Source organism: Ammospiza caudacuta, chromosome 13, assembly GCF_027887145.1.
Source record: "Ammospiza caudacuta isolate bAmmCau1 chromosome 13, bAmmCau1.pri, whole genome shotgun sequence".
NCBI lineage: Eukaryota > Metazoa > Chordata > Aves > Passeriformes > Passerellidae > Ammospiza > Ammospiza caudacuta.
In genome coordinates, this window is record NC_080605.1 from 17,663,903 (window position 1) to 17,950,823 (window position 286,921).

The 286,921-nt window shown below is 42.8% G+C and overlaps 4 protein-coding genes across 4 annotated transcripts; 3 read left to right on the forward strand and 1 right to left on the reverse strand.

The window, feature by feature from the left end:
- The first annotated feature begins 1,538 nt into the window (after positions 1-1,538).
- Positions 1,539-133,420, forward strand: CMIP (c-Maf inducing protein). The gene is made up of 21 exons (XM_058813488.1): positions 1,539-2,402; positions 70,067-70,192; positions 79,089-79,139; positions 97,266-97,427; positions 98,557-98,598; positions 101,216-101,278; positions 102,644-102,724; positions 105,938-106,041; positions 106,576-106,680; positions 107,438-107,791; positions 115,135-115,200; positions 116,273-116,299; positions 116,749-116,797; positions 118,210-118,317; positions 121,837-121,953; positions 123,386-123,526; positions 124,422-124,469; positions 125,198-125,344; positions 127,412-127,517; positions 128,572-128,642; positions 131,473-133,420. The coding sequence occupies exons 1-21, from the start codon at positions 2,106-2,108 to the stop codon at positions 131,524-131,526; spliced, it is 2,319 nt and encodes a 772-aa protein (XP_058669471.1). The 5' UTR covers positions 1,539-2,105; the 3' UTR covers positions 131,527-133,420.
- A 33,053-nt stretch (positions 133,421-166,473) lies between these two features.
- On the forward strand, positions 166,474-218,747 carry PLCG2 (phospholipase C gamma 2). The gene is made up of 32 exons (XM_058813276.1): positions 166,474-166,789; positions 179,235-179,375; positions 181,908-182,001; positions 183,135-183,182; positions 185,548-185,632; positions 186,342-186,425; positions 187,786-187,829; positions 188,941-189,013; positions 189,896-189,997; positions 190,148-190,266; positions 191,230-191,315; positions 192,215-192,335; positions 193,416-193,584; positions 195,414-195,518; positions 195,747-195,836; positions 196,379-196,557; positions 196,939-197,139; positions 198,409-198,528; positions 199,453-199,633; positions 200,830-200,898; positions 202,036-202,145; positions 202,930-203,026; positions 203,947-204,013; positions 204,267-204,424; positions 207,060-207,162; positions 208,112-208,321; positions 208,907-209,052; positions 210,050-210,164; positions 211,357-211,524; positions 211,838-211,926; positions 215,314-215,498; positions 216,267-218,747. Exons 1-32 carry the CDS (start codon positions 166,594-166,596, stop codon positions 216,307-216,309), a joined length of 3,798 nt encoding a protein of 1,265 aa, XP_058669259.1. The 5' UTR covers positions 166,474-166,593; the 3' UTR covers positions 216,310-218,747.
- A 4,252-nt stretch (positions 218,748-222,999) lies between these two features.
- On the reverse strand, positions 223,000-225,817 carry SDR42E1 (short chain dehydrogenase/reductase family 42E, member 1). Its single transcript, XM_058813708.1, has 3 exons — positions 225,803-225,817; positions 225,493-225,594; positions 223,000-224,278 (listed from the first exon to the last, which is right to left on the reverse strand). Exons 2-3 carry the CDS (start codon positions 225,558-225,560, stop codon positions 223,171-223,173), a joined length of 1,176 nt encoding a protein of 391 aa, XP_058669691.1. The 5' UTR covers positions 225,561-225,594; positions 225,803-225,817; the 3' UTR covers positions 223,000-223,170.
- A 19,349-nt stretch (positions 225,818-245,166) lies between these two features.
- Positions 245,167-257,885, forward strand: HSD17B2 (hydroxysteroid 17-beta dehydrogenase 2). The gene is made up of 5 exons (XM_058813724.1): positions 245,167-245,425; positions 250,885-251,097; positions 251,407-251,592; positions 254,135-254,272; positions 255,930-257,885. Exons 1-5 carry the CDS (start codon positions 245,167-245,169, stop codon positions 256,286-256,288), a joined length of 1,155 nt encoding a protein of 384 aa, XP_058669707.1. The 3' UTR covers positions 256,289-257,885.
- The last annotated feature ends 29,036 nt before the right edge of the window (positions 257,886-286,921 follow it).

Here is a 286,921-nt window from a genome sequence, read left to right on the forward strand (position 1 = left end):
AGCTTTCTCTGGGGTGGGCTGGTGACACTGCCCGCAACTGCTGGCACCTCTCTTGCCATGGTGACCTATCTGAGAGCTATTGCACGGGGACATGCCACTAGACACAAAGTCAGGGCACACACACACTGGAAAAATTGTCTCACCACAGAGCAAACCCTCTCTCAACCTCCCTCAGTCAGAAGTGAGCTTATACTTTTCAGTATTTCAAGTATAAAGGTTTATACTTTCTCTGAATATGTCGCAAGCACAATCTAAAACAGCCCTGTAAATTCCTTCTACATTCTGGAGCTTGGTAATACTCATTGTGAGGGGTCCTGCAGTTCAATGGCATCTGCATGTGTTAGATAAAATGTATTTTTCTTAAATTGGTCCCAACCTGGTTGTGCAAATGAGGATATTGGAAACAAGATCTGAGTTCTACCACTGAGAAAAAAAAGCAAGAACCGATGGTATAATTTCTCTGGGCACAGCATCCATATTGCACACAGCATCCCTCAGCTGTTAAGCCGTTTGGAGGGGCTTAGAAGGGAGTTGGATTTTTCAATGCCCTTTTTTTCTTTTTAAATAAAGGATTGTGCTGCTTTGCCGACGATCAGAGGACACTCCACACCCTGATCAGCACAGAGAAGGTGCTGCTCTCTCCGGGCTTCCCAGGGCTGCTGCACTGGGGAGCGCAGCCGTTCCCAGTTTCCCCACAAAGGCAGAGGAAAGGGAATGTCACTGCTGAAGTGCCAGCAGCCTGGCACGGGCTTCCTTGGCCGTTCTCTGCAGGGGTTGTACAAGAGCTTAACGCTGGAGCGAGGATGCTCAAAACTCAGCCTGCGATGATTTGTCACCCTCAAGGAGAGGTGGTGACAACCCCTGCTCCCTGCCCGGCTCCTGCGGGGGCTGCGGGAAGGGGACACGGACCGCACGGAGTCTCCCCCTTCCCGCAGCTTCCACCGGGGCTTCCCCGCAGGATGGAGGGGCCTGGGGTGCCGCGCACCTCCAGTCCTGCCCAGCCTCATGCCCCGCGCTAGGCGAGGTTTAGCTTGGACCTTAGAAGGGATTTCTTCACAAAAAGGGTGACTGGGCATCGGAACGGGCTGCCCAGGGAGCTGCTGGCACCACCGTCCCTGGAGGTGTTTAAGGAAAAGACAGGACACGGCGCTCGGGCTGACGAGGCGGCGTTCGCTCGCAGGTCGGAGCCGATGATCTCAGAAGTCTTTTCCAGCCCGAACGATCCCGCGGCTCCGTGAGGGGCGCGGCGCTTCCCGCGCACCTCCCGCGGCCGCCGCTGCCCGGAGCGGCTCCGCGGCCATTGACGTCAGGCAGGGCGGCACGTGACGGCGGCGGGGCCAATCGCGGCGCGCGGAGCCGCTCCGGCAGAGGGGCTGTGTCGGCAGCGCCCGCCGCTCCCGCCGCCTCCTCCTCCTCCTCCTCCTCCTGCCGCGGCGGCGGCGGCGCGCGTGGGGACCCGCACACACAGACACGCACACACAGAGGCAGGCACGCTCACACACACACACACACACACACACACACTCTCACACCCGCTCTCACGGGCGCGCACCCGCACACACATACATACATACATACATGCACGCGCGCCGCCGCACGCTCCCGCGCACACGCCCCGGGGGGAAGGAAGGAGCCGCTGCCGGACGCCCCGCAGCCCCCAGCGCCGCCACCGCCGCCGTCAGGAGCCCCCCGCGCCGCCACCGCCGCCACCACCGCCGGCTTTTGTCCGCCGCCCCCGCGGGAGCCGACCCTCCGCTCGGCCGGCGCCCGCCCGGCAGCATGGACACGGCGCTGTGACCCGCCGGGGGCGGATTGGGAAGTTTGAATAAGGATTTTATCGCTTCCCTTTCCCCCTTCTCGCCTCGGTGCGGCTCAGTCCCTACCCCCATCTTCCCCGACAGATTTTGTTGTTTTGTTTTTATTTTTTTTCTTCAGCGTGCATTTTTTTTTTCCATCTACCGCGTGGGGTTGGATTTTTTTTTTTTTTTTTTGTTATAGTTTTTTTTGAATTTTATTTTCTTTGGTCGTACCCGTCTCTACCCGCCGTAGAGACCGTTCCCCGCGGGCGGCCGAGCGCCACCCCCGACCCGGCCCGCGGGGCTGCCATGGATCGCACCGGCGGCTCCGGCGGGGGCAGCGACCGCAGGCAGCCCGAGGAGAGCAAGCCGCTGCTGGGCGAGATGTCCGCTCCCGAGGGGAATAAAATGGGTGCCGCGCCGTGCCGGAGAGCCCTGCTCCACTGCAACGGCATGAGGTACAAGCTGCTGCAGGAGGGGGACATCCAGGTGTGTGTCATCCGGCACCCCCGGACGTTTCTCAGCAAGATCCTCACCTCCAAGTTCCTGCGGCGGTGGGAGCCGCACCACTTGACCCTGGCGGACAACAGCGTCGCCTCGGCCACGGTAAGAGCCCGCCCGGCTCCGGCGGCCCCGCCGCGGGGCATCCGCGGGGCCCGGGGGATGCCCGAGCCCTCAGTCCCCGGGCGGCCGGGCCGGGCTGGAACCGCCGGTGGGCGAGGGGGGGATCGGCCCCACTGGGTTCCGGAATGCCGGCGAAAATCCTGAAAGGATTTTTTTTTCTCCTTGTTCGTAAGCCTGTGGATGTTTATTTTTTGCAGTTTCGGTGTTGGGTTTTTTTTGTTATTATTTTCAGAGCAAGGCTACTATTGCTGTTATTATTGTTGTTGAATTTTTGCTCATTTATTAAAAAAAAAAAAAAATCCTTCCCTCTCAACACGACCCCAACATACAGTCACCATTCCGAGCCCTTTGTATCCGAAACCAAAGTCGGCAGATACCTGCTGGCACCTTGGCCAAGTTGGAGGTGAGGGAGGTGGAGGATGCTTTAAATTCGAGAGCCGAGGCTCGGGTTGTGCGCGGACTTTGCTGTGGTTCAGGCCTGCTCTGGGGACTCTGCTTTGGCGGTCACATAACCTGCCCGGATACAGGCAGTGTGATTGGAAAATATGGAGATTCCTTCAGGGTTTTTCTTCCTGCTGGAAAATGATGCAAGAGAAAAAATGCGAGGTGGTGATAGCAGCGTTACAGAAGATGTACTATAGACGGATGCAGTCTTGAAAAATATGATTTATATTTTCATATCCGACTTTAAATTTAATGGCCAATGTTATTTGAATATTTGTGGAGTATATAGAGTGATTACACAGATTTTATCTAATAAGCGATTAACAAAATATATTTTACACTGATCTTTAATCAGTCGGCACTTGGATTCTGTCTTTTTTTGATTTATATGTAAATGTCTCATTTTTCTCAATGGCTTCATTCTGGCCTTCCTATAGGACACTGATACGAGAGAGTGGATTGGCTTTTGTGTAGATTTCTGTTAATGGTGAATTTCAATGGATTTCATCCAGCCTGTGCTGTGCTCGGAGGTTGGGTTTTTTCACACCTTGGTACACAGACATAGTGTGTGTAAATGTCTCTTCTGCATCATGCTCTGCTCTGAAGTATTCAGAGCAGGTTTTCAGTGGGAGCTACTTTAACCTTCAGGTAGGCCAGCTGCCTGTTCTCACAGAGCTCTCCTTTGTGCCACAATGACATCTCTGCTTGCTGTTTCCACTGGGCTCTCGAGGATGTTTCAAAGGGAATATTTTCTTTCTTTGATAGAACTGCTGCTTAAAGGGAGAAGTGAGATTTGGTCGAGCGCTGTTGGAGAAAGCTCCTGAGAGACGCAAGCACGAGGAGTTTTTGCAGTTCTTCATTTTGTTGAGATACCATCATTGTGGAGGGGGAGTTGAATATTAGTGGGGATGAGGCATTTTCCTGGCAGTATCCATAGCTGATTATTTCCAAGCCGAGGAGGAGGATAGGGGTAGAGAGAGGCATGATCACGCTTCAGATGTTGTTCTCTGCAATGTGGCAGTACCAGGCATGAAGTTGTGTTTTTACAGGACACGTCAAACTCTGCTCGCTGGCAAAGCTGTCACCAGAGAAACCATCTCTGAAAAGATTTCTGAAGTCCTGTGGAGCTGTGCTTTAATTAATGTTGAGGTGTTCTCATTCCTAATTATTTTATGTGTATAAATAGCAGGAAGATAGCAAAGCATTGTGCGTAGCATTGCAGGCTCCATTTTGTTGAGCAGTGCTCTTCGTGCTTGGTCTTGTGCCTTATCATTTTTTCCCAGTGCTAACTCACCCTACAAATAGGGTTGATCACAGAAATACCTGTGCTTTATTGTTTAAAGTAGTGTCTTTGGTTTCCAGGGGGTAATTAGGGCACAAGGATAAGATCTGCATTCACTTGTTGCCTGACTGTGGGTAGGTTTAGCAGGTATCTTTCAGACCTTGGTTCTGTGATACACCTACATTTTAATCTTTTTCATTTCAAGCTGGAAATGCGTGATTTAAGCAAAATCTCTGGTAGTTTAACACCCACCCCCTACAGAAGTGGGGTACAGGCACAATGCCAAAACCTCCTCAAACTGGAGGTAGATATTTGAATGCAACTAATTTGGTTTTCAAGAGCTGCAGAAAAATATCCATTCTGCCCATTGAGAGTGGCCGTTGGGAGCACTCAACAGCTTTGATAACAAGGTCATTTTTACACATGGGGCTTTCGACAGGCAGGATGCTTTATGAGCAGCCAGTAATTAACCTTCACATCATCCCTTTGCAAATCCTCTGGCATGACGAGTTTTACTGCATTCTATATAACACGAATAAAATTGAACAGGAAAATAACATCACTTTGTTTTGCATTTGAAAGCAAAAGTTGTAATGACAGCTAAATCCAGATCTGGCAAATTATGTCCCTGAGTACAGAGGATAAGTTATTTGTTGATTCTAGGCACTTTATGTCCTTTTTATTGTCACTTGAGACATACATTAGAATTAAATTCTTCTCCCCACAAGCTCTTACTTGTCAGTCCCTGGGCTGCAATATAGAAGTTAGCATTAGTTTGTGTATGGATTATTCATCCATAGTTTATTCCATGAGTAGACATGGTATGTGCCCACATATATAAGTCTGAATAATGATACTCAACCTACTTTTTTTTTGAGAGATAACCAGTTTTGTTGTTTATTTAGGCAGCTACAATTTTTGTGCTGACAAGATAGTTTTTGGTAGCAAAAGTGCTATGTAAGAATGCAATGGAGCAACTGTTAGGCCATCTTACTTTAGCAAAAGTGGCTGGAAAAAAATGATGTTCTCTATAAAGTGCATTTTTTGACATGATGACAAGTGACTGTTACAATTAAAATAATGTTAATAAAATAATAATAATAAAATTAGTGTATTCTGAATTGGCATATACACCCAGTTAACAAATGTAGAAAGGTATTAATTGTGGGCAGTCCCATAACTGTAGGTGTTAGGACTTCATCTGATTTGTGTGTGTTTCCATTGTTTGTGCCATGTTTTCATTTCTCAAAGAATTGCTTAAATATAGCACAGTGTCACCATTACAGTTTCACTCGCATCATGTCCAGGGTTTCATTCTGGTTAAAGGTTTTTTGGAGAAAGTGAATACAGATCTGTAGCTTTTTTTCTGTTATGTTTTGTTACTGTAAATGCTGAAGTCCCAGTAGGAAATTTTGACACTTAAAAACTTTGTTTGTCAGACAGCAGCTTGCCTGGGGATGAATTTGACTTTCTCCCCCATGGGAGGAATAATGTTTATTTTATAAACACCTACCAAACTCAAATGTAGCACCCTTACTAATTTTTTTTTTCACCAGTGAGACCTGTCCTTGCACAGCTTGAGGGGCAGTGATAGTAAAAACAAATACAGAAACAAAGTGAAATGTAATATTTCTTACTTTTTTTCTTTTTTGGGAGGGGCAGGGTGGGGTTAGGAGTAACCCTTCCTTCAGGAGAAATGTGCAGTTTGATTTTCAGTATTTTAAACATAGGTGTCGTGACTGTTCTGTCTCTTTCATGTCCCTTTCATTCTTTCCCTTGCACAGGTGGGTTGTAGATGTTGAGGGCAGTGAGTTTTAAAGTCCTGGGCTGCAGGCAGGACTTGTGATACATATGTATGTGCAGCAGACAGGGAAAGAATAAATAAGTGATTCATTGTCTCTGCCTAGGGATGACCTCTCTAATTCCCATCTGGGAAGATAAGGCTTTATTGAAACCTTGAAGTTACTCATTAATATCCCTCAAGGAGGTGGAAGCTTTGTCTTTTCATGCCCATTTCACATTTCTCGGTGTTGCCTTGGCAGGTGGGTTGGGTGTAATGTAAATGTTTTGTTCAAAGCTGGTGGCAATCCTGAACAGACTTGAGTTTCTTTTAAACATTTTGCTGTACAGACATGATGTGTGAGGACAGTGGTTTATTGACAGGCTGGCTAATTGTAAATGCATTTGAAACAAGAATGTAAGTGGATTAGGGAACTGCATTTGTGTTTTCTTCTAGAGACAAGAACATATCCAGTTAATATTAAATGAGGCAGGGCAGAATGATCTGTTTCAAAGAGGAGAAGTGGAGTAGAAAATTGTCTTCTAATTGTTTTTTAAAATTCAACAATTCTGCTACTGCATTTGTTTCAGCATGCTATTACATGTCTTTCCTTCCTTATTTTGGTAAAGATAGAGCAAAAATTCCTATCAAGCTGGACTCATTGTTTACTTTAGCACAGATTCCCATTAGTTAGAAAAACACACTTTTAAAAATTAAATTTCCCTTTAAAAACAATTAGCTCAAGTGGGAGGTATTATGCAGAGCTCAAAAGTTTCAAAACAATCTCACAAGAAAAATTTTTTAAAGCTTTCCTGAAAAAGGAGTATTGTGGTATTATCCAGATTGCAAGTAGAATTAATATGAATTTATAATAGTAATAAACAATTCAGTAAACCAAGTGCTGTCTTCAAGTCCTGCACTATTGATGAGGCTCTGCATATGTGACTTCAAACTAGATTGGTGTGTCTGCCATCATTACATGTATAAATAATATGTATAAATAACAAATTTTAGATTTTTAAATTTGTTATAATAATGGAAGGATAAATTAACATTTATATTGAATATATTTTATGGTTTACTGTTACAGGTGCTGGCTTTCATTTCATGAGAAGTGGCACCTATAGGTTTTGTGTGTACATATATTTGCTTGTTCTGGGTTGCTGCTGTCTCCCAGGTATTTGGCTCAAGTGCATCAGAAAGAGCACTGAGTGCCATAATTTGCATAAAAGCCATGACAATTTAGAATTCTCTGCAAATTGAGAACAAATTGCTCCATGTTATCCGTACTGATGAAATTGAGATTCTCTTTCACAAGTGAAGGCAGGCCTGTGCCTGCATTAACAAACCCCAAATTTTTCTGAAGACCTGGTGATTTAATGGAATATTGCTTTGCTGTGACAAACTTATTTTATTGCTGTATTAGTTAGCAGTTCGACATATGAAAACCTAAAATGATATTTCTTTAAAGTTGTTTAATGCCTATCAAACATACCTTTGCATATATAGTTCCTGCAGTGGTTAAAAAGCATATTTATAAGTCAGTAGCGTTAAGGTATGTGTTTATGTGTCACAGAGCATATATAAAATATGAAAACAGAAGCTATATTCATTGACAGAGTGAGAGCTCTCAGGGCTATTAGTGTTAGCAGCCAGCCAGTAAATTTTACATGTTCAGGAACATAAATAAAAAGGATACTCAGAAATACTTGTGCCTCATTTTTCCTTTTGGCTGGGGAGTAAAGATGTGGTGCTAGTAACTAGGTGGTGGTAATAGTCCCCATGGGAGAGGCTCTAAATTGCCTCTGCTCCTCACTGGGACCTGATCCTGCAGCAAAGCAGGGCCTGCAGGAGCTCACATCCCTCACGGGGCTGGGCCTTTCTGGAGCTCTGAGTAATACTTTATGTATTTTTTTGTAGCGGAACATCATAACTGTGGTTATAGTAGTGATGGGAAGAGTCTGCTGGATCCTCCAAGGTGGGGTGAAGTCCTTCTAGGAAGGGCTGTGCTGCCCAGAGAGGCTGGGCTGCCCCTGGGTCCCCGGCAGTGTGCAAGGCCAGCTTGGACAGGGCTTGGAACAACCTGGACTTGTGGAAGGTGTCCCTGCCCGTGGCAGGGCATGGAATCCTTAAAGGATTCTTGAAGGTCCCTTCCAACCCAAACCACTTCATGATTCTGTGAAGCTCAACAAGATTGTTTGGTTTTTCAGAGGTAAAAGGCTGAGTCCCATCTGCATCGATGTTCCAGTGTGCTGGGTTGGGTTTGCTTTGTTAGCTGCTCTGGGAGAACAGAGGCTGAAGGTCTCGCCAAAAATCATTCACAGAATTGTGTGCACTGAGGGGCCTTTTTGGAGGAAAAAGCTGTTAGATTTAGTACGTAGAAAAGAGTGATTGTTGGGGAACTGTTCAATTTATTGCATATGATTTGTTGATACTTTTGAAGTTCCTAGGTAACAGATGAGTTTAACATGATACAATTTCCTTCTACGTTAATAAGTGTGGCTAACCTAATAGGGTTTTAGTCATCTCCTCATATAGGATTTATGAGAAAAGAGACCTACCTCAAATAGTTCAAGCCTTTTGGAGTCTTTAGAAGTAATTAGATTGTGGCTTGCATGGGTAGATTGTGGCTTGTCTGTTGGTGTTTTGAGCAGTGCTAGTTGCATCAGTTTGGTTCTGTGTGTTCACAGATAACATAGTGCTTGATTCCACAAACAGCCAGGTGTTGGAGGATGACTGATACTTCAGCATGTATAATCCATTCAGAGAGCTTGTGCATGTATGTGCACTCAATAAAATAACTTTTTTTGCACCGTCTGCCGATGCAGTGTCATTGGCAGCAGTGCTGGCTGAGTCAGCCCTGGCCTGTGCCGTTCATTTCTCCATCTGTGCCATACCCTGTCAATCCATCCTTGGTAAATGCTTAACAGTTTGCAGGGTCAGGTTGAGAAAAATCTCTGTGAGCTGGCTGGGGAGCACTCTCTCTGTTTGAACCTTTTGCAGGTTTGTTGTGTGCCTTTTCACTGGATCAGGCAGGTGATGTGTTTCAGTGCACAGCCCGCCAGACTGCTGAGGAAGAGGAGAGCGGGAAACATGGCAGGCTGGAATCTGTGCCAAAAAAAATGTATTATTAAATCATTGCGTAAAATTTTCCTGTTTTGCACAATATGTAAGAATGCAGGGACAACACCAGGAAAGGGAAAAGACAATTGAAAAGCATACATTATAACTGATCACGTCAGTGGTGAATGAAGTTTTAGCTCTTGTGGTTGTGGAGGAAAACACGAAGTCAGATGCTAAGTTAAAATGCCTTTACTTCATAGGCTTAAAAATCAGGAGCTTTAACAATACTCTCTAGGTTTTGGGAGAGGGGGACTCGTGTTCCAGGATTTGTGGTGTTACCAGTGCTGCCATTTCCAGTACTTAAAGTGATTTGTTGACTTTGCCCCTTGGGCTGTCCCATGACTGATGGGACAGGGCCGATAGAATGGGAAATACAAGCAGGTAACCTGCCAGGCACAGACTGTGGTGTCCAGGCCACGAGGGTATGGTGAAGGCTGTGTTCTTCTGCTTTAATCTGAGTTTTTAGTAAGCTTTTAAATAACATTAAGTATTTTTCCTTTTTTGAGAAACTTAATAAAAAGGCATATGTTTTTTCTGGATTTGAGTGCTTCTGCTAGATGTGTGCCATTACTAACTGAGCTTAAGAAACTCGTCAAGTTGCAATTACTTAAATCTGAACTGGAAGTACACTCAGTCACGTACATTCTTGGTCTCGCTCTGCTGAAATCAGGAGGGTAATTTGAGGAGAGGGATTACCATTCATTGCCTGTGCTGTGAATGGCAGGATGTGCTGTTCAGAGAGCCAGGAAGGTTCAGGGAGGGATCACGGTGCAGCTCACTCTTGGCTGCTGGCTGGGGGCATGGCTGACTCTCCTCTCAGCCTTGTCCAGCTCTCAGAGCCCCATTTTCTCCCTCTGCTTGGCAGATCTCAAGGTGCTGAGTGACCTGCAGTGGCTGGAATGGCTCTGCCATGAGCCAGAGGGTTGCTGGAAAATTCCCTCTTATTCCTGGTTAGAACTGGTAGAGAAGCTGTTGCTCTGTCACCCGTTTTATGCCAACGCTGTCCTGGTGGAAAGTGAGTTTGTGACATTCATCTATGGGGGGAAAAAAAACCTCACTCAGAATCCTCCAGCCATCACTGCTGCTCTGTGCCAGCTCTGTCCTGTCTCCCTTCCTCAGACAATAGAGTTTTATTAAGGAAAAAATGCTGCTTGCTGCAAGTAGCTCTCTTTTCCCCCATTTGGACTCAAAATTTGCTGAAGTGCTGCTGTGGTCTGTGGTTGTGGCTGGAGTTTGCAGGAGGGTGGATCCTCTGCAGGAGCAGCTGCTCCCAATTCCTGGAAGGGGTAGGAAGATGGTGCTGCTGCCTCTGCTGTTACCTTGCTGGATATTTGCACCTGTGGCCATTTTCACTTCTGAGGCCGTGGCAAAGTGAGAGGTTTAAAATGGAGCAAGGCTGTCCCATGTCTGCTCAGAATATCAGCTTGTTTCAGGGGTAAGAGTTCTTGTAATATTCAAAATATGCTGCAGCTTCCCTAAAGTTTTATTCCTGTGTCTGAAGGATTGCGTGATTTTCTCAATGGAAGAAAAATTTTAAAGGAATCATTGCTTTCATTGATTAAAAGAGTAATTACCAGGACTTCAGAAAAGATGACTGAAAAATGGTTATCTAATGATTCTTAAACTCCAGATCACTAATTTCTTGATATTAAGAATAGGAATGTCGAATGCTTGGCACTGTCACTAAAGAACTTTTCTTTATTGGATTTCTAGTGCTTAAAGAAAGGCTAAATAAAATATTTTTCTCCTTTTGAAAAATTTAAAGCTCAGACCTTATTAGCACACAGAAATGGATTTAGGTTTTGTAAGGTTTTGTTTTCAAAGATGCCACATGTGGTACACTAAGTGTTGCCTTAGAAGAAAGCTGAGATGAAGCTAAATCAGAGAGCTTTGTTCAGAATGCAACATTGTATTCCCAAATACAATTATTTTACATTTATATTTTGCATAATGTCTTTCTTAGACCTAAAGAGAAACTGTATCAGCAGATCAGAATCAGAGATAGTATTTTTTTCTTAGAAATAAGTTCTACATCTTTTGAAGTGTATGAATGTCCATGCATATTTTATGGATGAGATTTCTGATGATGTAAACCCAAAGGTAAGGCAAGAATTGTGAAAACAAAAAAGTGGCCTCATTTTTGATTTATGTAGGGACAATTAACATCAACTGAGCAACATTAGGTAATTGCATTTGCAGTGAGAGATTTCTGACAATTTTTTAAAGAACACCTTTTTTTACCCAAAAAATCTAAAGATTCCCCATGGTGTGTTCCCTGCAGTACATTTCAAACAATACTGAGCAGGTGTTTCTCAATGGTGAAGCTGTGATATTGCTTTTTTTGTTTCTTCCCAGTGTTTTGGCTATTTGTTTTGGCTATTTGAATATAAGTGTTTGGGATTGGCAGGTGCCTCTTACCATGCTGTTCCTGCTGTAGTGGAAATCTGTTGTACCACCAGAGTTTCTTGTTTGCTACTGTAATAAAACTAGTGAGTATTGTGAGCAGTCTGGTTTTGCTGTCTGGAATAAAACTGAATGACTTTGTTATCCATTTCTAGGGATGGGCATTATTAACAGTAAAGTAGAGACTGCTTTAAAAAAAAGGTTTTGAAACTTGCCAAGTGGACTCCAACTTTTTAATCAAAATACTAAGGGTGTGTAGATTTTTTCCATAAATATAAATGTCTGTTTGACCTGTGAACAAAAAAGAACAGGGATTATTTTTGGCCTTTAAAACAGGGATAAGAAATTATTTTTGGATGACAGTGTATCTTCATTCTAGTAATCTTTGGGTTTCAACCATCTCCAAGTGCTTTATGGTCAGTGTTTTTGTATGTGGGGAAAACAAAGAAATAAATGTAGATCTGACATGTTTGCCACTGTTGGTTCACATTTACTTTGCAGTTTCTTAGTTGGTGTATGGATCTGTGGTTCACCCGGGAGGCCCCTAAGGTTGGACACCAAGGACCAGCAGGGCCTTGCCCTAATACTCCTGATAAATCACTGGTGGGAGCTGGAGCAGAAATGATTTTCCTTTGCTTTGTCTGCTAGGCTGCATCTTCCCTCCTGATTTTGATGGCTATTAATTTTGTTAATGGTTGTAAATGTCATTAAAAATGAGTGGAAGCGTGGGAGAGTGAGTGACAGCAGAGCGTGGCCCAGAGCGTCGCGCTCTTCTCGCTACCCTTCAATCTTCCTGCACAGAAAATACCTGCCAGGGAGCCAGGTGCCAATCAGTTCAAGTCTCTGCTTTCTGCAGCATGTGTGCTTTGTGTGTTCTCCTAATAGTCACTTCTGACAGCCTACCACTTTGCTCTTGCTTCAGAGGCTGTTAAGACTGAATTCGGAAATAAAGAGTAAGTCAGGGAAACCTTGACTGCACTGAAATGTTCAGGATGAGAATGAGCTTGCAAAATTGTTAAAGAAAAGCAGGATGCTGTGATTCCTCTTGGTGGAAAGATTGACAGTTCTCTCTCCCTTCTCAAACCTTGGATTTACTATACAGACTTCTTGATGTTGAGCTCATAAATTTAGGAATCCCTTGAGAAGATTATGACTGCAGAGGCATCTTAAAACACCTTGTTTCTCTCTGGTACAACGTGAGCTGTAAGAAGGTAGGAAACTGAAAGTAGAACTTCACGTGGACCCTTAAATCGAGGATCTGTGTGAGATGATGCAGTTCTTCAGCTGTTTTTTCCTGGTGGCCCTGCAGTAGCTGTGGCTGGGGATGTGAGTGGTGTTTGCTGCTGGCAGCTCCCAGGGGTGCTTGCACATTGAGAGGTTTCTGGGTGTCACTGATGGGAGCGTGAGCCTGCCTGCCTCCAAAGGCTCTGGGGATGGCTCTGGTGTTCTGTCATCTGAGCACTTTGCTCAGTAACCTGGCTCTGAGAAAAAGGTGGGAGGAGGGGAACGGAACTGTGAAAGGCCCAGTGGTTCTTGAAGAACAGCATTTACTTTCTCAGCAGAGATTTGCATCTCCTTCCATGGACTGTGTGGAATGAGGTCTGTCTGTGTCCTTGTCTTGCTGCTCAGCAGTGAAATGCATGCCTGTAGTTTGGGTACCTGTTGATTCCTTGTGGAAGATTAATCATTTTCCATGGAGCAGTTGTGTTCCTTATCCACAGGAGCGTGGAACAGAGAGGTTTATTTGGGTGTCTGGAGGAAGAGAAAACAACGTCATGTCACAGATGTCATTCAGTCATCGTTTAAACCAGAAGAAAATCTATGTAATTGCTGTAAACTTCTGCCTTTAGTAAATAGGTTATAGTAGCACAATTATTGAATTTGAAATGGAGCTTCAGCTTATTCTTTCAGTGCAGGAACACAAATAATTCTTCAGATATTCCATACTAAAGGAATAGCCACAGCAGCTGTGTAATGAGGGCTTGAAGGAGTATTCCCTATCATGTTTGGTATGAAAATGCAACCCCTATATGGAAGGGAAGAGCATTGATGAAAGATAGTATTCAAGTGCAAATTATGCAGCATTATTTTAGTTTTTATTTCTGTTCCTTGTGTTTCTTTCAGTTCCTCTAAGTTTTTTCTTTCTTGTTTGTTTTGGTGTTTTTGCTTTTCTTTCTTCAATGCTGACTTTTGAGGAAAGATTTTAAATTTTTAACTAAAAATTAGCCTGACATCCAGAGCCATGGAACAGGCTCATCCTCTCCCAGAGGAGCAAATGGTTGGAGTGGAGTCTTGGCACTGAAAATCCTGTCTGCTTTGCAATCAAATAATGTGGACATTGAAGCAAAAATAAAACTTGTGTTGGCACACAACTTTGTTACTGAAGGTGAAAGCAGAGACACGGTCAACATGTCTTGTCTGAATGGAAACACATTTCCTAAGGTTGGGTAATTAATCTTTTGTGATTGCTGTGAACGAAACAGGAAATAAGTCTGGAAAATCTTGAAATTAAATGAAATGTGCAGGACCAGACATGCACTTTGGTATTAAATATTGACATACCCCTTCCAGGTAACCACTTTGCCTTTGCAGCCCAGCATTTGCCCTGAAGACTGCAATGTCTTCTTTCTGTGATGTTTATAGTGAAAAATTTGTTGACACTGGGAGATGTTTCTAGTGGCTTCTTGACTAAACCAGTATATACTTCTTTTGCTGTCTCTGCCTCCCTTGATATTAATCTCCTGATTTATTGTAAGTGATTTCAAATGTCCCTGGTGACTTGTGTTGACTAATTTACTTTAAATATGGTGAAATCATATCATCTGTTGTGGGAGTTGATTGTGGATCAGGCTGCTCCCTCTGGCAGACAGACAGCATGGGAAACCACCCAGCCCTTGGTGGTGCTTACCCAAAACCAGGAGCAGGTCCCTGATGCCCTGTGCCTGTGGGCTGGAGTGTAGGTTGGTCAGTTTTAAACCTGGGATGGGTTGGGATTGAGGCAGCACTAATTATCTGCATTATCTGTGTATTGCTCATGGTACTCTAGCATAGCCTGAGTGGGCTTGAAGGAGGGGGGGAAAGGAAGGATGTGATGGAAGGAAAGAATTAAAGCAGCTTCAGGGTAGGGGTTGGATGGATCTGTGTGCTCCAGCTGGAAAGGGATCTCTCTGGGTTGGTGGCTGCAGCGTGCCTGTGACTGGAGCATTTTTGGCTCATCTCCAAGGGATGTTGTGCCCAGGGCAGCTTCTTCACACGGGCAGTGCCAGCCCACAGTGTGTGAGGCCTGAGCCTTTGTACCTTCCCTTGTGAGTACAGCTGAAAAATGGAGGGAATGTTTACGTTTGGTGGCTTGTGTGTTTCCTAATGCCTCTTCATTTATCATGCCCTCTTTAATTGAGATAAAGATGCAGTGCTGTGTGGCATTATCTGGGTTTAACGTCAACCCTTCGGGAGGTTGTGTCTCTGCTTGTTAGATTTTCTTAGCAGGAATAAGAGAACAAACTTACCCTGTGCATCTTCTTGCTGTACAGTCTGTACCTGGAGATCTTCAGAGTGCTTCTGTCTTGAGACCTTTGTGTCTGATCTAAGGCTCTTGCTGTGCTCAGATTTCACGTTACCCGTTTTGTTATTTTGGAATTGTAAGAAAAACGTGTGCAAACAATGCTCTGCTGTTTCCAAACACTGTGAAGTTTCCCCCCTTGGCTTCCTGTTTTTGTAGCCTGTTTGTGAAAAGACCTTGTCTGCTTTGCACTGGAGTTAGGATTAATGTGAATGCATTCTGCATCAGCTACTGTGTGTTCCAGCATGCAGGGACCTGAGCTGCTCTTCTGCAAGCGTCATTACTCTTTATTTATGGGAAGAACAGATTAAAAAAGACTGGTGCATGTAAAAGTGAAAGCAGAGGCACTGTTAAATTGTGCAGTCATGAGCTTATTTCCCTTCCCCCCCAGTATGCAAGCCAGTTAGTAACCTAGTGATCTATACATGAGGCTTTAATTGGATATATGCCCAGAGTGCAGATTAATATGGAAAAGCTGTAAAGGCATGGGTTCACAAACTTTGTTTGACCACATGAGCACTGTCTGTGTGATCCCATGTGGAATGTGTGAGGGATTCTCAAAACAAAGAAATACCTCAATGTATTTGGGCAGATCTGTGTGTAAACCATGGGATACAAAGGTGATATCTCTGCCTTAAAGTCAGTGGACTGTTCATTAAATAGGACTTCTGCAGCCTTAGGTGGGGCTTAGTTGCCTCTGTGGCCTCTGTGTTACTTGACTGCTTAAATTTTAGTTTTGATAATTGCTGGAGGTTTCTCTTTACAATTGGATATAATCTTGGCTGCCTTTGGAGATAAGGGGGGGTGTGAATCTCTCTGTAGTGAAATAAAAACAAGCAGATGTCTGACTGCAGCTGGCTAGAGATAAATTATTTCATATAAACTTGCCTGGAGAACATGATTTTACTCTTCTATAAACCTACACTCTAGAGGGAAGGGAGAACCCCCATTAGTCAATGACACCCTCCTGGCCTAAAATTCCAGTGTTTCTAGTTTGCAAATCACATGAAACACAGACTACTAGCTGTATTCAGCAAAGGCTTTCTCAATTTTGAAAACACTTGTAACACAGATTTTGTGTCTCTTCTGGGGATTTTTTTTTTATTTTTAATTAAAATTGCAGTATTCCTAAATGTGTAAAACCAGCCACAGTCGTGTCCCTGTATTCTCCAAGCTAGTTTAGTATTGGTAAAATATCTTTTACATTGGCATGGTATTGCTGTAAAGAGTTTGGTGGCTTGGGAGAGCCAGTGAAGAGTTGCAGATGAAGCTGATTTTCCTGACCCATCATATCATGGGGAGCAGTAAGGCATTCCACCTATCTCAGAACTCTGTTTTTCCTCTCTACCCTGCTCTGCATGGCTGTTTGGCACATTATTCAGTTGCTCCCTGAAGGTGATGGGTGGAAGTGTTACCTCCTGTAGCATGAGCCCTAATCAGCATGAGGAGAGGGGAGCTGGTGGTAAATATACCCCCATAGTTTCAGAAAATCTGGTAACCTTAATTAAAGTTCTGTGCAAGTGGTTTCAGCGTTTGAGTCCAGCCATTTGCCTGAGGAAGGCAGGGAATAGTCCTGAGCTCTCTGCCTGCAGCAAGAATGTGGGAATTGCAGTGACTCATTCCCAGGGACGCAGCGATGGGAATGAGGCACTGCTGTGGCTGCAGATAATTCCCTGGAAGTCTCCGTTGTGCAGAATGCATTAATTGAAGAGATTCATGAGCTGCTTAATGTCACATCACTTCATTTCCTCATCAGGGAACTGAAAGTCTCATCTGTGTAGGAAAAAAACCAGGATCTCTCTGGTTGTCAGTAAATCTTGACCTTTGTAGAAGGAGTTTGTTTGTGTTGCCCATCATGTTTGCCCTGTTGCTGTGTAGCTCGAATTTTCTCTTGCCCTATTACCTATCAGCTCTGGGGACAAAGTCAGCTGTGTAAAAATGTTCATTTCTGAGTGCCCAGAAATGTGAGCAGTGGAGGTGAGGAGGGAGCTGCTGGGCTCTTGAGTGCAGTGCAGCAGGAGGATGGGTGGTTCCTGCTTGTAGCTGATCACCATCTGCAGCCATTGCATTGGCCACAGCAGCAGGAGGACATATTTCTATTTAATAGAGAGAGGGTGTATCATAGGATAGCCCTGCAGAGACCTGGAAATACAATGATTTTGTGTGGTCTGTTCTGGAATGGATGGGTGCTCGTCTCCTGCAGACAGTGATGTGTTCCCAGTGGGTACATGTGATGCCATGTGTAGGCAGCAGAACATAAACACTGCAGCCCGCCATCTGCAGATTTAAACTGGAGAAGAGAATGTGCTACACTTAAGGAAATCAGTCTTGCTGTGTGTGATAGATATCACACAGAATTGGCTGTACTGTGATTCTGGTTTTGCCCAAGTGCCTGTTTTTCTGACTCTTTTGCCCACTGCAGGCTTAGGTGAGAGCTAGCACAGAGTTGGTCCTGTCGTATTTACCATAATTTATCATATGACCTCTTAGGCTGTGCTTCAGACTGAGTTTTTATTGGTTTTATGGCATGGCAAACACTGCACAGAAAAATACAGTTTGCCACTTACATAGCTGCTTGTTGAAAAGAAAGGATGCACTTTTCTTTTGACTAGAAATTAGTCAAAATCAAGAGTACTGCATCTTTGTTGAATTTTTAAATCTTAAGGTTGTATCTTACATCTTTTGATTTGATCGTTGGCCAAGCAGAGCTGGTCAGTGAAAGGAAATGCCCATTTTTGTGGCTTTATGTGCCACTGCTATCTAGGGTTTTGGTAGTTTCAGTGAGACCTTAGGGCTGGACTTAGACATTTTCTGTCTCTCTACCATCTAATGCCACCAGGAACTCTCAGAGGTTTCATTGCATGACTCAAGCTCACACCTGCCATGAACAGCCATAACCTGATAGCTGTGCTCTTCTTCTGTGCCAGGTACCTTTTATATCCACTAATCACTGAGTTTTCATTCATCTGTGCCTTTGGGAACATTTCAGTACTTTGCCTGGCAGTGTATCTCTGCTCTGAATTGTGTGTGGAAAAATGTCTGAAGCAAATTAAACAAGATGACTTGTGAGTAAAAGATCAAGTCAAAACACTGCAGAGATGAAAATCATTGAGTTGATGAGTACAGTCTAGCTGTGACTGGGAAACCTAGAAGGATGCCAGGAGGAAGGACTGACCATGGTAGACAAAGTTGCACTTGAGGTTTCTATGACCCAAAAAAAGAAAAATCAGTCTCTTTATTCCTGTAATTTATTATTTCTGTGATCACATAGCTCTAGGTGTTGCAAACAGGTGGGGTCTTAGCAGAAGCCACAGAAGGTTCCCTATCTCAACAAAGTCCAGCCTGAGACTGAATCTCAAAAAATTAAGGTGGAGTGAAGGAGAGGAAAAAAAAAGGAATTATTTTTTTGGCATTATATTTGTGGCTTGGCATGTCTAGATCCTGGGAGCCCATTCCATTGTTTTTACTCATAACCTCTTTCTCTCTTGTTGGGAATCACTGAGAGTGATTTGGCATCTGTGCCATACTAGTAAAAACAATCCTGACTACTTACAATTAATGAATTGTGTAAGCTGCCAGTGAGAGATTTGAGGGGATGCAATAACAACCATAAAGACAATATGAATTCTGCATGGCAGCATGTATCAGAGAAAGTGCTGCTTTATTCTTCTGACACTGAGTTAGTTTAGTGTGTGGACTTCTAAATAAGTTTTGCTTTAAGAAAGTGTATCAGCAGCTTGAGCTGAAGCCCATGTCTAGAATGGCTTAAAGCAAAAAGCCATATTGAGGTCCAGCAAGGGAAAAGAGCATATTTTTCAAATGGTGAAGCTTGTTCTTCTAGGAGAGAAAATGGTACTTCTAATTTTTCTTATCAAGAGTTAACCCAGAGCTGGAGATTTAAACAAAACAAGCTACTTGGACTCATTATTAAAGAGGTGATTTTTTGGGGGGAAACATTTTTACAGGCTTTTAGGTCCTTCTTTGAACTGTGTCTTTAGAATATATTTGTATGTCTAGCTCAGTTGAGAACTGATAGGACAGTACTTCCTTTGCTTTGATTCTTTTATTCTTTGAGCATTCCTCCTCACATGGAAATCTTACAAAATGCTTCTGTTTCCCTATGGAAAGAGGCCCAGTTTAGGGGAGGGTGGATGTTCTGGGCATTATGTCCAAGATAGCTATAGGTGCTAGAGGAAAAGAAAGCAGCCTCAGGAACAATAGGATTTTAAAAAGATGTTTAATTTGTGCCAAGCTGGTGGTGTTTTGGGTTTTTTTTTTTTTGGGTTTTTTTTTTTTTTTTTTTTGGGTTTTTTTTTTTTTTGGGTTGTCATAGAAATGTGCCAGCCCGTGTCTCTCAGAGATGAGCTCACTAAATGAATGGCTGTGCAGGATGAGTCTGGTTTCAATGAAGATGTTTATACTTGAGGAACACAGATGGACTTAAACCACAGCCCAGAATCTAAACACCCCTGAGCTCCTGGGGGAGGGGAGCGATAGGAAATGAAATCTGGATTTTATAGCTCAGGCCTGCATCTGTCCTCCTTGATTTGGCTTTATGAGTTATTACGGGGAAGAAGGAGAGGAATATTATCTGCAGCAAAAAGGGTTTGTTTGTTGTTGGATGATGGGGGAAGATGATTTTGTATTTGGCCCAACTCCATTGGGTTGGAAGGGCTTTTCTGCCTTGGTGTTGTTGCATGACCATCGCAGCTGGGGTTAATTGGTAGCAGAGATGAGATGTTACTCTAAAGTACAATCTTTAGCAGGTATTTGTTTCTGTTCTTTCTGTACTCCTGTTCTTTCTGTGCTCCTGTACTTTATCTTTTGAAATAAAATGTTTTGAATGAGAGCTGCCAATTCTGTCTCCTGTCCTGCATGTGAAATGCTGTGGTATGGGTTTGGTGGGAGTTTAGAAGTTGGTGCAAATGACAAATGATAGGAGCAACATCAGAGCCATCAAATACCAAAGAATTTGCAGATGACACAACTGATAGTCTTCAGTGAGGTGTGTCATTGAGCACTGAACAAAGGGGGTGCAGTCATCAAACAGAGTGTGTTGTGTTGAATGGGGCAGTTTTCAGTGTGGGCAGAAATATCCTTTGCAGGATTTAGTCTCTGGATTGTTTGCTTTGCTTACAAGCACAATTCTGTGAATTCTTTTCGCTTCCAAGAAGCCCATTAATTCTTTACTTTCATCTACATTTGGCACTGTCAGAATGCCTCAGAGGAGCTTGGGTGTAAATGACAATAGCTACAGTATCTCCAGGGTTTTCAGGTATCCCAGTGATTTGTTTATCTGCCTGTCTTGCTTCCCTTGGTTTTCTATTCCTGGAGCTGGGCTGCCGGAAATGATGCACGGTGCTGAATGCAGAATAGTCCTTGCTCTGCCAAGGCATGTACTTGGAAGAATGGGATACCATGTCCTATTAATTGGTAAAAATAATCAAGAATATGGCATAAATGAAGTGCTGGCTGATTTAAAAAAAAAAAAAATTAAAGTGTATCCCTGACAAGTGGTAGGTACTATGTTTTTAGATGAAATCCACCCTTACCAGAAGTTTTCACTATTGGAGAATAATTTAAGGACCTGCCACTCAAACCTGCTTGAGTAATACTTGAGCCTCAGCTTTGGTCGTAGTCCTGAATTCAGCTGTGCACACTCTTCTCTTGGTACTCTGGTTTTGCTTGTTATTTGCTCATAACTGTCCTGCTTGAACTTGCATTGGAAGACAGGTTAGGCTAGAATTGCCTTGCCTTTTAAGGAGAATTATTTTTTTAAGCTAAAATGGATTCTTCGCATGCTGCAAGCTTTGGGAAATGCCATTTCTGTGCAGAGAAATTCCTTTTCTGCCGGCCTGACCCGTGTTTTGTGAGATCTTCAAAGGTCTCAGGGTTGTTAAAGACCTTGGTCTGTCAAAAGTCATTCTCAGAGAGGGAAAAGGGAAAAAGGGACTCTGCAGAGAGTGCACATCATGTGCTGTGGACCCCAGCACCTCACTGGCACTGCTGTCAGGCAGCTCCACTTGGGGACAGCTGCAGGTGAGGAAAGTGTTGAATAAAAGCAAAATAGTTGATTATTTACCTGGGGCCAGGGCTGCAGTGTGGGGACTCCTGTGCTCCTCCAGCCCCCAGGCAAAGGGCTGGGGAGCCCTGTCTGCTCCCACTCGGAGATTTATTTCAAGGCTTAATCAATTAGGCAGCATCAATTGGAATTTTTGAGACAAATCCATTTATAAAACCACTTGGCTTTCTGATAAAGCTCTGTGAATGATTTGTGCTGTATTTCTCCTACTACCAAACATTGACAATAGCTGTTTCTTTTCCCAAATGCATCTCCTTCCATTCATTTTTGTAAGGGCCTTCCTGGAAAGGGAGTGCACAACTGATTCCATTGCATTTAAGGAACTATGAAGTGATCAGCATGACTGCTGCCAAATACGTGAAATTAAGATGGAAACAATTAAATGACCATTGAAAAATATTTTTCCCAGTTACATCCCAGAACCCAGACCACAAGAAGATTTTTGGGTAATGCCACTGTTTTCAGTGTGCCTTGGATAGGCTAAAATAGTGTCAAAGCAGAAATATTAAATAATCAGAGAGGCTGTGTTTTTATAGGACACATTTGCTGTCCTACTTGCGTGAGAAGTTTGCAGTGATGCAATAAAATTGAAAATTATCACTTTCACTGTAGGAGCATTGATGCACTGCTATTGGGAATTACTGCTTTCACTGCAGGAGTGTTCATTTTTCTTCTGAGGTCATTAAAATAATCTTGTTTTTACTTTTGTAATTGGCTTATTTTGCTTTTCGTGGGGGAGGGGAGGCTTTGGGTTTTTGTTGGTGTTGTTTGGGGGTTTTTTTTCCCTTTTAATTTGAAACACAGTTTTAACATTTGAATTGTTTGAAACAAAAACAAGAGTAGTCCCAACATGAGCAGTGAATATTTTTAAGGGACTTTATGGCTCTAAGTTTCTAACACAGTCCAGATGTCTCCTATCTCTGCTCTTTCCGTAGCATTTTCTGGCACGGTGTCATTGGGTTTTGAGCTTGGTCCAAGCTGTGTGCCAAGTCCTGAAATAAAGTAAATCAGTGAGTTGTTCTTGGACATTTCTCCTTAATCCAAACCAACCCAAATCAAACTTCAGCTCTGACCTCAGGACTGCACATTCAAATATTTTCCTTTGCCTCCTCAGTTTCAAAGTAGCAAAAGCAGGAGATTACCACTTTGCAGTATTTAAACAGAGGCTTGTGTGACATCCGTGCAGCTGAAGCAACTGCTTTCCTTGGGCCCTGGTGCCTGTTAAAACACCAGGGATGTTCTCCAGCACTGGGATTCTTCTCTGGGATTCCTTTTGTTGGGTCAGGATGCACAACCACGCTGGAGCAGGATTTATTTGGTAGCAACCAAAGGAAATATTCCATGGTGCTTTTCTGCAAATACTTCTGCCTAGATGTCTTGGAGAAATTATTGATAGGACAAACCTGGTAGCCCCAAAACCAGCATCAGGACTAAGTTTTGGGATAAAGGACTGTCTTTTGTCTTTCCTTATGCCAGCACTGGTCTCCTTTGTCTTGAAGCACTCCATTGAAGCTGGACCCCTGTCACTGGATGGGCAACCCACCTCTTGTCATTGGGCATTCTGATGGCACTACAGCTTAGGTGGGGAGAAAAGTATTATCAAGGTGGTGTTATTTTTAACAACAGTTTATTTGCTGGACCAAGGGAGACTCAGTGATATGTGACACAAATTCTTTGCAGAATATCAGTGGGTTTGAGGCCTGCTGGTTGAATTTTTTTGACTGGCCAAGTTCAGATAAGTTTAATTAAACTGTATCTGTTGTCCAACCCTTCTTTAGACCAACTTCCACGAAATTGATATGAAGCTTTCCTTTGGCTTATCAGGCTTTGCAGTGGGCCCTTGAAATGTGTGATCTGGGTGTTCTGGTGTAGCTGATCACCCTTGGCACAGACAGTGACCAAAGCAGGTGGGATGCCTGAGTCTGGAGGCATTTCAGGCAGTGCTGCCTTACAGAGGGGAGTGGGAGTTTTCAGTGTGCTCTGTGTTGGCCTCAGTTCAGGTTTTTGGGATCCCCACTGCAGTTGTATGTGCATATTTGCCCACTCAGGGAGTACTTTTCTGTAGAGTAAAAGAAAGCTCCTTTTTAAACTAGGGAGTAGCATATTGCCTCTTATCAAGGCTGGTAGGATTATTTTATTTTCATTAATCACTTTTGTTTCCCTCTGGTCTTTCAGCCAGTGTGTGTGTCTTTCTGTCTGGATTCTATATAAACATGAAATGGGTAACTAATGGATCCTGCCCTGGGGCCAGAGAGCAGAAAATTTACCTTTCAGAAGTAGCCAAAACATGAAGCCATGTGCATAAAATTAACTTCAGTTTTCATATTGAATTCTCTCACTTGAGCTGGTTGTTTACCGGCACATTCATGCGCTCTGGTAGCAGTGGGACATGCAATTACCAAGTTGTTATGCAGCAGTGAATACCAGGGGCATCAAGTAAATGAGTTCTTTTGCAGAGAAATGCCATTAAATAAAGATTTCAGCCCTTGTTTTGTAACTCTTTCATTGCTTAACAGAGCTTTGGTGTACAGATGACTGATGCCTCCTGTGAGAGGTTGTGTTTGTGGGTGTTCAGGGATGTTTTGCTCTGTGTGGAACACCAGGCCAGGACTGAGCAGTCACCCTGAGCTCCCCTTGCTTGTGCTCTGGCCAGGGCTGTTTCCCCCAAGCCTGGACCTGGTCTGAGCTCCATGACAGAGTCTCCCAGCTCTGTCTGTTGGCTCCTTGCACAAGGGCTGCACCTGGTTTTTGTACAGAGTGACCTTTCCATCACGGCTGACCTGCTGAGCTCGCTGGCATGGGTTCAGAAAACCAATTTCTGACTCACTCTGGTCTTCTGCTGCTGAATTGTTGTAACACCCTCACCCTTAAACATTGAGCTCTCCACCATATACCCCACACCAGAAATCACTGGATATAACAAACTGGGTTCCCTTCTTTGTCGTGTCAGGAAGGACCTGAAGCTGTTCTCTGCCTTGGAGGAGCTGGGAGTGAGTTTGCCAGAGCAGGAGGTATTTGTAGGTTGTGGGAGGTTTTCTTTCTATCAGTGCTACTCAGAGCTTGTCACTGGAAACAGTTCAGCCAAGGTGCTGGGAGAAAGGCTGCAGTGGGCACAGCCTTCGTGTGTGTGTTTGCAGATAGATAAAAACTGCTCAGGAGATCTTATGGCTTTCACAAAGGGATGATTTGAGATAAAGCTCTGTCAGGGAGCTATGATAAAAGAACTGAAGCTGAAAATGAAAGAGCTGTTGGGTGATAAGAGGAAACTCCTGTGTTTTGAAAGCTGGTCTTCAGTTAGATAAAAATCTTAAAAGCCCTATGCAGATCAGCAGAGTATTGGTCTTGCCCAGGTTTTGCTTAATTTTCTGTCAGCCGCCCAGCCTGGAGGAAGCAGTTTTCATGCTTCCCTGGCAGCAAGATTTTTTGAATGTGGGAAACCTGATAGCGTGTCTGCTTAACTACCAGACTTTGGCCTGGTGCCCTTTCTGGTTTCCTTATGGAGTCAGTGCAGTGATGGGAAGAATGTGCTTCTTACACATGCAGTCATCGTGGTGATAGTAAACTGTGACACCGATACCCCGTTAGCCTCCCCTGCCTGCAGAGCCACTGCCACGGGCTGGGGTCACTGGCAGCATAGCAGCAGCTCTGCTGTGGGTTTGGAGTGCAAAACAGAAACTGGAAGTGAAATTTTATTATCTTTTTTTTGGTCTGATTTGTTTTTTTGAGAAACCGTAGAGGTTTGTTCTAAACTGTCAAACGAACGCACGTTAAATCGAATTTGCTCCGTTGAGACTTTAGCAGTGACTGCTGATGTGCGAACAGAAAGTCTTCAATGTGTGCTAGCAGCAGTTTTCTCAAATTAGTCCATTTTAGCTGTACTTAATATGGCCAGGGTCCCATATTGAGTACATAAAATAAAAATATTTAAATAAAAAATAAAATATTTGCTTGGGTGTTTAAAAAGCTCTGCTACAACCATTTGAATATCTCTGAGTAGATACAAAAAGACCTTTGTGAATTTTGGCTGGTTCTCCTTATAATTTTACATCTGTAAAATGGCTTTAGTATCATTTTGTGTGATGTTCAGGTCAGTGGAAGGGAATTTAAGTAATGCGAGCAGGAACAGCCACCCTCCAGGAAGCCCCAGCCTGGATGTGACTGATGGCTTGCTGAATTGCACGTGTAAAGCTTGCCAAACAAAAGCAACATGTTTTGAATTATAAAAATGTAAACTGAAAATATTAAGGCGATTAATTTGTCCTGCAGACAGAAGGCTCCTAAGATTATGAGAAAATAGTTTTATTAGTTTATTTGAATTGTAGTGTTTGCATTTTGTTTGTTTTTATTTGGGGTATGTGTTTAGAAAATCAGCTTGCTGAGGATGTCGCTCATTTCAGACTTTGCTTTCTGGCAGTCCCAAGTGGAAATGAAACTGTAGGTGTCACGCACATTAAAAATGAATTTAAGATCCTGGGAAATCAACAGCCAGGGCTTGTAGATCTTGATGCTGCAAAATACTGCATACCCTGAAATGCTGCTGGGAGTGGAGTGCTCTGCAGTGGGCAGGGTGGGAGCCAAAAAGCAATCAGGGCAGGTAGATGTGCACTGGGAGGTGATTTGGCAAACACTCATTTCATCATGTCAGAGCTGTCTGTGGTGGGAAATGCTCACAGGATCCTTAGGAGCTGGTGCTGAGCTGCAGCCACACACAACTGCAGTGCAGGAGCTGGATGCAATCCTAATTAAAGTGGGGGATGTTTGGATTTGCCACAGTGGCCTTTGGATTAAACTGTAAGACTTTAGGACTTGTACTTGGTGTGTAAGTGATGTGTACTGAGGAGCATGATTTCTAAAAGTTGTTATTATTGGAGAGGGCTTTGTTTTTCTGCTGGGAAGTGTAAGTTACAAGGAAGAATATTTCTGGAGTATTTTAGAAGCTTTGTATATATTACGTGTCAGATGGCACATTGTTTATTGGTATGGGGTCACACAAAGGGGCATTTCCTAGCACTCATTATGACTGTCTGGTACAGTTCTGCCACTCCTTGAGTTACCTGTTGTGGACTGTGATCCCAGTAAAGCTGATAAATCATGGTGTGGTTTCTCATTATACACTTTTTAATTAGTCAGTATTATCTGTGTATCTTTGGTGGGGAAGTGGAGCCATGTACTGTTATCCAAAACCAAATCCAAACTCTCTGTCTGATGAAGAAGAACTTCAGAAGTTCAAGTTAAACAAAGGAACTGAATGAATATTTAAAAAATATGTTTTGAATACAGACATTTCTAACCCTGATACCACTTTCTCTTAAAATAGCAAGCTAGTTGTTACAGACACTTTTGGCAATTAAAGGTTTTTCAAATCAAATTGTGTTCAAGTCATACAAAGATTTAAAGAGAGAAGTAACTGATGAGCTGTTCTTAAAGGCATATTCCCTTATGGAAGTGCTCAAGAAATTGGACACCCCCTACATCATTAAGGTTTTTTGAGAAATAATGTTTCTAATACTTGGTGACAGGTTTATATCTTTAGATCCTTGTACAAACATGGAATAAAGCATTTAACTATGTGCTACTGGAAAATAAGGTTTAATGTTCAACTGTAGTTGAACAAAAAAGCCTCATTCAGCTTTTTCTCTTTTCAGTTTCATTCACCAAGAAATTTCTAATGAAAGGATATTTCTTAAGTTATGAGTGAAGGTGTTTTTGGTCCCCTGTCTGTCTCTTACATGTCATTATTAATCTGTTTTCCTAGTCACATGTAAATGGATAATAAAGGCCAGGAAACCAGGTCAGCATCAGTCAGCATCTCTATCTCCTGTGCTGCTAAAACACCTCACTTGTCAGACCTGTGTTTTACTATTTTCTTGTTGCTGCTTGTTTGTAGTGTCTGTCTTTGAAGGTCAGAGGATTTTAGAAAGCAGGTTTTCAGCTTGTCTGATGAATGTGTTGTTAATTTCCATATGGTACCACACAAGTGTCTTTTCCATTTCATGAGCGTTGTTATAGGCAGTTTCCTAAAGAGTTGTATGGGTAGGTTTCCGTTTCTGCAGGGGAATTACTTGGAAACTCCCTAGTTACAGCTATGGAAAAATTAATAGTGCACCTTCCAATGTCAGAGGGAGGCTAAGAAAGCAAGATTTACCTGAAATTACCTGGTTAGGAAGGACCTCCACTGAGAATGAAAACAGTAATTCTGGTGGGAAAAGTTCCTTTAACTCATGGGATGAATGTGATATCAGGTGTGATGTTTTCTCCATTTCACTGAGCCAGATTTTTGTTCTCTTTCTCTGGGCTTTTACAAACAGCAGCAGAGGAGTAAAAACAATGAGACTGGAACCTTCTGAAAACGAATGCATTTTTTCCTCACTAAGAGTTTTACTGCACATGAGGAACTGGCTCTGACCAGAACTGCAGACTTTCATTGGTGCTGTATTATTTAAAGAATTGAGGGCATTCATTCTCTTTCACCCTGAACAGGCTTTTGCTGTACTTGTAGTCATCCTGACCAAATCCCTGTGTCTTTATTTGTGTGGCTTTTTTACTGTATTAGGCCAGTAGCTTTCAATAAACAATGTTAACTTCATGTAGCTGTTAAGTACACTGACCTTTAGTATTGGTTTGCACAAGCCATGCACAATGAGAGTCCCACTGAAATACCACGGCTGATTTAAGCAAATTGCTGTCCTGCAATCAAAATATGACATTTCTATTACTGAACAAACGCCTCATCAGCAAGAGCACTGCTATTTCCCACAGCTTGTTCTCTCTTTCTGTCTTTTGATGCTCTTTCAGTCTTGGTTTCCTCACCTGAAAAACAGAAATAAAAGTTGTGTCCTGGGGAGTAACCAGGTTAATATTTGCTGAGCGTGTTGGCGCTCATGGTCCCATGATACGCTGTGCGGGGTCAACGTGACTATTGCTAAATCACACTCCAGTCAGAATTACAGTCATTAATAGCTCTGGGTCTGGGGAAAGAGTCACTGCAAATACTCCAACAGCTACTTTAACTGTTTCCTTTTAAGCAAACAAAACCTCTTGACGTTTCTGCTGAGCAAGTCGTAATGGCTTAACTTATTAAAATGCTGCAGAGTGTCTTGTTCCTCACTGGCCACAGTAGCCTTTTTTCTTCTCACTGAACCAACTGATTAGGGAAATTCCACCAAAAATGATGGCAGTTCTTCAGCTCAGTGGATTTAGAGAATGGCTTCCTTGCTGTTACTCAAGTTTGTGTCCTGGGAACGTGCAAGCTACAGCAGTTCAGCAGCAAGAGAAAAGGGGAACCCAGAGCCACTGACGCACTTCTCTAATTCTACTTCCCATTCTCAGTGTCTTGGCTTTGGGTTTTCAGCACATGAATCAGCTTTGTGGAGAGGGGGAATGCCTTGTTTTAACAAAAGTTTAACTCTCTATTTCCCAGTGGGTTGTTGCAGATATCCTTTGAGGGACCAGGAGCAGGGAGAGGCTGCTTTCTGGATATATTCAGGCAGTTATTCTGGGGGCTCACAGTTTCACCATGACAAATACTGTAGAAAAACTTGGGGGTCTTTTGGCTTCCAGACCTCCCTGTGCAATATGCATTGAGATGAAAAGAGTGTGACTACATGTACATTAACATTTTGCAAGGTGAGTGAAAAAAATGGGAGGGGGAATCCACGAGATTCAAAGAGTTCTTGGCTATAAAATTAACATGAAGTAACTTTTTAAATATCTTGGATTTGCCATCTGTAAAATGAAAGGAATATCTCCATGCTTAATCTCCTAATAAATAGTGATCAAATAGCAGAAAAAGCACACAACCATCACCAGAAAGAAATAGTAGAGCAAAATAAAGTTGGAGAAGCTATTAAACTTTTTCTCAGATATGAACTGGTTAGAAATTCTGTCAGTTCTTTCCTTTGTTTCATTTACAAAACAGAAAGTATTTTCATAGAGGAGTGAAAATATTGCAAATAAAAATCACTAGGAGAGAGAGCTGAAATGTTCTAATATAGTTAAGAAATACTCTCATATAGTTAAAATCTGTGAGAAAGTGTGGGATTGTGTTCTCCTCTGTTGACAGCTAAAAAAAGGGGACTGATTACCAGCTGAATGTATGTTTGGATGAGTGTGTGCTTGCAGATGTTACAGATGTCAGGAGAGGGAAGTGGGGTTATTCCTTTCATATAACTCATTTTGTGGGTCTTGGCTTTCTGCTTTTTGAAGTCTTGTGAGATATGTGCAAGGTGAAAGGTTTATTAGTCAGAAGAGTCAGGAAGTAGATTGAAACTGAAAGATTACCAGTAACCTCATTCACAGCCATCTCTTTCCCACTGACTTAAAAAAAAAAAAAAAAGAAGAAAAAATCCCCCATCAACCACACCTCCTACTTAGTGTTCACTGGGATGGACTGCAGTGGGCAGCCCTGTTGTGTTTTGCTTTTGCTCTGAACTGGAGCTGGGATGTTGCTCAGGCCTTTAATTAGAAGGGCACCTCTCCAGATTCAAACTGGGACTAAGATGAGCTTGGAACAGAGGGGTGAATTTTATCTCATTAATCTCAGTAGTTGACCATAACCAGGCCCAAATACATTATTTCTAGCAGCAGTGCTGCCTTCTTTTTTATTCTTTTTCTCTTATTTTGTGGATTTTTCTCTTATTGTTAGTATTCCGACTCAGTAGGCAAATAAAAACAAGCAGAAATAACAAATGGGGAGTTACTGGTACTGAGCTGAACATTTACAGCTGAGGCGTGGTTTCTCTCACATGTCAAGGGCTGAGAACTGGGAATTTCATGGTTGGTTTTAAGCCTGTTACACTACACTGTAAACAACAGAGTTCTGTCCCCCCAAAATTGCCACCCAGTCCCATCACTCTCTGCACCTGCTTGGTTTGTGCAGTCACGTATTTTGATTAAGCATGTGATCAACCTGCAGATCTTCTATAACATAATTTTATTTACTGTATGGTTAATTTTAGCTCTTGGTTCTCAGTTTAAATTGGAAAATTTATGCATCTCATATTCCCTTGTGAATGGGTAGGAGTTGAGGGTGCTCAGCCCTTACAGGAAGCCCTTGGCATTTTGCAGGATTAGACCACAAAGTGCTGTGCTGCTTAGCACAGTGTGTATATTTAGAATCACCCTGAGATATTTTTGGGTGGAAGATTATTTGGGGAAAACTGGGGGAGTTCCTGCTTTTCTGGTGCAGAAAAAAAATTTAAATAATCCTCATAACTCCAGGCTGAGAAGGTTTTGTTTTAGCAGTGTGCCTGTGATGGGCGTAGCCTGAGAGGGAAGAAATGGTGTTTATCTAAGATGGGAGGCAGTGAATGACAGGACAAAGGTTAGGTGTGTGTTGAAAAGGCTGGGCATTGATTTCCTAAAGATGTTTTTTTCCAAGCTGTAGGTATCAGGGAGCAGAGACCTCCCTCTACACAGTTGGAAATGTTTTGATCAAAAATCAGTGAAAAAGATATGTCAGTCTCACTCTTAATCTCCTATGCAGAGATGATAGTGCTGTCATCTCTCTCATACTTCACTGGAAAAAGGTGATGTTGAAGTCTGGCTCAGTGACTTTGCACGGACTTCACCCCATATTTAAGATAATTGCTGCAATACATTTCTGCCTGTGAATAAATTGATTTCTGAATGGCATAATTATTTCTTCACTGCTTATCAAACTGGTCTCTCCAGGCAGTTTGTTTAAGGATCAGATTCTTTATGCTCATGGGGGCACTGCAGGAAGGTTTGTTAATGGATTGGCAAACAGTTTTTAAAAAATCCCAAATCAGAAAACACTGGGTTTCATGAAACAGATCCTGATAGCTGCTTGACTGTCAGGTTTAATTAAGCTTCATATTCCCTTAATTTTTAAGAATAATGCATGGTATTAAATGGTAACTTCAGAGGGTTTAAGGTGTCTTTAGAAGTTGTGTTCTCAGCATGGAAAGTGATGCTTCATTCTTGCAGAAAGCCCCAGTATCCCCTTGCCCAGTGCCTGCATGTTTCCTTTCAGCCTCAGATAAAAACAAAAGCAAGGGAGAAGCAAGAAGTGGATCTGTTGACAGCTATGACAGAGATCAAATTCCAAACCAGGCCATGGGATTCCTGAGAAGGGGCTACTTAAACAGAACTCTCCTTTGATTAATTGGAGATAGGGTGACACCTTGGACGTCAGAACTGTATTTGAGCTTGGAATCAGACGCAGAGGGTCAAAGAGATGAGATGCTCAAGGGCTGAAATGTGATCCCTGCTGCTTCCCTCCCTCCTTTCTCCCCTTCCTGGCTGTGGTACAAATCTGCAGGTCCTGCTCGTGTGGCTTCGTTTTACGTTCACTCTGCTGACCACGAGTTCAGGAGCTTGCAGCTGAATTTTGGTGCCTTTTCTGCACTGCATGGTCTTCTCTAGCACTGGCAGCCTGGAAATCAAACATTTTAGTAACATTGCAGCCCTCTTGGTTCAGGCTTTGGAAACTTCCACCCATTGCCCAACTAGCCTCTGAAAATTTGCTTATTTTGCCTCAAGCATGTTTCTCAACAAGGACAATATTTTTTCAGTGGTTAATCACTTTCCTTTATCTTCTTTGATAGTAGGTCTTCTACTTGTGGGGTTTTGTTTTGGTTTTTTTGGTTTTTTTTTAACAAGTGCAGATATTAAAAATACAACAAAGCAAGGTCTTGAAACTCAAGATTTACTATCTTCAGTGCCTTGTTGGTGGATGCTGTGAAGAAATGCAAGGACATAGCCTAGAATGTATGTAAAACTAGCTTTAAAAATACAGATTTCCTCAGCAGCAGACCAATAACTTCTCTGATGAATTTTCTCCTGGGCAGATCTCATAAATGTTGATAGGGGCACTGTGAGATGATGACAGTGCTTTGGCAGGTGTTTTCCCCATGGCTTCTGGGTGGACTCCTTTTTGAGTGCAGTTTTTGCAAGTTCAAATTAGTAATATCTAAAACATCCTATAGAATTTCTCATAGGCAAACATTGGAAGGCTGGCTGTGGGGGAGCATAAATTACTACATGGTATGTTTTGGAGCAGTGTCCTGGGAGTCTTGGCTATGTTTTTGTTAACAGAATTATAAATACAGTTCTGCCCTAAACTTTGTCAAAATGCTGGGAAGTGATTTAGTGAAGTGAATTAGTGCTGCTCCCATTAAAGAGAGGTGCTTGCAGTATACATACCAGTGTCCCTGCTTTTAAAGCTTTTTTTTCTTATTTGAGGTGATCCTGCATTAAAAGCTGTCAAAGAGGAACCACCTCTTTGGAAAAAAGAGGCAAGTGGTGTTTGTGTTCTGGCCAGAAGGGCTCTCTGTGGTAGTGCTGTCTTTACCAAAGAAATAATTATGTGAAAACACATGCTAAGAATAACATGGTTGAGGCATTTGATTTACTATCTGAGCATAGTGACCAAAGTTTGAACCCAACATGCAACCGAGAGGCCATTTAAAACAATTATGTACTTTAAATGGGGAGACATAAAAGGCAGCAGAAGTGTAGCTTTGCTTGTAGTTTACCTGTGGCCACAGACGTTTCGCCCTTGTGTGTGCTGTAAATGAGGGATCTCCCACAGGCTTCTCCCAGCCAGTGCCAATCTCTGAAAGCCTGTGCCAAGCCCCCAGGGGTTTATCTGCCAGCCTTCATTTCGGTGGGGTTTGACTCTGAGCGGCAGAAGGATCCGGTCCTGCCCCTTGTGTGGTGCTCTCCTCCTGCTGCTGCTGCTGTTCTCAGATGTGTCACAGATGACCAGAACCCTAGCAGGAGGCTCTGTCGGTGTGTATTGACCATGAGAAGAGATTATTAACTCTAAAAGCCTGTTTGTTCTTACAGTTTTCACTGGTGATGCCAAGCAATAGGAAGTTTTCTGGTCCTGGACTTAGCTGGTTTTCTTTTGCTCTTTTTTCTCTTTCTTTTCCTTCATGGCTTTTCAGACTGGCCTTAGCATAAGCCTTGAGTGGATGCTCTTTTTGTGGCTTTTTGGATCATTTTTTGTAAAAATGAGCAGAACTGCAGAGTTACCATGGAAGCCATGCAAATGGGATTTTTGGAGCACAAGTCAAAATGACAGGGAGACAGGACTTTTTAAAAATAAAAACCTCTTTTTAGCTGCTCTTGTTTGTTTTAAACATATGTTTTTTGTTTACATATATGATCTCCATAAATAATCCATTTTTGTATGTTCTGTACACTGAACAATCTTATTTTACAGACAATTGAAAAAAATCTAACATTCATTACATGTTTTTTTTGGACTGTTGGGAACATCTCAGAACTGGAGTAGTTTCATAACCCCTCAGCCTCCCACAAAATTATTTTGCTAAAACTTTGGCTCTCTCTAATGTGTGGTGTTCAGGTTTGGCAGCACAGTGGTGCTTTTGTTGCAGATTAAAGTGAGGCAGACCTGCATGCTGGAAATAACTAATTCAGTTTTCCTGGAGCCTTTGAGATTTTCATACAATTCTGGATAGGGTCACCTGTTTTCAGTGCAGTAAATGAGAATGTTTCAGCAGTTTCTGTCTGTATTCCCTGTATCACAGGGTGAGCCCCACTGTGGTGCAGAGCACCAAGGTGCCTCTGCCAGGATTTTTGCAGGCAGTGGGGAAAGTGATGCTGTGCTCAGTTGCAGTGAGGTTTCTTAAGCTCTTGTAATGGTCAGGAACCACTACAAAGGACCTCCTAGTGTTTTACTATTATTTTAATCCTGCTGCTTCTTCCCACTGCACATTTTGGCACCATTGACCCCACCTTTTGTCCAGCTGCTCATACTCCCTCCCAGGCCTTGTCTGAATGCACATCCTTGGTTTTAGGTGCTGTATTTATGGTAAGGCATGAGAAAAGTGTGAAGGATGGTGGTGCTGGTGGAAGAATGTGCTGCTCTTTTGTTCCCTTCATCTTGGAACAGCAACAGACCTTGAGTGGGTGTCCTCCCTTAATTAGGTGAGGTGTCGTGGTAATTGCACAATTTAGGTGTATCCCAGATGAAAATATCACATCACCTAATTTAGAACAGGTCAGGAAACAATATGATGCTGACATTGCATTTTTTCCGCTTGAGTTTTGACGTTGGCTGTTTCCTTCTAGAAGAATCTGTGTCCTGGGATAAGGTTGTTTGTGTCACATAAATAACTGTGTTTCAACTTCTTGGGCAGTTCTCTGATCAGAATAGAAGATAGTCCAGATTATTCCTATTTTACTGGAAAAGCCACACTAACTTAGCATCTCTGTAGGATACAGCTATAATTAGTAAACCAGCCTGTGAACTGAAAACACAGTAGGGTTCTTTTTGTTCATGAGAATTGAACGCAAACCTGTTCAATCCTTTTGAGGCATGCTGTATTCCTGTATTGTATTGATTTCTGACCAGGTTTTACCTGACATCTCAGAATATGATGCATTGCTATTGGTCTGCATGAAAACTTGACAGGTGGTTGAAAAGCAAATGAGCAGCGTTGTCTGGACCCCCACCCCATGTATTGTCTCAGATTTGACTCTCTACCACCCAAATCCTGACTTCTTCATGGGTCTGGCACTCACTGAATTGGGTGGTTTCCTCTTGAATTAGCCTTTTGTATGAGCGATGCTCATACAGGATGGAATTGGATCCCAAAAAGCTCCAACCTTGGTGATTGCTTTTAACTCCAGCTGTGCTCCTCAGGCTCTGAGGGGTCTGCTACAGACACGCATGTTCATTATTTCCTGTTTGATTTCATTTTAGATGAACCAGATTGGGGTATGATTCCAATAAAAAGCTGTGCCAGAGGGATGAAGGAGGGCTCTTGAGGTGCACAAGGAAATATCAAGTCCTCAGGACGTAAGAAGAATTAGTCACAGTTCCTCAGAAATTGGCAGCAACGCTGTTCACCTTTCTTATTAATCAGTATTAAGTTAATCAGTTATTAATTCTTCTTGATCATGAAGCCTTTGAGTGGGTGTTTACTTTTGTCCCTTGCAGTTGATCTCTAAGGACATAAGTCATGTTTGCATGTCTTATGGTAATAGCTGTGTGTGGCTGAGTGATAGGCCAGGAATTTCTGATTTACAGCTGACCCCGTGCGTAGTTGTCAGAATGGTATTTATTTTCCCTTTCCACCTTTATTTCATCTCCTGTAAAACATCATTAATCTTTAACTCTTTGCACAATAGATTGTGGAAGTATTACTCACCCAGTGTTGTTGCACTGGGCTTGTCTTCAGTGCAAGAGTCACTAAAATTGAGCACACACGTGGAGAGAGGAGTGACTGTGCTGTGAGACATCAGGAGCCATGAGAGGGAACTGCCTGAGCTGAGGCTGCTTCAGCAGGAAGTGGTTGATGAGTTATTCTGGTGTTACAGGGTGAAGATGAAACCTGAGTTGTGGTTTGAGCTCACAAAGGCAACAAGGAAAAGTTTTTACAGGTGGAACCTGTAGCATTACTTGTTTTTACTCCACAGAAACTGGCTTGTTCCTGTGTCCAAAAAGAGACCTTACCTAAAATGTAACAATGCCGTCAGCTGGAATTTCAGGGAGGAAAAGCTAATTAAAAACAGCAACAAAAAAAGCACCAATTAATGATGCCTTGTATTAAATCCTGACCAATCCCGGTCAGTATTGACATATTCATTTGAGATCTGCCACATCAAACACCAAGCCCCATGCTGGGAGTGGAAATATAAAATCAAAATGGTCCTTTTCCAGGAGTTGTCTAAACTCCTTCAGTAGCTGTAGCCTGTTCTTTGAATTTGTGGTACATACACAGTTTCCAGGTTTGTCTCTGGATGGGATTACTGTAGTTCTGGCCTTGAAAATCATTTTGGAACAGAAGGAGGAATAAGGGCCTTACAGCTGGAGTGTGGTAAAAGTCCCTTCAGAGCTGAAAGCTTACTTTTTGGGCCTTGTTTTTTATTGTCTAGTTCTTTTTTGAATTTTGTTTTTATTTGAATGTAGTTTATGGGGTTTTGTAGTGGAACTAACCTACATGGTATTTCTTTCTCCCAGAAGAGCTGTGAATTGCTGGAGGCTGGAAAATTATTGCAGGGGAAATCAGTGTGTTTGTGTTTCTGAGATGCTTTGCTAGAGATGCACTGATGGACATTTGAGCTCACCAGTAGGAGTTTCTTTTATTCCCTCTCTGCCAGAGGGCAAATCTAGCAGTCTGGATGCTGGGAAAAATGTCATCTAAAAAAAAGGTATTTAGTTTGGTCAGGGTATTCTTGTGGACTGAGGGAGGCTGAGTCTGGAGTCTGTGCATGAGGACATTTCTACATGACTAAGTTATTGCAAGGTAAGCAGCAGAGAGAAAGTGCAGTTAATTAGTTCCTCCTGTATGACCTCATTTGTACACTGTTGAGAACTTTTATAAAAGGTAGGAAATGGGACAGAGCAAAGCTTGGACCAGAAGCTCCATGTTTAAACTTTAAAAACCTGGCTTTAGAGCTGTGCAGGGCTTGCTTTTGTTCTTTTCATCCCTGTCTGGTTGAGGGCAACCTACATTGCGTGTTTGTTTGCTTTTCTTTTTATCTTGTTTTATTTATATTTATTTGGAACACTAAAAGGTTGCCACAGAATAGTTTAAAAATGAAAAGTGGGATGGTTTGCGGTGAAAATAATATTACTTGTGCCTCTGAGTTAAATTTCTTGGTTGAATCAAAATTCTCCTGCAGGATAAGAACAAGAAACAAACAAACAAATCCTTGGTTAAGTGCTGTGGTTGTACAGGAAGGAGAAAGGAGAATTAGAGGGAGGTACTGGCTCATAACTCAAAATTCACTTGTAACTTGGAGATTTTTCTGCTAGTAAAACAGTGGCCAAACTTTTGATCCAGATGGAGTCCTGACAGTAATTGCTTGTACGTGTGCTGCAGTCATGGCTGCTGCTCTCACAGCTATTCTTGAAGAGACTTGGGTAGTTTTGTGTTAGATATCCCTTCCTGCTCCCTCTGCTTTCTAGGCACAGCACAACACTATTTTGTGGGAGTATTGATCTCTGCTGGCATTGATACTGCCTGTCTGGTGTATCTCAGAACCCAGTAAAGTTGGGGTTTATTTTTGTGCTTCTTTCAGAATTTTTTTTCTTTGTCTTATTTTTAGCTTCCCCTCTAACTACCCAGAAAATGTTAAAAAAATCAAGTGAATAAACTGATTTCACAGGAAAAAAACCGAGTGTGTTCTCACATCTTTGTAGCTCAGGTTGCATCTGATGCAGGTTTTTCTCTCTGGAAATACCTCTTATTCTCATGAGCACCTTTTGGTGGGAGGTGACTGTGCTGTGACCAGGTGGCAAAGCCTGGCCTGCTGCTGGGTGTATTTTATGGGGATATGTGTGCCTGGAAGTTCAGTACTGCACAGTTGTATCACCTCTGTCCCTTTGTGAATATGTCCCCAGGTATTTGTGCCATCTAAAAATTCAAAGAGCACATCAGATAATCATGGTTCCGCAGCAGTTATCACTGTTCTTGGAGGACTTAGATCAGAGGCCAAAGAACAAAGTGGTGATGGAGGTTCAAATATCACTTCTGGGGTGCAAGACTGAGTCCAGATGGGACTGAGGATGTCAGCTGGATTTTCTGTGGGCAGGGGCAGTCCTGTGGTGAAATAGGGTGGTGACCTCATCGTGACGCCTTTCACCTGCCCATATCTGCTCAAGTTCACCTTTGAAACAAGTCACCAGTCTGAATTGTGTTGTGACAACCAGAGTGCAAACAGGCTTTGTCAGTCTGTGTTCCACAGGGATGCCAGGCTCCTCCTGGCCAAAGTGATTGTTTAACAGCTTCTCTCTGACTTTGTCACAACGTGGCACAGGTCGAACACAGCAGAGTTAATAAGTAGTTCAGCAGCTGAGGAGACCAGAAGAAGCATCCATGTGACAAGTGTGGCAAGTGTTTCAGATGCCCTCTGTGCCCAGGGTTACCAGCAGAGCTTGTCCTAATGGAGAGGGTATCAGGATCTTGCCTTGGACTGAGTGGGTGAACATTTGGGCCAGGAACTGCTAAGCTCAAAGGTGGGGATGCAGCAGTGCCAGCCAGAGAATGTGAAAGAAAAGCAGTAGTTGGGAAAAAAATATATTCCAGAAACAGAGTTGAGAGCTCTTCTCTTTCCTCCCTCTTTCTTGCTGTCAGAGAAGAAACGTGGAGGAGTTCATGCAACCGTGGGACAAAATGCACTTTGAAAAACCTGTCACTAATTTTAAAAGTATTTAATTTGATGCTGTGCTGAGTGATGTGCTGAAATTGACCCGTTTTGATTGGAACCACAAAATACCAGAATTATAGATGGACCTGTAGAAGACTGGTTATGTTGTAGATGTTCAAGCGATGCCAAACTGTGTTGCCACTGAAATTGATTGCAGAAGTTCCTTTAAATTTCATTGAATGTCCTGACACATAAAATTTTATGAGGGTATCAGAACTGCCACACTCCATGCAGTTTCCCATATTGTGCTTGTGCTCTGCCTTCCTGTAACCCACCCTTCAGCTTGTGGCCTGCAAGGTCTTTTACCATCTTGAACTCAAAACATGATATTTGAGTTCATTTTACAGCTGGGGTTAAAATACACAGAACTCTGCATTCATTGCCAGTTCATCTTGATCATCATAAACAGTAAAATGTGTGCAAATGTGTGCTCTCTGACAGCTCTTTATATGTATGTCTGAGGTTTATGTCTGTAAGTGCTGCCACTGAAATCAGGCACATCCTTTTTAATAACTGGGGTTCTCATTGCTTTGGGTTGATTTGCACAGCATGACCACTGGAATGTTTTATTCTTTCGCTTCTTTACATTGTAGGCTTGCAGTGGATATCAGATTTCTGATATTTGGGTACTGTGGAGACAGAACTGTCTTCTAGTACAACGTATTTAGTCTTTTATTGTTGGATATAAAAATGTGAAACTGATAATTGCACTAGCAATTGAACTTATAGTTCAGATTTAAAATAAGAGATCTTAAAAATACTCCTAATCTCTCCCTCTTCCTATATATCTTTCTTTTGGGAAGATATTTCTAAGTATCATATCTGATTTATGCTGTGGAGAGGTTGCTTGTTTTAAATCTGTTCACTGAACTGAGTTTATGGAGTTATGTGCCAGCAGAAATTGAAACTCTGGTTTGCTGCTGCTGTGGTATTTGCAGCTAATTGAATTGTGGATACTAAGAAATGAGTAGCTCAGCTTGACTTCTTGGCACTGCAGAATTTTTACCCTGGTTAGTAATTTTGAAGACTTGCTTTCAAACAATGGTTGAATGGGCGCCTTCACAAAATTGTGTGGGTAGTGATGTCAGAAAAATTTACCAGCTGCATGTTACCCAAAAGCCTAAAATCTTCTGCCTGAGAAATGTGAGGAGAATGACAATGAGAACTGATCTATGGGCTTTGTAAGAATGCCAGTTAGCAGAAACTGAAGGAAATACTCACTTGACTTCTTGCTAACAAAAAGCTAATGGAGAAAATGGAGTGACTAGATTGATTTTTAATAGTTCTGTAAATCTTGACCAGTGCATTATATTCCATGAAAGGGACATTTGAAATTATTTGGCTTGCCATAATATTCTATAAATTTGAGTAAATACACTACCAGTTAGTTAACACAAATAAAATAGATAATATAAGAGTCTGGTCTAGTAAAAGCATTGCCAGAGGAAAAAGAGAAGAAAAAGGAAAAATTGCAGGTAAATATATTTAAAGGCACTAGGAGCTATTTTCTTCAAACTTCATTAACTGCTTTTTTTTCCCCCCTATTTAGAAGTATGTTACCTGAAAGGTAATTTGTTTCATGCTCATCTGACATTAATGTTATTAATTTTTAATTAATCTAACAGTAGCATTGTCCATCTGTCAGTGCAAACCTAATCTGTTAAACAGATAAAATCAACATGTCTACAAGTTCATTGTAGGTTGGCAGGCAATGGTTGCATGTGTGCATTCAGGGCTCTCTGTTAAATAATGCAAAGACTTTATACAAATACACAAGTGCAGGGGCTTTTGAAACCAGATGTGCTAATACAGAACAACTGATAAAGTGTCCTAGCTTGTGGTTCTAGTGTGCTAAAGCTGGTGATCTTCTTGGCCAAAAGCTGAAGTTGTTCTCCCACAAACATCCATTTTTTTGGTGTATTGAAGCCCTTGGGACATGCTGATGAAGAACACTGCAGAATGCTTGATGTTTCTCAAATTTGGCCTCTATTTTGACATCCTTATTTGGAAACCTCATCTCCTCCATGTGCACCACCCCCAAATTTGGATCACAAAAGGCATTTTGAATGGAAACAATTGCTGGATGTGCTTTGCTTTCACACTCTTTAAATTTGGCTGGCTGGTTGTGAGCAGAGCAGCGTGTGTGTGTGTGTGTGGGAACACTGAGCAGCTTATGGAAGTCTTACTTGTGCTGCTAGGGCCTGAGAACTGCTCTCTGTTAAAAGAGAAAGACAAGTGTTTCAAAACTCTTCCAGTTTCCTGTTTGGATGCTAAAATGTGCTTTTGAGCAACAGTTAAGTTTAACACTGTGTTTTTGGTTTGGACAGAGATAAGCATCAGCGATAGGAGGAGAGCAGCTCCCTTGGCTGCACTTGAAACAGTGTCTGAATGGCCTTTATGAAATTGCAGGTACTGTGCCTGCTTTGTGCACAGGTACCTGGCTGGTGGGAGCCAGAGCAGTGCTGTCTCTAAAAGTGGGCAGGTGTGGGCTTGGATTCCTCTGGGATTTTTAGTTTTGCAATGAGCTGCTCCAGCAGCAGTTTTAAGCAGGCTCTTACATCTACACTGCTCCAGGTTTGAACTGGGTTGACTAACCCAGCAGTATTTCATTAGACTTTACTCATCTTTTATCACTTGAGTAACACAGGTCCTGTGTTTTCAGCTCTTTCTGGTTTGGAGAGGACAAAGCACTGAATCTGGTCACTGCTGCTTGAAATTGTTTCCCAGCCAGGCCTGACCATAGAGGAAAACAGCTGCTTTTCCACATTGTGTGTGGAGGTTTTTGGCTGGAATCTCTGATCTTAGAGGTCTTTTCCAACCTAAATGGTTCTGTGATTCTGTACTCTGATTTCAGCTTTAGCTCCCTTTTCATCATCCACTTAAGCAAAGCTCTTCACAGCTGTGCAGGGGAGCACACTGCCAATGCTGAATCAAGTTTTAGGAAAGAAAATGTGTGTTTCAGGGCATTTCTGAGCTGCTGGAAAAGGCCATTGCTGCACTGACAAGGGCTGTCAGCTGGGAAGTTGTCTCTGCAAGGCAGAGCTGGCTGGAGCTCCTCACACCTCCTGTCCTGCCATTCCCACCCCCACGCCGTCCTTGCTTGGGTGGTCCAGCTGTGTACAGGCAGCCTGGGGAGAGAGGTGCAGAAATTCATCAGTGCTGGGAAAAACGAGGAGAGGGGATTGTTTTTGGCCTGGATCAGTTCCCTGATCACCCTCACCTTCCAGGCCTGCAAATGGTTGAAGTAGCCCAGCTGAGGGGGCGGTGGTAAAGCAGAAATGGGGTAGGTCACAGCTTTGCCCAGGAGAAGGAGTCCATTTTCACTGACTGTAGGTTAAATAAAGAACTTCAAGGGTCAGAGGTTTATTTCATGTTGTGCTGGCTCACAGAAGCTATAAGAAGGGACCTTACCACATTCATTTTTCAAGCACCAAATTCTCTTTAAAAACAAACCTGATTTGATAGCCCAGTGAATCTCAGTGCTTTTGGCAGGGATGGGGGCTTTGGTTACCTCATGTTCATCCAGTTCTGGCTGCATTAGGACAAATTCATCTGTATGAACTTCATTATAGGTGCATGTTCTTGCCACACTGTTCCTGTAAAGATTATAGATTAACTAGAGTTCTTTGATAACCACAGTTTATTATTGCGAATTTTTAGAACTAAAGCTCTGCTTGAATTCTCTTCTTAAAAAAAAAAAAAAAAAAAAAAAAAAAGAAAAAAGTTTAACCAAGGATGACTGGAAAATGAAACGGGGGGTTTCTGCTCTGTCACTTATCCATTTGTCCTCAAATAGCAAGGACAGATGTAGAACTGCCAAACCACCTACCAGTGTGCTCCAGAAAGACAGGACTCTTCAATTGCATGCTGAAACACCAGGTACATTGAAATGCTCATCTCCTCCCAGCTGCTGGGAAAGGTGTGGTGCAATCTGTGTGCGTGTGAGAAGGCTTCTTGGATTTTTTTTTTTCCCCTTCATCAGGTAATATATTAAATTTTGAAGGCAACACTGCAATTAGAGAAGATTAAGTTGTTGATGTCAGATCTGCTTTCAGGGTTGCTGTTCTGTCAAGCCTTGAGTTATGAAAGTAAAATGTAAAGGTGGGTCTGTGACCTTGCATCCCAGGGAACATCTCCCTGCATGTCAGGATAAGGGTTTTTCTCTGGGCTGGAGTGGAGAAAAGCAGATTTTGGCAGACTCTGTAGCTACAAGTTGTAATGATAGTTGTAGATTCACCCTAGAATACCCTACACAATGCCCAGGACCACCTGGCAGGTTGTATTAGCCTTTTAGATAAAAAGGTAACATTTTGATTTTTAAATCTTAATTTTTTTTTAACAGGGTTATTGCCAGACACTGCTAACCAGCTCTACTTCTTTGCAAAAGTGAAATGTACTTGCTGTTTCTGGAGTGATGGTAACTGTTACAGAACTCAGGAGGAGTTGCTTCCTACCATTCTTTGGAAACTAATTGCTAATTGTTGCAATCTCCAGTGAGAGTACCTACACTGAGATCAGCAAAGTTTCACTATTATCTGAGTCTAACACAAAAATTACCAGATTTGAGCTCACTGACTTGTTAACATGGATGCTGCATTGCCTTTCCAAGCTTGATGCCATGTGTACCACAAAAGGGTTTTTACCATAAGCAGGTAAATGATTGGCCAGTAAAAGCACATTGAGAAGGGAGATCTTTTTTTGTTGTTTTGTTGCCTTTCCTCAAATGGCTGTTCTGAGTCATTTGGGAAGAACTGGCAGATATTTACAGGGTTTAGGCCCCAAATATTCCTCATCAGCCAATCTAAATGTCTGCAGTCATGTGGAAGGGGAATGTGTGGTGGATCTCTCCCTGGCTGAGTGTCTGTGATGAGGCAATACTATAAAGTTTATTCCACAGAGAAGTGCTTTTATTTATTTTCCAGAAGGGCTCTGCTGAGGGGAAATGGTTTGCCTGGTGGCAGCAGACCTGTGCTGGTAGGAGACCTTGCAGGGGAACATCCAGAGAAAGACAGCTCAATTTATCGGGCTCTCTCACCGTCTTTCACTGAGCTGAGAAATTGGCATCTGGATGATTTGCTTTCAGTGCCAGCACTGGCTGCCAGGAACTGCTGCCTGGCTGGGTAGGGCTCTCTGATGAGTGGAAAACCAAAGGGGCACAGAAGAGCTGTTAATTACTGCAGATAGACAAACGGGCTCCTGAAGGGCCACCCATGGCCCAGGCACACCAGTAAAATGTGAGCACATTACTGTGTCTTTGGCCTGATCTAGGTACACAAACAAACCTTTTGGGCTTTTTTGACACAGGAGTGTACATGTCTGATTGTGCCACCCATCTACAAGAATGGCCAGAAAGGGGATTAAGGGAACTGCAGGCCTGTCAGCCTGACCTTGGTGCTGGGGATGCTCATGGAGCAGCACATCCCCAGTGCCATCACCCAGCAGGCACAGGACAGCAGGTGAATGAAGCTAAATCCACTTGGGGCAGGTCACTAGTGGTGCTCTCCAGGGTTCTCTGGTGTTTGGGCCAGGTCTCTTTGGTATTTTTATCCATCACCTGGTTGGAGGAATGAAGTGCACCCTCAGTAAGCTGGACAGGTGGTGGTCAATCTCCCAGTTAACCAGTAATAGGACAGGAGGAAATGGCTTCAAGTTGTGCCAGGGGAGGTTTGGGTTTGAAATTAGGAAAGATTTCTTTGACTGAAAGAGTTGTCAAGCAGTGGAACAGACTGCCTAGGGAAAAGGTGAAGCCATCATTTCTGGAGGAATTTAAATGATGTGTTGATGTGGCACCTGATGACACGGCTTAGTGGTGGCGTTGGCAGTGCTGGGTTAATGGGTTTACTCAGTGATCTTGAAGGTCTTTGCCAACTTAAATGATTCTATGTTTCTGTCTTCTGAGAACTCTGGGAACCTTTTCCTGGAAATAGGAACAAAAAAATTTGTTTTCTGTATTCCTGTGCGTGCTGGACTATAGATGTATTCATAGTCCTTTCAGCACTGTCTGAAGTTTCAGTTTTTGAGAGAGCAAGAGCGGTAAAGAGAACGGACTTGATGTGAATGCTGCAATGTGGTGTGGCATTCTGACATTCTCATAAAATGGTTTTTGATAAAAGTCCAGGCTGATGAAGGTCACAACCTGCGTAATAGATCTCCCAGCAAACTCCTGTCCTGGGACTGTTCAGCTCCTCAGTCAGCCTTGCTCAAAATGCTGCATTGCTCCCAGTCCAGTCCCCTCCTCCTGCTCCATGGCACACACCATTAACCTCTTCAGGGCAGATGGAGATGAATTTGGCCATTGCACTGTGTGCCCATGTCTAGGGGAGGTCCTTGGATTGGCACAAAGATTATACATAACCACCATAACCTCTGTTTTGGTGTGTGGATTATGTTCGACTCCAGCAAATGCTGGTGTGGATGATGCGCCAAGCAAGGAGTAGGGAAGATGGAAGGGCATTAACAGAAATGCATGATGTTCTCTAGAGTTGCCAAAGATGTAATTTGCTCAAGTTTATCAGGAAATTTGGGGAGTGTAACTTCTGTTGGTCATTAAAATAAAGTGTTAGTGTTTTTGAAGTAGGCATGTTTTCCAGTAAATGTAATGGTAAAGTACATTTGCCATGCGAGAAAAAATACTTCATGATAGTTAGGGGCATACTGAATTGAGTCCTTTGAAGTCCAGCAAATTGTCACGACATGTCAGTACAAAATTAGAGTTATTTAATAGTTTATTTTCACATAACTCTCCAGTGGTGAGTTTTGTTAATAATACTTTGTATGCCTCTGATTCAAAAGAATGTCCATATATAAACCATTTCCACTAAATTTTATCCAGTTCTGTACATTGGCTCTGGGTGAAGTATAATAGAAATAAATTTGGGGAAGAATTACTCACTGTTTCCCAAACACCTGGGGTGTGTGGCCTTTATTATGACGTGCTTTACCAGTACAGGAGTTGGGTGGAGGCTGTAATCATTTTACTGTTTGGTGTGGAACTTGAGCATCTAGTAGTTTCTAACCATATTTGACTAAGAGTAATCTGTGCTTTTATGATTGCAAGGATGCAAATCGTGAAGAAAATCCTTTCTTTTTTCAGAATCCTTTGTGTACATATATTTGTGCATATATATATAAGTATATATATATATATATATAAGTATATGTATGCATGAGTACTTGGCCTGTGTAAATAGGAGAGAAAATTGCTTGCTGAGGTCTAATCTTATATTCCTGATGTAAATATTCTCATATGCTCTATTCCCTCACTGTTTTTCTAACAGCTGCCATCCTCTGAAAAGAGAGCACTGGAGCATGAAGGGAGCTGGGAGGAGGGGGGATCTCCCATGCTGTGTGCAAATGTACCATAATTGTTTATGTTCATTTTTGGTTTGGTTGTGAACGCAAATCTTGTAACTCCTCACATCTGTTTTGGGCATTTTCATCCAAGGATGTGACAAAACTTTAATGAATAGCTCCTTTTACAGTTAGGTTTTAATGGCCTGGTTTAATTGAGGGGAAACTGATACTCTGGAAGATAAGCACTGGAAGCCACAGGCGGGTTGGGTGACTCCAGGGCTGGGTTAAGATACTTAGGAGCTGTTCTCAGAGGAGCCACTGTGACGGGGATTTCAGGAGTCTGTATCCTACATGGCTGGGTTGTGTTGACTGAACTAAGCATGAATGTCTGGTCACCAAGAAGTGGGAAATCCCAGAAATGTTTGACTGCAAGAAACTTGGTCATATCTCAAGTATTTGTTAGATCCAAGTGGAACATGGCTCTGTGCATTAAGTACAGATGAGTCTTTTGCTTTCTTTCTGACTCTGTTTTGCAAGATTGAATGAGCCAGGCACTCAGTTTAACTGGCTGTTGCCATGAAGTAGCTTCCTTATTCTTCTCTACTTCCCTTTTACCCCCTTTTCTTCTTTCACAGGCTGAAAGGTTTTCTGACCAAAGTTGATTTAGGAGTTGTGATGACATTTTGCTTAATTGCAGGCCTTAGAAATCTGATATCCTGAAATGTCTCATCTGTCACACTTGTTGCTTATTTGATTGTTCTTAGTCAACATCTTGCTGTTCCTATGACACCTAGAATTCAAACTCGTTTATGTTTTGCACAGAAAAGTTAGTAAACATTTTGCTAGAGGCTGACAGCAAGGACAACAACACTAATCTCCAATCAACAACTTTTACCACAGGTTGGGCAGGAAGCAACACCCATGCTGTGCATTTGCTGCCTGGCCCTCAGAGCAGGCATGTGGCTGTTTCCAATCACACAGCAATCGATTTTTGTTGGAGGCAGCAGCTGTGCATGAGAGGGAACCCTGAGATGTCTCTTCCTCCTGGTCTGTGTCTCTCTGCCTTTGTTTGCTCACTGCCAGTGCTGACCTTCAGATCATTTCTCTCATCTTAGCGCTGGCCTCCTGAGCCAGCAGTGATTCCTAACACAAGCATCCCAAAAATACAGAGCTAGATGGAAAAGTGCATCACCCATGTCTCAGGCCTGAATTTTTACTGGGATAATTGGTGATTTGTCAGGGAATCAGTGGGATTTGGTGGCTCACCTGCCCATCTCTGTTCAAGGCACACTGCAGTGCCTGTTTTCATCAGTGAAGTGAAAGACTCCTTGGTGAGTCTTCTCTTTAGGTTTCTATTTATTTATTTAATTTATCTTCGCTCTGGTGCTCCTCTCTGCAGGTACTTCGTACTTTTAAAAACAGAAGCAAACATGCTGTGTTAGCTACAGCAGATAAAGCAACTGTGTAAATACACAGTGACCACACTTTGGAGCCCCTTTGTTGGAACAGCCACTTTATGAGTGATTCCACTGTTCCTCAGCAACCAGCCTTGGTGCAAGAGTTCTGCTTTTCAGTTCTGCATATGGGCTCACCCTTTTCTTTCTGACTCAGCTGGAGGAGAAAATGTGTCTGTCATCTGATTTTTTTTCTCCTTTCTCAGACAAAAGGATTTCTTTGGGATAGCCTTATTGGTAACAGATATTTGTAGATCAGAATTGCACAAAAGGGAAGTGCCCATCTTTGTTGTGTTCACCACTGAACATGCTAATTCAGATATGTGTGGGGATGGTCAGCTGGTTCCTCACTGCAACTGTTGGCTCACATGCTGGTGCTTCCCAATTTTGTAGTTTTGCCTTCCAGATTTGCCTTTTTGCTACAGTAAAAGTCTGGCAGAGACAGGAGTCCTGGGTGTAGGCTCTGATGTGAGGATTTGCATGAATTCAAGAAGCCTTTTACTGATATATCCTTTTCCTTGAATTAAAATCAGTGTTCAGGACATCAGGTAGCTTTCTTAAGTTATGACTCAGGGTGTGACCACAGGATTCCTGCAGCCTTCCCTGACATCCCTCCTGATGCTGTGCCTCCCTCCAGGCCATCCAGTTGCTGGCGTAAATGGCAGCAGATCAATCAGCAATCCTCACCTTGCCCTGAGTCAAGAGGGAGGCATTGAGAGAGCCCTGGTTTGGCTGTGTGTGAAGCAGAGAACCACTTTTATTGCCTGCTGGCTCCTGGGACCAAGCCACAGTGGGCTGCACCACAGGCTCCAGCACTCAGGGAAGCTGCTGGGACAGCGCAGACCTCTTGATGTTGGAGCTCCTCAGAGGAGCTGGTTTGGTGTGGTGCTTTCAGCAGCCTGGTGCCCTTTCATCTCCTCCACAAGGAATGTGGAAGTGCACCACAGTTGCACACATGATAATGTGTGGGTTAGCCTTGTTTGCAAGAGCTGCAAATTTTTTGTTGTTCTTTCTCATATAAATGCTAGCAGATGTAAGCAGCGGTCTCCTTGAAAGACTGGCATGAGGAAGGGAGCCTTTGCATTTGCAGCACATCTAAATATATAAATTGAAATAAACATTTTAACAAGAGGCAGGCCATAAACAGTCTTGGGAGAGTGCTCTGTCCTTTAAAGACTGAGCTTTTTTATTTTCCTCATTTTATTCTCTGACAGATGCCAGACACACAAAAGGAGGATTTCAGTGATGGCATGTGGAGCTGCTGGTGTATATGATTGCTCCTCAAACAGGTTGTTTCTGATTTCCCCAGTGCCAGCTCTTTGGGGAAAACTCTGTTCTGTCATTTTGATTTTAATGTCTTTTGAAATAGGGAGCAAAAAAAGAGTGGCATGCAGTCTTAGTTGCAAAACTTTTTGTGCAAAACTTTTTGTGGAACAGTTGTTACAAAGGATGTGATTCAGTTACCAGTAGAGGTAAGAGTTGAGGGATTTATATTCTCCCATTTATGTACTTAGAGATACCTAGGGCATACACAGGCTGACAGATTCAACAACCTCTAGCAGACCTGAGCCTTCTGCAAAGGCCACTGTATCCTGTTGTGTCCCAAATGGCACTGGACATCTGGGCTCTTGGGGACAAAACATTTTGGGAAGAGCTCTTGAAGCACCTTGGGAACCTGTGGGCAAGCCATTTTTTTAACCTTCTTAATGATTTGGTCTGTAAGAAGAGATGATTTGTGTCTTGCCTTAGTTTTCCTGAAGAAAGAGTGGGGATGGTACCATAACCCATTAGAGTTGCTACCAGGAACATTTGTGTGGATCAGAAGCAAAACAGGCCTTTTCAGTTTCTTCTAGATTTATATACTCTTTGTCCTTTCAGGGAGGGGAAATTAGGTTTGATTTGATTGTTTAAAGTGGTTGGCAGGATTTGCACCTCGTTGCAAATCATAAAATAAATTCCCTTGTGGTTATGTTGCTACTTCTTACTTAAATGGTCTCTGTAGCCATTTAACCAATAAATTTCAGTAACAGCTGACATGTTTGAGATAGAGGAGAAAAAAAACCCCCTTAATATTTAGGGCTTCAACAGAGACTTTGCCTTTTCATTTTGTGTTTATCATCTTGGTGCAATTGGAGGTCATCCAGACTAGCATTAACCCTTTGGGTAGAAGGAAACACGATGCACTTACCTGTGTCCTTTTCCTACATTTTTATCACATTGCCAGTCTATAAAATGTCCCTTATCTGTATTTTCTCTGTGTAACAGACATGGTAAAAGAGCTCTGGCTGGGTGTTGCTTCACAGTTTGGTGTGTGTATTTCACCCAGTAAATCCAACCTACTGGAATTAATAATTTCCCAGAGGATTCACTGAGATTTACTTACCTTCTTTGTGTTTTAAATTGTTGTCTAGAAACATAGTTTGTACTACGCCTCAAGTACTACGACCAGCTTTACAAAAAGATAGTAACATCAGTTTCTGCTCCATTTGTTGTGTCCTGTCCTTCTGGAATCTGGGGAGCTGGGGGGGAGGAACAGATGGGGAGACCATCTCTTCTGCAGAAGCGTGGGTGAAGGAACATTTGCCTCTGTGAGCGGCCACATTTCTTGGCCACTTCCTGAACGAGAGCTGCCAGCCCCTGTTGTACCTCCAAGGAGCAACCAGAGCCCTCAGGAAACACACCAGCTCCCTGTGTGCAAAGGCATGCGAGAAGGGGAGACCTCAGCTGAGCTGAGTCAAACATGAGACCTCCCCAGCTATGCACTGCTTCCCTCATTCCTCTCCCCTCTTCCAGGAAACCAAGGCTGCTGCCTCTGTTTATCCGCACCCTCATCACACAGTCAAAGAGCCCTGGGCTTCAGTTTCCACTTCAAAGGCGGCGCTGGCTGCTGTGTTGGAGATGGAGCCTGATAATTTTGGTTCTGGGTGGCTGGTATGTTCCTCCGGCTGGAATTCCGGCTGGCAGCCCTGCCATGAGCTCATCCGAGGGCACAGGACTGGAAAAAAAGGTTCCTTGCAGTGCTCTGCCCTTGTGGTGAGACCACCTCTAAGAGATCCCGTGCCAGTCATTTCTGGCTCTCTCCACAGATGCCCTTTGAAAAGGTGCTGGCTGCTGCCAGCTGTCATGATGGTTTTTGTGCTGTGTCTACTAGGAATTGAAATCAGGGAAACCTGTGGGGTTTGTAAGGAGAGAAAAGAAGAAAATGTGTGTGTTGCATTGCACTGCACACCATGGAAAGCCAATACATTGTGTATATATTTCAAGAGAAAACATTTGGCCTGGTCTAAGTGGTACGTGCAACCATATTTTTAGATGTACAGCAAGGTAGCACTGGAAGAAACCAACTTGGGATTTGGGTTTTAGGTGCTGTGTGCAGTGGCTTGTGCAATAGTACAGCTGCTCAGAGGATCTCTTGAAGTGTAACTGTGCTTGCTCATTCAGTGGTCAGAGTACAGGAAGTTCATGTTGGTGTGTGGTGTGTTTTTTTTTTTTAAAGGTTTTGGTAAAGTAATAGATACATCATAGGAAATGACGTGGCTTCTAGCTAATCCCTGGATTTGTCCTCTGCTTTCTTCTAAAATGCTGCATTTACTTTAAAAAGTTGTTATGCAGCTATATAAACCAAAGTGCACACGTGTGTCTTACATTTTGGAATCAAACCCACCCTGTCTTATTTTGAACCTTTGAGAAAAGCAATTAGAGTTTTAATTACACTTTCCAGCCATGTAAATCGCAGAGTTAATTGTGTACATCAGCATTGTCTGACCTAGTTCTGCTACCTTGCCTTTCATCTGTGAATCTCCAAGTGCCTTGCAAAGAAAATTCCTTCATATGAGGAGATGGGGCACCTGGGACACAGAGAAATAAAGCAAATACCCAGCCTGACAGTGACTGAGCCCCAGGAGGAAGCAAGGGTTTCTGAGTCTCAGTGGGCTGAGTAGTCCTTACCTTTTGTAGAAGTGCCCACCATTGCTGAATTCTTGCCCGCCCTTTCCCTTCATGCTGTGAAACTGCAAACCCATCTTTTTCTAGAAGATTTGTCTTGCATTTCTTATCCTAACTGAATGGATGTTGTATTGTCATTTCCTTCTAAGCCATTCAGATTTTGTTACAATATGTAGTTCTGGAGATTGCTATTGCATGTAAATTAGGTTTGTGTTTTCTGTTGGGTTTTGTATTTCCTTTGATGCTGTGACACCTCCCATTTTCTCTAGGGCTGGCAGTAGGATAGTAGGGAAACACAGAGCAGTCATGTTGCATTTCATTTTTGGCCTTTTTTTCCTGAAATTGATTGGTGAAATAGTGGCTTGCTGACACACAGATCTGTGACGTAGGTAAATAATCCCACATATGGTTAGCCAAGGCTTTGCCTGAGTGGAGGGCGGTTATTATTATTTTGCAATGTGTAAGCTGATCTTTTCTCTGAAATTGAAATCTAAAGGTAGCTTTCTGATAGGGATCAGTGGCAGTTGCACATTGCTCTGAAATGTATCTGTTTTAGCCCTGATGAAAGATGTTTGCTTATCTGCTTCCAGAATCAGGTGTTTCTGTTTATCTACAGAGCTGGAGTATCAACAATACAGACTCCCACTACTACACACCCCATCCCTTGCTCGCTGGGGACAGCCTGTGAGGTCAGAGGTGCTTCAGCACTCCTGACCCAATTTTTCCTTTGGCCTTCATTCTGACTTTGCTCGTGTCACTCCATGCCAAGCATGGTTGTGCCAGACTGTGGTTTTTACCAGGCTTTTTCCTACAGAAGCAAACAGAAAGCAAAGCTTTCTATTTGATGTGTTCCAAGATTTTAGAATAAAGAAATTAAGTGGGATAGACAACGAGATTTGGAGGCTGAATGACGTTGCTCTCCTTCTGTTCGTTGATAACCAGCTGTCCCTTTGCAAAGCCCCAGTGCTGTGTTCACAACGAGAGCTTTCATATCAAGAGCAGGAGTGTGAATGCTGTCCCCTGGCCTAGGGGAACATGTTCCTCCTGAATTGTTCCACTGGATGTAATTCACAGGGATACATCCTGCATGCTCTTGCTGTGTGAAGCGCCCACAGTCCGTATTGATGGGCATGCTGGTGCTTGGGATGTGCATCTTCTGTTGTCCCAGGGTGTTGCCTGTGCTTTGCCTAAAGCTCACACCAGTACAGTTCATGGACTGATTGAGCTAAATGAGCTGTTAACATTGTTTCAACTTAAAACTTGTCAAAACAAGGGGTTCTGCTTGCTGGCATTAGCAGGCTACAGGAATATTGGCAGTAGTGGTGAGCAGGGTCTGTGTGTGAGCTGGTTGCTCTGTGTTCAGGATAGTTGTGGTATCTGCCCTTTACTACCCTGGCTGTGCTGTGACAGCATCCCAGGAGCCTCTGATTTATTAGGAAAAGATTCTCTTTGCTGGTAAGGAGACAATGTTAATCGAGAATCTTGAGCTTGGTTGTGCGTGCAAGGATGTGGAAGTCACAGGCTGAATGGTTGCTTTGTAAAACTGGCACGTAGTGTGAGCTTGTACCAAACCACGTTGTAAGCAGTGCTGTCCTTGCTTTTGCCAAGCTAATTTAGGCAGTTTGAGAAAATAAGCTCAGCTGTTGTGTGCTGCTTTGTGATAAGGCATCTTATGTGTGAGATGATTTTAGTTTGACAGATTCTTCAAGTTTGGGGCTGTGCCTTTTTTGCTACTCTACAGAAAATGAAGTGAAGCAGCTAGTTCTCTGTGGCAGCAAATGGGTTTGGGTAATTCAGGTTTTTTTTTTTTACATACTTGACTTCCTTTGGGCAAAAATAAAAGAAACTCTTTGATGACAAAGGGCAGATTCTGAGTACAAAATATTTCAAAATGAGCTAAACAAGAAATTCTGTAGGTAGACAGTGATACATTACCAGGCTTAAGGCACGGCCTAAAGGAAGGTGCATGAAACCTAGAAACCTTCAAGAGCCTTAAAGGTCAAAGCAGCCTGTTGAAATCATCAGAACAGATTTCTGGAAGCTGGGGCAAAGTTGCTGGAAGGGCAGTAACATGCTGGTCAGCTTAGGAGCTGATGAGCTCCCCTCCCTCATTGTGCAATTATAGCAGTTCTGATTTTTCAGATGGGATTGCTTGGAAGATGTGCCTGCCTCCCTGGGACGAGTTGAGCTGCAGATGAGTGAGATGACAGAAGACTCCTGGAGTCCCCCTTGCTGAGCCCTGGTCAGGGAGCACCATTGGAGCACGCAGGGTCAGCCTTCATCTCCCTGCAGGGCTGCCCAAAACCAGGCTTTTAACACCAAACCTGCGCTCAGGGCTTGCTCCCTGCAGGTTTTTCTCTGCTTTCTCAGGGAATAAGGAGCAGAAAGTCCACTTGCTGACGTCTTTGAGCTTCTGCTGAAGCAATTAGGGAGTGCTGGTGGCAGAGTGCAGCTCGGGAAGGCCGTGTGAGGGAGGAAGCTCTGGGCTTGAGAGTGGTTTCGTAATCTTGGGGGGGAAGGCAGAGCACGTCACTGCAGACAAAGGGCTTCAAGAGTGGCACATCCCAGCACTGATACAGAGCAGTAAATACAGCTCTCCCCGCACTCCTGGCTGCTCTGCTGGCCCAGCAGCTGATACTGCTGGAATGTGGAGAGTTGGTGGGTGTGTGAAAAGTGCAGGATTTCTCCCTGGAGGGGGACTTGGCTGCAGGGCTGAGCGGTGGCCGGAGTTGTGAGGCTGGGCTGTGACAGCTCTCTCCTCTCTGGGATGCTTTCTCTGGTTCCCTGGCACCTGAGCTTGCTGAGAAGGGCAAAAGCTGAATGAACAAAGCTGCTGTTAACACCCCAGACACAGAGGGTCTCTTGTCCCCAACCAGAGTGCCAACCATATAAGCATCATTTGTTGTCCAGGCTTTGTCTGATGTTCACTGGATAATGATAAAACTCATCTTGCCTGCAGGAGGAGATGGATTGCAGCCATCAGAAATACAGAGGAAGAGAAATATGTTTCCATTCAGAAATATATAGGAATTATCTGACTTCTTTTTTTTTTAATCCCCCTCAATCTAAGAATTGGAGGGAAAATTTTTGATGACACATTGTTATGTATTTGGTTATCTCATATGATCTCTTTTTGGTTATGTGTTCCTTATCTAAGCTTTTTTCTTTGTAATTTGGAGTCTCCAACATATATGTGTTGTAAGAGCTCACAGTCCAAAGATTAACATTATGCTGCCTGCTGTCATTGCTTTTGTGACAGCACAAAAAGCTGAGGAATAACATGAATGAAAGTTAGTGAATCAAAGTGGTAAAGACAAGATACTACTCCTAAGAATGATTTGTGTCACTTGTAAAAAATAATTTTTCTCTCAGGCTGAAAGGGAGAAATAGATGTTAGAATTCAGGAAAAAAAATTCTTTTATTTAACAAAAATAAAGCTACTGTTTAAGTGTTAGTTTTAAATGGGAAGCAAAGCATAAAACCACAGGCAATTTGTGTGTGTGCAGTGTTGCAAAAGACACAAAAGAGACTGCCAAGCACAGCAAACCCGAATTTGAGGGGTGAGTGTTCAGAAAGGGTGTCCAGAAATGCGCAGCAAAGTCTGGCAGGAATGCTGTGCTTTTCTCCTTGTTCTTTTTAAGCATGCAGAGAATGGATGTTAAGCTCCCCTTGTGTGTATTTAAGGTCACTATCTCTAACTCACACCCTTGTGTGCAGGCACATTCTGGGTAGGAGCGGAAGCATTTGCTGGAACACATTCAGAGAGCCCAGATCCTGACTGGGTGTTGCTGAAATTTCCATGCTGATTTTTAAATAGTTTCTCATCTGCACAAATCAAGTTCTGTCGTTACTTGTCTTTTGACATTGTAGACATCAAACTTCAAAGGCTTTCTTTGACTGCCAGGTAAAATATTGGCATCCTCTAATTTCTAATAGTTGCTAAAATGAAAGAGTGTTACAGGTTCTGAGCTGGAAGGAGTAAGTTTTGATTGTGTTAGAATACAACTGGAATGAGAAATCTGATTTGTTCTTTGAGAATAATTTACAAAGAATTTGGGTAGAGCAGGAAGACTTGAATTTTCTGTTTGCAGTATTGAATTAGGAACCTGATTCTGCAGACACATAATTTGTTATTTAGCATTATAGAAACACATTGTTTTCACAAAAGGGAATTAAACCACCAAGAAATAAACAATTTTCAATTCTGCTTCTTCTCACCATATGGTGGTTTTACTCTTAGGTTTCTGTGAATGAGTTATGCACAAATTATAAAGTGCAGTGTTGTAGAATGAGAGCACAAAGACCTGCCATTATGTTTGCCAGATCAGTGCTTTCAGTTTTTCAGTGTTCTTGCCCTATTCAGGAATTTAAGGCTTATATTTGAACATTGGCTGTAGAAAGTTGTCCTAGATTTCCTTCTTCCTGTAGCAGAGATATTGTTGCATGTTGTGGATGAGCTCTTGCCAGCATCTGAGAAGATGTAATTTCTGATCAGTCTCACTGGGTTTGCAAATTTACTGTTCTGTTAGCGGAGATTTTGCTAGAAATTAAAAGAACGAGATAGCAATTTTTCTATTTGACTGGGGGAGTTTGTGCTTTTTCAACCTCTGCTTTTACCATTTCTGATGGATGGTGGTAAACTCATCTCTAAATACTGTTTTAGATAAACAGTAGTGAAAGAAGAGACTTGTAAAAACTGACAGGTTCACATAGTAAGGTTCCATATTTGGTGACAGCAGGAGAGTGACTGTGTCCCCTCAGCTGTGATTGCCATTAGCTCTGGGTTCCTGTTGCATTATACAGCACTAATTAATGCTAAAGCAAACTAAAAAAAAAAAAAAAAAAAAACCACAAAAAAACCCCAAAAAAACAAACAGGCAAAAAACCTTCTAAGGAAAACCTGTAATATTTCTAACCTATAGAAATATTTCTAACAAAGTTTATTGGAGACTTTAGCAAGGAGTTAGTTTTGTCTCAGGCACTGCAGTGAACCTGGGTTCTAGGGAGAGAGCAGGACTCCTGTTAACACTGGGAGAGATTGCTGCTGCTGCTGTCTGCCAGTTCTGCAATCCCCATTTTAAATTCTGCTAAAACCCACTTGATGTCAACACTTTGGGATCCTGCATTCCCAAAGCTTTTTCTGTTAGAACCAAAACAGGAGCATAGAGGAACCTGTGCCTGGCTGACACTGAATGTTAGCACGATGTGCTCGAGCCTGGCCAGATGAACAAGTTAGATCAGAAGTGCAGCTTTTGCCACAGGGATGTCTGTTTTCTGGGCAGTGAACTGTCTGGGTTTGGCTCTGGTGTCATGCTGAAATGCCAGAACTGCAATACAGAAAGCAGGACACTTGATTTGAGTCTTAGCATTTGACTCACTGAGAGCTGGATTTTCCTGGGCTTGATTTGGAATTGGAATTGGAGAAGCCAAGACTCAGATTTATGAAATTCTTTGGTTTCATGTATGTTTTTAATGATATCCCCAGAGCATTTTGGGGCCATTCAGAAGAAAAAGGAAGAGATGCAGGAGTGTGTACTTCTTACTTTCCATAAGGCAGTTGCATATGGCTGTACTACATTTACTTTATTATTTGTGTAACTCAGAGGGACATGTTTCAGCCTCTTGAATTCTGTCTGTAGTCTGAATTCACACCTTTGATGCTTTCCTTTGTGGAGAGCATTAGACTTGGTTATAGGTCAATACAAAACTGTCATATAGCATCACCTGAATCATCTCCATCCTCAGCCTGGTTCAGTCTCAGCCTTCTTAAAGATATGCTGATGGTTCAGCTGCTGATTTCTGTCTCCAGATAATGTCAGTCCATACTAATGAATGTCATTAATTGATTAAAATGGTTCATGAGATGACTGAGGTTTCAAGGAGTCCAAACCTCAAGTATAATGGCAGAGAAGCTGCTGATCATGTGTGTCTGACAAGGCTGGAGTAATTTCTGGGAATGGTCTGATGACTTGCATCCAAGATTCCTGTAGAACTGTCATTTTGAAGGCATTTTAATTAGATGTTGTGGAGGGCAATTGTGTGATGTGGATTATTAGGGAGAAAAGTAAATTCCATAAAGCTTTGGTCACTATGGGTTTTCTTTTTTTCCTTAAACCTTCAGCATGTGCAAACTGCAGATGCTCAGAGCAGGTTTGAATGCTGGAAACTGGACCAATAGGATCAAGGGTTGTATTCATCCTGCTTGTGAAATGGATGAACTTTTGCACCTGTGTATATGCCTTAAACATTTTTTGGCACCAGAAGTGTCATCTTCATCTCTTCTCATCCAACATTTTAATGGTCTGCCATGGCTCTTTATGTTTTTGTAATGTTGATGGATAGTTCTCATAACGCGCCTTGTCAATGGCTCTGTTTATTTGTCGTGGCAGAGTTGCAAGCCTGTGCTACTTCATTCTCAGCAAGGACAATACAGTTGCCATTCTTCTTTGTTCTAGGATGCTTTTTTCCTGCTAGGAAAACTGAATGGGTGCAGCATTAGTCAGGGACCGTAGTTTTTAACGCCTGAGAAGAAACATTGTGATTGTCTAGTCTGACGTCTTCAAAACCTCATCCAGCAAGTTGTGCATTGACTTGTAATTTGCAGCTCACAGGCTTTTCATTCTGTTCATGAATGTGTGAGGGAACAAATGACTAGTTTAAGGGTTGAGTCTCAGTTCTTTACTCATATGATAAAGGTTGTTGCAGCCTTGTTGCTTGTAGAAGTACCTGGGCTTCTAAACTGAGTTCACCAAGTTTTCCTAATGACTTGCCCAAGGTGCTTGTAGTTATTGAAGGACAGAGTTACATTTCCTTTTCTTCACATGAGTAAAACCTAGTGCAGCTACTGAAATAACCAGTTTGAGTCCTCACGATGAAGCCTTGTTCTTGAAAGTACCAGGACTCTTCATCCTGAAGAGAGTTTTCTCTCTGCAGTGTGGTTGACTCCTGTGTGCATCTGCAGCTGTATTTTTAGAGCTGGATGTAATATTTCTAGAGACGATAATATATTTAATCTAGCGCTAGGTTACTGCCAGGATTAGATGTGGAGGGCTGTGTTTTCAGAAGTGCTGTTAGAATTCAGTGGCATCTACATTTTCCATCTCCATGTCACAACCTCACAAATGAACAACATACTGGAAAGAAATGGAAACAATTTTGTTAAAATATTAATAAAAATAAAAGAATAGAGAGGCTGATGACTAGGTATACCTTCCTGGTGAGCAGGCATGTAGAGACAGTGAGCTTAGATGAGATAAAAAAGCAAATGGGAGACAAGACAAGAATTTCAGAGGTGTGGTTTATCTGGCACTGGTGTCGTGGCTGAGCTGGTAATGCTCTGATATGCACCAGATACACTCACAGGCAGTTGCACCTTTGAAAATGAGATTGTCCTTCTTCATGCCTAATCCTTGCATCACAGGAATGGCTCCAAATGTACAGCAAAACCTTTGATCTGTGCTTCGAGAGTGGTGCTGGCAGAAAATCATGAGGATTGGCTGCGGAGGCGTTGGGATGTGGGTCAGACTGAAACTTTCTATCGGCACTTTGGATCTGAGTCTGACTTTTTTTGGTTTTTTTGCTTTCCAAAGAGCAAGATTTGAGGTTAAGTTTCTGAACTTAAATCTGAAGCAGAGAAGCATTTTCCTCAGTTGTTCTCTGAAATTTTGAGTTGAATTTAGGGATCCAAAATCTTGAAAATGTTGGAGTATTTGAAAATAATGTGTGATGCTGTTTACAGTGTTGAATTTGGTTTTGGTTTCCGTTTTATTAGTTTCCAGTAAGACCTGGTAATTTGTTGCAAGAAAACAAGAACAGAATCTGATTTGATATTCAAAGATCTGTATTTTAAAATTATATATTTTTCAGAAACAGACAGCAAAAAGGTCATTTTTAGCAGGATGCAGGATACAGAAAAAAACGGGTTATTTTATTTTGCAAGCTTTGTATTTCCTTTCCAATAATAATACTTCCCTAAAATGACTTGATAACATCTACTTGAAGCTTGCAGAGCACTTGGGCCTTTTTCAGAGGTTAAACACGGATGCTGTGCCTTATTTTAGGAGGCTTTATATTTATTTGACCTGTTTCTTTGTCTCTGGGGAAATTAATAAACAAATCTCTATATAAAGCATTATTCCGTAAAAAGTACCTGGAAAGGTGTAAGTAGGAAAAGGATGCTAGTTATTCTTGATTTTCAACCCTTCATACTCATTCTGCTGAGGTTAATTGCTGGTAAGCCACATTTTTCAACATATTAGTGCCATGAGAGGCTGTTAGTGCTGTAGGAACATGTAGCCAAGGCAATTCCAAGGTCACTGTTAGGATTGTGAGCTATGCAGCAGTGGTGTCATACAGTGACTTGGTGGCATTTGTGGATTTTAATTACACAGTGGAGGGCAGGAACACTTATCCCTTTTTTCCATTCCTGCTTTGAGTAAAGCTGATGCAAGCAGCAGTGGGCAAAATGCAGGATGTGTGTTCAGGTGTAGAGTTCAAACACGCATCTAATTTGGAAGCTTCTGTATTCTGCTGAAATCAAAATTTCACCAAGGGGAAGCAACTCATGTTTTCATCTGTGTTTAGAGTCCACATCACAACACTGATGATGGATTTAATTCAGATTTACCATGAAATGCTAATGTGCTTCAGTAGTATTGACTTCCTGTTAGAAAATCTGTGGCCAGTTTAATTTTGGGCAAGCAGTTCACTCATGACATTGAGATTTCCTTGGTGGAAATTTCCTAGGCTCATAGTAGGAACTGTTCATTGAGGTCAAAGCCATGAACTTTCTTCCCTGACTGGAAAACTCAGTCTTACAAACTTGTGTTTGCAATATTGAAGGTTTTACAGAAATGAGGTATTTCCTTTAGAGATAGTAAATAAATTAATACAGTAATCCTGATAGAAGACAAGGGTGTTGCTGCAGAATTATGCACAGACCTGACAGTGTAATTGAGTTTGAAAACCAAAACATTGTTGCCAAAGGTGGGAGTGAAACTTGCAGCCTTTGTGCTGACACAACCTGAAAGTTCAGCTTGTCTTAAAGGCTGGAGTTATTTAAAATCAGATTTTTCATGTGAAACTGGAAGGGGCTGGGAGGGGAAATCACCCTAATCTAGTATGCAAAATGCTGGTTTGGGAGGGTGTTTTTCACTGAATGTGTCACTCTCAAGTGAATAAGCCATCTCTGTGTTGATTGATTGTGTGCTATACAATTTTTCCCACCAGCATTGTGGCTTCTCTATGGTCTGGGAATATAAGTAAGGCCAAGTAGACAGGCACAGGAACTCCAGAAAGCTGATTTTTCCTGCAGCCTGGGCAGCACTTGTATTTATTTTCTTCAGGTGTGCATCACTAGCTGCTGGCTGGGCAAGTATCTGGGTTTTTCCCAAAATTGCATCCCCAGAGATGGATCTGGATGGTCTGGTGTGCTGTGGGAGCCCCTGGCTGGTCTCTCAGGCAGTACCAGGGAGGGCAGGTGCTTCTGTTTCTGTTTCTTTGTGTCAGAGCATGCAGAGGAAACAAGTGAGTGTGTCTTGTTGAGGGCTGAATCATCCTGTTGGAACAGAAAATGCTGTTGGAGGACTGAGGTGGCTTAGTTTTCCAAAACACACTGTGAGACAGACGAGCAGTGCATGATGCATTAGCTCCTGATAAATTGGATTTCTCTGGAAGGCATCTCTTCAAAGCTGTGTGCTCTGGGATCCCTGGGGGAACTATTGCAATTCCTTGGAATTCTTCTCCAGCCTTTCAGGAGCCACCCAGATGAAAGGGCTTGCCAGTTTCGTAGTGCCTAATTGTAGGGATGTTCTCTGTTCTGCTTTTCAAAGTGTGTCTCTGGAGATGATGATAAGGACACCTTTCTTGAAAAAGGAGCTTGCTAGACTATTAAATGTTGTATTGTAACAAAAAGTCTGCTAGTTGGGTATGCCAGTTTCATACCACTTCATTCTCCATGAGTACAATGCCTTTGTGATTTTAGCTAAATATCATTACTTTTTTTCTTAAACCGAAGTGCCACTTTGCTTTGCATAGTATTCTTTCATTGTATCTTTTTTTGCACAGTAAGAGAACTTAAAAAAGTAATTTAGGTTCTAGCTGGTGCTCTGTGTCCTCTCCATTATTCATTTCCCAGTCGACTGACACTTTTCTCCAGTATTTCCTCTGGTATTTCACTGCAGTTGCCCTCTGCTTCCCCAGTCCCTCACTTTCTCCCTTCCTCAGAGGATTTGCACATACTTCAGCCAGCTCTGTTTGAACAGCAGCACTCCCTGCAGTACAAACAGCCAGTCAGATGTTAAACAATGAGGAGAGCAGCACTGGAGGAGGTACCGGCTGGTTCCAGGCTCTGCAGGAGGGAAGGAAAGGGCACTTTCCATTCCTGTCCTTCTGTAGTGCTGAGAGACACAGAATCAGGGGAAATCACTGCTGCAGACATGAGGGATGAATATCACTTGAAATTAAATAGACCTGTCCAAGTTATTGTGGGAGGTAAGACAGGGCAGACAAAGCACTGTCACTTTAAGCACGTTTTCCCACCTCCTCCTGTAGCAGAAGGTGATTCCAAATGGCTCTGACTCATCCCCAGGAGGTGCCTGTTGTTTTTTTTTCCTAATAACAGTGTGAGTTTAGTGAGACTGTCATTAGCAGGATATCTATAGCTTTTTTGAAGGCTTTGCTGCATGTCCTTTCTCTTCTCTACATACAGCACAGAGCTGTGTTAATATTTTTCCTGGGAACTCAAGACCTGCTCATATTTTCTCCAAAAACTATGAGATAAGAGCATTCCCTATGGGGAATTCAGAAGCTTAGTTGGGTTACTGCACTCCATGTTCTGTACTTGTTCATCAAATTGAGATTGGATGTGGTTTCCTGGGAATTGCAGGGTTAAGGGTACGTTGAAAAGAAAAGGGAAAATTTGTAATGGAAATTGTTTGATTATTACAGTGTCTAATGGATTCACTGTTCTACAGGTAGAAGACATGGGCATGATAAGTTATGTTGGAGAATGCGTCTTGAAATGAAAAACAGAATTTATTGTATATTTTATTTATGCTATGTTTAGTTTTGTAAAAATTTAATTTCTGTAAATAAAGTGTAGTAAGAAATGAGCTGGTATGAGCATTGAGGAGGTGGTGAGAACTGTCAATACTGCAGAGTCCATGATTCAGACTCTGTATTTCTAATGGGACCTGAGATCCTGGATAGCTCAGCTTCTTACAAATTCAGTAATTTACACTTGGATGGCCTTTCAGGTTCAGTTCATATTCCCAGGTGACAGAGGTGAATGTGTTGCTTCCCTCACAGCTGCCTTCAGCCTTTCTGTTTTGTAAAGCCCAAAAATTTTCCATGGGAGGAGCAGATCCTTGCACAGCGGATGTGACCCCACTGATAACAAATGTGGTTTCCTTCTTCACCTTTTGTTGACCCAACAGAGATAGTGAACAGCAGGCTTTGGGGATCTGCAAACCAGAAGTAAAAACCACTGCAAGTGCAAGGATGATCTGCAATAGGAACAGTACCTAAACCTGAGGAACCCAGCTGCACAGAGATCTCCTGTTCACAGCACACACCAGCTTCCAGTTACTCAACAGACTGATTATCCAGGTGCCACCTTTGTGTTTGAAACCAGCTAATGACCTTTCACTCCCAGCTCTCAGGGCTGCCCCTGCTTAAAGCAGTCATTAAAGGGTGGCATTTTAATCCAGCATGCATTGTGTCTGCTTGGGCTGAAATCCTTACATGGAACCCTCTCTCCTCTCTGATTTAGCCGCACTCGATGCATTTCATGGAGTGTGACACAGCTGATTTGTTGAAAAGAGAATTGGTAATAGGGAGCAGCCTTGAACAAGGTTGTGGTTTTGTTTTCTGTTAAATCATGGTTGCTATAGTGACCCAAGATCTATTTAGCACTCTGTAGGTATATCATATTCTGGGCAAAAGTTAGGGATTTTTCAATATTCCTCTAACAATGGTCTTACAGAAGTAGGTGTGTGTGTAGTCTTTCTGAAAGAAGTCCCAGGATCTCTTACTGCTGCTCCTGTGAGTACCTGCTGTATTTTGGCTGGTGGTGTCCCTTCTTGGCTGAAGTAATTTCAAGGAAGTTGGATAAATAACTTACCCATCTTGTCAAGGTTGGGGAGTGTTTCTTCCCAAAGGAGAGTTTCATGGACTGCAGTGATAAATGCAAAAATATGGAGGACACGAACCCTGCTAAGGAGTGGTCATTCTTATGAATCTGTGACCCAGTTTTGGAGGAGGAGGATGTTTTTGAAGCTGATTCACTTGGTTGGAGTCAGGAAGTCTGAGTTCTTCTCCCACATCTCTTGGGCTTCTCATGTTCCCTCAGGTGTGATCCAAGAGCATGGTGCAGCTACAGCCTCAACTGAGATTTTCTTCTTCTCAGCTGGAAAGTGGGGGATAGTAATTCTGCTCTCTGAGTTCTTCACATTCCCTGGGAGGTGCTGAAGTCTTCAGTGCACACTTGGAGAGCTGCTGCTCCAAGCAGAGATGCTCCACCAGCAGGGCAGTCAGGCCAGTGGCTGTGGAAGTCTCATTGTCTGGCACGCTGTGTCAAACACAACTCCTCCCTTTCCTCATTTCTGGCCTGGGACCAATTCCTGCCCCTTGGCAATGGCTTGGCAGATTTGGGCACTATCTCAGTGGTAAGCTGTGGTCACCTGGCAGCAGAGGTCTGAAAGCAGGAGATAAGGTCTCTTAGATGAACTTCACCTTAGAGCTTTTTGGGCATCAGCATGGCAACCAATTTAACATTTAGTGCTACTGGAAGTCTCAGGAGGAATTCCCTTTGTCTTTTCAAGCTGGCCAGAGAGAAAGGGTTGATTTCTTACAGGCTGCTTAGACAAGGTCATATTGATAATGGGCCTCTTTGGAAAGTCTTCAAGATATGTCTTATTTTACTCCCAGGAATTCAAATCAGTGAACCTTCAGAAGTGCTTCTTCACCTGGGTTTGACAGTAAAATAGAAGAATGTCCTTGTTAAAAAAAAATAAAAATCTATGTGAATTTCAGCTAAATAATACATTTTTCCTTCTTACTTGACTCCTCTGTCATGGTACATATTCCATTATATGACCTGAATTTCCCTTTTTCTTAATAATGAACTTCCGTGCTTTTAACTTGCTTCAGATCTGAATTAATTTTGAAGCTCTTCCCACTGCTGGTGTCTGCTGCACAGGTTTTACATATTTTAAGCTCATGTGTCCTAATATTGAGAGCAGTTTTTTCTTGTCAGCTCTTTGATGGACAGTTTTGGTCTGTCCCTTTGCTGAAGCTCCGCAGAACTGATATTTCAGCCCCACTCCTGACTGGGAGGGATTTTTTTTTTCTGCACAGTGTGGGGTAAGCTGTTTCTTACTGGCAGCTCTTATATTTTTATCAGTTTTGTAAGGTTAATTAATGCAACAGCCTCCAGTCTTGGTTGTCTTAAATATTTAGAGGGAGGAAGAGATTTATGCACATTTTTCCTGCCGAGCTAGATTTGGTTGAACTTCTGTTGGATTTCTGAGTGACGATTCCCAGCTTGGATAAATCAGTGAAGTTCCACTGATTTATTTTGGATGGCCAGCTCTGTGGAGGATCTGGTCTTCCTCAATGAAATCTTGTCACTGCACCTGAGCTGCTTTGCACTGAGCCAATGACAGTTGCTGCTGTATTTTTGTGTAGAGAATGTGGGATATATTTCTGCTGTCTTTTACCACTGTGTAGCTATAAAGGAAGGCAGATGTGTGTGTGCATTTATGCACACATAGACATGCATGGCTGTTTATACACAGTCTCCCACACACAGAGAATTGTGCTGGAAAACCCCCTCCCTCTTTTTCTTACCATCACCATTGAACTAATACACCTTCAACTTTGACTGACATAGGTCACTGAAGATTTGGGTCACAGTGTCCCAACTGATTTCCATTTACCAAAACTTTTCATAACCAACCAACCAAAATCCCACCAAGCATCCATACCCAACTTGGAGATACTTAGGGACAGTGCAACTCCAAGCAGAAATAATTTAGATTTGCCCCATGGGAGACCCCATGGAGCCTTGGATTGAGCACCCATCTCGCTACACAGAGCAGGTGGAATCTTTTCTTATGGTCCAACACATAAAATCACCTACTTACCTGGAGGAGTGGGGAGGGAATGGTTATAACGGGCAGGCTGGGGGACCACAAAGTCTGCTGGATTAGATGAGAATGTTGTTCCAAGAAAGCTGAGAAATACATTTGTGTAGTTTTGGGGCAGAGTTGGGTGTCTCCTTGCTGTTAGTCTTTTTGTCTGTTTTGTTATCAGGTTAATCTCCATGAGATTAACATTGACTCTCTCAAGTCAATGACAAGTGAGCGTGGCAGTAAATTCTTCCATGTCAAGAAAAAGACAAATTGTACTGTACTGCATATTGTGGTATAGTACTGCTAATTGCTGAATTTGATAAATGTCTTCTGATAGGTTCTGTAGTTAATGAGCAAAGATGTTAATTGCCCTTATCTGAAATATCTGTAGTTGCAGGGACGTTCTGTGGAGCCGTGGATGTCTTCTAACAGAGATTTATTTCAAATCTGCCATTGTTTTCAGCAGTTTCAGAGTCCATTACCCTTCAGTATCAACTGAATAGTCTCCACCTCCATCAAAGTTTTGAGAGCTCTTCCTGTGTGTTATTTAGCAGGTCTGAATCTTATTTGGGTATGGAAAACTTACATGTGGCACAGCATGCTCAGCATCCTGGGCTGCAGCAGGAGCATGGCTCATTCTCAAGACAGCCAAGAGAGAAATAAGCACCTGACAGCAGAAGAGAGAGGGTCTGGAACAGCCCCATTTCCCCCCCACCATCTGGAGTATTTAATTGGGAAAATCATTCTCCCTTGTTGTTGTGTTGGTGGGAGTTGTCAGACTAAGTATGTTTTAGTGCAAATAACCATCCCTATTTGTAGAATTCATCTTTTCTGGGTGCCTTCTTTAGAAAATATGCAGCTGAAGATTTAGTGCATTATTATATGAGTAAGTGCATACAAGCCTCATATTAACAATGGACGTCATGTTTATTCTTTCCCTTTTAGAATTTCCCATGGAAACAAGTGGGCAGATTTTTGCATTATTGAGTAGTTTGCTGCTGCTGACTTTTCCCAGAAACACAAGAGAAAACCAGGCTTACGCAGGAACCTACATGTTCTTCCAGTTTTGGGAGCACTGGATTCCCCTAAGATTTGATTTGTAGTAGGTTTTGGTGTGTACCTATTCTGGTGCAAAGTTTCAGAGCTGTATGATTAATTAATCTTTGTGGAATTGAAAAAAGACCAAGTTAAAACATACCTGATTTCCCAGCAGAGAAGTTGCATATTTTGTTAGGGGGCTAAAGGTTACTGGGAAGAGAAAAATGTTTCCTTATGAGGTTTTTGTTTGTTGTAAGAAATTGCATTTTCATTTATGAATCTCTTAGAGTTTTTCAGAACATATTCAACAGCAAACAGCCAGAAGTTCAAACTGTAACTGTAAATCTGTAAGCTGACATGTGTAGATTCTGTGGCCAAACTTTCTTAAGCCAAGATTATTTTTGTAGAGTGAAGTAGAAAAGTCCATTATCTTGCTTCGTTTCACAGATATCAGACTTTGCCAGTAAATATAAATCTCCTTTCAAAAATGACAACTATAAAAATAAGAATTAATGTTTTCTTAAATAAAGGCATTTTCTACTGAACTTGACATACTGCTTCTCAAGATGCTGTGGCTTTAGACTGTCTGATACCAATAATTACACTGAGGTATTCAGGTCCTCAGCTCCCCCTTCCAAATGATGTGCTGCCCCTAAGTTATGTCAACATATTATTTTCTGTTTCATGTTAGAAATGGGGCTGAAGGAGCTCAGAAGTAATCTGGCACAAGCTGGATGGGTTCCCTGATCTGCCTGACGCCACAGCCAGACAAATATTTGTATGGGCAGAGACAAAGTGGGTGGATGGAGGTGGGAATGCTGCTTAAGGCTGATATTCATGCCAGATCCTTCTCAGCAGTGACCCACTGAGGATCTAGCTCATTATTGGTGTTTTCAAACCTCTGAATCCGCATTTCTGGCCTGGTGTGTTGTGATTTGGCTTTCCCATGGAGAGGGGGTGAGGATGCAGTTCTGGGGGTGGGTGCAGGCAGGAGCAGCTGCAGCATGAGAATGTGCAGCACTGGCACTGCTCATTCATCAACCACAATGATTCACTGTGATTGACGTTCACATACCTGAATGTCAGAATAACCTGTGTTTTAAGAGAAACCAGTGACTCAGGCTGTGGTTTTACCTCAGGCCACTTCCTGATAAATGGCTGAACTGTGCTTGGTCTTGAGAAAACACTGCTGAGGAGCACAGCTCTGTCCTTGTATCTGTTTAGGAGCTGGCCCTGTGTGTGGAGAGATGAGGGAAAGGACACCTTTGTGTGGGACTGACCTTCCCCTTGTGGGTGCCGTGGTCTCTGTGAGGAGCACCACAGCTCTGTGAGCTCAGCTCTGGTGACAGCTCTGTTTTGGGGCTTCCTCAGGGCATTTCTGCCCAGCCCTGATGTTGGAGTATGGTCCTCAGTGTTGGACAGCAAAATTTTAAGGGGCTTTGTACAGTCATAAATTACTGTGCTTTAGATGCTCTCCATTGTGAAATAGAGGTGAAGCTGCCTATAACTTGTGTTTTCAGAACTGAAAATATTTCTTTTTTTAAAAGATTGTGTTTTAGTGAAATGAGAAGCAATGCATGTGATGATGCTTACAGGGATTGAAGTATATTTAGGCTAATAATATTTTGAGTAAGACAGCAAACAACAGTGTGTAATATGGCTAGATGGAAGGTGTGGACATGGGATCATATGAGTGCTACATAAAGTACCTCATTGGCTTTCATTTAGACTGATTGACCATTTTATGGTTTAGGTAGTCTTCCCATCGTTGGCAAACTGCAGAACTCGGCTCTTCCATTCTCCTAGAGGAGAAGAACTGTCCTGTGAGAAGAGATCTATGCCTGGGATGAAATCCTTGTCTATGGCTGCAGACCTGTGCTTCAACTGGCTCAGTTGTCTTTAATACTGTTTAAGTGGATGATTTAAGGTATAGGAGGAACTTCTCTTGGAAACAGCTTCTGTGAGAATTCCTCCAATCCTCTTTGAAGTTAATAGAGGGTATTAAGGCCAGTCAGCACCTTCTTAAAAGAGAAATTTAAATTCCTTTGATTCATTTCATTTTGATTTGCATTAACTGGTTCTGGATCTCTCCCTTCTCCAGTCTTTCAGAGCATGTTTTTGATAACTTTGCCCCCTGAGCATACTAGATTTTATGTTGGCTGTTTTGATATTTTTCCCTGAGTGTTGTAATGCTGATTACCAGAGGATCTTGGGCCTTTGGCTTCCTGTGAGAACGAGATAATTACTCTCCAGTAGGCAACTCATGACGTACAGTATCAGTATTAAGCCACTGGGATTCCAGTCACCAGCGTAGAACAATATTGTGGGTAAATGAATAAGCAGAAGTTTATCATACTTCCTGCATAACAAGGTTTTCGTTAAAGGGACAGTGAAAATTGTTTTCACCCAGGGCCGGTGCAAAGTGAGCGCTGCAGCAACAACCGTTAGGGAGAGAGATATTGAGGTTGGGTTCTGTGGCTGGCTGGGTTTTTCTTGCTGAAAAGACAGCTGAATTCTTGTGGCAGCAAAGGTGGGTGACAGGGCTGTCACTGCATTTCTGGTGGATGACGTTCATGGGCTTAGAAACATGTATGAAGTGTGGAACTCCAAAGGACGGTTTCCAGATGCACCACCTACTTAACTTATGGAAGAAAGTTGTACCAATTAGAAGTAGAGACGTTCCAAATGCAGTTTGCTTATTTCACACTCGCCCCCAGGAATCCTGTGTTGTGATTTTTAGGAGTTGGCCTTGTTTGACCCCGAAATAGATGTGGTTGCCTCCCTTGCCTTCGTTATTTCAAGACTGTCAGTTAAAAATAACTTATGCATTGGGCACAGTGGGAGTGAGTTTGAGAAGTTGAAGTTATATGTAAATCAGTAATAGTGAGAAAATAATTCATAAATGTAATGAGCTCTATTCTCTTGAAAGACATGGTCAAGTCTATGGTTTATCCATGAGGTGGGATTAATTATTTTTTTAGGAAAATACTTTCTCTGCCACAGCAGTACTGATCAGTTCACGTATGCTGTAGCACAGCAAAGTAAATGATGTCTTTGGAGGACCTCTGTTAAATATTCAATTACTTTAAAAATGACTTGCATAAAGTACAGAGTATGTATGCATACTCAATAGGTACATAGCTATAGCACTGTGTATTTACTCAGTTTAAGATATAATTTCATGTGTGCTTGCATAGATACATTCATATTTCATCTTATCTTAGAGATAATTGTACTTCTGTAATGCCTAAGAATTAAAGGGATACTAACAAGTAGTTTCATGTTTAAGTCTGTCTTCCTGCAACTACTAGTTTGTATTGTATATTTAAGTGCAAAATGCAGTTACTTACTTGTGTTTTAGTTGTGACTTTCATTTTAAACTGGACATCATCACTCTCTTCAGGAAACCACTGCTTATCTATAGGCCAAGATGAGAACATTGGTTGCTTTGCTTTTGCTTGAGACTGAAACTTGAGGGCTGCATCTTTGGAGCCCCAAGAACCACTGTCAAATGAAGGAATCTGGATCTTGGTGATGTGGTTGATCAAAATTGCAGCTGGGGAATGTGTGGAATAAAGCAACCTTGCAATGGGACAGTGCTGATCTGTCTGTGTGATTGAGGTGCTTCTGCATGGACAGACCCTTCACAGCTCAATTCAACCTGAAATTAGGTGCCATTGATTTTTGGGTCCAGGACAGGTTGACATTTGTGTATTTTAGGCACCTTTGACTGGCTGGTTTTGTTTTTATGTGGGTGATCTTAACACTTGAATGAGTTGGAGGAAGGTGGCTGGATGGGTCTCTCTTGAATGATCTAGGAAGGAAGTTTGCTTTTCAATTTGATTTTGCAGATATTTTCAACACCAAGTGTAATTTTCATAGTGCTGTTCTTACTTGGAAATTGTGAAACTTGTGATGGCTAAGTAAACTTCTTTTTTTCTCTTCTCCTTTGTTTTCTTGCAGCCAACTGGGTACATGGAAAACTCCATTTCCTACAGTGCTATTGAAGATGTTCAACTGCTCTCCTGGGAGAATGCCCCTAAGTACTGTTTACAGCTCACAATCCCGGGGGGTACTGTCCTACTGCAGGTACAGTAAACATAAAAGTACAGCTTCATTTCTCTCTTACTCTGAATCTCCTTCAACTTCTTTCTGTTTCCCTTGCATGAAATCTTAATTAGATGGACTCAGAAAAGGCAGAGAACTTGCTGCTGTCAAGTTATCTAACCACCAGAAAATTTGCTCAGGGTGATAGCTCTGAAGTTCTTTGTGGTGTTCAACAGTCAGAATGGAAATTTTGGGCCATAGTGATTAAACTTTCTTGCTGAATTTCTGCAGCAAAGTGGTGGTCTTTGTAAAGGCACATTGATATGGGCCTGGAATGGTTGTATTTTTACATACAGTCCTATTCCTGCATGAAAAAAAAGTTAAGTTTCATCCTTGAATTAATATAGGAAACCCAGAATTGCACTGGAACTGACAGATACCTTTTAAAAAAAATTCAATCATCACTGAAATATTTCAGTATATTTGTATTTATGTCTATATATGCTGGTTCTCTGAAGTGTTGTTTTCAAAAAGAAGACACTGTGTTTACATTATTCCAGATTTCTTCATCCACTTGAGGCTTTATAGGCCCCCTTAGGTCACTGCAAGTTTTTAGTGACAGAAAAGCACTCCACAGCACTGAGCTTTGGAAATACTCTGGAGTAAGGCGGAAAAGCTGCATTGCCCCCAAAGAGCTTTGAAAAGTCATAACTTAAAAATACCAAACTGGCTTCAGCTTAACTCTTGCATGGTTCTCTCTCATGTTTCTGTACATTGTTTTGTGAAGATAGTTTATCTGTTACCCTTTGGATTTTACTTTTTCAGTGGATTATACAGCCATGACTATGGTGTATGTGTATTTCATCCAGGTGGGAAGACAAGCCATGATTTCCCAACAGCTAGATTAGGGCCCTCATTATTGTTAAAATCTTCCTTGCCTAATGCATTAGTGGAATTAATTAGACAGAAAGTTGTCTAAATTTCTCAAGTTGGATGATTTTCTCACGATAATTTAATTCTGCTTTTTCTATTAATTTCCTTAGTGGTGCTAGCATTTAAGTTTATATCTATTTCAACAGATGAAATAGTTGCACCTGCCTTTCCAAATTCTGTTTCCAAGTCTTTATTCTGTAGTTTATGGCAGCTGCCTTTTTGGGTCTATACAAGATAAAACTTGAACTCACAGCTTCCTGCTGAGTGGAAAGGAAACTGGTAGGGTAGACAGGCTGTAATCTGGAGCAGCCTGACATTTGTCTCTTAAAAAAAAGAAAAAGACAAAAACAACAAACCAAACACATAAATAATTGTGTTTGTGAAACAGCAACATCTTAGCATGGATACTTTGGTATTTTCTTCAAAAAGACTGGTGTCTTTATGTAATCTCATAGGAACTCATAAAGAAGTGGACTGAGCTGGACTTGTGTTTGTTGCTGCCTGGCTGAGCACTCTGGATCAGATTACATTGTAACTATGGGAATTTCAGCGTAATTCGAAATACAAACTTTGAAAAATGTTTTTAATATGACTTGGTCCTTGGTAGTATCTTGATTCATCAAGTGTGGTCAGATTGGAGGGAGTATAAAATTAGATTTCCCTTATACAGTTGTAATGTGTATTCAGAAATCCAAAATAGTTATGTTTAGTCTGCTGAAGAAATCAAGTTGAAAAAGCTGAATTTATGAAGTAGTTGAAATTTTCTAGTATATGTAACAAAGAGTAGAGGTACCCAAAAGACACTCCAGCTGAGGAGCTGAGAAAGCAGCCCTTGCATAGCTCAGTTATTTCCAGATTTGTGAGAGACCTCAGTACATCTCTGGGAAATTGTGACTTCCAGCTTTTTATGAAATCATTCTGCTCTGCTGATCTGAGCAGCAGCATGCTCTGAGGTAATGCCCAGCTCTAGTATCAGGAAGTGTATGATAGTGGAACAAGTCAAACTAGTCCAAAACGTGTTCCCAGTGCTGTTTCTTCTGAAGTACACTATTGGTGAAATCTGTATATTTATTTTTTCTCCAAAGCCTTTAGACAAAGTGTGTGTGCGTACATATGTAAAAATGCCTGAATGAACTGTTTTGACTACCCCAAATTTATTTCATATTTCTGATTAATATAAATTTTACATTTTGATCTATGTTTTTGCACATGCTGCATTGTAAATTCTTTAAAACCATAATAAATAAATAGATTTTATAAATATAAGGCTAAAAGAAAGGACACCACAGGAAAGCAAGGCAGTACTATCATGACTGAAATAAATAATATTATATAAATTTTATATTCCATATAAAAATAAAATATTAATATGTGTTTTAATTTATACATTAAAATAATAATATAACATTTAATGTTAATATAAATTTTATATTTTGATCTGTGCTTTTGAACGTGCTACATTGTAAATTCTTTAAAACCATGGGATATGTTGACATGATCTGACATAAAATGAAGCAGTTCAGTAAATCACAGGCTTTCCCAATTTTTCATTTTTGAGAAGAATTTAAGATTCCAATTTCTGCTTAACTGAAGGCAGTGTGGATTTATGAAAGGCTGGTCCTGCTTGACCAAGCTGACCTCCTGGTGTGACAAGGTGACCTGCTGAGTGGGTGAGGGAAAGGCTGTGAGGTTTAGATTGGCCATTAGGAAAAAATTCTTCACCCAGAGTGTTCTCAGGGCCCAGGCTGCCCAGGGAAGTGACTGAGTCACCATCTCTGGAGGTATTTAAAAGATGTAGATGTGGCACCTGGGAACATGGCTTGGTGATGAGCTTGGCAGTGCTGGATTTGATCTTGGAGGTATTTTCTAACCCAGACAATTCTGTGTGAGATGCCACAGGAGAGCCCCTGTCCATGTTCAAGTTTTCATCCCCTCTGTCTGCTGTCACCAGGGTCTATTTCTGGCTTATTAGTGCACAGTAATGAGTCAGAGAGGGAAGAGTGCCATTACCTTTCCTTACATCATCCCAAGCCCTCCCATGGCAACACTGACCCATCCCAAGCTATTTTAGCCCATGAAATCTTGACAGGCAGTGCCGGAGGTGATGCAGCTCCCCGTGGGAAATCAGATCACCAGAGCAGGATGTGGCTACCTGCCTTTCAGAGGAGGACCTGCTCTCAGGCAGCTTAACCCAGGCTGGGTTCACATCTAAAAGTCATTTTTGTGTGTGGAGCTCTTCCCACTCAGTGTTTGTTGAATAAGCACAGCTATCTGAGCGTTTGACTGCCTGGCATTTGGGGATTCCCATTGTCCCACGTGGGCAGTCAGGTTTCTGGGGATCATGGGCTCTCAGTTTTCTAGACATGCTCAGGGCTTGTGTTTTATTTCCCCCTGCCAGATGATGGGATCCCTGGTTCTTTCCATGAGCAGCAATCAAAATCTCAGATTATTTTTTTTCTTCCCTGCAGTTGGAGGGAAGGTGTTGTTGAAGCTGGCTCATTAGGCCACTAGCTCTTCAGGCCGGGAAATAGGAGCTAAATTTAACTTTTGATGAAGTGTGAGCTCTTCAGTATCAGGAATAGCAGAGCCTCCTTCAGCTGGGCTAGGCTCCTGCTCTTCTGCTTTCTCTTTGTAAAGCACAAGGTGTGGAGGATGATTATGAGGAGGATGCTACCCTTTATAGTGAAATAACTGGAAGAACCTTTTGAAAAAGATTGATAAAAAAACCTTATAGTATAATTTCATGAGCTGCTGAGCACCAAATGTAGGAAGAGTCCCAGGAAATAAGGCTTTGGTATTTCAGTCACAACAGTACTGCCTGGCTTTCCTGTGCTGTCCTTTCTTTCAGCCTTAAAGCCACCACTTCCACCCCTGTTGCTCGTGTTGTTTTATTCATTTCTTGGCAATCGAGTGCAGTCAGAAGGAAAAACAAACAGAGCAGGAAGCCTTGACAAGCACAACAGTCACACGTTCAGCTCGGTGCTTGACCACGCTGTTTGTGCCAGGGAGTCCCCGTGGTAAATGTTTCCATTGGGTTTTCAGTAATATTTTATTTTAGTCTCCTTGGAGAACCTGCCTTTTGTTTTAAGTGCCAGTCCAGCCAATGCTATCAGTGTGGAGAGGTCATATAAGGACCACAACCCAGCAGAGGCAGGGAATATTTTAAGGAGGAAAAGGGCATTTCTAGCAATTCCCAGCAAGTCTGTCTGTACCCTGGGTTGAGGCAGGTTTCCCTTGCAGGTCTGCCCAAGTCAGAGGTGCAGCAGTGGGGTTTGCATCAGCAACGTGAAGGTTTTGTACAGCTGTGTGGGGTTTGGCTCCATGCAGCCCTGGGACACTCCTCTGTTCTTGTGGCTGATAATAAATGAGGACAGAGAAGTCAATGGTGTTTTATGAGTCCCAGTAATGAATATCAGCTGGGAAAAAAGCACAGCAAAACCCCTGTCCTGCTGACCAGAAAGCAAGTGAGGGAGAGAGAGAATCACAGAATAAACTCAGGAGGAAGCAAAGCCAAAGTCTGGGTCATCAAATCCCATTTATTGCCACATCCATTCAGATGCCAAAATCCCCATGAAGCACATGTGTGAAGGATGCTGTTGCAAGGAGAAACTCAGGAACAGTTTGCTACATGGACAAGCCTGTTCTTGTACTCTTTTTAATAACACACATGCCAGTAGCAAAGGATGTTCTAGTGGTAATTTACTGCTCAAGGAATGGCAGAGATCTTCACCATAATTTTTAGGGTGGTCTGTTTCTTGCAGAGTTTCAGGTGTTTGTTTGTCAATAACACACAGTCCTATTTAGTCTCCTCCTTGCCTGGGTACAAATTATTGCAGGAGCTGTAACACTGGCATGAAACAAGTGTTCTGTTTTCTATTTTTGTGAACAAAAAGGAAAACATGCCTTTAAAACATTCATTGATTTTAATAATAAACTTGTATTCCTACTCACTGACTAAGAAATGAAGTAGTTGGGGTGCAGAGCAAATGCTTCCTTTTTCAGCAGAGGCATAAATTCACTCATGTTGACCAGAGCTTTGCATATGCAGGCATTTAATCTCTTGCACAGTTTTTCTCCTGTGATCTGTCTTTTTGAAACAGGAGACTTTAATCCTATGAGTAAAGTTTGTACTACAGCAGATCCCAAGTGGATTTTCCTCTCTGATTGAACCTTTACACCCCAAAAATAAGAATATAAAATCCTTCAGAACACAGTTCTAGGATCAGTTAATCTTAAAAAAAATACTGCCAACAGTAGATGTTCTTAAAGTAGATATTCTTCTTCCCCATTGGAATAATAAATAAGCTTCAAGTAGTTTAATCTTCTTGCACCTTTTAAGTTTTACTCCCACATTTTCCTGTTTTCTAAAGTATTTTTCTACTATGTTGTGGTTGTACAAAAATAATGTGAGGTCTTGACTGTACAGGAAGCTCAGATACCATGTGTCACCCACTATCCTGTTAAAACCACTGCATTTGAGAACAAAATTATTTGCAGAATTGGGGCCTGAACATACTAAACACACAAGGGGCCTAAACTATTATTTTGCATACCTCTATATGTAGAATTGTATTGAAGTACAGTGAAGAATTATAGAATCTTCATTGTACTTCAGTCCTGTCTCATTTACTGTTTGTGACAACAGCAGGCAAAACATTTCCAGCTGAATTTTAAGTAAGAAAGGTAGATGTTGAAAGAGTGAAATAGAACTGGGCTCACTGCACGGATAAGGCTGAAAGTAAAAAACAAACTTTCCTTGTGTGGTCAGAATGCCTAAGGAAAGCCTGGTTTGAAGTATTTTCTGTCTCATTTTCTCCTTTTTATTGTACCCTAGAGCTGAACAAATATAGTAAACTATGCCCTTGGCTGCAGTAAAAAACTGTAGGTGTCAGTTCCCAAAGTGATGACTTCAGTGCAGAAAGCCTTGGTTCTGTCCATGCACATCCGATAAACTGTGAATGTCTCTGTGCAGCCCCATAAAGGAACTGTGGTTCCCTTCACTACTTTACACTTTGGTGCATTTTGTCAGAAATGTTTCTCACAATAACCCAAATGCTTGAGCCAGTGAGTGTCTGCAGAGCTGCCTGGGCAGCTGAGCACCCACAAGAACCTGGTGGCTCTTTTTGCATCCTTGCTATGAACTCTCTGTTCCCTTGGTGAGAAAGAAATGCTCCCTGTGGTGCCTTCTCAGAGTGAGCCTGAAGGGAGGAGGTCCTGGAGGAGGAGGACCAGGGGATGCTGTGCGAGGGGGGACCTTTGTTTTCCTGTGCAGGAGATGCAGCGTTTCCTGCACGCTGCTGTGGTTTTGCTGGGCTTGGGTGGCCGGAAGGGTGCAGGGCAGGATTAGTCCCTGCAGCCTGTGAGCGAGGGGGATTCTGATGTCAGCTTCCCTCAGGATAAGGGGGCTGGGGTGTAAAGCATTCGGTGTGTGCTGAGCATGGTGTAAAGACACTGCTGAAATGGCCCTTGGCCTTCCGGGCTTCTCTTACCACTGAGTCCTGATCACTAGCACAAGTGTGGGGATTCTCTAAAGGTTTGTTTTTCTGTTTTCTGTTCACTTTGTCTTCTTTGTCTTGATTTTCCTGGGAAGTGGTCCTTAATAACAGCCTGAGCTCTGAGTGTTTGGAGTGTAGACTCCTAACCTAGAGCCAGGTCCCAATTTGCTTGGTCACTTCTCTACAATAACTAACTCTGTGTACACAGTGCTTGCCCCCACACTTGGAACTTGGTTATTTTGCTAATTTTACTTCTAAAATGCTTTTTGTGTATTGCTGCCATGGAGTTGTACTTCCTTTGCCAGTTGTGTCTTGCAGCATTCTTAATTTCTTTTCTCCCTGTGTATTTGGAGTCCACTTGTGCCTCCTGCTCTGCAGGATGCTGTTGTCCTCACTAATAGTTCAGGCTCCAGTCACTTCCAGAATCTATCTACACATGATATTCTCTAAGTATTTGCAGTGGTCTTACATTCTGTACTACTGACATCATTAAAGTAGGAGAATAATTAACAAATCTCAATTTAGGGCTTCAGCATTTGTTCTTACTTTCAGACCAGGGACTGAATCAGGTTGACATTTTGCCTGTTTGAGTGAAGTACTTCCTTCCCCTAGAATAATTTTGATTATATTGATTTAAATAACAGTATCTTAGTTTGTATAGTTCCTGTAAACTCAATCTTATTGATACAATTGTTAAGTATACATGAAGCCTACAAAAACCTTCAGTTTTACTTATTCTTTAGAGGGCTTTGATGCTAGAATTTGGAAAGGAGATTTTTTGTTCTCCTGCATGAACCAGTTGTCTCCTTGTAAAAAGGTTCAGTTTGATATGAAATTTTTCAGATAAGTCTGGTGAGGTTTTAGGGCATTCTCTCTGGGCACAGATAAGAAATATCTAAGTATATTTCCTTCATGTCTTTTTATTATGTTAAAAACAGTCTTATGCCTTTTGGTGGCAAATTGTTTTTGACCTTTTAATTGTATTAAAATATAGTATAAAGTTTATTGAAATGAAATTTAATTCTATATATACAGGTTAAAAGTCTGTCTGGTGTTACAATGCCCACATATACATAAAATACAGTGTAAATAACAGAAAATCATTAAATATTGTCTGACTGAAATGTCCTGGAGATCTGCACTCCAAATGTTTTTACAGTTTTTCATTGCATACAAAAAGAAGAAAATAGAAAAGGAAGTTTTTTAATTGCATTTGTGGCAATTTCATATTCTGATATGTCAGCATTCTTCTTGAAATTGAAGGTTTTTGATAAATTCTGTGGTCAGCCAAGATTATTTATAATATATTTATTCCTGCTTTATTGCCTCAACATCTACTGGAGGAGCAATTGATTCTCATTAAGATATAAATAATATGTAATGCATATATAAAAGGATATTATTCCATTTAATTCAGAGTAATCAGTCCAAATTTGTGTCACTGAACCATCATTAGCTGACCTTGAGATTAAACACATTTTTTTGTAACCATACAGCATTTTTACCTCTCATATTCCTGCCATTATCAGTGAACTGAATGAGTGTTGGGAGATTAAATACATTCTGTAGTGTGGATTTTGAATATGTACCTGAAACGTGTTGGGGAGTGAAACTTGATAAGTGATGCTCTAATTTGCAAGAAGTATGTGCTTTTTGACTGGCAAAGAACCTCGCCTTTTTTTTTTTTTTAACATGGATTTACAGGCTAACCTGTAATTTTCAGTGTTTTTGTAAAACATATTGAAACCTGGGTAAAAATTGCCCATAGGCAGCATTAAGGGGGAGCTGGAAAAGCCAAAGGGCATCTCTGCCCACTCAAATATTTCAGACTCATGTCACCTTGTTAAGGCATGCATATTTACGTCACTCTACATGCCTTTATATTTTTTGATACCAAGCCTTTTGACCTTTGGGAGTGTTGAACTGTTCCTCCATTGGCTACGACCTGACTTCACACTGGGAATTTCTGGCAGCTGTGCTGAAAATGGCCAAAAATGGGTGATGGCTGGGAGTGATGATTGCAACATTTCTGCTCTTGCTGCAAACAGTCTGTGCATGTATCTGCACGTCTGTGTGTGCTGGGCTTTTCACTGGTTTAATATCACTGAAAGAGCTAAGACATTATTTGAATTGCTTTGGGGCCACTGAGGACAGGAGCAGGACAAGAAAAGAAATGGAGTATGGAAAATCCCCAACCCTCCTATTAAAATGTCAGCTCATCTTCCTCCTCTCCTTCCAGTGATTGATGGCAGAGACAAATGCCCCCTGACATTAAAGATCTGACCCACACCCGATTCAATTCACTGAGGATTTTCCACAGTTTTTGAGCTGGACAGCATTTCATAGGGGCTTAATATTTTGTAAGGTTTTGGTTCAATATTTTATAATGCAGCAAGGTCTTTGTATCACTGGTTTATGTGAAAACAAACTGGTTATAATATAAAGTGCCTGGGTTACCTGAAGCACTGGTAGAAACTAATGGTTCTGTCTGTAACTTTTCTTTATTGCAGGCTGCAAACAGTTACCTGAGGGATCAGTGGTTCCATTCTTTGCAGTGGAAGGTAAGTTCTGTACTTCATCTTCTTCATTCTCTGCCTCCAAGATTACTTTTTAGAATTCCCTGTTTGTTCATTGTCAAAGCCTTGAATGGATAAAGTCTCTTCTTGCAGAAACCCTAGATCAGAACATGTCTGCAGTTTTAACATGTCTGTGTCACTAATGAAGTGGACAAATTAACTTGTTACACAACCCAGCTTTATCAACATGTGCCTGTGGTAGGCAGTTAATTCACGTTTCAACAGAACAGAGATGGGATGGTTTTAGTTTTGTACTGTGAAGTGTGATATTGCTATAGTGAGTACACCTCATCTTATCCTCAGGACTGTTGGGATATTTTGAGGTTTTTTGTTTGGTTGGTTTTGATTTTTCTGAGAAGCTAGGGAGAAAAAGTGTTTTTAGAGTTGTTTATTGTATGTGCAACATCAATCAGTGATGCATCAGTCTGTGTTTATACTTTGGGATGATTTGGAATTAAAGGCAGTTTCCATTTCAGAGGCCTCAAGCCCTTTCTCATTTTCAGTGGAACAATGGACTGGTTGCCCTGAGTAGGGACAGTGGATCACAGTGACAGCATTGTCTCTCCAAAGCAGCACGTTCCTCATCAAAAACCGTAGCTGGTGACCTTTGGATGGAATCTGTGTGGATCTTTGATGCAGTTAGAAATGGGGTTTGGCCAGATGCTGAGGTTGGTTGTCCTCCCTTGCCTTGCAGTGGGAAACACAAGCAGAAGTTTTCAGCTCAGGGCTTGTCTTCAGCAGAGTTTCAGTGGAGTCAGCCAAGTTGCCTGTGCAGCTTATCAAGATTTCAGCCTCCTGACAGCAACCACATGGAAAAATATACGGAAGTCCCTCCCACCAAACTGGTTTTGTTGTAGGTGTGTTTGATAGTTGCAAAATAGTTGTGTGGCAAAACTACAGTGTTGGTGTGCTTTGTGTGGCCATCAGTGTCTGGCAGAATCATGTTCCAGGCTCTTATCAGCAGAAGCCAAGTGTTGAGATCTCCTTTCCCAGACCACTGGCAAATTCTCCAGGCTGTCACCCTGATTGCCCAAACGAGAGTGGGGCAGCAGTGCTGATAGCAGAAGGCTGGGTTGTGCTGTAGCACTTTTATTTTGGCCTCCTGACAGTATCATTAGCACAATACCCAGCCAGCTTTGATTTCTTTGCAACTCCTGAGGATAACAAAGCACTTAAAGCATGCAGAGGCATTATCTCCATGTGGCCATTATTTTCTCTGCTGCTTTGGCAGGCAGGGATGATCAGAGAAAGCATGGATAGGAATGATGATGGAATTCCTTTTTCCCCTCACCCCCAGGCAGGATGGTTGTGGTACCAAAGTGCTGGTGGCTCATGCCTACTTAGTTCCTGCAGTGAGGAGAGAATTGTGGTTGGAGGTGCAACTCTGGAAAACATCAAGTAAGATGTGGTGAAGATACAACATGGCCCTACCATTCAACCCACCAAATAAATTCTTAAAAAAAACCAAACAAACAAAAAACAAACAAGCAAACAAAACAAAACAAAAAAAGAAACAAAAAACAAACAAGCAAACAAAACAAAACAAAAAAAGAAACAAAAAACAAAACAAAACAAAACAAAAAAAAAAAAGGAAAAGGAAAAGAAAGAAAGCAAGCCAGGCTAGACAGAGTGACCTGGCTTGCTTACATGCCTTTCAGTCATGGAGAAGGAGCTTTGCTCTGTGGGAGTTGTTTTTAAAGGAGCATTTCTTAAACTTTCCAGTGCTCCTGACCCAAGCCTCTCATTTTGGGAAACTCTGAGTAATTTAACTTGGTGCAAAGTAGAATTTATTTTTGCTTCCCTGTTTCCCTCCCCACCCCCATTAAATTTGTTTCTGAAAAACAAGTGAAACATTATCTTGATTTGAAAGCCCTTTCCTTTACCAAGAATAGCAAATAGTGTTTTCCCATAAGAACAGTGACAGGGTTTAGTCACTGCCCAGGTACTTGGCACTAAGAATTTCCTCTTTGCTAAAATGGAGGTAATTTAGGTTTTGTTTTTTTGTTGCTTAATAGTTCAGAGGAAGAGCACCTGGTAGCTCTCTGCTCTTTGGCAGGCTTAAGTGAGATCCCCATGGGCTGGAGAGCCAGGACAAGCTGTCAGTGTAGGAGGGGAGTGAGGGAGTGCAGTTGTGTCTCTGCCTTAGTGAAGTTTATCACTTTACTGGCACTGGAGCCTGTGACTTTAAGAGCCAGGTGCCAAGGTTCATCTCACTCCATGATTTGTATGGTTTGATGATTAAGCAGGTAGTGAGGGAACCCACAAAAAACAGGAAACCTATTCTTCTGCAGTGGGGCATTTACACAAAGCACCAGGTGGCAGAGAGATCACCACAGCTGCATTATAATTGGGTGGTTGTGCTGATGAATGATATATTTGTCCAGTGGTCTTACAAATAATGGGTCAAAACATTTCTGTGGGATGTAGAACACAGATGCAAACCAGTGCAGATAGCTGTAACAGTTGTTCAGGGGAAAACATTCAACAGAGATGATCTTGCTATTGTTTGTACTTGTGTGGTGGGAGCATTTAGGGAGCCCAGCTGAGCCCCAGTGTACTTGGCACTAGATTTAAGTTTAATTTTCTCCTGCCTTGCCCAAACAAGGCTGGAGGAATCCACTGTACAAACAGCAAACTGATATTCTGAGAATTTCCAGCAGTGGGGAATTGCCCTCTCTTAAATTACAACTATGGGAGCAGATTCATATTCTGTCAGTGTCCTTTTGACTCTTTTTCCTCTGCATGAAGCCTTGGGAATCAGATGCTGCATGTACCCTGAGCTACATGGGAAATGGGAAGGAACAGTGAATAGCTGTGTCTCAAATATCTGGGGAAGCTCTTTAGGTTCAGGCACACACTTTGGTTTTGTAGGAAGGTGCTAAGGTCTGTGAGAGAGCTTTGATGTGGTGCAGTTTTAAGGTTTAACCTGCTGTGGGAATTCAATTTGCCATCTGGCACCGTGGAAATTATTTTTGTTGTAGAGACAAACACGGAAATAAAAATCAAGAATAATTTCTTCCTGCGACCCAGAGAATAATAAAAGAGGTGGTACAGATTAACAGAAATAAAAGAGAACCAAACATGTAATTATCCATGCTTTAGATCCAGCTCCAAGGGGTTTTATGTGTCATCCAGCTAACTAGCTGTCAAGATGCTTACAGAGCTTTTTAGTTGTGTCCTTTTCCTTGAATATTGAAGTCAGCAGGGTGTAGGGACAGCACAAGTGTTCCTTTTGTGGTCATCTTCTTCTCTTTGGGTTTTCCATTTCAAACCCTCCCACTAAGGGTTACTCATAATTCCTCATTTAATCTGGATATCAGTGAGTATCACAACTCCTAAAGGATTATTGGCCATCTCAGCCTATTTTTAGAAATCCTGATTTCCTTCAGCTTGTGGCTAAGCCAAACCATCTTTGTCCAGAGAATAAACAGAACATGTTAACAACTGTCCAGCTCCTCAAACATAAATCATTAATCCATTGTGTAAGGAAAGTTCCTCTCAACCAAGGAGGTTGGATTGAAACCATGATACATAATCTTTGGTATGTGGAAGCTGATAAGTCATAACAGCATATCAATAAAGATAACAACACTTTCTGTGGTTGTACAAAAGAGAATAACACATGCAGTTCATTACCCTGGCTGCATCCAGGGCAGATACAGTGGTAACCAACCACTTCTGCAGGGGATGATGGATACAGCTAAACTTGGCTTTGAGCGATACTGGGAATAGTAATTTTGGGAGACACACAAATAAGCAAATACATACTCTTGGTATTTTCCAGCCAGCATCCATCTACTTAGTTGCTTGTTTATGTGTTGCTCTCTTTGCAATTTGTGTGCATTTGTAGTGCTAAGCACTGAGAGGTCCCATCCTCTGTAGAAAACCTGCAGCCCCATCACACCCCATGCTAAAAGCATTAATCATTAAAAGGTACACTTGACTAATTCAGTACCATGTTGCATTTCAGTTAGAAAGACATCAGTGAGGTTTTTTTTTTTCCCCAGGAGTACAGGTATAGATTTACATTTTTTAGTGGGAATTCACCTAAGCTCGTGCAGGGCATGTTGCATTTTTTATTGTGCTTGATAGTAAGCCCTGAACACTGCCCTCATTGTGGGGTGAGTTGCTCGTGTTTTCTGGTCAGCTGGGTGATGCAGCAGTCAAACATGTCAGTTGACAGCCTTTGAGGGAATGTCCTGAGTTGACACAGCACTGAAAGAACAGAGCCAGGTCTGCAGGAAGGCATGAAGCATGACTCAAACTGAGCTCTGTGTGCTTCTGACCTGGATCTTACAGAAAGGCTTGCCTGCACCTTGTCTTTCCCACTGATGCTTTTTAGCAGTGCCCATGTGTCCCCTAATGAGCGCTGCTGCTTGGGCAGGGAGTTTACACATCTCTTAGCAGGGACAGTGCAAATGTGTTAATTGTGGGATTGTTTGGGTTGGAAGGGACCTTTGAACATCATCTGGTCCTCTCTCCACCCTTGCCACGCTTGTCCTCTGGCAGTGCAGGGTTTATTTGAGGTGGTGGAGGCTGCAGAGAGCCTGTGGAGCCCCAACCCAGGCACATGAACCCAGCAGTGCTGGGCTGAGGGCAGCAGCCCCTTCCCCATCCTGTTCATACAGCCCAGCACACCCCTGACCTGCAGTCACATTACCTTTTGTTTTAAAATCCATTTTCAACCCAGACTCCATGTTTTGAATCCCATGAATTAGGAAACTGGAACAATGTTGTCATTTGGGATTTGCAAACGTTTTGCATTGAGTACTAAAACGAGCGATGTTGGCCTTCGTTCAAAAACTTTAATTTTGGATTAATACTTCCCTGGTTCTCACAGGGATTGTTCTGTCTGTGTCTTCAGGAAACAGATACTTCCATGCACAGGCAGCCCTTTAAATTGCAAAGGGATTGACTGTCAAATGCAGTCGTGGTATGCTCTCTGGTCTTTACTGTGACCAGGTTATGAATTTCTTGGTAATTAGTATTTTTTATGCAATAGCCATGGGTGAGTATCAGTTTTTGTATCAGATGGTGAATGTTCAGAGTGAGTTACTCTTCTTTGAAATTTAAAACCGCAAAATAGTAAGTTAAGAGCAACTGTTCTTGAAAGTGTGGTAAAGCCTTGCTTGTGTAAAGCACCTTTACGGCTTTGTCACCATGGCAATGATTAAAAATAGTGCTGATACAGGAGTGGGGGTTATATAGAATTTAAATGATGACATTAAAGAAATTTACAGCCTTAAATCTCAGTAAATCTTGCCTTAAAACTGTGAGATCTGGGAAAAAATCACATTGGATATAGTTAAAAGGGCCAGTGTGTTTAGTGACCTAATTTATGGTCTGAGAGAGGAAGATTTGGTACCCTGTGACAATTCCATAGCCCTGTGCTCTACTGCATAGTGAAAATTCTATTTGAAGAGCTCAGCAGTTCTTTGGAGTGGTAGTTCTGGACTTCAGGCCTCTCCTTGGTGGTTACTCAGCTCACAAAACCATAACTCTCTTGACTGTTTCTTTGCTTTCTTTAGCTGAAACACTGAGGTATTTTCACAGAACAGAGAAGTTTACATTTTTTTTTACTTTGAGGTAAAACAGTAAATAATTATGATACAATTAGGCAACAATGGCTATATTTTTCCTTTTGTGTCTGTGTGCAAGTCAGTAATAGAATGATAGGAACCAAAGATGTGGAATTAGGTTTGCCTTTCACAGCCCCAGGGTTTTGGGAGCATTGTGGGCTTTGATGACACACTGGTTTTGGACAAACAGGTTTATTGTAGGACAGATAAAAGGCAGCCCACAAGTTTTTGGCTGATAGTTGTTCTGTTCCTCTGAAATGGTTGGGTACCCGTTATGGGAGACCATGAGCAGTTTTTTTAAGATATCCTGCCTTTCCTCTGCATCATGGTGCTGTTGTAGGCCAGACTTTGTAGGGAACAGATGTGGGGTCCAAGGGTGTGTAAATGGGTCTGTGTTGCCAAGAAGTGAGACTGGTACCAATTGGCGCTTTCTGGTGAACATAGTGAGACCTTTTCTCAAGTTTTTGATGACTTTTTCATGGTGAAGTTGATGTTTGCTGTCATGGTTTGTTCTTTTCTATATGAAAGGTAACATAAAATGCAGCTGTATGTGCCTGCTGTTCATCTGGTGATTGATAAGACCACCCTGTTTCTTATCTGAACAACCTCATTGCAAATTCAGGAACAACATAATGGAAATCTTGTCGTACTTAGCAGCCTTTTATTTCCATAACATTTATTTTTTGTAGTTAAGTTGGGGACATATCTTTTTTGTCTTCTTTTTTGCTTTCTTTTTGGCTTGAGATATCTTCATGAGCACATGAAGTCTGTTGCCTCTCTCATTTTCCAGCACAAGTTTGACAGTCTCAGGCCATCTGTTATCAGAAGTCACTTGAAAATTCTTGGCCTTGTTTTCTGTTTCTGGGATCTCATTTTGCTAGAGGTAGCTGTGCTGCCATAGCAGAAAGGCACAGATCTCACTTGGGAGGTGGAAACGAAGAGATGAAAAACAGACAAGATGTTGACAGAAAGTTTTTTCTTCTATTCATTTTATGAAATGATGGTAATGTTTTAAGAACTGGAACAGGTGGAGTGGCTAGATTTTATTTTTTTTTAAGCTTCACTGGGAGAATACCTCACTCTTTCTGGAGTGCCACTGGAGCAGTTTCCTCCCTGAAGGAACATCTGCAGCCGTGGCAGCTGAGCACGGGCTGTGCTCTGTGTTGGCCTCACATGAACCACTTCAAATCTGGGAGCTGCCTGTCCATGTCAGCACAGCACTTTGTCCAGCCCAAGGAGGCTCTCAGCAGCACTGGGATGCCAGCCTGGAGCTGAGCTGCTGCTCTGAGCTGCCCTGCCCTCATCCAGCCACAGGCACACGAGCTTTGTGCACCCCTAGCTGCCTCCTGGATTGCCAAAATGGCCTTTTTTAAGGAGGCAGAACTCTGGCCAATTCATGGCCTGGTGGTGAAATTTGAGTAGAAGCTAGATAGTTATTTTCTATCTTGCTTCAGCTAAGTCAGGACCAGCGCTAAATTTTCCCCTCTAGACTTGGATGCTATCCTATTCAAACTGATATTAGGTCTGAAGATAGAGGGGTGTCAAAAACAGCTGAATAAACAGGTCAGCTTGTTATTGTGTGCCTAGGTCTCAGCTCTGAAGAGGAGCAGATACAATTGCTGGAATATGTTGTTTCTCAGGAATGCTGAGCTGCTGGCCAAGAGGGAGCCTCGGGTTTTGTGCTAGTGAATTGCTCCTCTGCATTATTCCAGCGCTGACCTTATGACTAATTCTTTGCAATTCAGGATTTTGAGGTCATGGTGACCAAGAATTTCACCAAATTACAACTTCTTATCTATAGATGCCATAATATAGAGCTGCACCAAAATTATTCTCTTGTTCGGATTTCTGGCTGCAGAAAAGTCTGGTTTTGGGAGATCTCTTGTGGAGACAGGACAAGACTGGTAGGCTTTCCCAGGAGTGTAATTATCCTCCTTGCATGATGCATTGGGTGTGAAAACCTAACTCTGGGAGATGACACATGCTAAGTGCCTTGTTAAGCTGCTGCCATGGGGCCCAGTTCTGCATTCTGGCTCTTCTGAGAACTCTTGGTGTCACAAGACCTCCTTGACCCTGAAGGAGCAAAGGGGATCTAGGTGTTGTTTTAAATTTCTCTTTCATTTCCTGCACAGTTTTGTCCTTACATTATAGTATACATCATGTATTAGGGGATTATAAAACTGCTGCTAATACCCAAAGAAAACTGTAAAGCAGTGTATTGCAAGTGTCACATCTGTATCATCTACCCTAGCTCTTGCTGTTAGCCTCATGTTCATCTTGTCTGTCTCAGCTCCTTGTCTTTTTCCCTAGAACACTGGTGATTTTAAAATTAGGAAAAAAAAAAAGTATCTAAAAGCCAATATGTCTTTCCTTCCCCTCTCTTTATTCAGAAGCCATTGCATTGCAGCTATTCCCCATCTCCTGGTTTCTGGTGCACTTTGCTGTTTTATTTAAGATGGGAATACTGGATTAAGGGAGATCCATCAAGAGCAACAGGGATGTTGTGAGTGATTCTGAGCATGAGGTGGGCAGTGGTTCTGGGAGCACCCCAGTGATCTCTGTTCTCATCAAGGATGCGACTCTTGGGATCAGAAAACTGTGAGTCTTCGTTCAGTCTTGCACATCACACAACACTTCTGCAAAGGAGAAAGAAAACAAAGACATTGCAGAGATCCAGGGGCATTTTGGTAGGCTGAAGAGTTGCAGGAGGTTTGGGGGTTTGGGGATTTGTGCTGAGGTAGCATAATAAAATGCAATATGAAAACATGGAACAAAGTGATGGGAATGTTTCAGATGCAAATGCTGCTCTGAAATTGGGCATCTCCCTGTAAGAAACTGGAAACTTCAGTGCTCCAAAGCCCATAAAGAAATACCCTGCTTTTCTGAAGTCCCTTTTAAGATGCTTGCAAACATCTCATCAGCATCCAGTCCCTGCTCTCCCTGAGGCTCTGCAGCAGCTTTCTGACACAAACATGTTCCTCGAGCCGTGCACATCTCTCTTGCTGACGACATTGATGATGCAGGTGCACAAGAGAGAAGCCAATTTCAAAGCCATTTATGGTGTTGAGGAGCTGGAAAATCAGCAAAATAATACATTTGCCAAGGAGGAGAAAGTGAAACAGGTGGGTAAACGTCCATTTGGAAGGTTTTGCTGACTGGTGAGAGGGGAGGAGAGCAGAAAAAGCTGAGGGTGTCCACTGCCAGCAGTAGAGAGCAGTAAGGAAAAGGGATGAAGGGATGACGTGGCTTTTTAATACATTTTGCATATCTGAGAAGAAATAATTGCTTTGTGTACTACTTGGTGCTACCTCAGCTTACTGGAATTTCCCAGAAAATGAAAGGGGGATAGATTATCTTCCTGAGGTTATCTTTTGTTAGCAGTTACTACAATGTGTAGCGATAGTAGCTGCTTACTCGCAGTTGGAGGTGGTTTCTCAGGTGGCCAGTTCTTCCCATCAGGGCTCTCACATGCCTGAGATTTCTGGCATGTGCTGAGCAGCCTTGCAGGTGAGGCCATCACCTGAGTCCTGTTTTGCTGTGTATCTCCAGCTCTCTCATGCCTGAGTGGGATCTGAAGGGTGCAGTGCCAGAGCAGGGGGGCTCTGCACAGCAGGTATGCCTGGCTCTGCTCCATGGTGGCCTTGTGCACAGCTCTGTGCTTTGCCAGACCTGGTCAAAGTGCAGTGATGATAAGATTGTGCCTGCTCCTTTTTTTTTTTTTTTTTTTTCTTTCCTACCCAGTATCTTTTCTCTGCAGTGGCCAAGTCATTTATTCCCACCATGGGCTGAGAGCTGGTGGATGCCAAGGCTGCACAGACACAGCCAGTGTGTGTAGAACATAAAGGGCATGAAAATAAAAGGAATTAGGAACCTGGATCAGGGTGTCAGAGGCATTTTATAATGTAGTCAGTAACTGTGGGTCTCTGCACAGAAAAGCACACAGCAAGGACCACACCTAGATGGCATTTATTGTCACAGTGCCTTGTGGCATCTGTGCTCTGTTTGCTGCATGTCAAAATCCACAGTCACACCGTGTCTGCTGTGCTTTAGTTATTCAATACTACTTTTTTGCCTCCATGGACTCAATGCAGTTAGTCCAGTGAAGGCTTCAGAAAGTGTGGAGTGTGTATAGTACACACTTTTTTCTAGTAGTCTGCTTTAATTTTTTTATTTTTATTTGAATTGGACATTATTTTTCTGACTCTGGGTCATATTGCAGATACAGGAGCAGGTCAGACTCACACCTCTGGATGTCAGAACACTGAGATCCTGATGTGCAGACAGTGGCCGTGTGGGGCATTTGCTGCTCTGGAGAAAAGGGCCAGAGCTGCTGCAGGGAGCAGTGAGGTCCTGCAAGAGGAGGAGGCAGCTGTGTCTGAGCATGTTTGAAACCTTCCCTCTGCTAGTGAGTCAGAGGGTGTTTGAGTCCTGTAGCTCGAGCAGGGTGTCTGGCTCCTGCCCTGTTGAGTGAGGCCAGCAAACTCTCTATGAAAATTTTTCTCTCTCATTCTGCAGAAGATATTCAGGTAACTCAGGAGGGTTTGTAAACTTCCTCCTCACCAGCCTGCAGTTAGGGCAAACCTTTCCTGTATGTGTGGGACAATTGTGTTGATAAACTGTTTGGAAGTTTGTTCTCCTGCCCAAGATAAGGAGGAAAAAAGGTTGTGTAGTAAAAAAAAATCCAAACCAAAACACCCAAATGCTCATGGGCAAGATATTTCAGAATATTTCTTCATTTGGGGAGAAGTCACATGGAATTTTCAACCCAAGATACCAGTGCTTTTTGCAAGCAGGGAGTGGCTTGTGCTTCTGCTGGAGTATCTGCAGTCATAGTGAAATTCCGCATAGCCAAAGCAACATTAAAAACAAACCCCAACTTGGCTCTGCTACGAAAAACACGGAACAGCAGTTGCTGTGTGCAGGATGAAAGCTGATGTTTTGCCAACCTGAAGTGTAAAGCTGGTGCTGGAACTGGGGCCTGAAGAATGGGAATGTTTGCCAAAAGGAAATGGAAGCAGGGATGGAGGGTTTCGGGGAATGCATCAGCGTCAGCCATGCCAAAAAACATCTCCCCTGTGGACAGGTCTGATTACAGGAGAAACCACATTAGCCCAGGCAAAGTGCAGCTGGAGCCACCGCTGGCTTTTTGCGTTTTCTGGCTGGGTTTAGGGCATCTCAGATGCAGGAATGAGGTGGAGCTGGGTTTGGCTCCACCAGCTGTGTTCTGCATCTTACAGAGACTTGAGGGCTGTGCAGGGATTCCAGGGAAGACAAGGCAGCAGCAGAAACAAAGCCCAGTTGCTTTGCTTGGTAGTGGGGAGGTCTGCCAAGGATGACCTCCTCCCTAGAAGGATGCCACAATTTTTGAGTTTCTTTCAGTTTTTGGAGATATACACACTGCATTTGCATGCAGGTTTGTCTTCAGTGGAGCTCATGAATTTCATGGTTTAATTTTTCTTCCTTTCCCTTGGGTAAAATAACCTACTGTTCCATCCTCTTATCCTCTGTTGTTACTGAAGGATCTCTTTGCAGCAGTGTTGAGCACATCAGAGAGCAGAAGCCCAGAAGGATGGGCAGTCAGTTGACAGCTGTGTGCAAAGGAGGAGGAGATATATATATGTAGATATATAATATGCTTTGGGAGCAAGTTCTTCAGTGCATTAATGTTGCAGCTGCCCAGTGTCATGCTGAGAGGTGACTGAGGAGCTGCCCTGTCACCCCCCTGTGTCCCGTGTCCACTTTGCACTTCTCCTGGTTCCAGCAGGAATGCGTTCCGTCTCTGTTGCACGCTTTTAAAATTGTGTTTATTTCAGCATTCCTTTCCTTTGCAGTGGTGCTGTCCCAGTGGTACCTGAGCAAAGGACAAACGCTGTGCCTGGGGGAAGGGTCTGTGTGGTTGTTCCAGCTCGTGCATCAGTAACAGCTGAACCCACGTCACCGCTTGCTGAACCCATTGAACTCTGGCAGCCCTGGAATGGAGCTGACCTGGGCCTTGGGGGGTTCTGGCAGCCCTGGAATGGAGGTGATCTGAGCTTTGGGGGGGTTCTGGCAGCCCTGGAATGGAGGTGATCTGAGCTTTGGGGGGGTTCTGGCAGCCCTGGAATGGAGGTGATCTGAGCTTTGGGGGGTTCTGGCAGCCCTGGAATGGAGGTGATCTGAGCTTTGGGGGGTTCTGGCAGCCCTGGAATGGAGGTGATCTGAGCTTTGGGGGGGTTCTGCCACCTCTGGAACGATGCTGACCTGAGCCTTGGGGGTTTTGGCAGCTCTGGGACAGATCTGACCTGAGCCTTGGAGGGTTCTTGCCTGGCTTAGTGAGATCTGGAGACACTGGTGGAAAAAACCAGGTGAATCAGGGTAGACTGAAAACTGTGGTGGTGAGATGGGGAAGCACAGCAACAGGGTATCAGCATTCAAGTTGCTGCAGGCACGGTGCCTGCCAGTGGTGTTTCACCTTGGGGCACCAGGATCCAGCAATTGCCTTGGAGGCCTGAGGGTCAGAACACTTCAGTTCTGCGCTGTTCCTGGCTTGCCATATGACATCAAGGAAATCACCTTGGTTTTCGTGCTCTTTCTCTCCTTCTTGCTTTTAATCATGTAGACTGTGAGCTGTTCAGGGCAGAGAATGTCACTGGGTGAATTTACTCAGGTCACAGATTCACAGGTGCCAGTCTCTGTAATAAATAATGGTGATTTTACCAAGATTTTTTTTTATATGAGTTGGCGAAAAACAAAGTGTTATTTAGACTTTACTAAGTGAGAATCAGAAGAGCTTATCCTGTAATATTTCCCTCCATATTTCCCTCCATTTCTCTGGCCTGTGGCAAGGAATTTTTGGGGAACTGAGCCTTGACAAGGCAATTGCATTCAGAGAAGCAACTGAAGCAGAGAACTTGATGCACTTCAGCATTTTGCACCAGGTCGAATGAAATATGCAAAAAATGCTGTGACCTGAAAACATGGTGGTGAGCAAAAGTTTGCTGCTGCTGTTTCACAGCATATCTCTATTTTAGAGAGCAGCACATCTTTCTGTACAGAACTTTCAGGAGGTCAAGAAGAGTTTGATTACTGCAGCATGGGCAGTTTGAAGTCCCTGATTTAGAAAAGTTTCCATAATCTCATCCCAGTCCTTTGGCTGGATTGGGACTTTCTATGACTTAGTCCTTTCAGGTAAGTTTCTTTTTTTTTTTAATATTGGTAGATGTTGCAGGCAGGAACATAGTTCCAAAAGCTTTCAGTGGATTCAACTGGTGATTTAAGTTCATCTCTGACTAGCAGAGAAAATTCTATTAGCAGCAACTTAACGTTAGGTATTTTTCAGAATACTGTGAAGTGATACCTGCTAATATTAAAAGCAGAATATGGGTGTGGCCAACTTTTGGGATGCCATGCCCTCTTTGATTGCATGAAGATGAGTTAAAGATCATACTAGCAGGTGATGCTGCAGAATGCATGGTGCACCTGGGCTTTGTAGGACAGGCCAACATGTGTGTTGGACATCACCAGCAGCTCTTCCTGTTCCTTGTTTGAACAAAATGTTCTGCTGCAGCGGAGAAAACCTTTCCAGAGTCTGCTCTTGATGTTTTTATCTCTGCAGATTTGCATCTAGCAGGAGGCACCTCCATTTTACATAAGCACTGTCAACATCCAGTGTAACACTAGCCCGTGTCACCGTCCCCGCAATGAGCTGGGGGGACCTTTGTGCGGGAGCCTGACCTTTTCCCTCTTGTGGAGCTGCTCTCGTTGCTCAGCAAGAAATAAACAATTGCTGGCACCCATAGCCCTCCAGGGCAGTGCCTGTTCCTGCAGGAGCTGCAGCCTTGACCTGTTCCTGCAGGAGCTGCAGCCTTGACCTGTTCCTGCAGGAGCTGCAGCCTTGACCTGTTCCTGCAGGAGCTCCAGCCTGTCCCATCCTGCAGGAGCCCCAGCCTGTCCTGTTCCTGCAGGAGCTGCAGCCTGTCCCATCCTGCAGGAGCCCCAGCCTGTCCCATCCTGCAGGAGATCCAACCTGTCCCATCCTGCAGGATCTCCAGCCTTGTCCCATCCTGCAGGAGCCCCAGCCTGTCCTGTTCCTGCAGGAGCTGCAGCCTTGACCTGTTCCTGCAGGAGCCCCAGCCTGTCACATCCTGCAGGATCTCCAGCCTTGTCCCATCCTGCAGGAGCTGCAGCCTGTCCTGTTCCTGCAGGAGCCCCAGCCTGTCCTGTTCCTGCAGGAGCCCCAGCCTGTCCCATCCTGCAGGAGCCCCAGCCTGTCCCATCCTGCAGGAGCCCCAGCCTGTCCCATCCTGCAGGAGCCGCAGCCTTGACCTGTTCCTGCAGGAGCCCCAGCCTGTCTGTTCCTGCAGGATCTCCAGCCTGTCCCATTCCTGCAGGAGCCCCAGCCTGTCCCATCCTGCAGGAGATCCAGCCTGTCCCATTCCTGCAGGAGATCCAACCTGTCCCATTCCTGCAGGAGATCCAGCCTGTCCCATTCCTGCAGGATCTCCAGCCTTGTCCCATCCTGCAGGAGCTCCAGTCTGTCCCATTCTGCAGGAGCCTCCCTGCTAAAGACTCAAGTGATCCTTTGCAGGCTGCATGTGGTGAAAAAGGGGAAGACAGCTAGAATTTAGCAGGCTCTTCAGCATTAGGGATGGCCATTAATTTTCTTTATGTAATGAAATAGTATTTGCTGATGGGATGACAGGTTCCCGAGAGTACAGAACGTTCTCTGGCTGGCAGTGGCAAAGCAAGGATGAAATTTTGTCATCAGAAAAGCTAACTTCATTTTTTCCCTTTTTGGATCAGGTGTGGTCACTGCTTTAAGATGTTCCTAACATGAAAGGTCTTGCTAGGGCTGAACAAGCTAAATGTTCCATGCTGGCTGATTTTGTGCATTAGAGTCCATTTTTCTTAGCTGTTGACTACATCAGTATTATCATTCTTGTCCAAGAAAGTGGTGTATGAGCAAGGGCTACAAGATGAGGCTATTATAGGATAGAAAAATATAGGAAGATCTTACTTTAAAAAGCTGAAAGTTTCCTAGGCTCTCTTGAAGTTTCTGTTCACAGCAGTGTTCAAAGGCTTTTGATCACTGATGGCAAAAATGGCTTCTTATAGATTTTTGTCACATTTCCTAGCTTAATAACTCTAGAAAAGTAATTTTTCATACATGGACTTCAGTTCCTCCTCCTGTAAAAGAGGATTGAGACTTAGGTCTTGGAGTTTCTGCAAGACTTAATTAATTAGAGTGATTTGGGAATGAAGGATGCCCTGTCAGTGTCACTTATTCTCTTCATTCTGCTTCTTCTGGGTACTTAATAAATTCAGTGGTTTTGCATTTAAAGTCAGCATGGCAAGATTTTGGAGTGACACTGGCTGTGTGGCTCTGGCTGGTCAGTAACTAGGAGGGTCAAATTCCAAGTTGGCATATCTTATTTTCACTCACATAAATTTTCACAGGAGCTGCTGCTTTTAGTGAAATCCCCCTAGAAACTGGCTTCCTACCCTGGTATTTTACTTGTTCAGGCTGTTAATGATAAATGTGTTAATTTTTTCAGCAACTTGGAGGCATCTTTTACACCTGCATCTGGGGGGAGTGAACCCCTGGACTGACATCCTTGTTCTCCATGTGGGTCTTTAGCAGGCAGCTTTGTTTTTCAGCTTGTGAGTGATTGTTGCTCCCTGCTCTGGAGCCAGCACAGGTAGAATGGAGCAGATGGCTCAGTGTTGCCTAAGTGCTTGCTGAGACACAGCAAATTGCTTCTGTAACCCACTGATAGGTTTCAGGCTTTAATTGAGGCTTTCAGCAAGGCGCTCAACAGTGAAAAGCATTCTGCTGAGAAAAACAGCACTGTAACCATGGCCAAAGGTTCAGGACAGCAGAGATCAACCCTCCTGGGGATGGCTCCTCTATTTATTTATTTATTTGCTGCTGCTTTCCCACCATCATTCAAGACTCCTGTAATGCTGTTTGCAGGCTGCAGCTCAGCCTGTCAGTGCCAGTCAATCCATTGTGCTGGAAACGTGGAGCACACACTGATAAACTTGGATTCTGTGCTTGCAGCAGGCTTGGTGTGTCTGCAGAGGTGGCTGTCCCCTGATGCTCCCCTTGAGTCCCTGCCTGCCCTGAGCAGGAGCTTTGGCTGGTCCTCCCTGCATGGCAGTGGGTAAAGCTCCTGCTGTCTTCCCTCTGATGTACGTCAGCATCATCAGCATTCTGACTTTTAATGGACATCTCTGAAAGGGAAAGAAAACCTCCCTTCCTCCTCCCTCGCTCCAAGCAAGGCTGGATTTGACAGCAAAAGAAGGATATTTGTGGTGGAGTTGTCTGAGCAGTGTCCTGTTGGGCAAGAGTTCCCTTCAGCAGCTTCCCCTTGGGCTGGAGGAGCTGCTCTAAAATGAGTTGTAACTCACCCAAAAAGGGGCAGCCCAGAGAGGCAGGGGTGCAAGAACCCAGTGGTCTAACTCTCATCCTCCCCCTGTCCCCACGTTTTGTCAGCTTCTAATTCTGCTTTGACTTCTTCACAGTGCAGGACCAAGGAATAGGTTTCAGCATTGGAAATGGTATCTCTTGAGCCAGCTTGGTTTAATGTCCTCAATTAATCAGAAAGGAGTTGCTTCCAGTTTAAAAACTGTCTAATAAGTCAGAAAGGAGTTGTTTCCAGTTAAAAAACCATCTGGGTGACTTTAAATTTAGTGCTGGAGTAAGTCTAACAAAAAGACCCTAAATAAAGGCACTACATGAATAAGAGAAATTAAATTCTATGGTTGAAGTTTCCTAAAGTGTCCAAGAAATCTCTGATCTAGAAGTAGTGCTGGTAGCTTAAAATCACTGTTGGATTCTCTCTGTCCCAAGGAGCTCAGAAGAACAAAGATTTTTGTGCAGTTTTGAAATCCCAGCCACATTTGATAATGTCTGCAGCATGTTTTTATGTTCCTTCAGCTTTTCAGTGGCTTAAAATGCATTGGAAGTGTGAACTAGACTGCCAATGTGCTTTTGTACTTGGCATGAATTTAATTAAAAAGATAATTGGATTGCTTTATCAGCCTTGACATGTCAGCCTAGTGCCACTCTCCTCTCCCCGCTCTAACAGTGCTGACAAACCCAGTGCCTATGAAATCTGCATTTTTCTGCATTGTTCTCCTCTGCTGTGTTTCAGGTGGGGTTCAGAGGTGCCTGTTGGCTGCAGAGCAGTAGATCTGCTCCAGGCTGGGAAGGAAGTGGCTGATAAGCAGAGAGCTCAGATGGTTCCTGTTGGGCTGCCCTGGGCCAGCGCGGGGGAAATGCCAGGAGCCACAGAGCTCCACAGCCAGACAGAGCACACGGGCCCTGTGCAGAGTGTTACACTCGTGTACAGCCCAAAACGTGCAGCTGGAATCTGCAGAGCTGCACAAAATGGGCAGTTTATGTGATTTTCATGGAAATGCTGATGAGGAATGTAAGATCCGTTTTTAGTGCAAAACTCTGATGTTTTCATGTAAACATGAGTGCCCAACCAGTGCTGTTAAATAAACCTGAGCATGTGTGCAGACTTCTCAACATCCTAGGCTCATGCAGAGAGGGGAGTGGAAGGGAATGTGAACTAAACACAAGTTGGGGTCCTGGCAGTTGCTGTCCCTCAGTGCAGAGCTCCTTCCCTGCCTCTGGCACTGCCTCCACGCTCTTTGGAGCCCCTCCTGGCTCTCATGTGCCCCTCATGTTGTTTTCAGACGTGATGTTTGAACCCTCATCATCATTTCCTTGAACTTGTAGAGTGCCACCAAGCCACCTCTGGGAATTTGGGTGGGCTTTCTCCAAAGATTGCTTTTCATAGTATAAAGCAGCCTCTGTTGCAGTGGTTTGTCGTCACGTGGCTGCTGAGGAGTAAGAGTTGTCCTCTGCTTGTCCAGCTGGTCTGTGGGTGGGGCAGTTGATGAAATAGCTTGGACGTGGTCAGGGACATGCAGGGAACTGGGGCACATGGGATTAGACAATCAGGCATGCTGTTCTTGAGGGTGGAAATGCTGTTCTGTGGAAGATTTGGTGACTTACAGGTTGACTTCTCTTACAGCTGGAAGGTGCCATCATGACTTTTCAGGCTTCTTCAAGACTGTCTATGAGATTTTTTTTTTTTGCTTTGGTAAAATTGAAATGAATGTGAATTCATATTCAGAATAAAGGATCTAGAAGTGTGATGTTTTGATGGCCTCCCTCTCTCTACCCTTGCTTAATGAGTCTCTCAAAAAGAACTTAAGCTTTAGAAACAATTAAATAGCAAGTATCTGTTGTTAGCCTGAGGAAGGTGTTTGTGAGAGGAGATGATGAAAAGAAAGAGGCTCTGGAGTTAAAAAACTCATTTTGAAATGAAAAGAATTATGGTTTCTCATTGCTTCCACAGAAGAAACTGGTTTAGACATAAAAGGTTTTATTTTTCATTTAAATATTTCAAGTACAGTGTTTCAGCCACCAGAAAAGGCAAAACTCAGCATACAAAGCAGCCCCCTTGGGCAGTGGGAAGCACAGCTGCATTCAGGGTGTTTATGGTGGTGTCAGTGTGGCCTCTGACGTGTCTTGCAGAAGAAGATTTACAAGTACAAGAAGGTGCTGAGCAACCCCAGCCGCTGGGAGGTGGTGCTGAAGGAGATCCGGACGCTGGTGGACATGGCCCTGACGTCCCCGCTGCAGGACGACTCCATCCACCAGGCACCCCTGGAGATCGTCTCCAAGCTGCTCTCAGAGGTACCTCAGCAGGGCTCCTGCTGCTCTCACATGACAGACAAACAGTTAAAAGTTTGGGGGTGGGTTTTACTTTAACTTGGGCTGTCAAAATTCTGCCTGCGAGTCTGCTCGTGACTTCTGCTCACTTGAGTGGAGTTTGCACTTGCTGGGGAGAGGGAAAATTTGACCCATCTTATGTGGATTTCTGGAAACAAAACAAGCCCCATTTATCTTGTGTTTGTTGGTTTGGTTTTTGTGGTTGGTTGGTTTTTTGTTTCTTTGGTTTTTTAATTATCTACGGTAAATTTACATGGGTTTAACTCATGCCCTGAGTCAGTGGTAAAGCTCCCTTTGACTTCTATTCCATTGGCCTTGCTTCCCTGACCAGTAATTTTTGTATCAATATATATACACACGCCAATAAATTAATTGTGTAGCTATTTTATTTTTATTAATTCTGATAAAGAAAAGAGTTGTTCATCTTTCTCCTATAACATTTGTTTCAAATATTTAACTTTTCATGGACAGGAATTGTAATGCCAAGCAGGCTTTTCTTGTCTTAATTCTATGTGATAGCAGAAGGATTTGATATTGTACAAAAAGTCCACTCTTGTTTCTTGCAGTAGTCAAAAATCTTAGCAACTCACACCATTGTAACCTCTGGATGGATCATGCTGCTGGAAAAGCACAGAGCAGACTGTTCTGCATAGGTGGTAGCATAGGTGACTTCCAGTCAATTGATTGGCTTTTCCTGGTACTGTGTTCAAAGAAAGAATTTTGGGAAAACTGGCCACAAAAAAATCCCAGCACAACAATCCTTTTAATAATTTTTCTAAAGACATAGAGCTTGTCCTAAGAAAACATTTTAAAGAAATGTATTGCTGGCTTTACTTTCTCAGCTGATTGAGACCTCTGGCATCCTGGTGTTTGTGCTGAGCTGAAGGAGCAATGAGGGCTTGCTCCAGTCCTCACAGCAGGCACTGTACCACTTCCTTTAGGAGAATGATTTTAATGCCATGGCTTTTATTCAGGAAATAAGCAATTGAGCCTTTCTTCTTGTGTCTGGTGGTAGCTGAGGACTGTGTGTGCTGATGTACCAGCTCAAGGGTGCTCTTGGCTCACTCATCTTTCTTCTATTCAACTCTTTCAGAACAACAACTTAACCACTCAAGACCATGAGAGCATTATTGTGGTGAGTACCTTTCTGTCAAAAGCTGAGGACAAATCTATATTGTTTGATAACAGTTCTCTCAGTGCCTGTCTGCCCCAGTGAAGTAGGGCAAATGTGAAAGCCTTTCCACCAATGCTGCTGAGCTTAGGCAGGAATGAAAACCATTTGTCTATTTTTTGTGTGGTTTTGTCATTTCTCTATTCTTGTTTCATAGATGAATGACAATAAAGCTTTCTCATCAGCCTGTGTGAGAGAGCACAGCAGGCTGAGTGTTAACAGTCTCTCCAAATGGCCTCCTTAGGAGGCTACACAGCAATACCCATATCTGTATCTGTACTTTAAATAGTCCAATCCCATCATTTCCAGATGTGCCCTATAAAACCCTTAGGCTGAGTAGTTTCCTGAGGGGCTAATGCTACCATATACAGAATGTCTCCATTGCTGAGGGGATGTGAGCAAGGGATTGCTCTTGTGTCATTCCAGTTTAACTCCCTGCTAACTTATTTTCAAAAATATCCTCTTCAACTTTTTTTCTTTTTTGTAGGTCACATTTATTTAGCCATAGAAATAAGTGAATCAAATGCAGCTCTGCTGCTTGTGAAACAAAGTATTAGAGAGGTGGAACTTGGTTCCTCATCACTGTGATTTAATTTAATTTTCTGGCAATTTCCAGGAGATTTTCACAGTAATCTAATCTAGAGCCTCCCCACCACCTGATTGTATCACATCTCTGTGACTCTTTCTGCAAAATGACAAGGTGGCAGGTAGCTGCTAGTAGGTGTTAATTGTGTTTAACTGCTGTTTAAGATGCCCTTCTAGCTGGAATCAACCACTGACATAAATCTCTGAAGTAGCATTTACTTTTCTTTGCCATAACTTCCATGTAACTCCAGTGCTGAGGGTAGTTCAGGCACCAAGTTACAACTACGAGAATGATTTTTAAATAAAATATGAGAGGGGGCCCTGCTGTGAGCAGGGAAGGTGAACCTGGTGGCCTCCAAAGGTCCTTTCAGCTCTGTTCTTGCTCTGTTCTGGGTGATGGCTTCTCCAGCCCAGGTCCTGCCCTCGTGTAGGTTTGATTCCAAGCCATTAAGGAGCTGGCAGTTCCTGGGCATTCAGAGCTCACTGCCATTACCCAGATAACCTGGGCTATTCCTGGAAAGAATTGCTAATAGTGTGTGTTTATGCAGCATGTGGAAAGTACACAGTGCTTGGCCATGCAGACGGGACCAGCTTTCCTTGCCGGGATGGTGCTGGGGCAGATCAATACCCCAATATCCCAGCCAATCCCCTCCTGCTCAGGATGGGACACACATGTCACCACGGCTGGCCAACGTGGCACAGCACAAGGTGGCACAGCACAAGGCGGCTGCTTCTGGCCAGTAACTCATGAGGAGAACCCTGGAAAGGTCCTGTCAGTCTGCCACACTGACCACAGAAGCACAGAACCATGATCTCTGCCTGTCTCTGTTGTCATCCTGAAGCAAACAATCCCAAAGATGGGTTCAGGAAAGATCTTGAGCTCAGGTGTTGGATGGGGAGCAAGGATGTTCTGAGCTCTCCCAGCTGGATGGGGTTGTGTTCTCTTTCAATCCCCTGTGGCTGGGCCACCACCAGAGGAGGAGGAGTGACCAGTTGCACATGATAATGAGTATCATAGTTCTGACATGTAACCAAACAGAGCCTTGCGGTTTGCTTGGGTTTTGTTGTTAAAATTCACACTGATCTTGACCTCTGTGAAAACACAGCGGCTGCAAGCAGACTCAGAGCTGAGTAAGGAGATGAGAGGGAGAGCAAAAACCAAAGCAAAGCCTTAGTAAAATCCCAGGTGCCATCCAGATAAAATATCTGGTGTTCAGTTGCTTAATACAGAATGTCCTGGCTGCTGTGTTTAGTGTTTGACATGGAAGTGGGTACTGGGAATCCCTGTAACTGAAGAGTGGAAAGGCCTGAAGGCACCACCACATAGAATATGTTATTCTGGTACCATTTTCTAGTTTACAAAGGAAGTAACAGCAGCATAAGTTCATTACCCCCTCAGTGGCAGGTATGACCTCCAATGTGTTTACCCAGCATAAGCACATTGGTTTGTGCAGCAACAGAGGAATGGTTGATCTCAGCTTTTACAAAGTTAGATGCTTGATTTTGATAAATAGGTTCTTCCCAGGTAAGAGCAGTACTAGGTTGCTTTTAGTGAGCTCTTTCTCACAAAAAATGTGCCTGAACTCATTCACAAAGGATATGTGTGTGTGGTGGTGTTCAGTTTTTTCTTTTAGGGAGATGTTCTAGCTGAAAAAGTGAGCCAGATTCATCCTTGCTTTATTACATCCTAAAGCAAAAAGTTCTGCTCCCGTTTCCATTTAAACCATTATAAATAGTGCACTCCATTGCCTGTTTTACATATTTACGCTGATGTAGTTAAAAGCAGAGTTTTCCTGAGGATTCATAGCAGAGGTATGCTTGAGCTTACTTATAAAATAAACACATGGCCCACCTCTAATTTATCTTTTGATGCTTTTATCCTTTTCTAAAAGTGAGATTTTATGCCCCCCAAGAAAAATACTTCCCTGCAATATGCTTTCTTCACTTGCTGCTTTGAAATTTAATTTTTCTCCCTTTTCTCCCTTTCTTTTTAAAGGCAATTGCACCTTTGCTGGAAAACAACCATCCTCCTCCTGACCTCTGTGAATTCTTCTGCAAGGTATCAGAACAGCTTTGCTTTCTGAAATCTCATAGTTGTATATGGCTGCTGTTCTTTGAGTGGGGGGTTGTATTTTTTCTGTAACTTCTTACCTCCTGCCCAGATTTTGGTCAGCAAGCAATGATACTGGAATGGTGAACAGCACCATTATGATAAATACCATCATATGCTTAGTATATCAAGAGTGTTTTGTCCTGATACTGTGTGAGAGTTAAAATTTTGAGACTCCCACACCTCAGTCTGGGTACAAGAGGTGTCTCCTAGTGCATGCTGTGTTGAGCTAATGCAGAAATCACTGCAGCCCCTGTGTTCAGGTGTGTGTAACTCAGCCCTTATGGGTAATGGCAGTGGGAAGATCATAAGGACTCATCCTATTCTCTGGTAAATCCATGCTTGTGCTGCGTTTTGTATCCTTTATCCATAAACTTCAGGGTACTTTGGATTGCAGACCTTGTGGATTTAAAAATACTGCTGTTCCTCAAGGCCTGTTTGTGTCTCGGTTTTGAGTCTGCTTGAATTTGCTTGCTGATGACTGGGTATGGATTTGTCAAACATTCTGGATGCTGCTTGTAATTCCCATCCAGAGTTATTCGTCAGCTGCTTCTTCCTACAGAAACTGAGTCTTGCATTTTTATAAGCACTCTTAGGTCATCAGTAGCCTCAGACTTGATGCATTTTTATTCCTGATTTGGGATTTTTTGATCTTTCCCAGAGATGGGCACCCAGTTGTCTGTAAATGTGTGCAATTTGGATGTGTATAGTTGAAGGAAGGGAAACAGGTTATGGACTTCCCAGAACAGAAGTGGACAGGGTACTGAGAAGGAGAATTTATCTTCAAAATCGGCCCTTTCTTGAGCAGGAGGTTGGACCAGATGACTTTCAGAAGTCTTTCCCAACCTAAATGACTCTGTCTGATATATTATTATGATTATATATTTCATCCTGTGATGGGAGAGTGGGTTGTTGGTACCTCCCAAGATCCACCACAGGTTTTCAGGCTGGATCCCCAAGAAAGGAGGTTTGTGGCATTACAGTGCCTGTGTGGTCATATCTTCCTACCCCCAGCCTCTTTCCTTTTAAAACTGTTGGCAATAAGACCCCAAAATGGTACTTTGCAGTGACTTTTGGGAAGGATGGGGGAAAAGGAAGGGAATTTGCAGTTTGTGAGCTCCCATGGGAATCTTCTACTGGATGCCAGCAAATCCATAGGAACGAGCAGCGTTACGAGTGCCTTAATCTCAGGAAAGATTAATTTAGCCCCTGAATCTTGCTAATCTTGGGGTAATCCATGCCTGGGTGTGGAGCCAGGGGGTGCCCATCCCCAGGGTTCCTGCAGCTCACAGCATGTCCTGTTGCTCCTTGCAGCACTGCCGAGAGCGCCCGCGGTCCATGGTGGTGATTGAGGTGTTCACCCCGGTGGTGCAGAGGATCCTCAAACACAACATGGTGAGTGCTCAGGGGGGCTCCAGCAGTCTGGGGAGGTTTGACTGCCACCCCTTCTCTGATCCTCTGCCTGTCATGCCTGTTGTATCTAAATCTGCCCCCCAAAGTGTGAGTGCTGTGTGTAATTGTGTGTCACTTCATCAGTGCAGATCTAGCAAGCTTTCTGTGGGATCCTCAAAAGCATCTGAGCAAAGCCATGCTTTGAAGGATGTTTCTTTTGGCAGCATATGCAGCTCCAGCTCTTTCCTACCTGGCCCTTGGCTCCTTATTTATTCCCTGCATGCCATCCTTGCAGTTAAAACAGTTTAAAATCAAATAAATAACAAAAACAGAATGAGGACTTTGTTCATTTTGAGCTGAGCCCTCAACACTTTTTCTGTAAGACACCACCAGCCCTCTTGGTTTCCATTTTTGTTAAGGCCGTGTCCAGCAAGTTCTTACTTTGGTTTCCTGAATATTCTTATACTTTTCTACTGCTTTTCTACTGCTATTCTTCCTTCTCATTACAGGATTTAGGTACTCTGTCCTTTTATGGCTGTTCTTACCCAGACTTTCTCTCTTCTCATTGCTGATCAATTCCTTGTCAGTATTTGAAATAAATGCCCTGCTTTGCTTTCCACCCTGTAGACCAGATTCCCCTCCCCCAAACTCTGAAAATGTTCTTACATGATCCATATTCCTTTCCTAATAGAGTTATTAGTATCTGGGGTATTTACCAGCTCTCCAGCTTTTGTGGCATATTAAGTTTCCTGCCAATATTTTTAAGTTACGTGAAGAAATCTTACTTCACAATGCAGTGGCAAAGAATAACAAATAAGTAAACTAAAATATTTAAGGCAGTTGGTTTGGCTGTGATCTCAAGGATGAACCTCTGTAACTTCATAATCAACTTCTTTTCACTAACATATAATTTTAGAGACCATCTGTTATCATGCTGTGATTAGCATGAACCAGTAGAAAACAGTTCATATTTCTTATTTTTCCAATCACATTATTTAACTCCCCGAGTTTACAGAACTAGGTAGAGAGCCCAAGATGGCAAAAAGGTCATATTCCTGGCTCTGTGCCAGCACTGTGCAGACATGTAAACATTTTTGAATATTCTGTAGTGTTCAGTGAAATATTCTGTAAATGTTATTCTTGGAAACTAGACTGATTTTTTTAAAGCATCCAGAGCTCTTGACGGGTCTCAAATAAAATCTAAATGCATAGTGTAATGCTTGTATTTGGTTAGCTTCAGAGAATTGGGTATATTTACCATACTTAACATTTGCAGATTGAAAATCAACATGTCTGCACCGCAGTGTGTAGTTGGAGAATTTATGGTGTCAGGTATTAATTGGAGTGGATTTGGGCACTTTACCACTCTCTGGGGACTTCTGTACTGAATAGTGCTTTAGAGAATGTGTGTGTGTGTGTGCACATAAATAAAGTTATTCTTCAGGGGGACACTAAACTCCATCCCCTGAGGAGGCCCCGTGCAGTCCCTGGGGCAGAGACTGAGCTGGCTCTTCCCACCTTTGCCTCCAGTTTGTTATGTGGCCTTTGAAAATTCCCAACAAGTTTTGCTCCACAGTTTTCTACCTATAGAATGGGGAAAGAGTGTCTCATTTATCTCTGATTTAAACATCTCAAAAGAACCAGGATAGGTTTTTGTTTTGGTGATAATACTGGAGGAGTGGAGACAGTTGTGTGCTGAGTTATTTGAGGAGTGCTCAGCAGCTTCCCAAACCTTGGGGTTTTAGCTGTTTGTAGGTTGAGCCAAAATGTGTATATGAATATAAACCCTTCTCTTTTTTTTATTTTTATTTTTTTGAGCAAACAGTATTGCTGATGTGTATTGTTCTGTGCTTGGTATGTGACAGGGCATTATATTAAATTTTATTTTACAGAGGTCAGTGATGACATCCTCTTTATGATCTCTTGGACTTTGATTCCAACTTCAGTTAGGACACCTGGACAGGCTGAAAACTTTCATAAGCAAATTGCAATTGCAAAAGTTATCTTGCGTGGCATGTTCATGAAATTAATCAAATGTTCTGTGAAGCACACATGGTCTCCTGCTCTTGGATCAGGTTGCCAGAAGGAGCTGTTAAAAGTTTAATGATGCTAATTGTAATGATGTGGAATTGCCCACAGTCCCTTTGCTGGGTGAGGTTACCAGGCAGCCATTCAGTACCAGCAGTGACATTTAGGGCTTGAAGGAAACATTGTTCAGTCTGAGCTTGTTTTCAAGTTTTTGGTCAAAAACCTACCAGGTATTAATACAGGTTGTGCTACAGAAGTGCCTGAAACCAAAATGAGCTAACAGAAGGTTTCAGTGCTCTGGGGGGTTATCATCCCTTTTACAGACCACCACTAGTTCATTACCATTTGTGGCATTTCTTTAACATTTCAGCTGCCATGTATTTTTTCTAGGATAACATCCACAGGCAGCTGGTGGAGGAATAGCTGGGAGTGCTTGTTTGTCCTCAGTGGACCTTGTTCCCCCCTTGGAAATTCAGCTCTGTAGTTCTGCAACACCTGTGTAATAAGGTTACACCTGTGTAAATGTGAGGAAATGTGCTGTGGAATAACACTCTTCAGACAGCAGAATTTACTCCTTTCACATCTAAAAATAGCAGGTGATGTGAGGAGATGCAGGATTTCAGTTAGCAGGTGCCTCTGACTGCAGGATTTAAAGAAAGTGACTCTTGAGTTCACCTGTCAAATTCACAGCATAGCTGAAGTAAAATCCATGGAGAAAAAACTGATCTCTGGTTTTGTACTTGATTGCTTATTGATAGCGTGTCAAAATTATTTTCTCTAAAACCAGAATAGATATTCATGCCAGACATGGAAATACAATATTGTTTGAGTTTTATTTCTAAAAAACTGCAGTTAGGGGTGGAAGCAAAGCACCAAACAAAAAATGTATTTCAAAATTCAAAATACTAAGTGAAAAGTGCAAAACAAATGTAAGTATAGGTGAGTTTTTTTTAGTTTTTAGTTGTTTGTTTCATTATACAGAACTTTGTTTTCAAAGTGGGTACAAAGAAAAGATTGGAAACGCTGTCATTATTAGTGGGAAGAACATTATTTCATTGTGCAGAGATGCTTTTCTCCTGAAGCTTGTCAGCATAATAGCAGTGTGAATTCAGTTGTGTTTGAGCTGGCTTCTTTTGAAAACCCACAGTTTTGATGTACATCTTCACCGAGTCTCTCCTTCTTGGGCAGGATTTTGGGAAGTGCCCTCGGTTGCGGCTCTTTACTCAGGAGTACATTCTGTCTTTGAATGAGCTGAATGCTGGAATGGAGGTGGTGAAGAAGTTCATTCACAGGTTAGTTACATTTCATTTATGGTATATTTCCAATCCTGTGTCCATGCTTTGGTGTGTTCCTTCTCCCAACCCTCACTGTTAACAGTAGCTGGTGCTCTTTCGTACTGGCAAACAGCAAATCAAAGCAAATTAATCAGGTCCATCCAGCAGTGTTGCTGAAGTCGCTTTTTCAAAATGCTAGTTCTCAGATAGGTCTGGGGTTTTCTGCCTACTTCCACACTGCATGTATTCTTCATATACATTTAGACTCAAAGCCTCTGCAGAATAATTCAAATTAACTTTCAAGCTTACGCTCACTCAAGTGTGAGATTTTGGGAGGACTTTAGGGATACCACATCAATTAAATTGATGATTCAGCTTACCTTGTTCATAAGTAGGGCCATTGGATGTAGAGGGTTAAAGTATCTCTCTGTTATGGCCCTTCTGAAGATCTCCCAAGGATGCCTTTTCAGGTCTGTCACCTCATTCTGCCTGACTGGTTTTGCCCACAGAAACCTTCTTCACAATGAGATCATCTTATTTTTTGTTTTCCAGCATGCATGGTCCAACAGGACAATGCCCACATCCCAGGGTCCTGCCAAATCTTGTAGCTGTCTGCTTAGCTGCCATTTATTCCTGTTACGAGGAATTCATCAACAGGTCAGTGTGAATCCCCAGCTGGCCACGTGTTCTTCACAAACAGGATCAGTGTGAGATGGGTGTGCTGGAAAACCTGAGAGAAGCTGAACCTTCCTTCCCTGGTACTCACCAAGGGAGTGAGGAAGGGCAGGGGTGAGACCTTGAAGAAGGGGTTGTGTGTAAATCCCTGTGTATCTGCAGCTTTGAACTCGAGCTGGTTTCACAACTCTGTCTCGGTTATTGTGGAAAATCTGATTCCTCACACGCCACAGTTCTTGACACACGAGCCGGTTTCCAGTAGACAGTGAGGGTTCCCCTCTGCTAGGTTTCCTGTTTGTTTATGCCTATCTGACTTTCCTCATGGTAGAGCACGGACAGAGGCTGCTCAGTGTCCAACACAAATTCCAGACATCAGGGCTGCAGACAAATGTCTGGGCATGTACTATAGCCAGATACATACTTGGGCATGGATTCTGTTACAGCTTTGCACAACTTGGACAGGAAAGTTCACCTTTAGACTAAACTGGTCTGTCAATTGGAGTAATGAAAAGCTCAAGTCTTTGTCAGACAGGGGCTGCAGAACAGTCTTATTGGAGCCTTTTAATGTTTTTAATTGATTTCAGTAATCTGATTGCACAGAGGAAAGCCATCCGCTGGGCTGGGGTGAAATGTAGTGGGAAATTGCAAAAAATTGTGGCTTTTCAGTGTTGCACTCTCTCTCCTGCTCCCTGCTGGTATGTCTGCCTACTGAAATGATTTGTTTCTTTCTGAAATCCAGTCGGGACAACTCGCCAAGCCTGAAGGAAATTCGGAACGGCTGCCAGCAGCAGTGCGACCGAAAGCCCAACCTCCCCCTCCGCCTTCTCCACACGAGCCCTGACCTGGTCTCTGAGGAGGCCACCCTGACTGAATCCCGCCTCAAACCAGTCATTGTCACCTCCAACGAGATCCACGTGGAGGTGGAGCGCAACAACACGGCCAACCAGAAGATGACGGCCGGCGTTGGCAACGACAGCGAGCCCAACCTCATCGACTGCCTGATGGTCAGCCCCACCTGCAGCACCATCAGCATCGAGCTGAGCCCCCAGGCTGACAGGATCCTGGGCTGCTACGTGGAGATCCTCAAGATGCTGTGAGTGACTGTTCTGAGCAGCTTTTACAACAATGTCATCCTAACAATGCTGAGGGGGGGGAGCTTTTCCCACAGGCCTGTTGTCTTCACAACATCTGTGGTGAGCCAGCACGTGGCTGTAAATCTTAACTCCAGCTCTGGAGAGTCCAGCCTTTGAAAGAGGCATCTGGCACTGCCAAGATGTTCTAAAAATAGCAGTAGGAAGATGAAAATGGAAAGCTTATTTGTACATTGAGCCTCAGGCATTTTACAGAAGACGGGATGTTGGTGCCAGTGGTTTCTGTTTTTGTTCTTGCCCACCAAAAATAAATAAAGAAAATCCATTTGTCTCCTCCAGGGCTCTTGGGATTGCCTGAGACAGAACTAGAAAAGGCAGGTCTGTGGTAGGTTCAGTGCTTGTGCAGTGATAGGCAGCACCACTGCCCTGATGTTAGCAGGAGTTGGATATTGTCATTGTTTTTCACTTATTCTCCCTTCTTGTGCTTGTAGAAGTTTTATGACTTACTCAGATTTGCTTGTATTAGAGTGGAGTCTCTGTCCTGTTGCTTTGGAACAGTAGACCTGTATTAGGCCCCAGGTGTTCAAATAGTCTTTCCACCACAAAATGGTGGCAAGGTGGTTCCTGGCAGGCAGATCTCCTGAATATCTTAAATATATCTTAAATACAAAGGAGAATGTTCTTCAGGAAAAGCTTGGTTTTCTCTGGAGGAATTAATGAAAAGGAATAACAGAAATAATGGACTGCAGAATAGGAGCTTGTAGTAGAAGTGCAGTAAAACAACTTTGTGGACTTTGACAATTAACTCTGATACTGAGTTGCAGTATGTTTTGTGGCAAACTGTTAAACTTCTACATTAATTATTTTTAAACAGTGTAAGGCCTAATGAAGTTATAGTTGAACTTTCTAGAATCCAAGACATGGGTGAAATCTGGACTCTGCTGTAAGCCATTAGCATATGCCTACACTGTGCACAAATGCACATCTAGGGATGTGCATTTGTTTGGTACATTCCCAAGGAATAAAATGAAGTCAAACTGCTGTGGTGGATGATTTTGTGAAGGTTTTTGTCCCACATTTTCATTATTTTTCAAAATACATGGTACAAATTTGCAGCATCACTCTTCCACTCACTACACAGCTGACTTGCAATTACTTAAGCACTCATTCAAAACTGAGGACAGTTCGAGTGAATACCAGATACTGTTCCCATTAGATTCTTGAGCAGGAAGCTGCTGTGAAGGCTAATTTTGTATATTTTTTTTTTCCCCGTGGCCTAGGTTCTTCTGCCTTTAAAAATGATTGCATTAAAAAAAGCACAGCATCTGGGTTTGCTTCATCTGGGGGCTTTTGAGTCTGCACTCACCCAGGTGCTCCATCAAACACGTCGTGTATTTATTCCTGTCCCCTTGACTCTCCCTGTTTTCCATAAACACTGAGCACTCTCCCAGTCCTGATGCTGGTTTGGATGCTGACTCACTAAGCATTGACGGTTTTGGTTTCATCATGCAGCTGACACACACTTATAAACAAATTCACAAATGGGCATGTTCTTCCTCACAGTCTCTCCACTTTTAAACATTCGATGTGCCAGCTCCCAATTCCCATTGAATTTGCTATGCAAAGAATTCATTTCACTCTGTATCTTAAAATAATCTATTTTTTGGGTGCATTTCCTGTCTTTTTAAAAATCAAGTTGTTCAACAGCAGCAGTGAAAATGGGAATGTGTTACTGTTAGAGGTGTTGTAGGTGTGGGGCAGCTTTGGCCCCTTTTTCTGCTTGTACAGGAGGGATCTGAAAGGTGAAAATTCCAGAGGATGTGCACAGTGAGGGACCAGTGAAAACACAAAACTGGTGCAGCTCTCCTCGGAGTGCCCTGCCAGAGCCCACACCCTGCCTGGGAAATCACAGCCTGTGAGAATACAGGGCAGCTCCTAAGGCAGAGCTCTGGCTGCAGCTCCACTCATTGGAGTTCCCTTCCATTCCTGTTCGTCCCCTGATTTTTTGGGTGCCTGGAAGCAGTAATCCAGAATCTGCTTGCTCCTCATTCTGCCACTGGCTCACTGGGAGGTCTCAGATAAGTCACTTTTAGGTGCCTAATTTTCCTTATTTGTAAAATACAGGTAAAGATTTTCAATATTGTTTTTTTTTAAATGCTGAAACCAGTGATGGAAAAGCATTTTAAAAGGACTTGTAGTTATTACCCAAAATAGAAGATAATGCTGTTGTGATGCTGATTACTTTCATGCTCTGACTCTTCCTGAACAAAGGGTTTCTGTTGCATGAAATACTATTACTGTACTTTGAAAATCTGAGAATATGAAGAAAGAGAGTTGAAGAACATGCCAGTAGGAAGAAAACATTAATTATAAAACAACTGCTATCCAGGAGCTGAGCTCTCAGCGGGCTTTCAGTAAAATAATGTTCTTATTAGTAACAATGGTAAGCCAAACATAAATAAGTTGCTTAGCATTGAGTTTGATTGTTCTTTTAGGTGTCTGACTCAGTATCATCATCAAAACAGGAGAGTCACCAGCAATGATATCTTTTTTACATAATTAACTTAGGGCAGCAGGGAGTAATTTATTTAAGCAAATTTTAATTATTGGAAGTCTAGCAAATAAGAATTCTCAACAGTAGCTTCAACAGAGGACATTTGATTGTTCACCTGACTCTTACACAGTGCTTGCTTTTTGGGGGAAACCCTCACTTCTAATATTGATGAAGATCTGATTTAACAATCACTGTAATGCTTCACTTTTTGCACAGAAAGCTAAAAGGGCAGTTTGGAAAGTTTGTCTGTGGGGCTCTTACAGCACCTAGAACATCTTTGACCTTTTTTCTGATGTAGTTGAGTAACAAAACACAACTGTTGTGTACTAAAGGAAAATAGAAAATCGTGATTTTGAAGATGCTGGCAGATGACCCAAAGTCTGGGCAGATTTTAAAGGAGACACAGTCTCTAGGGTAACATAGTGTTTTGGTCCTGCACTCAAAAGTGGATCAAACTTCTGTGTCAATATTCTGTAACTCCTTCTGGACTCTGATAGTGTTACTGACACCAGACGGTGCCTCCTGAGTGCTACAAGTCTTGAACTTGTGTGTAGAAAATGCACTAAATTAACTGAAAATTTTCTGTTCATCATATTAAATTAGAGGCTTTGAGAATGGCTCAGCATTGCCCAGCTCCTGTTTGCATGTTAATGTTTTCATGCATTTGGGAATGTCTTGTACAGCCAGACTTGTGCTTGGACAACCATGGTTAAACAAAGTTGCAGTAGAAGGGGCTGTGTGTCCACTCCTTGGGCTGAAGAACTTCAAAGTTTTCTTTCACCTGGAGGATCCCACTGGTTCCAGGGGATGGGACACATTTAAACTGTCTGCAGTGAAATCTAGGTCAATTGGTTGTGGGAACAGACCCCTCTTGGGGAGGCTCTGTTGGTGTTGTATCATAAACTGTTACCCTTTGTCTGTGTTATTTTTTGTTTCCATGGCTGCCTCCAGTGGCAAGGGTCTGTCCAGATGTCCAGACACTTGTACCCCTCTCTGGGGCCAGTGTCACAACCTGTTTTGGGCAACCTTGTGTTGCTGTTTCCTGGTGCTTCCATGCCAAGTGTGAGCAGTGCAGCCCATTTCTGTTCTTAGCAGTCAGGGCAGAACCTTTCTAGGGTCTTTCAATGGTGCTGAATTTTCTTCTTTAGAAAAAGCCAAGCAAGTCCATCTCATAAGAAGGCTGAGCATGAAAAGGCACCTCACTCTTTTGCAGATAGCAGGTTTGTGCCTTGTATTGACAAGGGGTGTGAAGAGGCTTTTTCTCAGCCTGTCCTGACACCCTGAGCTAAACTTGATGTCATGCAATTCAGGGAATTGAACCTAAAATCAAGGGAAGAAGGGATCATGTCTGGGGTATGGTCATATTATCTGATAAACAGAGGTTACCTTGTCAATCTGCTCAGTCTGGAGAACAAGCTGCTTCCAAGTAGTTGCTCTTGTCTCTTCACTACCCCCAAACCCCAAGGACTTGGGGCTTGCAGTGTCTCAGAGATGAGAGCCACAGCTTTCCAAACACGAGCACCCACTGGAGCTTCCCCTGGCTGCTCTGCATTCCCCAATAGGTCAGTGGCATGCTCTGAATATCCCAAGTGGATTATCCTGTGTCATGTTTATCGAGGTTGCCCCGGGCTGCTCGTGTGTTTTGGATTGTTTGTGCCGCACATGACGCGCGGGCAGGTTTTCATTTTGGTGAAAGGTGATCCCGGGGAAGGAAAATGTATTATGTTGGCAGGCCAGGAGCGATGATGGCCCAGAGGCAAAGTCACTGCAGTGGGGGATTATTTCATTAATATGGTTGTTCTGTGTCCTGGGCAGTCCCCTGGGACAGGGTCAGGGAGGCTGTGTGCAGTGGCAGGTGATGGCTCTGCTCTGTCACCTGGGCGCCCCCAGGTCGGGCTGCAGCCTGGCTGCTCACCTAGAACTGCAAATCCTGCAAAAATCAGAGCCAGGGAGCCATTCTCCCCCTTTTATCAGGCCAGTCCTGGGAATTGGGCTGTGTGATGAGTGTTGGGCCCAGCAGCCTTGGGAGAGCTGGGAAGGGAGTTTGTCCCAGGCTGTCCCAGGATCTCCCTCCTTCTCCTGGCCCAGCCTCTTTGTCTGGCTCGTTGCAGTGGTTGTTCACTGCAGCCAGAACTAATCCATCTCCCTTTCTTTCCCTGCTTCAAACACTTGTCTTGTGTTAGAGCTTTGAATGGATTGAAAAAAAAGAAAAAGCAACTGTCTGAAATGAAAGAAGAGTGCAGATGAGATGAGCACAGACAGAAGGAAAATGTTTTTGAAAAGGGAATAGGTGGGAGGAGGAGAAACACTGTAGGCTTTTAATAAGTAGTTTAGTTTTATTCTTGTGCTGTGTTTGTTTCATGTTTCCTAGCTCACATTGAAGGGATTACAGGCTGTGCAGATTTTATGTTCAGGTCCCACTCATGCGACCAAATTTTATATATTTCAATAGGAGATGATTTCCTTCCTTCCTTTCTTTCTTCCTCCTCCTGCTGGGGAAGCAGACTGATTTCTTTTCTCTGCCCTGTCACAGACCTGCCCTGCTCCCCAGCTCTGAGAAAAGCCAGTGACACTGTCCCATTCTGTCTGCAGTTTCATTCCAAAACAATTTTTTTCTTACTCTTACTCCTTTGAAGCTCAGCCATGAAAAATTGATTTGTTCATATTATTAGTAATCACAGCTCTCCGGATTGCTCAAGAAGCAGCTTCAGTGGTGTAACACTTAGCCTGAGATGTCACAGGAGCTAAGCCTCAAAGTGGCTCTCAGCTGTTAACTTTCTGTTAGAAAAGATTTGTAGGTGGTGTATCTCATGTGATGTGAAGCACCTTTAGCACCTCTGGATTTTCTAACTCAGCTTTTTGACTTCTGAGTCTCCCCTGCTCAAAAAATCTGCTTTTAGTACTGTTTGTATCTACCAATAAAAATGTTTTGTTTTTAGAATAAAATCAGCTAGGAGTTTCTAAAGGGTGTGCATATTTAAATAACACAAAATGTCTGAACTGTGTTCTCACACCTGACAAACATGGTGAGACCTGTGGCACTTCTCAGGGCTGCAGCTACAGAAAGGTGACATCAGCTGTCTCCTACTGAGACCTGGTGTTTTAACAAGAGATTTTGAGCTGAACCTGAACACAGGCCAGAATTCTGTGTCACCAACCCATTCAATGTGTCTGTGGGTCAGAAACAAAGAATAATCTCATAGATAGCTTTAATTAATCAAAGCTTTGTTGAAAGAACCCAGAAAGCTCATCCTGGAGATGCTGTGTCAGAGGTTTCCTTGCATAATTTCAGTTTATGTGACAAGCCCCATCCTCAGGTGTGTCATGATATTCACTTTACACTGACTAAATGGAAAAACAACCCCTGTAATGAAGTCCTGCTTCGTGTCTTGCTGTTGTTCTGAGACATTAAACAGAGTTGATCATCTTCCTTATTTGTTCAGTGGCTAAGCAGATGAGGGACTTTTTGTCTCTGGAAAGAACCTGATGAATAGGGGATCACACAGGGCTCTTGCTGCCACTGACTCACACTCACTCCAGGTTTGTGAGACACCCCTTGTCTCAGAGCTGGCTCTACTTTAGACCTGAGAACAGAATTTTTCATGTAGGAGAAAATTAGGTTCAGTGGCTTCCAGCACAACTGACATGGGCACGAGGTTTCTTTTTTGGATTACTTTAACTTCACATGTGCTCTTCTGGCTTTTAATGCACTAAACCACTTTCAGTGGTCCTCATGGGTTGGTTGCTTGCATGACATAGCACACATTTTTGTAACCTGAACTCACACTGCTCTTGAGCAAAAGATAACTGCTTCCCTGGTTGGTTTTTACATCATAATTCTCCATTCAGGTAAAGCTTCTCTGCATGTTGCTTCTTAAGAGTACCCTGCTCATGCATTTAAATTTTCTTTTTTTTGTGAACACATCTTTGTGGATTGTCCAACATCATGTGTGGTATTAGTTTATGGACATTTCTGGTTTTTGTGGTTCAAAAGATGGATGAGACTTTTGGAAATGCATCCATCTTCAATTTCTCTGAGCCAGAAGTTTCCCTTTGCAAAACTGCATTCTTTTGGAACAGTTCCTGTGCATATGTTGTCTGTCTGTAATGCTATCAGTAGATACTGTCCATTTGAGAACATTACACCTTGTTCCTTCCCAAAGACACACCACACTTTTGTGCCAAGTTTCCAGTAAGCTGCAGCCAATACTCTGGTTTTTAACACTGAAATCCAAAAGGTAGCAGCGCTAAGAGGAGGTGGCAGGCTCTTCTAGGTTGTTTCTACAGATATCCCCAGGTGTTTCAGCCCTTGTGAGATTCACTTCTGTGTGTACTCATTGTTACCAATGGCACTGGGAGCCAGGGTCTGGGCTTTGTGTCAGAAATGGATTTGGGGCTTTCTTGGGCTTATGTCTTATAGCAAAGAAAATTTCCAGTTAAATGTAGAGGAGAGCTTTAAATAGCAGTGGCCTGGTAATTGCTCTACCAACTTAGATGAAAGTATTACTTAGTGATTAAATGTCAACAGGTTTCATAAACAGCAAATGTCTTTAAGTAGACATAAAGAAGGCCTCTCTGGAGGTCACTGTAAATACCAGATTTATTGTGCTTCAATGGAGAATGTGCTGGAAATGGAAAGGGAAATGTCACTGTAGATTTTGAGAGTGCTTCAGTAAACCAGAAAGGTTGTTGGTGCCCACAGTAAAAAGCTTTTAACTCCTTGAACTAGCTGTTGGCAAACCATACTTAAAACCTGGTGACGTTAACATTAACAAAATGTTCATTTTGCAGGTCAGACTATGATGACTGGAGACCAGCCCTGGCCAGCTTGCTTCAGCCTATCCCATTTCCCAAGGAGTGAGTTTGCACTGCTTTAGTATTTACTGCCTTGTTCTTGTTACTGCTTTTTTATGGTGAAATATACGTCAAGTGAAAAGGGGTGGCAGCAGGAGCTTTGTGCCTCTAGCATTGATTTAGAAACTGAAGCTGATTTTGGCTGATGCTGAGGGATGTGAAGACCTCCCCACGTTCAGCTTCCTTCCCCATTTCTCTCAGATGATCCTGAACAGAAATCTGGTTAGCTAGAGCCAGGCAGACAGGAAGGGAGGAAAGCTGGTGAGGAGGAGAGCAGAGTGAGAGATTCAGTGGGGGAGGAAGCTTCGCTGGCGTCACAGACTCCTGTCATTGGGATTTTGCATTCAATGAAGGAGCTGCCCTACGGATCAGCCCAGCTCCCCTGGTAACCTATTAATGAGCAGTGGTGTTTATAAAGTGCAGACCTCCATGGACAAAAATTACAACCTGTAATTGTACAATTTGCTGGCTTATCACATCCCCTGATGACCTGATGTCTTGAATCACAGAGGTCTAATCCTCCATGCCAGGTTACCTGGGCTACAGTGAGGGCTTGGAGATGGGTAACAGAGACATCATTACCTAAGTCTAACCTGAGTCTTGGGGGACCTGTAAACCATACCATGATCCAAGGCACTTCACAAAATGGCCATTAATTGCTTTACTGATGTATGATGCTAATTAGCTGCGACCATAGCCTAATTGCCTTGCAATTAAGGAATACACCTGGCTGTTGGAGAGAGGCAAAACCCTGTAATTATATAATGGTACTGTAAGTCTTTTACTTTCTTCTGACCCAAAGCTCCCACTGATATTAGTCAGAGCCTTGTCTAAGACAGACTCAAGAAAAGCTACAAGTTTTGTTCCAAGTAATTTTCCCCTCTAGGTTAATGAAAGAGGCTTTATCTGATTTTTTTGAAACTTTTTTTTTTTGTCTTATTTGCTGCAGTTGCTTAGCAAGTCCTTTTATTATCTGGAAAGAACTGAAAAGTGCTTGTTTGGTTTTTTTGGGCTCTTTTTTTACCCCCCTTCTCCTTTCTCTCAGATGCTCATACTCTTCTGTTTTCCATTTCAGGGCTCTCGCACATGAGAAATTCACAAAGTAAGTTTCTGGGGCTCCTTTGTTTTATTGAATAAATTCTTGTATTAGTCAATAATAGCAGTGATGCATTATTCAGTATTGTATCTGTAATGGCTTTTATCTGTGAAGGGCTGTAGGCATGTTCTGTTAGCAATAAAAAGTTCTCTTTGTAATTTATTGTGCTAGCAGGAGCCCAAGGACTAAAGCCACTGGGTGCTGATAGAATTTACAAAGGAGTTTGTCAATGCACATCTCAGAAACATTTTCTAGGCTATTGTGAGCAGACACTGTCCTTGGTAATAACTTTTAGGCATCATGTTTCCTTTCTGTGGAAGGAGTTCAACTTGTTTCTCTCTAAATTGCATTAATATATATAATTTTAGGTGTCGTTCAAGAGAAATGTGATATTTGTGGAAATACTGCAACCAGCAACTGCTTATTCTTGTCCTTCTCATTCTTATTTTTTTCAGGGAGCTGAAATATGTGATTCAGAGATTTGCAGAAGACCCGAGGCAAGAAGTGAGTTTGTTGGCAGTTTACACAGAGCATTAGCTGGAGGGATTGGAACTGCACTTGTTCAGATCTCTCCTTAAGTAGCTTGTTCCAAAACACAGTGTGGTTTTACTCTGCCTAGGTCTCTAAGCAGTAGTGGCCTCTCAGGGGGGTTTATGTGTAAGGTTTATGTGTTGTCACCTCCTTGTCTAGCCTCAGTTGATGTCCTTGTTCTAAACTGCAACCAGAAAGATTTTTCTGGGGGGACACTCAGAGCTTTTCATCTTCTGTACAAAAAAAATGGAAGCAAAATCCATGGGTCCACACAGCTTACAAAAGAAGAGATTTTGTGTAGCTGTGTTTCAGCTCTGTTGTGTGCAAATGCCTGTAATTCTCATGAATTGGCAGCAGGAAGGGGGTGGGAGTGTTGCTGCAGCCTCGTGGTGCCTCAGAGCTGCACTCAGAGCCTGCTCAGCATCATCAGATTTGGCTGAGTCACAGGGAACCTCTCATCCACAGTGACTCTTGCTTTTGGCATGAAGGCAGGAAAGCTCCCTCAAACTGTGGGTGAAGCTGTATCATCACTGCCCAGGACTCCTCATTTCCATGGGTTTTGCTCTTGTGAGCAGTAGTTACCCTTGCCAGAAGAGACCTAGAATGGCACCAGGATTTCATCTGTCTCCAGAGTTCTGTGACCTAAGGAAAGAATTTACCTCCCTCCCCCCCCCCCACCCCTCTCAAAAATTGAAATGGAACATCTGTTTCTTCAAGTGAGGGGGGGGGAAAAAGAAAAGGAAAAAATAAAGCCTAATTATGACTTCTCTATTAAATTGTGGGACTAAATATAGTAATCTCTACAGTGGGCCAAATTTAGACTAATGGTTCCTCACTGGTGCCAGTTTTCCAGTGCAGCTTCCGTGCTCTGTATCCCTGTTGAGTTTTCCCTGTGGATTTCCTTCACCCTGACTCTGGTTGAATTTTATTAGAGCAGGAGTAATAAGAATTGTTAATTATTGGAATGAGCAAGGCATCAGCCATTTGGTATGCAGATCACATCAGATGTATAGACACACATGCTGGGAGGACAGGGGGGAAATGACAGAAGCTGAGAAATTTGTGGGGTTTTTCTGTTTGGATTTTTGGTGGTGGCTTTTTTTCCAAGTGAAAGGAGCTGTTCTAGATTAGAGCCATTTTGTGTTTCATTTATGTAAAGGGAATTAAAAGGGCCATGCAATAAGGGATGGTGCAGCTTCCCTCTTGGTTATACTGAAAAAATGGATTCTGAGAGGGGAAACTGGCCTGCAGCTCTGCAGATTGGAATATTAACCATGGGATTTCCAGCAGTCCCTGGTTCTGCAGTTCCCTTTGGCCCAGTGTGGGAGATGCTGGTGGTTATTGGCAGGAGCTGTAACCTTCCCAATGTGTTCACTTCTTGGCAGGTGCACTCGTGTTTGCTGAGTGTGAGGGCTGGCAAGGACGGCTGGTTCCAGCTCTACAGCCCTGGGGGAGTGGCCTGTGATGATGATGGAGAGCTCTTTGCCAGTATGGTAGGTGTCTGCAGCAATGGGACTTTACAAACTTTGCAATAAGTAACTAGTGCCTAGTCAGCAGTAACAGGATTTACTTGTTTTTGTCAAAAAATAAATTATCAAAATCACTGTTTTGTTGACCATGAGTGTTCATCAGAAAATCCAGATCTTTCTGCCGCCAAATCCATTGACCTCCCTTGCAGTCACAGCTTGGTTATTAGCACGTTACTGTTCTCTTTTTGAACCTTGGCATGTTTTCTCACTGGTAGTGTAATACACAAACCAAGTTTGTGCATATGTATGTATTTCTGTACTTATAAATATCTGTCTTTGTATTAAAAAACTCTCACAGAGAACATGGAAAAGTGGGAGACAGACTGTTCTGTACATCCACACTTATAGTTTACATTTGTAGGCTACCCTGGAATTTAAAACCAACAGTTACATTGGTTTAATCAAGGGATGGATGGATGGATAGATATAAAAAGGTGTTACCAGTGTCTCTGCATTGTTGTGAAGAGGTGTAATTAGAAACCAGCATTCCATTTCCAGCAGTTATTTCTTTTGTAACTCTGAGAAGGGCTAGACAGAAAATAACAGGTTTTAATCAGCGATGTGATTTAAGCACATCACTGTTTTCCTGTGCAGCCTGGGTCAAGCCACTCTCTCTATGAATTCTCCATATACCAAGTAAGATGGAAATTATATTACTGCCTTTCCCTGGTGAGGGGGAAAACATTTGTTGAAGTTGGCTTTGTGAAGTGACTTTCTGCACTTTGTGCATCTCCCACATGCTGAACATTTTGGGACTTACAGAACATCAGTGTCTGTCTATACCCTGAAATTCAGATGGATCAGTTACCTCTGAAACTGATAATGGAAGAAGAGTGTTTACAAAAGGTTTCACCCCTCTTCACTGTTCATCTGTCTTTTATCTTTGAAAAGAGAATTTCTTCAGAACTGTATCATTTCTCCTGAGAGTCATTCAGGATATTTATGAGCATCAGGAGATGGCGTGCATGAGAAAGCACAATGCTAACACACATTAATATGCAGCACTCTGTGCCCTTTGCAAGGATGTTGATAAATACTTAAAGAGCTGCTAACGACTAACCATAAAGCTGGAAAAACACCCTGTTCTGAGATGCACCTAATGTTACTTTACTGTCAGTGTCAGTATTTTCCATTTCTCAAGAAAACCTCTAAAAAACTTAATGAAAACTGCATGAAATGAAATCTCTTTTGGCTTGGAGGTTCACATTTGTAAAGGCCACCTGAGCTGATGGATGCTTAAGGAAAAAAATATTTTCTGTTTTTCTAAAGAGGTTGCTGATAATGAAGCCATGATTCACATAGAATTGACCTCATCATGGCATGGTTGTGATATTTTAGCAGTATTGAACATAGTGCAGGCAATGCCATGAGCCAGGGGTGCCACAGAATGCATTTACAAGGTTATTGTAGGGTAGTGCTCATGTTGAGTCCACATAATGGAGCTCTTCCTGCCTAGGCTGTTGGAAAATGCAACTTCTCACATAGTGCTTTTCAGCAAATGGTGAATCGGCCATCTGGGTTATGAAATAAGACTTTCTTCTATGAGCCCAGCATTTAATCTCTAAGGGATTTTCATTGGAAATAATATGACCAACTTATTTTCTGAGAAGAGACATATTTGATTTGTACGAGTGGCTTTGCATTTCTGCCGTAGGCATTGCTATGTGATATCACCTGGCACTTTCTGGAGCTTTCAGAGAGTCTGCACAACAGTTTGTCAGCTCAAGGACTCAAAGGAGTGCCACTCATGGCATGTTCTCAGCAGTTCTTTCCTTTCAGGGAAAACTGAGCAAAAGAGAAAGCAGAATAAGAGCATGAAAACCCATGAAGTCATCTCTGACTTAGTGCTCAGGACTGCTGGATTTTCTTAAAGCCGCCCTTCCTTCCTTCCTTCCTTCCTTCCTTCCTTCCTTCCTTCCTTCCTTCCTTCCTTCCTTCCTTCCTTCCTTCCTTCCTTCCTTCCTTCCTTCCTTCCGCCACTTCCTTCCGCCACTTCCTTCCGCCACTTCCTTCCGCCACTTCCTTCCGCCACTTCCTTCCGCCACTTCCTTCCGCCACTTCCTTCCGCCACTTCCTTCCGCCACTTCCTTCCGCCACTTCCTTCCGCCACTTCCTTCCGCCACTTCCTTCCGCCACTTCCTTCCGCCACTTCCTTCCTTCCGCCACTTCCTTCCGCCACTTCCTTCCGCCACTTCCTTCCTTCCTTCCTTCCTTCCGCCACTTCCTTCCTTCCGCCACTTCCTTCCTTCCTTCCTTCCGCCACTTCCTTCCTTCCGCCACTTCCTTCCTTCCGCCACTTCCTTCCGCCACTTCCTTCCTTCCTTCCTTCCTTCCTTCCTTCCTTCCTTCCTTCCTTCCTTCCTTCCTTCCTTCCTTCCTTCCTTCCTTCCTTCCTTCCTTCCTTCCTTCCTTCCTTCCTTCCTTCCTTCCTTCCTTCCTTCCTTCCTTCCTTCCTTCCTTCCTTCCCTCCTTCCTTCCCTCCTTCCGCCACTTCCTTCCGCCACTTCCTTCCGCCACTTCCTTCCTTCCTTCCGCCACTTCCTTCCTTCCGCCACTTCCTTCCTTCCGCCACTTCCTTCCTTCCGCCACTTCCTTCCGCCACTTCCTTCCTTCCGCCACTTCCTTCCTTCCTTCCGCCCTTCCTTCCGCCACTTCCTTCCTTCCTTCCGCCACTTCCTTCCTTCCTTCCGCCACTTCCTTCCTTCCTTCCTTCCGCCACTTCCTTCCTTCCGCCACTTCCTTCCTTCCGCCACTTCCTTCCGCCACTTCCGCCACTTCCTTCCGCCACTTCCTTCCTTCCTTCCGCCACTTCCTTCCGCCACTTCCTTCCGCCACTTCCTTCCGCCACTTCCTTCCGCCACTTCCTTCCGCCACTTCCGCCACTTCCTTCCGCCACTTCCTTCCTTCCGCCACTTCCGCCACTTCCTTCCGCCACTTCCTTCCTTCCTCCCTCCCCAGTCAGGTCCTGTGTGTTCATCCTGAACAGGTGAATTTGTCTGTCAGCAGCCCTTATCCAGGGCCAGCAGGTTGCCAGCAGCAGTGCCTTTTACCTAGACACCCATCCCACCGAGCCCCTGCTCCCCAGCTGGCATTTCCAGAGACCCCCAAGCGCAAACAGATGCGAGAGCAAAGCCCCCGGTGCTTCCCCCGGGGCTGGGGCCATCGGTTACTGGGAATGGGGGCAATTGCACAGCTGCTCTGATGGTTCCTGGGGAGCCTCTGTCAGGCTGTCAGCTGGGCTCCTTTATGGGGTAAAACTTCCCATTCCCTCAGATCTCACTGGGCATCACCTTCTTCGAAAAGTCACTTCCATTCAGCAGCAAAGCTGTTGAGACACTGCAACCCTAACTATAAGGAGAGCCTTCATTCCTTTAGGTTTATTGCAAATAAGTAACACTTTTTGACTGTTCAACAATATTCCTTCCAGAGGTATATGTGTTTCTTAGGCCTACACCCCTAATTTTACCTCTGTTTCTTGCATAGGTTCATATTTTAATGGGATCCTGCTATAAAACAAAGAAATTCCTGCTTTCACTGGCTGAAAACAAACTGGGACCTTGCATGCTGCTGGCTTTGAGGGGTAACCAGACGATGGTAGAGGTAAGCCCTAAAAATGTGTTGTCATGAGCAGTGTTCAGGTTCCCAGTGCCTTTCCCAGAACTGGCTCTAGCAGGGGTCAGGTTTGTGTTGTGTCAAACACCAGTGGCTGGTTGTTGTTCTCTGAATTAAGGGGAACAGAATATTGTTGTTCTGTAGATTTGAGTGTGAATTAAATGAAAGGTGGGTGCATGAATTTTTGGAGAAAGAGGTTTTTTGCTGTAATGCAGCTGCAGAGGTTAGGATGGGAAATAAATGGCCATGGTGCTGTAGGCTGTGGTGAGAGATCACAATTCACAACCACAAGGATTTTCCATGATGAAATGCCTGATTCTTGTCTTGCCACCTGCAAAATGAGCAGTGCACAGGAAGTGCCTTTATAAAACCTTATTTGCTTGCATTAATACACTTTTTTTATGCTTATGATTTGTTATTTTTGTTGTGCTAATAGTTTATATATATATTTCTGGGCTTCATAAGAGGAGTTTCTTGATAAATGTCATTATCAGCAGAAAGAGAGTGGATAAATAGATGGAAAGAGTTAGTTTTTCATTGACTTAGATTTATGCATGTTAATTTAATCCAGTAAATAAAGGAGCGTGCTGCATGCATTTGAATATAATGTTGCTGGATTTTTTTTTTCTTCATTAAAAATAATTGAAATTGTGGAGGGAATAAAAGCTTTGCATTTTAATTGCAATGGCATGATACATAGCTGAAAAGGAAAAGCAGTGTGGGGAGACAGCTTGTGTCCTAAATCTTGTGACCCACTGGACTCATCCCTTGGGATCTGCCTTGCTCCTGGCTTCCCCAGGGTGAGCTGGGGGTGTTCCCAGTGAGGTGGGGATGTCCTGGCCACAGCAGAGAGCTCCCAGCAGCTTCTCTTGGTGCCCTTCACCTATCCTGCCTCATGGGCTGGGTGCACCTCACACGTGTTCTGCTTGCAGGGAAACCCCCCATTAGGGATGGAAAATCCCTGGTGTGCAGTGTCCCAGCTCTGCCAATGCCCAGCCCAGCCCCTGGACCTGGGAAATGCTGGATGGATTGTACCTGTTCTGGAGAGGGCTGTGGCATGGAGCCATCTCCCAGCTCTGAGGCAAATAATTGCATGTCTCAGAAGGAATGAGCACTAATGGGGAGCAGGATAGACAGGCTGGCTTTTGGAGATTACACTTCATTCTTTACAAATAAAAAATTAATTTTGTCTGTCGGAAGTGGCATAAATATTGCTATGATATCCTCTACTCTAACCTCCTTATTGCATGCTCTAAAAACTTAGCCAGGAATTTAAACTGCCATGCCCAGTGTAATTAGGATATTTGAAAGAAATGGAATGAAAGCCCTGCACTGACCACTCTCCTTTTGTTCTGCTGCTAGATGTGTTTGATGCTGGAATACAACATCATTGACCATTCTCCTTTTGTTCTGTTGCTAGATTTTGTGTTTGATGCTGGAATACAACATCATTGACAATAATGACACCCAGCTCCAGATCATCTCCACCCTGGAAAGCACAGACGTGGGAAAGAGAATGTATGAACAGCTGTGTGAGAGGCAGAGGGAGTTAAAGGAGCTGGTATGTCACCCTGCACACATTGCCATAGCACACTGGGCTCTGTGCTCTCCACAAATGGAGGTACAAAAGAAAGACAAGCAGGGTGTGAAATTCCCAGTTAACAACAGGATGGGAGCAGTCCTCAGAGGGTTTCACTCTGAATATATATACTGTGTGATATTTACTGATGTGACTAATCCCATACTATGTTTATGAATGATATCCAATAACCTGCTTAGGATCCCTGTGAAGGAATAAAGGTGAAACCCTGCTGTCTCAAGATCTTAGAAGTCAGCTTGTCAAATTCTGCCACCTTTTGACATATGAGTAGCAAATGGTTCTGGTGCTGGCCAGCATTTCTGAATGCTCTGGCATTCACAGCATTTCACTGAGATGGTCTTTAGGTCTAGTTCTCAGAGCTAGAGCCCACAGAAAAAGATTCTTCCTGATTTTAAAGAGAGGCCATACAGATTTAAAATGGCCCTGCTCGCATGAGCACTTTTTCACCTAGGCAAACATACCCACAAACTTCCTCTTCCCTCTTGCACATTTATATTTGTCTTTAACCCCTTCTCGCAGCGTGAAAAGTAGATGCTTTTTTTTGAAGTCAAGCAAATTATTTTATCAGCTGGGCTATCTTAACCCCTTTGCTCACTTTACCCTGCATTTTAAAGCTGTTTCCTTTTAAGTGAAGTTAGCCAAATGCTGGCAGGCTGAAGCAGACAAAGGGCATGAAGACCCACTTAGCTGTGTCCCCAGGGATACAAGAGGCTCACTCAGGGCAGGGGAAGCAGGGATGAGGTGGAAGAGCTGGCAGGAAGCTTTGAAATGGGAGCAGTGAGGAGCTTGCTGTACTTTAGTGAGTCTGAAATGCAGAATGGCAGCTTGTTTGACCAAAATATCTTCTCTTTTACAGCAAAGAAAAGGTGGCCCCACAAGGTTAACACTGCCATCCAAGTCCACAGTAAGTTAATCATGTCAATAGAAAAACACCTTTGTCTTTCCATATTTAAACACTTGATTTGTGTTTGCCGTGTGGCACAGTGGTTTTGGGCAGTTAGTGGGGAGCCATTGCACTCGCTCTGTCAACACAACTGGAGTTTACACAACTAGGGCACATTTCTGCTCTTGGGTCTGTGCAGCAGTTTCCAACCCCAGCAGCAGGCTGTCACATTTATAGTGCTGCTCAGATTTGGAATGGCAGCTCTGGGGACAGAGCTTTGCATTACAAAGGCAAACTTCACTATGTCCAGTTCTGGATTTTAGTCATGGAAGTCTCAAAGAGACCCAGCACTATTGCATTTAAGCTTGGTGCAAACCCAGACTAACTTCACTGAGGCCAGGTAATGTTTCTGAGCACAGGTGGGACCTGGACCTCATGGTTAAATCTTCATGATGTTTAAAGACCCATCTTCAGCATTTGCTCTGACACTGAGGCCTCTGTGTCTCACAAGGATACACAAGCAAAGGACATTTTTGTCCTGATGTTTGGACAGATTTTTCCCAGGGTGTGTGAAGCAATGCTGCCACAAGAGCCCAGCTGCTTGCCAAACAAACAGAAACTGCTCTGTGTGGTTCTCTGTTACTGTAAACAAGTGGAGCAGTTGTGCAACTCGCTCTGGTTACCAGTATCGGTGACACTTCCAGGCTGGGCACCCACAACCTCCCTCACCAATCCCTGTCCTCCTTCAGGATGCAGACCTGGCCCGCCTGCTGAGCTCGGGCTCTTTTGGGAACCTGGAAAACCTCAGCCTGGCCTTCACCAATGTGACAAGTGCTTGTGCTGAGCACCTCATCAAACTGCCTTCGCTCAAGCAGCTGAACCTGTGGTCAACTCAGGTGAGTGCTCTGCAGCTGAGGCTCAGGGCAGGAACCAGTGCTGACTAATTCTGAAATTCCACACTACGTCAGCACAAGAAGAGTGTGTGTAGAGGCTTGCTTAGATGACTTTGTCCTCCTGCTGTTTTTACAGGGCCTTCCTGTGGTTTAGCTCATCTTGGCAGCTGATTTTTTTTTCTCTTCACCCCTTTTTTTTCTCAGATTTTTAATTTTTGTTTTATTTTTAGTTATAAATTGTTGCTGCTGTCTTGGGTTGAATGTTCCATTTTGGCATAGTTGCTGCTGTGTGCTGAGTAGAACCTGTGCTGCTGTTCATCTGGGAAATGCTTCTGCTTTCACCCAGTTAGGGTAAAAAAATGATGCTGCAGCTCGCATGGTCAAGCAAAGCACAGTCTGCAGTTTAGGCAGTGAATCGCTTGAAAACTGATCAACCCAACAGCAACAAAAAGAAACTCAGATAATGAATAAATAGAAGGAAATTATCATGAGAATGTGATTATTTTCTAAGCAAAAAAAAACCCCAAGTTAACTGAACAAATTACTCAGCTGTTGACTGAAGGAACTTCTAAAATTAAATTTTTTCTTCTATGTTTCCCTGCTGGTTTTGCTCTCTGAGGTTCTCCACTGAATAGGTTTTCCCCATTTTCTGTTAGCACCTATTTATAGTGCTGACTGAAAATGCAATTATTGTCAGTGCAACCACAGAAAGCAGCATTTTTTTACCGAAATGTCATGTAAATATTTTGTTTTGTTTTCTTAACTACTTTGTATCCCAGAAATATCCCTTTTCTTTTTTTATGGGGAATATGAAGTAGAAACTGATTGCTTGCTTGTTTTAACTGTTTATATGTCCTCCAGATTTGTCTTAACAATGTAACTTTTGCATCTGAGAAACTTAGATGCTTTTTGTTCAAAATGAGTTTGATTTTACTGAACAAAGAGCCTGCTTTTTGTGAAGGGTTTTTTTTTTATTAAAAAGGAAAAGAAAAGGGTTTAGATTCCATTTTATTTTGCGATATCCTGGTTTCCATTAATCTAGAATTTAGAAACAGCAGAAACCAAGTGGGTCAATAGAACAATTACCAATCAATAGTGCATTGTTCTTGAGACCAAAATAGCTAATTAATACCACTTGCACTGTGCTTTTTTTGTGTGATGTGGTTGGGAACTGGCTGAGGCTGCCATAACCATCGTGTATAGCCTGGGTGGGAGCCCACTCGTACAAAGTCCAGGCTTCAAAGGCACCAGTCTAATTAAGAGATGGTCTGTGGTTAAGTGCACACAAGTCACTGCATTTCTCTGTTCCCTGCCTGCGAGACAGAGATCACAGAATCACATAATGAGAATAATGAGGTTGGAAGAGACCTCTAAGATCATCAAGCCCAACCTATGCCCTAACACCTCAACTAGACTATAGCACCAAGTGCCATGTCCTGGCTTTTTTTAAACACATCCAGAGATGGTGATTCTGCCACTTCCCTAGGAAGAGCATTCCAGTACTTTATTATTCTTTTGGTGAAAAATTTCTTCCTAATATCCAACCTATACCTTCCCTGACATAGCTTGAGACTGTTCTCTGGTTCTGTCAGAGACTGACCCCACCTGTCTGCAACCTCCCTTCAGGAAGGTGTAGAGAGCAATAAGGTCACCTTTAAGCCTCCTCTACTCCAGGCTAAACAGCCCCAGCTCCTTCAAACGTTCCTCACAGGGCTTGTGTTCCAAACCCCTCACCAGCCTTGTTGTAAATAAAACTCTTTGCTTTCTCTGCTGTCATTGGTGATGGCGGTGAGCGTTGGAGGGCTTGGTCCAACCCAATATCCACAGCCCTGTTTGCACTGAGGTTCTTGCAGAGGGGTGGGTGGCCCAGCTTGTGCCTGACCCAGCTGTGCTTGTGCCTCAGTTCATGTCTGACCCAGCTGTGCTTGTGCCTCAGTTCATGTCTGACCCAGCTGAGTTTGTACCCCCGTTCATGTCTGACCCAGCTGTGTTTGTACCCCCGTTCATGTCTGACCCAGCTGTGTTTGTGCCCCAGTTCATGTCTGACCCAGCTGTGTTTGTGCCCCACAGTTCGGCGACGCGGGGCTGCGGCTCCTGTCCGAGCACCTCACCATGCTGCAAGTGCTCAACCTGTGTGAGACCCCCGTGACGGACGCTGGGCTGCTGGCACTGAGCTGTGAGTGACAAACGGGGGCTCTGTGGGACACTTGGGTGGCTTCTGAGGAGTTCATGTGTATTCGGGCAGGGGCTGGATCTCTCAGTGCTTCTGCAGGGGTTTAGGACAGGCTGTGGCTGTGTTTGGGTTTGGTCTCCCCTCCTCACTGCCCAGTCCTGCAGCTGTCCAGCTGTGGGATGGTGACCTGAGCCTGATGGCACTGGGTGGCCTCGTGTGGGCTTTGTCCTCCTGAGCCATACTCCAGATCTTGCCTCTGGCTTCACTGATGGCTCCTGTCCCCATCTCACGTGGTCACCTGTTGCCCACGGACTTCCCAGATTTCTTCCTGTGGGTACCCCTCTGGGTGGGACCTGCCTTTGTGCTGCAGGAGGTGAAGATTGCAAAGCCACCTGGCAGCTTCTCTGTGCAGCAGGTTCCCTACTCCTCCTGGCATTTTTTGTTCCTTACTCTGCCTGTTCTTGGTTTAAACAAGGCAAGGCAGAGCGAGGCATGCAGGATTACCTGAGCACTGGAGGAGCTCAGTGTGCTGGAGTGAAACTCCCTCCTGCTCCCAGCAGTGCATTACAAACCTCTCTGCTGGGTTTGGAGGGCTGCTTTAATAGGCTTGATCCTACGCAGACGTGCCAGACAGGCCAGTAGTTATGGCTCATCTTAGGAAACTATTCTGCTAAGTACTGGAGCCTAAAATGGGAATGGGGGGAGGGAGAGGGAGGACTGCCAGATCAGCATGGCCCCTGTGAGCCCATGCAGAGCAGTGAGAACGGGCACTATTCAGAATAATGTGCAGGAAACCGATTATGAGAAGTTGACTGAACTCCTTTGAAGTCAGCAGTCTTAAGCATATGCTTAATGGCCCTTCCTAAATAGGGACTTTTTCCTGGATGAGGGCCCAAACAGCTGTTTATCCATTTGTATTTCTATATTTTATGCTATTCAGCTTTTTCCTGGGAGTGCTGCACATAGTCATGTCTTGTTTATGCTTTGGCCTACTGCAAGCATGATATTTTAAGAAAATGCAGCATGATCATAAATATATGTGTGTTTTCTGTTTCAGCCATGAAGAGCCTGTGTAGTTTAAATATGAACAGCACCAAACTTTCAGCGGATACCTATGAAGATCTCAAGGTATTTGTGAATTGCATCCTCTAAAGATGAGAAGTGTCTCTAGCAAGAGATGTAGGGAGAAATGACCCTGTGGAGTGGGTAGCATGAAAGTTATCTGAAGAGGGTGAAGTGGGTTATTTTGTGGATATAATGATTGAAAGCAGCATTGTGAGGTTGCTGGACCCAGGAAACATTTAATATACTGAATGGAGAAGTATGAGATAGAATCAGCAGCTCAATCTTTTCACCTGTGCTATCAACAGTAAAGGCTTTATCAGTAAAAGTTTCATAAATTGATTGTTTCTGATGAGCATACAGAGACAGGTACAATCTAGTGCACACCATATCCTGTACTATTAACAGGACCAAACTAACTTGGGTGAACAGTATTGTCCAGCTTTGATTTGGAAAGCCAAGTGAGAACTGAAAGCATCAAGGAAGATGCAAATTTATCTTGACACCTCTAGGACTGGAAATGGGCTCTGAGCAGAAATGTCTGCACAGATGCCCAGTTCTGAAATTTGGCATGTAATGTCTGGTTTTGCTGTGAGTTTATAACCACTTAGGCAAAATGGTGTAAAGAACCAGGATGCAGCCCCAGGTGGTTTCAGAGCTTGCCTGAGATGTGTTGGCTTTCATGACTTCACGTGGACTTGCTTTCATTCTGATGGTGTGTGAGCTGCATCTCCCAGAATCTTACCTTAGAGACCCAAGGACTCAAGATGAAACTTGACATTTGCTTGTCTTAGATGTTGAAACAGATTGGGCCACGTTTACTTAAAAGGTCACAACCTTGGGTTGAGTTTGGAACTTGAAGCAAGTCCTGTAACTGCTCTGCTTTCAAAATTCACTGCAAACATCTATCTTTGGTTCTGGCTGTGGAGCCAGGGCTCCCCCAGGGACTCAGCTGCAATGCTGCTTGCATGGAGTTTTCAAGATCAAATTTTAAAAACTTGTGTCACAATTGTATATGCAAAGAAGTCCTTGGAATTAACAGCTGGCTTGCAGATGGGTTCACACAATGGAGCTTGTATCAGGCCCCAGGCATTTACAAACAATCAAGGTCAATGCTGTATTTGGCCCAGGGCTCTGAAATTGCATCCATGAAAGGCTCCCCTGGTCCCACCCCTGCTTCTGAGCCCCCTTGCCACTCACTTCTTACTGAAACTCACATTTTCCTAACTGGTTCCCTCTGCTCTGGTATGGCATTAATAGTCCTTAGCAGCCACAAAAGAAAGTGACTTGACAGGGCAAACAGCAAAATTGCCTGTGAGCAAAGTCCTGATGATTGCAGAGAATTCAGAAAGCTGACAAAACAGGCAGGCATCACTTTTTCCCCTTTCCCCTCTTTCATTGAAATTTATCTTGGTGGCCATTATTTTAGGGCTCTGTGTGTGTTCAAAGGTTGTAGTTTCTCTCCCTGGGGCACATGGTTGTAGGTTTGTTAAGAGCAGCTCAGACTTCAAAGAACCTATTTTTGATACAGATCTTTCCTTCTTCTCACGTTGGTCTGCCAGAGCATTTGGGGCACAAGCCAGTGATGACATTTCCTCTCAGCTCCATCCCCCAGCCCACTAAACACACTTGCACACACACAGACACCCACATATGTACCAGGCAGGCTGAACCAGACAATAAATAAACACCCACTACTGAAGTCATTATTGCCTAACTGAAAAATTATTTGCTGGCAGTGTCTGTAGGATTATGAATAGCTCTTATCAAAATACGCGCGCACATAAATCAAGGAGTGAGGTAATAATGACTCCTAGAAACTTCCAAGTCCTCAATTATGCCCTGGCCTAATTAAATGTGTTTATTTGTTTTGAGAGAATTAGCCATGCAGTTATGGTCAGGGAGCATGGAAAGGAGATCGATGAGTAGGAACAAACAGCTGATCCCTGTGTGCCTTGTGTGGGGTGATCCAGACATGATATGGCCAAAAGCAGTGGAGTTGTGGAAGGGAGACCACAAAGACACCAAAAGTTGCTAATGTTCCATGAGTTGTGTTAGTACGTGGAGGGTAAAATCAGCAATGTGGAGGCTGAAGGAGGAACGTGTCTCTCTCTGATGCAGATGGAGTGCGCTGCCTTCATGGCGAAAGTTGGACAGACACGTTTTGCTAAGCATTTGCATAAAAAAATGAAGATGGGGGTTTGATCTGGACCTGGTGGCTGGTGAATGGGTTTTAGATCAGGTGGGACTTAGTTCCATGTGTCTGTAAGGGCTGGGCATCCTGTTCCTTTGCCACACCCACATCCAGCTCACTGCTGAGCTCAGCACTGGGCCCAGGGTCTCACGCCTCTTCCTGCAGCTGGTGGTTGACAGATCAACCCTCCCAGTTTGCTGGGAGGTGCTTTGTCCCTTTAGCCCTCCTCCAGATTTGGATATGACCTCTGAATTGAGTAAGTCCAGGGGTTGTTTCCACACAGGAGCTCCCAGGCCAGGGAGCCGTGTCTGCCCTTTACCTCTCCTGGGCTGCCTGTCATCCTCACCACCAGTGGGGCTCTGTGCTTTCCTAGCCAAGAGAAGGAGGTGCTTTCATCCTCTTTTGGGAGCCCACATTCAAAATACAAGTACAGTATTCAGAGCTGCACAGGTCCCAGGCTTGCTGTCTCACAAAAAGTCACAGGACACAAGGTTTTTCACAATCATCACCAACAACAGTGAGGCAAGGTGCTCTCCTTCCCCAGGAAGTTCTTTCACCCCTCCCTTCTCTATTCCTCCTCCAGATTTGGATACCACTGCTGTGTTGGATAAGCACAGGGAATGATCCCACACAAGAGATTTGACAGGACTTTTTACCTGAGCCCTGAACCCGTTGTTAATTCTGACCTTTCCTTCCTCACAGGCTAAACTCCCCAACCTAAAGGAGGTGGACGTCCGCTACACCGAAGCCTGGTGAACTCTCCCTGCCTCCCACTCTTCTCTTTTGCTTCTTGTGAGAAGGAAAAGATTTTTAAAACAGACAGATTAAAACAAACCTGAAAATAACTTTTGGCCAATTCCTGTAGAGCAGTGAGTCTGGGGACTTGGTGGCAGGAGTTGTGGTTGTGGGGTAGCAGAGTGGAGTTGTGTGTGTTGGGAGGATGGGGCAAGCCTGGACCCCATTGGATTCTTTCAGCTTTGTGATTTCAGAATCAACATAATTTAAATTGAAAAGGAAGGAAACAAACAAACAAACAAAAAAAGGACTTTGTAGCAGCAAGAGGATTATAAAGAGGAAAAAAACACCTTTGTGGATTTTATTTGCCTTTGTGTTTTATGCCGTGTGGAGAAAAAAACATATATTCCTTTGTCCTTACTTACCTGGGTTTCCTTGGCTGGCACCCAGCCAGCCAGAACTCCTGTTTCACCAGTTTTGCTCCAGAAAATCAAACTTCAAAAATCTCAAGAGAAGAAAACCAAAACCAATATGATTTTCACCTCCCCTCATGTTCTTGCAGTTGTTATGCAAAGTAATTTTGTTGTACATAAGATTTACATAATGCACCTATTTAAGAAAATGGTTCACAAATAACAGGTCTGGGACCTGTCTTTTATTTATGAATTGTTAATTCTTTTACCCTTTTTTTGCGTATAGTACTGTATAAACTAGTTTGCTGTCTTGTTGTTATTATTATTTTTTTTAAGGAAATGTCCTCCTTGAAGAATTGCCTTTTAGTAATGCAAACTGTATTATACTCCCTCTTTGTCAACATTCATCGCGTTGTCTTTTTGATTTCAAAATGCCTCAAATGTTATCAAATAGGAAGGAAAATCTTTATCAAGGGGGGCGTGGTTGTTGGGGAAGGGGGTGCAGGGATTAATAAAAGTCACAATTCCTTCCAAAGTCTGAAAATTTTCTTTAGTCTTTTAAGCCATGCCAGGTTTAAACACGGGAGATGGGGACAAGGCGTTTCTTTTGCCAATGGGGTGTTTGCAAACTGCAGATTTTACAAGTTGCCTCCGTTGTTCTCTGTTTACGTCCGATATTTCAAAATGAGGAAAAAAAGCTCTCCTTCCACTTTGTGCATCAGCTTTTTCTGGTTTGGTTTTTTTTTTTTCCCCCCCTCCCCTCATTCCCTCCCCTGTCCTGTGCCCCCTCCCTGCCCTGTTCTGTGCACGCATTGTTCTGCATGTTCCTCTGGGGAGACTGAGGAAATCGCGGTGTTGCTGATCCGATAGCTCTGACCTGTCTGTAAATGTGACTGCTACATTTTTCAAATTCCACAGTTGCTTAGAAGATGATTTTTTAAAAATTGTGGTTTCTTTTATAACTATGCTGTTGACTTTTTTTTTTTTCATAATGAGCCTTCATTGTACAGAGCTGCTTATTTTAAAAAAAAATCAAAGGAAAACAAAACAAAAAAGTTTTTTCCTCTGTTTAACACTTTTATTTTATTCTTCAGCACCTCAAGGTTTCACATACAGCCAATGTAATTTTTTATATAAATATATATATATATATATATTTAATCTTATTCAGTGGAAAGCCAAGCTTTTTTGTTCAGGTTTTTTTGTTGTTTTCTTTTTTTTAAGTTTGTTGCTATGTAGACAACCCCATTCCAAATGATGTTGTTTTTCTCTTTTTTTTTCTTTTTTTTTAAATAATGAAACAGAAATTGAGTCTTAACTCATGTAGTGTGTCAGGTTTTTTCCCCCCCTTCAAATCCCACACTGTATGAAGATGCAGTCTGGGAAGGAAGAAGAAGAAGAAAAAAAAAAAGAAAAAATATGCCGACATTTTCCTTAGCACTGTTGCTTTTACCAGTGGTTTACTACTACTGTTCTGTAGCTGTGTACAAAGAGATGTGAAATAATTTCAGGCAAAAATAAACTGTAAGTGAATATCTTTTAGCTGCGTGCTTTGTGTTTTTTTTGAAGGAGCCTTTGGCTGGCCGGTGATGTGGGGATGCTCTGGGAGAGGTGCAGGCTCCAGAGCAGGGGACCAGCAGGCAGCCAGGGTGTTTGCCACCCCTCCCCAGGCTCCAGGAACCACCATGGAGAAGGAGGAGAACAGCTGAGCTCTGTATGTCCTGTTTTGCATCCCTCCCCAGGCCTGTTTTGTGCACTGTCCCCAGTCCTCGGAAGGCTTAAGGGGTCCTTGCAGTGGCCATCAAAAGAGCTGCACTGGTGAGGGGGTTTCTTGCACTGTCGCCTGATGTAGGCAATGAGGGAAGCACTGGGGCATCTCCAGGCTCGAGAGGGGTTTTTGTACATTAAGGTGTATTTTAGGGTTGCCTCCAAAAGCAGGGATGTGCTGTGTTTGTGTTCTCCTGCTGTCCTGGATGAAGCCCTGCAGGGTGTGGGCTGGATGCCAACAGGAGACCCAGCTGGAGCTCCACATCTCTGCCTCCATGGTCTGCACAGCTCCTGAGCTTCAGCTTTCAAACAAATGAGCCCCACTTGAAACCAATTCCTGCAGGTGTTCTGAGAGCTGCCTTTATCACCTGTGTTACCTGGCTCCTGTACTCTCACTTTTATCTGTATTTCTGTCCTGTTCCACAAAAGAGACTTCAGGACATGGAGAAACACAAGGGTTTGTACCATGCTTCCAGCCAAGCTAAGAAGTGCTCACAGGATGGCCCTTGATAAAGAGAATATCCTGCCTTATTTTTTTTTTTCTTTCACTGAAATCAGGCAGCTGTAGCTGAGTCTGTTGGACTTTTTGGGTGTTTCCCCATGAGCAGGCACCACTGCGTATGGGCTGTCCTACCCTGGCAACAGCAAGGACTTCACAAAACCTTTCTGGACCCAGAAGAGCCAGAAATATTCCTGGGATGTTGTGTGAGGGACTGAAAAATGGCCCAAGGAAGGAGATCATTAGGCCTTGGTGAGATGAAGGCATATGTTGGATACAGCTTTTCTTCCTGCTGTGGACAATGACCCATCCCTGAGCTCCCCAGGCTTTGCTGCCTTTGGGGGAAGTGGTGACAATGTTTGGGTTCTGCAGCCTCACCTGGATTATCAGCCCTGGAGAAGCCACAGAGCTTTGCTGAGATGCTACGTGGGTGACCTGGAGTGAGCAGGGAATGGGAGTGTGTGAGATCCCCCTTCAACACCTGCCCTGCTCCTCCTTCTGCTGCAGCCTCCAAGGAACTCCTCCTTTGTGCTTCCTCCCTGCTCCTGACTCCTGAAACAGCAGAATCTCCCCCTGCCATGGCAGCAGACTGAACAAAGTGAGATTGGAGGTGGTGAGAGTGGAGTTAAGTGAAATGGGGCTTGGCTGGAGTCACCACTGTGCCAGGCAGCTTCCCTGGGTCTCAGGCCTGTGGCAGTGACAGAGCAGCCTGGTGAGGCTGTCTCAGGATTGTGTCCTAGTGAGGATTCTCTCTTGGTTACAGGTGAGGATTAGACGTGCTGTAATAGAGATGGTGTGTCTGAGCTTGCACTCTGCATTTCCTGAGCTTTTTGCAGCAGAGCACTGGGCCTCGTGGCTGGCTGTTGGTTTCCCTGGATAATGATGCCTTTCTGCCTGTGCCCAGCTGCTGTTTGCTGATAATGGAGCTGTTCAGAAGCTGCCTGGTTCCATCTGGGAGGTGCCTGCAGCCCTCCTTCCCAGGGACTGGGAATGCCAGGGGCTGGTCTGACCCGCAGCTCTCGCCTTTCAACCCGAACTCATGCAGCAGCTCTGATGCAAGTCCAAAGAGCACAAAGCCTCAGCACTGCTGAGTTTTGGGAGCAATTTTCTCCTGTCCTCATTAAAAGCCTGTGGTTGTCCTGCCTTCCTACTGCTGCTTCCACTGCTCACAGCTACCTTTTGAGTTTCAGAAGCTCAAACACAGAGATGAATCTCACAAAGTACCTTTGCCTCCGGTTTCCCGGCTGTGTGGGCTCAGCTTATTTGTTGCTCAGAGAGTGAAATAGATACCTAAAATCCTGAGAATTCAGCATGGATTTGCTTGTAGGGGAGTGCTGAAACAGCTGCTGAAGCTTTGTCTGGTGGGATTTTTCCCAGGTAAGAGCTTGGGGTGTTTTGTTAATGGGGTGCAGGTGGAGGCCGGGTTATCCACAAGTCCCATCCCTGGTGACCTGAGACTCCTTGCCCAGTACTGGCTGAGGGATCTCTTGGGGAGTTGTGGGAGATGGTGGCACTGGGCAGGTGTGGGGGATCTGCAGCGTCCCTGGGGCTCATCGGCACCTTCCTCAGGGTCCTGATCTGTCCCCAGAGCGGATGGGCCTTGTCCTGGGGCTGTGGCCTGGCCTGGTCCCCAAGGCCTGGAGAGGCTCCGTCTCTGAGGCCTCCAGCACTGAGCACAAGAAGTGTCTCTGACACTCCTGATGCTTCCCAGAGAGCATCAAACCTCTGTTCAGGTGAAGTCATTTTGGGAATAAATTGGGCTCTGGACTGGCAATCCCTAAATGCAGCAAAGGAATCAAATACTGATGAGCTAAAAGCAAAGCAGGGATGCCAGCTCCACCCAGCACTGCTGGCTCTGGAAAACAGCAGCAGCTGGGCCTGTTCCCTTCTTTGGGATTTCCACTGCCCTGCTGGCTGGGAGCAGCAGTACCCACCTCCCTCATGTGTACAAGGATTTTTAATCCTTGAAACTTTACAAGCATCTGTAAGCAGTAGGGCAGTAAGTGCTGCTGAGGGCAGTGCTGACCTCTCCCAGCCCCTGTAACACAGAGCAGCTGTGCCCATTAGAACACATCACTCACTAATAGTGCTGCCTCTTGAATTTGTAATGAGTTTTTCCAACTAAATGGAGTACACATATCAAAATATTTCTTTTAAGTAGAGGCTACAATGCATTTTTTTTCCATTTTCATTTCTATTGATGGGGAAAAGCTTAAGTGAGTATTTGAGATTAGCCATTTTTATTAATAACAGATCTTGGAATATCCTTTTTGCCAATAACATCAAACATGCTGGTATTTTTCCTGCTAGCCTGATATCTGCTTTTTTTTCCCCAGGTAATCTCACTTTCATGTTTTTCACCAGCCAGCTAGAACAAGTACTGTAATACCTTTCTAATGTTCCAGTGGGCCCTATCAAATTTAAAATACATACATACCCAAACCTCACAGACCTGCTGGCCATGGATGAACCTTGTTATGTAAATATCTTTTTCCTACTAATCTCTACAAAGATCCAAGGAGAGCTCTGTGTAGAACAGAGCTCCCAGTTTGTGTTCAGACCATTAAATTGGTCTCAGCACCTAAATCCACCAGTTTGCTTTGCAGATCTGGCAGTTGATATAGTAACCAGTTTCTTGTTAATTTTTCTTCCAGCTGGGATAGGATATCAAGCATTAATTCTTTAATTCTTATGCAGCATACATTTGAGGTTGAGTTGTTCACAGTAGATACTGAGATACTTTTAAATCATAGCAGGCTCTCCCACCCAGAATCTCCCATTTTTAAATAAGCCTTTGCTATGAAATCCTTGCCTTTGCATTAAATTACGAAAAGGTCCTTTTAAAAAGTGAACTTTGCTTTGAATATGTGGTCAGAGACCCACTGACTGTCTCACTTTAATAGAAGCCTTGCTGCTTTCTTTGGTATGTGCTGTACCTCCTTATATTGAAATACTGAAACCTTGGCTTAGGGACACTTTTCTTTCTATATTTTACCTATTATGATGGCATTAAGGATAATTAATGTTAGTGACTCATTTGCCAGGTGCTTTATGATCTTGGGGCTGGGTTTGTTATTTACTGCTGCAGAGGGGCAGAGTGTGATCCCTAAAGGTTGCAAAAACACATTTATCAAGAACACTTCAAATTTCAGTTTGGGCCATAATGTTAGAAACACACAATCTGTGGTTGATTGTTGTTTATGAAAGAGAAAAGGTATTGTAAACCTGTCTATTGACCAGGGTTTTATGTTCTCTGACTCTGTTTTACCAGCTGTCTCCCTTCCATGTGGTTCTCTCCAGGCCTGACAGATGGGATGAGCAGTGGCAGGGCTGGGGGAACATCCCTGTGCCTGGATGGGGCCCATCAAGATGCCCTTCATGGTAAGGAAAAGAGATTCTACTGTGCACATGGCCTAGAGTAGGGGCAGGATTTGTCCATTGTAGTAACAAAAAAATAAATCAGAACTTTATAAAAACCCCAGCTACAGCTGGAACAAACCTCCCTGTGACTCAGGCCAAGGGCTGTGTGAGGGGCAGCAGGGACAGCTGAGCTCAGACACAGCATTGCTCCTGCCCTCACTGAGGTGAAATTCTTGTTTTAACATTGCAGTGAACTTGGTAAAGAGTATTTTTGGCTGGAACAGTCTGACCCAGGCTTCTGCAACAGTCCACTATTAACTGATAAGTTAAAGGAGGCTCTGGGGGAATTGTGGATGTGGCTAACGGGATGAAATCCATCCCTGGAATGGAGGCTGGCAGGGGGCTGGGTCTCCTTGCTCAAGCCTGGTAAAGATGCCAGGTTCTGCTCCTTCACAACTCTTTTCTTCAGAAAATGTGCTGGGTGTCATTGTCAGAGGGATTTTTGGTTTAGAGCTCGGGAGAACCTCTCCTGAGCACCGAGGGCAAAGCTGCACTGCGCAGCCAGAGCTGTGTGTGGCCATGGGATGCTCACACAGGATCCCATGCTACATGGAGATGTGGAATTCCCTCTTTTGGGGGTCTGTCTGGCTCCTCCTGACAGGAGAGTGAGTGGTGGTGGTTCTGCCTTAGTGCCTGTGACAGTGACCTTGTGTTCCTGCACAGTGAGAGCTGCAGGACCCCAGAGTGCCAAATGCCCAGGTCACCTCCTTCATATTTGAGAGCTTCCAAGTGACCTTTCTTGGAAATGCAGCTGATTTATGAGGACAGGGAAAGTGGGGCAGTGCACAGAGGGCAGAGCACGGTCCTGATGGGTGTTTCCAAAAAGCAGCCCCATCCCACTGCAACCAGTGAGGGGCTCCCCAACACCCCCAGATGACGTGACCTGGTGGACATCCCTGGATGTTTTGGCAGGCCCAGCACCAGAGCCATCTCCTGTGAGAAACTCTCAAATAAATAAATAAAAACCCCAAAGCAGGGGGGGAAGAAAAGGAGAAAAAAGTTGCAGCGAAGGTTGAGGCTGCTGCAGAGCTGATGACATCAATGTTTCCATGGTGACAAAATCTTCACTTAGGTATGGTGAGTGCCCTGAGCTTGCGGCTGCCAAGGAAACCCGCCCGAGCTCCAGCACAGCCACTGCGGTCCCGGGCCTTCCTCCCCCTCCTCCTCCTTCTCCTCCTGCTCTTCTCCCTGCCCTGCTGCCCAGGGGCTCTGAGCTGCACCCTGCTCCCTGTCCCATGTGGAAGTTAGTTGGTGGAATTGTCCATTTTTGCCCCCACTGCTGTGCCAGCTCATCCTGGGAATGATGAGGGAGAGCTGCCATCGTCAGGGACATGGGGACATGGTGGCTCTGTGACATTGCCACACCACAAGTCACCTGCTGTCCATTGATGGGCTCCAATGTCTTCATGGCGGCCAAACAGAGCTCTTGGCTTCCTGCAGCTCATGAGTGAAGTTGCTTTGGGTTTTGGGGTCTGGTTTGGGGTGACACCAGGTGCTCAGGGAGCCCAGCCTGGTGTGGGGACCCTCCCTTTCCTGGGACATGATGTGGTGTGGCCTCAAGGCCACAAGTGGCTGGAGGGGTGACTGTGGAGGAGCAGGTGGGTGGGATATTTTACATTCCTCCATGCCTTAAAATGCAGCATGAAACAAACCCATCTGTGACCACTCCTTTGCTGGGAGGGTGTCCCAGCACAGCCTGAGTTGGGTCTGGGTAATTTTTTTTCCTATGATTCAGGTTAAAATCCTTTGAGTACCCACAGCGTCAGAGACCACCCCCAAGGAGAATTAGGGAAATTGATGACATGACAACAGTGTTTATCCTCCTCCACCATCACGTTTTCCCTCCTCTTCGTTAGTACAAATGGGAAGCTTCTCCTGAAGTTTGGTTATTCTCTAGAAATGCACTGAATTCAGACAAGAGCAGTCATTAGTCACCAGGGTGAACCCAGGGCTAACAAGCAGTGAGTAAAGTGATGAAAAATAATTGGCAAGAGGTTTGGGTCTGAATGAAGTCCTGATTTTAGTGCTGTGCTCAGCTGAAGCCATGCCATTGTTGGCCAAGTGTGAGCACCCTGACCAGTGCTCCCACAGCAGCCCTGACAGCCCAGAAGGACCCCACAGGCCTCTGCACATGGTGGCAGCCAGGTTGGTGGCCAAGGGCTCTGTCCTGCTGTGAATTCATTTCCAGCAAAAAAGCATAACCAAATTCCACGAAAGCTGATGGAAAATGTTCTTTGCTAGCTCATTTTAAGGCAGACTCCAGTGATTAAACAGCAGTCTGAGAATGTTTGTTTGGTTTTGTGTTTTTAAAGGTATTGAATACAGGCCTAATGGCTCCAGTGATGGATTGTGTCACATGATGCCACTGCATCACTCCACGTGTGACCATGGCCAGCCCTGTGCCACCCCGCCAGGGACTGTCTCCTTGCCTGTCTGCACTCTGAGGTACAGCCCTGGCTTTGATTTTAGAAGCTGGGAGTTTAGGTCTTGGTCAAGCTGTTGTTATTTCAGGAAAAGAAAACAAAAAAAAAAAGCAGCAATGTGTCTAAAAGAGAAACATCTGGCATGTGAGACACTGCTGGCGCTCAGGCTGCGGGGTCTGTGATCCATCAGGCTCCGAGCCACGCCGTGCCTGAGCCCAGCCAGCTGCTGGGAAGGGAAGGAAAGGAAGGGAAAAGCAGAGCTGCCAAATCCCAATGGCACGAGGCAGCCAGCCTGGTGCTCCCAACCAGGGCACTGAGGTGGCAGTAGAGCAGGTAACCAGGGGTTACAGATAACCAGGGGTTATCTCCTCATGCCACTTCTATTCTGGGGGAAAAAGGCACAATTTACCAGGAGGCAGAACTGCGGTCCAAGGAAAGCCCAACCTGCTGCTTGAGTCTTTAAAGGAAGTCCAACAGTTTTGCAGTAAAATGGCTTAATTAAATCCCACAGCTGTGGTAGGAGCAAAGGCGATTAACTAATAGAAAATCTCTTGAGAAAATGAAGGATTTTTTTAGGCCTGATTTTTGAGAATAATTATCAATTTATTGATATCCCTTCAAAATAATTATGAATTTTACAAAATACCAGACCTCCACTACCCGATTTCTGGTCACAGAGAGGAGTGTAGTCAAAGGGAAATGACTCACAGCTGCCTGTGGTTGAAATTAATGAGATATTTATCTGGAAATGTTCTTGTCAGTGGCTTTTCCTTGTATTTTCAATCAGGACAACAACATGGAAAACATCGCTGAGACAGTGGTGTCCTCACTGTGGTGGATGCAGGAACAGGAGGATCAGCTCTGGTAAGTGGAGAATCAGAGGAGCGATGGGGTGTAAGGCCAAGAAAACCCTGTCTGAATGTTCCAGCTGACTTGCTGCAGTAAGCAGCCCATGATAACCCCACACATGGTATTTAATGAGGACAGAAGGGAGAAAGGAGATGATGGGGAAAACCTGAAATCAGCTGTGAGACCTTGGGATGGGACTTGTTCTTTTTAAAAAAATTTTTCTTTGCCCATCCCTAGAAAGCCCTTTCACATCCTGCATCATCTTTCCTGTAAGCAGCAAGCAGCTCTTCCAGGAGATTTAAATAGATGTGCAAGAGAAATCCTTCCCCTGCCTGTGCCTGGGGTTACCCCGCGCGTCATCTTCCCGGAGAGGAGCAGCAGTGGCCCTGTGAGCAGGGAGCTGAGCTTTCTGCATTGCTTCAAAGCCCTGCTCTGCCAACCAGATTATTGATCAAGAGGAAACGTCGGCGTTTCAGAAGCTTCCCCAAAAAGGCACGGAGCCTACTCGGCTCCTGTGCGTCACTGGGGATTTTTTTATCCGCGGATTTTCCGGCGCGTTTAACACAGCCGGGTCGTCCAGGAGGGACCCTGGCAGAATCTCCCTGCTGAGTGACTCACACTCGCACATCATGGGAATATGGGTTGACTTCAACATACTGCACTTTTCAACTCTGATTCATGCCACCCCAGGAGAGTAAATAAGGCAGCTCCACACACATCGCGGCCGTGACGAGCTGCCTTCCCACTGAAAAGGTGTCAGGACGAATGACACTGCCAGGGAATGCTGTCACCTATAGCTTAGCCAGCAATTTCCCAAATAGGACAAAATGTCTCTTTGCATGTACACCACAAGTCCCCTTGCAGCCTGGGGTACCTGCCCTCTTTCATGTTGCAGGTCTTTACTAAACCAAAGGAGCTGTGCTAAGTCCAGTGAATTTTTGGCAGGTTTGCTAAAGCCTGGGGACATTTATTAGCAATGTGGGGTTGTCACTTTCCAGGCAGATCATTTCTCTGCAGATCAATTCAGAAGGGTGGCTCAAAAAAGCAGAGAGCCTCACTTGCCTGGATGATTCCCAAATCCAGGGTAAGCCAGGTCACTGCTGCAGAAGGCATTACGTGATGTGTTTAGCACCATAGAGACAAAAATCAGGAGTATATTTTTTTTAACAAGATCTAAATGAATTATGTATCTGAAATCAGTTGTTTGGGGAAAAACTCCAACTGTCATTACTGGTACCTGGATGGTGGTGAGTCACCGAATTACATCCTTGGGTTAGGGAAACAGGGATCTGAATAAGTGAATGTCTAGTAGCCTGTTAAGCCAGTGAAGCAATCCAGCTAAAGCAACTCCTGTACCAGTCAGATGATTTCTTCAGTACATTTGCACTCCAATCCTGGCTTGCAGCTTTGCCAGGAAAGCCCAAGGAAAATGCCCAGGTACTCCTTACAGCTCCTTACAGCTGTAGGGAGCAGCAGCCCCTGGGTCAGCTCTGGCAGCTCCCTCCAGCACATGGCTCTGCAAACCCAGTGACTCAGCAGGAATATCTTGGCAGAAATCATCAAAAGAAGGAAGCCTTAGCCGTCTCCTGATAGCAGATTGTGGATTTGTGCTTTTTATTTAGCCTGATCTGTCATGGAGACTGTGTAACTATCGGTCTGTGCCTGGAGGGAGCTGGATTACAGGTGATTTTTCTGATTGCAGGTTGCTGATGTGAAGAAGTGAATGTGTTCTTAGGCAGGTTAGCCAAATGGAAGGGCAGAAGCTATTGAATAAGCTTTAAGTGAATTGGGGGCTTAATTCCCAGCGAATGCCAGCTCCTCCAGTTCTTTTCTCCCTTAGGCTTTAATAAAAATCTGTCTTATCCTGAAGCCTGCAAGAGAAATATCCCCAGCAGCACAATTAGTGCACGCTATGCCACCTCTTACGGTGCTGTAATATTGTCTTTCTTTCAAAGTAAATAAAGAAAGAAAGAACCCCCCTCATTTGATTACATGTTCTGTTCTTTCCTCCAGCCTTGTCAACGTGAAGCACAGGGATTGCCTAATCTGCTCTCATTATTTAATTATGTGACTGCACTGGCTTCTGGCCCTAACCCATCACAACTGGCACTGCATTCCTGCCCAGCCTGCAGGCACCTCCAGCTCTGGTGGCTATGGGAAGTGTGTCCTCACATTCTCTGCCTATTGGGAGTGTGAGTGGGCAGCCAGCACAGGGTAAGGACATGGCTTGGGTCCAGCTGAGGAGCGAAGCACTGGGTCCCCAGCATCCGGGCCTGTGGTCCCCAGGGGACATCAGCCAAGCCCTTGAGGAGGAGGCAAGTGGAGGCACTGGGTGTCCACACCCTTCCTGGCATGCCCACTCCCCGGGAGTGCCAATGGGATGTGTGTGGTGGCGTTGTCCCCGTGCTCCCAGGATTCCTGCTGGTCCCGGGGTGTGCCAGGGCTCGGTCCAGCTGCAGGGCAGTGCCAGCTCCTGGTGGGAGCTGAGCCCCAGCCCTGGCACAAGCCCTCCTCTGGCCATCCAATCTCTCCTGCCCTCAGGGGACAGCTGCAGCCTGCTTATGTCTGGGGGTGGTGTCTTAATCCAGCTACTTAAAAAACCCAGTGAAAAAGTCCTTCTGCTAAAATGCTGCTGTAGGAAGGGCAGAGGAGCCCCAGCTGCATGGCTCAACAGCATGGATGAGAGTTGAGCTTCAGTGATGTTATACCAGATGAATTTATCCTCTCACCCTTAATCAAAATGTCTGCATACCTGGTCTCTAAATCACTGTTTTCATTATCTTGTTATTTATCTCTCTCCCTCACAGAGCTATTAAAGTCCTGGGATTAAGAACATAAAATGTGTCTCCAACACAGAGTCCGTGCCCTCTGCTGTTGGCAGTTTCCCCACGTGAGGCCCTCAGCAGTGTAGCTGTGTGGGCCAGAGAAAGAAATGAGGAGAATTTGGTCCCCCCAGCTTGAGCCTTGAGGCACATGGTGCTTTTCTTCCTCTGCCACTTGCAGGGAAATGAGTCACCGTTGGGACGGCATCTTCTGCGTGAGGTTGGTGCAGCTCTGAGATGGACCCTGGCTGAGTGATGGAGGTTTGATGGCAGGTAAGGAGGTGAGAAAGAGCCACTTCTGTCACTAGCTTTGCACAAGCACTTTGGCTCTCTACAGTTTTCATTAGGTGAGCAGCTGCAGAGGCACAGGGTGATGGATTTTCCACTGTCAGTCCCCTTTGCCTGTGTCTGAGCAGCTTTGCCTTGGGGGATGGACCTTGTGGGGCTCCTGCACTGAGGCCAAATTCTTCCAGCACCAGGATGGTAACACATATGTGGGATACCTATGGAAAAAAAAGGATTTCAATGAAATTTGGTGCTAGTGTTTCTTAGGCTTTGAGCATCCCCACCTAAATTCACAAGGTGCTGAAGGATGAGGCGCCTGTTTTCCTCTGTTCTCATTTCATTTTGTTTCCTTTGTTTGGTCCCCATCATAGCAGCACTTGGTCCCAGGCCCAGCACTTAGCAGCAGTAGCACAGGAATTGATTTCAGCAGAAGCAGACAATTTCCTAAATTATTAATGTTAATAGTGGACAAATCACAGGACACAAGCAAAAATATACAGAACAAAGAGCTGGAGAAAAGCAAGAGGATGGCAGCCGGAATCATCAGGGTGATGAGAGACAGAGCAGGGATAGAAAGAGATATGTCCTGCATAAATGGGACCAAAATGGAGCACACAGAGAAGGTTTTGGGAAAATCCAAAAGCAAAGCAGTGCACCCCTTGGAGAGATTCCCAATTGCTATGGATACATGCACTGTTATTATCAGGGTTTTATAACAAGCAGCTCACACGCAGAAATTCCTACATAATGAAATATCACTGTCCCATGCCTGCATTAGAAACATGCTGGGGGGGTAGAGGAGACCCCTGTGCTGTCCCCATGCTGTGCCCTGCCTCAGGGGTGGTCCCTGAGGTTGCCCAGTGCCTATGGCACAGGGTAGCTCGCTGCCAGCCTGCCTGGCATGCCCTAGTTGTGTTTCTCAGAACCCCTCCGTGTTTTCAGCTGATTTGCTTTGACATCAGCAGCCGGCAAGAAGTTCTCTGTGTCGGGGTGCGTGGGAGTGCTATGTGACACCTTAATCATGCTAAACAGGAACACACATTCAGATTTCCTCGGCATTTCAAAGAAATGTGATTTCCTTTGTGCTGCAAAGAAAGAGCCGACTTGATTGCGACTCTCTGTGGAGATCAGCTCTGGTGCCTGTGAATTAGGGTGCCAGGATCTCATTCTGGGAAAAAAAGGGAGATAAAACACACCAGGCTTTTGAGCTGCAGCTATTAGGTTTAAGTTTCTTGCTAGTAACTGGGGTTAATTTTGAGGAGATCTGTTTAATTTAATTGGCCAATGTATCAAGAAATCAGATTTTGTTAAAAAATTAAAATTTGCATACAGTCAAAGTACCATATCATACTGAAATATATATACTGAAATATCATACTGAATCCCAACTTTGGAAACAGTTATTAGTTGTTTAGCGCAGGCATGGGAAACTAATGCAAAGTCCAAATGTGTGATTCACTTGTTAACTTATTTCTCCTCTCTGTATGAGTGACAAAATGCTTAAAATCTCAGGGAAGACTCAACTAGGGATGAATATAAATGAGTACAGATATAAGTGAGCATTTGCTGACCCCGATGAAATTAAATGGTAGGGAGGAATCATGAGACACCTGCTAGCACAGGGCCCAGTGAAGAGTGATGGTGGTGTAGGGTGGGATTTCATAGCTGGTGTTATTTGTGCTATCTGGCAAGGACATTGGGAAAGCTGGATGTGCTGGTGTGTTCATTCTGCTGACAGCCTCACTTGCTCAGCTTTGCTCATCTGGATGCACAGGACTGCTTGGATGCTCAACATGAAAATGCTTTTCATTTTTTGTGATTTAAGAGATAACCTTAAAAACAGCACATTAGGTAAACTACCACCCATGGTAACAAGCAAAACTCCAGTTGGATCTGATAAATGAATTTGAAAGATTATGCTCAATTTAGCAAAGCACTGTGCTCCTGCTGCATATGTTCCCAAAGCATGGGACTGAAATGTACTGCCCAGGAGCCCCTGCCAGGGGCACTGAGGTTTGCCATGGCATTTACCACACACGTGGTAATTGTTGCTACCCAAATGTTTCAGTTTTCAGTTCCAAATTAACTGTTGCCTAACCCTATTCACATAGCGTGCAAAAAAAAGTAGGTCACTCAAGGCAGCAGGTATTGCTGGGCTTGGAAATCCACTTCTGTACATTCACAGTTCAGCAGCTCCTCTAGAGGAGGGATCACATCTGCTGTCACCAGCTCCTACCGAGCTGCTGCCTCAAAAGAGCAGTGACGTGCATTCCTCTCCCCAGTGGAATGTCAGAGTGCTTTTCCTTTCACAGGTGGGCTGCTCTGAGACAGGGAATGTCCCCTCCCATCTTCAGTGGCAATGATCTTCCTGTTTTAATTGAGAGCTAATAATAATCTCCTCTTGCTCTCTGAATCGGGGTCTGGATTTCCGGTCTCAGACTAGAAAATGACATCTCTGCTCCAGGGGAAGCTGGAAGGAGGATGAATTTCTCTTCCCATGCCTTGTTCTCCTGTTCCTCTATGATGCTGCAAAAGCCAGGAGCTGCTCAGGATCAGGATAAGCCCTGCTCCCTGTGGCTGCCAGGGGCTGCTGGGCTGCACAGTGCTGTCCCCATGGAGTGGCCCAGGAGCTGGCTGCTGGTGGAGCAGCCCTGTCCTGGAAAACAGGACAGAACACAGTGGCAGAAGCAGGGTGGGCTTGTCCTGTGAGCCTCCAAAGAGGAGTTCAGCATTGGATTGACAACACTGGATGTTTGTCCACAATGAGCTGCTCTTTCCCACGGTGCTCAGGCATTCTCCTCAGGGGGATTAAGGCAGTTTGCATGATCAGTTCTTGGCACCCAACCCCTAATAGTTTGTGTTCTGAATCCTGCCTGCTGGCCTGGGGTTACCTGCCCTGGTCATCTGCAGCAAAGCAGACCCAGGCAGGACATTTCTGCAGCTCCCTCACTGCATTGCCACACAGTCCCACACCTGAACTGGTTTCTCTCACCTCATTCTCTTGCTGTATTTAAGTCTCCACATTTTGTGCCTGGCTGGCTGGAGGCAGACCTGTGATGGCGCTTGGAAAAAGCAAAGGGTTCTTAGACCCTCAGTTACAACACATCCACTTGCAACGTGGTATGGGTTGGGTTGGAAGGCAGCCACTGCTCCTTCTCCCTGGGTGGAGTAAGGGGCTCTCCCCCACTCATTTGTCAAATCAATGTTGTTTTAGAGCTGGGGTTAAGCAGTCACATAGAATTACCTGTGTAAAAATACAGTGCAGGGAATGTTAGCTAAGCTCCACTTAGATCACTGCAGATGTGTTATTTTGGGACACATTCATACTGTGCAGTCCTTATTCAGACAAAACTGCAATTGACGTAATTTCTTCCATAATGTTGCTTTTATTTGAAATCATATCTATACATCTTGTACAAATCAAACTAATAATAAGCATTTCCATGTCAGACTCTACTTATGGATTCATTTTGGAATTTAGTTTATAGACATGATTTGACTTCAGTGGGATTTATGTCCCTAAAAGGACTGCAGCAACAGGGGACAAATGCTAGAAAGTGGCTTTTTGTCTATAATTCAACATATTTGTTTTTGGAACCCTGAACAGTGTTCTAATCTTCCATCTGAAAACTGCCTTGTCACCTCTTGATTTACAGTATTTTCCTTTGCCTTGCCTCTCTACAACTCAGTATTTCTTACAAGGCAGATATTGTCAAATCTCTTTCTTGAAACATATAATAACCACCTTTTGTATTGAACAGGCATATAAATTACTCAGCTTATATGACAGAACAGAAAATAAAGAGTTGAGAATCTGGCAGAGATGGTGAAGAGTGATGTTATTATAACCTTATTGTGAAAGATTTGCCAGCAGAAAGTTACATATCTGTGAGGTAATCAACGACAATATTCCCTTTATTACAGCAAATACCAGAAAAGATTATTGTAGGATGAATTTCCAGATAAATCACTACTCTCTTTTTGGGATGTTCAGTAGCCATTCTTGTGTAGCACAGATGGGATTCAGAGCTTAAATAGAGCCCAGGCAATGAAAGCCTCATGATCACAGGGGTTGCCTATCAGTGTTACAGATGTATTATTCAGATCTTCTTGGGAATTTTCCCAAGATGTTTGTTTTTCAGTGGGAAATAGCGTTCCTGCAGAATTAATATCTCACAGATTTTCAAATTTTCCTTCATGAAAATTACACCAGGAATGGAACAGCTATTTCAATGTGGAATTTGGTCCAGATGAAACCAAATCACAGTGCTTGGCTTGGAGCAGTTTCAAACAACCATCCATCCTTGCCTTAGCTGCAGACAGACCTATGGGATCTGTGTTTGAATGCTTTGTCCCTCCAGCTCCTGCAAACAGGCTTGGCTCATCTTGTGGCTGAAGAAGGGCATCCACCCTGGCAGCCACCACGGCCCTGGGCAAAGAGCTGCAAGGAAGCAGAAAGAAAAACTGAAGAATTCAGTTGAAATCAGGGGAAAAGATTATCAGGTCTAGAGGCAGCTTAGAGAAAAGCATCTGTATCAGCCTCTCCGTGCCCTGCCAGTGATTCAAACTGCTTGGCCCTCTTTAAGCCTCTGAATCGAGCAAGGGTAATCAGGACAGCCCAACACAGACACGGAGGAGAAGCCCAAAGCATCGTCTCACCAGCTCCATCCTTGGTGCCTGACTGTATCCCTATTATCCAGGGCATGGTGGGAATGGCCAGCCCTCCCCTAAACATCACCTGCAGCACCCGATCAATAACGAGCAGCATTACCATCAGCGCTTTCTGCTTGATTTATCGCTGCTTGGAAACATCAGCTGACTTTGGATGGAGCCTTAGGATCAACCTGGCTGAAGTGGAAGAATAAAGAGCTAAAAGCCCTTGGTCGCCGTTTATTCGCGGCTGGGATTGGGTGCACGGCTCCATCTCTTGGCGACTGCACGGCAGCGCTGGGGTTTGTCCCCGCAGGGTGGGAACGACAGCGTTTCCTTCGCTGAGTGTCACCAAATCAAACAGGCTTTGATTTGGAAATCAGAGTCAGGTGCAGCCCAATCTCGGTGTTGAGTTTTTTTGTGCTTAAGGCTGAAAGTCGCTCACAGGCTTTGGCTGCTCGGTATCCTTTCCCCTCTCTGCATTGTAGGTGGATTAGCTTCCTGATAACCTCGGAGTTATCAGGAATATCCTGGTATCAGCTTGGAAAAGCCTTCTAAGATCCTCGAGTCCAAGCATTAGCCCAGCCCAGCCCTGCCAAGCCCACCGCTGCAGCACGTCCCCAAGAGCCGCATCTGCGCATCTTGTAAATCCCCCCAGGGATGGTGACTCCATCGCAAAAGTTTAAAAGTGTTATCACCTCAAGAGAGACTTATTTATGGTCTGATTCTCCGAACACAGGTTCCTCTCAGGCTCCCGTGGGATGTCCGGGACGGATGGCAGGGTCCCTGTGGTTGCAGGCAGGGGCCGGGACACTCGGGGACTGCTCCCGACGTGTCCCCGCAGAGCCCGCACACGCTCCCGTCCCGCAATCTCTGCTGCCCTCGCATGGCGCCTCTCGGAAAGGAAACGAGCCGGGTTTGGGCACATTGGGGTTTGAAAAGGACGTGTGCCATCAGTGATCGCCACTGCGGGCTCGCAGGCACTTTGACAGGTGCTGATGGTCATGACCCTTTCCGCGGTAATAACACTGAAAATTGATCGTCGCTGGACTTTGTCACATTCAAAGCCGTGTTCAATAATAAACCTGAGTTTCTCTAGCAACGGTCTTGAAATACAGACCTAACAATCCAAGCCATCAAATTGCACGTGTCCAGGCAGGGAGTCCTTGTCTGCTCTTTGGTAAGTGGTTTCTTTCTTTATAATGTCATTTTGTTCTTCACTAATGCTCTCCATCCAAGGTTATCAGGAAGCTAATCAGCTAGACTTCCCAAGAAGAAATCATTACCTGGCAAAATACTACTCATCCTGAAGAGCAAACACAGCCTCGAGCCCTGCCTTGAATAGGTATTAAAGAAGGCTGTTCCAACCTGATGGTAAGAATAAAAATTTCATTTGCATTAGGGTCTTACTGCAGTTACTAGTAATAATTATATTTTATACAGTATCAAATTATAGCTCTAGCTGTCAAGAAAGTCTGAATAGACTCTGCTCCTCAGCTATGAGGAACTCCAGTGCTCTGAGTTTCTCATACTCAGTACCATTTCTAGATATAAATTTTGCTTTCATTTTGTTTAAGCTTAATTTTAATACAAGACTGTTCTTACTGTTCACTCCCAGTGGGTAAATCCCATGGTGATATCTGCAGTGTTTTGCACACCTGTGTGCCTGCTCTCATGGCAGTTACCAAACCCCAAGTAAGCTCATTGTACAAGGGACAGTAACTACAGCATGCAAAGGACTGAACGTGCTGTCCCATGGGATGTGTGCCACATGCAAATACGGGTCACATGTGCAAGAGCAGATTTGAGAAGATAAGCTGCTAAACTGGCCTATCTCTGGGAGAAAGTCAGGCTGGCAGACTGAAACAGCTGAGCTAACAGCTAAACTGATCTTTAATCCATCTTTGCTGTAAACTATCTAGAAAGAGATCACCAGGCACTAAGTAGCCTGTGTGGATGAGGTAAATGATAAAACCTGAGAAAAATCATTGGGAAACTGGGAAAGTAATAATTTTGAAACATCAAAACTAGTGGAATTGTATAACTGTATCCAGTGCAAGGCATATGGCAGTTGGCATGTCTGGAGGTGACTTTGCTGATGCAGTTAGACTTAGTTGCTCACTTATGAATCCCCTTTCAAAGACACCAGTTGAAAAGACCCAGTTGGTGTGTAGCATGAAGAAGCAGCACTTCAGAGCCAAGCCAGAAACTTGTACAATTTCACTGAGCAACATTTCTCCTAAATGAATCCTGAGCAGAAATTCTGCTAGTACTGGATGTGGGCAGTGAGTGGCATCGTGGTATCACAGAAGCAGCAGCAGAGCAACAAACTAAGAGGATTAGACACAGCAGAGGAACAGATAAGAGGCTGAGGAGGGGTAATTTTCAGGATGGGGATCCTACCTGTGTTTAGTGCTCTGTTCATATGCCCACACATGATAAGTTTTATAATACAATGCAGCTTATGGAAATTAGTACCATTGACCGGTGAATCTTGTGCTGCTCCTTCATCTCTGCAGGAAAGCAGGCATCTCTCCTCTTTCCCCGTGGACTGATGTGCCTTCTGCAGGGTTTGTAGAAATGCAGTGCACAAGGTCCTAGTGAAGGAAACACCTGGTACCTTTGGACTCACTGAACCATCACTAGTTTGTCATTAAAAAGGAGGATGGCATAAATTGTCCTAGAAGAATGCACACAAACCTGGTATGAATAACAAAGCAAGTGCCAGAGTAGCATGGTTGGTAGGAAAGGAGAATTTTAGGAATCTGAACCATGCAAAGATGCTTGCTGGTGTTCCTGGGTCACTGGCTTGGAACCACAGCAGCCAGGAGCTCCTGGAAGGTTTGCTGAGGGCTCCAGGTGGGAGGAGTGGAATTGGAACTGGAGCAAGTTCCTGACTGAGACTCACAGTCCACATACCACACCCTTCTAGCTTGAGGAAGTGTAGTAGAAGGGATATATAAATGTAATGTGACATATATAAATAGGAATATTACTTTGCCAGTCTCTTTCTGTGTTATATGCTCAGTGGCAGCACCTAAAAGTCATCAGTTCTGTTATCTGTAAGTACAGGATAGGGCCAGTTTTGTTTTAAAATTCAGTTTATCAAGCTAATTTCAAACCTCAGTGCTGTAATATTGACTTTCTTTTTATTACATAATCCTTTGCCTTTGGGAAAGGAGTATAGAAGGTGTTTAAGTTGTCATCAACAACTAATGCTATAAAATATATTTCTTTTTTACCAACATGATTGTATCATATTGTAGCTGAAAAAACAGAGATATGAATAAATATGGTTGGCATATTGGCCTCAGAATTACAAATTGTTTTTTCAGTGCTACACTCATGCAGATTTAGTTTTAAAGTATGGCAAGATAACTTCTGATAGCAGAGATTCCATCTGGAGTAAAACAATAGCAATGTTAGTTGTAATAATGCTGCACTGGTGGTGGAGCCTTGTTGATAAATAGTGTACCACAAATACTGCATCCCAAACACTGCCACCTGTATTCCTGATCCAAAATCCCAGCAAAGTGAAGGATCCTCCTGCCCATTTTGCACCTGGGGAAGGTGAGGCACAGTGACTTGCCTGAGCAAGTTGCAGGGCTGGGGAGAGCAGAGTGTGGCTGTGATCCCAGCAGGAACTGTGTCCTGCCATGCCAACCCTGGGCTGGGCAGAGCAGCTGCTGCCATGCAGAGACTCTGGGGAGGATTGGGAAGCTCCCATTGCAACGAGGTGTTCTGATCCCTTGAAAAAACTCAGTGTTTTGGAATGCTGCTGCTCTCTCGAGATGCCTGTGCAGTGCTTTCTGCACAAAGTTGTCCCTGTCCCCTTTGTGACACCAACCTCCACCGTATTTACAGTCCAAACAACCTGAGTGCAAACGAGGAAGGAAAACAAGCAGGCAGCTGCTTTCCATTGAGTTCATGGGTTTCTCCTGGATGCTTTGCAAGAGTTTTGTTTAGCCCAGCTCCGCTTTCTGCCCGCAGTGATGTGAACAAGCAGAGGAGCCACGGCCTCTCTGGTGTCAGTGCAGGTGGCCCAGCTGTGGTCACACAACAGCAGCAGCTCAGGTGGGAGGGTTTGAGATGTGACCTGGTGCTACAAAACCACAGCACAACCTCGGTGATGTCCTTTGGTTTGTTATTCTGCTCTTTGTTCTCAAGGGCCTGCAACAAGCCCTACAAAATAAATGCTGTGTTCGGGATTTTAGGGTATCTTTTTGAACAAATTGTTGCAAATCAGCTGCTAAAAATGTGTCTGCCATTTCTTTAAAAAGGTATTTCCTGTAAAATCAGCTGGGATTGTCACTCTGCTCTCTTCTCATCTGCACTAACTCAGCACTTTGGTACAAGAAGTATGGCCATTTCTTCCTTGTTCTTTTCTCAGCGAAAACATATCCAGAAAGACTGCTGGTTTCCTTCAGTCAGAGGGAAGTCTAATTAAAAACCATATTTATTATGATGGCAGGACCAGCCTACCCCTCAAACATTCATCTTTCCTTTGAACAGTAAAAATAAAAAGGAGATAGTGTTGAACCAATGTGTTGCAGGGACTCCACACACACTGAGAAGCAACTGCAGCTTTTTTTTATCTTCAGCTGATCCAAATTTTTCTGCAGAGCCTGATTTTTGACAGAGTGATTAAAAACATTTTTGATCAAGCCTGGGAAGGCAGCAAATTTGTTCTCAGCACACACATAAATAATGCCATGTCTGAAGGTCTAAAAAATATCTATGAAATATATGTCAGCAAGAAATAGCATTTCCAAGGCAGCTCTGCTCTCAACTTTTCCGTTGGAATATTGAAACAGAGATTATTAGTGTGAATTTTTAAATAATCATGGAGGTTTTAGAAAAACATGTGCTTGGTGATTCTTTTCCTGTTTGCAAAATGTTTTTTTTTTCTTTCAAGTGAATAATTAACAAATTTCTTACTCTATTTTTTTTGTCACATCAACTTAATATAGAGATATATATCTTAATGTATTTAAAGTTGTTCATAGACGTCTTGGCACAACAGATTTTTCCTTCTCTCTTTGTCAACACAAGAATCAGTTCTTTGCTGGCTGGTTGGATTTTTCATTAACGAATTTCAAAACACACAGTGCTTTGCCTAATTACAGAGTGTCTATTTTCAGCTTCCTCATCAGAAGGTAGATGTAACTGTGTAACATGCAGATTGAATTCCAGGTATTTCAGCCAATTATGCTTTTCAAGGACTACTCTTGCGAGCTTCTGAGTGGTTCTGTTGCATTAATTTTCCATGCCCTTTTACAGCAGTAAAGATTATCAGCTTGTTTACTGCTAATAAGTAACAACCACAAAAGGCCAAATTAAAAGCAGTTTTGTAATTTAAAGAGACATATCTCCAGTTGATCCTCTATTTTCCATTACCTTCAACATTCACAGTGTTAGTTTTGGATTTGTGTTTTCAGATTTTTCTTATCTCCATGGGCTGAGCTGGGGCAGAGGTGGCAAGAGGCAGACGAGGACAGCAGGAGCAGGGATTGCCTTTTTCCACAGCAAGTGCTGGATGAATATGTGTGTGAAGCTTCAGCTTGAAACCAATTATGCCTCAGCTCTTCTCTGGTGGGAATCGAGTTAAAATAATCTCTCATTGTCTTCCTGTCCTCCTTCTGCTATTGTCTGTGCTGCAATCCGAAGGAGCACTGGTTTTAGCTATTTAGCATTTCTGTAATAACTGCAGCCACAGATGCAAAGTATTCCCCTTAAAGTGGTATTCTTCAGAGTGAAACATGATGTTGATGCCTCAGCTAGCTGTAGGTGAACTCAAAGTTTGCATTTTTTAGCCAAAAAAAGTTTTCTTGCATGCTTTTTCTGTCTGAGAGAACCACAAAACAAAAATGCCTGTCTTTTAAATTCTCAGCCCCACATTTCCTGACTGACCCAATAAGAACCACTGCTGCTCTGCACACATTATTTCCTCTCTTTGAAAAACAAAAGAAAAAAATAGCCACAGTCTGGCAATACCTTGCATTTCCATTGACCTTATGTCTCATCTTTTGGGGGTAGCAAGCTGCTCTTGACATGAAGGGAGCTAAAAGCAGAGCAGGGCAGAGGCAGATATGGGGTTGGAGACATCACCTCCTCCAGCCCTGCCCTTTCTGGTTCTGCTGACTGATCTCCTCCCTGACATCAAAGCACCTCACCAGTGTCCAATGTCGTGGGAGGCTGGAAATATTTTGTTATATTCTTTCTGCCGTATCAAGGATATTTTTTGCTGCCTTTTTTGTCTGGCAATTTTCTTAGCAAAACCTCCTGCTGCAGCACTGCTGCTATTGCACTGCCCGCTGCTAAACCTGGCTGTTGTCACGCTGCAAAAATCATCAAAAAGCACCTTTAGCTCTTGTCTTTGCTGTGTAACTGAGGGTTTCCTGCCACAGCAGTGGCCAAGGTCTTCTCAGCCCACTGAAGATGTCTGTCACCAAGTCAGCATCTCTGTGTGTTCCCTCCATCTGTGCTGCCAGACCAGGGGAAAGCTGCTGACTGGCACGCACTGGGAACAGGATTTTCTTTCTCTTCTTTAGAGGTCCTATAAGGAGCTTCTTCTCCAGTTATATTTCTGCATGGCTTTTTATTTTTAGTTTTCTGTATTTTCTTTTGCATCAAAGAGTGTCATGTTTTGTTTTGTTTTCATAAAATGTCTCAAAAATGAACTCTGTTTTGCCATATTCAAACTCTGCTTTGATATAAATATTTGTGTTGCATTTCAATCTGTTAAAATCGTATTGATTTCGAAATAGATTTATCTACAGATCTCATTATAAATTCTGATTATTATTTGCATATAAATAAATTGAAAACCTGTATTATTCATCTTCAACATATTTGCTATTTTTAAAATAAAAAAATGACTGTCAATTATCAGTTGTTAACAAAGTGAACCTGCTCCTAGTCTATTTCCTTCAGGGTAACAAACCAAGAGTTCTTTTCTGGTCTAGCTTTTAAATCCTAAGTTCCATACTTAAACGATTTTTTCCTGACAGCACGTGGGTAAACACAAGCTGAATATTTGCATATATATTATAAATGCGTATCTCAAAACAGATGTGAATTTTTTAAATTCTCAGGGTTTTGATTTTTTTTCCCTAAGAATTAAAGATATTTGACATTTTCCTAAAAGCTCAATGAGCAGAGTCACTGAGACTCTTTTTTTCATGTTTGTAAAAAAAGTAATTTATAAACCCCTTGGATGCAGAAAAAACTTAGAAAGAAAAAGCATTCCAAAAGGTTAGAAACCAGAAGGCAAATCATGTGAAATTTGCCTAAGACAATCAGAAACTGTTAGAATTGCTGATCTCAGGTGGGGGCATCGTTAACACATTGCCATGCTGCAAGCGAGTGTGAAAAGGGCTCAGCCCAATCGGGGGCTGTCAGAGGGGAGAGTTCTGCTGGCTGGGAGGGATATGGTTCAGAATTAGTGTTACACTTCTTTCTTAGAACTTTTTTTGCTTTTATTTTTTCCCCCCACTGCTAGCAGCAGCCGTAACACAACCTGTCCTTGCAAAGAAGTGTGACATCAAATGTGACAACTTTTTTTTTCTTTTAAATTTTAAATTAGCTAAAAGGCCCAGGCTGTTGAGAACTTGATTAGAGATTTTGTATGCTTAAGGGGTCTTAACAGTGTGCTTTTACCCAGGTGGAGTCAGAGTACAAAGAGGAAGAAACCTCGGTTTGACACTGCCTCACTAATCTCAGCAGTGTATCGCTCATTATTCTGCACGGGATTAAAGGTAAACTCTGTATTGCTGCCTTTGAGGCTCAGCAGGGCAGTTATCCTTTGCAAAAATGGGGTTAAATAATTCCCCATGTGTGGCAGAGAGGTTCTGGAGAGAACACAGTTGGGTTTAAATTACCTGGCAAAGCCTCTAGTGTGGCAGCCTTTGTCTTCTCTCCTGTAAAATATTCTGTAGCTTAGTTTAGTTCCAGGATAAAAGGACTTTCTTAATCATAAAGGAAATTTTAAAAGCTTTTTTTTTTTTTTTTGAAAGAGAGGGTGGTATTTGAAAATTATTAGTCCAGTCCAAGAAGAAAAGAGGAAACAGTTTTTGTAAGTGTGTGTGACACTTTTACAAGCACACACAAGTCCTGGATGGCCAGCTGAAGTTAACCAAGATATTTTAAATTGGAGATCAGGCCAAATAAGCACTTTTAAATTCACTTTGCTGGGTTCTTTATTCTAGATATTGTCCCCTGATAAATGAAGAGCATGTTAGAAATTTTCCATGGAAAGAAAGTTGGTTGTTTTTTGTTGTTTTTTCTCTGTAGAATTCAAATCTTGTGTCTATTTTTAAAGTATTTCATAGCATGTCTAAGTTCAGATTTTTAGTCAAATGTTAGCGATCGAGAGGTGTTGTAGCTAGTACAACAAACATATTGTGTAGTTTCTGAATTTTGCACAAATATAATCTGTTTGGAGATGTGAAAGGATTATTTTTTAATAAGCAAAACAATGGGATTCTACCTATATTCATTTTTATACACCCACACACACATATGTATTTGAGATCAGGAGCCATATGGGGTTGTTGATATCTGCCTGCATTTCTGAAAAATGGTCCTTTGCTCTTCTAAGCTGAGGCTCTTCTGGAGCTACAAAGGTAAATTTGCTCCCCATGGTACTCAGAAGTCTCTTAGCAAAAATCATGATTGTAGATCACCCCATACCAGCTCCCACCTTGATCTGTTGGCAAACAGGATCTCTAACACTGCATGCTGAAAAGATGCTTATCACAAAAAGTGGAACAGAAGGTTTTGACCCTTTAACATGACTCACTCAGTTATGACTACAGTGCAGAAAGATAACAGCAGTTGCAGGAGTGATTTGCATTCTATACAAATATGCTGATCCTGGAGATATAACCAGATGGATGCTTTTCCAAGGCACAGGCATCTGGAAGGCGTATCCCTGTAGAGCCTCTCTCATTCTATCCCTGTTCAGAAATTATCACTCAAGGATATCATTAATTTTTCAATCATATTTTGATTTTAGCGACATTTTGACACATATCTTTACATTACTACATGCTTATCTGCATTAGGACCAGTGTGCTCTCACCATCCCCAGAGAATTCTTGTGTTTTGATTAACTGGAGGGCTCTTCTAAACTTTTCTGATGTAGCATGTGTCAGATTAAAGCTGATCTATGCGTGAGTGAGCACAGATGCAAGGAACTTCTCCTCCCTTCCTGTGTGCCCTGAGGGAAGGCCTTGCACAATAATAAATCCCTGCAATCAGCCATGAAGAAAGTAGAGAAAAACCTGGCCTATCTCAGTTTTATGATCCCAGAAAAGCTTCTACTAGCAGTAGCAAGATCGATGCTAAGAAGAGTTCAGCAGAATGGGAGGAAAGAGGAAAATGCCCATGGAGAGGAGCCTTGGTGGTGCTCTGCTCACACTGAATCCTCCCTGGGACGAGCTCAGCCCTGCTCCTTGTGCCCAGCCTGCCTGAAGATCCCTTTCCTAAACCTCTCTGGGCTCACAGGGATAACGAGTGAGAGCAGGAGGCTGAAGCAGATGGTAACAGAGCCTTTTCTCTCCCCAACTCACCCATGGTGCTACTCTGCAGTGGGAAAGAATTGAAAGGCTGAAAGTTACCTAGGGGGGAGAAATGGACTGTTTTTTGCTGAGTTACAACTCGCTTAATTCGAAACTATTGTCAAATGCTGTTTTTTTTCCAGTCCTTCCCACTCAAAGGCACATTATTTTTATGAAATATTTTAATGTAATTGGCTTAAAAAGCACAGGAGAAAATTTTCTCTGGTTCCCTGCAGAGTCTTCTGCAGTTTTCCTTTTTTGCTGAAGCCTTGTAACATCGGTATCAACTCACTGTTGATAATAGTGGTAATGAGCTGCTGGCCTTTTATCACTGTGGATGTAGTGACTGTAATATTTAACTCTTCATCTGAAGGTGGGATTGCAAGCCCTTTAAACATATTGGTGTTTTCTGTGGTCAAAGTTGGCTCAAGATGCTGAGTAAATAACTTGTTAGTGTATGTCTAAAAAATGCACTTTGACATTTATTTCAAATATTTTCACATGTATTTTTAAAAGGTTTTTATTGAGCATCCCAAACCACACAGCAGAGTTTTCACTTGACTGAAACTTTTGAAAGTATAATTCTGATAAATGAAAAGGTTTCTCCTGGCACAACGAGCTTTGCTATGAGGAAATGCCATTCCAAAGTCAGGACATTAGGATAAAACCTGGAAGCAATGTTCTGCCCAAGGCCTGTAACTGCTGTGAGATCTTTGGCAAACCTCCTCACCCTCTGGGCCTGATGCCTTTGAAAATGTGATAGAATGATTTCCCTTTTTTTTTTTAATTGTTTAGACATCTACAAATGCAAATTGTTAGAAATTGTAAGGGACAGCACTGTATTTTGTGTATGAGGCCAGTGGCAGTAACTCACAAAAGACTTTTTAAAATGCAGATCTTGCAAATAACAAGAGGCAGGGTGACTGAACTGAGGAGTAGGTCAGCTTTTGAGGACTCAGACAAACATCTCAGCAGGCACCAGGCCAGCCACTTACAAGTACAACCTCCCTTCCTTCATGTCAGCTTTCCTGCTAGTAACCTTAGTAGTTTACTTTAAGTCAATATTTACTTTAAATATTATGATTAAGTGACAATAATTTACCAAGATTAAAATGCAACTCTGATAAGAATTGAGCCAAGTACACACTAGAACACTTTCTACAAGAGATTCTCTTCAAGGAGCCTGAGCTGTGTTATGCTGAGAAAATGTGCTGGGAGTGTTGACCTTCAAGCTGTGATGGTGTTGAAGGTGGATCTGTAAAATTCACTACTTGAATTGTGCTGCTACAGCTGGACATTGCCCTCAAAGGTCAGTTTCCTGCTACAAAGGCCCTTTGAGCCACTAAAGATGATCACTAAAACCTGATCAAGGCTTCCCAGAGTAGCTGAAGCTATTGCCATGGGGAGCTGGGGTGGCACAGGACTCTGCCAGTGACAACAGGCACATCCTTCCCCTCTTCCCTCCGGGCTGCAGCAGTTGTTGCTGCCTCAACTTTAAGAATGTGAGTTCTCTTGACAGGTTTAAAATCAGCTTGAGTCCTGCAGATGAAAACTTCATAAAGGCAAACCTTGAAAATTCAATTTTCTTTATGAAACATCTGGTTATAGTTTTGCAGCTCTAACCAGAAAATCTACCTGAGCTAACATACATCCTGCTAAGGAGTGCAGAGGCTGTGGTGGTTAGTAAATCCTTTGGCTACAAAATGTCTGTGACAGTCTAAAATATTTGTTCCTCCTGCCTAATCACTCTTTAACATTTCTTAAAACTGATGGGGTAAAGGTTTTCAACTTCTGTGTTCTGCACAAAAGGTGTTTTTTTCTCTGTATCTCCTGTGAGGAAGTGGCACCAGTTTTGTGACCATTATTTATGATATCCACGAGGCTGCCTAGCCAGTCCTGTGCTTCTCTTTCATGCCTTGCTTTATTCTTCAGGGGAAGCAATCAACACTTCATTACCAAATATAAGACAGGGTTCAACTTTTCAATGCTGTAATTAAGAGAGTGTCAGCATGAACACTATAAATTCTTTTTCTGAGGGATTTATGACCAAAATGTAAAACTATACTCTAGATGAAAAACTTGCCTTTCAGATCTTATACTATAAATTGTGATATTTTAATAACTCAAGGGGTATTTAAATTTTTAAAGAAGGAAGTTAAAATGAAAAGAAAAAAGAAAAAAGAATAAAGGAAGGAAGATTTTATTCTAGTGGTTAACCTTCTTTTTAAACACACAGGCTTTGCGGGGGCCGATTCTTCAACTCAGAGACCTAATTTTCCCCCACCTGTCCTCATATATTTTCCTCAGAGAAAAAAGCTCTACAGGTTTTTTTTTTTTCCTACAAAAAAGGACTGTAGATGTCACCTGGTGGTTATCTGTGACTATGAAATCCATAATTCTTACAGGTAATTATGTTGTCTGCCTGGAAGTTCTCACTTTTGAGGTTTGGTTGTTGGATGGCAGAGCTGCTGATTCTGATAATAAATCTGTTGGGATTGTGAGGAAGTCTAAGTACTCTTATTTCAGGTCTAGTGAATGTGCTGAGTAACAGCTGGTGTTTCTAAGAGTTACTCTTTTATTGGTTTGGTTTTAAGGATTGCTTACTCCATCTGAGATTTTGTTACACCCAGCAATTTTTAGGATTCACTGTTATGATCCCCACTGCATCTATGACTCTCTTCAAGACACATATTTTCTCTAGCTATATAACAACTCTTCAGCTTTAAGAGCATTTTCTCAGGTAAGTCTAAGGTCATGCAAGAAATGTTGGGAATGGGTAGGTTTTATTTGTCCTTCCAAAACACCAATGAGGCACAACCACAAGTATGTCCAGACCAAAGTTTTCCTTTGCAGCAGTGTTTTAACTCCTGCAGCACAGCTCTAAATACCATCAAGATGAGCAGCTCTGTGCCTGTGTGGCTTCTGGGCTGTTCAAGGGTGGTTCCTGTGCTGAAGCTGTGCCACATGACTGGTGAGGAGACTGTTGGTACCTGGCCAAGTGAAGCAGAACCAGGAGGGGCTGCTGGGGCTGCTATTTGCTGAAACTTGGATTCGCTCTCTTGGAAGACTCCAGGATCTGACATTAAGTGAATACTGCCATCTCCTGCTTGTAAAATGCCCAGGATCACCTGCACCCTTCAGCTCTCTGAGGTGTGAATGGATGTTGAGGAAATTGACTGCTTGGCTCTTGCTTCTTGCCACTGTTCACATAATTTCAAAGGCAGCTTCAATACGAAACATTGAAGACTTTAAAGATGAAGACTAAAAATAATGTATGGCAGAGACACCATAGTGTGATTAACAATTATTCTGCTATTCTTATTAATTTACTACCATGGCTCCTGCTAGATGTTGTTATGGGAATTTGTAGTGGAGTCACACTTTATAAACAGACTTCTGGAAAAATGTGAAAAGTCTTCACAGAATAGCAAACAGTGATAAGATTGCAATGATAATTTCTTTGTTTTGCATTTAAAATGAACCACACCTTTCCCAGGTATTGGCTTTCAGACTTTTCTTCCTTTTGTGGTGGCATATTTTGAATGTGTTCTTCAGTTCTTTTCTGATAGGTCATAATTATTTGAAACCCTTTGGTACTTTTGAGTGTGATAAAGGCTTGTTAGTTTGCTTTTGGGAAGAGTTTCCCAAATTGCTCCTAGAGAAGAGCTGGACACAATTGATGTTTTCTTCTCCTCTTGTGTAGCTAGGGAGTATTTTTGGTGGCATTTGGTACAGAACCTCATTGCAGGTATCATTTTGTTTCAGTAGTTTCTGCATATATAGGAAAGTATAAATTAATGTTTGATTACTGTTAAATTATTTATAATGTTGACTGAAATTATGGAAAACTATTTTTCCTCTCAATAGAGTAGATTAATCTGTTAAAAGACCTGTGCTTTTCACTTCATTGTGCCAGCCACCAGTACTGGAAGGAGGGGAGATGAAGAATTACTTCTGTGAAACTTAAGGTCTGTGTTTGGGAATTAGCATTTGGAATACAGGACCTGCCATTGTAATATGGCACAGCCCTTGCAGAAACGGCCAAGATCTTCCCTGGAAATGCTGTGGCATCCCGAGTTTTGGTTTCTGGGCACTTATTTTGGTGTCTGCTGAACTGGCATGACTTGTTCCCTGTGATGACCTTGTCATCCTGCCTATGGGGGTAGGAGTTTTCCCCAGATTTATCAAATTGGTCTCAGGCAAGACCAATACATTAAGTCGAATGGTTGAACCACGGCTTGACCTGCAAGCAGGATGTCTTCCTACCACTATTCTTCTGAATCCCAATCTGGGAAATACTTTTAGCATTGCCACTCTGAAACTGACGTGTGACACAACTGTAGTGGATCACTTTGTGTCAAAAACTTGACAAGATAATTCCAGCGACAGTGAAGCCGTACTGCCTTTTCTTAAGGCTCAACCACCCTTCTCAGACGGGCAGAACATCATCTCGGAGCGGCGGGACAGCCCGCCCTGGCAGGGGGACACCGCGCCTCAGGGGCCGGCTATGGGCACGGGGCCCTGGGGGGACAGGGGCTCGCCTCGACAGCAGCCCCGGCACGGGGCGAGGAATCCCGAGGGATCCCGGCCCCGCTCCGGCGCTGAGGAGGACGCGGGAAGCCCCGGGGCTGAGGGCAGGGCCGGTGCCCCGGGGCTGAGGGCAGCCCGCGCCACGGGCGCCCGGGGTGGCCGCGGGGTCAGGCCGGGTGGCGCCGCCCCTTCCCGGTGACGGCAGAAGCGGAGCCCCGAGAGGCGCCGCGGGAGCAGCGGGACGGCAGCGCCGGCACTGCCCCTGCCCCGCCGCCGCACGGAGCCCCCGCCGCCGCCGCGCAGGTGAGGGCGGCCCGGCGGAGCAGCAGCAGCAGCAGCAGGTGCCGCGGGGCTGGGGCGGGGCGGCCCCGGCGGGAGGGAGGCTCTGGGGAGGGCAGGCGGGCGATGCGCGGGGTCCGTACAGCGGAGGGTGAGGGACGGTCGTGCCAGAGCGCGGCGGGCACTTGGGCTGGAGCGGACAAGGGAGTCTGGGGGCTCCCTGAGGTGGCCCCGCCGCCCCGCACCTTGTGTCCGGCCGGGCCCCGCCGTAGCCCAGGCTGGCGGAGAAGAAGGAAGGAAACCTCGGCAGTGTGGCAGTGCCTGACAGCAGCCCGGCCGTGCGCGGCCCTGCCCGGGCTCAGGGCCCGGCTTGCCCCGGCAGGTGGGCACCGTCGTGCGGCGGTTCCGCTCCCCTGCTCGTCCTGCAGGGCTTTGCGGGCAGCAGCTGCATCGCAAGGGCCGTGCATCGATCGTTATTAATTATTACTGCTGTGGTTCTGCGCTGGTGTCACTGGTGCGGATCCATCCGGCGAGGTGATGTCCCCAATCCAAAGGCACAGCTCCGGGCCGAGGATGCAACAAACTTTTTGCAATGCCCAGAGCACATGGGAAAATTTAGAAATTGACCAGAGACAAACTTTGGACTGCACTTCTTGGTTAACTTTGTGTGTTTGGAAAGCACCTGCTGTGTCATGTGGGTGAAATTATAACAGACTGTGGATCCATCACTGGTTATCTGAGCTATTCTTTGCTAGCTGGTGTGTTTTTAGCTTGCCTTTTCTAGTTTTTCCTCTCTGTGTTATCATGAAGAGAGTTACAGGCTATACACCAGTCTTTTGCTAAGGAAGGCTTGTTCGTTGAAGTCTGAAGTAAACAAAATAAAACTAAGTGGACAGGATAGATTAAATAGAATTTGGATTTTTTTTTTTTAATGTCCATGTTCACTTGGTTACTTGCAGTGTGTCTTTTAGACTTTTTAGTCCAGATCAGTCAGTCTTTTCAATTGAAACCTATCAGAACAGGTCTTACACAAACAGTAATAAGTGATCCAAGTTTTTCTTATGGTACAGGGCACCTTCAAATTTTAGCTCCTGTAATTCCTACAGTCAGAGGGAAATATCATGTCTGTGTCCAAGCTGGAGCTTGTAGTGTGTTTTGATGATTATTAACTCACTTGCTGAGTCCTCTAAGTGGTGCTGGATCTTTTCAACTGAGGCTTAAGTAACTTTTCAGCAGAGGATCAGTGATGCTTCTGTTACACACAGCATCTTGTAGTTCACACTCTGCTGGGTTGGAGGCATGCAGGTAATGGGCTGATGGAGGTCATCACAGAATTCTGCTGCATGAATGGGTAGAAAGATTGTTAATTCAAGTTTTTGTGCAGTGATGGGTGTCAGAAAGGCTGGGGGGCACCTGTGTAAGACAATTCCTGATGTTTGAAGGTCTTATCCAAGGACTTTGTTAGTTCTTTTACTATTAGGCAGCTTTCTGTGATGTTACTCTTAAAGTGGAACAGGTAGCCAGAACAGTCTAGGAGTGGTCAGTTAGGCTGATCAAATATTGCAATATTCTTTCCACCTTAAGTCAAAAACTTGGCTTGTGACTTAGGAGTTAAGTTAGATTAAATCCACTGTTCTCTCTGGTTTCGGGAGAAAGAGCTCCTTTAAAAGGGGAAGTACAGTATATTATATTCAACAGAAACTGCTTAAGAAGCCACCTCTGAGAGGCAGTTCCTTTGTACTAAGGGAGTTATCTCTCAAAAAACCTAGTGCATTGCCCTTTATTAAATAGCTGTACTTAGAAACTTCTTGTCTTGTTTTCCTACATCATATTTCATTTAACAGCCATACCTTGTACTGTAAAAGGCAGAGCTGATGTGTTTTTTATCACCTCTTGAAAACTATACTCATTTAAAAGTTCAGTTTTTTGTTATTCGGTGTGGTGTTGCACAAATGCTTAATCCTTGTCCCAGATCACAGCTTGTTTTATTCTGATTCTTAATGAAAAGAGCAAAGTGAGAAGACTGGGTTTCTGTTTTTTTTAATTAGAAAACAGACATTGTTCAAAGATTTTAATTTAATTGTTTATATTTCCCTCCTTTCATTTCTTATTTTAACAAATCATTGTAGCAAGATGACCATGGCTGTCTTTTTAGGTGCAGTCTTGTCATAATTTAAATGATTATCTGATTATTTTCAGGTAGTCTAAGAGGACCCGTTACATTATGGCTAAAAGAAAATAATAAATTTTTGCTTACAGTACTTCAAAGTTGTTCACTCCCTCCCAGCTGTAGAATTGGGATACATAAATTTTTTCAGTAGTATAAGGAAAGAATACTCCATTTTTTTATTACTGTAACAAGGCAATATGAAACACTAAATGATGTCTATGTTTTGCAAACCATGTGCTCTACATCCTGCTGTAGAGCACTTCAAGCTCACGATTGGCAATGTAGAGGTAAGAAGGGACTCTTGTGGCTTCTCTGTTAACTTGCAAAAAAAAAAAAAAAAAAGTGTTTATTGAAGTGGTAGAATTCAAAAAGGGATTGGAAAGATTGCACGGGGCAGCTTCAGAGTCGGGGAGATGGCTCCTGAAGCAGCTGAGACACGGCGGTGAAAGGCAATTGAGTGCTGGTGATGAGAGGGAGCAGCACAGGGCACTCAGGAGACAGCGACGCGCGGGTGAGGGGGCGAGGGCTGCCAGGAGTCTCGAAGGGGAAGCGAGAAGTGCCACGGTCGAATTAGCCATGAACACGGAAACTGAAACTGCCTGTGATGGGGAGCAGTGGCCTGAGCAGAGAGGAAGAGAAGCAGAGGGGAGCCGTGGCTGGTGCTGCATGCACAGAGCTGCTTCAAACCTGTCCTGCTCGGGGATCGGGCTGAGGGGATGGCTGGGAGCTGTGTGACAGCAACCCCTGCGGCTTGTGCGACAATGCCGCGCGTTCATGGGTGCCGGAGCAGCTTGCAGACCATCCTGTTGGTAAATAATCTCACTGAGGAGTGATCAGGATTGTAATTAGCTCTTCGGTGCAGTGATGTGGGAGAGCAGAGATCTGCTCTGTACACAGCCCCCTTTTGGCTGTTCTGTGCCAAGATGTGTCCCAAGTGTACGCACACAAATATCTGCCACCAACATGTGGGGAAGAAAAGACAGACTGTGTAGGAGACACAGAGCCATGAAGTTTTAAAAGTGCAAAAACCGATGTTTAGATGTTGCCAGCACTTTGTGTTTGTATTACTCATGTTTTCCCTTCACTCCAGTTCTCAAAAGGACAGTTACCTGCTTTACATTCTCATGAGGAGTCATCTAATTCTAACAGAGTGCAAGAATTGACACAAGCTGATGCTGCTGGCCCTGCCCTCTGTGAGGCTGTTTGTACCTCCTTGCAGGATAAACCAGCAAGAGTTAATGTCGGCCGTGTACCTGCCTTGCATTTGCATGGGCAGGACTCTGTAAGGAATCTAACTGCATAAATGTGTTCTTTAAAGAAATGAAAATGCTGTTTTAAATACTGAATTTTCTCCCTTTTCGTCCTTGTATTTTCTCTCTTCAGGACACTGAAGACCATAAAAGTTTGATTAAAAAGAAAAAATGCCCAGAAAGACTATAGACTATGGAGTGATGCCTGAGTATGAGAAAAGCCAGATCAAAAGGACCTTGGAACTGGGAACTGTTATGACAATATTCAGTCTTAAGAAGAGCAGCCCAGAAAGGAGGACTATTCAGGTGATAATGGAAACCAGGCAGGTGGCATGGAGCAAGACAGCTGACAAGATTGAAGGTTTCTGTGAGTATTTGCAATGTGCACCTGAATTTGGAGTTACTAATAAATTGATGTACTTGTCAAATATTAATTTAACGAGACTTTTATTAACATTATGAAGATTTTGGCTGAAAAAGTTTGGTAATTTGCTTAGAATATTTTGAATTGTTGTAATGTAGACAAAGAATCTTCTACAGCTCATTTTTTGGGTATCTAACACTACTTAAATATGATTAACATGCTTTTATCCTTAGCCTTGTTCTTCAAGTTTTAGTCTTTGAATATCATGGTGTTTGTGTTCTCTGAATTGACAGACTGTTTTCCATCATGTTTTATAAATTCAAGTGAGTAATTATTCTTTACCACTACTCTCCAAAAAAAAAAAAAAAAAAAAAAAAAAAAAAAAAAAAAAAAGAACCAACCAAATGCCTTCAAATACAAGGAAACTGAATTAATTCACAATTTGATATTCTTGGGCAATTTGCTGTCTCAGGATGGAAGTCATTATTTAGGATCATTGTTGGAAAGTACCAATGGCTTGGGAGGATGAAGGTGTGAGACACGACGTGGTTTCGAGGCCCTGATTTGGTATTGTCTCTTTAGTTGGTATTGGAACTGACTAAACCCATTATTTATAACAAGGTCAGGAAATAGAAGGGGAATGTAAGGCTAGATAGGGCTGCAAAAACTAGAATAGAAGAATAAAGTGAGACTAATCCTCAGTTCTTACGAACACAGCTGATGCCAGGAAAGCTCAGCCTGGGATTTCTGTGATTTGTGCAGCTCAGGGTGGTGTAATGATTTTACTCTACAGCTGCTAAATTGTCTTTGTCCTCAAGAAAGGAATTGAATAGTTCGTCTGAAATACCAGAATAATTTATTGGTCTGTTGAGGTGTGGATTTTTAGAAGGTTTTGGTTTTTTTGGTGAATACACGGTAAGTTAAAAATCCATTGGTCTGTAAGGTTGGAAAGACAGCATGATTTTGAGATTGTCTGAGCAGTTTCTCTTCATGCTCCTGACTTAAAAGTATTAAATCTCTGCTACTGTTTCCATTGGTTCCTGTCTCATTCCTTGTGGAGACTGGACCTGCAGCTGGAAATGTGATATAGTGGAAGTAAAAGAGTGGTTGTCTGGGAGGATGTTTTTATCATTGGTGGTGAAAATATGGTCATATTCAGTATTCTGGAGAAAAGCAAACAGGGCTGGACACCCAATTAACAGGTACTCTGGATCATAATCTTTCATTGCCCCAATTTCTTATGTGACAAATGAGGGTAATTATCCTCTCTATAATGATGTGTGTGAATGCAAGTACAAGTGTATTGCTGGTACCATGCCAAAAAAGAAGTCCTGGGAGGGCGTGTAGAATTCAGTTATGAGAGTAGTGCTTGAATATTGTTTAGCAAATAAAGCCTGGGGTTTACACACAGAGCAATAAGATTAAAACATAGCAGAAAATGACCACTCAGTGAGGGGAGGAGACCTCAGAGTCCTCTGGCCAAACCAATCTTTGAATGTGTGTTGAGGTTTTGCTGTAGCCATTTGCACAGCGGGGACAAATTTCAAGCTGAACCGACTGTGCATTCCAGATTTTGGGTCAATTTTTTCAGTCCTGTCTTGTAATCAGCTTTTATCAAAGCTTTCCGTGGCTGGTGTGTGTTTGTGTAATAATAAATAATAATAAATTAATTAGTTTGCTCCGTGCATGGATTTTAATGCTTTTGAAAGAAGGTGAATATTGTAGTTTGACTCTTAAACCTGGGTGATCCTGCAGGGGAATGACTTGTTTCCAGATCCAGGCTGGAACAGGGAATATTGCTCGAGATCCATGACTTACCCAAAAGCCATCTGCCTCTCCACAAGAATTGCAGTGCTGTAGCAGTTTCTGAAATTGAGCAACACTTCAGTGACGTGTGTAACGCTGGGAACTTCAGGTCTGAAAATATGGCCTAGTCTAAAGCACAGATATGTAAAATGTTGTTTTATTGGCTTTAAAAGCAATGAATCTGCCCCAACAAGCTGTAATTTTCAGGTATTGTTCCAGAACATGATATGAACAATTGCTCCAACTCACCATGAACCATATCTGGTCTGCTAGAAATGAAAGTCACTGCAGTTTTAGCTTGCTGACAGAGTTTGTGCTGAAGAGGAAGGAAGTATTTTATTTAGTTAGTTAGTTATTTGTGTGTTGCTGTTGCTTCTTTTGACTGAGACTCAGGCTTTCTTTTTGCTTGAAAAGTGGAAAAATGATGGATTTGAAGCTTTGCTATTTGAGAATTGAATGGAGTAGCCTCTTGAATATTAATGTATATGCTGGTAGACTGTATTGACTTTGTGACAAATAAAACCCATGTTTTTGTTTCTTGACTTTTTTTTAAAAGTAGTTTAGGGCAGAGAATTATCATCTCAAGTATTATAATATATTCATATACTTAGGCTGTACAAAATCTAATATTCATGATATGATCTTAATGGTTGCTGTTTGCATGTGTGTCAGTCCAGAACCAATTAATATTCAATATGAGTGGGAAAGTTAAGATGGTTTCCTGTTCCATGTGTGCTATTTTAACTCAAGTTTGGCAACTGCTCTTTACAGAAGGCAGAAAACTCAATGTTAGCATCTGCTATGGGTTTGTGTTTCTAAATCAGAGAGTGAGGAGAGTTCTTTAACTTTGGGACACAAAAATAGGCTGCTAATAGATAGCAAAGACAGAGTCCTGTGTTGTGTTGTGAATTTTGGATGTCATAGTGCTGATTTTCTTGCTGATGGACTGTAAATGTTTGAAGAACACTCAAATTCCTCTAAGCCAGAGTTGATTATAATTATTACAATGACCTTTTCCAAGTTTGGTTAATATTGTTTTGGAAATGATTTAAGTTAAGCCTCACAATAACAAAAAGGCAGCTACTCTTATTCTGGAATAAATTGACCGGAGCAGGGGAGAGATGTAGGATTAGCTATGCTTATATAAATATTTACACAGCCCCATGGGCCCAAATGTGGCACTACTGTGTATTTTAAATTGCATTGCTCATAAAAGGCCCCTTTTGTTGAAAACCTGCCCGCATATCTGTTTAGAATAGAGTGAAAGAGTTGCTAAAATTAAGGATATTTCCTGCTCAGTGCAGATGTGTTTCTCTGGATGAGAAACTTCAGAAAACTCTTCCTAGATCCAGGCCTTTGGGGTGGTAAGAAGTGAGAATTTACAAAGGCTAGGAAATCTGGTTTAAACAATCCTTGTCTTCATTGTGTGGTTCAGATCACACAGTGTCCAAGTACTGGAGCTTTTACATTGACCTTTTGAATGACTTGAGTTGCTGTATACAAAAGGAATTTCTAACAGAAAGGAACTGGGGAGAAACCTCTGTATTTTCCCCTAAATGCAAGAACACAGGTTGGTTGTGTCCTTTAGAGAAGGATATGCTATTTCAACAGTAGATCAAGAGGCACTGTATTTCTGACTGTGCACGACATAAATTTGAGGTGATGTTTTCACAGCCCAGTATTTAGCAGTTGAATTCCAAGGTTAGTCTCACTTGTGTACCCAGACAGGCATTTGAGAGGATTAACTTATTTTTGCATGAGAGAAGAAAAGTTTGGTTTCCTTGTACAGAGGGATTTGATTTGCTTGTTTAATTTGTAAGGGACCCTTTTCCTGCAGAAGTCAATCCCTGCATCCTGGGTGGGTAACTGTGCAGCTGCCAGCATGGTCTGGTGCAGTGTGTCGGCTCTGATGGTTCTGCTGGGTATTTTTGTGTGTTTAACCTTTGCAGCTGGCTGTGGGTCTGGATGGGTCACACACACCCTGGGTGGTTCTCCCCACCTCAGAGTGTCCCTGGGGGTGTTGTGCACCCTGGGACTGCAGTGACAGGCAGAGGGGAAGGGAGAGGTGGCCAAGGGAGGGCAGGGTTTGCCAGGTGTCGCAGACATTTCTCCACAGAAATCCTTTCTTTCAGATTTCGGCGTCTTCGGGAGGCCAGAGGCCCCCGAAGAGAAGGTAAACAATTATTATCAGCTGCTGTGGAATGCAACAGGAACACCTTGATTGGCTCATTTTCTATGTTTATAATTAAGAGTCAATCACCAGTGCAAGCCAGGGGACTGAGTCCTTGAACACAACTTTGTTGTAGATTCTTTTCTATCTCTTCTTAGCTTAGCTAGCAGCTCTGCAAACCTCTCTCTATATTCTATTAGTATAACTATAATGTATTATATCATATATTAATAAATCAAGCCTTCTGATTCAAGAAACAAGATTCACCGTCTCTCTCTCACCAGCAGCGACCCGCAGGTCGCAGTAATAGCCAGGACCCTGCTGAGACACGCGGCTCTGTGGCTGACACCTGGGCTTTGCTGTCTGAGAGCACATTCCAAACTCCCAAATTGTAGTACAGCATTTATATGCACATGAATAAATTAAGCCCCAAAGTTAGGATATTTAAGCTTTTGTAGAGCAAGCAGGTGGTGAGGTGCAAATCTCCAGGAAGCTGATCCATTATGGGTATTCCATTCTTTCTCAGATGCAAAGTGCTTTCAGGACAATTATTAAGGGAAAGCTCTGGGTGACTAGAGTTGGATTAGTCACTGGAAAATGTGTGAGTTTCTGCATATTCTTCCAAGAATCCCTTGAGTGAAGGGATGATTCACAGCCAGGAGAATTTATACTCTCAGAAATCTGTGGTGCCATCCTTGAATGTGCAAGTGTGTGATTCTCTGTAATACAAGCATGCTCATTTCAAGGAACATTCTATTTGAGGACTGAAGATGATTTCTCTGTTTTTGAATACTTAGGATTTTTTTTTAATATGAAGAGGTGACCTGCTTTTGTAAAATTATATAAACCATATTTTAATCCCTTATTTTTTAGAAAAGAAAGACAACCTTTTCATGTTTTTTTCATGTTCTTTATTTATTGCAAAAGATCCCATAATAAAAATATCTAGTGACAATTTAGTTGTGCAAGCTCATAACAAGAAATAGGTTTAAAGCATCAGAGGGCCATAGTTAGAAAATGTCATATATCAGCTGTGAAACTGCTCTTTCTGTATGCAGAGTGAGAGGTCAGGGTGTAGATAAGGTGGGAAGAGAAATGTTAGTATTAATTTATTCTGAAAACTTTCTCAGAGGATGAAGTACCTGGACTGGGGAGTGGCAGAGATGCAGGCATCATGTCAATGTAATTGCAGAATTATGAAGCAGGGGAATAAAGGCTGTGCTTAAATTGGAGCTTTTGATGCTCGTGACACACCATGGTACAATAGCAGCCATTTCTATTTTCTGCAGCCCAGACCTTTATTAATGCAATGAGACTATCTTGTGTCTTTTTCCCATTTATAACAGAAACCCATGTTTGACAATGCATAACATGTTATTTTAGAATTAATGTGAACTGCTCTTTTCACATTGTCTCACTGCTCTAGTTTTTATGTGTAATAATATTTTTCCAGAGTTGGTAAAAAAAAAAAAATGCCCATTTTAAAATAAATTTGCCATCTCAAAGTCATTTAGCATTACCAATTTTTCATTTAAACTACAGAAAAGTGTTATCAAGTGTTAAGTTCACTTGAGATTTTCTTCCCTGCTGAACAGGGGAGATTTTACAGAATTTGTCCTCTAGAACATGATTAAAAAACCCAGACATAGAATGAACTTGAATTTTCATGTTTCACAGGTAAAGGGAGTGTGAAGACTAAAATCAGCTGCAGTAAATTCATGTTAAAAGTAGAATTAGAACCTGTGGGAGCTGCTCTGTAAGATTGTCCTGTGCTTTCAGACTTTGTTACACTGCCAAGCAGGAATCACTAATTTCTGCCAAATGTTGCACCTGGATATTTAATGATCAAAGCTCATTATAGGAGCTGTGCATCTGTAATAGAGTCCTGTAGATACCAGCACCAGGTCAGGCCACATTGAGCTGACAGGGTGAGGGGAAAAGCAGGGATCTGCAGTTTAATTTAATGGTAACCTTCTGTGTTTTGCCACAGGCAGTGCTGTTCTACCTAACAAGGCTTAGGGTTTTTTATCTTTGTTTTATTTTGTGAATTGTATCCAGCAGCATCTTTGCCTTGAAATTAAATTTTGATAATGTTGTTTTTAAAATCTTTGCTAAAACGACTGCCAAAGAGAGAGCACATTTTTATGCTGTGCATCCTTTTGGCTTTCAGATACATTGGGGAACTTCAAAAACTAACACCTAAGAGTGTCTTCATGCATGTGGCTCACATTCTTAAACATTGATTTTTTTTTTCTATGTGTTAAACAGCTGAGTAATTTATTTAGTAGAATTGTTAATATCAATGTAAATTTCTTCTGTGGTGGAAAGCTTTTTTCCCCTCCCATTGGAGAAGATGGTATAAATATTTACAGATCTCTCCCTGTCTGGGAGAACTGATGAGCATCTATGTATTCTGGTGAGGAGTATGAAATGAGTGCTTAATTTGGCTTGAATACTGGACTTGATCTTGCTGATTTCTAGTAGGGACCTTTGTTTTCCTTACTGCTAGCAGAATTTTTGTCTGAATTTCCTTACTGTTTCAGACTTAAAGTAATAAATAAACTTAACTCAAATTGAAAACCCCGAGTCTCTGTTTTGTCATTGGCTTTCTGTATTCTGCATACTGTTAAAGAACAATATGTCATTGCAAAGTGAATTCACTACTTGCTCTTTTTGGAGTAGCTTCACAAAGGAGCATTCAAATTTACCTTTTTTTGGTGTGTTTTGAAATGGCTGTATTTCAGTTGTTAGCCAGGGGATCTTTGTGTAAGTCTTCAGCTGAGTACATGGAGCTTGGTTTCTGTGGTCAAATGAAAAAATGAACATGTGTAGCCTCTAGCTCCTTTCAAATAATGTCTTCCCTTTAGCAGCTCAGTTCTGCAATGTCTGATGCTAACTTACAACGACCAGACTTCCTGTCATGGCCAGCCAGCAAAACAGGGATGGAATGAACTGCACAGACCTCAGCACCCCTGAGCTGGTTGATCAAAGTGAGTGTGAGATGTAGGTACTCCATCCTTTTCCCAGTTAGGTTTATATACCAACATTTTTGTTTTGTTTTGTTGGATGGAGCAGAATGTAAACTTTTATGAGCACATATATAAATTTTACTCTATTCTTATGTCATTTTGTGGAGATGCCCTTTAATTTTTAATATGAAAACGGTAGCCAGGTGTACAGCCCCTTGAATTCAGAGCTCAAACTGGGAAGCACTGTAACATGATGCTGTACTGTGAGAAGTTATGAATTTAGCAGTAATTTGTTGTTACTGTACATGCCAGCTCTGTGTGACCTGATTATGTAAAACGCTGCGGGTTTAAAAGGTGCACTTCTCTAAACCTGATGTCAGTCACTCAGCTAAATCCCCAGGGGACCCCTGGAAAGGTACTCATGGGTGCTTTCTCAAGGTGCACCACACTGTCTCTCAGGTTTCATCCTTGTAACTGTGTTTTCAGAAGTTTTGTGGCTGATCTCTAATGACTTCCTTGGGCTGCTGAATGTCTCAGTAAACTTCTCTGTTTATATGAGCTGAATTACTGTCCCTGCCACATCTGGGCTGCCATGCTGCAGGACATTTCTGCTTTCTTGTGACTTTGTCCTCCAAGAGAAGCCTCACCTTGTTCCCTCTAGAGTCACAGAGAATTTGTGTTTCATTGCTGCTCTGAAAAAAAAGAGGCTGTTAAAACACACCTTGGGTAGTTAATATTTAATTCTGCAGAAGTGAGAGCAGAGCCATTGTCCTCACTAACCACCATGAAGTACATTTGCAAAAGGCTACTAAAGGCTTTCTTCATTCACTGGGCACTCATTTGCACACAGCCTCTGTTGCAGTGGGCAGTTTCTCACTTTCTAAAATGAAATCTACTTTGGAATATTTTGTAATGCAAATTTTTGGAAAAAAATATCTGGTTCTGAGTGCAGAATATTACTATACATATATACACATGAAAATGCAATTGTATTCATAGAGAGAATGGCCAGCTCATGTCTTGGTGCACACATCTTGGGTGATGAGAGTCTCTTATTTTCTTCTTCAAAACATTACCAGTAGTTTCCCTTAAGTTTTCTTGAGACTTACTGAAATAACGCTCACAGCACGATATCTGACTCTGTAAGCCTACTCTGACACTCTCTGTAGGCTTTTCCTTTTCGTTCATTAAGTACGTGACTGAGTTTTGAGCTGAGCACCATTTGTGGCCCCAGACACTGAAGGACTCCTGGAGAATCTGGGCTTTTTAATCAGGAATGTTATCTCACAGAACTCTGTAGTCCTTAATGGCAGATTCAGGTAAACTTTTACACTGTTAATGTAGACTTTTCTATCAAGGGTACCTTGATGGGTTGACAACCTCTAAGGTTTTTTGACCCATGCATTTACATGCAAACAGCCTGATGGTCCAGGCTAACATTATCTGACTTGACCAAAGGTGTTCTTGCAAATTTGCCTTCCTCCAGTGACTTTAGATGGACATTTCCAGCCCACAGAAGGTGCTCTGCTGGTGGCAGTGGCTGGTTTTTTTTCAGCAGGGTCTGTTCCCCAACCCACCTGTCTGTTCAGGTGCTGGATGGTTCTGTTCCCACCCAGAGGTGACTGGTGGATGACCATTGTGGCAGACAGAGCCAGAACTTCTCTCTTTAAATTGCTGTGTAGCACACTGTTGTGTTTTTTTCCCAGTTCTCCTCTTGACATTAACCTTTGGTTATCTTGTATTATGTCTTCCCCTCAGCTTGCACAACACCTGCTGTAGTGAAATGCAGGTTCTGTTTTACCATCTACCTCCAAGTGTGACTGCAGGAAATGTAACAGGAATTTGTACCTGCAAGTGTGTGGCTGAACATGATTGCTGCTGGGTTATTTGAATGGAGATCAGTGGAGATGTTGAGGATCAAAAGTTTATTGTTAAGTTCATGGCAGTCAAGAGCTCTGTCAGGTGCCCTGGAAGGCACTGAGCAATTCATCTGTGCAGCACTGGGAAAGTATCAATGTAGTAGTGTAAGGATCCATTGGATTTGCTGATTTGCCAAACACAGCAGCAGGAGCTGAAGTTTGGCAGCCTCAGGCTCTGAACTGCCTCAAATGCACATCCAGATCAGAGCCTGAGACAGTGTGGTAATTGAAGGTGCCTTGGAGTCTGGTCTCCTTAAGAGCCTCTTGAGGGAGTTGTCAGAATCAATCCGTGACTGATGAGGCTGCTAAGGAGATCCCTTCAACCTGGGGAAATAGTCACATAAAGAGATGGACGAACTGTAAACTAATTGTGGGTTTTAGAGTGGCACTAGACTTTTATAAACTGTTTGGCTGGGGACTGGCTGTGCTGGGGGAGTGCTCTCCTTGTCTTGCTGCATGTGAGTCAATTTCTCTACTTTGATTCATGTTTCCTTAGGAAATGTTTTAATCTTCTCTCACCTTTCTTGTGGAAATTGCACCTGCAAGTGTATTGGATTTGGTTTGACTGTGCAAGGTGTATCTGTCCAGGTTTGTGCTTTTTTTGGGAGTATCAGGCCCCAGGAATACGTGTCTGTGAAGCCAGGGCAGGATATGGCTCTGCAGTTTGCATGTGGGATTGAGAAGGAGGAAAGCTCCAGTACTTCAAGGCAGTACAAAGATAGTGTCTGAAGTGTTGTGCCTGCAGTTCTGGCATAGGTATGAAATTACATTTTAATTGTTCAGTGACAGATTGTGCTGTTAAAAAAGTTCACAGTAACTGTGTAACAACTACGTTGGTGCAGTTGATTTACTAATCTGAGTCTGAAACATGCTGCAGCTTTTCCTGGCCTGCTCCTTTCTTGGTATAGTTGGAATCAGCCATTCTGGAGTTACTGGGCATCCTGTGAAGGACACAGAGCTTAGTGCAAGACCAGAATTAATGCTTTGCATTCATATTTCTCTTTTTCCCTTTGATCCTCTACATTGGCTTTTCTTTCAATAATGTAGAGTAATATATCCTAACCAACACTATGAAATGTCGTTAAAAGTCATACATGTATTTTCTATTAATTTTTTGAAACTATAATGTGCATTACATCTTTATTTCTGTAAAAATCTAAAGAATGTTTAACAAAACTTGTGTTTTGTACCTGTTTCATTTATTTTCTAAGGAAATGTAATGATATCTTGCCCAAATTTTGTAGGATATATAGAATATATTGCCTGAAAATAATAGGGATGCTAAATTTTGAATTTAAGTTTTTTAATATAAATATTTCTTTCTCCTCTCTTTCACTCAGTTTTGTTCTCTTGCTGAACCATTCCTCTACTTACTGAATGTTTAGCAATTAGGGTATAGTGAAACCTTTTCTGAAAAACCAGTTGGAGAAGCAATAACATGTCTGTGCCTACAGAAATCCTTGTGCCACTCCGTATATACACATAGGTTCATGCAGGAGAAGGGGATGGTGGGGTTGAAAGGCTGTAGTGCAAGGAGAAGGACTGTAGTGAGTGTGTAACTGAGGGGAGACATTGGGTAAGTTTGTGTGTTTATTTCAGAGGTCAGTGTGAGGTAAGAGCCCCTGGAAATGACAACAGCAATGCAGGTTGTGAAATCTCTTTTATCGCTGCTTCTAGTTTGTACTTTGAGAGGGCCTATTGTTGTGTTGTTCATGTGTGTGGATTTAAAGGAGTCTGAAAGGAAAGGTATGATTCACTTTGAAGTTAAGACTGTGTTTTTCAGCAGGGATTTGTTGGGTGAAGGGAAAGAGAAGAGGTGACTGGGGTTGCCAATGATTGGAATGAGGCAGCCCGGTGTGCAGTCCGTGCCATTTACTGCAGCCATGCAACCTCCTCCCCTCTCCATCTGGGTATTTCTGTCTCTGCTTTCTGATTCTTCTCTGTTGATATTAATGTAAATTCATGGTGTAAGATCAGCTTTTTTAGATGGTGACGTTTAGGATGGTAATTTGGATACATCTTTAGGGATCCACGTGAGACTCTGAATGGTAAGGAGATCAGAGTCATCATTAGGAGCTTTTGGTTCCTGGTCATTTATAGGCACAGTGTGAACTTATTTTAGAAGTTTGCATCTAAATTTAGGGGTCTTCACCAATCAGACATGCAGATCTTAGGAGATGTTTTTGTGGTTTGAGAGGGAGGCTGAGACATTAAAACCTCTACCTTGAGAATAATGATTCTTGGAAAAAATCACGTAAGAAAGATGCTTGTATCCTATAATTAGTTCAGATTAACCTTTGAGGTCTCATTTTCATAGTGTAAGTTGTTTAATGACTGTGAGAAAGGAGTGTCTGGTAGAAGTTTTGCCTGGGATACTTTGCAGAGAATAAGAAGTTCCAAGATGAATTAATGTTTTGTTATCAGGATTTTGTTGAAACACTTCCTTGCTTGTCTGTCCATGTTGGTATCATAGAAATGCAGCGTTACACAGGTGGAAGCTTTGCTGTTGTTCAGCTCATCCGTGTCTGGCAGCAGAGCTGCTGTTTCATTATGTTCTTAAGGTCTTCTGTTACTGATGAGGTGCTCATTTAAAACAGGGGGTTTATATTGTGGCATTCTTAAATGCAGGGACAGAAACCTTCAGCTGTTTTCCTTGGATCTTGCTCGGTCTGATAAACACATTTTGAGAGCAGCCATGAAATGGTTTTGTTCACACTTCGTCCTGTAGCTTGTAAGTCAAGACTGTCCAGAAGTGGAAAGAGCTGTTTATTTCTCTGGTCCACAGGCAGAGCAAAACCACTTCCTCAGTTTTCTAATAAGTATCTTATCTTGAGAGCACACATATTTCTATTTCAGTGCTGTCTCCCTCCTGTTCTGCAGGCCCTGTAGCACGGGTTTGAAAACAGGGAGCTGGCTTGGGGGAGTGTGTGCTTGTGCAGGGTTCCCATTCTGCTGTGCTCCAGTGCATACCTGTGTTCTCTGGAGAGCTGAGAGGTGAAAGTGATACAACAGGTTATGTTAAATAACACAGATCGCTCTGGAGCTGGCCATCAGAAAACTCACAAACATTTTAATTATTAAACTTGATTTTCTCTTTATATTCCTACTTCAAATATTTTCCTTGAAAGTACCAGCAACTGTACTAGCTGGCAAGGTTAGCTGTGTAAGATTTATGTGGATGGTTTAGGTGGGTAAGGTAGAATTGTATATTTTCTTTTTTGTTTCTGAACAGTTTTCATGGCGATTGGGAAATTACTTGGTTAGAGTTAATGCCATTTGTGAAATCACATCTTCTGTGACCCAAAGGGCTGTGTATATGCACCTTGTCCATGGAAAATTAGAGACAGTGAAGTAATAAAAATATGACATGTTATTTTTCTTCTTCTGGTCCTTTTCTACTATTGTCCGTTATTATTTATTTGTGGATTTATGGATTGAAAGCTGGCATAATTTGCATTTCTTGTCCAATACAGATCTACATTTTTACATATATAGCTATTTTCTATGTGTTTACATACTTTGAGTTATCTGTCCTAGCATTTCATGCTCTGCAGTTGTACTGACTGAATGTTGTTTCCTTTCAGTGGATCTGATGGAAATAAAAGAAATTCGTCCAGGAAAGAATTCAAAGGACTTTGAACGTTGCAAAGCAAGGCACAGAGAAGAACACTGCTTTACTGTTTTTTATGGAACCCAGTTTGTCCTCAACACCTTAAGTTTAGCAGGTACTTTTATCTTTTTTCTTTCTTCTTTAAGGTTACTGATTGAACAAATCTAACACATTGATGGAACAGGAATGCACAGAATACTGTGGTTTTAACTTCTGCAGTTCAGGAGTGCACCAGATGCTTAAAATCTGGAGCCAGACCTTTTACTCAGCCCTTCTTGTCTGTGACCTGCTGCACTTGGAATGTTTCACTTCCCAGTGGTGTGTCATGCAAGTGTCATTTCTGATATTTCTAGCAAGGTAAAATAACTCCAGTAAGGTTTTCAGCACTGACGGCAGAGGTAACGTTGCCCTCTTTAAGGACAGCTATTCAGTGTGGCCAGAATATTGTCCTAACACTTTTGGTCTGGCCAAAATGATTTTGGATGTAGTAGCCATAAACAGCTGTATCACAGAGATTTTCCTATTGCCTATGGGCAATTACAGACTAATTTGGAAAAATGAAATTTTAGTTTGGGCTATTTGTGTGCATGTCACCTAATAATACTAACTCTCTTCTAAATAAGTACTAGGAGACCATAAATAAAATTGGAAAGTGATAAATTTAAATTAAGAGATCTTGTGAAACAAAGGGAATTTGTACCCTGTATCTATAGAAAGGGTTGGAACACTTTTTATTGCAGGCAACATTATCCAGGGTTACAAACCTAAAGATTTTGAAATGAAAGAGACCAAAGATTTTACAGTAGAGGCTGAATACAATTTCTAACTAGTGGAATTTACTAAGAGATTTATTTTCTAAAAGGTTTGTAGTGGGTCCTTGGTCTAGAACCATACAGACAATTTATTTGGAGTTGCAGTTCTCTCTGTCCTGAGCATGAACATGCTTCTCCATTTAAATCTTTAACTTAATTGCAAAATCTTAATGTGACAAGAGGGGAGTGCTTTGTAAGTATTTAAATACTGACACCTTTTGTTTTTAATTGTTTATGTGATGAATTTCTTATAGATTGCAGTACTAGAATACAAGTTTTTTGCAGTCAGATGCTTTTGAAATGAAAGACTCGTCCTTTCTTAGAGGTTTTTAAATAAGTTTTACCATTGTTGACTGAAGTCTGTGAAAATTTTGAGTACATGGCTGTGCTTACGTGCAGGGAGTTCAGCTTGATTTCCTCTGACAGCTCCTGCGGTCCCTCCCCATGGCAGTTCTCAAACCAGGCCTCTGCCAATGCTTTGAAAACACTTGGTACCATGAGCTGTTGCTGTAATGCTGAACTGCAGAACAACATGACATAACTTTCAGTTCAGGGGAAATCCTTTTCCTTGCTGAAGGGCTTTGTGGCGGTTCCTTAAAACAATATAAAAGAATTGTTCCTTGAGGGGAATGGTGGCTGTCATAAGGGGCAGAATTGTCTTGGGAGAAGAATTGGTTTGGCAGTGGTGGTGGGTGTTCTTTCCAAAATTGTAACTAATTGAAAAACATTTCAATGGGGAGCTGAGGCTGGGCTCCAGTTTCATCCTTGGGGTATAAAGCATTGTTTGAAAGTATGTTTAAATGAAATGCAATCTTCACCTTTTGAGAAACTTGTTTGCTTTGAAAGCTGATAAAAGATTTCAGCTCCTGAGTGAAAATAATTTTTCAGAGCTGGTTTAATTGAAGAATGCCTTCATGCAATTTCAGAGCCAGCCTGCCGAATCAAATGGACTTTGCCCAGCTGAGGGCTGTAAAAATCACATCTCATGCAAGGTTATTGCAGCTTAGCTGGTATTTCCTAGGGAAAGCTGTGCCCAGCAAGCAGTTCCTCATCTTCCTTCTGTTGGGCTGAAGAATTACCAAATGCAATCATGATAAATGATGAGGACTCTTCTGGTTTGGGAATTGGAAAGGCAAACTAAATTTTAAACAAAACAAAACAGTGATATACTAATTTGCAGGGCAGGGAGGAAGATGTGCCTGGCTTCTAGCTAAGCCACATAAGGAATTTTAGACCTTTTTTGACTTGTATTAAAATGTGTTATATACACTACACCAATTTTGTACATTGCTCCCTTACTGTTTGTCTTGCCAAAATTTAGTCTGGAACGATCTGTGTTGAGAGGCATGGTTAAGATAAATAGAAGGTGATTATGTCAAAAGCCAGTATATTGTAATTTTGTTGTAAATTGCTGGGAATATAATGAACCAGCTTAATGCCATAGCAGCACTGAGTTCTTTTCCCTGTGTCCTTCACATTGCTCTGATCCGGATCCTGGGCTTTTGCCACTTTGGAGACAGAAGATAAGAGAATGAATTTTGTTTGTGTTACTACAAGAGCTCAGTAGTTTTATAGTGTTTTTGCTGAAATATTGAAACTTTCCTACTCTGATAAAAGTCTTCTAAAAGGAAGTATTTTTTTGTCAGAGCTTACCTAACCCCAAACTTACACTGTTTTTTATTAGCTTTATTAGTAGCAACGTGAAGCAATACAATGAGATTTATCAAAGAGGAAGGTTATCAGCAACTTTGTATACTAGGGTTTATCTAAACAAGTTATGTCTTGGTTTTGTGTTGATTTTGCTTTGCTGTACCATATCATATTGTTTTTTTCAGCTGACTCTAAAGATGATACTGATAAATGGTTGTGTGGCTTGAATATCTTGTATCAAGAGGTCATGAGTGCTCCCACACCTGCAATCACAGAGAGGTATGTGGTAATATTTTCAGCTTGTGAGACTGGGAATTGAAAGAGGAAAATCTGAATGAAATTTTTAAGGTTCAACAAGTGGTGCTTGCCAATTACACTAAGAACACTTTCCAGTTAGTGTAGGACACTGAAACCTCACATGGAAATTCTCAATGTCTGTTTTGCTACATAGGTGCTCTGGAGTCACACTCTGCTTCATACAGTAATGTGAACTTGCCATTCACCTTGTTCTGTGCACCCAAAACAAAATCTCTTCATGAGGTCACAAGAGCAGCTGGTGTTTGTGTGTTGGCTTCTTGGAAAATTCAAAAGTCAGCCATATGAAGGTGAAACTGCACCTTTGTCCTTTAGAGGATGTTGTGTGTGAAACTGCTCAGGCTCAGATTGCCAGTTCTGTGGACAAGGATTCAGAATTTCAGTATTTCCAGTATGTCTCCATACCCCATTGCTTTCCATCACTGCTGTTACTGCAGATATGCTCTGCCCTTACTTGCTCCCTGACCAAACTGTGCCCTTGACACTGGTGTTGTCAAACAAGAGTAATTCCTATTGAGGCTCTAGATCAGCTTAGCAGTGCAGTAATCTTTTAGATCAAAATTGTATATGTATTTATTTATTATTGGTGGAACTAAAAGTATTTTACTGTGCATCTAAAACTGACATGCACTGCAATGAGGATTTTCTTTAAAATTCCTTAAAACCCTCTCCCTTCCCGCTAGTTTTTAATTTTTATGCATCTAACAGATATTTGAGCCAACAGCTCAAAGATAAATCTGGCAGAAATCATTGACTTTATGGAGTTACTCCAGTTTAGATTAGCTGAAGTTTTGGCTCACTTTATCCTCTTACTTTTTTACAGCTTCTGGTTACTCATTCTTTTCTGTCCTGCCCACCCTTCCCCTTCCTGTGTTGTTTATGTGACTGTAAAATGCAGCAAAGTACATATTTACAAATGTGGTTAAAAAAACTGGCTGGATTCTTGAATGCTGCACTGGTAATGTTTTTGCTTTGCTAAAAGAGATGACTCTTAAGACCTTTAAGTATTTCTATTGAGTTTTGTCTATAGATTTTGAAATTTCATTGGCTGTATATTCTTTATAATTCTTAAATTTTTTTTCTCCCTCTTCTACAAGCTGGCTGAGAAAGCAGATCTATTCTGTTGATCAAACTAGAAAAAATAGGTAAGAAATTCTGTCTTTTTCCAGATTTTTTAGTGACTTTTTGTTGCAGATTCTAACATGGAATGAAAAGAAATAAAGAATTCATTGTCCAAAATGTGGAGTATGAGATCCCTGCAAATGGCATTTGCCTTTGCTTTAGCAACTTGAGTTTTGCCTTTTGCTAAATACAATGTGTTCATAGCATTTCCTCAAGTTTATGTACATGGTATAACGAGGAAAGAAATGATGACAGCTAAGTATTTTAAATTTTAGCCTAGAATTACTTTGCCAGAATGAGCAAGGTGTTATTTTAGGGATTCAGCTTGGCTGGCAACTGCCTGGCCATGGGCATGTCTCTGCCTTGTATTTGGATGGACCAAAGCCAAACAATCACCTCTGACCTGGTGCTTCTCAAGGACCCAGGGGTTCTAGCTCCCAGTGTGATGTGTGGCTTCATGTGTTTGGGTTTCAGTAGCTTCTTTCAGGTCCATCTGTGATGTGGCTTTGTAGCTTTTACACACAAAGGAGACATTTTAAAAAATGAATTCAGCTGCACACCTCTCCTTAGAGTTGCCAGAAATTGTGTGGCACTGAGAAGAATGTTAGCTTTTCCTCCCTTCTGTGTTATCGTTTCACCATGTTTTTTCTCTTTGTCTGGAACATGCATTTTATTAATAAGTACAAATCAGTGTAGAAAAGCTCATGCTTTCCCTGTTGTGTACACCTTTTCCCAAAAGCAAACTGCAGTGAGGTGTTTCACCGTGTGGCTGAGGCTGTGGTATTGCAGGAAATCACACCTTTGTGCAGACAGCCTGTGGCATTGTGCAGGCTGAGCTGAGACCCCGTTTCAGAGTTGTGTTTCCCCAGCTGGCCACAGTCCCATCCTCTACTGGACATTGACTTTACCCTCGATGCATTTTCAGAACTACCCCTGCAATGGGGGTGTGTTGTTGGGGTTCATAAAGCAAAAGCAAATGTTAGGATGGAGCAGCTGTGGCTGACAGTAGGTGTCTGCTGAAGGGGTTTCATTTGTTGCTTTACGATTGTTTTATTGGTACAAGGCAGCTTGGTTGGGATCAAGAAGACTTGCACTTCTCTTCCTAGATGATTCATGCTTTTAGAAAAATTCAGGATAGGAGTTTGGACTCAGGTCTGTTGTGTTCAGAGCTGTGATTTTTAGGAAGGTTAATTGTAAGGCTACCAGGCAAGTCCTGTTCCACAGGTTGATTTTTTTCCAGTGGTAATGAAATCCAGCTCTTTGTTTTCTCTTGCCCTTGTCTGGCCAGAGGAAATGGCTTGTGCTTGGTGTTTAGTGTACAAATGGAGTGCTCCTTCTTGCTCCTAATAGTGTTTTTTTCCAGAGGTCTGGCGACGAGGCGGAAAGCCAGGAATTTCCTGAGTTCTAATCTGGCTTGGGCACGGACTTTGGCTTAGTTCCTTCTTGCTTTGCCTCTTTGCCTCTTGCACAATGGAGATGGGAATATCTCCCAGGGTAGCTGCCGGCATGGACAATGTAGAATGGAAGTGTTACTTTCATCTACGTGCTCATTGGTTTTGTTGCTTTCAGGCAACTCTGTTCTGACCTTGTGTTTGCAGAGGTTTAATGGCTCCTGAATTGTGCTGTAGGCCAAGGGCAGAGTTCCTCAGTCTTGTTTTGTTGGGTGTTGTTGGTATTGCTTTAATATTTTGTGGGCTTCAGCAATAGGACCCACATGTTTTGTACCTGTGCTCCCTTGACTTGCTGTTATCTAGAAAACTTTGGTTTTTGAAGTGTTACTGGGATATTATTGGGCATTCTGAAGCTCTGTGAAAAGAACCAGCAGGTCTGTGTAAATGGAACTGGAAGGGAAGACTTGGTTGAGAGGAGCATGAGATTGTGTTCAGGTGTTGCAGGAGGGAAGAGTCTTCCCGCTGCAAATCAGCGTTACCAGACTGAATAACATCCAGAGAAAAAGGTTAAAATGGTATTGAAAATTGGGTTTTTTATTTTCTGTTTGTGCTCGTCTGTTCGGTACAGCCTTTCCATGATGTTTTCTGTGTCTGTAATCCAGTTTCAGTGGAAGAAAGGCTGGAATTCATCTGACCATGTATAAACATCTACATTTGAGCTGATTATCTAGATCTGATTAGTTGCTGAGACAGAGATACATATCTATGCAGCATGGTTATTTTAAGTCCAAATTACTTGAAATGCCTCTTTCTCCATGTCTACCTTGCTTCCATGTAGCTGTTAAGTTTATATGTTTACAGGTATGTGAGATGAACCCTGCAAAAAATGTTTCAATAATCACATTTTTCTGTTGATAAAAATATATGAGTAGCTGTCTAGACACAGCACATTGTGGTGATTTTGCTATCCTTTTTTTTTCTCCTTTTTTTCCCCCAGTATCAGTCTTCGAGAGCTGAAAACTGTCCTTCCCCAAGTAAACTTCAAAGTGAGCAGCATGAAGTACTTGAAGGATAAATTTGCGGTAATTACCTGATTACTCAAATGTGTTTGGTAGTATCTGATAAGTGTTGATGTTTCTTTTTAGGACACTTCCTTTTTTTTGATTTATATCATGTACAGTGATTAATCTGTCAGCTTGGCTTTGCCTGTATCTGAGGGTATAAGAAAATACAGACATAAATGTTCCTTCTTTTCATTGTGTGGGTGACCAAAGCCAACATTGGGTTTTGAGCTCCAGTACTGAGCAAGTGCGTAGAAAAGTATTTTTTTGTTTCTTCTACATGAATTTGATCTTAATTTTTTTTCAAAATTATCAACGAATAACCTCTTCTCTCCAACTGATGCCAATATTAATAGCTTTTGAAGGTCATTCCATTCTTACAGGAACCTTGAATATCCCCACCCTTTCCTGCTTTCCAATTCTCCACCCTTAAAGCAGACCTTCTTGCTTCTGCTGGCCCAGCTCACAGTGACTAAATGATGCTCCACTTCTCTCTTGGTTATGGAAGTGGAGTGAGGGTGCAAAATGCAAGGCCAAAGATGGGGGCTAGGAACACCATGTCATAAACCAACATCTGTTTTCTTGTTTGAATTCTTAAAAACATAAATAAATTTAAAAATTCAGGTTTGAGTAGAACAGAGAATGCCAACTGAAGGAAGAGTAGCTTGTTCATTGTGCAAGGGGCAGTTCAAGGAATTCTAAATTCAATGTGTGCTACTTTGTGTTGTAGGAAATAGGTGCTCACAAGGAAGAGCTTACTTTTGAACAATTTCATTTGTTCTACAAGAAAATCATGTTTGAACAACAGAAATTGGTAAGCTTTTCATAAATTGTCTTCATACTATTCAACTGCTGCATCAGAGTAGTCAGAGCTGGTTATCTTTTTGTTTGTTACTGATTTCCTTTTTTCCTTGTTCTTGTACCAGAAAAAGAATGAGTGCTGTACTTGATGTGTAGATCACAATCACTGTCAGCAATTGGCCTAAGGAGATGAACAAGTCATTCATGTTGCTTCTTGGGTGTTGGTAGTAGAGACAGGCACAGACATTGGTGGGTTTTTAGGAGGAACTAATTTTGTGAGTTTGTTCAGGATGCTTTCGTGAGTTTGTTCAGAATGTCTTTTCATTAGGTTTGGCTGGTATTTTTTACTGGTAGAAGCAATTCCATATTCCAGATTAGCAGCAGCAAGTCCATTTCAGGACATGCATGAGACAGTCCTTGGGAGGCATAAATGCTGGGGAATTACATTTTAGCTAATTTAAGTGGGCAACTGCCTGACTGTTTCCTTGTATTTGCTGTACAGATTCATGAAGCTGGTGGAAACTGCTTACTTTTAGTGACTCGGAAAGTTAGGAACCCTTTAAAACTGTGTGAAAACACATAAATTGAAATTATTTGCATGAATGTCTTTCTTCACTATGTGCTTATTGTGGATTCAACTTTAATTTTGCAGATGCTAAAGTAGAAGCTTAGATAGTCAAAGTCAGTGCTGATTTTCTGGCAATACAGCTTGTGCTGTTTAAAAGTGATGCTGAAATCATGGTGAAGTGATAAAACCCCTAGATTAACTGGCAGGATTTTAGTTTTGGCCATGAACGTCCTGTTAATTAGCCTGAGCAGAAAGCTGAAGAGTAAAACACACAGCAAGGAGCCTCTCTGACTTCTTTAAGCTCCTGTTATTTCCCTGTGTGAATCATTGCAAAGAAATTTCTTAATTTGCTTACAAGTGCTTTGGGTCACTTGATAAGTTTCCTGCAATCTCTAACGATGCTGTGCCAAGCTAGAAACAATTTAGGTTTTATATTCACTTGAATAAATGTGATGAATGATACTTAATTTCCAGTTTTTCTGTGATATCAAACAGTAAAAGCTCCCCAGAAATTTGAGTGCTTGTGCTTTGTCAAAGCAAGTATTTTGTATGAGAATTGTGTTCACATTGAAAGGCCTGAAGTGCAGTTGCCAGCCTTGGCAGTATGGTTTTTCTTATGTATTTAATTAAAAATGTGTCTTGCCAACTTGTGTGCAACTGCTCTAGAGCAGACAGGCATTTATTTCCCCTTTCCAAACCAATGGACATTATTAGGTGGGCTTAGATAGAAAATTGGATATTCTTTATGTTTTTTCCCTTTTCTTATGTTTGATTTTTTTGTTTGTTTGTTTTTTCTTTTTTTAAGATTCTTGATGAATTCAAAAAGGATTCCTCTGTTTTCATTCTTGGGTGAGATTCTTCATTTGTATTATTTTTCTTCATTTTCATAGGGTTGTAGTGTTGCAGGACTGTTTTTATATTACCTCACTTTATTTTAAATTTTATTTTTTCTTCTAATGTTTTAGTAAGTGAAAAGAAATCATGACTATTTTTGCATGCAGAAAGGTGAACTTATGTTGCAAGTAAGTCCTGGTGATTGCTTTTTACTTTCTGCCTACAAAACTGGTATGGACTAAAGTTGCCTGTCCTCTGATTTTATAAAGAGCTGAACAGAGCTATAGAGGGACAATTTGATGCAGAAAGTTTTGCTTCAGTCTAGAGAGTGGTGTGGTGCCCAGGCTTTGCCAAGAGCTGAGCTGAATGCTGATAGTAATGGTTTCTGCATCTTCCACTTGATGCACTTGAAAGTTTAAGTAAGATGGGTACAGCGTGAGGAAGGTGCCAGGCATTGCTGATTGTGGATTAAACTGGTTTATCTTAGTTTTGAATATGACACTAACAGATTAAGGAAGTAACTGTAAAATTTGCTCTGAGCATACTGAGTATTTCCTTAGCTCTGGGTCATGTAATAATTAAACTGTGAGGCTGCTTAAATGCACAGATTTGTAAGCACCTTCCTGGTACCAGGTGCTGCTGTGTTTGTGACTTACAGAAGGCACATCAGTGATATCATTCTTCCTTGGTGCAGCTGCACCTTGCCCCCTTTTTCAGAAGATTTAGGTCTATCACAGTAGTTCATCTAAATATTACACAGAAGGAATTACTGGTGAAGTGTGGCTCTGTGATAAATTAAAAGAAGCTTTTGCCTGTACCTCAACTAAACTTACCAAAACCCTGGTCAAGTTAATGCAGCTAATTTGCTACAAAGCAATGGCTACAGATTTGGTGCTTTTCCCAATGAATCCCTCTCAAAAGTACATCAGGAATCCAGGAGGCTCAAAATAAGTAATTGGATGATACAAGCCTCCTCTAAATCCCATTGAAATTACAAAAAGTCTCTGGCTGGAGGCAGCACCTTTATACTGTAAATCCAAGATACAAACCCATGTAATCTTCTGCTGTAACATCTGATTAACTTCTCTTATTTCTTTACCTTCATTTTCCCTTTCTTTTTTTAAAGAAATACTGACCGTCCAGATGCTTCAGCAGTTCACCTCCATGACTTCCAGAGATTCCTGCTACACGAGCAGCAGGTGGGAAGGTTACAGAAATACTGAACTCCTTTTCTTGGGGTTGTATCACAGAATTCTGTGCTCATTAAAAAGAAATGTGAAGAGCCATAGAATATGATTGATGCCACTGTAATACTGGGCCTTGGAAAGATTTCTCTTTCTCCATTAAAGTCCACAAGAACTATTATTTTTCATCTATATAAAGCTTCTGAAGGTGCACCAGAGGACAAGAGGGAGGACAAAGTAAATAAGGTTTTAACAAGCCTCCACTTAGTCATGTAGATAAACAGACAAGGTTAGAAATAAATGCTGGGTGCAGTCAGAGATGAATGCCTGGTCTGGTCACTGCTGTCACCAGAGGAGCACTGGGGTGATGCCTTGGCCGTGGCCCCATTTTTGCAGCTCTCACATTGCTGCCTGCCTGCATTGCAGTCAGAGGTAATTTCCTATTGAATGGAGCCAGTTAGATGTCCCGTGCCAGCAAGCAGATAAGGATGAAGGCAGGGATTGGAAATGTCGTCATGGATTTCTGTAATGTTATTTAGCACAGACTCCATGTGAAAAAATGGTGCAGTATTTGGTAGGCACTGCTGAGCTCCAGGTTTGCAAATGTGATTGAAAAGTGAGACCTACACTTCCTGTGTAAGCTTGCTACTTTCTTTTTCTCCCAATTTCATTGTTTTCAAAGGATGTTTTCTAAGGCACTGTTTTCTAAGGCACTTAGAAATGAAAGAGATTATAGTTAAGGCATGTCCAAGGAGGCCAGCTTTTTTCCCTGTCAATGCACATATGTACTTAGATAGTGTGTCTCTCTCTGTAGATCTCTCTGTTCCTTGTTTGATTTTAGTACTGAATAACACCACTTCTAAAGTTTTTTTTTTACTGTATTGCAATTATCTGAAGGAATCTTGGGCACAGGATCTCAGTAAAGTCCGAGAACGAATGACAAAGTTTATTGATGACACTATGAGAGAAACTGCTGAACCTTTCCTCTTTGTTGATGAGGTGAGATAATGGTTCTTTGTAGTACTCATAGACTTCTTTCACAGAATTTTCACTGGGTGGCAGGACTTGTAGTCCCCTCTTGCTGCATTGCTGGGTTTCTTTTATTCTCATAGGGTAAAAATGTTTAAATTCAGTCTCTTTGTATTGTAGTTCCTCGCTTACCTATTTGCAAAAGAAAACAGTATTTGGGATGAGAAATATGATTCAATAGATGTGCAGGACATGAATAATCCTTTGTCCCACTACTGGATTTCCTCCTCTCATAACACGTAAGTTACCAGAAGTCCCATTGTCTATCCCAGTTCAAAAAATGTACGAATGTGAGAGAGACAGTAAATTATGCCAGAAATGTGCTGTGTGGATGTGTGAAACTTTCCTACAATGTGGTCTAAATGTGACAAATGGAGTTTCTGTGACTCTTTTTTCCCCTTCTCATAAGATCTTAGAGGTTTTGAGATATAACTCAGCTTCCAGAAAACGCAAGTCCTGTGGATTAAACTGGTTTATCTTAGTTTTGAATATAGCACTAGTAGTATTCAGTCCTGGTAAAAAATAAAAAGTCCTGGTAAAAAATATAAAGTATTGAGTTGAAACTGTTCTGAAAGCCTCTCTGCTTTAAAGCATTTAAGTTACTGAAGGGGCTTCCTTTTTTTCCAAGCACCAACAGCCTCACTGAGCTCATGGCAGAATTCATTAATTGTACAAAGTATGTGATGATGAGTTTGAACTGTCTTCAAATGAAGGGGATTTGCTCATCTGGCACTGTAGTGGAAAACGAGGTGTAAAGAGAGGGAGGAGAGATGAACAAATAAAATAATGCAGGGAATGCAATAAAGTGGATATGGATATAGCGTGCAGGTGTATTTTGAATTATAAGGTGTGATATTGCTCTAAGTACCTCCCACATGCTCATGCATTGAGCATGATAAGGTTTAGGTGGGTTTCAAAGCTCATGATTTGCTCTCTAGAAGGATTTCAGGTTGGTTGCTATTTAGATTGAGCCTTTAACCTGCTATAATTTGGTTTGTTCAAAAATCTGATAGCATCAAGTTCAGCAAAGTCTGGTTCTTCCATCGGAATTAGGAAAACTGAAACAAACCAAAACAAACCAACAACAACAAAAAAATCAACATACACTGTCCATAAGAGGAGGCAAAATGTCACTCATAAGTGAGTGAGAACTGGTTGAAATTGACTGCCTCTCTTTTTTAACATTTCCTTTTGCTCCTTAGGTACCTGACAGGAGACCAGCTTCGCAGTGAATCCTCCACAGAAGCTTACATCAGGTGCCTCAGGATGGGATGTCGATGTATTGAGTGTGAGTAAAGAGCTTGTGGAGTGGTTTGTAACATTTGGTCTGTACAAGTAGTTTCCCCTGTTTACCAAGAAAGAAAAAAGAACTGAAATCAAGAACTGTTTGCTTTCTGAATTTGAAGTTAGTCATATAAAAATCACTGATTCCTAAATTGTTTTTCTTATTTCTCACCAATGCCTTATTCACTTCCTCTGATTCTTGTTCCCAGGCAGTTTTAAGAGAGTCTTCCTAAATCTCCTCTCACTTTACACCAAAAATTAAATCCTGAATCCATATGAAAGCTTAGGATTTAAACTGGAGTACTTGTATAGTTTATTTACCTTCATTGTAATACAGACAAGCCTAAGGCACAGAGATTTTTGTGATGTTGTGCCTTTTGTCATCCTGTTTAACTTGCTTGTAAATCAGTTAATGTCTTTGTTCTCCAGCAATTGTGTATGTTGTCTGCAGCTCTGTACTTGTGTTCCTTATGGAGAATTTTCACTTCAATTTCATGTTGTTTATTTGACTAATGCAAAATGTATCTCAAATTAGAGTTTCAGGGTTGAAATAAACAAAAGACAGAAGCTCTCAGCTTGTCACTTGTTGGAGTGTATTTATCCCTGGAAAATTACTGTAAACTAGTAGATTGACACTATAGTTTCCTGAATCTCTTATTTCCAGATTCCCACACAATTATGCTTTGGGAACATTTTGTAATGTATTTTATTTGTCTTGCTCTTACTTAAGTAAACTCAGTTTCCTCTGTGAGAGAATAAATTCATCGGATGAGATATTTTATTAGAATATTAAGGTCTATGAATCAGTATATAGAACACTGAAGTTTTGGATGTATTCTTCTTACCAGAGTAATTTCAGGAGCTACCAGGTCTCTTACTTTTCCCACTGCTTGTGTTTCCTAGTGGATTGCTGGGATGGTCCTGATGGGAAACCCATCATTTACCATGGATGGACACGAACAACAAAAATCAAATTCGATGATGTAGTGCAGGCAATCAAAGACCATGCCTTTGTTACATCTGAGTAAGTTTTATTTTCCTTCAGCCTGTTTTCATGTGCTTAGACCTTTCTGAACTGAATTTCTCTGTAATCTAGAGCAAAAAGTAATCAGAGAGTAATGGATTCCAATAGCCTTCATTATTGCCACATGTGGGTGTTTAATAGATGCTGTTTTGAGGAAGAGTTCCAGAGTGTAACCATTTGTTGCTAAGGAAGATAGTGAATACCCTAAAGTATAGTGTTTCCAGCTCCTTTTTTGGGTCTTCTTTTATTAAGTTGCAAGTGAAACTTCAAATGCTTAATAGTCTGTCTTAAATCTTACAAAAAATAAACAAAATGGTACAATTGACAAAGAATAGTCTGTCACATGGTGTTTCTGTTATAGGGAAGGTCTTACCTGAGAAGATACAGAACTCAGAGCATGTCCCCTGAACTGGTAACCTCAGTTTAGATCTGCATCTCTGCCCTTCTTTAACTTGTGCTGAGATGTCCTTAACATGAAAAATATTACCCAATAACTGGGGAAGAAATCAAGCTGTCAGTGTCCTGTTTTTCCATGTTACCACTTGGACACAGAGATGCAATATTTTCCCACGTGCCTCAGTGTAAAGGAACTTTGTATTAGTGACAACCATAACATGGGATGCATTAGTGTTAGTGACAACCATGCATGGGATCGTTTCAGACTCTTCTCAGAGTACATGTGAAGGAAAACAGACATGATTTTGAGGAGAGGTGAAGAAAATTTTCACATTATGGTGCTTTAGCAGTGAATCTATGCCCAAAGAGCTTGGAGGGAATCTTTCTCCTTGCAGATATTAAAACCTTGGCTGGATAAAGTTCTGAACAACCTGATCTAACCTAGGAATTGAGCCTTCCCAAAGAAGGGGTTTGGCTTAGATGGGCCTTCACAGGTCCCTTCTGACCTTGGCAACTCCATGATTGCACATCTGTTATTATTTTTTGTGTCTATATCTTCCTTTGTCTTCTTGTTTCCTTTAAATATTTTTCACTCATCTCGGGGCTGAGGGAGGGTGTCACCTTCCTTGCCTTGCGAGCTGTAGCAAAAAGAAATTGTCTTCACCTTGGTTTTGTCCACCAAAGATACCCAGTGATTCTGTCAATTGAAGAGCACTGCAGTGTGGAGCAGCAGCGACACATGGCCAAAGTGTTCAAGGAGGTGTTTGGGGATCAGCTTTTGATGAAGCCTGTTGAAGCCAGTGCAGATCAGCTCCCATCACCAACCCAGCTGAAAGAAAAAATCATCATCAAGGTAGGCTTTCTTTGTGTGCTGGGAGAGAAAATAGGAGAACAACAGCAGGGGCCTGAAATACTGTTCCTGACTTCACAGATTAGTTTCAAGAAACGCCTGGCTTGAAGTGTTTACTGGTTACATTTGCCAATAATGTACAGTGTTCTGTAAAACTCTGTATTGAAGTGCTTTCTCTTGGTTTCCTTTGCAGTAGGTGTTGGCAGTTCAAGTGCCAGATCAAACGTCAGCTCTTTTCTAAACGTCTTCCACCTCCTGAAATGTCACTGCTAAATTTCAGTGAAGGTTCGCTGCTGCAGATGTTTCATCATACACTCATCAGACATGTTTTACACCATGTGGCCTGCTTAAAAATGATAGAAGTATGTTCTTGAATAGGAAGATAGATCAGTATTACTATGTTTTTTTTCAAAGACTGCCCTTCATTCAAGTGAAACCCAAAGCTCTTGCGGCTGCACACTGAAGTTGTAAAGATTTCACAAATTGATGAGTGTTTGCTAAGTCAGTGTGATTTAAATATGCAGTTTAGTGAACCACTTGTGAAACACAGAGGCACTGTTCTGAAAGGGCAGTCCCTGTCAGTGTAGGACCTTGTGGGTAGTGCAGGTGTTTTATGAGCTTTGTTGCGCAACAACAACACAAGCAAAAGATTTCTCAGATTGAAACTATGGTAGAACTTTTCAAACGGCAAAATTTGGTGAACAATCTCAGGGCTGCTTGTGATCTCTGTAGTAATATAATAGTTACTTTTGTCTGTGCTCCTGGTTTCTTGCTCTTGTAACAGTATTGCATCCTCTGTATTAGACATCTGAATGGAAGAAAAAAGGGTAGGTAGGTATAAGAACATGCTCTTGAATGTAAGATTGGAAAAACCAGAACCCCACTATAAGGTGGAAAACTTCTGTGCTTAAGTTTTTGGGGATTTTTTTTGTTCTCTCCAGACTGTCTGTTATTTCCGTGCAGAGCAGAGAGGGAGGCACATGATTAATAATAATGTGACAGATCTGATTTAAAGGGAATTGCAAACTATTATGAGTGTGCACAAGAGAGCATCCATATCACTCTGTGCTGTCTAAAAGAGCATTGACAAGTCTTTAAATAGATCAGCACCTGCCAGTGAGCTGGTTGTGTTGTTTGGCTTTTGTTTGGAAAATGTTGTCAGTAAACAGTCACAGGCAACACCTACTTCACTGGTCTGTGAGATTTTTCAGATAGGCCTGTCAAAATGAAATCAGCCAAGAGTAGGCTGTGCAGAACTGAACATGGTTGAGGTCTGATATGAGATGATTAATTCCATCATTAACTGCAATTAAGTAATTGATGTTGCCTGTGGCCCGTTGAGACACTTCTGTGAACTCTCTAAAGAAAGTAGAACTTGACCCCTTTTTTCACAAGAGATTTCCCTTGTACTAATTTTTCTCATAAAAGGGTGAATTCCTCATTCATTTTAATTCCTTTTCCTTTTGTTTTTTGTTCCTTCTGTGCTACTTTCTGCCGGATTCCTGTTTATCCTTATTTCTTGGTATGTGTCACTTCATGTTTTCTGTTCTCCAAAGAATGGGGAGATCTTATCAAACTACTTGTTTCTTCATTGCTTCAGTGATACCTCTGCTAGTTTTTTTAACTTTTATTAATGGGATCTAAATTTTAAAGAAACAAGTTCAGCCCTGTTATTCCTTGTGGAACAGCTGCTGTTATGATAATGACAGAAGGTGGGTGTGCAATAGAGAGAGATACTTCCAGTAACTCTGAATGTGCTGAAAGACTACGACCAATTTTGTGTGATTATCTCTGAATGTGTGAATGTTGATTTTTTTCCTCTGTTTTTTAAGCACAAAAAACTGGGGCCAAAGGGAGACATTGATGTGAACTTGGAAGAAAAGAAAGAAGAAAAGAAGCAACAAGGAGAACTTTACATGTGGGACACAATAGAACAGGTATTATTTCTATGACATCTGCTACAAGTTGTTGATCAGTTCTGTAATACTGAAAATTTATGTGAATTTCCTTAATATTTCTGTAAGTAATATTGTCAGTTGAACAAGTATGGATGAGGGGAAAACAGTCTTTTTTTTATTGTTACACCATGTTTTGAGATTGTGGTTGAGAGTGATTAGTGAGTTTCCCTCTGTTAATGGTTTTAACTTTTAACTCCCAACTTTCAGAAATGGACTCGGCACTACTGCGCTATTGCTGATGAAAAGCTTTCATTCAGTGATGATATAGAACAGAATGCTGATGATGATTCATCCAAGGTGATGGCTGTGTTTCATTGTTTAAGCATGTTCTTTTTATTATTTCAGATTATTTCAATGTCTACAGATGTGTGTTTTTTGTCCTGATTAAATTTTAGAGATTCTGTATTAGATAACAAGTGTGGGGATAAAAAACTGTAAAAGGGTCTTTGCCAAGGTCAACTCTAGTTAACCTTATTTTTAATAAAATAACTTTTTCCCTCTGTTAATGGAGGACTTGCAAGGAGGAGTACAAGGACAATGAACTATAACTTCAGTATTTCTGTGCTAATGCTGATGTTTGCACTAAGTCTTTTAAGTATTACTGCTGTTCTCAAACTAAGCAGAATGAACTCATGTGTATTGTGTTACTAATGTGTTACTTGGCCACTGTGGATGGTATAGCAGGCTAATTATAAAGGGGATTGGCTGGAGAGTTCAGGCCTAGGAAGAACTGAAATCCTGAAATAGTAGATGGTTATATATAACCAATAACAATTACTTAGTTTCAAAGTCATAAAACTAGAAATGTGCTATAAAAAAATCCTTATTTTCTGGTCTAGGAGGTGAAACGAACTGAACTGCACTTAAAAGAGAAATGGTTCCATGGGAAAATGAAAGGGGGGAGAACAACTGCTGAGAAACTGCTCCAGGAATATTGTGCTGAAATGGGTGGCAAGGATGGGACATTCCTGGTTAGGGAAAGTGAAGCTTTCCCTGATGACTACACCTTGTCCTTCTGGTACGGTCATTGTCATACAGATTTAATGGGGGATTTGTTTGTCTGGGTTTGGTGTTTTCTTTTTTCTTCTGGTTGGAACGTTATAAAGAATAGTGTCAAATGGATTTCTGAGCCAGAGAGCTGTCAGACCAAATTTTGCAGAATAAATTTATGCCAGATTTTAAACTACTGTCAGTTGACAATTACTGTTTTTTGTCTTGTAACCTCTCTTGTCAGAATGTTTGTTGTTGGTTACTTTGGCTGTTTTATGAGGTGACACAGCTTTCTTGCCTCATCACAAGCTCCTCAAGTAGTTGACCAGGAATGGGTGGGGAAATGCTTCGAAAAAAGAAAATCTGTTACAAACCCTGTATTTCCCTTATGCCCCCTTTGCTCCTTCAGGAGGTCAGGCAGAGTCCAGCACTGCCGGATCCGTTCCACCAGTGATGGGGACGCTGTGAAATACTACCTGACAGACAACCTGACCTTTGACAGCATCTATGATCTCATCCAACACTACAAGGAGGCCCACCTGCGATGTGCTGAGTTTGAGCTACGCCTCACCGATGCTGTGCCCAACCCCAGCCCTCACGAGACCAAAGAGTATGTATGGAAGCCAAGCACTGCTCTCATGTCACTGTCCTTGCCTTGCTTTAGGTGGGAAGTTTGCATAGAAAATTCCCTGGATTCAGGAGCACTTCAGTGTTGCTTGTCCGTGGAAGTTTGAGGAATAGGCTTCCTGAAAGATGCTGAGGGAGGGGCGATGACGTTGTGAGAACCTGGTACAACAGAGAGCAGTGACTGGGAAAGCAAATTTCCTAGCAGCAACTGGAGGATCAGTGAGAACTGTAATGCTGTGGAAATGTGACAATTCTTCCTTTGTCTGTGCAGTGTTTTACAACACCCAGTGGGTTGGGTTGGATGTCAGTAGTTGGCTGTGGTTTGGCAACTAAGTGGTCGTGGCCTGTGCCATCTGGAAGCTCTGTTCCTGGGGCAGGGAGCCCAAACAGCTACATTTGCCTAACCCCACCTCCACCTCACCCTCTCAGAGCTGGTTAGGCTGACTTCACCCTGTGTAATAGGAACTAAGCATGGTGTTTACTTCCAGCTGGTAATTGTCTGCCACAGATCCTGGGCAGAGCTTGCTCTTGTTTTTTGGCAGAACATTGTTATTGCTGCCCTTTGTTTTGTTTTCTGTGCAGTGGGCAAAAGTAAATATTTGCATGTAAAATACTAATCAGTGACTTTAAAATTCCATTTTTTTTTGTCCCCCTGGGATCTGGGAGTCACTGACCACCCATAGATTACTTTGGTGGCCAGTGACTTGGGAAAGAGAATTTAAGTGTTAGACTTTCGTGCCTTTCTGCATAAGCTGCAGATATATTGCCATTATAAGTGGCCACAGCTTCACTGAAGGCACATTGGATCCAAGACAGGTCCATCCCTATGGTGAAAGATAAAATCAAGCTCTGAATAAAAAATACAAATCCCTGGTGTCTTTCTTTTGTCTGTGTTTAGGCATTATCTTAAATTTACTATGTCAAAATGGAATAAATACTGAAAACTGAATGGCAGACTAAAAGCAGGATGCAGTGCCTTTGTTCCAGGAACAAATGCAGATTTATGTTTTATTATTTCAGACAGACAAGGTGTTCTGATATATTCTTGATGCTTTCATCCAAAATAAACTGCTGTCTTACAATGTTTTGTAATAAACTGCTGTCATAGGTGCCAAGGTGGGGAAAATCTAATGCATAATTTTTCTTAGGATGTTTGAAACTCTGTTGCTAATAACGCTGGCTGTTATTTTCCAAAAATGACATTTGACAAGCCTTGTAATGCTTTGCCCATTCTGGTTTTTCACTGCTGCAGTTGGTACTATAACAACTTGAGTCGGGGTGAGGCAGAAGACATGCTCATGCGAATTCCTCGCGATGGAGCCTTTCTCATTAGAAAGAGAGATGAACCTGATTCTTTTGCCATGACTTTCAGGTAAGAAAAGACAGGTAGGACTACCTTGCCTAGCAGCCCAACAATATTCTGGTTTTTCTTTAAAAAAAAATAATGATCTTTTCTTTTTTTCAAATTTTGAATAATTAGCGTGGTTGATTTGTGCAGCAGGTCCATGTATGAGAGTATGTGCAAGAGTTAATTTGTGACTGGCCTGAACCTTTATGCTTTTATAAACATTGTTTGAGCACCAGCTGTCCTGTTCTTCCCATACAGAACTATGGGTGGCCCTTCTTTCATTCCCTGGCACTCCTTGCTAAAGAGTGTTATTTTAGTTTCCTTCAAAATTACAGTGCAGATGCAGGTTCATCAATGATTCTATGTCCTTATCCCCTAGAAATCCTGACCTGTCATAAAACTGAAATGCCAAAGTGAAATCGTTGGCTCCTCTTGCCAGGGGAAATAGTTTTGAACAGTTTTGTGGTTCTTGAAAAAGCATTAATGAAATATATAGAACTGTGATGTTCTGCATCATGCCTTCAGATCAAATTATGTTTCTCTGAAAACGCATAGTTTAGCAAAATATAAAGTTGCTTACTTGCATGCCTTATTGTGTATTGAATATTGTCCAAAATTCCCCAGTCTCCTGTTTACTATGGGGTGAAATTTTCTGCTGTTACCAAGGTGGACATTGAAGTAACAGGAGCTGCAGCATCTCAATAAAACCATTTCACACCAGGGAAAACAAGGAGTACCAAAACTTCAACAGCTTGAAAAGGGTGTAGGGTCGTTTTGGATGGGATGGTTGTCAATGGATGGTTTTACTGCGAACACAAACCTTGTGTTCAAGCACAAGAAATTTTTTTTCTTTAAAAACTGATTTCCTTAACTATCGAAATAATTAAATAACCATAATAATTGAATAAAGAAGGCTTTGTTAGAGACAGCTGTGCCCTTGTTCTGCAGGGCAGAGGGGAAGGTGAAGCACTTCAGAATCCAGCAGGAGGGGCGGCACTTTGTGCTGGGCACCTCGGCCTACTTTGAGAGCCTGGTGGAGTTGGTGACCTACTACGAGAAGCACCCACTGTACAGGAAGATGAAACTGCGCTACCCCGTGACAGAGGAGCTGCTGGAGCGCTACAGCACGGTACTGGGATGGGCTGGGGTGGACTGGGATGGACTGGGCTGGGCTCTGGTTCTGGTACAGGATCTCTGCGGGATGTTAAGCAGGTCAATTTCTATGAAGTCTATACTGACTTCTCTCACAAAGGTGTGAAAAACAGCTTCATCTTTGATGATTATTTGATTAGAGAAGCCCCACTGTGTACTGGGGGTCGTTGCACTACTAAAATTGGTTTTTGATAATAGACTTGCTTACAGTTGGCCCTGAATTCTATGGCTGAAGTGGGCATTGATTTTAAAATGATCATGCAGATGCCAATTGCTAAGTGCTTCAGAAAAAATGAAATATTCTGCTGTGCCTCTCACTCTGGACATTTCAGGGACGGTGTCCCACTGCCTTCTGTGGTAAAAGGTACCTCTGAAAGCTCACTGTGAGATAAGCATGAGGAGGAAATCTCCCCAGGAGACTTGTCTCTAGCCATTGACTAAACAAGGAGCCTGGATAATTAACTGAGGATAAAGGGCTGTTTTCTGGATGGATGTGTTTCATTTTGAGGGAGTTTTGCTTTGGAAAGCCTGAGGTGCTGTCTTCACTTTTCAAGTATATGTCTTTTTGAAGCTGCAGGAAACTACATCTGGCAGATCTGCAGAAATCAAAACCGGAGGATTTTATTTTTTCTGGGGAGACTAAAAGAGACTAAAAAGATTTTAGACCTCAGGATTTTTTATCATGTTGCCTATAGCAAAGGTTCTGTATCTTAGGGCTGGGTTCTGATGGAATCACAAGGAGAGGATAAAATGAAAAAAACGACTCTGTATATTGTTGTAGAGTCATCTAATAATGAAACCAGTGCTGGTACTGAAGTACTGTAACACAGAAATCATAAGTGCAGATATTTCTTTTCTGGTTGCACATAGAAGAGTACTCAAAATAAAAAAATCTTTTGACTGATTAAAAGATACCTTTATGAGGTATTTCTGTTTCACTAGGTTTTACTCAGTTCATTAAACTGAGGCATAGACAGATTAAATAACATACTCATCTTCAGTTATGTTCAACTGTAGAGGTGAGCAAAACAGAGATGACTGGCTTCCCTCCTCTTCTGTTGGCCTGTGTGCTGTCAGAAAGGTGGTTTCAGAAAGAAATGTTCAATAAACCAGAAGTACTTTTATAACTTCTTGATTCCTGAAACTTGATTATTTTTTCTTCCTTGTTTTTAGGAAAAAGATATTAATTCCCTCTATGAAGTCAAGATGTATGTGGAGCCCAGTGAAATCACCCCCGCAGTGGTATGCTTTAAGAGATATGTTCACACTTACTGTAGACCTCTGAAAATGAGACTTGTTGGTTTCCTGTTGGCAGAAATAAAACGAATTGAAAACATCAGGCTGCTTGGTTTAAGAGGGGGGACTGGACAACAGAAATTGAAAGGGTGTGACTTTTTTCAAGCTTCTTGCTAAAATTTGTACCCACACATTTTCTTGTGTGCAAATCCTGTAGAGATTCACTCAGTCTGGGAATTTGGGCACTTTCTTCTCTTGAGTCTGTGGAGGTGATTTGGTTTGTGGGCCTCCAAATTAAATACCTGTGAGAGGGTTTAATTTGAGAAGGCCACATCTTCAAGGAAAAAAATACACCATGAACATTTCTGTATTTGTGGGTGTCTGTGCACTCTTGTTCCATTAGCAAAGATCTTCTGCATGCACAAATAAGTGCAGAGTTTATTCACATGCTTTCTATAAAAATTTGGTGCCTTCGGTCTATTAATGAATTATTAGAATTTTTATCCTTTATATTCTGTTTTAAAAACAAGTGTCCCAGCAAACATTACTTGACTGTAATTCTTGCAGTGCCTGCCTACTTGCAAATTCTCATGAGAATCACCTGCTTGTAAATTTTGTGACTAATTCTTTTTAGTAATTTTTGCTGGTGAATTTGCATCGCTGCTGAAGCATTTGAGTAGGAGTAAATTCAAGATAAAGGTTTAGCTCATCCTGGTGAAACTTTGTCTTCCCAAAGGAAGTGTGATCAGCAGGATTGCTGATGGGGTTTTGAAGTGGAGGTTTTGTAGGCACCTCCGCCTGAAAACTCCAATGTGTTATAAAAATAGAGGATTTATATTTCACTTTGGGTTTTTAAAAATTTTTGGGTTTATGTTTTCTACCTTAATTATGTTGCAGCACCTAAGAAAGATTTTATTTTTTCATTTTCTTTTTTTTCCAAGCTGATACTTGTATAGTACCAAAGTAGCATCACTTACTTCCACCAATAGATGTCACTCAGGAACTTCAGTATTTTGTTTCTAAGCTTCATAACAACAACAAAAAAAATCCAATCTGCCCTATTATTTTTGTTTTAAGATTGCATTATTGATTATTTTCTGACCTGTCCCCTCAGATGACCCCTTTGCTCTGTTTCTCTTAAAGCCTCAGAGAACAGTGAAAGCCTTGTATGACTACAGAGCCAAAAGGAGTGATGAATTGAGCTTCTCTCGAGGAGCTTTAATTCATAATGTCACAAAGGAAAGTGGAGGCTGGTAAGGACAAAGATTCCTCCTGGGAGGACTTCTGGTGACTTTCTAGATGGAGGAAAAAATGAGCTTTGAGTAATAGTTTTTAAAAACTGCCTGTTGTCTGATTGCTGCTTATTAACTGTGCCCTTACAAATCTTTATGCCAGTGTATTAAAAATAAACCAACCCAAACACAAAATCCCCTCATCTTCAATTCTCTTTTCATGCCTTTTTCATTTTTCTATCCCACAGCAATAACCTCAACCTGCAGAACCTCCATAGTGTGGTATATCCCCTATTTTTCCCATAATACCTCCACCCTTCCTGAACATTTGTGTTCTGGGAAGTCATTGCAATCATTGCTCTTCTTCTGTCCTTGCTCTGCTAAGCATTTCTTAAACCCACCTTTTTTAGTGCTCTGTACAGTCTCCTTTCATAACAGGTTTTCTTTTTTAGCTGGCTTGTAAATTGCTTGGAAAGCTTGGGGATCTAATGTTTCCCTGTAGTTTCTACAGGGTAATCAACCACATAATAGTGTTTTTAGTACTGGTGGGGGAAAAAGCCTCTTAAGTCATTAATTGCAGTTTACAGTAACTGTAATCCCTCTGAAATCATCTGTTACTACAGTTAATGATTGCTTTGTTAGAGCTCTTAGCTACTTCATCATTTATATTTTTGGTGATAGGCAGCTAGACCATCTAGTGTATGGTATTAATGACCAATTTCTTGGGGATTATTGCTTCATTAATAGCCTTTTGAAGCACTTTAACTTTTTTTTCCATTCTCTCTACTTGTCTGTTTAAATTCAGGTGGAAGGGGGATTATGGAGAAAAAGTCCAACATTATTTTCCATCTAATTATGTTGAAGATCTGTCATCTGATAACTCTGCTGAGCTTGAAAATCAGGTGAGGGTAATGGTTTGCTGCATTTCCTTGGCTACCTGCTGAAGTGGAAGTCTGGTTTATACACTCACAATTCCATGTGCTGTGTTTGAGGGAGCAGAATAGAGGGATGAATGCATTCTTCATTGTTCTCTGCTGCTGAATATTTTTGTCAGGACATCCCTTGCTGAAAGCTATTTAAGGAGATAGAATATCTTGAGTTGGAAGGGACCCCCACATATCTATGAATTTATGATAGCTGAATTGGTGAGGCTTTAGGAGATTCTGGTTGTTTCCTGCTAATAAAAATCATGAACAGTTTAGATTTTTCATAGTATAGACTAAAAAATTTAATGCCTGAAACTTAACTAGTTTTCCTCTATAATCACTGTCTTAATATTTACAAATAAGAAAATTATATGTCCAAACACACCTTGAGTGGTTTTACTCTCCATAATCAAGTTTTTATGAATAAACCAATCCTATTTGTCAAAATAATCTAAAAAAATTTGGTCCCCTCTCTTGGACAAAGAGCTCTTGAACAAAAGAAAACAGAACTGAACAGTAATAAGTTTTGACATCTTTGGATTTCAAAAATAAAACATTGAATTCTTATGTTCTTCTGAAGCACTTCCAGTGATTTTCCAGAAGTCTTTGGAGAAAACCACAAGTATTACATTTCCTCCCTCCTGGTTATTGTAACCTTAAGCAGAGTTGAAAAAGCAGCAGTTATGTCAAGACAGGAGCTACTACAAAGTAGTCTTGTTTTGACTTCTCTCACTGAAGAGATTCTTGTGTGTTTTTTGGAAACAGGCTTTCAAACATTATGGTGAGCATGCTGTCAGTAAAGCTGAGATTAGATTTAATGGTGCACATTTATTATTTGTTAATGTCCTGTGTGTGTTCACTCAAGAGATTTAGGGTCAGATTTAAATGTTTTTCAGATCATTGAGGACAACCCACTGGGCTCTCTGTGTCGTGGCATCCTGGTGCTCAATACATACAACGTTGGTGTGTATTTTCTGATGCTTATATATGGACTCCTGACCTTTCTCTATTAAGTAGACTCTTTTATTTTAAGCAGGAGAGATTTAAAAAAAAAACCAAACAAACCCCTCAAACACCTACTTGTATTAATATGGCCAGCAGAATTAATATGTTGAAACTTCGTAATACTAAATGCTGCAATAAATCAACAATGACACCTTAGAAAAAGAGCTGTTGGATTTCAGTATAAATTTCTTGCTATGGTATTATCTAACAGTGAAAATGCCACAAGGAAAACACAAAAAGCCTTTTGTCTTCATTCTGGAACCTAAGAATCCAGAAGATCCATGTGTTGAGTTTGCAACTGATAAAGTAGAAGAACTCTTTGAATGGTACCAAAGTATCCGTGAGATCACCTGGAAAACAGCAGAAGAGGTATTGCAGCAAATTCATCTGTTGTTGTTTTAATAATGTGCTGTTATAAATTTGCAATAGCTTTTGTCTTTAGCTGCCCTACACTGCTAAATGTTTCTCTCACATGGTCCTTCACCCTCTTGCATATTGCTGTTGTCTGCCCATTTTATTGATGCTGTGCATCTTGTTCCATAACCTCTCTGGGGAATAGTACATGAATTAGCATTTTATGTAAATTGATGTTAACAGGAGTTTTCCAGCAGAGTACTGTATTGCACCCTGCCCCTCAGTGCAGTGTGCTTGCTAGGCCAGGGTGGATACCACTACAATTTTCCATCTGGTTACACTGGTTCATCCCAGTGTTGAGCAGCAGAAGTTCTGATGGCAGACTGTTCTTTTCAGAGCTGTGAATCCACCAGTGAGGGTGTGTGAAATCTGAGCTGCTGTTCCCTAAACTCTTCTTGTCCTCTTTGCTAACTCTGTTTTCCAGTGAATGCAGTGGCACTGATAGAGGATTGCTTGGCTAATACTTTATTTGTAACTAATTACCACATTCTGGATTTCCCAGGGCTTCAATAGTAGTATTTCCTAATACTTGCCTAGAGATTCAAGGATTCTGCCTAAGTTTAGCTTCTATGTCCCTCTACTGCCACTGAAAGATATTCTTCAGGACTTGCTGTTCCTGTTCTGATGCACTAATTTACCTCCCTGTAATCTTTTCTAGTATTTAAGAAGTCTTTGTCTTGACCAAAAAATCCTTACTTTGGCTGTGCTTAAGGAAACACTTCTTCTGTTGCTTTTATTCATCTTTTATTAAGTGGGTGATATGGTTGATAGAAAATGTGTTTCAGTGTTTCATGCTCATGGTGTTTATCTGTCATGTGGAGTGGGAGTGCTCTGAGGGTTGTCCTGATCCTATATATAGCAGACAAGTTGATATCTCAAGCAGAGGACTGTAAATCCAGCAAGGAGAGAAGCAACAGGAGCTGTTGACCTGTTGCTGGGGGAGGAGAGATACAGTTCTTGTGCCAGGCTTTCATTTAGAAGTAAAAATGAGAAAAAGAGAAACACGACCTAAAAGAAGTGCCTCCAAATTGAATGTTTTTTATGCTACAACAATGGCTCTTCAGGAGCCTCGCAGCTTTTTCTCTCTCCGTACAGTTGGAGAAGTATTAAACAGTCTGTGTTCAAAGATGCTTTAAAACCCATTTCTGTCAGTTGGGAGGCTTTTCTCACAGCGTGGCCTCCACAAAGTTCACTTGACAGACTGACTGCTGCAAGGGGAGGGGATGAAGATGAGGAAAGGCCCCTGTTGCCAGTACAGTTAAGAGGCTGATTTTGGGGAAGGAAAAAGCACAGTGAGTTAAGACTGTGCTGCAATGTGATACAGGGGGATTTTTAAATGAGTCTGGTTTTGGACAATGTCTGTTGTGCACAAAAGATAAAACTAAGCTTCATGTCTCTTGTAATCCCTGCTCAGTACTGACACTTGCCATGCTCCCTGGGGTGGCTGTTCCTTGCTCTCCTGCTTGATTATCTCTAGAGGGTTCTGGCTAGGAATGAGCCCATGCCACCAAAAAGTGATCTTTTGCTGCTCAGAGCTCTGGTTACTGTTGAGCAATGTCTGGGAACTGTGGTGGATCACTAAGTACAATGAGGTTTGTACAGCTTTTTCCCAAGGTTATTTCCAAGTCTAAACACTGTATTCCTCTTTCTTTTTCTTTGACTTCAATTTATAATCTGTGGTTCAGTGAGATATTCTGGAAACCTGTGGCTCCCTGGTTCTGATTTTCATTCCTTTTATGTTTGTCGTGTTGGGGGAATTCTTTTGGAAGGCTTCCTGACTGCTGCTGCTTCATGATCTTTGGTGCCAAAGCTAATCACTCTTCAGTATGGGACTCCTCTAACATGTTTTATCCTGTAGCTGCTTCTTGTGCCTGAAAAGCCTCCAGCCCAAATGTCTCCACTCAGGACACGTCCTGCTGCTTTTAGCAGTTCCCAGTCTCTGCTGGCAGGGAACACTGCTCAGCTCCCACAGAGCAGGTGCTTGCAAACGTGGAAGTGGAGAGAGCAGGTTTGGTTCTGGGGATTTAACAAGCTTGCACATGATTTTCCATACAGAACATGATGGGTTTGGTGCACAAATAGAAAACGACATAGGAATGATGCTCAGAGAGTTTGAATTTCACTGTTTGGGAGTTACTAACAAGACTCAAGTTCTGCCAAGGATTATAAATAGATACAGAAACACTTTACTACCCTTTGCATTTTTTCTGCATACATTTGCATTTATATGAGGTATAGGGTTAAGAATGTAACTAAAATTGAGTTGAGTAGAGCCACATTAAAAGAAAAAAAAAACGTTGCCAGGATTCCAGGCATGACTGATCAGGGAAGAACTGAAACCCTTGCTTACAAAACAGCACCTTTGTCCCCACCAAAAAAAACCCTATAAGAACATCCCCAACTAAACCTCAGCATTTGGTTATTACCTGTTCTCTGAGCTGGGTCTGAAAGTGCATTACATCTGTGCAGGTGTCTAAGGTATCAGATAGGAATCTGGGCACCAAAGAAGGCTTTCATTAGAGTGCACCCTGGAGCTACTGTGCCATAATACTCAGTGTTCCTAGAATCTAAACTTCATTATGTTTTCCAGGAGAACAGGAGGAAATACTGGGAAAAGAATCAGTTAATTGCCATTGAATTATCTGATCTAGTAATCTACTGCAAGCCAACGAGCAAAACCAAGGACAATTTAGGTATTGCCTTTAATATTACATCTGATTTTTACCCTTTTGACTACCTTTACAGATGTTAGTTGGGATTTTAGGTCTGAAGATAAAATCTGTCCTACTGGAAAACAAAGCTCTGCTTCACCCAGACAGTTTTCAATAGCACTTTGAAATTGTACACCAGGGAACTTGGTGCTGCTCATCTATCACAAAAAGAGCTGTCACAATTTTTAATTAGTTAACTAGAGACACGCTCTCAGATGTATATTCCATGGGGAAGCTCACTAGTTACATTTCAATTGACTTTTTTGAGATTAAAAACTCTGGCTGAACACTTGTGATTTGTTTGTAAAAAACCTTCATAAATAGGTTTACTGTGCATTTGTTAATTTTACTGTAAGAACATGTTTGCCAGGACTAAGCTGTTGGAATGATGTATGGCTTCATAACATGACTGGGCCTGTGTAAGTGAAGCTGTGGATTCTGACACTGAAATATGTACTTTTAATTCCAGTTTTTTGTCATTGCTGCTGGAGAAGCCAGTAAATGTGCCCTTTTTCTTTAAGCTTCTTTGTAAATGTTTTTAATAAGCTGTCACTGCATTTAAGACATTATAATTATAGTTATTTTTTGAGGCATTGGCTGACCCTGGCTCACCCTTTCTTCTCCCCATTTAGACCCAGGAAAAGATGTCTCATTTAAATATGTGTTATAGTGATCAGAAGTACATTATTAGCAATGATGAGATGAGAACATGACTGCAGGCTCTTATCTGCCCTTCTGTAAAGCATGTGGCAGGAAGGCAATTTCAACTTTCAGGCTTGATTTTCAACCATTTTGCCTGAAAACAGTGCCAGTTATTGCATTAAAGGACAAGGCAGAGCAAAGTAAAACAAAGTCTTGGTGAAAATACAGTATAAATGTCAACTTCTTTCTTCCTTTGGTAACCACTCTTCTTCCTCCTCCCCCTGTGTAGACAATCCTGATTTCAGAGAAATTCGTTCTTTTGTGGAAACCAAGGCAGAGAGCATTGTGAAGCAAAAGCCACTGGAGCTGTTGAAGTACAACCTGAAGGGGCTGACTCGTGTCTACCCCAAAGGACAGAGGGTTGACTCATCCAACTATGACCCATTTCGCCTCTGGCTTTGTGGCTCCCAGATGGTGGCTCTGAACTTCCAAACTCCAGGTAATTTTCCCTTTGAAAAAGAATCGAATCCACCTTCTGTGTCACTGTAAATGAGTCCCTTTATGGCCCTTCTGCCTTCTAATCACCATCCTAATTATTTGAACTTCTCTGCAAGAAGCTGAAGAAGTTTGAAATTTGGTTTTTCATGTGTGGGTTGCCATCCAGAGCTGGGCCCCAGAAACAGATCTCCAAAAGCCCTATCTCTGAGCCCAACTGCCCCCAAGCCCTAAAAGATTTATTTCACTTTCATCTCTTGGTAGAAAGCAAGCAGATATATTTCAAGTGAGTTTCAGAAGAATGAATACAGCCAAAGGAAGGCTGTATTCCACTTCATGGTGAGGGCCAGCTAGTTTGTGATACACTGATAGGAAGCTAACTGGGATGGAGATGGGATTTTTTGGGATTGGAATTGGTGAAAAATGGCCTGATAGGTTCAGTTACTGAAGGAACAGTGTCTCCCATCTTTCCAGCTCCTTCTGATGAAGTGGTGACCAGAAAGAATTGCAGAGAGGAGCCATTAATCTGGTATTTCCTTAGCTTTATTCCAGACTATCTTGTGCTGTGACTGTTTCACTCTCTCCCCAGATAAATACATGCAGTTGAACCATGCCTTGTTTTCCCTGAATGGACGCACTGGCTACGTGCTGCAGCCAGAGAGCATGAGAAATGAGGAGTATGACCCAATGCCAAATGACTCCAAGAGGAAATTGCAGATGATTATGACAGTTAGGGTAAATCTCTTTTGTAAATTATATTTTTTACAAGTCATAAATCTCTATAAAACTAAAAATAAAGCTATTATGTTTCAGAGCAAGATCTGACAGGTTGTCAAAATACTGTTTTTAAATGTCAGTGTGTGAGAATAAAACTAACTTCACTGGTTCCTGAAAAGAAATACATGTCTTTATCATGCTAATGAAGAACATGCTATAGGACTGAAAACACAATCCTGGGATGATTTTGTGTAATTGCTAATAAATATATCAAATTAACTAACTTGAATTTCTAATCAAACGAGTTCTTAGTAGAAAGGTCCTATTGGAGATTGATTAGCAGCAGACTAACTAGTTCAGGGATTTTGAGTGTGAAAGAAAGATAGTTATAATGAAATATAGAACCTAAACAGAAAACCTAATAAGCTGATCCCCCACTTCATATTTAATACACTATGACTTAATCTGAATGTCATTCTCATTTTTCTTCAAGAGATGAATTTATGATTGGAAAATGTTGCCATCTTGACTGGGTGCCAAACAGGGCTGAACTTGTTTCTGTTTTCAATTGCTATGCAGTAAGACAGGTTCTTTAAAAGTATTTTTTCTGAGAAAAAAGAAACACATTAATTACTCTTCACTACAGTTTAAAGGTGAGGTAAACAGGGCCTGTGAATGCAAAGCAGAAATGTCTTGAAATGGGTATGTAATAAACACAGAAGAAAGATAACAGAACTTGTGCTCCCGGCTTGGCCTGGAGCTGCACACTGTGTGTAATGAATGTCAGCTACATTGTCTTTTTTTTCCTTACAATGAAAATCATTGAGTTACCCAGACTACTGGAGAGGTTGTTATTGTTGGCACAGATAATACATGCAAACGTATTCAAGAGAGAGAATGTGTGCTTTTCCGTGTTCTGGATTTTCCCCCCTTTTGTTCTGTTGGCTACCTTCTGTTAGCAAAAATGATATCAAGTTTCCTTTGGAGGTGGTTCTAATTTACAGTTGCTTTGCAGGTTTTGGGTGCTCGTCATCTCCCTAAACTTGGTAGAAGCATTGCCTGTCCCTTTGTAGAGGTTGAGATTTGTGGGGCTGAATATGACAACAGCAAATTCAAGACAACAGTTGTGAGTGAGTATCTGTGGGTTTCTGTGTTGCAGGGATATGGTTCTACTTCAAGGGTACTTAAACAAAGTGAGCAGAGGATGAACATTGCAGGGGGAGTAAGTTAACTGTAGCTCTAGACTGATGAGTCACAAACTCTTGTTCTTTTTCTTATCATGGGGCCTGTTAATTTGAGAAACTTCAATGTATATCAAATTTAGAAAAAAACAGTACTATTGCAGTTTGGGAAAAAAAAAAAGACCCATTCTGTTATGTTGTTGCACATGCATAAGTTTGTGCCTTTGCATATTTTAAAAAAATACTGTCTTGGGAGTGCCTCCAACAGTGCTAGTCAGTTCCCAAAAGTCTGGCCCAAATGGGGAGTTACTACTGTGAGCTCCAGACTGTGTTTATTTAAACTGAGGTTCTGAGACTGGCACCCCATGGAGGCAGCTTGGGTGTATAGCACTGTAAAATATTTTAACTTGAAATGCATTAGAAGTTTGATCAAAGCTTAGTCCTGGGGAGTTCTGGTTAAGGAATGTGTGTGTGTGTGCATGAACTTAAGTGTGCTGAAATGGGCAATATTTCAGCCACTTCATATTTCACCATTTCATGCTTATGGATGCAGCACTGTTCCTCTGGTAAAAAACAGGCTCTGGTTATGATTATCCAAACCAGTGACACCAGTGGAAAATAACCACAGCATCAGGAGCAGAATGTGCATTGTGGCTCCTCAGTACTTCAGAGAAGCCTTAAACTTTCTGTGAGAAGTGACCAAGAGTTTAGAAAGCAAACTTCCTGGCTGTGTCACATAAACCAAATCTTGGTGTTCTGTGCATAACTACAAAAATTGGACCAGGGTACATGAGTATTCCTAGAGCTTTTCCTGCTTTCTCTTGGATATGGAACATGAGGCTTATGAATGTGAGAAATTAGCTTTTTCTTCTCTTTACAAATACATGTCCTAGGAGGTTTTATATGTTTGAATACAAATAATAGCTTTTCTTCATGGATTTTCATCCCTGCCAAGTTTCCTCCCACCCCCACCACCAAGTAAACAAATACAAACTTTCTGAAGCAAGGTTACAACGTGAGACAGATGGCAAATAGGATTTTTGGGCTTCTGTATCCCTAGAAAACTTCCTGGGATACACACTCATATGTGAATGAAGTGAAATTATTGCTTCATACTGCAAATGTTTCCTTTTCATTACAGATGACAATGGCCTTAATCCAATTTGGGCACCTTATGCAGAGCAAGTGAGATTTGAAATTTACGACCCAAATCTGGCGTTCCTGCGCTTCGTTGTGTATGAGGAGGATATGTTCAGTGATCCCAACTTCTTAGCACATGCCACTTTTCCCATCAAAGGAATCAAATCAGGTGAGATCAGCAGCTATAATGAGGTGTTGTTGAGCATTACTGAGCTGTGCCTTCCTCTCTGATGCCAGACTCCCTCCTGCCTGGCTGAAGCTCCTTCCTCTGGCTTTACTTTTCAAGAGCATGTGAAATCAGGTGTTTCTCAATTTTGCCAGTCTTGCCTTTTGCTTCTCTGCAATTGCCATAGTAGAGCCTGCTCTCAGCAGAGGAGCATTTGAGCACTGAAGAACGTTCAAAGTGTGCACCATTTCTATGACTGCGAATTTCCCCTTGATGGATTCTGTAATTGCCCTTTGTTTTCCTTCCCCTGGCCCAGGTTTTAGGTCAGTTCCTCTCAAGAATGGCTACAGTGAAGATATAGAGCTGGCCTCGCTGCTGGTGCACTGTGAGATGCAACAAGTTCTGGTGAGAAGCTCTGGGGGTTGTTTTGTGCACTAAGGGTGTCTGTTACCAGTTCTTTGTGGGAACCAGGAACTGAGGATTCAGTTTTCTGTTCTTTGTCTGATGTGCTGTTGTCAAGCATTTCTTCTGCAGGTACTGGGGAACACAAATAGCACAAATTGAGTTCCTCTCCCTCTGGGTGGACAGATTACACGGTTGTTAAAAGAAATAACACACAAACAAAGCCTCATTACCTCCAATAGTTTTTGCTGTAACAGCATGGTCGTTGTCTTTCCTTGTTAACTGACTGATGCCATGCAAAGCTAGCTAAAATCAGCTTTGGTTTCATAGATTAATCTTTTTGTTTTTAAAGGTCCTACATAAAAAGAAATCACTTCAGCAATAGAAGGTAGTAATTTCTCCTAGTATTTCATTAAAATAAACAACCCATCAAGTAGAAGACCTATCTGGTTCTTAAAGAACTGCTAATCTCCTCCTTTTAAGCCTCTCTGAACACCTACTTGAAATAGTAGTATTTTAAAACACATGGGGGAAAAATAATGATGCTCATGAATCCAGGCATTAAAGCAGCTGATCTGTGAACAGTATTTGTTGGTGTTCCAAGGGTGCTGCTGTATATGTTGATTTGTAGGATATTTGTCAGACTCTTTCTCAATAATATATATCATAATTTAAATACACTTGTGATATGATGAAAGTTTAAAGATGCTTCTGGGAAGTGGCTATTTCAGGGTGCTTTCCAGCACCCTTCTGATTCAGAGAAAAAGAAATTTCAAGTTCTTATTTTTAGTCTGTCAAACCATTCAGGCCCACGCTGCACTTCACACTAGTGACATTATTTTCCTGATTGAAACATCAGCTTCTGTGAACTCTAAGTCATTATGTCTCTGGAGGGACTTGTACCTGCAGTTGCATACACTGAACTGGAAATTTCTGAATTCAGTCACATTATTCTTCCCAGAGGAGTGGAAGCCTTTTTCAAATATTCTTTGTGGAGGTTTTTATGAAGCCCCCTTATAACACCTGGTGTAAAATGACAGTGTGTGCAATGACAGTGTTTGAAAGCTGTGGTAGGTTCTCTAAGTTCCTTCTGTGGGCCAGCCAAGCGATCTGAGAGCAGGAGAGGATCAGAAGCTGAGACCAGGGATGTGTGTGTGTGAAGAGGAGACCTGTATCCTTTCAAGATAATATTTAAATTGCTCATATTTCAGTGACTCAAATCTCATAGGGGAGGCCTGGTAAATTGCTGGTTCTGGGCTTGATCCCTTAGAGAAAACTGACAAAGTCATCATTGCCTAATGCTGAGCATGGACATCACTTGTGGATACATTGCAAACCCCTCCTGCTGTGGTTTCTCTTCAGGAATCCAGACCATTATTGCCTGGGGCAGGAGCAGCTCTCAAATGTTGTTCATAGCAGCAGTCTGTCCCCCAATCTGTCAGCACTGACTCCTTTGACAGTAGCACATTTCACACTCTAGAATGCCCTTCTGCTTGTCAAGCCAAATGAAGATGGAGCTCAGCTCGGTGTTTTTACAATGCCTCGTGGCAATGCAGTGCAGGACAACTTCCAAAAACTTCCTTTTGTTTGGCAGCCTGCAACAAGCCCAGACTCACCACAGTTGTCAACTCTAGAACTTTTGCCAGGTCATTCATGAAGCATCAGAAAACATCAAGGCTTCCTCTGTTCCTCTGCTTCTTTTTAAGAAGTCATGGCCTTCCATAAAATAATGACATTTAATAGCAGGCGTTCCATAAATAATGCCATTTAACAATATCTGCTTATATACAGAGCCCATCTGCATGTGCTTGGAGATGAAATACAGAATTGTAATGAGGAATTACAGATGGCTGTGAAGTTTATCAGGAATAGTAAAGCAAAAACATTTTAGACATAAATATACACATTTGTGAATTATTGTGTGGGGCCTTAGTTGCTGTACAACTTAAACATGTTTTTTGATGTTGTAGGAATCATACTATACTGAGGTGGTTGTTGCACTTAAAGGCATGTCTTATTTGCTTGAAAATTTATTTACTTCCTTCAGAAAGTGCATGTACTTCTTCAGCTTTGTCTGACTACAGTCAGCCTCAATGCTATATATGTTCGTAACTTCAAGATTGAAGTGGACATCTTAAAATACAATTTAAGCTGTACCTTTGTGGATACATTTATTTACAGGAACTAACCACTGTACATATGCATCTTGATGATTACACCTGCAAATTGATAATTAGCAATCTGCATTTCTTTTGTGATTTGGGAATACAAAGTTTCCTACCCCTTTACAAACAAAAATTAAATAAATTATCTTTAAGTCTTAATCAGCAGTATAGCAGTGAGGCTGTTTCAGTTGCTCCAACCCATGCCTGCAGAGGAATGTATTTCAGGAGGTAAAAAGGGTTTAGGAAAGGATCTTGTTGCTGTAACTGAAACCTCTTGGGTATGTTGCTAAGCTATCAATTTTCCTAGATCTGTACTGAATGCAGAAAGAGGCATTCTTATTAGTATGCTGCCTCTGAAAATGTTTGGATTTATTACATTTATTGATTGCATGTCATTTCTTGTAGAAGGAGTATCTTGTTTTGCTGCTGATGTGAAAATTAAGACTTCAGTCCTGCCAGTTCTGTTCCCCACTAGTGACTCTATAAAGAGGCAGCTTTTGCATCCAAAGTATTGAAGTATTAAAATAATTTGAAGTCCTAAAGGGAATCATGATGATTGCTTATGGTTGTAAAATATTTTGAGACCTTCTACTGTGGGCCACAATAGAAACTCAGACCTACTCAGTTCCTTTGCAAGTACTGAATTGCCATAGTCACATAAAAATACAGGATCTGTCCTTCTTTCTTGGTACATCTGAGTATTTGCTGCTGTAAGGGGTCCTATTTACCAGTCAGTATTTTGACCTTTAGTCTACATTTCAATAGAAAATCCCCAGGATTTTCACTTTGTCACATGATAGGCAAATATGATGGAAGAGCCAAAACCTAAACATTTAAAAGTGTATTTTTAATATTGTTATAATCTGATAAGCCATCATGATGCACTATTTTCTGTTCTTTCCTCAACAGACTGTTAAGGAAAGATATTCCAGTAGAAGTATTTAGATACACAAATTTTATGATCTGTGCTAGAATGTCCCTCATGCCCCTGTCAGAGGGTATGGCTGGTCTTACTGTGGGGCTGAGGGTTTTTTTTAGTGCTTTCTAAGTTAGTTTGTTTCCAGAAACATTCTATAAACATCCAATCAAACTAATTTTATAAAATGTTCCATGCAGTTTTAAAATATGGTTAGGAAAACAAAGTCATCCCCCAAACTCTGCTGGTTCTGTATCATTTTGGGAATGATTTTTACAAATCACCTTGATTTCCAATGTTCCTTTGAAGGAAAGTGAAGAGGAGCTTTATTCCTCCTGTCGGCAGCTTCGGAAGCGCCAGGAGGAGCTGAACACCCAGCTGTTCCTCTATGACAGCCACATGAACCTGAGGAACCCCAACAGGGATGCAATTCTGAAAGAATTCAACGTCAATGAGCACAAACTACAGATTTATCAAGAGACTTGCAACCGCAGGTGGGTTGATTATCATTCTCCTTTCCAAGGCAGCTCTGTCTAGACAGGATTTATGGTAAAGAAACCTCAGCCATACCAAAGGGAGCATCTACAGAGTGGTGAGGGCAGAATGAGCTCATCTGGAATGAGAAAGGGCTGTAGAGAAGCCAGGCTGGGCTTCAAGCCACTAGAGGCCAGCAGAAGCTGAGGAATGTGTGCAGAGTGGCAGTGATCACAGTGACACTTGTAATCCTGGCAGGTTTTATATCCCTCTCTGCTGCTCTCTGGGAGGAAAGCCTGGAAGTATATACAGACAAATAAATAAACCTCTTCGCTCTTGCTACACTATCAGAGTTATGTCCCAGGAAATGTCATGCACATATGAGATATGTGGGAACAGATACACAAAGCACAAAAGATAAAGCCAGTATTGAGTTGTAACAGCACAGCATTGTCAGTTCAGTGTCAGTGCATTATCCAGAGCTTAGGGGAAGGTTCCTTCTCCTTTGCTGCCACTTTTGGCTGGGTGTGAGGGAGATAGAGGGAGGCTTCATGTACCAAGGGGAAGTTTTGAATAGATCTCAAGACTTTAAATATTCTTGCTCTTTTTTGTGTGTGCTGAGCAGCTGTGTGAATCACTTATTTACTCCCATTTATTGAGGGAAAAATTTCAGTACTTGTTGCTGATACATGACTTGCCACTGGTATCCAAGTACATTGAATTTGGTAGACTGTTTTCCTCTGAGAAATCCTATTAGGCTTGACTTTTTCCTTTTCTTTTCCCTTAAGATTAAAGGAGAAGAAAGTCAGTAACAGCAAATTCTACTCTTAGAGCCCATCATTCTTTGATGTGTGCTTTATTGTGCAATTCAGGAAGAGATGAATTTATCCTGGTCGTCCAACTCAGTGATGGTCTCATCAGACAGAATGACTGGAAGAAGAGAAGGAAGAGGAAATACGGATTTCCTTTATAATTTTTCTTCTAAGGAAAACTGTTTTAATATCTAATAATTTATATTCTGTACAAAGCATACCCTCTGTGCAGGCCAGAACTTCTGTGTATTCAAGATTTTGAAAACTTCAGGATGTGTAGTTGGATGGACCTCACTTCTCATTATCAATACCTGAAGTACAAATCATCTCCTGCATGTGTGTGCACAGGCACAGTGTCACAGATAAGACAGTCACAACAATTTGCATGCATGGAATCACACCACTTCCAACAACCTGGCTCCTCAAGATTAACTAGTAGTGAGTTTTTAATTTATTAAATGCTGTAAAAGCACTTCTACACCAGCATTGTCACGTCATGTATGTTACAATCCTCAAGACAGCAGATTGTGCTGCTGATACTGTATAAAATATTTTGGGCAGCTATTGTCTCTTACTAAAAATTTTCTGTTACATTTTCAAGAACAAGATAATATTTTAATTTTGTTGAAAGCAAATACCCTCTGTTACTGTAGTTGTGTTTTTCTTGTTGAACTCTCTTTAAAGGTTCAAGAAAGGAGCAAAGTGTGAACCTCTATTCATAGCCCCTGTGAACTTCTGTTCACAGCCTTGAGGCACTGGAAGGAAAAATTTTAAGATATGCAGTAAGAGATATCTATTTGTTTGCAGAAAGGGAAGGTATTTAAAATTCCGAGGAGCACTTACTTTTGTACAGTATCATTTCTGCAAATCCTTTCAGCTGCTAATGTGCTTAGAAATGAATTTTTAAATGAACTGTCAATTTTTAATCTTGCAATCCTACATAGACGATAGTCGAATGATAGTGTTCTGTAAATGTAGACTGTTTTCCCAAAATGTAACTAATCCAAGACTGATAGTGTGCACAAATATAGAGGTACATCCTTCTGGTGCCTTTAATCAAATCAAGAACATGAAGCTGCAGATGAGAATACTTGTTAGATTAGCAAGTGTATTTTCCTGCCAGAGCAGAACTAAAGGCCTTCGATGGAATATTTAACAGCAGTTGACATCATTTGTGTATGTGTTGGTCCTTTGTGCTTGTGCTGTATTGTTACCATCAAATTTCTGTTTGTTGTATCTCTACATGGGACGAGTTTTGCTATCTATATTCCCAATTTCAGTGTTCAAATGTGTGCAGAGGAGCTCGGTTTTTAGAGTGACTGCCTGAGGCATAAAATATTGCTTCCACAGAGCTGTACTTCTGATCACAGAGGACTTGCACAGATTTGGGATTCATGGCCTGATGCAGCTGCCTCAGCAATTTTCAGTTTCTTCTGCTCCCCGTGCTGTGAGTTCTGTTGTTTCTAGAGGCTCTTAATTGATGCCATTGTGCATTCACAGATGATGGTTTGAGGAACCCCCTTGAGGCTTTAGCTATTCTGCAAAGACAGTCTTGTCTCAGAGATGAAAGTGTTATAATAGTGTATCCCACAATGGGGTGGCTTCTGTAATTTTTTTATTATAAAGAAATTAATTACTAATCACCCAACTGAAAACAGAGAAAAGTTAAAGGCAATTCTCTCCTTTTCATCCTCCTTCCTGAAATCAGTACCCAGCTGTGATTGACCTGTTCAAGGATTAGATGGGTGTAAACCCTGCTCAAAGAAAAAAAAAATCAACATCAACTGTGGATTTGGGAGGTGGAGCTATAACCTAGACTGCTGTATAGAGCTGGTTTTATTTTCATTATCCAGGTGTGGATTGTTCTGCCTGTCAGAATTCTTTTTAAGCTCAGTTCTAAAGCAGACCCAACCAAACTGTCCATTTGTCCTGCCTTCCTTCACTGGGGTGTGTATTCCTGACACAGCACAGCCACTGTGTGATGGACACAGGAGTGAGTCCCTCACGCTGCTCTTGTGCAAATATTTAAGAATTAGCTCATTTTGTAGTCCTTTGAAAAGTGCTGTGCACATTCTCCACTCATGCATAATGTCAGGGGTTATAAGAGCCACTCCATCAGTATTTATGCAAATGCATTTTGTTTTACAGTAAAGCTTTTCCCCAGAATATGGTGTTACACTGTGTGCAGAATGAAAATACTGCAATGAGCCTTCTGCTGACTTGCAAGTGGTGGGCAAGGCTATTTTCTAACTCTTCTCTTGGTTTTGCACTCTGTGTTTTATCTGCAAGACCTCACCTCTCAGTTCTTCCTTGGGGCAGGCTCTGAGGCAACTTTATCACAGTTGCAGCTGTTTGAGTATGAAAGTAGGTTTGAATGTGTGTGCGAATTTTTTTAATCCAGGAGGGAAAACATTTATACATTTTTGAAGTTAACAATTGTTAAATTGTTATATTCTTTTAAATCATTGAAATAACTTATTTTAATAAAAAATTGTTGATATCTCATGTTGATGTGAATGATGCCAGGTGCTTTTTTGTTTAAGCATTGTTTTGTTGAATTTCATTACTTTTGCCAGTCATTTGAAGCAGTGAGTTCTTACTGAAGAGTGATCTGCTGGTGTGGTATGGTGTGCTCTGCTAGAGCTTGGAAGAAGGGCATTTCTGTGTTTTTAAGATGAACTGACTTAGAGATTGTTTCAGTAGACATGGTTATCATGGCACTTCCTCTGGCTCCAAACACACGAGGCAGAAGGAAAAGGTCAAAGATCGAGTTTAACTTGTGACTCCAAACCAACCTTTTTCAGTGAGAGACAGATACAAACTCCAGCTCTAGTGAGAGTCACATTTGTATGAGCTTGAACAATAACCTCTGAGCAAGGCAAAGATTAAATTTGTGGTAATTTGGAAGGACAGTAATATTGATGTTTACAAAAATATTTATCAGAACACGTTCTGCCTGTGAGATTGCTGGGAGAACTGCTGCTGGGTGGGTGCACTGTCTTTATGTGGTGATTTTTTTAATTGTTGGGAGTCTTGGGAACAGATTTTTTCTCATCTTTTGATCAGAATTCCATGCATATTGAACATGAATCCATATGAGGTGTCTGCAGCCCAATTCTTCAGGAAGGTCATTAAATCAGACAAAGAGTCTTTATCACCTTAGTGAGTATTGGAATGCATGAGTTCTGGAGTCTAAAAAATTACTACATTTAGGTGTTTTGTTGCCTGTATTGTCACGATTTTCTGCCCCAACATATCTATATATTTCTCTGTTGAAAGCATTTTGTTAGTTTTGCAGTTCTTTAACCTCTGAGAAGATGTGAATTGTGTACCAGCCATTATGTTTGAATTCTCCAGACCAGCTGGAAAAATCTGAATGTGGTGTGGAAGCTGAAGTGCAGTGGTTGAGATCTGTTACAGTCATGTGTCAGCATTTTTAACTGCAGTCCAACTAGCTGGCTTTGTTCCAGACTGAAATTCCCTTTATGGCCTGAGAAATAGAAGTTAAATATAATGAAAATTACAGTTCAGAGATGAATTTATCTTCTGATCTATAACAGCATTTATAAACATGCTCAGCTATTAGTTTTAAAATAATTTAAATTAAATTAAAAGCATTTCAATTCAATGCTAGTCTACATTTTTAGCTGTTACTCCAGCAAAAACGAGAATTGTGAGCTTGACTAAAGTAAAGCAGTAGTTCCCCCAACACTTCTGTACTCCTGAATTAGTTTAATCCCCAGATTCTTTACAATATGTGTAAATTATCAGCCTTCAGGACCCTTTTCTCTGAAGAGCACATAGTGCATTATTTAATATGACACTGCACTTTGGAAAGTATGTGGAAATCAGTAATAAATAGAAACAAAGGGACATTTTGGTTGGGTCCCTTAGGAGAAGGACTTAGAAAAATCTGGTTTGATTAAGCATCTAAAATAAATATATTTAAATGCACATGAGAAGTATAAATTTTCATGTATATCTTACAAATTTGTACCTTGAAATGCTGTGTCTGAGGTGAAGTAGCTGACCAAGCATTCTTAAACTATTCATTTTAAACATCAGCATCATCCTTTATAGTGAGGCACCTATCAATTGTTCAGTAATTTTGAGGACTAGGAAAAATTGAATCTGAGCTGTATTTTCATTCTGCTCTTCCAATTTTTAGGTGCATTTCTGGTAATTCAGTTTCAGGAAAATAGGTAAGGTGAAAATTTGAAAAGGGACACAACACTTGAATTAATTACCCTAATTTACCCAGATATTCATGCATGAGGAGTAATGATAAAAAAAAATACAGGAGAAAGGAGAGAGAATTCTTGTTGTAAAATACTTAAAATAGAGCAGCTGTGACTGTCTTTACAGGGATGAATTTTCAAGCAATTTTAGAGTATCTTTTTAAGCCACAGACTGCCTGTTTTCCTTTTGGAAAGAGTAAGTGTATCCTTCACCTCTGCTGTGGTCAGCACTTAGGTTTATTTAATAGCTGGAGCTAATTGATGGGGAATTAATCAGTGCTCTGATGATGGCTCGGGGTGTGTCCCCACATTAATCCCGTGTGCTGGAGCACTCTTGGGCCATTGGGACAAAACAATTCCTCCTGCTCTGTTATCAGAGTTCTGGCCTTGACTCCAGGCAGATGAAAAGCTTCACGTGTTGAGCTCAGCTCCTGCAGGACTTCTGGTATTTGGGGTTTTGTGGGGCTTTTTTGTCTTGTCAGGAGCTGCTGCTGCTGCCGTACCTCAAACCTGACCAGGGCCTGAACCTCAGCTGGTATTGTGGATTTAGGATTCTTGGCTTAAGGACCCTTCCATAGATGATTTTCATAACCCCACCATTGAGATAATTATAAATAGCAGTAGCTGAGTTTTACTGAAAGATGACAAAGAGCAGAGAAAATTCCTCTGGCGCACAGGAGTTCAGTTCCCTATGTTAAAACCAATTTTTTAGAAGACTTGACATGAAATACCAATGCTGTTTCTGTGCAACAGGCTTGTGCAATTTCTTCTACATTTTGGTTTTGTCTTCTGCTGGCATTAGAGTTTTGTAATCTATTTCTGATAACACTGTGTCAAAGCCAGAGAACTTAAAGGGGAACAGAACAAAGTGGTTTCCACTTGAAAAAACAGAGCTGTTGGAAAGAGAGCATCGGCCCAGTGCTTTCATGAGGTCATGGATGTCTTTTTTCTGTTTTATTAAAAAGAAGATTTTTTCTTTCTGCAGATGATGTTGTATATTAATGGCTCCTGGAGAGTGGCCCCTGTGCCATCAGCGCTCAGTTGGAGACACATAAGCTCTTTATATGAGAGTGCAACACTCCTGCTACAGAAACAGCTTATTTGCTATTAGAGAGGGGGAAAAAAGTGAGTTCTCTCTTGAGCTGTCCCTCAAGCTAAGTATTAAATTTAGTTTCTTTCATGGTGTACTTACTGGTAGGAGAATGAGGGAGAAAAGATCTGAAGCATAAAAATACAAAAAGTTATCAATAGCGTGGGCTGGGTTTTCTTTTTAAGGTAAAATTATCAGGAAGAGAACAGTAAAAAAATAATGCTGTCTTTAGTCACCATGAGCTGTAAAAATCTAAGCAGGGGTGGCTGTGGATTTCTAGCTTGGTTCCTCTCTTTAGGCCTCTTGTTTTCTGAGAATCCTTTAACAGTGCAATGGAACTGCTCTGCTTCTTATTCATTACTTCCCCATTTTGGTTGCAGCAGAGTTGAACAGAAATATCTGGAAGTTACTCTTAATTTAAGATCAGTGTAGCTTCAGCAATTAAAATGGAAAGACTAAAGTTTAAAGAGAAGTTTTAAATTCTGTGAGGATTCTGCTTTTATCAAGGGGTACAGAAGCTGCAATACTGATGAGTTAAGGGAAAACAACTTTGTGTTTAAAATTTGAGGTGAAGTTTCTCAGTTTATGTATTAGATTGGCAGATGGAATTGCATGGGACAGCTGTGACCTGTACTTTTAGTCTTATCTTCTAATCTTGAAATTCCACAAAATTATGAGTTTCCTTGTAGCAAGTGTTTATTTTCCTATCACAAAGCTGAAATTCTATTTAGATGGTGTCAGGTGTTAAAGAAATATTATTAAAGGCTAAAAATGTTTTAGAAATAGTGCAACGTGAACGCAATCGCTCACCAAATGTCTTTGATGAATTATTTGTTTAACCACTCAATAATGCTGGGAAAAATCATAGGTTTTATTTATGAATGCACTTTCAGCTGGCTCATTCATTTTAAACAGGCATATTTTACTGTTAGAAAAATCTACAAATCTGTGGTGCTTCAAGCACTTAGTGGTAATTTAGATTAAGCATGGTGCATTTTCCAGAAATGTCATTAGATCTCAGAGTTAACTCAGGAAAGCACACCAGAATGTATTCATGTAAAAACCTCATTTATTTATTGTCTAGAAGTTTATCAGTTAATCTTGGTTAGGCATATATCCACCCAAGCTGGGAAGAAGAACTGGGATTTGGAATGTGATCAAAGAATAACTTTATTCTCCTCTGGATCATGTAACACAAACTCTTTAGGAATAAAGGGCAGGGATCAGGAGTAAAATCCCATCAGGGAGGAAGAGTCAGCCTAAGGACATTTGTTCCATTCACTGTATTGTGCTGTTGTACCTGAGAGTAAAATGCTGTTTGCAGTAATACTGAGCTTCATCTTGTTAGTGATCTGATAAATTTCACTTTGAAGAGAATGAATATATAAAAAATGGCACCTTTTTACTCAGCAGTTCCATTCCTTGGGGATAAAGCTGTTATTTACCTCAATCACACAAGTATGTATTTTTAAAAAAATCTTTTATTACCTGTCTGTCAAAACCAAGAGTAAGCAGAGAACATAACTAAATTCTGTCCTCAGCATTTCATCTTTCAGAGTGAAAATGTCGCTGCAGATGGAAACCAGGAGACCAGCACAGCAATCAGCAGCACAAGCAGTCCTCCATCCCTAACCAGGTGCATCATGGTGTAATTTCTTGGCTTTGATCCACATCCCTGGGCTCTAAACCACTCCACCACTTCATCCAAGTTGTACTGCTGGGGCTCATAGCCCAGCTCCTTCCTGGCCTTCTCCATGCTGAAGTAGTGTGTGACGCCAGTTTTGTAAACTTCTGTGCGAGTGAGGAGGGGCTGGAAGTTATAAACGTGCCCCACAAGGAAATGAACTATTTCAGTAAGGAATGCAAAAAAATAGACAAGGGAGAGGGGAAGGCGCAAGGTTGGGAACTTGTAACCCAAACCTTCCACCAGTGGTCGGAAAAATTCAAAGTTATTGACAGGCCTGCCATCAGAAATGAAATAGGCCTGGCCTGCAGCAATGTGCTGCTTGCTGGCTCTGAGGGCCTCGGAGGCAAGGACGTGAGCCTGGACCAGGTTGTCCACGTGTACAAACTCCACCAGACTCAGAGGGTCTCCATAGACAAATTTAAACAGTCCCCTTTCAATGTAGCTGACTATTCTTGGCAGGTGTCTCTGCTCCCCAGGCCCGTAGATCCCTGCTGGCCGCAGAGCACAGGTCCTCAGGACACCTCTCCCATTTCCCAGCTCAGCACCGTTTGCCTCCAGCACCTTCATTTCAGCTAAAGATTTTGTTCTGGAGTAGTGATCAGGGTGAAGGTGCAGAGGTAGGTAAGGCAGAGACTCATCCCCATTTTCTATAGTCTGGCCTCCAAATATCACATTGTAGGTACTTGTATAAACCAGGCTGGGCACTCCCCTGCTCTTGCAGGCCTGGATGACATTTTCTGTTCCTTTCACGTTAACGTCTTCTATAAGTTTGCGGTTCAGCTGCTCCCTGCCAGACATTCCATAGGAGGCGATATGGAACACGCAGACTACATCTCTGAGAGCTTCTTCCACTTCTGACAGGCAACAGATATCCCCCTGCGTGAACTTCATTCCCTCTGGCATGGTTTGAAGGGGCTTCACCACATCAAAGAGGATCACATCCACTCCCTTTTGATATATGGCACAACCTAAACTGAAACATGACAGAAACCTTGAGTTAGGATATGGCACCATGGTGCATGAAACATCTCACCTGGAAGGGGGAGAAGACTATTAACTGTTTTTATGGTGATTATTTTTCTGGTGGGAGTCTTTTAAATGCTCAGCCCCCCACTACAGGGAATATTCAGCTGTGATAGTTTAGGTACTGAACTGATTTCTCACATTCCATCAATACTCGGGAGAAAAAGGAGAAAAAGAAAAAAGAGGGAGAACTGCTGTAAATGAAAATTCTGAAGAGATTAGCAACAGCAATTTTCAAACGTGTGACTATTGCCAAATATTTTTTATAAAAACAAGCTTTACTTGTTTTATCTTACTGCTTTTGTACCATCCCAGTTCTGGCAAAACGGGGTGGTCTTCGCCATTGTGTTCAAAATTTACAGAGGAGTGGGAGAGAAGCTTCTAAGCTGCTATGAATGCTTTGCCACATGTCTACATTTCACTCCAAGTCACAGGTATTGACACAAAGTGTAACTCTGGTGTTTCTCTTCCCCTTTCCTACATTTTTGTATGTCTATTGTGCTTTAAGGGTGTGAGAGTGGAGGGAAAAGCCAAGCAGAAGTCAGATAGGCATCTCCTGAGATTTTTTTTCCTTCCCCTGACTTGAAATTTACTTTATTTTCTGGTTCTGACTGTGATCTTTCTCCCTCTGTGAGCAGTTATAGTCTAGGGCTCAAAATAGGATTTTTTCTTTACATGGGCTGCAGCAAGGGAAAATGGATTCCACTGATATGTGCACCTTATTAACAACCCTAATCCTAAACCACCACTGTTCATGAAAGTAATATATTCTTGAGAGTTCAGCTGGAGTTGTTAACCTATAGAGCTAAGCATACGTGTAACTATTTGCAGGTGAAAAGAAAACAAGTGTAGGCTTGTCCTTCAGAGCGGGCTGACGGTGGTGATCCCAGCCCGCTAGAGAGGTGAGCACACAGGTAAATAAATGTGTGCCAGGCAGCTGCTGCCGGACATTTGGAGAGGGGATAACAGCTTTACTTACAGCCTCTGGAAACAGAGTGACTGAGGTTGTTTAAAGCTGAGACCCCGGGTGAACCAGAAGATGGGAACACCTGGATCAGGTGTCTCAGGCCCACAGGTCTCCCTTTTACAGATGGATTTTGCTGCCTCCCCAGCAGCAACCTCTTATATTTATTCCTGTATGTATTAACTATTTAATGCACTAACCGGAAGCCAAAATAACCCCCTCCTCCAGTAATGAGGACTCTTTCCTTGGCAGCGTTTCCTTCTTCCATCCTCCTTCCTTTCGCACCGTGTGCTGGAACTGACCTACAAAACATACCGCAAACACACCCATAAAAACCAGTCCGCGTTTTACCATCGCTGCACATTCCCGTCCTTATTCACCGCTCTCGTTCGCGCTTTAATTCCGGCCCTTCCCCGGGGAGCAGGAGGCGATTCAGGGCCCGGATGGCTCCCAAGGGAGGGAGGCTGTTCCCGATGAGGGAGCGCCGTGCCAGCCCCGGGCCCCTCGTACCTGCGGCGCTGCCGGCCCGGCCCGTCCCTGCCGATTCCCGGGGCGGTGCCGCTCCCGATCCCGGGAAATGGAGCCGGGCGGGGCGGGGGCGGCCCGAGATGGCGGCGGGAGCTGGGCCTGTGTTGCTGTCAGCCTGTGCTGGTGTGGATTTCTCTGCCGGGCCGATGACGCTGCTGCCCTCCCCGCACAGCCTCTGAGATGGGGGGCTCAGTGGTGAAATCAGAGCCTGTCCCGGCCCGGTGTTTGTACCGCAGCCCCCGGGATCGATCCGGGCTGGAGCAGCAGTGGGAGACGAGCTCGGGGATGTTGGTGGCTGGGAGCTGGACCTGCTCCAGCCCTGATCCCTCGTGCCTCGGCCCTGATCCCCCCATTCCCCGGCCTGAACCCCCCCTACCCTGCCCCTGATGCCCCCATTCCCCGGCCCTGTAGTGGCTTCCCCGGGCTGATCCCCCCGTGTGGACAGCAGGGAAGGGGGCAATTCTGCCTCTCTGCCCCGCTCAGGTGAGACCCCACCTGCAGAGCCGCCTCCAGCTGGGAGAACTGGGATTGTTCATCCGGGAAAAGAGAAAAGTTGTGGTCTTCCAGTAGCTGAAGGGAGCTCAGAGGAAAGATGAGGCAAGACTGTTTGCAATATATGTAGTGACAGGACAAAGGGGAATGGCTTCACGCTGAAAGAGTAGGGTTAAATCAGATATTAGGAAGAAATTCTTCCCTCTGAGGGTGGTGAGGCCCTGGCATGGCATGCCCAGAGATGCTGTGGCTGCCCCATCCCTGGCCTTGGAGCAACCTGGTTTAGTGGAAGGCGTCCCTGCCCATGGAACTACATGATCCTCAAGGTCTCTTCCAACCCAAACCATCCTGAGATTCTCTCAGGAGGTGCCTGCAAGTGTCACCCCAGAGTGTGAAGCTCTGCAGAGGTCTGGGACACTTAAGAGGGGCTGAAGAGCCCTTGACTCTTCTCAATTTGGGTGGACATGAGAGTTTCTGGACTTGCTGCTGAACATTCTTCATGGGAAGGGCTGTCAAGCGTTGGAATGGGCTGCCCAGGGAAGTGCTGGAGTCACCAGCCCTGGAGGCATTCCAGAAATCACTGGACATGGCAGTGCTGTGGTTTAGTTGACGAGGTGATGTTGGGTCAAAGGTTGGACTTGATGATCCTGGAGCTTCCAGCTTTCCAGCTTTCCAGCTTTAGTGAGTCTGTGATTCCCTGGTGCTGTGGAGGTCCCACAGCTGAATATCCCACCATGTGCCCTCACAGCATCTCCCTGGATCAGAGTGGCTGTCCCACATCCTGCTGTGTTTGTCATGAGCCTGGACTATGGAGCACACTCACAGCAGTCTGCTGGGTCCTGTGCAGAGGTTGAGATGCTTTTGGCAGTGGGGAGACCCTGCCCAGCACTGCCTGGCTGCAGCAGAAATGCTCCTGAGCTCACATCAGCAGTCCCAGCTGTCTGTGAGAGAGAGCTGTAATAGGAAAACAATGAAGAATTACACGATCAAAGTCTGGCTTGTATTCCATTGTATTCCATTTTTCATTTGCAGAACTGAGCCACTTGGGGAATGCCAGAGAGTGGATTCAGTGTCAAAGCTACTTAAAACTCTGCAAAACTCCTTTCTGTTTTGCAAAACCTTGACAGAAGTAGATGCAGTAGGCTCTGTTGTATTTTTGATGGATGGCTGGCAAGAGTTAGAACTAAGCAGATTCTAAGAATTCTGCAAGCACTAAAATATTTTTTTCTTTAGGAATGATTTCTTGATGGTGAACCTCTGGGACTCTTAAATAGAAATTTCAAGATGGACCTGGTGCTGTACCTGGTTATACAGAGCTGCTGCACCTGTGGAGATGTGCAGTGTATGGTATGGAGGGCATCCCTCAGTCATAGCTGATTTCCCTGTCTCCTGTCTATAGCAGGAGAGTGGGTTTGAAATAGCCTTGAGGCATCCCCTAAGATACCATCCAGACACATAATCAATGATGTGTTCACAGAGGTATAAGAATTCTAGCTCACAAGCAGAAAAATCCCTTACTTATTCCTAAATACTAAATATAAGGATTCTGTATGGCTGCACATGCCTTCAGGATTTATGCATAATCTTGATGAAGGTTTTGAGAATATTTTCCCAAATGTTTAATCACTTGCAAAGTCCAAAAGAGTCCTGAACTTTCCCTGAGATCTGTGGGCACGAAGTTTTTTTTACCTTTGAGTCTTACAGAGTTTAGGAAGCTTGGTGGTTCTCTTTTGATGAAAGAAACTGTGTTTGAATGGAATGCTGAAGGATCACAGAGTATCTGAGGCTGGAAGGATATTGTCCTGTTGAACCTCTGTGAAAAGCAGCCAGAGGGGTTCCATGGGTTTGTGTTGGCATTGAATACCTCCAAGGATGGAAACTCCATGTTCAGCCGCTTTCCCCTCACATCTCCCAGGGCTTTGTGCTCTCAGAGCAGTGGCCTCACCCTCTGTGTTTGTGAGCAAATCCCTCTGTTTGAACAGGCAGCTGTTCACCTCAGGGTGACGTCTGTCCCTGCACTTTGTGGTGTGTCCATCCAGGACAATTTGCAGGACTGACACTCTTCTCTGTACTTTCTGCTTTATCTTGCTCTCTGTATGTCATCCACAGAGAGTGAATTGTGACAGGGTATCTCAGAATTATGGATATTGTGACTATAATAAGGCTGTGGTTTAGATACTGTAAAGATGTTGCTCTTAAGCCACTGTCAGTTTTATTTCTCATCATAGTGAGCTGTCCTTTTTTGGCTTCAGAGAATAGTGAGGAAGATTCATTCCTTCAAAATGGTGACATCTGTGGAAGCTGTGGGTAAATATTGTCCTCCTTTGACATTGACACATCTGGTGTTAAGACATGACACTCTCAGATCTCAGTTTTGCACAACCCATTTATTACTGGTTTTTCATTTCCTGTGAGACTCTGCTTTTCCTAAGGTTTTATGGACTTTCTGAATGTATCATAAGTTCTGTTTTGCCATCAAATGAACAGACTTCCAGTTTTAGTTTATACATAATACTGAGATCGTGTCCTTCTTTAAAAAACCATGTAAACCCTTCTCTTTAAAGATCCAGGCTTTTGGAGCATGCCTTGCATGTATCTCAGCATGCAGGGAATGCGACTACTTGAAGAGATTGCATTGATATCTTGAATTGCATGTTAGGGCAAAATGTGTCAGGATAGAAGGATTTGCAGTGTAACTGGGAATTATCTGCAGTGAACCTGAAATGGGCTGCAAAGGAATCCTTAAATCAGCTAAATAAGCAACTGCTGTAAACAGTGCAAGTTAGAAAGAATCAGCAATTAAATAATTAATTATTCTTTCATAGTATGTTAGTTCATCTGGTTCCCTTTGCAATTTAAAATACTTTGCTAGTAAAATTATTTTTATCATCAAAATACAAAGTGTGCCAGCAGTACTATTTCAGGAAGAAAGGCAATATTTCATCTGGGAAAATAAACCTTAGCTTACTGTTTTCTTACTATTTGATTGATTTCTTTTAGGTATTACTTAATTGTGATTTTTTTTTAATTGAACAATGCAATGAGAGAAGAGAACAAGATTTAAAACTAGGTAGAACCAACCATGCTTATGGCCTTATTAAAACATATAAAACCAATTGGTTAAAGTAGTACTGAAGAGCTGAAAACAGAACATACATTGTGAGGGAAATTAGAATTTAATATTCAAAATTAGAATCAGACTTTCAGTCTAGATGAGACTGGAATATGTTTCAAGGGGGGAAAGTGTTCTGGATAAAAATGCTGGTCTGAGTTTTCATCTTGGCTTTGGCAGAGGTTTCCTTAGTGACCTTCAGAGTATTGATTTGTGTTCTGTGACAAAGGTGTCATTGAACTTTCTCCCTGCCTGAGGTTATGCTTGTGTTGGTTTTGTTTGTGTTTCTGATGCTCAGATGGGAGCTGCTGTAGAAATAAACCAGGAAATCAGATTTATGGAGCTCCAAGAGCTCAGAGAAGTGTGCAAGTAACACCCTTTGAAAATGTCAGCACTGACTTCTTAGGGCAGCTGTTGACTGTACAGTGTTGCTTGTGGAATGTCATACATCTGGTGATGTGTGTGGAGATGACCATCCAAAGTGCTTCTAGTTGCTTTTTCCTGTGAGTTCCAGTAATGGAAAAACTATTTTTTCCACACTGAGAAAGGAAGATTTCAGGATTAATTGTATTTTCTGCTTAGTGAACACCATTCACTGAATTGTTCATCCAAGCAGTTGCTTTATATCATTTTCCTAATCTAATTCTGCTTTAGGAGATATGACTTTATAAACATTTTAGTCCTGACCAGACAGAGGTGCAGGGAGTAGTGAATTCCTTATCAAAGTGAGAATTCACAAAATGGAAAGAAGCCTCTACTTGACAGTCTTGTAAAGGGTCAGACTGTTTGCAGAGTATTTTGAGATCCTGGGATGAAGGAAGATTTTTATGTTTGTTATGTAATACTTTCTGTACTGTCAAAAATAAATCTCCATTTTATTAGTGTTCTGGGATCATCTTGAGTGTGGATGTGGATTTTGGGGTGCATGTTAACCTGTAGCTAAGAAGTTCCTTTCCATCCATGTCCAGAAGCAAGATCCAGTGAATAACCATGGAGGGAAGAGGATGTGATGCTGTCCCTGCTCACAGGGTTCTGTCTCTGCTCGTTTGCTCGAGGCAGCTCTGCTCAAGGCTGTGCAGGAGGGAACCTTCCATCCCCCCTTGCCCAGGAGCAGCTGGCAATGGGGTGTAGGAGGGTGCAGTCAGCTTCAGAAGGGACAAACTGCTCAAACTTTGGCTGTTTCACCCCAAAAGAACAGGTTGGGCAGAAACACCAAGCAACTGCCAGTCAAACCAACTACTTTAGGTGTCTGGTGTTCCTTTTGCAGTTCCATACTCGGATAGCACCTGTGCCCTGGGAGAGGGAGCTGTTGTAGCACTGACAGCATTAATGTCACTGTTGAATTTGATGTCAGGGCTCAGTTCCAGTGAGGTATTTCACACAAGATGTGCACTGTGTGGTGTAAACAACAGGCTGGCACAGGGCACCACAATTGAGGCTCAGTAGTCATGCCTTGGCTGACCTGGATTTTCTGGGTGGGTTGCACTGTGGTCATCCTCACTGAGTTAGTTATGAAGAAATCATTACTATAAAAGACACTGAAAATGCTTTGAATTCTCTTGGTGAAGATTCTTAGGGACTGAGCTTGATTCTGAGGTGTCCATTCAGCAGTAGGAAGTGATGCATACTTTCTGTGGAGCCATCAGAAATTAACTTCTTTTTCATCCTGCAATGCTTTGAAAAATTTAGATTATCCCATTTCCAAAAGTAGCAGTTATTTATCCTAAAGGGAAGGGAAGAAAGTTTGCATATTTTGGGATAAGTAAATGGTTGAGCACAGGACTGTGTTCTCCCTTTTTACTTTGATGCCAAGTTGCTGTTTGTGGTCTCTGTGTCTCTTTGTGTACCCTGCAGGGCACATCAATAACCCAGTTCTTAGAATGAGTATTTATTAATCTTCATAACCTCCATGGAGCTGAACAGAGTCTGCAGGGACTCACCCACTGCTGAGCACTTCAGTCCAGGTGTCTGAAGTCAGTGTTTGCTCCTGTGATATTGATCTTAAGCTCCCTTAAGCCTCATGTGTTTTTTAAAGTGGTAATTTGACCTGATGTGTTACCTGATGTTCTGAGGTGTTGATGTCTGTTTGCATAACATATTGCACTGATATTAATCCTTAGCAGTACAAGGTGATGCTATCCAGTGTAATTGCAGCACCTTGGAAGTAAAAGCCAAATTTTAGCTCATCCTGTACCCTCATTAATAACCTCAGTATTGCACGCAGGACTGCAAGGGCTCAAGGGTTGAGCCTCTTTGTACCTGAATGGAATATATACTTTACAAGTTAGTATGTTAAGAAATATCTTATGGAAAGATTGTAAAATATTATTGCAAATACTCTCACAGATGTTTTTGCTCTCAGAGTAGGGGAGGACAGGTTTTGGAATGCAGTGCTGAGTGTCTTTGATTCTGTTACTTAAAGCAAGTCTTCTACATTCTCAATAGGAGGCTATTTCAGAAGGTAATTATACACTTACATTTCAGTAATTGTCTGATTCAGTTTCAGGTGTGATTGATGTGCATCCAGATGCCCTTATTTACCACACTAATAACAAGGAAAGGCTTCTTGTTGAAGTGATTTATAATTTAATTCAGCTATCCATGGCTTTACAGAAATCTTACCCTCCAGCAAAAGCAAGATGAGGTTGGTCTGTTATGAATCGTTGACACTAATAATTGAACACCCAGTTGATGGTACTACTTTGATCTTTTGGAAGGATCTAAGGCATCTTTCAGCTTCACAGGCAGCTAATCATGTGCTATAGATACCATACGTAGAACAAACTCAAGGCAAAATGTGTTCATTAATCCAAATCTTGTGCTGTGCTAATTTTCTGTGTGTGTGTAGGAAGTCTGCAGACACTGGTGGTGAGGATGAGATGTGTCAGCAGGAGCACCAGGGCCTGAATTTGTTGGAGCTTTTCTGTGGGTTTCTCAGTGGAAAATGCACTTGATGAGGGGGAAAGGAAATGTGTTTGCTGAAGAAATGTTTTCCGTCTTCACACTCCTGGTGCTTTCATATTCCTAGTTCTGTGGTCAGGGTCTAGACAGTGGTCTCCCATTTTCAGGCACCGAGAGCAGCATGAAATCAGGACATTGGCTTAAAAATGTTACTGCCATTTAGTTCTGTCATGACCTTGAAAGCATTCCAAAAATTACATAATTTTGCAGAGGAAAGATTAGGTAAGAGTAGGGGAAGTAGGGGAAAACAAACTCAAAAGAAGACAAAATCTCTTGCTTCAGCTGTGCTTGAGCAAGATAACCTCCACAAGGCTTCCTTAATGTCATATTTGTGTTTGTAAGAGCACCACACTCTTGTGGTGTATCTTTGATACTGATTTATTCTGTTCCACAAGACTAATGATTGCAGAATTCAGAAGCATTTTATCATGGCCTGATGTGTGCCTCTATTCTGAGCTATTTCAAGATAAGAGATTCTGACACAAGCCTGAGTTTTCCTTTAAAAGGGATTTGTTCAGAACCAAAATTTTTGAAGGTTCAAAGCACTTAGTCAAAACAAAATAAATCCAATAACTCTAAAAGGGGGAAAAATAAATGATGTTACAAAGATGAGATAGTTATAACATGCATTTTTCTTCTGTTCAAAAGCCTTATTTGAACATGTTTTAACCTGGAATGATAACACAGAGACGGTGGATCTATTCAACTGGAGGTGTGCTATAACTTACAGTAATTTACTGCAAGTTATTCTTGCTCCTAATTTTCACTCCTTGTGGCAGAAGTTGTGGGTGCAGCATCTGGTTATAACTAATTTTGATTTTTTGCATCTTTTGAAGGAGAAGCAAGATCTGAATAACGAGGGAATTGAAATATCTGATTTTTTCTTTGATTCTTATGGTAAAAGAGTTCTGAAGGAGCTTTGCATTTGAAGTGCTGCTTCAATGTCTTTCAGAGAGTATCCAGCCCATAGAAACAGAATTTGTGCCAGTGGAAAACACTGGATTAATTCGAGTCATACATCAGCTTAATTCTTCATTCATCATAGGATCATGGAAGAATCAAACATCAAACACATTATGGACAAACTGCATAAGCTGAAACGTTCCTCTGGATGACTTAGAGGAACAACATGTTCTAGTAATTGGCTTTCTTGTATAATGAAGGTTTCTCAAGTTGAATACGTAATCTCCAAGTTACCAAAAAAGAAAAAAAAAAAAAAAAGGCAAGGAGAGCCTGGTTTAGCAGTTGTTGTTTTAACACTTTCCAAGAGAAAACATTATCTGGTTCAGTTCTTTCCCCAAGTGTTTGACTTTACATTGCCTGAACTCCTTTGCCCTTTTTAAAATTGCTCTGTGAAAGCCTGTGACAGCAGTTTGAGTGGCCACTGAGAATCCCTTCAGTGCCATGTTGTTAATGGCAAGCCAGCAGATTTCACCATTTGTGTTTCCTGTGTAGTTTTGGTCCTGGCTCCTTTCCCTTGTGCTCTAAATAAAGGTAATGTGTGCTAGGAACAGGCATCAACTCAAGCAGGCAGTTAATCACCCTTCAACAGCACGCACATTATTAGCTTATCAGGCAGAACCATCCCACCTCCCATCATGTTTTATTTGTTTATGAAGAAAATGCTTTCCATAATTGTAATTGAGAAACCAAAATGACTCAGAGTTTGGAGGTGGCAGTAAGAATATCCTGTGCAGCCAAACTCCCTGTGTCTTGTGTGCAAATGGGTCACTCTGCTTTTGCCATGGCAGCAAGGGTTTTTGTTCATGATAGGCGGCCCCCAGTGTCCTGAAGTTTATTAACTTGATGAAAATTTCAAATTTGGGATGTCCCGAGTGAGAACAGGCTACAGTCATTATTCTTATTTTGGAAACTCCCTCATTATCTCTGGTACAAAACGAAGCAGTCCCAGCAGGGCTGAACAAGGAGGCAGGGCTCCATCTCCTGTAGATTTCACTTTGAAAAGGGGTCTCAGTTAACATCTGCTGCCACCAAATCCAGTTTTCCTAGGTAGTTCTGGTGCAATATTACATCATTATTGAGTTCCATAATTCAGAATTCTTCATATTAGAATTATTAGATTATTTGGGTTACTGAATTTCTTGAACAAGTTGGCTCCTTGGTGCTTCTGGCCATAGTAGCTGAAGTGATTATCAGCACTGATATCTTGGGGTGAAGGTGCTGTATGTTACAAACTTTTAATTTACTTTCTTCCTTTATGGAATAAATAGAGAAATATTTAGTGTATAAATTAAGGCTAAATTAAACATATGCATGTGAGTACTACAGAGAATAGTTCACATGAAGTAGCTGGAGCTTGTTTTGTGCCTCATGCTGAATGCTTCACAACAGCACTCTAAGAAAAGTTGTCAGAGTAATTTTTTCCCCCTTTGGCGCCTGTGTTCTGTGGCTGCATCTGCAGCCTTTGAGCTATGAGTGTTGAATTTCAGCTGCACTCTCTGAAGTCTCTGGGTGATGGAGCTGTCCAATTTTGACTCTTTTAGTAGTTGAACTGTTCTCTTGCAGGTGAGGTATCAAATGTAAACCTTTAACACCATTCATCAACAGTCTTCAGAATCCTTTGCTGTAAATACTGATTTTATAAAAGCTTTCTGTTCTCTCTGGCATTTTATAGATTTTCGAGATTACAGAAGGACATATTTATAGCAGCACAAACCCAAGCATGTGATGGCATTCAGAAGAATGGATGAAAATAAGTGTTGCCACTTCTCCCCTTTTCATTAGAAGTCTTTGTATTTCCCTCTTTATTTTTTGTCTGGCATTACTGTAAATTGAACTTTTACATTCATGGATAATTTGTTGAATACATTCCTGTTTGTGCAGGTGTGTACAAGGCTGGATTGTGCTTTAGCCTCATGAGGTTGCAGAAGCTGTTTAACATGCTCACAAAATTTCACAAAGTGTAAAGTTCCAGTTTTAAAGACTCCAGTGTTACCAATTTCTGTCACGAATCCAACGATCCTAGGGGGTCTTTTCCAACCTAAATGATGCTATGGTTCTTAGCCCTTAAAAATACTCATCTGAGTATTTTGGAGACTCAGGTTTGTACTTTTTCCATCTGTGAGGTATCTCCACTCTGACCTCTGTTGGTTAAATCCAGAGTTTTTCATGGAACTCCTGTTCTCAGGAGGGACACAGTGGGTGGCTGCTTCCAGCTAGACTTGGAGCAATGCAGGTGTGTGAAAGGTGATAGAAGAGGTAAGAGTGGGGTGCAAAGAATCCTCACAGAATTGTGAAACTGAGGCAATGTTCAGGACAGAACCTGCAGCAATTCTGCACAACAGCACTCTTAGGAGCCTTGCCTGGATCAGCATCTCACTGCTGCTTTGTCCATAAATTCCAGCTCAATGTGCCTCTGCTGCAGTGCAGGTACAGCTTGTGCCTCACTGAGGATCTTGGATTTCCCACTTGTTTTGTTGGCAAGTTGGTTCAAGTTTGAACGATCTGTGCCTTCAAAGGAGCAGGAAGAGCCTCACCTTCAGAATTTTAAAACTCCTGTCATTTTAAAAATTTAGTTATCTTCAGTAATGGTGCTTGGATTTATCAATGCTGAAATTTAGTTTCTGATAACAGACATGAACCAAGTGAGGATGATAACATCAGTTGAATAGATAGAAGAGGATTATCTTGTGTGGAAGAAACACTTTGTGAGTTACAACACTGAGGCCAGGTGTGTCATAGTTACAGTTGGCCATGGGCAAAATCGTCATACAATAACATTTGTATTCATGCTTTGGCATGATTCCCATGGATTAATAATATCTTCTTTCCTTGTCTTTCTTGTAAAAGCAAGTTTTCCCCCACCTGTATATGCCCATTTACATATGTAGACATTTCTTCCACTTCTCTCTGACACGTTTCTGGTGAGCCCTTCCAGTCTCCACTGCCCACTTTGGATTTTCTCAGCTGGCCATCTTCTTGCTTTTTCTTATTCTCCAGAGAAATTCTGTATCAACATCTCCAACAATGTAATTGTGGGGACAGAAGACTGAGGATGAATCAGTTATCAGCAGTTAAACATACGAAGGGAAAATTAAACTGCTAAGGATACAAACATACTCCATATAATTTTTTTAGATTTAGTTTGAATTTTACTGATTAAGTTTGATCAATATCTACTGAACTGCCTCAGTACTTCCTGTAGTCCAGTTTTGATGGCTGCTTGGAAAACCTCCCCACTGTCTTTCTGCTTCAGTCATTGAGTGGCTTTCTCTGGGACCATCTCTCATTATTTGGCACATCTCATTTTCAAGCTGCATTATTTTATCAAATGGAATGGTAACCAACTCTTTGTAACCAGTTATAATGGTAAGAACTTTGAAACTTTGAACTTTTAAATGACATTGAAATTCTTATTTTATCAGCACAAAGATGTGTTTGATGTGATCTTTTACTTTCTTTAAAAACCCAGTTTGAAGGAAGCAAAAATTACTCCTAGGGTCTTTTAAATCCTAGCTTCAGTCCATAAATTTGACTGTAGACTTAAATTGAAAAAACATAATATTTAACAGGTAACATAAAATCCTTAAGAATTGGATATGCTCTCTGCTTTAAAATATTAGAAGTCAGAAAAAAGGAATGAAACCCACATAAGAGCTCATTGTTAAAAGTAATTGAAAACTAAAAGCCTCCTTGGATGCTTGTATGTATCCTTTTAAAGTTGATAGAAACTGTCTGAGAACTTTCCTGCAAGCACGTGCCTGGAATAGCTCTTGGGCATGAGCTATTTAATGATATTCCAGCCTGTTAGAATGGAATTCCTGCAATCTGGAACACCTTTATGTTGTTTCAGAACACTCTCAATGTGTTTACAGGATTTTTTGCCCCTCAGTTAAAAGTGTGGTTCACTGGTGAGCAAAAGTTTTTCCCTTCTGGTGCCCATTTGCATCCCATATTTCAGCTCAGTTCCATTTGCTCACTGCTGAGGTCCTATCCTGACTTGCATCCCTAACAGAGAGAGAAAAACTCCACCACATTATAGAGAAGGGGTTAAGAATTGTAAAGGGTTATTAATTTTAATAACTGTGTTCTGAATCTGCCCATATATGTAGATATAAATATAAAAATCCCAGAAATCCCAGGGACAAGACACAGAACCTGTCTGCCATCTGACATTTTTGACAAGCTCTCCAGAATTAATCTGTCTAGGAGCCACAATGCTCAACTTAATTATGGAAAGGCTGCATCTGTGTTCAAAGCTGTTGAGAGAGAAAGAAGAAAATAAAAATGTCCACTAGGTTTGATTAACTGCTTTCAGCCTGATGAATAAAGACAGATGGTTACTAGTTATTTTTCCTTAATGGATTTTGGAGCTCCATTTGGTGGATGAATTAATGTTATAGGTCCCAAATCTGCCTTTGAAGCTACGCCTGCCTAACCCTTAGTGATTCCAGCAGAGTTTCCGTGGCTCCAAGAGAGACGTTTGCCCTCAGGCTGCCATATATATTGTTAAAAACAGTTTTGAAATTAAAAAACAAAAGTGAAGCGATAATTTACACTATTAATAAAACAAGTTACGAGCTCTGCACAGCTCAGGAAGGGATCTCTTACAAGGGATGATTATTTTGAAGTGACTGTGCAGACTTATCCCCATAGAATCTGTGCCTGTTTGGGAATGACCTCAACCTGGAGCCTGACAATATTTTAATGCCAACTTTAAAAGTTGGAGAAGTTAATTTTAAAGTTGCACTTGCTAGTTGTGTCACCTGGAAAGTAGAAATAAATAGTTTTATGGTGCAGGTTCATTTGCATGAATCAGTTATCATATCTCAAATCCAGGTGGGGAAGGTTTTTAAGGCAGGCTCTAATTCTGCAGGTGTGCATGTTTAAAAACATAGCTGGGAATATTTCTTTCTTTACTTGCATGTGAATATCTCTGTTTATTTTTAAGAATGTGCATATGTGTCTGTGAGTTTGGGCTCTTGGGGATCATTTAGGCCTAATGGGGTCTCAGGACTGTCATTCAGCAGCCTATTAAATCATCTGTATAGTTTTATGAGTGGATAGTCATGGTGATTTTAATGGGATTAAATTTGCTTACATCCAAACGGTTTTTGAGTCAGGGTAAAGGTTCCTGCATGATAAAAAACGTTTAAGATGGACAATATAATAAAGGGAAGCAAACCAACAAAAAATTACATTGAATACACAGGTTTTCCATAGTCAGTGGATTGCCCAGAGGAAAAACACCATTTAACTAAAATGCTGCCTGCCACAGAACCATCAAACCCCCCAGATCCTGAAAGGGACCTTGAGGGGTCCTTGCTCCCCCTGCTCCATGGCAGGATCATCTGTCACTGAGTCATTCCTGACAATGTTTGGACACAATTGCAGCACAAAAACGGCTGAAAAACGCCAGGAATGGGAACGTCCTTCAGATCTCAGCCCTGAAGGGGAAATCAGGGACATCCAGTGTACACAGCATTCAATCACAGCAGTAATGTAAGCCATTGCTTGCACACAGAGTGAGGTCACAATTCCTCAACAGGGAAAATCCATGGCTGCAGCCTGTGCAAGTGAGGGGCTTGTCCTTCAGGTGACAGCAGACAGAGCGCGCTGGGGGCAGGTGACACTTTGTCACGGCTGATTGCTTCATGCTTTTTGAATCAGGGCTCGTTTTTCATTGCAAAGGCTGCCTGATGGAACTCTGAGGAAAATCTAAAAATAAGCAAATTCCACTGCTGAGAGGAGGAGACGTTTTTAAGGGTTTGAAGGTGGAGGGAAGGCACGTGGCAGATGTGCTCGGTTAATAACCCAAGTGACAACGGGGAGATGCTGCCACCCATTTCCTTTCATCCCTTTTGCAGAGTCAAAGCTCAGACATGTTCTGGGGCTCTCAGTTGTGTGTGATTCATTTTAAATGTTGTCACTGTCTACAGTGAATGACAAGTTATGTTGGTGATGTTGTAAATCCCCCCTCACTTCTAAGGGACTCTTTAAGAGAGTCTCTGTTTGTCCACACGTGCTTTCACCAAACTTTTGATTACCATGCTTGCCTAATTTTCTGGGTTTACCTCTATGTTTTAATTGCTATTCATAAATTCAACTGCACCAAAATTATGAGATTTTTGCATAGATAATACCTAAATGTTCAAAAACATTTTGTGGTCTGATATTAAGATGGAATGGAAAAGGCTGCATGTAAACCAGATGTGTCTCCAGCCTGCCAATGTTTGAAGGCACGCAGGAGGAGCAGTTACAGAAATTATCTGATGTAGATCTGGTTGGTATGACTTGTGGTTAGGGCAGAGCATCAGATGTAAGGCAGGCAAAACTGCGTTTGCTTTTCAGGAAGCACCTGCAAAGAAATGATCAGGCTGTGGGCTATGAAAATGTGGAAATCCTTTGTGTTCTAAGCACAGAGATGCTGCCATTAACTTCAGAGAGGCAAAGCTGCAGAGAAGGGAAGGGGATAGGGAGATGTAATGAAAATCTGGTTGGAAAAACAAACTAAACTTCCTGTTGAGAGTACAGCTTATGTCTTTATTTCTCATTTATTGAGGCAGCACTGTCTGTGCTCTGTCCTAGGCAGGGCTGAGATGTTACTCTGAATATACCAGAGGAAATTTTAGGGAACAGTCTGTGCTGTCAGAGAAGTGCACTACAATAAAGTGGTATCTTTTCTTCTCTCACTGATGGTTTTCTGAAAATGGTTTCATGTTACTGGATGACAAAAAAAGGCAAGCAAGTGTAATTTCTCATGAGGATAACCTGGAGATGATTCTTGGCTAACTTCCTAAAGAGTGCCTAATTGCTTTTAGGTTTTCTGATTCTATCTTCTTCTTGGAAAATAATCACAGTTGGGTTGATAAAAATGACTTATTTTGGAAAGAGTGCAATCCCCTTTTAGCTCTTCCTCAAAGCCCAGAGATACATGGATGTCTGGAGAATTCAGGGGGAAAACCTCCCTTGCAAATACAAAGGAGTGCTTATAATTTTAATGATTTCTCTGATGTTTTGTCTATTGCAGGAAATTAACAAAGGGTGATTGGAGTTCTTGTAAAGGCTGAGGCAGAACTTACAGCCCTTGGCTTAATTTACAGGTTCAAATTTGCCATCAGTACAGACATTCTTCACTCTGAGGTTCTTTTTTCCACTTGAGAAAATAATGGGAGATTTAGCTGAGCAAATTGTTGTTATTGTTGCTGTTGTTATTATTATTGTCTTTTGCTGGTATTGAATTTGAGGAATGATGTGCTACAGTTTTTTGTTCACTGCCAAGAGATGATCTTCAGGATCTCTTGTCTATCTCTGAATTTACAATATTTACCATTATTATATGTCTAAAAACAAAATCTCCAGCAGCTTAGAGGTAAAAGATATTTCTTACTTTTCTTTAATAAGTATACACTTTATTTGACAGGAATTATTTTCCCTAAAGGTCTATTAAACAAACAGTTTGACGACAAAGGAGAGGTTACACAGCTTTATTTTCACTTGTACAAAATCCTTTTTTGCCTTAATTCAGTTTATGCCTGTGAGTTCAGAGATCTTAATTCACAAAGATACTTGGCTGCATTTCTAGCTTTAGGCAGAGTAATGGTTTTGTTGTCTTTACTGGGACAATTCTCGTGCTTCAAGTTGAGTGCATGAAGAGAGAACAGGCTGAAAGAAGAGGATTATCTTGACCTTTGTACAGGAGCTCTGCAGAATTTATAAGAGGAAAATCAGTTTGCCCAAATGAATTTTGTTTAAGGAAGTTCAACACTTTCTGCATCCACAAGTGACATCTTGACAAGTGTTCATGTAGCCATCATTAAATGTATGAAGGTGTTTATGTTCTCTCAGAAGCTGCAGCAATAAAAGTAAGTAATTTTTTTTCCCTACAGGTCCTATATGTGCTTAATCACTAGAATACTGTTTCTGTCTTGCTTAATGACTCATTTGTTGAAACAGATTCCGACCTGTTTTATGCTGAAATGATTTTCCAGGAAAAACCTCGTAGGGCAGAACCTCCCTACAGAACCTGAAACACAGAGCTCTGACCCAAGCCACAAAAGAACAAGAAGCACAGGGAGCAGGAGCTCTCAGGAGCCACAGCTGAAAAAGACTGAATCAGCAGGAAAAACAAAACAGTAAATTGAAGAGTTCTGTGGGAAATTATGACCTGAAATGAAAAACAGATCTGTGACCAGCAGAGAAAGCTGAAACAGAAATTGGAAGCGTAGAAAAAGTGCTTCATGCTTCTAGACAGTGAAATTGATGTTCCACTTGGGACAGAAGGATATCACTTGTATCCAGTTGGGACAGCAGCTCTTGGATATGACACATGGCACTTCTGGCTGAAGGAAAGTGCTGAAAGCAAAAAATACTGACTAGTAAATTACTGGAAAGTGCAAAGAAAGCCCATGGGAAAAGTGCCAAAGAATTGAAAAACAGTGCAGGATGAGGTAACAAAGACATTCCTGAAAACCTTGTGGTTGAACTGGAAGCTTCTACTATGCTGGAAAGTCAGAGAGGCTTGAAAAAATTATAAACATCAGGAAAATCACTGAACTCTAAAGGGAGCCATGAAAAGCAATGACAAAAGAGATCTCATTACCAAGGAAAAACCAAGAAAGAGCTTGGTGGTGTATTTCAAAGAAGTTGTGACCAGGCTCAGCTTCACCACATTTTAAATGAACTGGGGAACCTGAACCTTTCTTCTGCCTTTTTTTTTTCGTGTTAAGAAAGCAATCCAAAGCACAGGCTGCATCCATCATGCTGAAATACATAGAGCCAGCACAGTATGAGAGGGCAAAAGCTTCAAGAAATGGAGAGGAAGTAAGAGAATGTCTGTGAAGAAGTGATTTAGCTCCAGAATGGGAGTGTGGAGCCAACAATTTGATGTCTGTGATGAAGGTCCCACACACTGGAGGGGTGTCCTTGCTGTGTCCTGGGGACAGGGACACTGCAGCAGGTGAAAGGTGCTGTGAATGTAGGATTTGAAGGAAGACAAGCTGAATTTTTAGAGACTGGCTGTTCGTGTTGCTGATTACCATGGCGTGATTGTTCTCCAGGAAAGCCATCTTCTTTTGCCATTGAATATTGACTGTGCAGAGTCACCACGTATCATGAAGAGATTTAGATGGTAGTGCACATGTGAGATCTGCAAAATCCCCAGGAGAAACATCAGGAGCAGGCACAAAGTGCTCAGTGAGGGCCAGCAATGGCCCAGCTGCCAGGAGGATGCTCAGGATCATTTCTCTGCTGCTGTTTGCCACTGGCATGGGCTGCCTCTGGAATCAGGGTCCAGATTCAGTGCAGACTCTGTACTTGCCATGGAATAAAAGGACAGGGCACTGAGTTATTGTGAGGTGGCTCTGAAAAGCCCTCCCTCTTCCCCTGGAAGAAAGAACTGTCCTGGCAAGGGTAGGGTGAGCTTAGCCCCACATCAATTAACTTAAATCCATTCTTGTTGGAACACAGATGTCATGGTGATGCAAAATCCTGACAGTTTGGAGGAGCCTTCCTTTTTCCAGGAAACTATAAGAAGGTGAGATAATGGTGTATATTCATAGCATGAGTAAGCATGGTAGAGAGAAATAGATAATAATGTAAACTCAATGGCAATCCTGGGTTACTGTACAGCTTTTAGAGCTGGAGACATCTCAAAAGTGTAAAGAGAAAAGTAGGTGTTTTTCAAGATGAGTAGTTGGCACAGGATGATAGAAGTTACCTTGTCGCAAAATTGTGCTGAAAAATCCTCAAGCAGCAATCTGTCATTGCTGGTGTCAGGGAAGTGCAGAGGCTTTGTGAAGTGGGTACTCCATGCTAGCATTTTTAGATCAGAACCTCCTTTTTGGTGTGTATCATGTACACATTTACATGGAATTTTACTCACCCACATGGTCACCTTCTCATTAAAGGAAGCCTTCAGTACTTGTATTTTATTTCAAAGCGATAAACTGAGCATTGATTCAGGCAGAATCAGTCCTGCCAAATCAGCTGTTCTGCAGGGGTGTGGGTGCAGACAGGTGCTGTGTCCCTGCACCACAGTGGGTGGGTGTATAAGGAATGCATGTGGCACCCTCAGCTTTCCAAATATTCCCCACCCTGCCAGCTGGGTCTGAGGGAGGGGCTGTGCATGGGCACAAAGCACATTTCAGTGGGACTGGAGCAGAGGGGGAGTCTGATGGAGCTTGCTCTGCAGCCCCCAGCCATGGTGGCCACCCCTAGCCCAGCTCTGCCTCATCCCCACAGGCTGAGGGGAGCCAGGGCAAACATCAGGCTGGGGTGATCACTTCTGCCCCTCATCACACTAAGGAAAAGCTCCAGCTCTCTGTAGTGTGAGAGCTCATGCTCTAAATGCCAGCACATTTGTGATCATCTAAGTGTGACAAAGACCAATAATGGAGAGAGCAAAATTCTCCAGGAAAATATTTAAGAAGATTCCTTAATGGACAGCAAGGTATAGCTGACCAGAGCAGCTTGCTAATAAAAGCAGAAGTAAATGGCAAAGAGAAATGAAAAATATTTTTCCTTTTGTGCACTGGTGGGAGGATGGGTGGGTGAGTGTTCACAAGAGTAATGAATGATGGGCAGCCCTTGAGGGTGATGTTGCTTTAAGACATTGGCTTAATCTCTGGTGTAAACTACCTGCAGAGCTATGTAAACATTTTCACTGTCTGGAAAAGTGTATATTCAAGAGATCTGTAATCCCTTAAAGCCCCAAAGGCATAATGGAATGGGAATGTGCTCTGTTTCATGTCAGGTTTGCACCAGGCGCTTCCATTCTTTGTGTCTGAAATCAGATAGAGCAGCACCACGTTGTCTTAGCAAACCAGCTACATCATGTTAGCTGGGGCTGTGGAAGGCTTGTCTCTCAAATCACTCACCAGGGATTTTTAAACAGGGTTAAATATGCATGGCTAATTTGTATCTTAATCCCTTTGGCTGGCTGGCTTTTAATTTTTTATTTATTGTTTAAATAACTTCCAGAACACAGCACAGTAGGTATTAAATCTCTTTAATGTATTTAATTGATTGCTTTTTTCCCCCCACACACAACTTGCTGTGGCTATCAAGCCAGTGATTGCTGCCAGAACCAAGGTGAGTGTCATCACTGGAGATTAGCTGAAGACTCAATCTCAGGTGTGCCACCTTTGTTCGCCTACCAAAGTGCCCCTCATGCAAACCAGCAATCATCTGCTCCCAGCACCCCCTGAATGTCAATTTATTGTGGGTACTTACTGAATGTGGAGTAGGTAAATAGGTAAAGGTGGGCACTAAAGCAGAGAAAGTAATTTGGGTTTTTTTGTTGAAAGAGGAAGGCTATCCATAAGTGATAAAGCCCAAGACAGTTTGTGTTCCACAGATTAAATAACCCTGGCCTGACTCATTTTTGTCACTGCCCATCATAAACCAGTTCCACTGAAACTACACCCTAAGTTTTTTAAGCAGGAAAGCCCAACTATTCCTCATAAAAGAAACTGCTCCTTTTCTCACTGTCGAGGAAAGTGTACTTTAAAGATATATTAAAAAAAAAAAAAAAAGCAGTTAATCTTTTCCTGGAGCCAGTCCATTCCTGGGGCTGTCAATCATTATCCAGGCAGCACATTGTTCAGAAGGTGGAGCTGTCAGGCAGGAAGAATGAAAGGTAAGGAAAGGAAGGCTCCTGCTCCTTGCTGATGCCAAGGGTAAGTGAGATTATGTCAAAGCTTTAAACAGAGTCCCCTTTCTCTGCCCCACCCCCTGCTCCTATATAACACACACTGCGTTTAGCAATACCTGCTTCCACCCGGGCACGGTGGGGTGAGTGCTGCCTGCTCCCCCCCTGCTGATGGATGCTGCAGCCAGCAGCCCCCTTGGCTGGCTCTGTGCAGGTGCCACCAGGCTTTTTGGGGTCACCATGGCCCGCAGGAGCCCGCTGCACAAAGCCAAGGTGCTGCTCTGCAGCCTCCTGCCTGCCCTGCTCTGCGTGGCCACGCTGGGGGCTGGCCAGGGGCTGGGGGTGTTTGTGGCCGTGTGCCTGCTCTGCTCCGTGTGCCTGGGGGACAGGGACCTGCTGCCCGTGGGGGACAGAGCCGTGCTCATCACAGGTAAGCTGCTGCCAGGGCTCAGGAACCAGCAAAGCCTGCCTTTTCTCACAGGAATGGGCAAAAACCTGCCTTTTCTCAAAGAAAAGAGCAAAACCTGCCTTTTCTCACAGGAATGGGCAAAAACCTGCCTTTTCTCAAAGAAAAGAGCAAAACCTGCCTTTTCTCACAGGATGGGCAAAAACCTGCCTTTTCTCACAGGAATGGGCAAAAACCTGCCTTTTCTCACAGGAATGGGCAAAAACCTGCCTTTTCTCACAGGAATGGGCAAACCCTGCCTTTTCTCACAGGAATGGGCAAAAACCTGCCTTTTCTCAAAGAAAAGAGCAAAACCTGCCTTTTCTCATAGGAATGGGCAAACCCTGCCTTTTCTCACAGGAATGGGCAAACCCTGCCTTTTCTCAAAGAAAAGAGCAAAACCTGCCTTTTCTCACAGGAATGGGCAAACCCTGCCTTTTCTCAAAGAAAAGAGCAAAACCTGCCTTTTCTCACAGGAATGGGCAAACCCTGCCTTTTCTCACAAGTGGGCTGGAAAACTTCTTGTCCTCGGGTTAGTGCATGCTTGTGAGGGTTCCTTTTATCTTTGCTGCTTGTTTTATTTGCTTCGGCAGAGATGGTTTTTTTTCCAGGTAAATAAGTGCTCTGAAATTAAGTAGGAAAGCATCTTAATAGATGCTATTATTTTTTAGTGTCTCATTTAATCTTTACAAGTAGCTTTTTAGACGTACTTGTGAAATTAACTGGTGCAAGAAGCATAGGAATACTTATGATGGTTTAATTTTTTAGGAGAGACAGTAATTCCCAGGAGCCCTCAGAACACTACATTCATTCATTGCTTTTGTTTACTTGAATTAATTGTGCTGGTTATGGATGTAGAGTTGTCTTTTGGGGGGGTGTGTGTACATACTGTACACTGTGTCTATCAATGCTGAGGTTTGGTGCCATCTCTTTGAAACTCTCTGTGAAATGCTTTAGGAGGGAGTAATTCACCAGCAGAGAAAGTTCAGAGCTAATTAATTCAGTCGCTATCACCACTCTGATCTGTTCAAACCCCACTTTTATTTTGCAGGGATGGCGTTTTTGCAGTTTTATGGCTTTTCTCCTGCTTCCTCTAAAACTTTAGGTGTTGTTTATTTAGATGTTTCTTATTTGTGTTAATCAAACCTTTAAACTGGAGTGCCTGCTGACTGCTTTTTGCACTCTTAATTTGCTGGGTTTTGTTTTATTTTCTGTGTTTTTTCCCCCCTCTGGAATGCTGAATTAGCTTGCTTTGGTTTATATATAGCAATTTCTAGCAGAATTTCATTTTGTTTTATAGGGACACTTGGAAATAATTTAGATTTGCCTAGCAAGCTTTAATACAGGGATTAAATCTAAAAGTTGAGAGAGGACAAGATCAGCAGCAAGTGCTCCCCTTGCAGTTTATCTGCCAGCTGGGTTTCTCCCTGTGTCAGATGAGGATGGATGTTGGTGTGGGCAATAGGGAGCAATCCTTTCCCACCCCTGCAGCCTCAGGGGATGTGCTTGCACTTGGGCATCTCCTTGCTCTTTGTGAGACTGCAAATCTTCAGGAAGAAGCACTCTCTGGGAGCTTATCTGCTCTGGAATCTGAATTAGAGCAATATAAGAGAGCTAGGAACATTTTGGGTATAGTCCAGTCAGGGAATGTGCTTTACTTGTACCTGTGCTGCAACTGTCCTGAAGAAATGCGAGTTGGGACATCTCTGACAGCTGATTAATTTGAGGAGACTCTTTGTCTTTATTGGAGTCCTGTGCAATCCATCAAACCCTCCAGCAACTGAAACAGAAGTTTTACTCAACCTGTATTTTGGCTCAATTGCTCTGATTTTGGTATTTTTCCCCATACCAACTACAGGATGTGTGTCCCTGTTCATTTGCAGCTGCAAGGTGCCTTTAAGTAGATTTTGGTGTCATTTTCTCCAGTTTTGACAAAACCTTAGGCAGGCACTTGGTGGAAAGTGGTGACTTTGATTATTTTTTCATTTTCCCTCTGCCTTTCAGCCCCACAGGGCTGAGGAATGTGGCTGTGTCCTGAGCCAGGTGTTTCTTGAGAGCCTTTGGCCAGAGGCTGGAGCAAGCTCTGCTGCTCTCCCTGGGTCCTGCCATGTGTTGTTCTGCTCCTTTTTGGATTTTCCTTGTACCAGTGCTGCTCTGCATTATTTATTTAATAAATACTCCAGCAGCTCACTGGAGTGCCAGGATAAGGGAAAAACTGTGCCCAGTGGTCAAAATGCTTTTTCACATGGATGAGTGTGGGCATGTGAGCAAACTCAAAAAATTGCTGCAACTCTGCTGTGGATCCTCTAGCTGGGAGTATGAAAACACTTTAGTGGTGAATGCAACAGCCACCTTCCCTAAAAATTAAATTATTGCCAAGATCTGAAACAACAGGAGTTGTGAAATTCTGTCCCTGGTTAGTCTGTGTGCTTTGGGATGAATTTCTCCAGTTAATTTGGTATTTCCATTCTTGGGGTGTGATTTGGTGCATGTTCAGCATGAGTTAATTGTAAATTCTCAGTAAAGGGTCAGTCACAGTCAGTGTGACTGCTTTCCTTAAAATAAGGCTTTTCATAACCCACAAATTATTTTTGGCATAGAAGCAGGAGTGGGATTAGGAGGGAATTGTCTTTTTTTTTTTTTCCCCCTATGGAGACTCTTTGAATTCTAGGAGTTGGAAGAGTAAAGCTTCTCTGGACTTCAATAACCGGTCTGAAACTCAAATCATATTTGTTTTGGAATAAAAAAAACAGGGACAAACCCAGCATCAGACAATGATCAAAACAACTTTTATTGCTTTCTTGGAATTGCTGTGCCCATCCCAAGTTTGAGTTTCCTTTTATTCTGCCCATTTTCAAGTTAAAGCTGCATCATAAAACTGAGGTAATATGTAGCTGTGGCTGTGTACTTTCTGGGAATGGTGAAAGAGAAAGGATTTGATCTAAAAGTGTGGTTTTTCACTAAAAGAAAAAGAAGGAAAGTCACCCCACCCCCAAACTTAAAAATCTGTCGTGTCTGGGATATTTGCAGGCTTCTTCATGTCTCTCTAGGGAATTCAAGGAATGCAGGTTTATTCAGTCAGGTCAGGACTGGAGAAGCTTCATGTGATATTTGTAGTGTTCTGGTGCATCTTCAGCAAATTGCAGACTTCTAAAATGCCAAAAAACTGATTTTTTTTTTTTTCTTCCTAGGAATTAAATAGAGCATGAGTAATTATTTTCTACTTTTTCAAGATGCACTGATTGATCCAGACATTTAGTACATGTTTTCTTCAAGCCACCTGGAATTAATATTTTTCACCAGTCAGGACTAAAGCCCCAGTTACAAGACAGAACCCAGAAAAGGGATCTAACATGCTTATGATGAGTCTCTTTGGCAGTCCAATTCTATTGACCACATATTTTGAATGTAGGAGCAGACCTGTGAATAACTCTGATATTTTTCTTGGTGTGCCAAAATTAGAGACTAACCCTCAGAAGTTTGTAGCAGGGTTAAGTAGGGAGTATTGCAGCTCTTCCACAAACAAGAAAATAGTAAAATATCTGGCAGGAGTTGCAGTCCTTTGTCTCACATTCAGATTTCCAGGGTTTGGGAACTGAACATTGATTAGTGAATTGTTATTGCAGGAGATGCTGGATCCCAGTGCACAGCAGCATCCAGGAACTTTCTCTGCTGTAGTTACAGTGGAGGATCTGGTGCAGTGTTGTGGAACAGGCTGATGCTTTACAGTGTAAAAGCTGTATTAATTTATTAAACTCCTAATTTTCCACCTAATCTTGTCCTCTGCAAAGCTCCTGAAGCACAGTCCCTTTGAACTCCTGCCCTGTCACTACCTGTGTCACTTCACTGGAGGCTTGGTGGGGACATGGGTGATGTGTTTCTTTCCTTATGGAGTAAGTTTCACTGCAGGTGGGAAGAATGAAAAATAGAATTTAAAAATGGAGAGAAAACACTTAAAATTAACTTATAATATTTGAAGGTGTTGGTTGATGAGGAGCTGAATGTGACCCAGCACCGTGGCAGCCCAGACATCCAACTGTGTCCTGGGCTCCTTCCAAAAACCTGGGGGCAGCAGGGGAGAGGGGATTCTGACATGGACCTGCTGAAATGAGTCCAGAGGAGGCTACAAAATCATCAGAGGACTTGGAACACCTGTCCTGTGAATGCAGATGTAGGGAGCTGGGATGGTTCTGGGGAGACCTTGGAGGCCCTTCCAGTGCCTAAAGGGGCTCCAAGAGAGCTGGTGATGAGGGCATGAAGTGACAGGACAAGGACCTCGAACTAAAAGAAAGCAGGTCTGGATCAGAGATGCTTTTAGGAAGAAATTTTAGGAAGAAATTTTTTCCCTGTGAGGGTGGTGGGGCCCTGGCACAGGTGCCCAGAGAAGCTGTGGCTGCCCCTGCATCCCTGGCAGTGTCCAAGGCCAGGCTGGGCATGGTTTGGAGCACCCTGGGACAGTGGAAATTGTCCCTGCCCATGGCAGGGGGCTGGAATGAGATGATCTTCCAGGTCCTTTCCAGCCCAAACTATTCTGTCTTTTATTCTGTCGCAGCAGCAATACTCTGTCACAGGGAGAGACTTGTGAATCAAATTATTTGTTAAATATCCTTCACTGGTACTTGATGGGAAGAACTACACAATTGTGATCCCAAAGATCACAATTGTTTGCTCTTATAGTGCTTCTTGCAGCTGCTTGGTCATTCCTTTATATGGACAAAGTTTGGGAATAAGTTTGGAAGAGGATAGAGAGGATGAGAGAAATTCTGATGCAAATTTGCATGAGTTCAATAGCTGATTTAGCACACAAATGTCATTTGGAAGCTTTCTTATGTTCTGAAAGCATTGGAATGCTTTGCAGGTAAAGCTACAGTTGCTCAGTTTTGGCTTGGTTACAGTCTGTAATAAAAAGTGCTTATCTGAGGGATCTTGTGTGGTAGAGGTGTGGATGAAATAATGCTACTTTTTGGAAGGTAGAAATAGAATCCAAGAATTTGAATGTGATAGCCCTGTAATTGCTTTGCCCATTGGAGATTTCAAATTAAATCATTACTGTGGTGTTTTTTTTTGCTGTTTGTTTTTTTCTCTTATACACTTTTGTTTTCAGAGTTCAGCCTGAATATTTGTATAAAACCAAAGTACGGCTTTATTTCTTCTCTATGTATAAAGTCAGAGAATCTGTCAGTGGCAGAGAGTGAGCTGATTCCACCAGCTCTGAGTCAGGAGAACATGGCCTGTCAATCTTTGAGGAACATTTAAAGGTCCAGCTCCTCAAACTTCAGATCTGAACCTTCCTTTCTACTGACATGTGTACTTCAGGGACTTTGTTTCCATATTTCTGTTCATATTTGCGTGGCTTTCCAATGCGTGTATTTATTTTATTTATTTATTTTTTAAATGATGGTGTAGGACAGACCTACTTTATAAGGTTTTTTTGATGTTTTCAGGAAGTGACACTGGGATTGGACATGCCCTGGCTAAGCACCTGGACAGCCTGGGGTTCGTTGTGTTTGCTGGGGTTTTGGACAAGGATGGCCCCGGGGCTGCGGAGCTGCGGCGCTCCTGCTCCCAGAGACTCTGTGTCCTGCAGCTGGACATCACCAACACCACCCAGGTCAGGGAGGCCTACCTGACAGTCTCAGAGAAGGTGCAGAATGCAGGTACAGCTTTTTCTCCTCCCTTTACAATGGTGTAACAGCTTAACAGGTGCATCTCTTTGCTGTTGGCTGCACCACTGCTTAGGTGTGTAGGACATTTCCAGGGTGAAGTCTGGGTCAGTCAGGGCATTTCCATCCATGAATTCTGTTTTCTGGGACATGGGAAGATGGTAGTGACAGGTCAAGGAGTGGGGAATGTGGCTCTGCAGATGATCTCTGTTTTGGCCTGGAGTCACCATCCAGCTCGCTGGTGTAATCCTTATGGATCCTTTTCCTGGTGTGTTGCAGCCTTGTGCTTTCTCCTCTTCCCAGGGCTCTGGGGTGTCGTGAACAATGCAGGAATCCTGGGCTTCCCTGCTGATGGGGAGCTGCTCCCCATGAGCACCTACAGGCACTGCATGGAAGTGAACTTCTTTGGGGCTGTGGAGGTGTCCAAGACCTTCTTGCCATTGCTGAGGAAATCACAGGGGAGGCTGGTGAACATGTCCAGCATGGCAGGTGAGTGGGCTAAAGCACCAAATAAAGTCCTGGAGCAAATGCCAAGGAAAGTGTCCATCAGTTTGGGCTGTCGGTACACCCAGGGAATAAATGTTAAGATAATAAATCCAGGTTTTTTTTTTAGTTTGGGACACTACTCCCAGAAAACACCCTTTAAAGAAGAGTTTAATGTGGCTAAGATATGCTGTGACAAAAAAAAAAAAAAAAGGCAGTAAAATTCAGATCTTGTGTTCTAGATGGCATGAGAGATAACCTTGTGAGCTAACGTAAAGATGGGTGGTACATCACAGGTATTTCTATAACATGTTCAGGCAGAAGTCTGTGATCACATCAGTTTGGGATATCTGCTGATAACTTGGGAGCTGTGTGTCTATATTTCTCTAAAAATATTTTGGATGTCTTAGAAATACTTAGGCCTAACTTATTAGCAAAGAGGTATTTTGCCATGAAAAAAAATTAAAAATATTTTGGATTTTAACCTATGCTTTTCATTTCTTTCCCTATAAATATATATATATATATATATATATATATATATATGCATGTCTTTATAACAGGACCTTCTATTCCGGGAGAACAGTTGAGATGCTAAGATGTAGGAACTAATGTAATACAGTAATGCAGTATCTGGTAGCCAACAGCTGAGGAGCAAGAATGCTCCTTTGGAAATGAGACCTTTGAAAAGGAGGTCATGCTGCTGGAAAGTATTTTGGAGTAAGAGCTCTTAGGGGTTTGCTGGGTCATGTGCTCCCCATATTTTCCTTTGCCCTTCTGCATAGCTGGAGTCCCCCTGCATGGTGCTGCATTGCTGGGGTGACTTGTGTAGGTGTTACCTGTGCTCCCTTTTGCTGAGGATGTGGCTGCAGTCTGGCTCTGGAGCTGTTTTATCTTTATAATCCCAGATATGCTCTGTATCTGCATGTCTGTGCTCATGGTTTATTACTGACACTCTGAAAAATCAGGACTGAATTACCAGAACCTTTCTGCTGCTGCTCTGAGGCCAGAGTTTCCTCTGTGCACCCAAGTGAAGCTCTCACTGTGGGTGTTCTGGGGTGGATATCTCAATTCCTGGTGAGAATCCCTGAACTGCCTTGAAGGAATAAATGCATTTATCCCTGTGCTGAGTAGTTTGGCCTTACAGGAGCTGATAATGACCCTGTTTAAACTCAGCTGTCTGCTGAGATGTTGCTGCACACAGCCTGGTTTGGGTGAAGAGTTTCCCCTTAGCTCAGGGTCTGGGGGTCCTTTGGTGAAACATTAGTGGAGAAGTTAGTGAGGTCTCATTGTGCTGAATCTGTTCCTGTCTGTGTAGGGCTCATTTAACTGGGCTCAGGTTAGCCTGACCTCAGAGGGAAAAGTCTGTGTTTCAATTGGCTCAAACCAATCCAGCTTGTTCAGATGCATACAGAAGAATAATTAACATCTAATTGGCCTGACTTCTTCAAGGGAATGGCTCTGTGTAAACAGCTCCTGTCATACCTTGGTCATCCCAGTACCCAGTAGCACCAGTGGCTTACCTGAAAATCCCCTGGATCTGAGCTATTTTCCTTTAAATACTCAGGCACATTGAGATGAGTGTGTAGCATTTGAAACAGAGGCAGGATGTGCCCAACTGCCCATGCAGGCAGGAGAAGGAGGAATGTGCCTCAAGGAAAGGATTCTCCATTCTGTTCCTTCCTCCCAGCACAACTTGTGGTGGCTGTGGTGGTCTTAAACCTGTGTGGTGCTAACACCAGCCTTGTGGGGGAAGTGGGAGGGCTGAAGAAGAAGCTCAAATCAAAGTATGTTTGTATTTTTCTAGCACTGAAAAAGTGACAACCTGCCAGTTTTTGGGACAGAGGAAATCTCTGCATTTGGAAGATACTGTTTTCTGGAAGCTTGCTTTTGTGAATGTACTGGGTGTTCTCTTAGCTTTCCCATCTGAACAAATGTTTCTGGGATTGAAAAAGATGGGTTATAACTATAGGCAGGGGATCTGCTTCCATACTGGGAACTCTCAGGGAGTCTAGTCACTCATGGGATGTGATTCCAGCTTTGTGTTTTCCCCACTCTTGCATTATTATTTCTCTGGCCTTTCTGGAAAGAACAGAAACGAAAGTTTGCTTGATAACACTAGAATTGAGATTACTTACCTGGTTCTAACTGTGGTTTATTGTAGGGGCTTGAAATTTGTGTTACAGTGACAAGAACAGGAGTCTAAAACTACTGCTTCACTATTTATATGAACTAAGTCATTGTGTTTCTCAAATCAACAGTCATAACTTTCAGCAGTCTTTACCCTTAAATGCAGTCCAGTTTATTTTTCCTGCCCTACAAGGTGTCTTACCAGGTGTTACTGAGCATAACTGCTGTAAGCAACTGTTCATTTACAACTTTCACTCTTTTTTAACCTCTAGCAAGAAGTGATTCCCTCACTGCCTTGTCTTTAACCACAGGGAGAGAAGCATAACTTTGGTTGTGCTATAATCTGCCTTCTAAATCATGGAAATAAAGGCTGGGAAGAGCCACTGTTGAGGTTTATCAGTTTCTATTGCTCCTGCAGGAGGCATTCCACTACCGAGGTACGCAGCGTATGGGGCATCCAAAGCAGCTCTGTCCATGTTTTCTGGAGTAATGAGGCAAGAGCTTTCCAAATGGGGCATTAAAGTCATGGCAATTCATCCATCAGGCTTCAGAACAGGTTGGTGCTTGGCATTTCGGGTTGTTCTTTCTGCCTCTCCTCTTTCCCCATAGCTCAGCAGCCTCAAACAGAGCCCTGAGTGATTCTCAGGGGTTGGATGTTTTTCCCCATTCTTTATGTGGGTTATGGAAATAAGCTCAATGTTTTTTTTTGTGAGAGATGTTCCCAGCTCTGCACTCTGCCTGCCTCCCCTCTCCTGGGCAGAGCTGTCTTTGCTTTGAGGCAGGGCAGCATTCAGGCAGTTGGTGCCTTCCCTTTGCCCCAGCTTTGCTGGAGTGGAACCTCTGAGGTGTCCACTGTCCCAGCTTTGTTGGAGCTGATGAATGGAGCAGCACTGTGTGCCCAGTTTGGGTGTTATGGCTCCCTTGTCCTGCTTGGGAGCTTCAGGTCCCCCATCTCTCCTCCCTTCCACAATATCAGAGCTCTCTCTATTGGGCTGCTCTGGCATGGCAGTGTCTGCAGCCATACCTGTCACCCTGCTTGCCTGCTGTCAATATCCTCTGGTCTTCCCCCTCCACTCCTTCCCCGTGTGCTCCTGCTGCTTTCTGTTCCAAATTCTCCTCCTCCTTCAACTGAGCCTGTCCAGCTTCCAGACTCACCTCCTGCTGCACATGCCTGCCCAGAGCATTTTTTATGTCAGTGTAAATCAAGTTGGTCTTTTCCATAAAATGCTACTTCCCTGGATGCTTCCCCTCCTAGGAAGGGGCTCTGGGCTCTGACAGCTTTATGTGGTCAGTGGAGCCTGCCTGAGGCTTCACCTTCAGGGCCCTGCTTAGCTGTTCTCAGGTTTATGGGTAAAATTTAGTCCTGGGATTTGAGATTTAAATATTTTAAAAAAAGATTTTTCTTTATTTGCAATGCTTAATTTTTGGTAGTTAGGCAATAATTCCATTGGAGAAGCCCCTGCTTTCATTCCTACACTGTGCAGATGGAGGGGACAAATAGATTAAATTTCAGTTCTAAATCTGTCCTAAGAGAATGCTGATCCTTCAGGAAACTGGTTATTGAAATACTAATGTCTCCTGTGAAAGGGCAGCTTAGCACTTGGCCAACCCAAGTGAATCCTGCTCATCTTAGTTTGCCTGTCCTCAGTTGTTTATTATAAATACTGATTGGAAACCTCCACAAAATTAATCAGGACAGAATGGCAAAGTGGGGAGGAGGGAGAAAGAAAAAAATGCTGATTTGGCTGTGAGAGAGCATTTTTAGGTAGAGCAGGGAGCCAAATGGGGCATGAACTTTGTGCTTTTTGTGTGGCACAAAGCACTCGTGCTTTTCCTCCTCTTCCAGCTGAAAGCACTGGCTGCTCACCAGCTGTGGTGTTTGTTCTTCACTGCCCCATCTTGACATCTTCAGTGTCATGCTTTTTATAAGCTACAAGAACATAAAATTTGGTGGGTGGATGGTTGATGATTTATGATTATGGTTTGTATTTTTTTTTTGGTTTTTTTGGGGGAGGGAAAGTTCTGGGGTTAATTCTGTGGTTTTTTGGGGGTGGTTATGGAATGATGATGACAGTTGGTTATTGTTTTTGATGTTAGGAAATATAGAGGAAGGTTAATTGGAAGTTTAGATCAACTCTGCCTATTAATTACAGATCCATTTCTTTAAATCCAGCCCCAAACCCACTTGCTGTGCTGTGATGTTGCTCCTGCAGGTATCGAAGGCACAGCAGAGCAGTGGGACAGGCAGGAGAAGGAGCTGATGGAGAACCTCCCTGCAGACACCAGGCAGGCCTATGGCGAGGAATATCTCCTGGGGCTGAGGAATTACCTGCTCCACCTGCCCTCCCACTGTGCCCCCGACCTGTCCCCCGTGCTGGGCTCTGTCCTGCATGCTCTGCTGGCCAGGAGACCCCAGGGCCTCTACACCCCTGGCAAGGGAGCCTACGCCCCCCTCTGCATCTTCTGCTGCTTCCCCCTCTGGTTCTACGACTTCTTCATCAGCAAGGTGCTGAGTGCTGGCTCTGTCCCAAGGCAGCTGAGGACATCAGGAGATGAAGGCAAGAACCTCTGAGGTGCCCACTGGTGTTTGTCTCACTGATGAGGGAGCTGGGAAGAGCTGTGGACAGACACTGCTGCTTGTTGTGCTTTGTGAATTGCATTAACATTAAATCTTTGTGTTAAGAGTCATGTTTGGGAAAAGCAGTGGGTAAGCATAAATAGAAAGCTATTCCCAGATGGGGCATTTTTTGAGGAATTTCGGTATTTTCTTGTTGTCTTTGTGTCCTGCTTTCTGTGTAAGGTACCTCATGAAATTATATAATTCCTGTCTGCTTCTAAGGGCATCACCAACATGCAGAGATGCAGAACATGTTTTGTTAAAGCAAAACCAAAACCTCTAGAGAGTCACCAGCCTTAACTCTCGTAAAAAGTTAAATATATTCCTGTTGTTGAAGAGACTTAGAACTGTATAATGCAAGTCTTTTTCTCTACAGCTTCAGCCTAATGTGTTTGGGGTCTGGTGTTTTCATTCTGTTGCTGTTGAACCTGAGAAATGATTGTCCTTCCCCCCCAAATTTTGTAATGTATACATTCAGTTTCAATGCATAGTTTTAAAGTTTGTAATGTGTTCTCTTTGCTAGAATAAGTAACATAAATTGGTTGGGGGAGAATGAATGCAGACAGATCAAGATCTTTATGAAGAGAGAAACAATTTCCTTCCTACAGTACTAAAAATAGTCATGGTGGGTGTATCAGCTGCTATTTTGATCTGTCTGGTCATTCTGTGCATTGCCTGTATATGCCTGTGCTTATCTAATTGTGAGTAAACTCTGATGTCACTTCTGCTTTTTGTACAATTCCTTACTTAGGTCTGGGTTTACAAAGAATTCATGGTTTTGCCCACTTCTGAAACTTTCTTGTGTCTCCTCTGCTTTGGGGGAGTTTGTGCTCTCTTGTCTAAGATCAGTCAATCTTCATGTGGCTTTGCTGGAGTCCAGTGCCCAACTTCTGATAGATTGGGGTCCTTCCCCTTCCTTAATTTCATTCCAGGAGCACCAGGTGCCCTCCTCCACTCACCCATGGCAAGTGGTTGGGCAACACACCTGTATTTTTCCTGCCTTATTCCCTTTTTGCATTGTCTGTCACATCCTTGGGCTTTGAAAGGCTGTGATATTTGAAAGAAATCCTCATCCCCCTGACTCCCATGGTCTGGCCATGTGTCCTGCCTTTGACAAGATGCATTTCTTTTCCAGTGATGAAAAACTGAAAGTGATCACACTCTGAGCTTTAAATGTAGCCACACTTTTTTCCTTTCCTTCATGAGCAATTTCTGTCATAACCCTATTTGTGTGATGTGCTCTTGCACCCAACTGGACAAAGTCCCTGTTAATTTGCAATTATGGCATTTATTCCATCACTCTCCTGTGTCTGTCACATCAGTGCCAGCTCCTGTAGATGCACAGAGGATGCTCAGAGGGCTGGGGCCATCATTTGAGGGATTTCCCAGTGGGGGAACCCTCCTGTTCCTGACTCTCTGTCACAATAGCTGCTTTTGCTACTGAGGTTTATCACCTGGTTTGTATCAGTGTCCTGGTTGCAGAGTTTTGCTTTCCTTGGAGGAAGTGTACTCAATGTTTTGAACTCAGGAAATCTGAGACTATTTCCCTCTCTCTGTCTCTGTCTCTCCCAATTTCACCCTTTATCTATTTCCCTCATTTTTTTACGTGCCAACAAAACTGTGTAATAAAACAATATAATATTTAGTAACCAGATGGTTGTGCCTCTTTGTCTCATCTCACCTTTTGTTGTTTTGGGGCTCAGTGCTCCATCCCTGCCTTGTTCCTTCATCAGGAGAGCACTGAGGGGGAAGGGTTGGGAGCTTTTCCAGGGAAGGGGACAAGTGGCAGCGGATCCCAGTTTTGGGCAGGCTGTGATCCCAGCTGGCCCAAAGGCAGCTTTGAGCAGAGGGAGAGGTGAGTGAGGAGCTGGGGCTGTGCTGGTGCCAGCCTGGGAGGTTTGGCTGCCCCAGGCTGAGGGAGCTGCTGCCAGGGAGCCCATCTCCATCTCCATCTCCATCGTGGATGCAGGTGGCTGCTTTTCCCTTCACACCCAATTTGGGTGTAAATTCTGAGGGCTGGAATTTTGCCCTTGGGCACACTAAACAACTGAAATTTGTCTTAGCAGTCACTCAGCTCCTTTGCCTAGCAATCTCCATAACAATCTTTAATTGTTGCTTTGTTATTTGGCTCTGGTTATAAAATGTAATTTTTTTTTCTCCCATTGGCTTTCCTAATAGGAATATTATCTTGCATGTTGCAGACATTAAATTAGCCATTTGCTTGGAAGTTTTGACTTAATTTTAATTTTTTAAACTTTTATTTCCCAGGAAATTTCTGTTCTAAATAGTCATTTTATGTTTCTTCACCTAACTACAAAGATATTTTAGCAGGTCTCTAATAATTGCAATATCAAAGATTGCTATTGTTTTGTTCCTACAGGGATCTTGCTTTGTGTTTTAAAGATAATTCTGTTGTAACACATTATTGAATTATGTGTCATTTAATGGGCTGTAGTATTAGAAGTAAATTTCTTTTGCTAATGGCTTGCATTGAAAATAATCCCAACTGTGAGAGTGGCAGAACTGCAGAATAAATTGTGGGTGTTTGTGGCCAGCAAGCCCAGGTGGGTGTTGGTGCTGGCACTGGTTCATGGTGTCAAGGACAAATGTCTGGGTGTGAGGGTGCTTTGCTTGCCATAAAGGCTGATCTGATACAAAATATTTGGGAAATGGGAAGAGAGGATGTTGGGTTCTAGCAGTGGAAACCGTTATATTAAAAACCCCAAACAAATTCTTGTGATTTGGGTCTATTCAAATATAAGATTTTTTAAAGAAAAAGAGGCCTATTTTGGGCTTCTTTCAAAGATAAGATTTTTTTTTAAAATGCACATGGTGTGAGGAAAAGCATCTGAGAAACTGAAGAAATTGGCTGTGGCCCTAAGAAAGGATGATGAATAATAGACTAAAACATCACATAATGCCCCTCAGAAATCAAGTGTGACTATATTACAAACATGTGCACAGAGTGAAAAGGGGGTTCTAAACTATGGAAATCATGATTAAAGGGCAGGTTTTATACACACCCCTCTGATCCAGCCTCTGGAGTGAAGTTTGTGAGCAAGAAGTAAATGCTGTTGGATGCTTTTTACAATGGAATTCCCTGGCTGGAGTCCTGGGGGTGCCCCTCTCCTGCTCTGCATTCGTCCCTTCCCTCCTGTGAGGAGCTGGTTTGAGGATATGCAGCTCTGGGGGCACACAAGGTGAGTTACAAAGCAATTTGTTTTTATAAATTCTTTTATTCTGGCTCCATTTCCCCTCTTTGTGGGGCCCCTGCAGACAGCCCTGCCTGGTGTATGCCTGCATCATTGCAGGCTGGGGAAGATGGGTGAAATATTGTGCATTTTGGGGTTGTGTCACCGTGGTGGGGATGTTTTGGTGGCCACTTGCCAAAGGACCAGCCCTGCATTTCGTGGAGTGTAAATGTGTGGGGCTGCCCATGTGGCTGGAGGTGAGGAAAAGGGCTGGGAAAGTTTAAAGTGTGCTCAAATGAGAGCTCTGACAGGGAATTTGGGTTGGGTAGAAAAGGTGGTGTGGGAGAATGGGGAGCTCCAGGTCACTGGGGGTTATGGACTCATGCAGGGACAAGGATTAATCCTAAAACTCCTTTCAAGCTCTGCAGGAGCTTGGTCAGACCCATTTTTCACTGGGAGGGGCCAAAAACAGCAATGGGGAGAAAGGTAATAGTCACTTTGTCTAATTTAAAGAGCATGAACAGAAATATAATTATTTCTAAATGAAAGTATTTCAGATTTTGCCAGTTTGAGTCCCTGCTATCTTCAGAAAAGAGGGAAACATTTCCATGTTCCTCTGGGGTGTGTGAGGGGTTTTTTTGTTTATAGCTACATATGAAAAGTGTTTAGAATTTTTGTATGCATTCTTTGTTTCAAGAGGATGCTTCCAAGGGGCTTTCAGGTCTCAGTGATGTCAAAGCACTCTGGTTTTGCTGTGAATTTACTCACCTGGGCACAGCATTGCAGAGGTGCAACCAAAATAGGTCACATTTCATTTGCTTGAAGCCAAGAGTCCACATGTAGCCACCAGCACCCATCTGAGCACCAACCATATTTGCAGCATGTTTGAGACAGATGTGTGAATTTGGATATTTTTCCTAAAGAGACTGATTCTGGAATCTTTTCTGGGCCACAGTGTTGTCTGTTTTACCCTGTTTATTCTCTGTTTTGAAAGTCAACTGGATTCCTAAAATGATGCAACCCCTGAGGGCATTGTGCATCAGAGAGTCACCACATTTCTAGGAACTCTCAGAGAAATTAATTTGAAATCCAATTCAAGCAGGCTTCAAAGGAAAAGCGTTCAAACAAAAAAAATCTTGGCACTTGTGAGGAAATGGGGTGTGGAATTTTATTTTTTTTTCCTCCTCCTAAAAATCTGAGGATACATAAATGGAAATTATTGCCACTGCAGGAAACACCCTGCATAAATGCATCCTGGGCTGCAATTGCCCCTGACAGAATCTGTCAGCTGCTGCAGGGGATGCAGACACCTTCGTGGCAGGATTTCTACAGCCAATGCTTTTGTCAGTCAGGCTGAACATCAGAGCTGCTGCTGCTCAATTATAGATGAATTCTGGCGACCTTGAGGCAGTGGGCTTTTACCATAGCAAGAGAGGTAATTGCTTTTACTTTTAAAGCATGACCAAACCATAAATCAAGAATCACTGGCATCTCATGAAAGGAGGAGAGTTTTAAATCCCTTTAATAGGATAAATGGGTTGTAAGCATGTTGTATAGGTCATTGTAACCTAAGCTAATGAATCTGACTTTAACAACCTGTATGAAAGTAATTACAGAGATATAAACAGTCTCCACAGGTTTCATGCCTGGAATATGTAGGTTAAATGATCCAAGCTTATATCCCTGTTCATGTTGTTGCCTGTGGCTCTAGAAAGAGCTCTGAACAAGCTGGAAACCAATCCTGGGAGCTGAGAATTTGGATCTCAGCATCTGCCATGGGTGAGAAAAAGGGGGCACAGCTCAGTGGTCAAAGGATGGCTCTCAAATCTTGGTGGCCTTCCCTGCCAGTCTGTTAAATCAGGAGAGGTCTGGAGGTGCAGAGTGTGTGGCTCTTTCCACAGAGCCTTTCAGAAATGACCTGTTATTGGACTGGTTTTTTCCTGAGTTAGTTGTACATTCTGGCCATGTTTCCCTGATTTGGGACTTTTCCCTTGTGGTATCAAAGGACACATTCCAAAATAAGAGGCAGGATATGTTTTGTTTTCTTTATGTCTTTCATGCTCACACCCCAGCAAAGATCAAGGGGTGTGAGCATGAAAGACATAAAGAAAACAAAATTATAATGACTGGTACAAAGGGAGGGAAGGAAGGAAGCAAGAAGGATGATTCTCAGGAAATGGGTTTGGGCAGATCCAGCTCCAGTGACATCTCACACTCTGGGTCAGGCTGACCTACTCACTATCTTCCACCACCTCCTTCAACACCTGACTTTTTAAAGTGCCATTTAAGAGGCTGTGGCCTGTGATAAATTTATTTACTTTGAAGTCCTGCATTTCTTGGCCTTGTAGCACCCCAGCCCATGAAGAAAGAGGACGTGGGGTGTTGTGGTGAGGACAGGGGTGGGTGCTCCTGCTCTGGGTGGTAATGGGAGACAAAATCTTGTATTTCCCCATCCCTGTGAAAGGGGACATGTTGGTGCAGCTTTGCACTCCCACACCCAGCCCACACAAGCCTGGCACTGCTGACTTCTTTGCTCTCTTTCTTTGGGGGAAAGAATATCATGGTGTACTTGGTTTCATAATGGAAAAAGAGACATTTTTGGCCTTTGGCCATAGTAATTAACATGTCAGCAATCTGTGAGAGAAGGCACTGCTGTCTGTCTGTTTGTCTGTCTGTCTGGGCTTCCTGTGGGCCTGCACTGACACCCATCCACTGGTGTGTGTGGGAATCTCTGGTGCTTGCATGGCACAGCCAACAAAGCCCTCAGGGTGAGGATGATATGTCAGAGCATGGCCTGAGGGTGATTTATTCCCCTGCTCTGTGGGCAAGCCCTGTCTCTTTAGACAAAGGGATAGGGATCAGTGTTATGGCTTCTGTGTATCTCAGAAAGCATCTCTTTGCCTTGAGTTTCTCAGAAGAACTCAGCTGATAGAATCACAGAATGGTTTGGGTCAGAAAGGACCTTTATACTCACCTCATTCCAGCCCTGCCACGAGCAGGGACAGCTCCCATTAACCAGGTTCCTCAGAGCCCCATCCAGGAATGGGCACCCACAGTTTCTCTGCACAACCTGCTCCATTCACTGCCTGCACAGCAAAATCCTAAAGGACTAATTGAATTAAAAGGATGAACTGGGGAAAGCAAACAGTCTTAATTAACAGTGTTCTAATGTACAGGCAGCAATGGAATCGTGTTGTGTGCTTGGCACAGAAGAGTTAAGGGAGTGATAGGCTTTAAAAACTTAGCATTTTTTAAAATGTTTTATCATGTAGAAATGTGCTAGAAGTGCATGTTGGGAGCTGGCTGTTTCATGGTGTGATTTGAATTGAATCATGCAATAGCATAATGTGCTTTATATTCCTTTTTCCCTAATGTTGCCATTATGGTACAAATGTGTTGCCTTAGAGCAGGAAGCACTGCTCTCAAAGGTTAAGAAACCCCAACCAACCAACCAAAACCCCACAAAAATATCTCCAAACCAGGATCCAGTCACCAGCAGTGACCGCAGCCCATGACTTTGGGCCATGCCATTGCTCCCTCTGCATTTTCCAAGTGTCCTTAAGGGTAGGAGAAGGCTAAACTGCAATATTAAAAAAGGAATGATGCTAAAAACAAGAAGATAAATTATTGTGCTCAGCCTCCAGGTTTAACATATGGTGTGGAGAAGCAAATGGGTCGTGGTGACAGCCCCACGTGCCCTGTAATGGATGGTGGTGTCCAAGGGGAGCTGCACACAGCCCAGCTCCACTGGAACCAGCTGAATTTGGGCATCAGGGAGGAAAGGGTGCCTCAGCCTCAATGAGGGCAACATGATGGATGTGCCAGGTACCAGCCAGAGCTGAAAGCTGAAATCTATCCAGGTGGTTTTGTGCAAAGAGATACAGGAGCTGCTGCTCTGGGAGAGGTTGTGTCCTTGCTGAGGGGCAGGGGCTGAGTGAAGTGGATTTTTTGGTTTTGTTTGTGTTGTTAGTTGCTTTAAAGCCTCTTGAAAACATTTTTAAGTATCACAGACTTACTGTGTGAGGAAGGAAGGAATTATGGGCTTTCACTCTAATGCTGAGACTTTTAGCTGTGGGATGTGATGCTTGCACACCACTGTCTGTCTTTTAGGGAATTAACGGCCGAAGAAATGAATCTTTGTGGTTGGAAGGAAAAGCTTTGGGTTTCCTGACTCTGTGAGCTGAGAGGTAGCTCTTGAAACCTTTTGCATACCTTACTCCAAAAAAATATCCAGTGCCCACAGAAAATAGTCCCAAACATTTTGAGGGAATTAGCTTAGAAAAACACAGTTCCTCTGAAAGGGTTAATCTTCCCCATGGAGTTTGCACAACCTCTTGGTCTCCACTGAGTGTGTAGCCCTGCTTTTGGGTTTCTCCTGTTCCTCCATGGTGCCTGCTCAGCCTGGAGGTTGCTCTGTTCTGGGTGAGGAGGGGAAGCAGGGCTGATGGAAAAGGCTTTGTCCATCTGTTAATGTCTGATGGTCTCGTGTTACTGGGGTCACTTTTGCCACCATGGCTCCCCAAACTGCTGCCTGCCCTGGATTTGGGCTGCTCTTGAAGAATCCTTGCTCCTGTGCTGTCCAGCCTGCAGCTGTGCATCCTGGAGCAGGGTTACTGTGCAGAGCATGGAGGGACAGCCCCTGTGAGGCTGATCCTGCTCCATCCCAGCTGGGGCAGCCCTGAGGGGCCTGCCAGGATCCCACCTGGATGTGTGAAACACCTGCAGAGGCCTTTCCCTTTCCAGAGTGACACCAGAGCTGTTTGCACAAGCAGGGCAGCATTTGCACATCAGACTCCATCTGAGTGTATTCATTGCTGGGAGTGGGGTCACTAGAATGGAGACTAATGCTGGCTTTCCTCTGGGAATGGGCAGTTATTTCACATCCATTAGCTTGCTCCTGGCCCAGGTACAGCTTGGCAGGAATGCTGCCAGAGCAGCAGTAGAGCCTGCAGGATGGCCAGGGCACCATCCCAGGCCCTGGACATAAAGCAAATTCTTCCTCAGAGAACTGGAAGCTCTTCAGGCTTGGTTTCCTTCACCTTCTGAAGCCCAGTTGTAGCTTGGGTTGTTCCTGATTCTTAATGGATGTTTCTACATCTAACAAATTCCTGGTGCAGTAATTAGTTTTTCAATGCCGAAGCATTTAAGTATCTCAATTTTTACACTAATGAGCTGGGATTCCCCGTGGGTTGTCTCACAAGCTGTTTCAGCATCACAGAATTTCTCTGTGCCAAATATCACTGGTATCTTCTGGGAAGAAGGAGTTTCTGTGACCCCTCTGTGCCATTAAGCTGGTTGCTCTCTGCCTGTGTCAATGGTGACTTTGACAATCCCAATTTATTCCAGGCAGCAGAGCTGCTCACTGATCTTTCAAATGAGCAGATTTCTGCTCACTTCCAACCTCAACCAGCTGAAGCTGCTCCTTCTCCTTGGTCTGATTTATTCAGCAGCTTCAGGGTGGCTTGGGACCAGCAATAAAAGCAGATGTTGCTGGGGTACAACCCATCTCTTGTGTGCAATATTGGGAGGAATGTTGCTGGCACCTTTGTGCCAGTGCTCACAGGGACCTGAGGGTAGCATTGAGGTAAAGGTATAGGTAAAATCAGCATTGGTAAAATCTCCCTTTCCCCAAAATCCAGACAGCAGGACAGGCTGCTGCCTGCTCTGCTGCAAGCACCCCAAAATCTGCTCAGGCCGTGTCTCTCTGCCAGCATGTTAATGAGACAATTGACACTACACTTTGCTAAATATTTACAGCATATTTACACCTGAATTTGAGTAATAAATCCTCTCACCCACAGCTTTGGGCTGTGGGAATGATGCAACATACTGAAACAAAATAATCCCAAGAATTCCTAGATGCCAGTTTTACCCAACAAACACAGCTCCTCTGCTGCTGAGCTGTGGTCTCCTGAACTCCAACAATGCAACTGTTGGAAGATTTAACAGGGAGACAGGCAGATGATTTAGCTGTTTGTCTGTGGTAGATGAAGAGGAAAGTCAGGCTGGAGTGGAGGTAGCACCTGGAGAATGTGAAGGAAATCAAGGATTTCCATGGCTGAGAGGGGATTTTTGAGGATGTTTCATTTTGATGAGCGCTACCAAGGGGGACGGGGGAACAGCGCCTGCGCCTGGATGACAGAGGTGAAAATGAATGAGAAGCAGGGCAAAGGTGCTGTGAGGGGCCATCAGGAGCAGGTAATGAGGCATCCTGAGTGCCAGGAGCAGGAAATGTGGAGCTGGCTGCAGGACATCTCCCATTGAACCCTGCAGAGGGGTCAGGTGTGCTGAGCACAGCCCATGGAGGCAGGGGGGTACCAAAGGCTGCTCCTGGCAGCACTGACTGCACCCAGCCAGACTGGTTCTCACAGTGCAGGAACCTCACAGCTCTAGAAAACACAGGAAGGACTCTGGATCTACCTTTGAGATCGTGTGTTTTGTAGAAAGTTTTTGTTTTTGCTGCTTTTTAAAAACATCATTGCCCTCACAGACATTTTTGGACTGAACACGTCCATGGATGTTTCTACATCTAACATATTAGTTTTTCAATACCAAAGCATTTAAGTGTCTTAATTTTTACACTAATGAGCTGGCCAGTTGCTGTTACAGTGGTGCAGGTAATTCTCACTGTTTGCAATGAACAAGTCTGGGCTGCATTTTCTTGTTAAAAAAATGATGTTTGTGCACTCCATGAGCGTAAACCTAATGATAAAAACAGTGGGAACCAATCTGGAGGTGGTTTGCAATAAAGAGCACAGTACACACTGTCCCAGCCTAGAGCCTTAATTACTTTGAACAACAACTAACTGCAAATTTCCCTCCCAGGTTAAGGAAAGAGAAGTGCCAACCATTTCAGCTCCTTGCAGACACACAGTGTCCCCTTCTTTAGCTAAATGCACTAAACTGAGGAATCTGATATTCTCATCCTGAGTAAATGCTTACTGCCAAGAATATGCAGAGTGAGATTCACAGGATGTTCTCATTAAAATCTAGATCCTTGTAAACAGCAAAAGCCAAGGGGGAAAAAAAGTATAGGGCTTGAATTTACAAATGAAATCATATTTCATGCATAATTAAGAAGAAATTGTGAAATCTGCCTGGGCATGGGAAGCACTGCAGTTTGCTGCAGAGGCAGCTGGCTGCCCAGGGCCTTGCCAGGGCTCCCTACTTGTTTATCCTAAGCAAAAAGCATTGCAAGGGGAGGAGGCCAAGCCCCAGCACCAGCAGTCTTCTCTTGTGGTGATCTGTGTTGAATTGGAAAAGCATGAGAGGTTTGAAGCCCATCAGCCCCTTAGCAGGAGTTAGGTCTTTTTTTGTAATGACTGAATAAGTAACACAGGTAGGAATTAAACAAAACCAAAATGAAACATGAAGAAATGAGAAAAACTCTCTCAGCTTACTGCACTAAGATGAAGCTGGAGAGAACTATCTCCTTCTCACCCATCCTTTCCTGTTTCTTCCTTTGTGCCCCTGGTTCCCCTCAGGCTGTATCTGGTAGAGGTTCCCACCAGACAGCATTAATTAAAGAGCACCTCTCTCTCTAGAGCCCTTACACTCCTCTCTTGGGTCCATCCAGGCAGATTCAATTTTTCACCTTGAAACTTCTTTTTCTTCTTCTTAATCTATGTGACTGCCTGGCCGTGCTTCTTAATTAGATGAGTTTTATTCTTTTAAATCTCATCCAGAAATACAATTTTATCAATTCTGCAGAGGTTCAGAGAAATATGAATGGCAGCTTCTTCCTATTCCATGATTTCCCAGCAGCTGCCACCAAGGGCTTGTGCAGTGATGGAGTTTATGAAGCCAGGAGGGAAAGCTGTTCTGCAGTTAAACAGGAGATGCTGTGGTTGTGTCACAGTCTGCTAGCTGTCATGAAGATACAGCTGAAAAGGCAGCAAGGGTGGAACTTGGAGCACGGTTGTACCCTTTGAACACCTGGAGTGCTCTTTGTCCTGCAGAAACACTCCCTGGCCTCAGTGGGGTGAGGTTGGGGCTCAGCAGTGGTAGATGAATGTGACAGTGGCCCTGGAGGGCTCAGTGAGGTGTGCTGGCCCTGTGGGCTCAGAAATCCTATGAGATTCCTTAAATTAATTCCTGAACTCCTCCTGAAGGTCCTGCCCATGGCAGCAGGAGAGGCTCAGCCCTCCTGAGCCCAGCTGTGGATGGTCCTGCCATGGATCAGCTGGGCTGGTATGGAGGGAAGGCCAAAGAGAGCACTGAGATAATCCTGTCAGACAGAGCAGTTCCTGCTTAGCCACTGGTGTCAGGTGTCTTGGATTTCAGAGCAAAGCCATCTTTGCCTTGTCTCATGCAGAGACCCTCAACTGGATCAGGGGTGTAAGTTTTGGGTGTCAGTAGACACTTCTGAAACACCTGCTTAGAAAAACCAGACCCAGAAGTTCTGTCAGAGCCAAGCTGTGTCTCCTGTCCTGAATGTGATATTCAAAAAGTGAATTTCAGCTCCAGTGTTTCCCTTGCAAGGTGTCAGGTGTGGGATTTGGGATTTGTTTCCTTTCTGGGACATCCCAGGAGCTGCCGCAGACACTGAGGCCTCCTGAGGGGCCCTGTTTGCCCTGGGACACTCTGGGCTCCTTGCACCTGATCTTCTGAAGTGCTCCTCTAATTAAATTTAAGATCCAATTATTTAAAAGTTCTGCGCATGCCAAAAGTTTGATATTAATGTGACTTGGGAGCCTGCAATTCAGCGCTTTAGCACAGACAATGGCCCAGGAGCTCCTGTGGCTGCTGATCTGCATCAGCAGTGGCTGCCTCTAAAATGTGTCTGTACCTGACACCCTGAGCTCACTCATCTTCCAGCCATGGAGGGTGCAACTGGGTGTCCCTCTCCAAATCCCATTCATGTCCCCAACACCAGGTTGCTCTCACCTCCAGCTCAGCAGCAATGCTGGTTTTTAGCAGTCAGATTTGCTGTTTTCAAGCATGGATCCAGAAGGAAAGCTGGATAATGCAGTTAATTAAAATGGACTTGTTCACTTAGAAAATCCTCTGCTAATTCCTGCTGTTTTCCAAGCTGCTAAAAAATTTAAGAAGACAATAATGTATGTCACTGTAGACAAGTAAAATAGCACAATTACTTGTGTTTTAATTTTTTTTAACCTCCTTTGTCTTGCAAACTTGCTAGAAGGTTGAAAACTAGGATGTTAAAGAGAATAATTAAGAATAATAAGAGGTAGGATTTGTATCAGAACGGTTTTAGAGTGGGATAAATCAAATATCTGCATGAAGGAACGTGCAGATCATTTACTTTTTGCTTGTCTAGGAGCAGCCTGAGCCTGTGTTGTTTCCCTGAGACAACCTCCAGGTACAAGAAGTACAGCACTGTGGCTGTACCTGTCTTTTGTGCAAGCCAGCTCCAGCTGGGATGTGGAGGCAAAAGGAAAATATTGTTTCACCTGGCTTCTCCAGTAAATCTGTCTCCTGGATGTGACTGGAAATTTGATGGTGTACTTCAATTATTCAGCTAATTAGGAGAGGAGTTAATTTTTGTGTCAAGCTGTGCAAATAAGTCAATGGGTTTAAAATCCTCCCAGCCCAATACCAGTCTTTTTGACATGTCTCTGAAAGCCCTTTCCTTTTTATGTTTTCCTCTACACTAAAAGAGAGGTTAATATTATTTATTTTTTCCAGAAAGAAAAAAAACACAATATCAAGTGTTTTGAAAGCTGTGACCTGGAGGCTTTCATTGTGCTGTGCAGTCAAGGGCAAGGCTCATATTCAGAATTGCAGAGAGACAGACAACAACATGGATCAACATTATTAAAGTTATTCAGCTGAAAGAGAAAAAAAAAAACAACAACCACACCAATACCCCAGACATCAAATATTTACTGGTAAGTGCAGTGAAACAGGTATAAAGAGGTGGTTGTGTTCTGAGTTTTAAAGACCAAATTACCTTCCCAGCAAAAGGGCTGCTGAGTGAGGTTTCCATCCCACCAGCAGCTGTGGCTTTTCTGTGAAATAATGGGGCAATTATGCCTTGTTGACCTCAGGAGTGTTTGTAGGGAACAGGAGGAGAAGCAGGAGCTGGTTAGGGCACACTGCACAGAATGGGGAGCATCACCCACCAGCAGCAGCTCCACACTGTCTCTGGGACAGCAAATATGGATTTTAGTTAGTTTTCTTTTTTTTTTTCTTGCAGATAATGCCCCGTGCTGCTCTGACTGCTGGAACATGTTCAGTCCCACACATCAGCTTTGCCTGGTGCCAAAAGGGTGAGTGGGTGCCCAGGCTGAGCAGGGGACAGGGAGGCAGCTGATGTCCTGATGTCCCCGTGCTGAGGAGGTGGGTGCTGCCCTATCTCCCTTCCCCAGCTCAAAGGGCAGCCTAAGGTGGGAGCACTGCAGCAGCACAGATGGGCTGAGCTGCAGAAGGGAACAGAGCACTTCCCCAGATTTTCCCTCCAGTGCCTGAGCTTCTGAGGCTAATGAAGCTTTAAGGGATAATGTGAATTGCTGCATAAATTGATATCCTTTGCTAATTGCATCAGCATTTTGCTTTGATGATATTCTAGTATAAGGTGCCAAGAAACTAATAACATACAACAGCAATAGCTATGTTACAAAAAACAAAAGTTGATGATTGACTGATTGATTGACTGATTGATTGAGCATCTGATGATTCATGGAGCTGTGAGTCAGGTCACCAGGAAAGGTTTTGAAAAGTTCAATGGAAAAGTATTTCAACATAGTAAAGGATCATCACTTTAAAAAAAAACAACCCCCAAACACTGTCAGAACATGATTCAGGCTACTCAGAGGAAGGTCACCTTGTTCTGCTGGCTGAGATGAGACTTTTCACCACCCACAAGTTGCTTCAATCCTCTCTTGCTTTTCCCCCTCTCTGACTGCCAGCCAGTCATCTTGGCCCAGCTGCAGGAAATCAGGTGGCCAGAAAACCCTGCTGAAGGTCTCCAGAGCCAAATGAGTCCCAGGCCAGGGCTGCTGTCAATACCTCACCAGCGTTTTCCTGGCCAAATTGGACAGAGGCACACTGGCTCCCCTTAGCTCAGGGTCTGACAGAAGGAAAAGCCCTGGTACTCCTGCACTCTGCTGCCTCTGTGTCAGATGGTTGATGGCAAACAAATTGTTATTACCTTGGCAGTTGGTTGGAAAGAGAAACTCATTCACTCCATCTTTTTAAGGACATTGAAAAGCTCATTGAAGTGGTGCCATTCCCTGAGAGCCAGGGGCTGCGTCCTGCATGGCTGTGACCTCATTGCTGCTCCTGGCCACCCTGTTCATCCTTATTTTGGGCACTTCTGCCTCGACCTTGTGGCAACCTCCTCTCACTGCTGTGGTGTTGACAAATGCATTTCATGCTTCCATCTTCTGTGCTCCCTCCCCATCTCCACTGTGTGAACCAGAGGTGTTTGCAGGGACAGCAGGGTCACAACGGTGGCACCAAAGCCAAGAGCTGAGTTTGCTGTCCTGCTGAAGGCAAGGATTCCAGGCCTTTATTTTCTTGGGTGCAGTTAGTGATGGAAGCTGTTTATGATGGCTGTGAGGGAGTGGCTGGCTGGCCATGGTGTGGGAGCTGGGTGCTCAGCCAGCAGGGCAGAGACAAACCCAAACATCCTGACAGATCCTGGGAACACAAAACTCCTGTAAACCATGGACAGAAGCTCTGCTGCCTCATGAAAAGATATAAAGTTTGAATGAGGAGAGAGTAGAGGTGAGCCCAGAGGTGTAGGGCCGTGGGATGTGTTTGGGGATGTGCACACACTCACCTCCTTGTCAGGGGGTAAATCACATCTCAGTGGTTGACAAAAATCATCCAAGTTGCATGAAAGCATTGCTAATTTCCAAATGGACGAAGAACTGAAGAATTCCATTGAAACCACCTGGGTATCCACCAGGATTTCCCCACCATTCAGCTCCTGCCCCTCTGCTTCACCGGCATGATTTTTATTCCCATGTATTCCTTTTTTCATTGACACCAAGCATGTCACTGGAAAGTCTTATTGAATAATATAGAAATGTCTACAGGAAAATACATTGCTAAAGAGATTTCTGCAAGCAAATAGTTTCAAGCCAATCTAATTTATTTCTGAGATGGAGCTATATATGCATAGATCTGTGTTTATCCTCACAGGACTTTAGATGTTGTGCCTGTGCCATTCCTTTAAACCAGTGGAGAAAACACAGGCTAAAAAAATTTATGTATTAAAATGGGAAGGATGAGAAGAACTCTCATGATCTCAGCTCTGCATCCCTGAAAACTATCCAGAAAAAATTTATGGGTGTTTTGTCCAGGTGCTCAGGCTGATTGTACTGGAAGTCAGTCCTCACTTGGATAAAGGATAAGATGATTAAACTAAGGATAAAATGATTAAGTTTATTTGAAGTTTCTGTGGTCATGGGCAGCAGTGTCTAAATCACACCAACAATTGCTATTAAGTCCTGCCAACATGAAGAATTTCTTGTTTAATCTGATTCCACTTTTCACATTAATTTAGCTAAATGAATGCAAGTCACAGTGTATTGATAGAGTGGCTTACTTTAATTAATCTTAAACCAGTTCCAGGTCAAACGCAATAACTAGGAAGAAGTCACCAAAACTGATATTAGTGTGTCTGTATGGGGATTTCCCTGTTTAATTAAATGGGATTTAAGTCTTGCTTTTATATAAAATGATGCAACTTTCACGTGCAAAGGCTTGGATCAGCTAACCAGCCTTAATAATTTAACTCTAAAAAGTTACAAATTAATGAAATAATCAGAGATGCCAGCAGGAAAAACATATGAGAGAGATCCAGGACATAATTTTCATTACTCTGTTGGTTTAACCATTGGATTTCCCTGTCCCTGCTGGCCCTGCAGGCTGAGGCCCTGTGCTGCTGCATGAGGTGGGTGTGAAGCAGCTGAAATCTGGTCTTGAGCTTCTCCTTTCCTGCACATTCCTGACACATAATGAATTTCTCTTGCTTTTTAAGCGGGGTGATGAAAGCAGTGGCACTGCAGCACTTGGGTTTGGTCCAGCTGGGGGCTGAGGTAAGTGTGGAGCTCTGATGGACCATTTGCTGATTCAGGATGGGGGCTCTGTGCCACAATTCCCAAATGAGTGGGTCCCAGACCTTGTTCCCCCACAGCCAATTATACAGCTCTTATCAATTTTATGCTTTGTTGGGTATTTTTAAACCAGCCCAAAGGAGCTGTGTAAGTATGGAAAATAATTGCTAACAGCACCGCTCATAACTCTTCCTCTGCTCCCAGTTTATGCCTCCACACTTGATGTTACCCATTATGCAGAGATCAATGTGTCAAAATGAGGTAGATTTACAGTGAAGATAATTCTGCTTCTGAGTTTGAAAAAAAAAAAGAGTGTGATATTTTCACTGAGTTAATCAAAGGAATTCAAAGGGGGTTTAAATCTTCCAGTTTTCCATGGCTCATGGAGGAGATGAAAAGGGTTTGACCTCTAGTAAACCAGCTGAATTCATGTGGTGGCTCTGTAGATAAATAAAATGTCCACCCAGACAGAATATTGATTACTTAGGTGCCATTTGCTGAATCCCAAATAGGACCATCAAACACAACAGCAAGGAAGTGTCATAAAATACATCAGGGCATCCCAAGTGTTGGGCTTAATGCAAAAAGACAAGTTAAATAAGTGGTATTAAACCAACAGGGCTGAGAAGTGGCAAGATGCATTGTTCCAGTGCATTATTCATGGCACTGGCAGGAGCCCCACTCACACTGGCACCTGCTTTAGGGGCAGCTTGATAAAGGCACTGAGGTTGTGATGGCAAATTTGGCCTCCCAATGCTCTCACCTGGCACTGAGACAGGAGCTTTGGCCAGGTGATTTACCTGAGAAAGAATTTCCCATCTGTGCCATTTGCAGCTGCATTTTTTTAAGTGTTGGTTGTGGATCAAAGCTCACAGGCTGCTGAGGTGACCAACTGGGGACACTGGAAGTGTCACTGCTGGGGACAGAGGTCACGCTCACACAATGGGGGGGTCAACACACAGGGGAGGATCCATCACCTCTTTAGACATTGGGAATGAAAGAGTTGGGTTTTTTCACCTCCTAAGAGACCATAGCCCTGGATGGATATAATCACCTGGGTTAAACAAAAACAAAACAAAACAACAACAACAACAAAACCCACAAAAAAACCACACAAAAAACCAAACCAAACCAAACAAAAACATCAAAAAACACACACACAAAAAAACCCCAAACCACCAAGCAGAAGAAATCCATAACCCAAAAAAATAAAAAAAAACCCCACAAAACAAAACCAAACCAAAACTAAACCAAACAAGCGAACAAAAGAAGGTGAATCTGGGGAGTCTGAGTAGTTGTCTGATTTCTGAGCAGAGACCTTGTGGCTCTGATCCTGTGAGGGATTATCACAAGTGGGCAGAGGGTACAGAATCACCCTCCCCACCTGTCAGGGATCTCTGCCATGCTGAGCAGTGGTGTGGGAAGTAAGAGAAGAGGATTATGGAAACGGTGGCATGAAAGATTAACTTCTTTTTGCCTTCCTTGTGGAAGTGAGCTCTGGTCAGTCCTTCTGGGTGTTACACTGGTTTTACTATCAGAAAAAACTGAACCAGTAGCAGGGTACAAAGAGACAAAGTTACAGATATTTTCCATGAAAGAAATTAAAATAAGTAACTTTTGCCCTTTTATATTTGTGCAAGAAGTCACCATGAAATCCATATCCTGTTTCACCTTCTTTCTGCAGAAAATACAAAAATTGCAATTAATTTCAAGTGTAGCAGCACTGCTGGAAGAAGTGCTCATAAGCCAAACCTCAGACTAACAATCTGATTAGTAATATTTCCAAGTTGAGATAATTTTGGACTTGTCATCTTTGGCCAAAGCTCCAAGCCAGGCATATTGTTTATTAAATATTTTATATGTCATGAGGCAAAAATGAAAATAAACCTGGACTTATTTCATAGAGCTGTCTTCAGACAGAGCTGTAAGGACTGTTTGTTTGTTTGGCTTTTCTTGGATGACAGTGGACTTCAGATTGAAAGAATATGTGCAGAATAATCCTTTCAGCAGATGTGGGTATCTCCAGTAATTCTTGTAGCAGGGTATGAACCTCTGGATCTGAGCAGAGAAATTGGGTGGGTCTGGGTCTGATGGGGGTATGGACACTTTCACCCTGCTAAAGACATCTTGAAGGGAATGAATTCAGAAGGAGAGCCCTATTTACAGCAATTTGTGCCTTTCAGGGCTCATCCAAAGCCAGGCTGCCAGGGATCTGCTGAATGACTGCATGAGCTGAGGTCAGTGCCTCAGCGCCTTGTAAAGGGCTTTTTTATTGCTGTATTGGGATTTGGTGTAAATGGGGGGAATGGACTTGCTCAAACATCTCCTTGGACCCAAGGAAGCAGAACAACAGGAGAAGGGTGAGCTGGACTGAGAATCTGCCAGCCAAAGAGGAACCTGCAGGTGTTATGGTTTGTGCTGGTGTTTGGCCATAGGGGGAGGATTATGAAAATATCTGTGTTAAAAACCCCAAGAGTTGAAAACCAGGGTTTTTGAGAAAAAAAAAAAAAAAAAAAAACAAAAGAATTCCTCCAATTCTGTTCAATACAATATCTAAATATCTTAGAAGTCAGACTGTAGGTTCTATGTCTGATGGCACACCTGAACTAGCACCAGCTCTTTGGTGTTAATGAGGGAAAAAACCCCAAAAGCAGAGAGGTGTTTTATGCTTTGGCATGGGCTGTGCTGCTGCAGGGACCAGGTAGGGTTTGCACACAGCCCTTGCTCTGTGCATCCTGTGTTTGAGCACATATCTGGGGAGGTTTCCTGCATTTTAACAGGCACAGGTTTGGAATTTGGGACACTGGAATAGGCTCCAGTGCTCACTGAGCTGGCGCTGGATTGCCAAAATCCCATCTCTGCCTGGGCTGACTTAACGTGATTTTGTGCCTGTGAGGTGAGAGATAAAGTGGATTTTCCTGGGGCTATGAGCACAATATCTAATCTCTATCCCCTGGATTTTGAATGGTGTGATTTCAGGTTAATAATTAACAGTGCAGGCTAATGGAAATAAATGTGTCAGCCGCACTGATTGCTGGGGCCCTTTGTTTTCTGATGGCTGCCCATGTTTTGGAAATGGAAGAATTCCCAGAAGAGGCTTTGCTGATTTGTTTGTATGTGGAGCCATTTGGTCCATCCCATCCCCAAATCTTCCCTTGTCCACTTTGATGCCCTGGTGGTGCTGCTCTCCCTCAGCTGCTTCTTTCCAGGCAGGAATACCAAACAGGGGGGATACAATTTTACACATAAAAGGTTGGATAATTAAACAGAGCTTCTCTAAGTGCATTAAGGTTTAGCCTGATGCCTGGTTGGAGAAACTCGATTTTAAGATACCAAACTATCCTCCTGCCATAAAAAGACAAAAGTCATATCCACCCTAGAGATGGGAGACACAAAAGCAGGATTCTGTGTCACTTCTCCCTTCTCTGAGCCCAGTGTTCATTGTAACAGGGGGATAATTTTTTATTATTAATGATTACTTATTTTCCTCTTCTTTTCTTCTGGTCCCGGCTGGGCACAAACTACCAAGGAAATAAAATCCTGGTGACATCTAGTGGCAGCTGGGGCTTCTCTGAGGCATTAGAGGTGACAGTGCCTCTGCTCTGGACATGTCAGCAGGCTGTGCACAGAACAGAGATGGAAATGAACCTTTCAAGACCAACAGACTCCCACAACCTGATTTTAGAGACCTCCCCATCTTGCTCAAGGACAATATTGCTGGAATTGCTTTGATTTGTGCAGCAGTCTAAGCAGTCCTGTCCCACCTTCCTGGTCACACCCAGCACCTGTGATGCTTTGGAGACACCAGAAATGGGTGATGTCACCAAAGTAAATAAATCCAGATTTCCTTTAGAACAGTCCCTGATGTCCCACTGCCTGGCTGTGTGCTCAAATGTGTCACAGGAAAATTGGTTTGCAGATGCCTGGTGAGAGAAATTTGGGCCAATTACAGAAATATTTTGAAAAACCAATTTGCAAGGAACACAACGTGGCACTACGTGTTAATTAGCAAATCCAAAAGGAAATACTGAGTGAAGCTGGGAGATTTGGGGTGGGTGGTAGAACACAGGCTGCTTGCATGCCAAGGAAAGCTGGTGCTTAGACAAGGAACATTGATGTGATTTGAGTTTGGACACGAAGTTTGGGCAGCCTGCAAGAACAGGCTCCTGCCAGTGTGCATCAGCAATTGGAGGTGAGTGTGGCTGAGGAGAGGCTTGGAAAACAACGACTGCAGAAAGGAAGCAACACCTGTGTGCTGCAGGGCTCCTGGCAGCTGCTTCCCCCAGGGCAGCCTCAGGGAAGGGTTACCCTCATTAAGGCAGAGCACAGATGCCAGCTTGGTCTTTTCCCATTGCTCTGTGCCTGGAATGGGGAAAACAAGCTTTGATTTTGTGATGAATGAGTGAAATTGTATTTGGGTTGTGCTCGAACAAATCAGCAGTAATTTCAGAGTGCCTGAGCCAGGGACAAGGCTGGCACGTGGGGCAGCACTGTGTTTCTGTGTGTTTCTGCTGTTTCTGTGTGATTCTGCTCTCTCAGGCAGCCACAGCCACAGCCTGGCATGAGCTGGGCACTGCCTCACCCAGCCAGGACTGTCAGATCCAAACACAGAATCAGCACACACACACACACACACACACACACACACACACAGACGCAGGACCCAGATTCAATGAAATAAAAAATACCAGAGGTGCACAGCCAGGCAGTTCATCCCTTCCCACTCACCATCTGCCCCTGCTGTCCCCACATCTCCCCAGGTCATCCAGCTGGCCTGGCTGCTGCTGTGGGCAGCTGGGCAGAAGCCTGCACGTGTCCTGCACTCATGGCTTGCTGGGGAGGTTTGAAGGAGAGAAATTACAAGGGAAACTGAGGCTCCTGATGGTGCAGTTGACAGGTTTCAGCATGGCCAGTCAACACAGCACGTGTCCAGCTAGGAGTGGGGGTGGCCCATCATGTATAATTCATCAGGAAATGAGAGCTGCAATTATGATGTGTTTGCACAGCAATGTGCCTGTAATTACTGGATATATTTACACCCATTACAGCTCAGTACAGAGAAAATGAACCCCTTCCCCTTTCATGCTGCAGTGATTCGAATCCTCAGAGTAGTCAGGGCTCAGACCACCAGCACCCTCCTAGGAGGAAAAAGCAAGCAGTCTCCTTTTTAACAGGAACTCAGGTTAAAAATTATTATTGGGTACCAAACAGGCAGCAGGTAAGCTATGGGAACACAAGAACCTACAAATAAAGAGGCAGAAAGAAAACCCCTGGAGGGAGCAGGCTGCCGAGGGGGGAATGCAGCACATCCCAGGCTCCAGATGTGGCTGGAGGAGGCTCCTGCCTGCCTTCCCCGGGCTCTGTGCTGCAGGACAGGAGTGTCATCTCCCATGGGAAGCTGTCTCCTTCCTCTGCTGCACCCCAGGTGAGAGCTGAACCCACTGCAGGTGAGCCTGGGCTGCACAGAACCTTCAGTAACTCAGATCTGTCAGCGGGGACTCTCACTTCACTCAAGGCCACGTGCATAAAGTGCCAGCCAGAGTGAATTATGGAGGCAAGGTCTGACCATGGATAAATGTTTCCAGACTGGGGATTCACTTTTGTTTACCAACACCTAATGCTATTTTTTCATTCAAGTCCAATTTGCAAAATGGAGTTGAGAGCAGGGCTCCCTGCAAACCCCAGCCTCAGGGCTTGTCTGCAGGAGGAACTCTACCTGCACTTCTCCTGTAGTCAAAATGTAAGTGAATTAAAATAAATCCAATTATGGCCATGTTTTCTCTGATGGAGCACATCCACACAGGCTCACCATCTGCTTTAACTAATCTCTGCTCTGAATTCATAGCCCTGTGTTGTTCAAGTTAGTCTTCTGGGGTATTTTTGGGTAAACAAAGATTAAATCTGTTCAAAAATATGATTTACAGCAATGTTTATGCAAGGGTGTTCTACATAACTTCAGTCTTGTTTTGAGCTGTTTTCCATGCAATATTAATCTGTTTTCCAAATGATGAAATGAATGTGTGCTAACTCTTAATGTGCAATCCCTCACCTTGGACTGACAGTGGTTTATGCTGGCTTTTGTTGAAAGGGTTCCTGATTGAGTTGAATTATGTTGAAGGAAGTCAATGGCCTGGAGAGCCATTCTATGTTTAGGAGTTGCCTGTGTTTAAATGGGGCTTAAAGTTGTCACACCTGTAACTGAACTGTTTCAATGCATTTTATGTATGCACAATCAGGTTCCAGGTAATCTGTGGTCCTTCAAGACAAGTCAGAAAGTGCATGCAATTCCTTAAGTGGAGCCTGCTGCATACATGAAAGCAGATTCAAGATGTTATTTTCATTACTTACTTGCTTTAGACCTTTGTTTTCTCTCTCCCTCCTTACATTTTTTACCAGTTGTTTCCAGGAATGACCTTCCAGTTCCTGGCAGAGGGACACCATGAGAGCTGGCATGATTTCATGTGCCACCACAGACATGGACCCTCAGGACCCTGAGTGTGACAAGAGTTGCGTGCAAATCCCAATCCCACTCCTCCTGCCCCAGGTAAACCACCAGTGGCTTTGTATCAGCTTTTTCCCAGGGCTAATGAGTCTCCAGTTAACAATTTCTTCTGTCTGTTGGGCACTACTCTAACAGAGATGTGGTTACAATGATCTAACAAGGCTCCAAGTCATGTTGATAAGTGAGATCTGTTTATGGGTACTATAATTTCATTCAAGGCCTTTTGCATAAAGTGCCAGTCAGAATTAATTAAGCAGCAAAATACTAATGTTTGCCTAAATTCAGTGGCAAAACTTTTAATATTCTCTTTACCTCTGAATTTGTCTGTTGCTGTTACTCATCAAAATGTGGTTGTGCGCTGTTGAGTGAAGGAGAGCTTCTAAAGTGGGGACTTCACTAATTAACAGAACCCAAAGGAAATTTAGGACTTTTTGGGCTGTGGCTGACACAGAAGACAAAAGATGTTTGACAAATCTCCTCTGGTGGCTCCAGAGAGAAATAAAATGCTGGTCCAGACTCATTATTGCTCATGAGTCCCGAATGGCTCATCAAAACTGAGGGGGTGTTGGTACCAGGGGTGTCAGGCAGCCAAAATGTTGGGGTTACTGGAGGTGGGCAGGCCATGTAATTTGGGTGGAAGTAGCAGAAGGTGCCTTTATTTGTGGCATTTCCCCTTGCCCAGGCAGCCCACCCCAGGAGCCTTTAAAATCCTGTTGTCACCCTGGCAGAAGGTGACAAAGTCAACGTGGATGAGTTCAAAGGGCAAGAAATTGTTTCAGAAATCTGGTTTGTACCCACACACATCCCCCAGCAGTTCTCACACCATCCTGACTCCCTGTTACTGCTTCACAGAAAATTCCTTTTCCTGGCTCTGAAGCTCTCCTGGAGGTGCCCAGGCCCTGCCACTGTGTCCCATGGCACTGCAGGGACAGGGACAGCCCCTTGGTCCTTTCTCCCTGCTCACCAAAAGGTGCCAGCAAAGAGCTTTGGTTCCTCGGGCTTGGCTGCCAGTGCTGCACACCCGGGAGCTGATTTTCCTTGAAAGGTCTGATTTTGGCATATTCCCCAGTGGGACTGGAGTGCAGAGTGGAGCCTTATTCTGCTGATCTGGATAATGTCATCAGATGGAGAAAAATGATTTTTAAGCAGGCATTTTCACTAATTTTAATGGTGGATTTTTTTTCCAATTAAAGGGAAAAAAAGAGATAAATCCCATGTGTGCCCATGCAGGAGTGTGGTCTATAATATTTAAATTGCCATATCCCAAGGGCTGAGTACAATGGAGAAATCAACAATTCAGGAAATAGGGAGTGTGGATTTGCATTGGCCTTGAAGAAATGTATTCTGTAACATCTTTTAAGATAAGGAAAAGAGGCAAGATGCTTCTATAGAGTTTTCTGAGTTCTATAACTTGTGGTTTTAACTGAAGTTACAGTAGGAATGGGATGATTGGATGGAAAAGAGGAGGTGGGACTGCTTAGATGATGGTGAGGGAACCTGGGCTCTGTGTTTGAGAGAGAAGTGAGGTGATTATTGAGGAAAAACAACAACATTTTCAGGGCATTTGGTCATTAAAGCTACAGGGAAATCTGCAGAAGAGGCTTATAGATGTCCCAGCCCCAGTGACCCACACACAGCCAGAGCTCTGCAGGGCTGCCCACACCTGAGAGATTCAATAACTCACACAAAATTAACAATAACTCACACAAAATTAACAGGAATTTCAGGTGTGGAGCTGTTTCAGTGGAAACTGTGTGAGTGCAGCCACACGACACGTGCACACACACATGTGTGAGTGTTTGGCCCCAAAGCTGCCTGGTTTTGCATTATTCACCCACCAGAACCAACAAAAAACTCAAAAAACCTGCCCCAAAAAAACTCAGCCAAAGCTGGTTCTCAGCCCAGGAAACCCTCTGTCAGAACAGCAGCTGGGTGATTTTCTGATCACTAAAAAATTCTCCAGAAGCATTTTAAAGCAATCTCTCTAAAGCCCAGGGATCACAAAGGTTCAGCAGGGCTGGACTGCAGACAGAATAAAATCACAGTGACATCTAGTGATCACTGATGTTTCACAAAGGGGTTACCAGTGGAAACAATAAACATTCATTAAAAAATTAAAAAAAAAATCAGCATTTTAAGCACTTAGCACAAAAATTCAGAAGCCAGGGAAAGAGGTGGGCTAGAAGTGAGGGTAGATTATGTGACTTAAAGTGCTGCAGGGCTGACAGAGAGCACAGTGCCACAGCTGTGCAAGGGCTGGGGGTGATTTCTGCAGGGATCTTTCCTGGCTCTGCATTTCTCCCTGTTTCAGCAGAGTTTGCTGATGGTACTAAATTGCAGCACATTCATATAAAAGAAACTTGACGTTTTGGAGCCTGGGAATAGAACTAATAAAATGATGTGCAGCTTTGGAAGTGTGAGCTGGTCCCCAGGGAGGGGAGAGCAAAATGAACCTTGTTTCAGGGCTGGGATATGTGGTGTGGCAGCAGCTCTGCCTCAGTGCCAGGCACACACAGGGAAAAGGCAAATAAAGAGGAAATGCCAGCTGGGCAGCAGAGCTGCAATTCAGGTTTGCATCTTGAACCAAAGAGGGATTTGGGTTTGTGCTTGGCAGCAGGAGGAACTAACTGGTTTTGTGATGTTGATTGAGGGTTTTCCACTCCAGGTTAGTGATGGCAGTTTAAAAAATAAAGAGTTTTTCTTTTGGTCGTGTCAGCCAGGCAATCTGACTGACTGCCTGGTTGGATTCAAATTCTGCTGTCCTGTCCTGCCCTGTCCTGTTCTGCTGGGGCTGAACCCCATTAATGGTGCATTAATGAGCAAAGGATCAAGAGAAACTCTTCCTCCAAGGAGGATGGGGCAGGACAGTGCCTGTTTATGTCTTCATTGTGCAGAGTGATGAAAGCCCAGTCAGACAGCTTGGCTGGAGTTACAGTGGCCATGGAGAACTGATGCAGTGGGTGACTGATTTTGCAGCTTTAACCCAGGAGTCTTTGTGGCCACATAAATATGCAGGCAAATTTTCATATGATGAAACATTCAGGAGCTGCTTTGACAAAAGTTGAGAAGGAAGCTCTCAGCCAATTTCCAAGCCCTTCCCTCGAGTCCCCAGCAGCCAGGCAGGTTTAGTCTCTCAATTATTAGCTGAAAGCAGAATATACATTCTCACTGTCTGATTGTGGATGCCACTGGAGGATATCTCTCAGATAGATGCATAAGGGGAGAGATAGATTCAGGCAGGCACTTCAGATGCTGTGGCTGCCTCTGACTGTTGTGAGCAATAGCCACAGAATGGGAGTTTATTAAAAATGCTAGCACAAATTAACTACTGGGTTTCTAAGATTAGGTATGAGATTTTCTAGGAGGAAGAAATGTGTAGTAGGACTTCAGGTGCTGAATTTCAGAAAAGATTTTGATATTATTCTGTCTGGAAACTCATTAGCTATGCTGACATAGACAGGAATTGGAGGAATAATTGCAAATTGGGTAAGAACCTGGCAAAAGACAGATGATTTGGTGAGGTTGCTTAGTGCTTTCATGGGGATGTAGGGGAAGGGTTTCACTTGCTGAAGGATTTACAGACCTGCTCACCCCATCTTCCCTGCAGAGCTGGGGAGCACCTGGTGCCACTGATGGAAGCTGGAAAATGAGGAAAAAGGACATTGCAGCTGCTTTGCTGGCCTGGCTGGCTGCTGCATCTTGGAAATTTCCCAAAGGGTTTGCACAGCTCAGATCTTTTAGCAGAAAGCTGTCCTGACTTGGAGGCACTTTATTCCATCACCACCCTGGGTTCAGGGTCTCAGCCTCCAGCCCCAGAGCCAGCAATGGATTTGTCAACATCATGTTTGAGTCTGTTTGTGTGGCCCAGGGGATGGCAGGGGCTGCCCTGCAACACAAGGTGCAGAGCCTGGCACTGGGCAGGTCCAGCACAACTGCTGAGAAAGCAATTAAAAACAGCATTAGTGGGAATTGACAAATCTAGTGCTTGGTTTGGTCTCAGGGGGATGTGGCTGAACCACAGGCTTTTCTCCATGACAGCTCTATTTATTTTAAATGGAGGAGCAGAAGAGATGTGCCTCCAGATGCTTAAAAAGCAGGTGGTTACTTTTCAAGGACTATTTGACCAGAATTTCACAGCACAGCTCCATTTTAATAAGGGTTTGGGAAGGGGATGACAATGTTCTATCATGACAGAATCCTGTGAGGAGACACTGCCCTGGGTGTAGCATCGATTTGCAATGGTGTGATGAGGAAAAGGAAATACCGTGACCACTGCAAGGAAATTAGCTACCTTTTACCTTATGGGATGAAAATGCCCAGGGATGATGTCAAATTAATCAGGTTCATCATCTCACAGCAAAGGCCATTCAGTAGTTTGTATGATCAAGGATCAAATTGCTCCTTGCTAGAAAAAGACCCGTAATATTATTATGGGTAATGTGTGGGTTATCACAGCAGGTGTGGAGCTTTTTTTTAGGAAAGGGATGATTCTTGGCATAGCTGGATTCCTGGATACTGGATTTCTGACTACATTCAGCAACCTGAATATTTTTTTTACAGGATTCACTCATCTCTCAGGGCAGAATGGATGTGATTTTAGATCCCACCAGCTATGAAAATTTACATGGAATTTCTTTCCCCACTCTGCACTCCAGAATATGACTCCCTGCACTGACCACATCTAAAATCTGCTTCCCAGATTTCAGCCCCTCCCAATCTCCTGGAGGACTCACTCCTCCTCCCATTCCTGCCCAGGTACCTCAGTGCAGTGTGACAGTCAGCAAATCCGTGGGCAATTCATCCCAGGCTGGGAGTAATGACTGAAGTTTTAGCTTTCATATTTTTCTGATTCTGTGCTGCCTTAGAGTGTGACTCTGCACTTCATGTAAAGTGTTACTAAGTTCTCTTCACAGCTTAGTCAGAGAGAACAATCCTTGTCCAGCCTGAGGACCAAGGACACCATTGCAACTTCAGGCCCAAAAAGTAAAAAAACCCAGAGAATTGAGGAGAGCAAACTGGGAGGATGGGACTTCATAATCTGAAGCTGTAATTGAACAATTGACCCTAATATGGAAATGGAACAAAATTTATAAAAGTGTGAAAACTCGTGACCTGTCGTCCATCTTGGGCAGAGCCATGGCCAGGCTCTTGTGCTGCCCAAGGTGTATCCTTTGAAGGCCTTCTAATAAATCCCTGCTTTATTCCCTTAACTCTGTCAAGCCTCTGTTCCAGGCCAGTCTCTTTAAGCATCAGAAGGAATTTGCTCCCCTCCTGCTCCAGGTGTGAAAATGTCCCCTCTCTCTGTCCCATGCATGGTGCACATGGCTTTGTGCTCTCCAGACCAGCTGTAAACATACAGGGCCGGCAGAAAAAACCTGTGAAAAGGACATTAAAGTGTGCACTCCCACTTGGGAGTCACACCATTGTGTCCCCCTGAGCTCATTGCAGGGCAGAAAACCAGAAAAATCCCACTAAAGGTAAGTCTGGGAGAGCATTTTTAATCCAGAGCATCTCTCCTTTCTTTTCTCTGCTTCTATACCAAATTCAGCAGTGGAGTGATGGGAATACTTTGTCATCACAAACATATATTATTTCTGTGATGTGTGTTAGTACATTGCAATGAAAATGTGTTTTCCAAAGGCTCAGTTGCTTTTTTTCCCCCTTTGCTGTCACTATAACACTCTTTGCCAAGATAAAAGGTTTCCTTCCCACCTACCTCAAAAAAAAAAAAAAAAAAAAACAAAAAAACCCTGAGTAATGGGAATGACAGAACTTGTGTAATTGTTCTGCTTTGCATGCTTCCAGGCTGATTGCCTGAACTGTGACTGATCCAGATTCCCACTGAATTCCAGGAGTGTTTTTGCACTGAAACAGCAGTTTGGTTTTAGAGGAGCTTTTCTGAGGAGCAGACCCAAAGCCAGGGAGTGGAAGCAGCATTGCCACGTGGCTGTGGTGGAATGTGAACAATTTAACCCTGCTGAGGATGAGGCTTGTAGTTTCATGACTCATAAATAGTGACTGCTGCTGCATTTGGGCATATTTATGCCCAAAATGAAGACTTTTTTTGTTTAGAGGTTAAAAAAAATTATCTGTGTCTATATCTATATTGATCTATATATATATAGCTAAAAATATAATATAATATAATATAATATAATATAATATAATATAATATAATATAATATAATATAATATGATATAATATAATATAATATAATATAATATAATATAATATAATATAATATAATATAATATACCTTCATTTCTTATGTGGTGTGCCAGAGAGCTGAGTATAGAAAGCAGCAGACACTTGGCTTTTACCTCAAATAGGGCACCCAATGCTTTTATTTCCCCAAGCAAATATTGCAGCATCAAATGCTCCATTAAAGCAGGGAGGGACAGATATTTGATGAGGCCTCTCAGGAGAGTCAGGATGAGAGAAAGATTTCAGTATTAAATTTAATGCTGTCAGCAGTTTAAATTTATATAAAAGTGAGTGCAATTACATTGAGGAACTTCTGGAACAATCTCAGCCAGCTCCTGCCAAGGCTGGGAAATGGAGTTTCAGTGTCCAGGTGGACAGCAGTGTCCTGTCCAAGGACATTCCTGTGGTTGTGTTCCCCATCCTTTGTGGCTCTTGGGGGCAGGTGGGGGCACCTTGTGGCCATTGCCCACAGCTTTGATTGCAGTTTATTGCCCCACCTGCAATTAGCCTTGCTGATCTGGCATGGCACTGAGCAGACCTCAGCAAATCTTGGGGCTCAAGATCAGCCTTTGCTTACCTTCAGCACTCCCTGACTGAGCTTTGCCCTGTGCTGGCCTTGGGCCTGCCTGGGGAGGGTGGGAGCTCATGGTTTCAATGGCTTGGCTGTAAAATGTGCCTGAAGAAAAAGGAGAGGGGTTCTGGAGCTGCAGGCTCATCCTCCGGCCTGTGGGATGGACAAAACCCAAGTGCACATGGTGGATGTTGAGGATGCAGATCCAGAAAGACACCCAGCCACAGCTTTGATGGCTGGAATTACATAAGGAAGAGAATGAATGTAGTGGGCTGGGATGAGAATTTGAAAGGAATGGAAGAAAATGCTCAGTAGCAGAAAGGTTTTAGGGAGAGGAGTTGAGAAAAGCTGAGCCTAAAACTACCAGGGAAAATGGATTTTGCTCCTTCTGGGTGAGAAAACACTTGTGTTTAAAAAGGGACCCCAGATTTCCCTGGAACTGATCCTGAGTCAGTTCACATAAGGGAATGTGGCAAGGGTTCAGTTCTGGCACCTTCTTTGGTCCCAGTAACTCTGGACAAGGAGCATGGATGGGTCTCCTCATACATTATACAGAGATGGGTCCACAGAATTTCAGGATGGTTTCCATCAGGACTGGGGTCTGCCTGCTTGACTTCTGGCTTCTCCCTGTCAAAATGAGGATCTGTGGGAAGAGAAGACCAACAAGATCCAGACAGGAGTATGAACTTTCTCTTTGTACTGATTTGGAGCTGCCCAGATGAGCCTGATGAGGGCAGGTTCTCCTTTCCCTTCAGCATCTTGTGGCTTGGGCATGGGTTCTGTCTTGTGGGCTCACAGACAGGCCACTGATGGGATGATAAAGAGCCAAATTTGGATATGGGAGTGGAGCTAGTAATGGGTTATCACAGGCATCTTAGTTTGATCTGATTTATTAGCTCTGCTAATTATCCCAATAAATCAGTGTTTGAATGGAACTTGGCATTGGCACTGCATGTGAAGGACTGGAGCTGCTGCTGGGGAGCTAACAGGGAAGATCCAGCTGCAGATGTCAGGGAATGAATGAGACTTGACAAACTGCAATCACAGTTGGGAGATACAAAAGCAATATGAAATACTGTGAGAGGATGGAG

What these genes read in the sequence shown, in the direction of transcription:
- HSD17B2 (XM_058813724.1), top strand. Translation starts at nt 245,167, where the DNA reads ATGGATGCTGCAGCCAGCAGCCCCCTTGGCTGGCTCTGTGCAGGTGCC. An exon ending in GAACATGTCCAGCATGGCAG is followed by an intron (nt 251,593 to 254,134) that starts GTGAGTGGGCTA and finishes TTGCTCCTGCAG; the next exon opens with GAGGCATTCCACTACCGAGG. An exon ending in TCCATCAGGCTTCAGAACAG is followed by an intron (nt 254,273 to 255,929) that starts GTTGGTGCTTGG and finishes TTGCTCCTGCAG; the next exon opens with GTATCGAAGGCACAGCAGAG.
- PLCG2 (XM_058813276.1), top strand. Translation starts at nt 166,594, where the DNA reads ATGCCCAGAAAGACTATAGACTATGGAGTGATGCCTGAGTATGAGAAA. An exon ending in CTGATGATGATTCATCCAAG is followed by an intron (nt 195,837 to 196,378) that starts GTGATGGCTGTG and finishes TTTCTGGTCTAG; the next exon opens with GAGGTGAAACGAACTGAACT. An exon ending in CAAAACCAAGGACAATTTAG is followed by an intron (nt 207,163 to 208,111) that starts GTATTGCCTTTA and finishes CCCCCTGTGTAG; the next exon opens with ACAATCCTGATTTCAGAGAA.
- SDR42E1 (XM_058813708.1), bottom strand. Translation starts at nt 225,560, where the DNA reads ATGGAAGAAGGAAACGCTGCCAAGGAAAGAGTCCTCATTACTGGAGGA. An exon ending in GGGGGTTATTTTGGCTTCCG is followed by an intron (nt 224,279 to 225,492) that starts GTTAGTGCATTA and finishes GTCATGTTTCAG; the next exon opens with TTTAGGTTGTGCCATATATC.
- CMIP (XM_058813488.1), top strand. Translation starts at nt 2,106, where the DNA reads ATGGATCGCACCGGCGGCTCCGGCGGGGGCAGCGACCGCAGGCAGCCC. An exon ending in TCTCCAAGCTGCTCTCAGAG is followed by an intron (nt 97,428 to 98,556) that starts GTACCTCAGCAG and finishes CAACTCTTTCAG; the next exon opens with AACAACAACTTAACCACTCA. An exon ending in CCTATCCCATTTCCCAAGGA is followed by an intron (nt 115,201 to 116,272) that starts GTGAGTTTGCAC and finishes TTTCCATTTCAG; the next exon opens with GGCTCTCGCACATGAGAAAT.